Source organism: Taudactylus pleione, unplaced genomic scaffold, assembly GCF_031769625.1.
Source record: "Taudactylus pleione unplaced genomic scaffold, aTauple2 ptg000332l, whole genome shotgun sequence".
Lineage (NCBI taxonomy): Eukaryota > Metazoa > Chordata > Amphibia > Anura > Myobatrachidae > Taudactylus > Taudactylus pleione.
In genome coordinates, this window is record NW_028284733.1 from 5,335,058 (window position 1) to 5,623,415 (window position 288,358).

Sequence of the window (288,358 nt, forward strand, 5' to 3'; positions counted from 1 at the left end):
TCAACGTGCCACCCAGTCACTTACCTTTGCTCACCAACACTAATCACTGGTGGGGAATCCAAAGGATCAGTGAGGCTGGTCCTGGAGTAGTGACATTGGTGCACTCTTGTTGCTTTTCTTTACTTTAAATTATTTCCAGAGATGTGGGGAAGAATTTTAAATCCCTCTAAATCCCCATCCCTGACACCTAGAGTAATGGAGCTAACCTTGTTTGAAAGATGGGAGTTTAATCTTTTAAACTTTATACCCACATAGAGATTATTGCCTGGTGATCAACATTATCACTAGAGATGTGCGTGGACCACCGTGTTTTCATTTTGGTTCTAGCTCAACATCGTGTTTTGGTTCGGATTCAGTTTTGGTTCTATTTTGGATTTCTTTAAAATCGATAAAAATCAATAAAAAATAGATAAAGACGGCTATTATCATGTAATATAGGGCCTCATTCAGACCCGGTCGCAAGCGCTGAGCACTCGCAACTGGGTCGATGTTTGCCAACTGGGCATGCGCACGTCGGAGCTGGCTCCGACGTGCGCATGCGCGAGACCCGGCTGGCGACGGCCGCTCTGTCGCTCCGGGTCTCGCACCAAAGGGGGCGAGCTGTCGATGTTGATTGACAGCTCGCCCCGTTTGGAAGGCGGGCCGGGGGGATGGCCGGCCAAACAGAGGTGTTCCCGACGGAACGCTTGCCATTTGGGGGCGGCCCCACTGACATCAGCAATGATGTCAGTTGGGAGCTTCCTGCTCGATCAGAGCAGGAAGCTCCCTGGGGCTTGCGAGTGCCGAGACCCAACCTTAGGGTTGCAAGCCCCGATGGTCGCGATGGTCCTGACCATTGCGACCATCACCCTGGTTGGTCGCTAAGCTGTGGGTGGTAACCCACAGCTTAGCTAGCGACCAGGAGGCCGCACTTCAAGATGCAAGCAGCCGCCCTCAATCAGAGCGACAGCTTGCATCTAGCGACCGGGTCTGAATGAGACCCTTAGAACTGATTACATGTAATACAAAACTGAGATTTGTTTTTTAAATCCGATCACTGAATTTTGAGAAGACCCAAGCCGGGTCTTTCGAGCTGGGACTCGATTCGACTCGGAACACTTAAGTTTGGGTGTGTTCTTATTACAGGAAAACTGAACCGCACATCTTTAGTTATCACCAGGCAAAACCCTCAGCACTACAGAAAAATTATGGAAGCCAGGGATAGGAGAATGTTTCTCCATAACATGGCATCCATGAATTCAGGAGCACCTATTTAAGAAAGAGTAATGTTTCCTCCATCAAATGATATTTTGTATTTTCAAACAATATTACGCTGTGCTATGAAAAAATTTATGTTTTCCATATATGGGGGGAAGGGGGGTAGGGGAACCCCCATTATGATACTGGCAACTGTGATCTCCAGGCAATATTACCTCGCACTATGGAAAACAGACATTTTCTGTATATGTTTGGGGGGGGAACTAAGTGCCCTATCATGTCCATGATTACACTTGTAAAATGTAAGGTTGCTCATATGTATTTCCATTCCCTATTCCTTTACTTATTTCCTTTAATTTTCCCCACCCCTCTGTCAACCCATTATATCCTGCCAGCAGCATCCTGCCCTCCCGAGCCACCTGTGTGATTTTGCCCACTCTCTCTCCCTGCCGGCAATGGTCTGGCACTATATCCACTCACCTCCTCCTCAACTTCAGCTATCTGCTACTGCCACCCTGCAGTTACCATGGTGGTGTCCTAAGAGGCCCCCCCGGCAGCTTTCATAGCTGTTCCTCACAAGACCTCCAGCCGGAGGTCCCTCTCCCGTGCCTGTAGCTGCCTCTTATCTTCCGGAAATAGCTGGTTGTACACTGTGGCACCGATTCCTGGTGAGCTCTGGGTGGGACTGCAAAAACAGCAGACTGGCAGCAATTATGCCGCCATGGCTGCCAATTTGGCCACAAACCCTGAAGCCATTTTTGGGTCCCCATGTTTCAATGACTCCAGCCACCTCGCCTCACATTAGTCAACCTGTGGTTGTAGATAAGGTCACATGCAGTTTTTTCACATTGTTCCTGCCCATACTTATTCCACCCTTTCACAGGCTTTAGCTCTGCCTGTTTTTTCAGGCAGGTTTTTATAACCCTGCACTGTTCAGCCCTTCACATCTCAGACCTCTCTACTCTGCTGCCTTGTTATCACCACCAGTGGTTGAGCCTATTCACTAGGCAAAGCACCGGCTCAAGCCGTCTCCCTGGATCCCTTTACTGACCCTTCTCTAGACTTTGGGTATATATTTGAGATTTGCCAAGTGAGGAGGTAGCCTACCTCTTTGTGGTGGTTAACATTCTAACCACAGTTCCTCCTCCTTCTTCCCCTCTCCTTTCTTCGGCTTCCCCCAGAGTATCAATTTAGTCAGGGACCAATCAGCACCCTGGCCTTAGTAGGATGGGTGCCCCCTCCCCATTTTATTCCTTTTTTCCATTCTGCCCATTTTTGTCTCAGAACTCACATGTTTCTGGGTATGGAGTTATGTCACCTAACCTAATTATTTCCTTATTGGCCCCCAAGTCTTGGAAGTTGAATCCCTCAACTTGGCATCCAGAAGTACTTACCAGGTCATAGGCTGCTTGGTCTTTTAATGCTCCTATATCCCATCCCTATCCCAAGGTCTTATGTCTACTTTATTGGCCCCTGGGGGTCCATCCCAATTATCTACTGTTATGCCAATTGTTACTCCTGCTGTTTTTTCTTCTGTTGCAGTGATCGAGACAGACTTGTCTAACTCAGTGATGGTTCCAGTGCCTACTTCTGGCAAGCTTAAGGACAGCATGGCCATGGAAACAGTGGATAACATGGCAGGACCTTCAGGTGTGGCATCAATGATGAATATATATATATTGCTCTAGCTCCTTTTCTAGCAACAGCAGCACTTTGTCTGGCTCATTTAGTAGGTCATGCAAGATTATTAAGCTATCGGAGAGCCATTTCAAAAGACCATGTAAGGGCACGCTGGGAAGAGGAGTTTCACCGCAGGGTAGGCAGGCAATTGCAAGTGCTGACCTAGTGCAATGCGCCAAATTGGCAATTACTAGGGATTGGAAGAGGAGTGTCAAAAAGAGGATAGCCAAAGGCCGCAATGTCAACATGTTTAAAATCACAGAAAAATGCAGGAAGAGTTGGGCAAGGGCAAAAGCATTAGGGTGCATTGTGAGGAGGCTTACAGATGCTATGGCAGCTGGTTAAATTACATATTGTATTCACAGCATGTTATTATTTAAAGCTTAGACCTACCCAAAACTTAAATGTGTTGAAATATATGCACTTTATCCATGCATGCATGTTAAATTGAAGGGGACAATTTGGTGTTCTTACAAAACTTTTTATAGTAAGAAGCAAATAGGCCATACTGTTATTTCTTTAAGGTTAACAGAAGTAGAGGTTTGGTTAAATCTGACTCAACATTGAAGGTTTGAGGGAGACATGGCTTCAAGTATGCTGGTTTTGGTACAAGCTTTGTTTAGGGTTTTTGGCATGCCCATTGCTCATAAGATAGAGGGACATGTTCTCTATCTGTTTTACCATTGAACTAAACACAGTAATGGGATGTTGTCAGTTACTGATGGCCAAAATCCAATGATTGAGCTTCAAGAAGTGCAATATATTTTAGGCTTAATGCATTTTTTGTGTAGGGTGATACCGTAAGGGATAGTTTTTTGTAGGAAGCTGGAAAGAGCCACGGTTACACTTGCTGCACCGCATCACAAGCTTAGGCCATCTAGGGAAATCAAAGATGATCTAACTATGTGGTTTTTATTCATGAGAGATTTTAATAGGTTAGGACAGAGGTTCCCAAACTCGATCCTCAAGGCACCCCTACAGTTCAGGTTTTAGAGATAACCAGTTGAGTAAAGGTGACTTAATTAGTGCCTAGTCACTTTGATTTAACAACCTGTGCTCAACCACGGATATCTCTAAAACCTGAACTGTTGGGAAGCCTTGAGGACTGCGTTTGGGAACCTCTAGTTTAGGATTTAGTCAGGTCTATCAACGGCCAGCCATTGCTTGTAGCTGTTTACAGATGCCTTGTGCTCTGTGGGTTTCAGTGCAGATTTACATGTGGAATGGTGTAACTAGCCCTTCAGGGCTGGCACTCTGTTAAACTATTGCAAATAGTGGTTGTGGGACTTGTGGGTGAACTTTAGGTGCTCGGCTTTGTAATCAGAATGTTGTGTTCTAGTATGATAACCTTGGAGTGGTTCAGGATATCACCAAGCAAAAACTCTTCGTTATTGGCTTCCGGTAGTTTGTGTCACTTTGTCCTTAAACATTTAGAGGTTTTATTTGGGTTAAACATGTCCCAGTAGTAGACAATTGCATCGCTGATGGGCTTTCTCGATTTCAAGGTTTAAATTTATAACGCTGATGCCTCAGTTGAGGCTTCAGGGGTTAAAGTGCCCCTCTTCTGTCTGGCAGATCATTGAACTGGTTTAGAGGGACTGGCTGACATAACTCTGGTGCTATCCATGAGACAGGCTTATTCGGCAGCCAGGAGGGACTGGGAGTAATGCTTTGTGGTTAAAGATGACTTAATTACATTTTTTAAGCACTCAAATCAACTTACATTGTATAAATAATAGCTATTATTTTCATTATTTACAGTACCTGCTGATAACTTTGAGCCACATGGACTGACCGGCCCAGCATGCACTTCTATTTCTGACTCTTGTTACCCTGATTACATCATACAGTGTGCTGGAAACGAAAATATGTGCTTTTACGAAGCTTCCAAAATTTATGGTCATTGTAAAAACCATTACCTCAGTGTCACATAAATGGTTATTACCATTTATATAGTGCCAACATTAACTTGTTGTTAATCAGCTGTTTTAAACAAAGGGAGGAAGCCAGAGTACCTGGAGGAAGCCCATGTAAACTTGGGGAGTACATAAAAACTCCTCACAGAGAGAGTCTTGGTCCAATCAAACTTAAGACCCTCTGTGTGAGTGGGGGTGTACCTTATAAAGTGGAATACACCACTTTTAAACCTGCATGAACAACCACACTCACACAGAGGGTGACCATATCTGGTGAAGGTTACATAAATCTAATAATATTGCACTAGGAGGCGCTCTCTCTCCACTTTTTTGTTTTATAGGAACTGTACACTGTCTAAACAACAGTATATGGGAAAAGGAGCTGCCACCCTTAATATTTGGGGAGTGCGTTAGTTGATGAACATTAACAGTGATTTGATCGAAGGACCTAGCGCCATATACTACATTTTCCTATATATATATATATATATATATATATATATATATATATATATATATCACATCACAGGACCAGCACTCAAACGATGGTTGAAACTTTGCCAGGTGCCCCCACAGTTAAAGGTAAATATATTTCATAAGGTGCGGCACTCATGGACGAGGATTGAGATTGTAGACTGTGATCATGTCCGGCTCTGGCAGTGGGAGCAGCAGCCGATGAGAGTCTGTCTGACTCTCATTGGCTGCTGCTTACAACAAACACACAGCTGCCGGAGCCAGCGGCTGTGTGTTTGTGCTGTGTAGCGCTGACCGAACTCCGTCCGGTCAGCGCTACACACGCGATGCAGCTGTGTCACAGTGACACAGACTGCCCGTGGCCCGCGGCCTGCATGACGCTGCGGCCCGGGGGGCACATGGCACCCTGCCCCCCGGCCCAGCCCGCCACTGCTCATGGGTACTTTCACGCAAGAATTTAAATGACAATCAGTTCAGTCCATCTGGAGTTTTAGCAAGAATGTTCTTAATAAAAGTCTGGACTGTAACGTTGTGTTTGTCATTTGAAGTCTTACATGACAGTACTGTACCTGTGAGTGTCGCTGTTTCTCCAATACTGTATTGATATTCATATACCCAGTAAGGGAACAAGAGCAGGATTTTGTAATTTTTGGTGGGGAGACGGTATTACTGTACTTGCATATATATATAGGAAACCCCTCCCCCCATTTGCAAAACCTGCTTTGGCCCTGCAATCACACTGCCTGCCCGCCCACATTCCCATCCGTCACACCGCTCCCCTGAAAGAGAGGAACTGCGTTGCATGTGGAGCAGCAACAATAAAAAGGTAGGTGTGGGGACTGCCTGGAGCTGGACAGAAACACGGGGCCCCACAATTTCTCATGGCAGCCCTGTAAGTGTATGACTATACTGTATGTGTATGACTGTATGTATGTATGTATGTGTGTGACAGTACATATGAATGTGTGTGACTGTATGTATGTATGCACTAGGGGTGTGCACCGGCCACTTTTCGTGTTTTGTGTTTTGGTTTTGGATCTGGATATTTCTTCGTGTTTTGGATCTGGATTGGTTTTGCCAAAACCACCCTTCCGTGTTTTGGGTTCTGGGTTTTGTGTTTTGGATCTGGATTTTTTCTTAAAAAATAAAAAAAAACGCTAAAATCACATAAAATGTGCCTTTTTTTGTTCCTACACTATTAATAACCCCAATAACATTAATTTCCACTCATTTCCACTCTATTCTGAACACCTCACACCTCACAATATTGTTTTTAGGCCAAAAGGTTGCACCGAGGTAGCTGGATGACTATGCTAAGCGACACAAGTGGGCGGCACAAACACGTGGCCCATCTAGGAGTGGCACTGCAGTGGCAGACAGGAAGCCAATCAGCGTTATGGTGCCAATTTGCATGTAGCATGAACCCGGGAGATCTGTGCTACATGCATCTGTGTGATTGGCACAGAGCAATGACAGGTCCGTGAGACCCGTCTGTGCTGCTGTGGTAAAAAAAAAAAAAAAAACCTGTGTAAAAAAAGAAAAAAATGGCGTGCACCCCCCAAAAAAGAGCAACCAGCCCCGGGCATTAGTAACCCAGTGCTGGGTGTGCTTAAATACAGGGGACAAACGACGTAGGGGTCCCCTGTATTCTGCGCAACCAGCTCTGGGCTCTGATCCGGTCCTGGTTCTGGAAATACAGGGGAAAAAAATTAGTAGGGTTTCCCTGTATGTTCCAGAACCAGCACTGGACTTTTTCTAGCGGGGGGCTGATGCCACAGCCAGGGGAGCCCTTTCACCGGGCCCCCCAGCCGCAGCATCAGCCCTGACCGCTAGTCAGCCCAGGCCGGGGATCCCTGGAGAGCTGGGGACCCCCCCAATAAAGGGGTCACCCTCTCCAGGGCACCCCAGGCCCAGGCTGATAGCCCGGGGCTATCCCCACCTCCCCTGGTGGCGGTGGGTGGCGGGTTGATTGTGTGGTGTGGTGTAAATAAAGAATATCAAACATTGTCTTTACAAGTAGAACTGCAAGTCCCAGCTAGCCTGCCCCGCATGCTGGTACTTGGAGAAACACAAGTACCAGCATGCAGGGCATTAAGGGCCCACTAGCACCAGTAGTTCACCTGTAAAAAAAATGTTTAAAAAAACACAGGACACACACACCGTGACAGTATAAGTTTATTAAACATACATACACACACACACACACATGTACACATACTCACCTATGTAACCTGTAGCATCGGTCCACTTTTCCGGTCAAGTATCCATAGGGGACCTGTGAAAAAAAACATACTCACCATCTCCTATGCGAGGTTCTGTCCTCTTCGTTCCAAAGTAGGCATCCCCGGACTTGGCAAAAAAAAAAAACGAAAACGCGATCCACGAACTTAGTACCGTTCTATAGAACGGTACTTCCCGAATGAGAGCTTAGCGGCGGGGTATCACCATGGAAACCCCGCTGCTAAGCGTTCATTGGCTGAGAGAGGTCATCTCCCGTTTCTCAGCCCATGAACGGCTCCCTCCATTGTAGTCAATGGTGGGAACCGTAGAATACGGGGGATCCCTACGTCGTTTGTCCCCTGTATTTAAGCACACCCAGCACTGGGTCACTAATGCCCGGGGCTGGTTGCTCTTTTTTTGGGGGGGGGCACGCCATTTTTTTCTTTTTTTACACAGGTTTTTTTTTTTTTTTTACCACAGCAGCACAGACGGGTCTCACGGACCCGTCAGTGCTCTGTTTCAATGACACAGATGCAAGTAGCACGGATCTCCTGGTCCGTGCGTGCATCTGTGTCATTGAAATACACAGCAGCACAGATGGGTCTCACTGACCTATCTGTGCTCTGTGTCACTGTCAATCACACAGATGCGTGTAGCACGGATCTCACAAGTCCGTGCTACATGCAAATGAGCACCATAATGCTGATTGGCTGAGAGCCGTGGCAGACGGCTCTGTCAGCCAATCAGCACTTTGCCCATTAAAGGCAAAGGCATTTTTTTTAAAATGGCCACTCGAGGCAAAACCTCGAGATCCGACAGCAGATCTCGAGGTTTTGCCTCGGGAGAGGGATCCGGGGCAGACAGGGAGATCCGAGCTTGGGCTCGGATCGCCCCAGATCCCCGAAGTTTGGGTGGGTTCGGTTCTCAGGGAACCGAACCCGCTCATCCCTAGTATGCATGCTAGGCATGGGCTGCCCTGGAGCACAGGAGCAGGAGAAGCGATGTGCACGCGCCCATCTTGACTCAAAATGGAGGTGTGATGTGTTGCCATGTCACCTTTTCAAGAAGACGTGCACATAAGAACATGACTCTTGTGTCCCAAATGGTACTATTTAGGGTCTCCTACAGTGGCAAATGCAGGATTTTTAAGGGGGTTTCCAAATCTCTCTCCATATACACACACACACATATATACTCTACATACATGTATATATATTTCTAGTTATGTGTATCTGTATTGTGATTCTTATGCAGTTCCCCTAATGCAGTGCCCCCAGTAGTTTTGTCCCATATACAGGTCCCCCTAAAGTAATGCCCCTTATGCATGGCCATATATGAAGGGCCCCTAAGTAGTATTGCCCCATATGCAGTGCCCCCTGTAGTTTTGACCCCATGCAGGTCCCCTTAAAGTAGTGCCCCTTATGAAGTACCCCTAAGTAGTTTTGCCCCATATGCAGTGCCAGTTATGCAGTGCACCTTATGCAGGGCCCCCTAAAGTAGTGCCCGTTATGCATGGCCCCCTAAAAGTAGTTCCCATTATGCATTTACCCCTAAAAGTAGTGTCCATTATGCATTTCCCCCTCAAGTAGTGCCCATTATGTATTTCCCCCTAAAAGTAGTGCCCTTTATGTATTTCCCCCTAAAAGTATTGCCCGTTATGCATTTCCCCCCAAAGTAGTGCCCTTTATGCATTTCCCCCTAAAGTAGTGCCCATTATGCATGGCCCCCTAAAAGTAGTGCCCATTATGCATGGCCCCCTAAAAGTAGTGTACATTATGCATTTCCCCCTAAAGTAGTGCCCATTATGCATGGTCCCCTAAAAGTAGTGCCCATTATGTATTTCCCCCTAAAGTAGTGTCCATTATGCATGGCCCCCTAAAATTAGTGCCCATTATGCATGGCCCCCTAAAAGTAGTGTCCATTATGCATTTCCCCCTAAAGTAGTGCCCATTATGCATGGCCCCCTAAAAGTAGTGTCCATTATGCATTTCCCCCTAAAGTAGTGCCCCTTATGCATTTCCCCCTAAAGTAGTGTCCATTATGCCTGGCCCCCTAAAGTAGTGTCCATTATGCAGTGACCCCCCACGCCCAGTACTTACTCACCACCACGCTGGCTCCCACTCTGGCTGGCTTACGCTTTGCCGCTGCTTTGGCTGGATCTGTCTGCTCCTCTCATCGCGCGGGTGACGCTGGCCTCTGAAGCAATCGGAGGCTTCTTTAGCCTCCGGTCGCTTCAGAGGCCAGTGTTCACAGTGCAGGGAGCCGCAGAGGTCAGAGACGGAGCGCTGTCTCTTTCTCTGAAAAAAAAAAATTGGGATCGTCGGGGGGGGGGTTTCTGAGTACTCATAAACACTCCCTGCATGCGCGGCTGCACTAGTCTTAAGTGTCCCTGGCTCCCCAAAGCCTTAATCCAGTTCTGTCTACATGGTCTTACTATCTCAGCTGCCACTTTTTGCAAGTCCAGGATGATTTCCCCACTTTTTCATTCAATTCTCCCAGGCCAATTTTGTTGTAGAAAATGTGTGCAATATCGCAGTGACTCTCGCGCAGTGACTCCCATGCATTGTGTCCTGTGCAGTGAGACCCGCACAGTGCATCCCGTGCAGTGTTCCCCCTGAGATGTGTCCTGCGGAGTGAGTCCCACGCATAGGCATTTATAATTGAATCTTGCGTTTCTGAGGTGTGCACATTCAAGTGGTTTATGCAAGTTTCATGATGTGAGTTTAATTTTGCAAACTCGCATCTAACTTAATTGACCCTAATAGTTACCTTGTGTCATCCACTTATTCCTCTTTCAAAATGATGAATGAAAAGAAAAACAGCACATGGGAAATATTATTTAAATAACATATTAATTTGTGATATCCACAATAGATTGACAAATCTCTTTGCTAAAATGACAGATTCTGAGGTGACTACTAACCCAGGTATAGTAATCTTAATGTACTGTGTCCTGGGATAAATTTCAAACACAACAACAAATAAGTTATCTAATGCTGACCTTCACTTAATAAGACCTAGATTAAATATGTAACCAGACCCTACACCAAAAATAACTTGTTGAATATTTTTTTTTAAATAATGTAGATGTTGCGTACTGTAGATCGGATTACTGTTACTAGTAAATTTTATTAGTTGCAAAATTGTGCAATTGCCATGAAAATAGATATTTTGCAAAGTCCTATCCTATTACATTTCCACCCCAGTCTCTGCTTCCTGGAGTTTATAGAAGTAACTCATAACCACTGCATAACTTGCAAAATGTATTTTTGGAGTGGTTTATCTAATAATAATAATAATAATAATAATAATAATAATAATAATAATAATAATTCACTGATATTACTAATGTTTATTCTTTGCAGCGCCTGACAGAAGAAGTTTAGCAATTTGGGGATGTGCCACAGAAAGCATTTGTTCCTTATCTACAAATGGGAGCATAGTGACAATTGGTAGCCTGAAAATATCGAATTCAGTTTCATGTACCCCTGCAACTGACAGAAGAAGAATAGAGCTATAGATTTAAAACAGTGGTTCTCAACTCCAGTCCTGAAGTGCCACCAACAGGCCATGTTTTGTGGTTGTCTTTAATCATGCACAGATGAATGTATCTCATATTTGACTACCCTCCCGAAAATCAGGTGCCGCTTCCGACCTCCCGGGAAGGCAGGCAATTCTCCCGGCTGCCGCCCACCCCTCCTATCCCCCCCACAATAACCCCTGTAACCCCCGAAGCTGGGGGGCCGGTGACGCGATTCGCGTCATTTTGGCCCCGCCCCCTGCTTCACAATGCCTATTTTATCGTCATTGTGTAGCGGGGGCGGGGCCAAACTGACACGATCGTGTGACCCCACCACAAGTGCTGTCACCTACCTGGCCACTCCCCCTTGTCCCGGCCACGCCCCCCCCCCCCGTCCTGCCGATCTGGCTGCTCCCTCCCGGAAGGAGCAGCCAGAAAGTCGGCAGGTATGGTTTATCTATGTTGCATTGTTGAATCACTGTGTCAGAGGAAGATTGCATTTTCTTTGTATGCTATATTTCTATTGTAATCGCTTTGCATTGAATAAAAAATGTTTTTCCGATCTTAATAAAAACTTCTCAAACACACACAAAAAAATCTGTTGATTTGAACAGAAGAAATCAGTGGACATATGTACAAACTATAGTACAGTACGATGTAATGCCCAACCTGTCTTTATCTCTCCACCCATTATAGTAACCGCTTTGGGGAAATCCCACATTCCTTCCAAGCTTCTCCATATCTACAGTGTGCCTTCTGCATGGTCCAAAGCTGGACTTTGCCTCTGAATTAACTCCCAAATAACAGGGTCTTATCTCAGGGGTTGATTCAGCTGAGAATGCAGTTACACAAACGCAGATTCACGATTATCGTACAGGACCTGCTCGGTGCATGCGACGAGTGGGCCCTGCGAGATTGCATGCAGGCACTACTATGCCTCTGCCTGACTGACAGGCAAAGGTGTTTGCTGGGTGGGGCAACCTGCATTCCCGGAAGTCATCCCCGTTTTCCGGGAGTGGCGAGGCCAGGGTCTGCGTACATGCACACAAACTTCCTGGCCTCGCATGCTTCTAGGACCTGGGCAGGCTGCATTAGGCTCAAAGGAGCAACCTTTGTGACTATCGGTCATGATGGTTGCGATGGAGATCCCAGACTGTGACCTCAGTCGCTGTGCTGGGATCGCAGATGCACCAAGGAGATGTCAGACACCTCCTGCTGCATTTGCATTTTAGCAGAAAGGAATTGCAAAGCCACTTGTGTGCAGCTTTGCTATTCAGTCCTCTGCTGAATCAGCCCTGGAGGATTACCATTAAATATCAGATGGTGTTTCCAACACTACCTGAAGATCATACACTTCTTCCATTGAGGCACACATTTTGTATCGTTATTTCTACAGTTGAGTGATATTGACTAACAAACCATTCCTCTAAAGGCCTTACATCCACATTCTGTAACTCCATCCTCAATACCATTTATGATGGGAAGGACTCCTTCCAAGTGCAAAGGGTAATCGGTTTCACTGAACCACTGGTTTCAGAGGACTGAGCTGACATTTTTGAGGCACTGTCTAAATTCCCTATTAGCCCCCCATGTCCATTAAGGAAAATGCCTTTGATCTACTGTATTAATGGTTCTATGTCCCCACCAAGCTCCATTTGGTGCATTTGGACTCTTGTTGGTGGAATTGCACTGATACTGGTTCCTTTCTTCATGCCTGGTGGTGCTTCCCTAAACTCCAATCATTCTGTAGAAAGGTAATCTCCCTGGCACAGAACATAAATTTTTAAGTGAGCATGCTTATGCCTTTCTGAGCGAGCGCCTGCCATGCCGTCACTTAGGTGAATTTGCATATGCAGGGTGCGAGTGATCACATTTAGCGAGCGGCTCTGAATCAGGTCCATTATATGTACATATAGTAGGAACACAAATGCCTGTCAGATGGCGAATTGTTTTCCAGATCGGCTTGCTAACTTACAAAGCCCTACATGACCATGGCCCTGGGTACCTAAAGCAGCTTCTGATTCTGTACCATCCCTCTCGATTACTGCGATCCGTTGACGAAGGACTATTAACAGTACCAAGAATCTCACGGAATTCGTCTGGGGGTCGAGCTTTCAGTTTTGTGGCTCCAACCTTTTGGAGCTCACTTCCCCGCACAGATCGAGAGGCCTCCACTCTAGAATCCTTCAAAAATAGACTCAAGACTCACCTCTTCACCCAAGCATTTCACTAATGCATGTGAAGCTTATTTTGTATTTTGTACTGTAAATGTAAAGCACTTTGAGTCCTTTAGGAGAAAAGCACTATATATACAAAATTATTATTATTATTATTATTATTATTATTATTATTATTATTATTATTATTATTATTATTATTATTATGTAAAATGGGCACTGCTGTGTGTGAATAAGGGGCACTACTATGTGGTTTAATGTGAATCAGTGGTGAATCTAGATTGTGCTACTGTGTGGTGTAATTTGATTTGGGAATACTATTGTGTGACTAAGCCCCTCTCTTTTGAGACCATGCCCCTTTTTATTTTACAAAAGGGCTGAGGGGGGTTTTGAGTTCCACTCCTTCTCTAGGACCACTTTAAGCACTGCTGATCACCCACCACTATGTCTTCAATCTGAAAATGAGAACAGTATGTTTAGAAGACAGAATCCATTGTGAACATCTTCATAACTCCTCCGCATATTCCCTCACAGTGTGGGCCCCTTGGACCTTGTGGTTTAATCATCATCTTCTTATCCAGTGTGGTGGATATATTCATAGAAACACCTGAAGTTGTAGTTTGTCTTGTTCTTTTCTTGTTCAGCAATTACCCACATGGACATTCCCCACCTCTTCAAACTTCCCTCTTGTTCTCCTCCTTCCCCGTCCTCTATCTCTTTACTAAAACCTGCACCAGTAGTTCATATTTAAATGTATCTCCTTGATCTGATGTTACATTATAATTATCCATGTCACCTGATATTCCTCATTTCTGTTTATAAATTGTAATCTATTGTTTCAATAATTTCAGCGCATTCAATAAATAAATATTTAAAAAAAAGTTTTTGATCATTGCGTCTTTGTAAAACACTGAAATGGCAATAATTGGGCTATCATCAGCCCTATATGAGAACAGGCTTGCCCTGGACAAAGTTGAAGGAAGTAGGAGAGTACAGTATTAATTTGATATTTGGATTGGTGAGTTTTCTGAGATTTCCGAGCGCACTGTCTTTTTCAATTTGTGTATAGCCTTGTTTATAATTTGCTTATTTAAAATGTATAGATGCTTGCAGCAGCAGCTCCTGCCCTCTTACCTGAGGGGGGATGCCATTGCTGCTGGCTTGGGTCCCGGGGCCTGCTCAATGAATCTGACAGGCATTGGGACTGGTGTATGCGCATGAACGGCGGTGGTGCAGCACATGTCTACGCTTAACATCAGCTTCTCAGGGCTGCATTGGTTGGGGCAGAGTAGCGGCTTCCACTGGAAGCGGCTCTGTACGGATCGCAGCCAGGACTGGGACTCCTCCCCCTGGCTGCCTGTCTTCAGCTTGACTGGCAGGTGGTGCTTCCATTGGGAAGCCACCTCCAGTCACAGTGAAGCACTGGCTCACTTAAGTAGCAGATTTTACTGGGGGGGGCCCTAGGTAAGATCCACCACTGGATGCTTGTCTTTTTTTTTATAATCTTCAGTGTCTTATTTGTGCATGAGTGGTGCATTGTAATGTTGTAGCATATTTAATTTTTCTGTGGTTCTTGTGTCTTGAGTTTTGTGTAATTGTGGAGAATGGGAGGAAAGGAGATAAGAAGCAGAGGATCAATGAGGAACAAAATGTTTGGGGGACCCAACAGAAATAGGATGAGACTTGCGAGGCCATTATTACATAAATTGCATACTGGAAACCACATGTGGCATAGTGGTGGATGGAACTTGTATGGCTATTATGGGTTCCAGACTAAGGGCCTCATTTAACAAAAGAGTGATGTCTTAGTTATCACTCTTTACTAATCTTAAATGGTGCTCCAACCAATCAGCTCCTGTCATTTTTCAAACACTCGAATGCCCTGCAAAAGTTTTAGCATGGTCAAATAGCAAACCTTCAAGTGGCAACACTGTATACCATATTGTAACATATTGGAGGATACACATTTTATGCAACAATATGTCTTGCAAATTCATTCCTATATGTGTTACATACAAGCAACTGTGAACTAAGGGCCTGACTCAGGCCCTGATTCAGAGCCGGACGCCCTGACAGAGCGGTCGCTCTGAATCAGGGCCGTCCCTTCTCCTTTTTGGAGCGGCCTCCAGGCCGCTCGCATAGCTGTGGGTGACCACCCACAGCTATAGCGAGTGAACAAAATGATGGACCATCGGGCTTGCGGCGAGACCCTGCGGTAGGGTCTCGTTGACCGCAAGCCCTGGAGGGCTTTTGGCTCTATCAGAGCCAAAAGCACTCCCACTGACATCACTTGTGATGTCAGTGGGGCCGGCCCCAGACGGTAGGCGTTCCCATGGGAACGCCTCTGTCTGGGCAGCCATGCCCCCGGCACGCCCACCAAAGGGGGCATGCTGTCAATCACCATCGACAGCACGCCCCCTTTGGTGCGAGACCCATAACGATGGCTTGGCCATCGTTATTCGGGTCTCGCGCATGCGCACGACGGAGCCGCCTCCGTCGTGCGCATGAGCACTTGGGCAACACCGACCCGCTTGCGAGCACTCAGCGCTCGCGTGCAGGTCTGAATCAGGCCCTCAGCACGGATCGCTAATGTGATCGCAGTAGCAATCGCTCACGCAGTTCTGCTGTAAAAATATGCTAATGATTGCAATCGCAATGCCATCGCAGGCCAATATAAAGATGCCCACTTCCCCTGTCTCACATCCGTAATACCTTGCAATTCAGCAAAAACATTGGTAACATCAAGTAACATCGGTGCCTCATGCACAATTACACCAGGTCAGACCTTACTCAGAAATTGTTATCCTTCCGGTACGCATTGAGATATCAAGCTGTGTATGCAATCGCAGTGGCTAATTTATGCAGGCCCCTGTAACTGCATTCAAACGCACTGACACACCTGCGATTTGCCAACCACTTACCGTCACCACCCCCAAAAGGTCACTTCCTGTAAATTACTCTGTGATGGGTCTGATTGATGTCTGCGATCGCAATGTATTCGCATGTGCAGTACACAATAATCGTCTGCCTGCGTTCGCTTTAGAAGTTGCGATCCTTGCTGAATCAGGCCCTAATTCAGCTGTCTTGCCATTCATGTATGAATGCAGATCATCTCTTTCAGGGGACTAGACCAATACTGCAGCTTTCTAGTCAGCTTGCTAAAGATACAGTTCCCACAGTAGTGCCCCCTTATACAGTGCTCCCACTAGTGTCCCTTATGCAGTCCCCCAGTAGTGCCCCTTATACAGTTCCCCCAGTAGTGCCCCTTATACAGTGCCCCCAGTAGTGCCCCTTATGCAGTCCCCCCAGTAGTGCCTTATACAGTGCCCCCAGTAGTGCCCCTTATACAGTGCCCCCAGTAGTGCCCCTTATACAGTCCCCCCTGTAGTGCCCCTTATGCATTCCCCCAGTAGTGCCCCTTATGCAGTACCCCCAGTAGTGCCCCTTATACAGTGCCCCCAGAAGAATAATGTTTATGTGAAAACAACTGGAGGTCAAATACAGTACTGACACAATTATAGGGGAACATACAAACTTTGCATGTAATCGAAAATCGAAAATCTGAAAAAATAAATACAGTGTGAGGTTTGGGTTAAGTGTTTTATACACACTGTTATTATAGATGTTACAGGTACAAAATAATCCTATCTGTTGGATAGCTACAGTAATTCTAATTATCGCCCTTAAGTGTCAAATTAAATAATACCATATGGCATATGTAGCAAATAAGGCATGAATTTATTAAAGGGTGTCAGGAAGTCACAATGCTTCCACTGTAATTAGGTAAAATAATTTTACAGTGATTAATTAGAAGTCCAAGCAATATAAGTCAAATTTATATTGCAAAGTATGTTTACGTTCAATGTCCTCCATTTAAAAGGGTTAATATAAAACTTTCTTGCGCGCGACCGAAATAGGGGGCATGGTCTAATTAACATAGGCCATGCCTCCTTACATGACTTTATCTGAGGGGCGTGCTCACATGGCATGCCTCCAAATAACGTCAGGCTGGGGGGAGCCTCATGGCACTGAATGGATGCCGCCAGGGCCGCCTTCAGGGGGGGACAGTCGGAACTACTGTCCCGGGCCCAGTCACTCAGACAGAAAAAGGGGGCCTGGCCTGCTCCTACCACCCACCCGCCCGCCGCCGTTGGTACTGCAAAGCAAGTGAAAGGGGCTTCTACTGTAAGGCCCCCCCCTCGACCTACACCTACCTGCCCGAGCCGCTGCTACTGCCTCACGGACGGTCGATGTGTAACGAGCCCGCCGTAAAGAAGGTCCCGGCCCTGCTGACTGTGCCTGTTTATTGTCCCGATGTGCAATAAAGTTTATCTGGCCCGCGTAACGTCATGACATCACCGGGCGCTACAGAAGGAGAGAGAGGAGCCGCGGCAGTGGCAGTCACCTGAGGAGCAGCAGCCTGGAACAGAAGGATGGGTAAGATCTTCTTATGCTTGCTGAGGCACAAAGGGACTGGAATAACACACTGTGCAGAGAGTGAGTCAGAAGGGGGCCTGGAAACACCAGTGTGCAGGGCTGCAGAGACAGAACACAGGGCCGAAACTAGGATTTTTGTCACCAGGGGCAAGACAGTAATTTGTTGCCCCCCTGATAATTCCCCCTGCAGCAGTGCCCCAATAGTAATGCCCCCTGAGATAATGCCCCTGTAGTAGTGCCCATATGATAGTGCCCCCATAGTAATGCCCCCATAGCAATGCCCCTGTAGTAGTGCCCATATAGTAATAACCCTGTAGTAGTGCCCATATTGTAATGGCCCCATAGTAATGCCCATATGTTAATACCCCTATAGTAATGCCCCTATAGTGCCCACCATACAGTAATGCCCCTGTAGTGCCCATGCTCCCATATAAATGCCCTTGTGGTAATGCCTTTGTAGTGCTCATGCTTTCATAGTAATGCCCCTGTATTGCCCATGCTCTCATAGTAATTCCTCTGTAGTGCCCATGCCCCCATAGTAATATCCCTGTAGTGCTCATACAGTAATGCCCCTGTAGTGCTCATGCCCCCACAATAATGCCCCTGTAGTGCCCATGCCCCCACAGTAATGCCGCTGTAGTGCCCATGCCCCAATAGTAATGCCCCTGTAGTGCTCATGCCCCATTAGTAAAGCCCCTTATTGCCCATGCCCCCATACTAATGCCCCTGTGGTGATGCCCAAGCAATCATAATAATGCCCCTGTAGTGCAGCTTATTAAAAAAAAAAACAACCTTGAACCCTGCTCCTGCATCCAGCGTCGCGTCCTGTCCGCCGGCTGCTCCTCGGAACTATGGGGGAGACGTCATTACGTCTCTCCCATAGTGCCTGTGGGGACAGCCGGAAGCTGGAGTTCAGGAGAGAACTCCAGCCTCCGGCTCCGGCTCCACCGGGTCGCTGCAGTGAAGGAGCCGGGCGCCCGCTGGTAATAAATATTACCAGCGGACGTCCGGCTTGGAGCCTCTCTGCAGCGCCGAGCTGGAGGTCACTGGCACTGGGTGAGGGTGCACCCAGTACACGTGCACCTCCAGCCCCCCCCTAGTTGCGGCCATGCAGAACATAAATGTATCACATAGACCTAGTAGATATATATATATATATATATATATATATATATATATATTCTTCTACATCTACCAACAGCCTGTCCTACAAATATTCCCCATGTGCAGCAGTCCCTCTGTTATCCCTTCCAGCACCCCTTTTCAGTTTTCATTTTGGTGCACAGGGCTGTCTCTGCTTTCCTACATCCTGGCAGAAGTTTTGTTCAAATTTTGCCAGAGCTAATAGCAGCTTGCTACTGAACATATATGGGCCCCAATGTTATAGTCTGCTATTTGCAGACACAGGAGAAACCAACCTGGTTTTCCCTTAAAACTAATTGTCACTTTAAATCTAGAAATTACTGTATAACGACAGCACTGGTTCCTGTGTGTGTGTGTGTATATATATATATATATATATATATATATATGTGTGTGTGTGTGTGTATATATAGTGTATATATATATATATATATATATATACAGTCAGGTGCATAAAAATTGGGACACTGGCCCTCATTCAGACCCACTCGCAAGCGGGCGCACGTACGTTAGGCGTACGTACAAAAATATTTAAATTCAATGGCTCGCTCGTATTTTCGTTCGCATCTAAAATTCCTCCCTAAACTCTGACGACCCCTCCTCTAACTAACGAGCGTACGAAATAGCGAGCGTACATCCCCGAAATGGCTTGAAAGGAACGCACGCACAAGTATAAACAGGAAGTGGCCTTGTCAGATGTCGATTACCTGCTCCTTTATTCTGCCTACCTCCATCAATCGTATCATGCCAATCAATGTATCAATTAGCTTAATTGTTTGTTTTTTTCAACACAATGCAAGAAACTTTACTCTTGTCCGTGTTTGTGTTTTCCCGCAGAATACGTACGGCTTAAACATTCGCTTTTATTGCTCAAAAAACATGTTACCCACAATTAAACAATTGTTCTATTGCTTTGGATCCCCGCATATTTCCCGGGGTTCATTTCTTTATTTAAATTTGCTTACGCATGTCACTGCATCAAGCCTATCATAACTCTCAAGAGATTTCTGGCCCTGTCGAACACATGACTCATACACTAACCAATAGAATTGCTCCTGTTAATTTCCCAAATACATTAGCCAATCAGTAATTTTTTGGCCACTTTATCAAAAATGATTTTTAGGAAAAACACCATTGCCATCATGAGAGCCTCCGCATTCACCAAGCGCGAGCTGCTGGTGCTAACGGAGGTGATAGATAGACGTATCACCAGCCAGCCTCCACCCATCACCAACCGGCAGAAGCGTTCCGCATATGCGGAGGCACGGGCCCGCCTGCGCTCCTTTGGCTCTCGCCGCAACACCGGCCAGCTGGAGCGCAGGTGGTCGGACCTGCAACGGCGAACGCCCCGCTTGCTGGCATGCTTTCGCATGCAGATTTCAGAAAGTAAGTTTTATGTATTTTGTTTTTCATGTTTGTCTTTGTGGCCCAAACTGCGTGTGCATGTTTTCATGTCTGTCCTATTTATTCATTCTCATATTTGCCTGGCCATGTTTTCCCTCTATTTCATAATTATTCATTCTCCTCATATTTGCATGGCCATGTTTTCCCTCTATTTCATAATTATTCATTCTGCTCATATTTGCATGTTTTTTGTTGGTGGGGGTTGATTTTAAATTGTTTTTTGGCCAGGATTTGTGCTGAAACCTACCACAATTTGTTTGACATCTTTTAGGGGGACAGCCAAGACTACGCCGTCACCGTCCGGCCAGACGGCGGTCACGCCCACTCTCTCCAACCCCCAGCCAACACTCCACCCCCAATAATTCCCCTATTCCCCACTCCTCCCCAGCCTTCCAAGACCCTCTCCCGGAAATGTCGGGCCTCCTTCCCCTCTGTCCCACTTCCCCCTCTCCTCCAACCACCCCTCTTCCAATTACCCCCTCCCCGGAGTCCGTAATAACCCCGCCCCGATCTTTGGGGAATGGAGGGTCCTCCGAGGAGGACGATGGTGGGACTTCCGGAGCTGCCGTTTTGTCAACCGGTATGTTTTTCTTTAGCCTTTTTTTTAAGCACAAACTGTTTGTATGTAATCATGTGTCGTTCCTTTATTCTGGGTTTTTGGGTCGACTTTTGGTGATTTAGCAGATTGCCTTTACCTGTTCCTGCTGATTTCAACATACACATATCACACCTGGGGGAATTTGTACATAGGCCTTGTATTTTTTGCAGCCCCCATTTTTTTTTTTTTTTTGGAGTGATTTCGTTGTTTTTTAAAATTTTTAATGTGGTTTCCCTATTGTTGTATTAATCCACACACTTTTCTCACCCACAGAGGAACAGAGGCGTCGTCAAGAAGTACAAGACTGTGTGGCCCAGATGCGCCAACATATAATTGGGGTGCTCGTGGCCCTTGACCGTCTGTCTGGCATCCTTCGCCAATAGTTTTATTTGTGGTTTTTCTTTTTCAAAATAAATTGTATTTTTCAAACATACGTTCCGGCTAATTCGTTTTTTCAAACCCAAAGATTGTTTACCCTGACATAAGTAGACTGTTCCTGCAAGGATTTCCATTTTTTTAAAGTAAGATTGTGTTTTGTATTTGTATGTAAAACAGCCACAAGAAACACATAACAGTCACAATGTCATTTCCCTTTTTGGGTGTAGTGTCAATTAGATATTTCTACATTTTACAGGTTCCTAGTTGGTGTGCAAGCTGCTTAGGCCAATCTTACAAAGCCAAATGATTGTACAGGCTTCCTTTTGGTGTGGGTTTTGAACCTGAAAACATATTTCATTTTAGCTCAACTGGCGACAGTACTGGATTACCCCTTAGTCAAATGTACCGTGTGTGAACCTGGTTACACTTGCTGGTAACGTCCAAAAAAAGGAAGAACATTTCACTCTACAAACATTTATTCACAACATAACTAATAAATCAAAGTGGTCACTCTCAAAAAAAACACACAGTGATAATCTCAAATACAACACATACCAAACAAAAACAAACCAAAAACAACAAATCAAGAACTGGTTGACGAAGGACCATGCCAACATGATTCCACAAACATGGCGTTGTGATATGGGTTCCATAATATATTCCCAAAATGTCCAGATCCAGGTTTGGTAAGGGTAGCAGGAAGTAGTGAGCGTTGGAGTGCCAAAGATTATGTGAACAAACAGAAGATGGTGAAAAAAACAACAAAAAATGAGAGGTTCGCAAACAAACCAAAACACATTAGGTATAAACACTGTTGTTTTGTAAAAACTTACCTAAAAAATCTGGCCACCACATCATCGCGTATGGCCCCCCCACATACTGACCTCCGACCAACCTCGGGGGGGCCATCCTCAGGTAAGGCATCCTCTGGCTGCATTGGGACACCACTCCTTATGGCAATGTTGTGAAATATCCCACACAGGACCACAATTTTCGATACCATATCCGGCAAATACATGAGCTCGCCACCAGAGCGGTGGAGGCATCTGAATCAGCCTTTTAAAAGGCCGATACAGCACTCCACCACTTGCCTGGTGGCTGTAAGTGCGGAATTATACGCACTTTGTGGCCCTGGTGTGGGAGCCAAATAAGGAGTGAGCAGCCAGGACATGCAAGGGTATCCACTGTCTCCTGTGAACAAAAATAGACCACATCAGGAACACTGTGTATCAAGCTTAACATTGTTATGTACTAAAGGTCTCCACTTACCCAGAAGCCACGCATCACCAGCTTGTAGGTTGGTTAATTTCTGCCATATCCCTGATTGTCGGATGACGAAGGAGTCATGAGCACTTCCGGGTAATTTAGCATTCAGGGACAGGATCTGGAGGGAGGCATCACATACCACCATTACATTCAGGGAGTGATAGTGTTTCCTGTTTCTAAATATTGCCTCCAGCCGTGCTGGAGGCTGAAGTGGTATGTGAGTACCATCCACAACCCCTATAATGTGTGGGAAGCCAGCTATTTGGTAAAAATTGGCCTTGGCCACACTAAGGGCACCCATATCCAAAGGCATTTTAATAAAATGATGGAGGTGCTTGAAAAGTGCCTCCATCACTGCCCTCAGGATCCGGGAAAAGGAGGATTGGGAGATGCCCGCCACTATTCCCACCGTTGTTTGAAACGATCCTGAGGCACAGAAATGTAACACCGCCATAAATTGCGTCAGTGGTGGTATTGCTGTTGGACTGTCAATTTGCCACTCAAGATCACTTTCTATTAATGAGAGAGTGTCGATGATGATTTTGGGAGGTAGATGGTAGCGTCTTAAAACCACATCATCGGGCATTCCAAAAAGGGTGACACGTGTTCGAAATATCTGGGGCCTTGCATGCCTACGATGCCTACGCCTGGGACGAGTTTGAGGTTGGTCGTCTTCAGGGAGCAGGGCCAGAACAATGCGCCCCAGATCTACCTGAAATTCAAAGTTAACAATGTAAGGCTTTTGTGCCACCCCAAAAGTAACAAAAAACAACTTAGCTTTCTGATACCATCCATAGCTGCTTACATGCCGGGGTATTGTCATGATACGTATAAACTGTAAAAAAGCCAAAAATGAGACATCAAAAATTTAGAGGGTGAATTTTTGTTGTTCAAATTGTTGCAAGCCAACACATAAAATAGGCGAAACACACATTTGGCCATCGAGGAAAACGACATTGCACACCGTACGTCAAATAGGGTTCAAATGGCCCCCAAAAATGGAAAAGGGAAAAGCAAAACTGGTTTACATGATGAATAAGCCGCCAAAAATGCGTTAATTAGTTTGCAAATGCAAGTCACTACACCAACAGTCAAAAATGCGTTAATTAGTTCGCAAATGCAAGTCACTACACCAACAGTCAAAAATGCGTTAATTAGTTCGCAAATGCAAGTCACTACACCAACAGTCAAAAATGCGTTAATTAGTTCGCAAATGCAAGTCACTACACCAACAGTCAAAAATGCGTTAAATAGATCGCAAATGCAAGTCACTACACCAACAGTCAAAAATGCGTTAATTAGTTCGCAAATGCAAGTCACTACACCAACAGTCAAAAATGCGGTAATTAATTCGCAAATGCTAGAAAAAAAATGGACTCACCCAACTCGAATATATAAGATTTCCAAAAAAAAGGTCTTTGGGTCCGAAAGCCAAAACAAACTAAAAAAGATGAAATTAGTGTTAAAAAAAAATAGCTAACCAAAAAACAGAAGTAGACACCAATTGGCCACAAATTAGACTGCACAAAACTTACCAAATCAGGAAAGGATGTGGAAAAAAGCAAAAAAATGCGAACGGAAAACCAAAACAACTGTAGCAAAACCAAACAAAAAACCAACTCTGCCAAATCCTCCAACCGCAAACAACAAAATCCAAACAACTTAACCGCCAACAATCCAACAACCCAACCTCGACTCCACACACACCAAGCCATAAATAGTGTTTATTTTCCCGCACAAATTAAGGATGAATCATAGGGACGCACAATCAATGATGCGGCCGCAAACAAAGGACGCATGTATAAATACGTCACGAAATCACATTGAATTTCTGGTTGATTTCATTCTGGAAGCAGAGACATGGCTTCAGACCAGGGAAACAATGGCCAAAAATCCGGCGGTAAGGCCTTCATGCATTTTGTCTCAATGATTATTTTAAACCAAATATATTGGTCAAGTTGTGAAGTGGCTAAATCTGCATATTTACCCAAATAGGTGAGGAGGATGAGATGGAAGAGACTGCTGGCCCCAGTCAACCCGCCAAAGCTGCCAAAAAAAAAAGGCAGCCACATTTCACAAGCAAGGAGATGGAGGTTTTGATCCAGAAGTGCATTGACATCCTGCCCCAGGCAGCCAGGAATATGAGCCAAAGCCAGAAGTGGAGAATGTGGGAGGAGGTCGCCGTTGCTGTCAATAGGGTGGGTGATTATGTCCGTCTAGCCCGGGATGTCAAACGGCGGTAAGTAAACACTTTCCCATCCTATAAACAAACCCCATTGTAAAAAAAAGGATAATGGGTCCAATTTCATTCCACAGATGGGCAGACTTCAAATATCGTCTCAAGCAAAAACTTGCCGACAGGGCTAGGCATGCAAGGGGGACAGGTGGGGGTCCCACCCCTGTGTCATTGGAGTTGACAGACTTAGAAGAGCTGGCACAGGGGTGTGTGCAGGCTGTGGAGGTGTTTGGCGTGTCCAACATGGATACGGACATGCCAGACTTTGCGGCTTCTCATGTTGGCCAAGGTAAGTCTTGTGATGTCACCAACTCTGAAATGCTATTGTGCCAATATGTAGATTCTAATGTGAGTCTTTTCGCAATTTTCCTAACAGAGACAGAGGCGGATGAGTCTGCTCCAGAGGGGAGCCTTGGCCGCAGAATTTCTGCTGGCTCTGCAGGGGAGGAACCAGTACATCCGGCTGAGGACCCTGCAGAAGCCAGTCCAGGGCGTGCCCCCTCGCAGGCAGTGGGCCTCCTCACAGAACTCAATTTTAAATCGGATTGCCATACGGAGATTCTGCAGAGGATTGACGCCAGTCTGATACGGGTGGCTGAGGCCCTGGAGCAAAATGCTGCGGCCAACGTGACCATTGGTCAGGCCCTGGCGGAAAATACCAGGGCCAACATCCGCATCGCCGATGCCCTGGAGCAGCTCGTTCGCCAGCACATGGTGGAGCCGGCCTCCCTTCCTGCCGGAACATCCGGATCCTCCACCTCTGGCACAACATCAGCCAATCCTCCAAATGTGCCTAGCCCTGTGCCTAGTCCAGAGGCCACAACATCTGCCTCGGGACAGGCCAGCCCGATGGCATCCCGGACCCGGTCTGGCGCCCACCCTCACCCAGCCAAACGGCCGAGAAAACGGTGACAGCAATGGCGACTTTTCCCACACTCCTTCTGTGCTTGGCTCATATTCCTTTCTGGTCAAAACTTCCCTCTCCTTTCTTGTGAAATGTTTTTAAATTTTGTATTTACGCTTATGTTAGCAGTTATGGTTTTTTATTTTTTATTAACAAATATCTTTGCCACAAAAAAAGGCAACAAAATATTAGGCAAATTTGTTTGTGTTTAAACAATAAATTTAAAACAAAAAACTGAGATTGTATTGTGACATTATTGTACAAATGGGTTACATTTAATCCTGGCCCTAAAGGCAAAAACTGACCCTCTTAAAAAAAAAAAAAGGCCTCTTTAAGGAACGTTTAAAAAATCACATAGCGATGCAAATTCCACAGTAAACCAAAAAAAATGGGAGCTAATTAAAACATGATGACATTATTGTTACAATAGGCCATAACCAACAAATTGTGGCCAAAATAAAAAACCAAAAATGTACGCTAATTGATTCTGTAATCATGACATTAGCAGCTCTGATTTCCACCTGCGTACGCTTTTGTGCTATCCCAATAAACTGCTTTCCAAACACATACCAAGCCGGGTTTCAATCCAACACTAATTACTTTACTGACCAGCCGCGATTAATCGCAACACCATCGTTGAGTCCCGGGACGGAGGAGAAGGCCATCGCCAATGTGGTCGAGTAATCCAGACCCTAAGCTGTGCGAGCATTTTGAAGGGAAAGCGGATGTTCCAGTGACGTATGAGACGGTCCAAACACATTTGACGTTCGCATCTGCTAATGTATGTACGCCCCAAAAACGCCTCGCCACGCCTGCGTTTTTTCATCTCCACCCCGTCAACACCCAAAAACGCCCTGTTCTGGCAATCACATTTGACATGTCACTTCCTGTACGCTATTTTAGGAACGAGAGAAAAAAAGCTCGCAATCTGCCGTACGCACATGCGCAGTGTAACACCGACGCATGCGCGGTTAGTCAACATCGGAACGCAACGAGCGTACTGTTGTTAACGTGCGGCTCTGAATGAGGGCCCTTGTCAGAATTTTCATATTTTGGCCACTATTCACCACCACAATGGCTTTGAAATGAAACAAACAAGATGTGCTTTAACTGCAGAATTTCAGATTTAATTTGAGGGTAATTACATCAAAATCAGGTGAACGGTGTAGGAATTACAACGGTTTCTATATGTGCCTCCCACTTTTTAAGGGGCCAAAAGTAATGGGACAAACTAAACAATCCTAAATCTAACTTTCACTTTTTAATACTTTGTTGCAAATCCTTTGCAGGCAATTACAGCCTGAAGTCTGGAACGCATAGACATCACCAGACGCTGGGTTTCATCCCTGGTGATGCTCTGCCAGGCCTCTACTGCAAATGTCTTCAGTTCCTGCTTGTTCTTGGGGCATTTTCCCTTCAGTTTTGTCTTCATCAGGTGAAATGCATGCTCAATCGGATTCAGGTCAGGGGATTGACTTGGCCATTGCATAACATTCCACTTTTTAGCCTTAAAAAACTCTTTGGTTGCTTTTGCAGTATGCTTCGGGTCATTGTCCATCTGCACTGTGAAGCGCCTTCCAATGAGTTCTGAAGCATTTGACTGAATATGAGCATATAATATTGCCCGAAACAATTTAGAATTCATTCTGCTGCTTTTGTCTGCAGTCACATCATCAATAAATACAAGGGAACCAGTTCCATTGGCAGCCATACATGCCCACGCCATGACACTACCACCACCATGCTTCACTGATGAGGTGGTATGTTTTGGATCATGAGCAGTTCCTTTCCTTCTCCATACTCTTCTCTTCCCAACACTCTGGTACAAGTTGATCTTTGTCTCATCTGTCCATATGATGTTGTTCCAGAACTGTAATGGCTTTTTTAGATGTTGTTTGGCAAACTCTAATCTGGTCTTCCTGTTTTTGTGGCTCACCAATGGTTTACATCTTGTGGTAAACCCTCTATATTCACTGTTGTGAAGTCTTCACTTGATTGTTCACTTTGACACATATACACCTACCTCCTGGAGAGCATTCTTGATTTGGCCAACTGTTGTGAAGGGGTTTTTCTTCACCAGGGAAATAATTCTTCTGTCATCCACCACAGTTGTTTTCCGTGGTCTTCCGGGTCTTTTGGTGTTGCTGAGCTCTCCGGTGCGTTCTTTCTTTTTAAGAATGTTCCAAACAGTTGATTTGGCCACACCTAATGTTTTTGCTATCTCTCTGATGGGTTTGTTTTGATTTTTCAGCCTAGTGATGGCTTGCTTCACTGATAGTGACAGCTATTTGGATCTCATATTGAGAGTCGATAGCAACTGATTCCAAATGCATATGTCACACCTAGAATCAACTCCAGACCTTTTACCTGCTTAATTGATAATGAAATAACGAGGGAATAGCCCACACCTGTCCATGAAATAGCTTTTGAGTTGATAGTCCCATTACTTTTGGCCCCTTAAAAAGTGGGAGGCACATATAGAAACCGTTGTAATTCCTACACCGTTCACCTGATTTGGATGTAATTACCCTCAAATTAAATCTGAAAGTCTGCAGTTAAAGCACATCTTGTTTGCTTCATTTCAAAGTCATTGTGGTGGTGAATAGAGGCCAAAATATGAAAATTCTGTCAATGTCCCAATATTTATGCACCTGACTGTATATATATATATAATATAAATATAATCTGGAGGCATATCATTGGCACCAGGGCCGTAACTAGAGTGGTGCGACCTGTGCCATGGCGCAGAACAAGGGGCGCTGTTTGGGCCTGTCAATTTTCTGTTTATTATCATTCTCACTTGTAGCTTCCTCTTATTTTATCCCCAGCATCTCCTGGCCTCTCCTATCTCTTCCCTGGCCCTTCCCCATGATACCATGGCCCTTTTCCAGGTGCATTATGCCCCTATTTGAAATAGAGGGGAGGGCGCCAATGCTCTTTCTGGCACAGGGCACCAAATAGTCTAGTTACGGCTCTGATTGGCACATATGCTGCATGTTCCTCTTGGAGTGCGTACAACTCTGCATATCGATATAGCCATAAGGAGAGGTGTGAGGCTGCATTGTGTGAGAAGAGGGGCCCTGCCTATTTTTTAGTCCCGGGCCCCACAATTTCTGATGGCTGCCCTGGATGCCGCGCACATGCACTCAGCATCCATTCAGACTCCGGGGTCCCATCACTGCCGCACAGCTGTGGCGGTTTGTGTCCCCAACCCCCCGATTTGACCACCCACGGGCCACTTCGGGATGCTGGGGAAGGGTGCGGCCTCTATGGGTGGGGCCCCTGTTCAACTGCTCTGGGTCAAACACCCCTAGAGCCAGCCCTGCTCGTTACACACTCGCAATGCGATCCTGTTGAATCACCGAATGCAGCGAAATTGCCGGATTCCATGATAACAACAGATCACATGGTCAACGGCCATCTACCACCACTGCCAGCAGCTCCAACCCCTGGATGGTGGGGAGACTTACTGTAGGACAGTGGAGGTGGTGTTGGGAGTGTGCGCCGAGTTACAAGCCGTGACCAAAAGTATTGGTTTTCGCAAAGTTTGCTGCTTCAGTGTTTTTAGACCTTTTTGTCAGATGTTACTATGGTATACTGACGTAAAATTACAAGCATTTCATAATTGTCAAAGGCTTTTATTGACAATTACATTAAGTTTATGCATAGATTCAATATTTGCAGTGTGGAGCCTTCTTTTTCAAGACCTCTGCAATTCGCCCTGACATGCTGTCAATCAACTATTGGGCCACATACTGACTGATGGCCACCCATTCTTGCCTAATCAATGCTTGGAGTTTGTCAGAATTTGTGGGTTTTTGTTTCTCCACCTGCCTCTTGAAGATTGACCACAAGTTCTCAATGGGATTAAGGTCTGGGGAGTTTCCTGGCCATGGACTCAAACTGTCGATGTTTTGTTCCCCAAGCCACTTAGTTATCATTTTTGTCTTATGTCAAGGTGCTCCATCATGCTGGAAAAGGCATTGTTCATCAACAAACTGTTCTTGGATGGTTGGGAGAAATTGCTCTTGGAGGATGTTTTGGAACCATTCTTTATTCATAGCTGTGTTCTTAGGCAACATTGTGAGTGATCCCACTCCCTTGGCTGAGAAGCAACCCCACACATTAATGGTCTCAGGATGCTTTACTGTTGGCATTTTAAGTCCTTTGGGGTTACTGTTATGTGCATATTTGAAATGATCTGACAAGCTGTGGGTCTCTAATCATCTACGTATATTTCTTACGTGTTCGGCTGTTCTGATCTTAAGTTATATCCCCATCCTACCCTCGTATTGTAGCCCACATGGACACTTGGCTAAATAGATTAACCCTAAGCTCTCACATGTTATGCAGTCTTGAACATTGTATTGTTTGTGTGTCTGATTTGACCTGAAATATGTTATTTTCTTGGTTATCACTGTGCATTTTTGACATGCTAAGCATAGTCCACAGTGAAAGAAACCCTTTGGAGGTATCTTGTTTGACAATGTTTTCTGCATGTATTTTTTGTGGGGAATATGTTTTTGTTCAGTTTCCTGTTGAGATCCATTGCTCTTTTTGAAAATTAATTGTGGTCTATTTGGAAGAATGTCTACAAGTTTCTCGTAACAGGATGTGCCAATGTTTCTGCAGTATTTTGTTGAAAATGTCTGAATCACTTTGTTTCTGTGGTTTTGGTTTTCTTTCCATTAATGTATCACTATCTAGTTCCAGGGCTTGCTTATACTCTTCATTTACTCATTTTGGGGTGTATTTTATGGCCATAAATTGTTCTTGCATTTCATTGCCTTCTTGATTATAGTCCTTGTCAAATGTGCAATTCCTCCTTATCCTTCTAAACTGGTCTGTAGAGATGCTGCCTAACCAGTTTTGATGGTCGCCACTAGTTGACAAGATGTAACTGTTTACATCGACAGATTTTTGATAAGTTCTGGTGTGTATGTTGTGGTTGTGAATAAATATGGTGAGATCTAGAAAAAAAAAGGAATTATATACTTTGGGGTACCTCAATTCAATCTGATATCAAACTTAACAGGATACATATATCTAACTACATAATGGGAAACCCCGCACCCATGTACCATTGATCCTGAATAATTCATATACTCTTTTGGGTCCAAAAGTTGAACATATAAAATACACTACTAATAGCTATTATTTAGTTCTATATTTTCATTCAGGCCATTTGGCACTAGGATCCCCAATATACATATCTAGTATGCCTCCCGTTTGCATAGAAGATATAACTTATCACCACCCCTTACTATGAGTGGTATGTGTTCAGTTCCCTGGACAGATAAAACTTTTAGATCACTTCCATGATGGGATACAAGTCTAGATAAACTATATAGACAACTGCTTTTAACCACATTTCTCCTGTGTTTCAGGAACCTAATATTAAGGATCCTGATTGTACATCAAATGTATTGTTTTCCACACTCACAGGAAATTAAATAAATAACATAAGTGGACTGGCAATATATACATTTATTAATATAATAACAAGTTCCAAAAAGAGAAGTGGAAAACTGAGTGCTCCTGTGTTTAATAAAGGTACACATAATACAGGATGACCTTCCATTTATAACAGCCTCGTGGTCTTGATATAAGCCACGTGGAAGTCTCAGTGTTTTGATTAGTGATTGAATTAGTAAAGAAACTTGGTGATAGATGTGATTTTAGATTCCTAGATTTACATAAAATAACCTTCAGTTGATCAATCAAATGAGGAGCTAGAAAACTATCCATCTGTAAAAGATGGAAATTTTTCCTTAGTATCATTTTTCCTCAATTTGAACACCCATTAAACCTAGAAACAAAAGACAGGGTAAAGGGTTGTTCTAATACAGAAGTACCCTCTGCCTGTTGGTCTTATCCCAACAGAGATGGCCGCTCAAGGGCCTCTTCAAAGGCCTTTACCTCCTCAAAGGCCTTAGTTAATATTTCCCCCGGATACCCTTGTTCCCAAAATGCCATCATCAATTCCTCTGCCTGTTCCATAAACTCTTTCTGGTGTGAGCAATTGCATTTAAGATATAAACATACAACACCAGGCGCTATTTTACCATAAGAAAAAAATATATAAACATACAACACCAGGTGCTATTTTCTCTTGATATTCTCACATATCCGGATTACAACATTGTCTCCTGTCCCAAGCCATGGCTCTGCAGTGAGAACGGGAACCTGCTGTGTGAGGTGAGAGCACACACAGACATCGATCCCCCTGCAACCATACGGAGAAAGGGATTTTACACCTTTGCAATAGCAAGATAACAGCAGCATTTCGGACCAGCAGTGCCCCTACAGACGTCAGGGAGAGGAGAGCTGGGTAATATACCAAGACTGTACCACTAAATCTTTACCCTCTTTGAAATAGCTACCTTGAATCACCTGTTGGTTGGCTGCAGAGAGTGTTGATTGGCAAACTTCAGGTATTACTGGAGTGGACATTTAACAACTGAAACTTGCTTTGGAAATCTCATTCCCCCCCCTAATAAGGAGCATAATTATTGACGGGACGCGAGTGCAATATTGCTCTTTTCGGACATAACTACAACCTTAAAGGAGATCAATATACTTATTTATACAGGTGGACATTTGATTGTTCACACACGTTATTATTGATCCATTATGATGAATATGTGAGAATGGCCATTTAAATGCTGATTTCTAAATGTTTTTTATATGTTAATACTGTGTATTTTTAATAAAATATTTTATTGTATTATATTTATCCTTATGTCTATGTGAGCGCACCCTGAGGTGAATAATTTCAGATACCACCTCTTATTAAATTGCATTTAAAATGCAGATACTGGCCCTTTGGTATGTTATCTTTCCACTTTTGATAATTACAACTAAAGCAGTGATTCCCAACCTCAGTCCTCAAGGCACACTAACAGTCCTGGTTTTAGTGATATCCATGGTTGTGCACAGATGGTTAAATCAAAATAACTAAGGTACTAATTAAGTCACCTGTGCTCAACTATGGCTATCCTTAAAACCTGGACTATTGGTGTACCTTGAGGACTGTGGTTGGGAACCCCTGAACTAGAGTAATTTAAGTAATTGTTACAGTCCACTTCTTTTTTGGAAGTTTTAGTGCATAATCGGTTATCCCTTACTGAGAGGGCAATAACAAGAAAGGTGATGTTCAAAGCGTGACAGGTGTGAGTGAAACTTAATCCAAAAGAATTATAATTAAGAAAAGTGACAACAGCAAGAGCAGAATCACAGTCCCCATTCCAAATAAAAAAACAAGTCGTCAATATACCTACCATAAAGCACCAAGTTTGCCCTAAATGGGCCCCCCCAGATATAATTATCTTCAAAGAGGCCATATAAAGATTGGCAAAACTGGAGGCAAACTTCATGCCCATGGCAGTACCATGTGACTGAAGATAAAACTGTGACTCAAACAAAAAATAATTATGTGTTAATGTAAAGTGTATAGATTTAAGTACAAACACATCACCCCTTCTCTAGCCCCACATCAGAGCTCAGGAATTGGTGGGTGGCCTCAATTCCTCCTGCATGTGGGATATTGGTATATAGTGACTCAACATCACAAGTCATCAATATATAGCCTTCCCACCACTCCACACCACCATGTAGTTGGAGAAAGTGAGTGGTGTCTCTAATGTGGGACTGGAGCAAGGCAACACAAGTCTGCAAAAAGGTATCAACAAAAACTGATAAATTGGTGGTTAGGGAACTCACTCCCAAAATAATAGGATGCCCAGGAAGTGATTGGAGGGACTTGTGTATTTTAGGGAAGTGATAATATGTGGGGAAAACCAGAAAGGGAATAATCACAAATCCAAACTCATCCTTTGTGATTACCCCCTTGGCAAGGGCACCCTCCAACAAACCTGTCAATTCATTTGTATATTTACATGTTGGATCGTTAACCAATGTTACATAAAATTTTGTATCATTCAATTGCCATAAAGATTCCATATGGTAATCAGCAACATTTTGGATCACCGTCCCTCCTCCTATATCTGCAGCCATGATTATATTTGACTTATCCATCTTAAGTGCTTTTAGTAATTTTAAAATTATAAAACAAAAAAATAATGAACTGATTTGTGATGGTTGGGATTCTGATCCAGGGACTCCCTGCATAGTGTTTGTGCAGCTCTGAGTCTTAAACCAGAATGGGATGGTTGGGATTCGATACAGGGGTTTCCCTGCAAAGTGTGTGTGTAGCTCTGAGGGTTGTGCCAGAATTAAGACATTTGCTTTCTCTACAAAATAAATAATGAGATTGAAATTGTGAGTGTAATAAAAATAATTCATTGGTGTAGTAGTGGGATTCAATCATAGGTTAGCCAACACAGTGTACCAGGTGCTCTATGTGTTGTGCCACATAGCCAACACATGAAAGAGGCGGATTTTATCTGTATATAATATAGTTCTAAATATGGCAGCCTGACAAGTTTTTATCAAGCGCTCTTGGAGGACGCCAGATTTTAGTTTTAGTTATGTGAATGTTCTTAATGATATATATTATTATTATTGTCAATTAAATGTATTTTTATTGAGAATTGTGATGTTTAAGAAGTATTATCATGAAATATATGCATGATTATATGCTACCAAAGACACAGATGCTGTAATTATGAGCTAATGAATGAATGGACCTAATTGGCTAGCTCCAGTATTTAAAGCAGCTACTGGGTGACCATATCCATCTACCCTCTGAGAAAACCGTCACCTGATAGAGATGGAGAAACGTGTTAGTGTGTCTTTTCCTCTTTACCTTTTTTGTGATTTATGGACTTGCACAATTACTGCTGTATATTCCAAGTTGCATAACGGCGGAACACTGAACCCCATTACATTGGATAATAGACAAACTGTCTGCGAAATATCACGCCAAACTGCGGTGTATATGGAGTTACTGCTTGCTAACTGTGAGACACCTGCTAATCGCAAGATACATTGTAGCTTGGATTAAGTCTCCCTCTCTGGCTATTGCATATATATGTCTGAATTGTTAGAGTTGCCAACTGACCTCTACCTTAAGACAAACAATGGCTATTGCAGAGAATAATTGGGTGGAACAAAAACCCTGTGTCTTAATAATAACTATCACTGCAGTGACACTTTAAACTGAGGAACCAGACCGGTGGACTTACCATTTGCTTGGAAGGTCACTGGGAATTTTCCTGGCTCCATATGTCTTCTTGAAACTATTTCTCCACAGGTGTTTGATTAATTATCTTGGAATATTGTGCATTGATGTTTATTACTGCTACTAATATTTTTATGAGTATTGTAAAGTTTAATTTTAATGTTTAGTGTAATAAATTACAGCTGATTTATTTATGTGTCTGTTGGTTATAACCCAGTGTTTTACACCAATGTTCAGACTTGCTTTTTTGGGGAGCAGCGTAGTATTGACTGAGGATACTTCTGTATAACTTTATAACTATATAGGTGCGCCCTAATTGAGGATCATAAGGGTGATTCTTGTTGTTTTCCATAAATTTGGCTGATGTAGTGTTTGGATCATTGTTTTGGATTAAACTGTGGCCAGATAGACGGCGGCTCTCACATATACCACCAAAGTCTCAGTTAATATATTGTCTTATTCATAATCCCTAAAGGTATAAGAAATTATGGTCATTAGTTAAGAAGAAATACATGCAATAGTGTACTGTACATCATAGTGTGTGTAAGCATGCTGCATGTTATGTTATAAAACATAAACAATACTGTAATTACTGCACTCAGCCTAACTTAGGTGCCATTGTTGTTAAAGAAAAATATATGAAATAATGGTGATATATAATCAAAATTGATCTTTACTTCACATTAATCTAACATGTTTTATAAATTCCTTATAAAATTACACTAGTCATCAATTCCTAGTGATACAGGAGCTCATTCAGAGTCGGTCGTGAGCGCTGAGCAGTCACGACAGACTCGATGTTGCCCTACAGCGCATGCGCATGACGGAGCTGGCTCCGTCGTGTGCATGCCCGAGACCCGGCTGATCCGTCGTTAGGGGTCTCGTCGTAGACGGGGTGAGCTGTCGATGTTGAGTGACAGCTCGCCCTGTTTTCTGGGCGGGCCAGGGGCGTGCCTGGCCAAACGGAGGCGTTCCAATAGGAACGCTTGCCGTTTGGGGGCGGCGCCACTGACATCATCAGTGATGTCAGTGGGGAGCTTCCTGCTCGATCAGAGCAGGAAGCTCCCTGGGGCTTAAGGTTGATGAGACCCTACCTTAGGGTCTCGTCGTAAGCCCCGATGGTCGCGATGGTCTTGACCATCACGACCATCACCCTTGTCGGTCGTTAGAGCTGTGGGTGTTAACCCACAGCCTAACGACCGTCATGGAAGCGGCCGTTCAGGATGCAAGCGGCCGCCCTGTTTCAGAACGACCGCTGCATCCTACGACCGCCTCTGAATGAGGCCCACAGTCTCAAGCATTAATGGCTAAACACAAGTAAGCCCAGAAGCAACATATGAAATTAAGTCCAAGCTCTCTTAATTAGTATTTGTGCAGAGGTGATGCTGTAATTTAACCCTAATTTGCGGTAACAGTGTTATTTGAGTTCCATTAACTCAATGCTAGTTATAAAATTCCAATGAGCAGCGGCGTCCCGCTGTTGAAATGGTTAATGATGTATTTGATGCCCAGGGTGTAGATCTTCCCGGGGATGGAGTATGGCAGTGACAGCTGACTTGTAGGGATGGTTGCTGCTATTTCCTATTTGGCTAAAGGACCTCTGTGATGTATCCACCACGTGACCGCTGCAGGAGGCTGGACCGCTCCTGCGTTATCATCTACTAGGGATGAGAGTGGGAATTAATATTTGTGGCGAGCGCAGTGAGCCACCATGCCCAAAGCGTGGCAAGTGCAGCGAGCCCGCGAGGGGACACTTTTGGTCCCCCGTTAGCATCCCCGCCCCTCCCCCTTTCTGTACGGATCACGTGGGTGTGACGTCACAGGTCCATCAGCCTTGTATAGTCTAGACCTAACCTTATAGCGATATCTCAGAGACTGCACGCCTAGCCTCTGTGTGCAGATGCCGGCAGAGCGCCCATGTGAAAGGCGCTACACCCGCAGTGTTCACTGGAGTAGACCGCTGCCTTCTGGGGAGGGGTTGTTACAGTGTAAGTTCCTGAGTTGAACTGATTACTGTGCAACCCCTCCTGCTAGAGAGTTACCTGACTCTTCATTGTCAGGACGCTGCTCCTTCCCCTCGCTGGCTAGTCTTTGTGTTTCGTCATCTTCTCTTGTATGCTCCGGTCTGTACTCATGTTCCTTCTGATGAGTTCCGCTCATTCATGCTGGTTAGGTAGTTTTGTCAGAAAGTGCTGTTTCTTAATGACAATCTCCAATGCGTAGCGGCTGTAAGCCTTCTTCAGGGATAATGTACAACCAGTCTGACTTCCGACTTTTATTCCTTGATACTGGTTGCGTCATGAGATGAGAGGGATGATCTAGTTTCCATGGTGAAATGACGCCTAAATAAAAGGAAGTTTATTCCGTTAAAGAATATAGAGAGACCATAGAGAGAACAGAGAGACTAGCCATTTGCCATTTAAAAACTTGTATTACAACTTAGGCCCTCATTCAGAGCCGCTCGTAAGCGGCAGTACGCTCGTTCCGAATGATATTTGCACATCTGCGCATGCGTACGGTTTTTAGTACGCATGCGCGAACCGGTCAGTGCGGCCAAAAATCATTTGTTCGCTATATAGCGAGTGCCTGCTTATTTGAGTGACAGAATGAGGCGTATGTGGGTGGTAACAGGGGAAGGTGCTTGAAAAGGGGGAGTGGAGATCAGAACGCAGGCGTGCTTAAAGGTCAAAGCGGGCGTTTTATGGGTGTGCATAATTAATACAGCAGCGTCATTGACCACGTTACTGGGTTATTTTATAGTCAGAACTGCTCGCAATATTGTGGTTGAAAAAACCAACCACAAGAATAGCGAGCAGTTCATACGCTGTTCGATGTACTCGATTAATATAATAAATAGCGGACATGACGTATGATGCGAGCGGCCAGGGGGCATTTTTATCAAATAAACGAGCGTATGTTTTGCTCGCTCATTCAGACATGGAGGCGGCAACAGACCGCAAAGAGCGAACGGTTCATTTGAATAGCCACCCCCTTTTTATGAACGAGCGAGTGCTAATTGCGAGCGACTCTGAATGAGGGCCTTAGTTTGCAATATTGCATCTTGGCACCAAAGTGCATCATACCACATGTATAAGACGCACCACTAATCCTGCACTTTGTGTTAAAAAGTGATAGGTGAGTGAGGACACATCTGTATAACACCGACTATTAAAGTAATTGTTAACTGAGGACAATATAATCTTTTTTCAACGTATGGGATTTCTACTTTTTTTTCTTAGTTTCCGCACCTCAAATCTATGGTCTTGATTATTTTCAAGTGCGCGCTTAAGGCCCCCATACACGGTGAGATTCAAAGTTGGTAAGATCAGTTGTACGATTTCCCTTGAAATTCTTCCCTTGAAGTTCTTCATACTATGTGGTCAAATGGTGTACAATTGATCATTAAGATCATAGTATAAGATGCATATCACATCATACACGATCAGTTGAGATCTCACTGCAAAACCATCTGCTCTGCGATCCTACTAGACGACGGCGGGGACGCGCATCGGGGTCGCAGGAGACTCAAAATACAACTATTTGCAAACGATTGGTCTGTCCAACCTGTAAAAACTGCCCAAATCGTGTGATCAATCGTCCCGTGTATGGTCAGCATTATTCCACACTGTCCTTACTCCATTATACCTATTTTAATTAATCAATCACTAGATTCTTTTTCTTTTTCATTGATACAGAAGCAGTTCTGGTATAACTACAATACAGAAGTTCAAAGAACTTCAAAGTGTTCTTGGCTCCGCCTTCCCCAATGTCTATTTAATGACAGGATGCTGCTATATAACCTGCAGTAGACTGATATATTTCTAGTGTCAAAACTTGTAATATATAATACATCACTTGCAGTACATGATGGGATCATTCCTTGGATTTCTGTGTGTCCTCTCAGCTCTCATGGCACTTGGTAAGTGTATGTTACAATCTGTGATTTGTGTTACAATTACATGTACTATCACCCAGTTTACTGAAGATATTGGGTCTGTATTGTACAAATACCTAAGAGACTTTTAAAGTGATAGTTTATCAAAGTTGTTCTGGGTGTGTGATAAATCCTCTATATTATCTGCTGATCCACAATTTATAAATCCACAACCTGTATTTCTCCTTCTGTACTGATTGCACTCCCTAAAATAAATGTGTATATGTGAGAAAGTGTAGTCAGCGTTTGAAATCAGACATAAAGATTGAATATTGTACTTTGATGGAATTCATTAAGTATTATGAAATTGTGCAAAAAACGAAAGAAAAGTGGTAAACTAAAAGGAAAATATGTATTTATAGGGGTAAATTCTATTACTCACAATTTACTCATAAGTGCGACTATATGCCACACTTATTTGCAGATTTTTGTTCGGACTGAGGGCCTGATTCAGAGCCGGACGCTCTTTAAGAGCGCTCGCTCTGAATCAGGGCGTTTTTTTTTTTTTGGGGTTGCGGCCTCCTGGCCGCTCGCTAAGCTGTGGGTGACCACCCACAGCTTTAGCGGGTGGCCAGGTGATGGTCGCGACCATATCGACCATCGGGCTTGCGACGAGACCCTTGTGGTAGGGTCTCGTCGCAAGCCCCAGTGAGCTTCCGGCTCTAATAGAGCCGGAAGCTCACTACTGAGGCCACCCCCAAACGGCAGGCGTTCCTTTGGGAATGCCTCCGTTTGGCCAGCCACCCCCCCTGCCCACCGCGAAAGCGGGGCGAGCTGTCAATCATAATCGACAGCCACCCCTTTGGTGCGAGACCCGTAGCGACGGAGCGCCCATCGCGGGCCGAGTCTCGCTCATGCGCACGCCAGAGCCGGCTCCGGCGTGCGCATGCACAGTGGGGGACCATCGATCCGCTTGTGAACACTGTGTGCTCTTGAGCGGTTCTGAATCAAGCCCTGTGTACAAATATACACACATCTGGGGTAAGATAGGGTTATGAGGTGGGTGGGTTCCAATGTCAGCATTTACACACCATTGCAACAGCAACTTGCCCCCCTCTTCCCCCTTGTGTGCGGGGGCGAGTTGATTGGGTTGACCCCATAGTATTTCTATACTAAATTTTATGTGCCCAGATATTGGATACACTATTTTATTGATTACCAGCAAAAGAAGAAATAAAGTTGTTGTATAATGTAGCACAAAAAGATTAAAACACGACTTTATTATATTGCAGTAAAAAAAAATTAAACGTTACCAGCAAAATATAATTAAGAACAAAGTAAAGACAACAGAATTCTGTAGAGATTGTGATTTAAAGAAAGAAATATGATTAAAAACAAATGTCTCGCTGTGTATTATTCAATACTTATTTCCTATATTGTATTATAATAAGTGTGTTATTAATGAGCAACGTTTGCTTGTGAGCCTAATGTGTGTGTTTATGACGGATTGACAATCGCCGTTTCCACCGATCTTTACAGATCAACTGATATAATGTATGAAGGAGAACCAATAAATCGATGTTTATCACCAATAGAAGCTGATAGTAAGGGCAAAGTTAAATTTAACTTGTGTTTAACAATCAGTTACCCATTAATTCATGACCTGTCAGTATATGTAACTATAGTGACCTGTATTAAGTTGAAACATATAACAGCACATACAGTAATAGAGCTTGAAATGTATCCATTTAAATAAACTGGCACAAATTGGTAAAAACCAAACAAACTATCATACATATTGTTTGTGGATGGGGTTTTAAATCCATGTAGAGATGTCTTAATCAAATTTACTGCACATCCATTAGTTAAGATAAACAGCCCCAACAAAGCAATACAATTAACAATTAATTGGCTATTTGGCTATTAATTACGGAGATAGATGCTGATCATCTTAACCCAACAGATTTATAGTTAATGCAGTAATTTTTTCGTAGAATCATATCCTACACGGATAGTGCTAAATACACTTAATTGGCCCATCCATTAGCAGGTAAAATGAACGATTGAACGATATATCGTTCAATCGTTCATTATATCTGCTAATGGATAGGCTCTGAACGATGACAGATGCGCACTCCCGCGGCCGATAAATCGCATCTATCATCTCTCCAACATGTTGGTCAATTATCACATATAGCTGTACGATATTAGCAATATCTGGCAGTTTATATGCGGTGAACGACGAAAGATAGTAGCAGCAGCAGCTACAGAGAATAAAATCCACTCCCTGAATGATGTCATGCGATATCGTTCATCGTTCGTCGTTTGCCAAATATCTGTCATGTACATAACAGATATCGTTCAGCACAGCCACCGGAATTTTCAAGGGATATCTTTGTCTTTCATCGCTCAGAAATACATCTGCTAATGGATCGGCCCCTTTACAGTGGCTAGAAATATATTCTAATAACGTTATTATTTGTAGCAATAGTTCTGCAGACAAGTCACAGTGCTAAAGGTCCTAAATAGTTAATGGATTAAAATGGGTTAAATTATCTAGAGTCTGTTCATAAGACAGTCATATATCATTTGGTCAGGAGCTGCTGAACTAACGAGGTCACCACTCACCTCTAGTTTATATATGTTTGGTTGACACACAAAAGTGCTAATTAATACCCTTTTACACAAGAGCAAAAACCTAGGTTATTGCTGGGTCTACCCAGGTCGCAGCTCAGTGTAAAGGGGTCCCTGAAAAATAACCCGGGTCAAGTGACCCAGCAATCCAACTCAGGTAGCTACCAGCGTCAGACCCAGGATGGACCTGAGTAATGGTGCAGTGTAAACAGTGCAACCCGGGTTATCAGACCTGAGTCATGCCTAAAATGAGCTGATTGGTGGTTGTGGAGCAGTTACCTCCCACTTTTTATGACCTCACAAGTTTAACAGGGCAGACCCAGGTTCAGTGTGAGTGGGGCTGACCTGAGAATAACCCAGATTGATGGTGCTTTGTAAACGGTGTCTGACCTGGGTCGGACCTGGGTTGGAACCATGTCTGAAAACCCAGGTTAGACCCTCATTTTTGTTGGAAAAGAGGTATAAGTTAGCGCTCACCTGCCCCATATGTGAATGTGGTGGTGCCTAAAAATGAGGATGTCATATTAACACCAAATTAAAAATTTAATAACAATTCAGTCATAGTTTGGCCTATAAAGTAAGCAAATGGTTATTGGTAGGTCTGCGCTACAAAAAGGTCTATAGCTGCTAAAGTGTACGAGGTACCCTAACCTCGTGAAAGAGGTACTAAAATCCAAAAAGTTACTTCAGCGCTCGGAGATCAAATGACTAGAAATTATATATATATATGTGTATTACTAGTAATATAGTGTTTGATATGTCAAGCTCAGAGTCAGAGTGTTAGTAACTAAAATTGAAAGTCCCGGTGTGAACTACCTGCTTGTGCTGTTGGATGGGCGTTCTTAGCGAAAAAAATCAATACTCAATGTGACCTGCTTAACCTGGTGGCAAAAACTTTTGGCAGTACGTTCTTGCAATAATGTAGTGCAATAGTCTAATAATGATGCGGTTGTTGTTGATGTATTATGTCCAAACTAGACCAATCGAAAATCACATAAAAACAGAACCGGAGCATCAGGTACTGGAATACACTATGATGCAGTGCATAGGTAAGTGGTATTAACTTACCCGATCTCTGTCGTCTGCCTGCTGGTTCACCAGGTACCTTGCTCCACAGGGTGAATGATGTGCGGGTGGTAGGATGTGGAAGAAGATCCAACTAATGTAGCAGCATAGCCATATAATTTGGGGCTAAAATAGCAGATTTTTTTCCTGTTCACTAGCTACCTGATGCTCCAGTTCTGTTTTTATGTGATTTTCGAGGTGGAGAGGAATTGTGGAATCATCAGCATACCAGTAAAGAGGGCTTAAGATTGGTCCAGTTTGGACATAATACATCAACAACAACCGCATCAATATTAGACTATTGCATTGCGTTATTGCAAGAACGTACTGCCAAAAGTTTTTGCCACCAGGTTAAGCAGGTCACATTGAGTATTGATTTTTTTCGCTAAGAACGCCCATCCAACAGCACAAGCAGGTGGTTCACACCAGGACTTTCAATTTTAGTTACTAACACTCTGACTCTGAGCTTGACATATCAAACACTATATTAATAGTAGTACACATATATATATATATATATATATATATAATTTCTAGCCATTTGATCTCCGAGCGCTGAAGTAACTTTTTGGATTCTATAAAGTAAGCAATTAAGGGGGAATTCAATTAGACCCAATCATTTTTCAGGCCAATAAAACAGGATTTTAATGCCTGACTTGACTTTGGGCAATTCAATTAGATACTGTTTTATTCGCCAGAAAAAATATCTGAATACACATAGACTCCGTGATAAGTTCATGGATCCTATGTATTAACACGAGCACCTGCCCAAAAACAGATATTTATTGGGGATTTTTTTTGAGCCTGCTGAGCTCCTGAAAAGAAATGTCCAATAAGCAGCTGTCAGCAGCCCAGCACAGGCTGCTGTGTGTTGGCCTTGCAGTGGAGCCAGGGAGATTGCAGCCGTTGAACAGCAGCAACAGTCTCCTCTCCTCTGCCTGTGCAGGGGTGGTGGGGAGCGATGACACTGATCGCTCCCTCCCTGGATTTGCCCCTGGCTGAGGGGCACACAGCGACCCCCTCCTCAGCACGCAACAAATAGTTTTTTCTTTTTATGCTACTGGAGGAGTAACCACGCCTCCCATGATTAGGCCACGGCCACGATAAGTGCCCGCTGTGACCATTTGCCTGAATATCAGAATTGCGTGTGACTTGTAATCAGGCTCAAAATTACCTAATGCATCAATACAGACTGGCTGCCTGTTATATAGCAGATCCCATCATGAAGCATAATGAGAGGCAGATAGCAAGTTACACTTTCTCACATTCAGCGTCATGTTACATATCAGAGTAGGGAGCGTATTATGGCCTCATTCAGAGATGGACAGTATAGCACAGCCACATAGAATCAGCTGTGCAATACCATCCAACTAAATGCAAATGCAGCAGGAGGTGCCTCGGATCCCCATCACTACCCTCGGTGATGATGGTTGCAGCTTTGGACAGGCTGTGTAAACTAAAGCTTACGCAGCCTGGCAGATAGAGCAGGACAGCCAGGTCCAAAAAGTCTGCATCCAGTGGCAAACGCAGGATTTCTAGAGGGAGGTTTCCAAATGCTTGATTTAAGAGCGAGTGTGACCAGTCCTTGAAGAGGGCAGAATTAGTACTTAACCAGCTTTAATATGCGTCATACAATGTGTATTGTGTGTCATAATTCCAGCATATACATGATCACAGTATGCCATTAAATGTGGCAGTAGGCCATGCTGCCTGAGCTGAATGTTGTAGTGTGCACCATTCCAGAGCATTGGAGCAAGTCCGAGAGTCTGGAGGAGCAGCAGAAGAACCTAGCACTGCCCTGGACATATATGTACATATTGGGCTCTATAGCAGTGCATCCCTAACAGTGCATGTTTTCCAGATCTCCTAGTTGGTGCACAGGCTATTTATTACTGGCTGATACATGTTAAAAGGTGGTGCTAATTATTTCATTTGTGATACTGAGAAGAACATGTAGCACTAGTAACATTCTATTATATTACTATTTCTACTGTGCTCATGGTATGTGCTGGGGAGGGGGGTTTCCAGGCAGACGGAAACCCCCCCCGCGTTTGCCTATGGCATCTGATCCCTCCAAACCACCCCCGCCATGTGCATGTCCTTCTGTGCATGTGCCAAAGGACGTCAGAGGGAGATCTGGATCGTAGACGCCGGAAGTCCTGCTTATCGCGAAGGACAGCTCTTACCGGCATTTAGCTTAGAGCTCTTATTTTAGCATTTGGAAAGTTTCTGTAATAAACTTTTGGGTATTTGTTTTTTATTTATACTTTTTTTTTCTATAACTGTTTCTACCTTTGTCGCCAGACTGTGTGACTTTTATTGGAGTGTCCACCTCACAATAATATATGATCACATTGACACCGTTATCACATGATCTGTTAGAAGAAAAGAGCTCTTGTCATCCAGTTTTCTGGTTCCGCACGTCTGTCTGTTACATTGTTATTTTGTATTTGCAGGTTTTTCTCTCACATGCAAACGGTGTGTGAGCTCCAATTCTCTCTCCTGTTCCGGAACATCCAGGATGTGCCCTCCGGATAATGCCTGCGGAAGTACCCGTACAACAACGACAGCAAGTATGTTATTCAGTCTGTGATATAAAAAAAATAGCAATTCCCAATCACTGTTTATAAAAATAAGTGAATCTGCTGAATGTGACAAGTGCTTAGACTTTTTAAGAATATAGAGGTGGTTGCGTGCCAGTGCTCACCTACAGCATATGTGGCTTCATATGTTTTATGCCCACAGGCAGGACCTAGTGGTTATGTATCTAGACCAGGCATGTCAAACTCAAAATACCAATTGGGCCGAATGTTCAAGGTCTACGAGTGTGTGGGCAGCAACAAAATAAAAGTATTATATGCAATTTTGAAAGGTTTATTATAAATAAAAACCAATGCAGTGCCCCCTGTAGTAGTGCCCATTAGCCAATGCCCCTTGAATTTGTGCCCATTATGCAATGCCCCTTGTGCAGTGCCCTAGTAGAGCCCATTATGCAGTGCCCAAGTAATGCTGCTTATGTTGTGCCCCCAGTAATGTCCCTAGTAGTGCCCCCAGTAATGCCCTTAGTAGTGCCCCCAGTTGTGCCCCTTTATGCAGATTCCCCAGTAATGCCCTTAGTAGTGCCCCAGTAATGCCCCTTATGCAGAGCTCCCAGTAATGCTCCTTTATGCAGAGCCCCCAGTACCACCACACACCCATTACCATTGACCACCCCCTGTCACCACCCACAATCGGCACGTTTTGTCACTCATGCTTGCGGAGCGTCTGTGTACTGGCTGTGATCACTTCCCAATCGCAGTAACTGGTTCGCGCTAGCGCACTGTGTCTTATATGCATGCGCAGATTGCAAACATCGGCTGGCTACGTGCGAACGCAGCCTTGTGAACGGGTCTGAATCGGGCCCTTGTTGCCTTCCTTATATCCTGGTTGGAAAGTAAGTAGGATCTTGTAGGGTGCATCCATTTGTATGGCACTTTGTGGCTACATCTCCCTTTTATAAACTATACAGTATGTGTGATAACCTTCTTGGTATTAGTGCTGCATGTATCTCTTATCACTCGTGTGATGCACTTTAACAGTCAGCTGCTAGGGATGTTTGTGATCATCAGTAAATCTCACCCTCCGTATCGTCTCCCTCTGTGTCTACCCACAGCCTACAGCTCTAAGAGTTACTTGTTCTTCTTTTCAAGCCTACTCCTTGCATCAGTGACCACCCTGACCAAGATCTGGAACTTTTAGAAAGAACTTCCCCTTGTTTTCTTTTTTCTTTTGAGACATACTGGAGCACTGTGTCTCCACTTATATAGTACAATCCATTAAACAAAACTACATTTTAAATATACATTAGTGTGTACTGGGAATTCATTTAGAACTTCACTGACATATCCATCTAGATCAGGCATGTCAAACATGTGGCCCGAATAAACATTTTCTGCGGCCCCAGAGTGTGGGCTCACATATATATAATAAGCGTCCCACACCCCTGCCACGATCGGAGCACAGCTCCGATCGAGCAGTACAGGCTGGCAAAAGTGGTCTCTGAATCAATCAGAAGCCTCTGATCGCTTCAGTGGCAAGCGTTCCCAGTGATGCAGCGCGCGGGACATGACATCACCCACGTCACCCGCGACAAGCGGAGCCTGCGCCTGCCGCTCTGGATCTAATTAGATCCAGTCAGCAGCAGCATCTACGCGGGACGGCGCGGACTGAAGCGGTGCCCAGCTGCCGTCGTGAAGAATGGTAAGTACTGCACAGACAGGTGAGTGGGGCCTGTTCTATTCTTGGAGGGGGCACAGCATAACGGGCATTACTGGAGGCACAACATAAGGGGCATTACTGGGGGCTCTGCATAACGGAACATTACTGGGGGCACTTCTAAAGACATTACTGGGGGCTCTGCATAAGGGGCATTACTGGGGGCACTACCAAGGGTATTACTGGGGGCTCTGCATATGGGGTATTACTGGGGGCACTGCTAAGGGCATTACTGGGGGATCTGCATAAAGGGGCATTACTGGGGGCACTACTAAGGGCATAACTGGGGGCTCTGCATAAAGGGGCATTACTGGGGGCTCTGCATAAGGAGCATTACTGGGGGCACTGCTAAGGGCATTACTGGGGGCTCTGCTTAAAGGGGCATTACTGGGGGCTCTGCTTAAAAGGGCATTACTGGGGGCTCTACTAAGGGCAATACTGGGGGCTCTGCATAAGGGGTATTACTGGGAGCACAACATAAGGGGTATTACTGGGGGCACTGCATAAAGTGCACTTCTAGGGGCATTACTGGGGAACTGCATAAGGGGCACTACTAAGTACATTACTGCCCCCAGTAATGCCCCTTATGCAGAGCCCCCAGTAATGTCCTTAGTAGTGCCCCCAGTAATGTTCCTTTATGCAGAGCCCCCAGTAATGCCCCTTATGTTGTGCCTCCAGTAATGCCCATTATGCTGTGCCCCCTCCCAGTATAGAACAGGCCCCACTCACCTGTCTGTGCAGTACTTATCATTCTTCATGACGGCAGCTGGGCACCACTTCAGTCCACGCCGTCCCGCGTAGACGCTGCCACTGACTGGATCTAATTAGATCCAGAGTGGCAGGTGCAGGTTCTGCTTGTCGCGTGCAACGCGGGTGATGTCATGTCCTGCGCGCTGCATCACTGGGAACGCTTGCCACTGAAGCGATCAGAGGCTTCTGATTGATTCAGAGACCACATTTGCCAGCTTGTCCTGCCCTATCGGATGGCAGGGGTGTGGGATTCTTTTTATATATATGTGAGCCCACACTCTGGGGCCGCAGAAAATGTTTCTTTGGGCCACATGTTTGACATGCCTGATCTAGATGGATATGTCAGTGGAGTTATAAATTAATGCCCAGTACACACTAATGTATATTTAAAATGTTGTTTTGATTAATGGATTGTACTATATAAGTGGAGACACAGTGCTCCACTATGTCTCAAAAGAAAAAAGAAAACAAGGGGAAGTTCTTTCTAAAAGTCCCAGATCTTGGTCAGGGTGGTCACTGATGCAAAGAGTAGACTTGAAAAGAAGAACAAGTAACTCTTAGAGCTGTAGGCTGTGGGTAGACACAGAGGGAGACGATATGGAGGGTGAGATTTACAGATGATCACAAACATCCCTAGCAGCTGACTGTTAGAGTGCCAGTGGCGGAACTCCCAGAGACAATGGAGTCATTTGCCGCCGGGCTCCAGCCCTTAAGGGGGTACCTGGCTCCATTGTCTCCCGGGCCGTTCCGGGCACTGCTATGGAGATGGAGCGCTGCTGATCAGCGCTCCACCTCCAGCGGCGTCAATACGGAGGGGTGCGGTCGCGCATCCTATTTGCCGGGTGTCCGCTGAGTGTGTTACCAGCGGGAACCCGTCTCCTTCATTTCCTCCAGCGGTAGCACTCCTGAGCTCCGCTTCCAGCTCCCGCAACACACTATGGGAGTGACGTCATGCGTCACTCCCATAGTTCCGATGAGCGGGTGTCGGGGACTGAAGGCAGCAGCACTGGAGCGGGGTTTCAGGTAAGTATTGTTTTTTTTTTTTGTATATGTGTGCGCTCACGGGGGGCTCACTACAGGAGGCATTACTGCGGGTTCATTACTTGGGACTCACTACAGGGGGCATTACTGGGGGCTCACTGCAGGGGGCAAATTCTGGGGGCTTACTACAGGGGGCATATTACTGGGGACTCACTACAGGGGGCATTACTGGGGGCTCACTGCAGGGGGCTTTACTGGGGGCTCATTACTGGGGACTCACTACAGGGGGCATTACTGAGGGCTCACTGCAGGGGGCAAATACTGGGGGCTTACTACAGGGGGCATTACTGGGGGCTCATTACAGGGGGCTCACTGCAGGGGGCAAATACTGGGGGCTTGCTACAGGGGGTATTACTGGGAGCACTACGGGGGCTTACTACATGGGGCATTACAGGGGGCATTACAGGTGCTTAATACTGGGGGCTTACTACTGGGGGCACTATAGGGACCATTACTGGGGGGCACTACATAGGCGACACTGCAAAAAGGGACCTCTACAGAGGGCACTGCACAGGGGGACCACTCCAGGGGGAACTGCCGGGCTGAAAGGCACCTGGGACTGGCATAGGTGATGGGGGGGTGGTACATTTTAATTTGGGGGGGGCACCAACATTTATCTTGCCTCCGGGCACCTGGGATGAAGTTACGCCACTGTAAAGTGCATCACACGAGTGATAAGAGATACATGCAGCACTAATACCAAGAAGCTTGTCACACATACTGTATAGTTTATAAAAGGGAGATGTAGGCACAAAGTGCCATATGACTAGAGGCACCCTAAAGGATCCTAATTACTTTCCCACCAGGATATAAGGAAGGCACCTAGGGCCCGATTCAGACCCATTCGCATGGCTGCGTTCGCACGTAGCCAGCCGATGTTTGCAATCTGCGCATGCATATAAGACGCAGTGTGCGTGCGCGAACCAGTCACGGCGATTGGGAAGTGATCGCAGCCAGTACACAGATGCTCCACAAGCATGAGTGACAAAACGTGCCGATTGTGGGTGGTGACAGGGGGCAGTCAATGGTAATGGGGGTGTGGTGGTGCGAACGCAGGCATGTCTGAGCATCAAACCGCCATTTCAGGGGCATGCATAATTAAGACGCATCATCAGCATACATGTCACATGGCTGAAATAAACAAAGTAGCACTCGCAGTGCTTGCGGTAGGGTTTGGTCAGCCACGGTGGGGCGTATGGTTCCGATGTCAGACGATCTTACCAATTGTTTAATACACTTTCTGGAGATGACGTGTGTTACTAAGGGAAAGTGGGCGTCTTGTCTCAGGCTGATGGGCGTCTAATTTCACATCACGATCACACGGCAAAACATAATGGAAATGATAATGTTTTGCTAGCAATAATGGGATTTGCATACTTTGAATGTGGACGGCTGCGTGTGAACGCAGCTTTGCGAACGGGTCTGAATTGGGCCCTTAGTATCTGAAATAACAAGAAGTGCACCATTTCGTCCAGTAAGAGACACACAGACACAAAGGGACTTTTTCTTAAGGAGCCTACTCTTTACATCAGTGACCACCCTGACCAAGATCTGGGACTTTTATAAAGAACATCCCCTTTTTTCCTTTTTACTTTTGAGACGTACTGGAGCACTGTGGGCCTGATTCAGACCCGGTCGCAAGTGCTGTGCGCTTGCAACCGGGTGGATGGTGGGCCAGTGCACATGCGCACGATGGAGCCGGCTCCGTTGTGCACATGCGCGAGACCCGGATAGCGATGGGCAAGCCGTCGCTCCGGGTCTCGCGCCAAAGGGGGCGTGCTGTCGATGTTGAGTGACAGCACGCCCCCTTTGGTGGGCGGGCCAGGGGAGTGGCTGCCCAAACAGAGGCGTTCCCATGTGAACGCCTCCGTTTGGGGGCGGTCCCACTGACTTGACCATCGCGACCATCTTCCTGGCCACTCGCTATAGCTGTGGGTGGTCACCCACAGCTATGCGAGCGGCCAGGAGGCCGCTCTACAAAACCAGAAGGCCGGCCCTGATTCAGAGCGAGCGCTCTGTCAGAGCATCCGGCTCTGAATCAGGGCCTGTGTCTCCACATTTATAGTACAACCCAGTAAACTACATTTTAAATATGTGCATTCATTTAGAACTCCACTGACATATCCGTCTAGATACATAACCACTAGGTCCTGCCTGTGGGCATAAAACACATAGGAAGCAACATAGAGATGAGCACTGGCACGCAACCCCATCTATATACTCTTATTTTTTGCGAGTCTAGACAACTGGTGTGCCCAGCTGCTCCAACATGATGCTGTGATGGTAGATTCTTTGATTCTCCACTTTTTAAGAAGCAAACAAACAGTTCACATCTAGAAAACATATTGGGAACTAATCTTACAGTACATATTGCCTGATTCAGAGGTGGGAATAGAGTAAGAAATAGCAAGTAACTGTGTACTAGACAAACCATGTTACACTGCAAGGAGTTCAAATACAATATATATATATATATATATATATATATATATATATATATTGTGACACAGTCAGATTAGGAGGTCCCTCTCCTGGGTAGGAGACTCCTTCCTTACACACACAGCAGCCAGGAAACAGTACGCCAGACTGGATTCGAGTACAAGCTGGTCGGCGCCAGTCTTTATTGTGCAAAACAGAAACAACAAAAGAAACCATAAACATAAATCCTAGCCCTGGCCGGGCTCTAACTTTACAGGTGGTTCCCTCACTACCAGAACCTGGCAAGGCCTAATGCCCTCACCAGCAACAAAGGTACAGCACAACACTCACAGATAGGTTTTTCCAAGTGTCTCTGAGCAAACTCCTTGCCTGCTCTCCCAGGTGAGACAATCAGCCCTCAACACACTAGGCTTATATTGGCCACTCTCAGGTGGGAACCCAATCAAGCCTGTTACCAGGCTGCGAGAACCAAAACCTGGAGTGGTCGTGGCTGGAGCCCTCCCTCTCCTCTCACCCACAACCCCCAGGTCCCAAACCGGCTATTCAAAAAGCCGAGACTCAAGCCTGCTACACTGCAGACTTTCTCCTGGGGATTTAAAACACATAAGACAGGAATCTGGGATAAATGTCCCTGTCACAGACCACTTTACCAGTGATCCTATCACAATATATATATATATATATATATATATATATAGATAGATAGATAGATAGATAGATAGATAGATAGATAGATAGATAGATAGATAGATAGATAGATAGATATCGGTAAAGTGGTGGCACTCTCAGGACTTTCAATGGAAAGAAAAAACCGAGCCTAAGCCGATGGGCCAAATGTAATAGGGTGAGAGTTTAGAAAAAGTGAGAGTTTAGCAGTAAACTCTCACATTGATTGAGTTTTCTTTTCAAAATGGGAAAACATCAGAATGAGATTTTAAAGCGTGAGAGTTTTCTAAGTCTAAAAAAACATGCAAGTTCGCTCTGTTACTTTGTTTTTTGACTCTATTACATTTACAAAGTTTAAAAAGTGTCAGAAACTCTCACTTTTCTAAACTCTCATCCTATTACATTTGGCCCTTTGAGTTGTTACATAAGTTTCATGACAGAGGTTATATCTTAAAAGAACTCTATAAATCCAAGCAGAAAGCGATGAGTTTGACACAAGAACAATGTCTACGGCGTTCCTCCAAACAACAAAAGTCTAATAATATGATTTTTGTAAATACTTTTAATACAGTTAGCAATTACATCAATTATTCAACTAAGAAACACTGGCCTCATATCACCAGCGATCCTAGTTTAAAATGTCTAAATGATGCGAGAGTATTACATGGTTATCGCAGAGGTCCTAACCTCAAAGATCGCTTTGTGAAAAATGATGTCACAAATTTTTCTACTCCAGTAATAAAGAACTTTCTCTAAAAAAAAACAGTGAGCTACAGATGCTTAGGTTGCGTTACCTGTCGTTACATGGATACTGGACACTATATTTCTCATCCCTACACAGGCCGCAAAATACTTATAAAATATGTATTAATGTGTACCAGCACTTTTGTAATTTATGTTAAAAAGTGCCCTTGTGGCTTAACTTATGTCGGTAAGACAGTCTGTCAGTTCCGAGACAGAGTAGCACAGCATCGGTCGGCTATTAGGCTGGCACTAAGTGGACGGGACTCGGACCAACCAGTAGCACATCATTTTAAAGAAAATCACCACTCCTTGGCTACTTTGTCCTATAAAATTGTGGACCACGTTCCATTATCTCCCACAGGAGGTGATAGAGAGAGGTTACTCCTCCAGCTAGAAGCTAGATGGATCCACATGATGAACAGTGTGGCCCCTTTTGGGCTCAATGAGAATTTACATCTCTCTTGCTTTCTTTGATTTGGAAATATTTTTGTGTGCATGTTATCTTGCTTAATGAGTCTATGCTTATATAGTCTGTTTATAAAGTCTGGTATTCAGCTTCTAGGGCTCCCCCCGTTTATCATAATTACTGGTAGTATATGTTATATGTACTATACATTATATATCTTTGAAAGTATAGTCTGTGAGTTAATAATGTTCCCATTATAATTTTCATTTTTAGACTTTCTTAGATTGTTTTTCTTATGGTAGATTGAGGATGTGCTCTGTATGTTTTATCTCTCGATAAACACTGATAATTATCCTCTGTTGACATTATGTATTTAGTATGACAATTTTTTCTAGCCAGCACATTTGCTTGTGACAGCTCCAGTCAGTCTAATGCTAAATGCATGTACTTTTTATGCCTAATTCTGCGGTGTAGGTCGAGTTAATGCGGCTGTTTAAAGTGATGTTACTATGCTTAACTTTGTCTCAAGGTGTTGGGTTTAGTCACTATGGTAACCAGCGGCCACCCGGTGACTGTGTACACTGAACGCTCCGTCTGTGTGATGCCGTGTGATGACGTTATTGTTCCCGGCGTTCAGGGGCTGGCTGGCAACTTTTAGCCTGGGGGGCAAATGCATGCAGGCGGCCCTGGCAGAGGAGTAGCGTGTAGCCAGGGTGTCCGAAGAATATGCGTGCTACGGTGCCCCCCCCCTCAAGTGTTCCAGGGAGGAGGCGGGTCCATATGGGATTATTGTAAGGTAAAATAAAGATTAGGCAGCCCCCTGTCGTAGTGCCCATATGCAGTGCCCCCGTGTGCCACAGGAGAGAACACCCTTATGCAGGCCTCCAGTAGTGCCCCCAGTAGTAGTCCCCCCCCTTTGTAGTGCCCCCAGTAGTAGTAGTCCCCCCCTTTGCAGTGCCCACAGTAGTAGTAGTCCCCCCCCCTTTGTAGTGCCCCCATTAGTAGTAGTCCCCCCCTTGTAGTGCCCCCAGTAGTAGTAGTCCCCCCCTTGTAGTTTCCCCAGTAGTAGTCCCCACCCTTGTAGTGTCCACAGTAGTAGTAGTACCCAGTAGTAGTAGTCCCCCACCCCCCTTGTAGTGCCCCCAGTAGTAGTAGTAGTCCCCTTATAGTGCCCCCAGTAGTAGTAGTCCCCAGTAGTAGTAGTCCCCTCCCCCTTGTAGTGCCCCCAGAAGTAGTAGTCACTCACGTGAGATTGCAATCTCATCCAAACTTGATTCTGAGTAAATTTACCCCTAGATGTCAGTTTGGACACTACCCTCCCAAATCTACATCTCTCTGAACATTTTACATCTGCCCCACCTGCAGTGCAGTATGGTCTTACCAAGATGCTCAGTTACTGGCTCTATCTTACTCTATTCCCAACTTTGAATCAGGCCCATAGTGCAGAGTCAGTGTTTTACCCACTAGTTGTTCCAGAGCAGTCAAAATACAAGAAAATAACCTTCCATGTAAGGTTACCACCCATCTGGGAAGGCTTTTATTCCTGAATGGATGGTGTCCGGAAATCCCATAAGGGAGGCTTACTCCATCAGTGTTGAGATCCCTCTCAGCTCAGCTGCACTTGCCTTTAGCCTGCCCTTTGGTCAGCCACCTTTGGAGACAGGCCACTCTATAGTGCATAAAAAGAAGATTCGTTGTTGCACACAGCAGTGACAACACCCCAACAAATGTCCTTCTTTATTGTATCCTTTATTGTAAGTAAGTGACTTCCTTTAGTGATGTTACTGAGCAGGAACTTTACCACATGTAAAGAGGAAGTAACATCCGTGTTCCAGTCTGACAAGAAGGGATTAGATGAGAAACAGAATTGCCCACATTGACATGAAAACACCTGCAGAGTCTGTGAAACCACAGAACAACGGGTGGTATTTAATGCTCTTAAACATGTGTCACGCATGTCTAAAAAACAAAACAAAACAAAAAACATGTTCAAGAAATAACAGGCCTAGCAAGCCTGTATGTTTGAATCACAGGTATAATACAATCTCGTTGTAAGATAGTAGCTACACAAGAGCATGGCCTTATGGTATCAAGCATTAACATTAATACATTGTGACCCATCCTGTATGGTTATTGCATTTCACCTATGGATGTGCATCAAGATAAACATTAACAATTAAATTGGAAAAGATACAACACAATTTTAACTTTTTTATAAAACATTAAAATTCAGTAATTTCCGTTAATGTACAGTGTTTTAATGGTTTGTAATACAAAAATAATTTTAATATTCCTGATAAGCAAAATGCACCTCAACATATAAATCTTCCGCCTTTTTTTGTCTTTTATTTTGAGTAGGACAAAGGTCTGGGCAATGCACAGTGCATAGACTCACAGATCTTACAAGTTAAAAGCAATTTAATGTTGTGATTATATTGAGAAAGAGTTGCTTAATGAGCAAAGGGAGCCTAATAACAAAAGAGAAGAATACAAATGACTTTGAAACTCAAATTTTAACACTCGGGTGAATTTACTAAGCATTGAGTTTGTGCTTTTGTGTGATTTCCTGTCTTATTTGAAAATTGGAGATTAGCTAAAGGCAAATTAACAGGAAAACTTGACTTTAGATGCATAGAAACCCTGGATTTACATGTACTAAGTGGAAGGTTCTAAAAGTCGATGGCAAAACCAACTCCAAGAATAAACCTTCCTCTGGCTGGCACTGATCACTATGATCTCTGCAAGCTATGTTTTATAAATAAACTTTAAAGTTGTACAGTAATTAAACAAATAGCATGGGGTCCCCCCAATTCAATAACCAGTTTTGAGCCTCTGAGCCTAGGCTGGAATTGGTTGGACAAGTCCCATCATGCCCGGGCACCCTTGCTTGGAGCTGTAGTCGATCTGTAACAATATTATGTAACAATTGAATTAAACTATTACCTCCACACCCAAAGCACAGGGGGTGTTGAGAAGAGACCAGTGTTTTCAATCCAGGGCTAGATGTCCTTGTGGAAAGGAGATCCCATTAAATTGGGTGTCCCAACCTCCCAAGGGATCCCTGACTAGTTTGGTGCTGTTTCCTGTTATGGCAGGAGGACTCCACATTGTGTGTCCCCCTGCTATATTGTCAGCTGTCATGGCTGATTCAGCCTAGTGCTGGTTATTGGAAATTTGAGTGGACCCCACACCATTTCCCCCTATTGTCCAATAACAGACTAGGCTTAGAGGCCCGGACCTATTATTGATTTGGGGGGACTCCACACTTTTTTTTACACTAGAAGTAAAGATATGTGTCTTTTCCAGTATGCATTTGGCATCCTATCTGACTGGGTGCCAATGCTCCTATTAGCGTCCCCAAAATCCCGGCGCTGGTCAGAAGACTGGCGCCAGCATCCAGACCGCTGGGATACTGAAAGTAAGTATTGGGTGGTTGGGGAGGGGGTTGGTTTAGGGTTAGGCCCTAGAGGGAGGGTTAGGCACCAAAAAGGGATGGTTAGGGTTAGGATAGGGAGAGGGGGAGGGTTAGCACACCGACCAACAAGTGTCAGTATGCTAGCCCTTCCTGGATGCCGGCATTGGGATTCTAACAGCTGGGATCCCGAGTGCCGGCATCTCATACCGATTCCATCTATACTAATATGAATGGTAGTTCTAACAAAAAAAATTCTGCGCTCTAACAACCACAGTGTAATATAAATTATGAAACACCCATTGTAGAGTCTGATGAAATACAGCTAAGGATATTTATATTCCAGCTTCATGGAAGGAATAAAACTGTTATGTAATGAATTGTGTGGTCATTTACCAAATCTGCCAAGACCTCAGAAGTGGAACTTTGAGTAACCCCAATAACAATATAAGCCTGAGAGATTCTGGGCCTGATTCAGAGCCGGATGCTCTAACCAGAGCGCTCGCTCTGAATCAGGGCCCTCCTACCTGAAAATGGAGCGGCCTCCTGGCCACTCGCATAGCTGTGGGTGACCACCCACAGCTTATGCGAGCGGCCAAAAAGATGGTCGCGATGGTCAAGACCATCGCAACCATCGGGCTTGCGATGAGACCCTGCAGTAGGGTCTCACTACTGCAAGCCCAGGAGTGCTTTTGGCTCTACAAGAGCCAAAAGCACTCCCACTGACATCACTAGTGATGTCAGTGGGGCCGGACCCAGACGGTAGGCGTTCCCATGGGATCGCTTCCATCAGGGCAGCAACGCCTCCGACAGCATGCCCCCTTTGGTGTGAGACCCATAGCTTGGCTGTCGCTATGCGGGTCTCGCGCATGTGCACGACGGAGCTCCCTCCGTCGTGCGCATGCGCATTAGGGCACCATCGACCTGCTTGCCAGCACTCAGCGCTCGCGAGCGGGTCTGAATTTGGCCCTCTGCTCCTCAGTTTTCGTAAATGTATTTGTGTAGCCGCTTCTGTTGAAACATAAATTACTGTTTCCACCAAATTCAGGGCCAGAATAATAATGGTGCAGATGGGACTACAGCTCCAGGCCTCCACATAAACATAGCCTCAGCATTATGACAGCATGATGATGAGCAGCAGCGGCCAGCTGGCCACACGGTAGGCCATAAATCATAAGTATTATGATGTATTGAGTTCATTTTAAGAATGTCTTATAAGGAGGAATTGGCAAGTGGGAAACTAGGATGTAGGGCTCAGTCACACACAAAGCGATCCATCTCTTTTAGTGCAAAGCACCAGGATCACTAGCCCATTTGTCCACACGATTTTAATCTATTTGGTTAATATAGAGTTGAACACATTTGGCCTGAGTCAGAGATGCACGCTAATCCCATTGCTGTTGCGTCTTTGTACATAGCCGCCATGCAAAAATATGCAAATATTGCAGACGCCGGGATTTGTACTGAGACGCCCACAGGCTGCATCGCAAATCAAAGTGACTGCATACAATGACACGACATCGGTCACAGATATTCCTATGATCGGCTTCTAAATAATCATATGGCTACTAAAAAGGGCTGCAAGTACTGAGGTGCCTAAGCCGTCTTGTAAAATACGGAATCGCAGTTGCGGGCTGTGACACACCGCGAAAACGGTCACAGCATGCCTGCGTTTTATGCGACCACTGCCCGGTTCCTTTCCTAAATGCTCCCTGACTGTCAATCACACTGCGAGTGACTGCGGTAATGTACCTTGATGCATGTGCTGTTCAACCAATAATTGGTCAACTTCAAAAATATCAGCATAGCACAAATCGCTGAACCAGGCCCATAGTGTGCCAAAAATACAGGCATTCAATGTGCACCCCCAAAATAAGCATTTTTTGCAGGATTTCATTCATTTTAAGATGTGTCTAGTGTTTTTTTTTTTTTTAAGACAATGTGCTACATCTTTTAAAGGTTATTAATGAAACAAACCTTACACAGATCATAGTTATCTGTGCAGTGCATTAAATCCACTGGAAAGATGTTATCGGATGGGTTATCAGACAGAAAATATATGAGGGACATCGCGTGGACTTCTACTGACACTCAAATCCGATGCTTAACAAATTCTGGATTTTTAGACAGCAATCCAATGGCAGTGTCCATTGATTTGCAATAGATGACATAACTGATTCTCAGTAAATATACTCTTAGTACTGTAAGTCTGATGGCAATTCGATGGCCGTGTCCATTGAATTGCAATAGATGACATCACTGATTCTTAGTAAATACACCCCTTAGTAAATGTACCCCTCTGCCTAAAAAGAGAACCACATGGATGAAAGATAGTAAGAAATGAATTGATAGTCTTTACCATGTGGAAGAGATGAACTAATGGAAGGATTATAATTCTGGGACTCAGTGACGGGACATTTGGAGAGCACATAAAAAACATGGAATATGAATGTCTGTCAACCTTGGCTATGGGTTAGTGTTCATTATATAAATACACAGTAGTATTTGCAAAATAACTAATTATACAATAGGTAACAATAAAAAAGAACACACTAGTTTCATTGTAAGTTTGATTAGAGCACTACAGAGAGAGAGAGAGGAACAGCAACTTAAGTGATTTGTAGATGTTCCAGCTATATGTAAGTGCTGGGGCCCTGCTAAGTAAACCCGGTGATGTGGATCCTAGTGGGTGAACCCCACCAAAGGGATATTATTGGGAAGTCAGGACGTTGGTAATTGTGAAGATGGGAAACCCCTTTAAGAACATTTATTGACCATAATGAAGGGACGTCTTCCCTGTAACACGGTTTAAAATATTTTTTTGTTTGTTTTTTTATAATTATCTTTGTACAGATGGCATCACAGTCACTGACAGATATGAAATGTCTTGTGTACCTAAAGCTCGGTGTAATATACCTGGAAGCATCAGTTTCCCCAATAGCAACACTAAGATGGGCACATCCTGCTGTTACACTGATGACTGTACTCCTCCAACACCTACATGTAAGTGTTACATTACATTCCTTTGGTCTAGCCCAGAATTATAGGATGTATTTTTAACATGTATATATATATTTTTTTAACAAAGTATCATAACCTTATACTGTATAAACTAAAAAAATGTAATCCGCGCTGTCTCTATATTAGAATCAAGAGAACCAATTTAAATGACTATAAAAATGGATGGAATGTGTGTTAGTTCACAATAAAAAAGTTTTATTTACCACTATGAAAAATACATGTAATTGTAAACACTATAGCACAAATAAATATAACAATATACACGGACAAAAGACAAAATACAATGTTACATCAAACTGTTACACTGGTAGATGTAGAAATACAATTGTTGCTATTCACTGTGATATTGTTATATTTATTTGTGCTATAGTGTTTACAATTATATGTATTTTTCATAGTGATAAATAAAACTTATTTATTGTGAACTAACAGACATTCCATCTGTTTTTTTATACTCATTTAAATTGGTTCTCTTGATTCTAATATAGAGACAGCGCGGATTAAATTTTTTTCGTTTTCCCTATATTACAAACATACACAGGTTGTTCATCTGATGCAGCTCTATATTATATTTTGATGTGAAGCTTTTTTAATGGATAGAGGCGCCAGAATTTAGTTTTTTTTACCTTATACTGTATAGTAGAGTAGTAAAGTCATTTGCGGAAGTGGCCAGTGATGGATGTATAACTGTTAGTGGAGGTAAAGTACCTGGATATGTGTTCTGCAGATTCAAAGACGCAGGCAATGCCGATATGGCACATGCGCTTAACTCGCTAAAAAGTCACGCAGCGCAAGCATCCCACACTGTGTACAGCGCAGAGGCAAAGTTGCGATTGAAACGCACGGTATCTATAGTGCCTTGGAAATGTGCTGGGTGTTCCCGGATGGTGGCCGTGAAGTGGATATTCAGAAGCACAAAGATGGTCCATCTTAGGGGCATGTTATGGGAGTGTCGCTGTAGTGGTCGTGTACGTAAAATCCTTCATATTGGGGGTCCTACTCTGATGGAGATTCTGGACCTAGCATGGGACTGGTTCTAGTTTTGATGATACGACCAATGGTAGTATCTAAACATGCACCAAGTGGTTTTCCAGCATGGCTGTACACCAAGGAAGGGTTTGTGTGGTATTAGCTAAATTTCAAGATGAAAAGTTGTACTATATAGAGTCATGTGCCCCCTACCATAAAACAAAAAGGATAATAGAAGTGACAAAGAGGTCCCATTACCTGTTGCCTTGTGTTGCCTTATATGTTGTGGAACTCTTCTGTGCTTTCTAATATGCATATATAATTATTTACAGCAATTAGCCCAAGGAGATACTTAAGGAGTGTGGGCTAATTATGTAGGTAATGTTAGATGCCAAGAAGTGAGATTACTTTATAAAATGTCAGTATATTAAATTAAATAGACATAGGAGTACGACATACATATTGCATCTTTTATCTCCATGTTTTACAGTACCCGGCGATAACTACCAGCCAAATGGACTGACCTGTCCCTATTGCGTTTCGGCTACATCTGACTGGTGCTACACTGAGGACACCATGCAATGTACAGGCAGTGAAGATATGTGTGTTTTCCAACTTACCAATATGAATGGTAATTATAAGAACATTTTTCCTGCAGTGGCATCACTATGGAGGTGCGGGGGGTGTATGCCACATTCCGGGTGTCACCCTTGGAGGGGGTTACACCAAAATGCCAGCTCCTCCTTAGTGACAGGAGCTGGGTGCTGCAGTGTGACACAGTGGCGGATCTAGACTTTACTTTTAGGGGAAGGGTGGTTTAAGAATAATACTAACTCCCCCTACAATAATATGCTCCACAAGCAGGCTCCTCCAGTCCCACATGTCCAGCGGAAACTTCAGTAAATATACCCCCTGGTGGCAAATCTACTGTGAGTAGGCTGGAGTCCCATCGCTGTCCTCAGCTGTCACGCAGGCCCTTCCCCATGATGACTAAGGATATATATATATATTTCCCACAAATTTATACTCCTTTGAATAAACAGCAGCCACCAGCAAAATCATTTAGTCCTAATGGGGAGGGGGGGGGGGGAGAGGGAGAGGGAGAGAGAGAGTGTGTGAGAGTGATAACAAACTTACCAGACTCTGTTGCCTCATGGGTGTATGCAGGGAGCTGATCATGCTTGCAACTTGTGTGGTGTTGCCTGCCATATGCCCGGCAGTTCTATCTTCAGGGCTGCATGTTCTAACTTCCTGCTACTCGCCAGCCAGGTGGACCGAGGAAGGTAGGGACGAAGACTCTAGGAGGCAGGACACCAGAAACAGCACTGAAGTCAGGTGGAACAAAAAGCCCGCACCTATTGGATAAGAGACACTGCCGGCTGTGATTGGTTGGTGAATGCTGCCGGCGGTGATTAGCTGCTGTGTGTGCACAGCAGCAGGCAGTCAGCGCCGGCTGCATCTCCCCAACCAATCACCGGTGGGGATTGGCTGTTCTGCGGTGAGCACACAGCACGTCCTGGGACTTTTAAACACCAAGTCCCACTCCCACTTACTGCTCTATCTGCCAGAGTCTCTGGTGCTGCGGCGTGGCAACCTGGGCATCTGCACTGTAGGTGACTGCACCTGTGAATTTGGGCTTTGTATATGGTGGGCGATCACCCTGATCGCCCCCCCCCCCCCGGATCCGCCACTGGTGTGACATTCTCCTGCAGCACTCGGCTCCTGTCCCAAAGGAGGAGCAGACAGTGCAGCAGATACTAGTCTCTGGGGGACAGCCTAGCATCTCCAGAGAGGCTGGGCACACCCCCGGAGTGATGCAATAGGGATTTTTGGGTACGCTTGCGGCTCTGCAGCACAAGGGGGTTTTGGATTGTGCAACGGGTGTCACCAGACCTGGTGATGCCTCTGTTTTTCTGCACTCTACCAACAACAACATTCTACAAATGATGAAACCCTGATTGTAGAGTCTTATGAAATACATCTAAGGTTACTTACAGTGGCGGCTCCAGAGGTGGGGCTGCAGCACAGTCCAAAATTCAATAGGGGAGCCACAGCAACTGCCACTCCAACTGCCATTCCTAATGCTGCCAAACATCACCAGCCGGGAAACACTGGCAGTTGGTGTAGCTCCCCGATTTGAATCTTGGACTGTGCTGCAGCCTCACCTCTGGAGCCTCCACTGGTTACTTATAATCCAGCTTCATGGAAGGAATAAAATTGTCATTATGTGGTCATTTACCAAATCAGAAGTGGAACTTTGAATGGCAACAAAAACAGTATTAGCCTGAGAGACTCTGCTTCTCACTTTCCTCCTTATGTAGGCACCTCTGTTGCTGTATAAGTTTCTATCCCCACCAAATTCAAACCCACTGTAACCCTTCCCCTTCTGCTAATAATGAGTCACTAATTTCACATACTAAATGATGTATTAACGAACCTGATTTGGAGATGTACGGAATAGCTAACACTTTAGAAAGAGTTTGTGGGCATATCAGGGTGGAGATTAGGAGGTGACCTAAAGTGATCGCAAAAATGGGTCGTTTTATGGGCGTGTTTGGAGAGTGTCATGGGCGTGTCTGGGAGCGCTGCTGGGATCCTAATCGACAGTCCAATGCCTCAGAGGCCATGTTTAGTGGGATAAGAGGTGAGTAGCTAGAGTAGACCCGAGGCTACCACAAATGTTTATGGTGCTTCTGATGTTACGCTGATGTTGGAGTGTTTACAATCTCCGACATTAAGGTTAGGCTGATGGGAAGATTAGGGTTAGACTGCGGATAGGAAGGTTAGGGTTAGGATGATGGGAAGGTTAGGGTTAGGCTTCGTGGAATGTTAGGGTTAGGCTGTGGGTGAGAAGGTTAGGCTGCAGGGGAGGCCAGGGTTAGGCTACGGGTGGGAAGGTGAGGCTATGCATGAGTTTAGGGTTATGTTTCAGGGAGAGTTTCTGATTAGGCTGCGAGAGGAGTTTAGGGTTAGGCTGCAGGTGGGAAGGTTAGGGTTAGGCTGCGGGGGGACACTAGGGTTAGGCTGCAGGTGGGAAGGTTAGGGTTAGGCTGAGGGGGGACATTAGGGTTAGGCTGCAGGTGGGAAGGTTAGGGATAGGCTGCGGGGGGACATTAGGGATAGGCTGCAGGTGGGAAGGTTAGGGTTAGGCACTTGAGGGAGGATTACGGATCAGCGTTAGGGGAGAAATACTCTCTGGATAGCTGGAGGATTAGAGCTCTGTCACAGGACTCCCAAGATCCAGAAGACACCACTGCGGCTGCCAGTAGAGGGTATGTCTCCACTGGGCCACCAAGACGAAATGTCGACATTATATGTCAACAATTCATCACTGTCTACATTATGAATGTTGACATTATGACTGTCAACATATCATACCCAATCCCCTGGAAGAGACCCATGCATACACAGAAAGAACATACAAACTCTATATTTTTAATTTATGACTTCAGGATTGTGAGGCAACAATGCTAACCACTACAGCAACCGTGGCCCCCAGATATAGCTTCACCTTGGTAGAAGTAAATGTTTCAGTTACAGAACTCATATCATAAATAATATATTTTCAATTAATACAATCTGGTAGGTTTGTCTGTTTCTGCACAGTGTTATTACTAAATAAAGTTGCATTTACAACATACTGTAAATATTATCAAATATAAACAAAATTACAAAATAAAAGTTCGAATTAAGGTAATTAAAAATAAACATCTGATGTTTAAAAAAAATCAAACGCCAATCTGCTTTTGCTGCTGCTGACTGATTGATTTATATCAAATAAATAATGTGAATTAATCACAACAGTCACTCTAATATCAGAAATAGTGTCAGTGTAATCAGCTAAACAGTAGCAGAGGGTGATCGTTCTCCTCATCAGTCTGTAATTTGCACCAGGAACTGAGCACCTGCACATGATACAGATCCAGGCAGACGCATATCTGTCATTGTTGTGATCAGCATAAGACAGTTGCTTGAACCCACCCTGACTGAACTCGCCAAAAGCTTCACTGCCCCATCTTCCATCCTGCCTCTGTACGCACGAGGAAGCATTAGCGCAAAATGTGTAAGAATGTCAAGTGCAGGATAAAAACGCACAGTTTGCATCCCAAAAATATTTTTACGCCCATTACTACATCAGTCACTAAATCGGAATTTGTTACTGTTTTCAGAAATTAACCAACATTGGTATTATTGCCCCTTCATCCCACATGACATAATCTTTATATAGTACCAATGTATGTAGCCTGTGGGCATACAGCCATAACATGTGTACCTCGTGTTCGGTATAGTTAATTGACATTCATAATGTCGACATTGACCCTATCTGCAATCATCGTGTCGACACTGATGAAATGTTGTTTTTAATAGAATGTCGACAAAACAGTCTCGGTGGTGCAGGTCTCGTGGTGTCTTCTGGGCCTGGCGGTTAGGTGATGATGAATTCTGGTTGTCACCCAGTAGTGAGTAATACCCCTAACCTACCCCTAGTGCCTAACCAAAACCCTTTGCTCCCACAACCTAATGCTAACCCTCAGCATTTGCAGCCTAACTCTATTGTTGGCATTCTGCAGATGTCGACATCATAACTGTCAACTTTGTGTTGTCTACATTGTGATTGTCTACATTGTGACAGCATCCTGTTTTTTAACCAGAGAGAGATTTATTTGGTGTCTCGGGCTGACTGGAAACGTCACCTGGCTGACCTGAAAGACGAAGGTCACCTCTTAGGAAATCTCACTTTGTAGAAGCTGTTACTGTACTGTATACTACTTTTTGTTTTTTACATTAAATAAGATTTAAAAAATCTTTGCTGATACTTATGTTGTTTGTTCTTCACAGGTCCTACAAAGCAATCTGTGTCTCCTTGGGGTTGTGCCACTAAAAGTTTCTGTTCAGTCGGCACCCAGACCGCAATTTATGATAATGTGGACATGAAAGCGCCGTACTCATGCAGCAGCGGGAGTTTTGGTCTGCGCAGTCGTCCAATTGTTTCCTTTATTCTTGCAGTTGCAGTAGCTGTAATTTTGAAATAGATGAGTGCAATCATTTCCCACCCAGCTTCATGTTCTGTCTCTACAAGTGTCAGAGAGTTTAAAAAATAGTTTGCAAAAAATAGTTGTCATCTTTTTTGAAGCTTTTTGAATGTAAATGGGATTGATCAATTTGAATTAAAGTACATTTAGTCAAATAAAAGAATGATTGAATTACAGTTATATCCTAATTATCCAGACATCATTATTAATCTTGGAACTGACATTAATTTAGGACTCACCCATGAAAAATTTATAAAAAAATAAACAAGTTATGCATCTAAACTAAGGAATATGTGTTTATGTAAGCTCTTGAGAATCGTAGTTGGCACCAAGGAACCAAAAACAAACATATTATAAAATAATAATTTCAGAAATAATCCTGATTAGGTTTCTAACAGTCTATGCTCCTGATTCAGTACAGATCACAATTGCGATCGGAGCTGCTATCATACACGCAAGCCAGCTTCCATAATATGGTAATGCCTGCCACACCTGTCAGTCCTAACCCTTCCCCTCTCCCTACCCCTAACCGTATTTCTCCCTTTCCGGTGCCTACACCAAAACTCCCCCCTAGTGCCTAAATCTAACCTCCCCCTCCCTGCACCCTAAATCAAACCCTCCTCACCTAACTCTGCTACTTACCTGCAGGATGCCTGGATTCTCACAGGTGTTGGAATTCCAGTGCCGGTATTCTAAGTGCCGGCAAACCCTTTGCCAGGATTATGACTGCATCCCTTATTAACTTCCATAAATGATACACATTATCCCCCTGTCCCCAAACCTCAATTCCCTATACCACTCACCAGTTGTTGAACTGTTAACTTGTCTGTATGTACATGAAGTGCAGGGACCACCAGGGAGGAGATAGGAGCCATGCACTGCTGCAATAGGCTGCACAACACTACAAGGGAAGGAGGAATAATGTGCATCATCTCAATAGGGGCCAGCCATGGTCTACCTGTCCACCTGCCTATCTATAAATCCCACCTCAGCTACTCCATTCTCACACCCATGCACCCAGCAAAATAAAACAAAATAAGCAGCCTTGTGGTTCTGCTCTTACTAGTGCCCAGCTCATGTAGAAGCCATTTTCTAGTTCTATTTAGCACCCCCCTCCCAGCTACGCCACTGAGGACAGCCCCAACATTCTGCACATGATCAGAGTTTTGAAACTACCAACCCCTAAACTTAAGTCCATTTTGTTGGCAAAATTGTTTGTCTTGTTCCTGTCATCCTATCGTAAGAACCTCTGTTATTGGGTTCTCAGTACCCAGATCAGGACCAGTACAGTTGAGTATGATCTGCATAGCAGTGGTATACCAGGCCATAATGTCTGATTTTTCCTCCCAATGATATCATGATTGCTGCAAAAAGTTTTGGACATAGGATAGAAACCTGTCAAATACTTCATGGAAGGGGCTTTGGCAATGATAAGTATACTGAAGGCACACTCTGTGACACTCCAGTGAGAAAAAGATCTGTCTCAGATAAAAACTGAGTCATCCTTTCCTCATAAATTCTTCAGACACTCTATAAGAATCTCACAGCCCCGGTTATCAAATGTTGCAAAAAGATTCAGAATGATTAAGATTGATCCTCCTGAATCTTTTTGCAACATTTGATACCAAATATATACACTGTATAAAAACAAGCTTTGGGGCCTTCTAATATGGAAAGTACAGATGCAAATTCCAATGAAAACGAAGAAAAGGTAGCAATCAATTATACCATCAATGTTTAGAGTCCTTTTTTTGGGTGGGGAGTCAATATCAATTTGGAGATAAATCATTTTGCAAGGTCAAGTGCACTTATAGACTGCAGCGGGTTTCCTCCAGGATTTATCCTTAATTTGCTCCATCCATTTCCCATCTATTTTCCCAGTTCCTGTCATGGAAAAGCATCATTTAACATGATGTGCAGGTTTTTGTAACTTTTGGGCTTGGAATCTGATAGCTGGGAACTAATGTCGGGTAGGTAGGTAAGATTGCATGTTCAGGGAACCCAAGTGTTGGACAAACAGTAGCATATACCACAGTGAACCAATAGACAAGGAGTATATAGGAAACATGAACAGTAGTAGAATCAGATAGTTGTACATGGTAAAGCTAAATACCGAGGCAGAAGATCAGACAATGAGTATCCAGAAGACATGGTCAATAGACAATATTAAGGGTCGAGAGAGAGCTGTCATAAAATAAGCCAGGTGTACAAGGAATACTAGGAATTATCAAGCATTGAAGTGCTGGATGGGTTTCCCGATGTATGCTGAAGTCTGCTGATGTCATCCTGGTTAGGTGTTAAAGCCTACAGCAACACTTATGTACCACGTGTATGTCATGTTTGACTTTGAGGAATCCCCTGAAGAAGGGATGGAAGCGGGAGGGAGGAAGAGGGAGGTATTGGAGGAGTGGGGCATGTATATAAAATCTCCTAATCCATGAATACCGGATGTTGAGAAGACCTGACCAATGGTGGAGGAATCTAATCTGCTGAGAGGTGTTCACCAGTGACCCCTCCAAGTGGGATATGGGTTTAAGCTGCACCCAGCAGGCAGGTTGTGGTCCTTTGGTCAGGTATACGATACCCACAGGAATAGAGAAAATACAACAATGGCCCAAGAATACTTCAGACAGAAGTACAGCTGCACTAGGAATTGGTATTTGAAGTTATACACAAGTGATGGGTTTTTGACGCACTGGTGCTTGTAACTATACACATATGCTATGTCTTTAATGCACTGCTGTACTTGTAACTGCACACAGGTGAGGTGTTTGGACACACTGCTGCACTAGTAGATAGCGCTTGTAAGGTACTCAGGCAAGGTGTTCTGATGCACTGTTGCACAAGGAGATGACACGTAGAGATTCAAGGGAATCATGATATGGGAACCTGGAATGAGGTGACGGCAGGTATACACAAGCAATGGCAGTAAAACCAAGACATCTTCACCAGCTGTGGAAATATTTGATTCTATTGAAAAAAACAACGTTGCTCACACAACTTCCTGCTGTCCGGAGACTGGCTTTATACCATGCAGTAGCAGATCATTGGTGGACAGCATCAGCTGACGACCACCATGCTACCATTTGGTAAAGGGTTGTCAGGTGTTGAAGACTGTCATGGCTGCATCCATGACAGCAACCGCAGTAACCAAGGCATGGCATAGCTCATGGATGTCCACATGGCAAATATAATGCTCAGCGCGTCACTCGCCACCGCACCTGACGTCTGACCACCCGAGGGATCAGGAGAAGCTAGTTCTGGGGTGAGTAACATCCAATCCTAGGCCACAACCTGACACCATGAGACTAAAGAGCCACTTCATGGTCAAAGCATTTGGTTGCACTGGCGAGCAATGGCAGTAAAACCAAGACATCTTCACCAGCTGTGGAAATATTTGAATCTATTGAAAAAATACTATAACTTATCTCAAAATATTTTCAAAATGGAGCTACCATATTCTAAAAATAAACTTTTTTTTTTTTAAATGAACATGCATAATTTAAACTTCATCATATGCCAAGAAATTGGCTGCAGACATAATACAATTAATTATAACAGTCTGTGTTTATGGACTTGCACCTACAAAGGATGTTGAAAAAAGCTAGTGGGTCAATCCAATTGGATGCAAATTTTACCCTTAATTTGCGTACATCTAAAACTCGCAGACTTCGTAGGACATTTCACACTCTTTGCTGACAGTTACCTACCCTCCAAATTTGCGTCATCCAAATATTGCCGATTTCCAGACGAATCTATGCATTTGTTTTTGGCTAATGTGAATGGTGGGAAATGTATCAATATGGAGCCAACAAAATGTTGCAACTTATATCCCATAATAAAAGACTGTAGACAAATACCACAGTTTGCCATTTCCTCTGCATGCTGTTCCTGTCTGAAGTTTTTGGCACCCTCTGTTGTTGCTGTTATCATGGCTACAGAAGAACAAGACAAATCACCCTCCACAGTATCTGTTGATGAAGAAGAGTATAGACCTCCTCACCCTAGTCCTCTTAAAAAGAAGAAGATGTTTTTAGCACATGGTGGAAATATTGGGTATTTTGGAGGGGCATTTCTTCGAGGGTGTGTCAGTGCAGTATAGCTTTATTAGTGTTGTGTTTTTTATGTAAAAGTAGTTTTAATTAATTGCAAAAGCTATGACAGTACTTTAATATGTGTTTTGTGTATGGCTGGCACAGCTTAGGGCAGTGTTAGGTGGCAGCTATATGCCACCTCCTAACATTGCCCATGGTAGGCCATTGCCACATGCCTAGCCATGGTTGTGTCCCTCTCTCTCTTCCTTTTCCATGTTTTTACTTTTATTATGTTCGATTTAAAAAAAAAAAAGTTTACACACATGAGTATTGTTATTTTATTTTATTTCTTTTAAATCTTTCAAAATCTATAATCTCCTGAGGAGACACTTTGAGTAGCTCCCAGGCACCTGAAGGACTAGAAGAAACTGATGGCAAAGAGGATCCTAGTACAGTTCAAAATCTTTGCTTTTTGGAAAAAGGAAAATCTAATTTTAGTAACTAGATTGATTGAAAATGATGATGTATTATTAGGTGCAAGGGCCCAAAATACTACCACTCGCAGGAAAAATGCCAAATGGCAAAGAATTGCTGATCAATGCAGCACTATTGAAGCACAAATAAGATCTATAGACACCTTTAAAAAAACGGTACAATGACTGCAAACGAATAACCAAAATAAAATTGTAGCTTTAGCAAAACATCATCGTGGGACTTGAGGTGGGCCCGAACTGAAAATCTCTATTAATGCATGGGAAACGCAGTTACAAGATCATTTGTCTAATATTCTATTGGAGGGAGTCTTGGAAATATAGATATAATGGAAAGTCGTACACATGCAGGTATTTTAATAATCCATCTGCTAATTTAATATTATTTTTAAATTATGTAACATTAAGAATGTGAAAACCTCATTTTTGTTCAAACTGCACGAACAGAACTTAGGGGTTAAAAAAACATATAAAGATGCAAATCTAAATCAAAGGGTTAAATTGTCAGAAACGATAAATGGCAATAATGTTATATAACTTTAAATCTAAATAATAGAGTCATTAATGTTTCTAATTTATCAACAGTAGTTAACACGGCAATTGAGTAATTTGAAAATCTGTCATTTTTTTTTTCACATCATATTTCTATAATGAATTTAGTTATTTTATTAGATAATGGGCCTGATTCAGAGCCACTCGTAAGCAGCAGCTCGTTCGCTCCGAGCGATGTTTGCCCAACTGCGCATGCATACGGATCGTTATACGCATGCGCGAACCAGTGTGGCCGAAATTCATGTGCTCGCCAAATAGCGAATGCCTGCTAATTTGAGTGACAGAATGAGGCGTATGTGGGTGGTAACAGGAGAAGGTGCTTGAAAACGGGGAGTGGAGATCTGATCGCAGGCGTTATTAAAGGTCAAAACGGGCGTTTTATGGGTGTGCATATTTAAAACAGCAGCGTCATTGACCACGTCACTGGGTGTTTTTTAAGCCAGAACTGCTCGCAAAATTGTGGTAGCAAAAACCAACCACAAGAATAGCGAGCAGTTCATACGCTGTTCGATGTACTCAATTAATCTAATAAATAGCGGACATGACGTAGGATGCGAGCGGCCAGGGGGCGTAGTTTCCCAAAAAACTACTGCAAGTTTTGTACGCTCGTTCAGACCTAGAGGCGTGAACAGACCGCAAACAGCGAACGGTTCATTTGAATAGCCACCCCTATTTTCAGGACGAGCGAGTGCTAATTGCGTCCGGCTCTGAATCAGGTCCAATATTTTTAGCAGAAACCTCAACGGCTCAGCCATCAGTTTCCAGGCTACAGATACTCGAGTCAGAAAAAGCTAGTGGTTCAGAAGTGACTGGACATAGATCAGGTGAAAGACATCCAAGCAAAATTTCCAAACAAGAACAAAAAAAAAAGAAAAGTCTTTAATGTAAATTGTATTATTTTACTAAAAAAAATACTCATATATTCAGGATAAATGTGTGTAGGCCAAGTTAAAAAATATAATTGACATTGCTAACCCATTTTTATCACTAAATATGCTATGGTTAGTTATCATCATGTTATTGAATACCATTTCAAAGATGCCAGTCAAACTTTCTGTTAGTGAGTAACACTTCAAAAGACATATTTGTTCCATATTCTATTTTTGTTCTAATATTTGGAGTCAATAGGTATTATTTGTGTCTTCAATAAAGATTAAGGTGTTTATTTTAATTACATTTTAGTACCAGGTGCATGTTTAAATGATTTATTTTTTCCCATAAAAACAGATGTCAAAAGTGCATTCACTAATGTAAGCACATCAGTTACAGAGAGACATCATGATTCCCCAAATCTTCAGGAATATGAAAGAATCCAAACAAAAAGTAAATTCATATTATTTGTCTAATCAAATTCACTATTTATTTTAAATGAAAATGGCAATCTGATTTCAGGTCATGAAAAACAACCCATTGTCCGTGGATCGTCAGAAACCAATCCAGTTGTTTGGGATGTCACTGAACTAAATCAAAGTTCGACTTCAGCTTCCCTGGAAAATCGCAATTTGTTGGACGTGGGCAAAAACAAATATATTTTTTGTTTAATATTTTTATATTATTTGTCACTGAACCCTGCATATACAATTAAAGACTTAAACATTATATTTAGCATTATTAACTTTAGAAAGAGATATGACCCCTGAGGTTATGATAGAAAGCATGAACCTATATTCTGAGCGCTCGCAAGCAGGTCGATATTGGGCCAGTGCGCATGCGCACGACAGACACGGTTCCGTCATGTGCAAGTGCGAGACCAGGATAGCAAAGGGCAAGCCGTCGCTATGGGTCTCACTACAAAGGGGGCATGCTGTCGATGGTGAGTGACAGCACGCCCCCTTTGGTGGGCGTGCCGGGGGCGTGGCTGGCCAGACGGAGGCGTTCCCATGGGAACGCCTACCGTCTGGGGCCGGCCCCACTGACATCACAAGTGATGTCAGTGGGAGTGCTTTTGGCTCTGATAGAGCCAAAAGCACTCCAGGGCTTGCGACAGACGAGACCCTACCACAAGGGTCTCATCGCAAGCCCGATGGTCGCGATGGTCTTGTCCATCGCGACCATCTTTTTGGCCGCTCGCTATAGCTGTGGGTGGTCACCCACAGCTATGCGAGCGGCCAGGAGGCCGCTCTAAAAAAGAGAAGGAGGGCACTGATTCAGAGCGAGCGCTCTGAAAGAGCGTCCGGTTCTAAATCAGGCACAGTGTTTTGAAATCTCTTATAATGCAATCATGTTGTAAGTGATAGGACATACACCACTGTTTAAGGAGGAAATTATCTAACACACATTTTTCCCTGTATCTAAACTTAAGAAAGCTAATTAAGTTACTTAGTTAAAATCATCAAATTGTGATCTTCCGTTTCAGCAATATATATTGGATTTCATGGCTGTAATGTTTGTCACTTGGAAGTTATACATTTCTGACTTCATCAAGGTTTGTGACAAAGCCAAGAGTACACATAGATTTGCAGGCTTTTGTGAAATTTAATTTAGTCCTTCCTTAATACATACAGGTATGTGTGTTAAAGAATTATTGTAAAAAACCATCAGAATACATAAGAAAATGAGGAATAAGTGGAATTAATTTAGCAAACTTGTGAATGCTGCTTTTATATTTTAAAAGTTTTGTACAAATATGACAAACTCATGTTACAGTATTTTAATAATTTTTATCATGGACAGAGTCAATTTATATTAATAGCTAATACTTTAATATTTAAAGAATCAAGAATCTGAAGGCGAGGTTGGATCCATCACCATGTCACATTTCCCAATATATACACCAGGAGGTAATTTTTATTTTTAATATGTTTTTTTATTTTATTTTAAAGGCTTAAAAAATAAATTAAATGATATTGTAGTGCTAACAATGTATTCTTTTTTTTAGCTTCAGTACAGGATTTTGTTTTATTAGCACAAACCTTTTAAAACTAAACACTACGCTTACCTCTATAGATCTAGGGCAAAACTCCATAACAAGTGGAATAGACCCTCAAACACATGATCCGATATCCAAATTTGAAGTCATCGCTCATTTTTCTTGTGGGATGGAGGGAACACAGGAGCAACATAAAAGAAAAGTTGAGGGACATTTAAAATCAATTTCTTTTGCTATATTAGATGTCAAAAAGGAAATGAATTCAGATAGATCTTAAATCAAACAAGAAATGATTGAGGACTGTCTTTTGCTATGTGATGATGTGTTTGAGAAAAGTATGGAACTGATGGAAAAGCATCATCAAGTATCTATGGCGTCATGGGAAGCAATCATTAACTCATGTCACACACCATGGACTGAATGTACGTACAGCAGGAAATTCAATCTGCCTCTCTTCTCTGTGTTGCTACAGGCATTAAGGTTCTAGTAGAAGATACGGTTTCTAGTCAAAATCTTTAAATATCAAATGTATTCCCAGATCTTACAGGTATCCTATTTGGCAATCCACTTCAAGCTGCCTACTCCACTCCTTATCAAGGCCATGAATACAAGTTATCTACAAACACATGTTCCAATGGCTAGTGTGGGTGACTCAAGAGAAATTAAAACACCTCCATCAACCCAAGCTAAACAAAAAAACAGAGTGGATTTGGGGACTGGGTTAACCCTCACAGTTTGACAAGAAACACAAATAATATCCTGCACAGGACAAAAATGTAATTAAATTAATAGACCAGCAATTTGGTACATTCTAATAATTAGTTACCAAATTTTGTATATAGCTGGAGGTGCTCCCTGGAATCGAATATCAAGTACTCCGAAAAAAATCTTCCATTGGCCTCGGCCAATGTGCGGCAAGTGATTCCTTTGTGGGGCGCTCTTTTATAATAAATGAATTGATATAATTGCTATCAGGAAATATACATAATTACAATATAACTTATAGTCGGTTACCTCTTTAAAGAGATTGGGGATTATTTTGACTCTGAGTGTGAAAATATGACAGAGTCACCCATCAATAAACACCCATAAATACAATATAATTGATATCAGGAAATTAACATGATTAAAACATAACTTTTAAATGGATCCTTCTTTAAAATAAATTGGGAATTATTATGACTCTGATTATGAGAATATGATAGAGTCACCCATCAATAAGCACACATACATACCCTATCCATCACTAAGCACACATACATATCATATCCATCAATAAGCACACATACATATCCTATCCATCAATAATCACACATATATATCATACCCATCACTAAGCACACATAAATATCATATCCATCACTAAGCACACATAAATATCATATCCATCACTAAGCACACATAAATATCCTATCCATCAATAAGCACACATACATATCCTATCCATCAATAAGCACACATACATATCATATCAATCAATAAGCACACATACATATCATATCCATCAATAATCACACATATATATCATACCCATCACTAAGCACACATAAATATCATATCCATCACTAAGCACACATACATATCATATCCATCAATAAGCACACATACATATCATATCCATCAATAAGCACACATACATATCATATCCATCAATAATCACACATATATATCATACCCATCACTAAGCACACATAAATATCATATCCATCACTAAGCACACATACATATCCTATCCATCACTAAGCACACATACATATCCTATCCATCAATAAGCACACATACATATCCTATCCATCAATAATCACACATACATATCCTATCCATCACTAAGCACACATAAATATCATATCCATCAATAAGCACACATACATATCATATCCATCACTAAGCACACATACATATCCTATCCATCACTAAGCACACATACATATCCTATCCATCACTAAGCACACATACATATCCTATCCATCACTAAGCACACATACATATCATATCCATCACTAAGCACACATACATATCCTATCCATCACTAAGCACACATACATATGATATCCATCACTAAGCACACATACATATCATATCCATCAATAATCACACATACATATCATACCTATCACTAAGCACACATACATATCATATCCATCACTAAGCACACATACATATCATATCCATCACTAAGCACACATAAATATCATATCCATCAATAAGCACACATAAATATCATATCCATCAATAATCACACATACATATCATATCCATCACTAAGCACACATAAATATCATATCCATCAATAAGCACACATAAATATCATATCCATCACTAAGCACACATACATATCCTATCCATCAATAAGCACACATACATATCCTATCCATCACTAAGCACACATACATATCATATCCATCACTAAGCACACATAAATATCATATCCATCAATAATCACACATACATATCCTACCCATCAATAATCACACATACATATCCTATCCATCACTAAGCACACATACATATCCTATCCATCACTAAGCACACATACATATCCTATCCATCAATAAGCACACATACATATCCTATCCACCAATAAGCACACATACATATCCTATCCATCACTAAGCACACATACATATCCTATCCATCACTAAGCACACATACATATCATATCCATCAATAAGCACACATACATATCATATCCATCACTAAGCACACATACATATCCTATCCATCACTAAGCACACATACATATCATATCCATCACTAAGCACACATACATATCCTATCCATCACTAAGCACACATACATATGATATCCATCACTAAGCACACATACATATCATATCCATCAATAATCACACATACATATCATACCTATCACTAAGCACACATACATATCATATCCATCACTAAGCACACATACATATCATATCCATCACTAAGCACACATAAATATCATATCCATCAATAAGCACACATAAATATCATATCCATCAATAATCACACATACATATCATATCCATCACTAAGCACACATAAATATCGTATCCATCAATAAGCACACATAAATATCCTATCCATCACTAAGCACACATACATATCCTATCCATCAATAAGCACACATACATATCCTATCCATCACTAAGCACACATACATATCATATCCATCACTAAGCACACATAAATATCATATCCATCAATAATCACACATACATATCCTACCCATCAATAATCACACATACATATCCTATCCATCACTAAGCACACATACATATCCTATCCATCACTAAGCACACATACATATCCTATCCATCAATAAGCACACATACATATCCTATCCACCAATAAGCACACATACATATCCTATCCATCACTAAGCACACATACATATCCTATCCATCACTAAGCACACATACATATCATATCCATCAATAAGCACACATACATATCATATCCATCACTAAGCACACATACATATCCTATCCATCACTAAGCACACATACATATCATATCCGTCCCTAAGCACACATACATATCATATCCATCACTAAGCACACATACATATCATATCCATCACTAAGCACACATACATATCATATCCATCAATAATCACACATACATATCATACCTATCACTAAGCACACATACATATCCTATCCATCACTAAGCACACATATATATCATATCCATCAATAAGCACACATACATATCATATCCATCACTAAGCACACATAAATATCATATCCATCAATAAGCACACATAAATATCATATCCATCACTAAGCACACATAAATATCATATCCATCAATAAGCACACATAAATATCATATCCATCAATAATCACACATACATATCATATCCATCACTAAGCACACATAAATATCATATCCATCAATAAGCACACATAAATATCCTATCCATCAATAATCACACATACATATCCTATCCATCACTAAGCACACATACATATCCTATCCATCAATAAGCACACATACATATCCTATCCATCAATAAGCACACATACATATCATATCCATCACTAAGCACACATAAATATCATACCCATCAATAATCACACATACATATCATACCCATCAATAATCACACATACATATCCTATTGATCACTAAGCACACATACATATCCTATCCATCAATAAGCACACATACATATCTAATCCATCACTAAGCACACATACATATCCTATCCATCACTAAGCACACATACATATCCTATCCATCAATAAGCACACATACATATCCTATCCATCAATAAGCACACATACATATCATATCCATCAATAAGCACACATACATATCCTATCCATCAATAAGCACACATACATATCCTATCCATCACTAAGCACACATACATATCATATCCTTCACTAAGCACACATACATATCATATCCATCACTAAGCACACATACATATCATATCCATCACTAAGCACACATACATATCATATCCATCAATAAGCACACATAAATATCATATCCATCACTAAGCACACATACATATCATATCCATCACTAAGCACACATACATATCATATCCATCACTAAGCACACATACATATCATATCCATCACTAAGCACACATACATATCATATCCATCAATAAGCACACATACATATCATATCCATCACTAAGCACACATACATATCATATCCATCACTAAGCACACATACATATCATATCCATCAATAATCACACATATATATCCTACCCATCACTAAGCACACATACATATCCTATCCATCACTAAGCACACATACATATCCTATCCATCAATAAGCACACATACATATCCTATCCATCAATAAGCACACATAAATATCCTATCCATCACTAAGCACACATACATATCCTATCCATCAATAAGCACACATAAATATCCTATCCATCAATAAGCACACATACATATCCTATCCATCAATAAACACACATACATATCCTATCCATCAATAAGCACACATATATATCCTATCCATCAATAAGCACACATACATATAATATCCATCAATAAGCACACATACATATCCTATCCATCAATAAGCACACATAAATATCCTATCCATCAATAAGCACACATTCATATCATATCCATCAATAAGCACACATACATATCATATCCATCACTAAGCACACATAAATATCATATCCATCAATAAGCACACATACATATCATATCCATCAATAAGCACACATAAATATCATATCCATCAATAAGCACACATACATATCCTATCCATCAATAAGCACACATACATATCCTATCCATCAATAAGCACACATAAATATCCAATCCATCAATAAGCACACATACATATCATATCCATCAATAAGCACACATACATATCCTATCCATCACTAAGCACACATAAATATCCTATCCATCAATAAGCACACATACATATCCTATCCATCAATAAGCACACATACATATCCTATCCATCAATAAGCACACATACATATCCTATCCATCAATAAGCACACATACATATCCTATCCATCAATAAGCACACATACATATCCTATCCATCAATAAGCACACATACATATCCTATCCATCAATAAGCACACATACATATCCTATCCATCAATAAGCACACATACACATCCTATCCATCAATAAGCACACATACACATCCTATCCATCACTAAGCACACATACACATCCTATCCATCACTAAGCACACATACACATCCTATCCATCACTAAGCACACATACATATCCTATCCATCACTAAGCACACATACATATCCTATCCATCAATAAGCACACATACATATCCTATCCATTAATAAGCACACATACATATCATATCCATCACTAAGCACACATACATATCCTATCCATCACTAAGCACACATACATATCCTATCCATCACTAAGCACACATAAATATCCTATCCATCACTAAGCACACATACATATCATATCCAATAATAATCACACATACATATCCTATCCATCACTAAGCACACATAAATATCATATCCAATAATAAGCACACATACATATCCTATCCATCTCTAAGCACACATACATATCCTATCCATCACTAAGTACACATACATATCCTATCCATCACTAAGTACACATACATATCCTATCCATCAGTAAGCACACATACATATCCTATCCATCACTAAGTACACATACATATCCTATCCATCACTAAGTACACATACATATCCTATCCATCACTAAGCACACATACATATCCTATCCATCAGTAAGTACACATAAATATCCTATCCATCAATAAGCACACATACATATCATATCCATCAATAAGCACACATACATATCATATCCATCACTAAGCACACATACATATCCTATCCATCAATAAGCACACATACATATCCTATCCATCAATAAGCACAAATACATATCCTATCCATCAATAAGCACACATACATATCCTATCCATCAATAATCACACATACATATCCTGTCCATCAATAAGCACCCATACATATCCTATCCATCACTAAGCACACATACATATCCTATCCATCAATAAGCACACATACATATCCTATCCATCAATAAGCACACATACATATCATATCCATCAATAAGCACACATACATATCATACCTATCACTAAGCACACATAAATATCCTATCCATCAATAAGCACACATACATATCCTATCCATCAATAAGCACACATACATATCCTATCCATCAATAAGCACACATACATATCCTATCCATCAATAAGCACACATACATATTATATCCATCAATAAGCACACATACATATCATATCCATCAATAAGCACACATGTATATCATATCCATCAATAAGCACACATACATATCATATCCATCAATAAGCACACATACATATCATATCCATCAATAAGCACACATACATAACATATCCATCAATAAGCACACATACATATCCTATCCATCACTAAGCACACATACATATCCTATCCATCACTAAGCACACATACATGTCCTATCCATCACTAAGCACACATACACGTCCTATCCATCAATAAGCACATATACATGTCCTATCCATCAATAAGCACACATACATGTCCTATCCATCACTAAGCACACATACATATCATATCCATCACTAAGCACACATACATATCCAATCCATCACTAAGCACACATACATATCCTATCCATCAATAAGCACACATACATATCCTATCCATCAATAAGCACACATACATATCCTATCCATCAATAAGCACACATACATATCCTATCCATCAATAAGCACACATAAATATCCTATCCATCAATAAGCAGACATAAATATCCTATCCATCAATAAGCACACATACATATCCTATCCATCAATAATCTCACATATATATCCTATCCATCAATAAGCACACATACATATCATATCCATCAATAAGCACACATACATATATCCATCACTAAGCACACATACATATCCTATCCATCAATAAGCACACATACATATCCTATCCATCACTAAGCACACATAAATATCCTATCCATCAATAAGCACACATAAATATCCTATCCATCAATAAGCACACATACATATCCTATCCATCAATAAGCACACATACATATCCTATCCATCACTAAGCACACATACATATCCTATCCATCAATAAGCACACATACATATCCTATCCATCAATAAGCAGACATAAATATCATATCCATCAATAAGCACACATAAATATCATATCCATCAATAAGCACACATAAATATCATATCCATCACTAAGCACACATACAGATCATATCCATCAATAAGCACACATACATATCATATCCATCAATAAGCACACATACACGTCCTATCCATCAATAAGCACACATACATATCCTATCCATCACTAAGCACACATACATATCATATCCATCACTAAGCACACATACATATCCAATCCATCACTAAGCACACATACATATCATATCCATCAATAAACACACATACATATCATATCCATCAATAAGCACACATACATATCCTATCCATCACTAAGCACACATACATATCCTATCCATCAATAAGCACACATAAATATCCTATCCATCAATAAGCAGACATAAATATCATATCCATCAATAAGCACACATACATATCCTATCCATCAATAATCACACATATATATCCTATCCATCAATAAGCACACATACATATCATATCCATCAATAAGCACACATACATATATCCATCACTAAGCACACATACATATCATATCCATCAATAAGCACACATACATATCATATCCATTTCTAAGCACACATAAATATCCTATCCATCAATAAGCACACATAAATATCCTATCCATCAATAAGCACACATACATATCCTATCCATCAATAAGCACACATACATATCCTATCCATCACTAAGCACACATACATATCCTATCCATCAATAAGCACACATACATATCCTATCCATCACTAAGCACACATACATATCCTATCCATCAATAAGCACACATACATATCCTATCCATCAATAAGCAGACATAAATATCATATCCATCAATAAGCACACATAAATATCATATCCATCAATAAGCACACATAAATATCATATCCATCACTAAGCACACATACAGATCATATCCATCAATAAGCACACATACAGATCATATCCATCACTAAGCACACACACATATCATACCCATCACTAAGCACACATACATATCATATCCATCAATAAGCACACATACATATCATATCCATCACTAAGCACACATACATATCATATCCATCAATAAGCACACATAAATATCATATCCATCAATAAGCACACATGCATATCATATCCATCAATAAGCACACATGCATATCATATCCATCACTAAGCACACATGCATATCATATCCATCACTAAGCACACATGCATATCATATCCATCAATAAGCACACATACATTTCATATCCATCACTAAGCACACATATATATCATATCCATCAATAAGCACACATAAATATCATATCCATCAATAAGCACACATACATATCAAATCCATCAATAAGCACACATACATATCATATCCATCAATAAGCACACATACATATCATATCCATCAATAAGCACACATACATATCATATCCATCACTAAGCACACATACATATCATATCCATCAATAAGCACACATACATATCATATCCAACAATAAGCACACATACATATCATATCCATCAATAAGCACACATACCATATCCATCAATAAGCACACATACATATCATATCCATCAATAAGCACACATACATATTCTATCCATCACTAAGCACACATACATATCCTATCCATCACTATGTACACATACATATCCTATCCATCAATAAGCACACACATACATATCCTATCCATCAATAAGCACACATACATATCCTATCCATCAATAAGCACACATACATATCCTATCCATCACTAAGCACACATATATATCCTATCCATCACTAAGCACACATACATATCCTATCCATCAATAAGCACACATACATATCCTATCCATCACTAAGCACACATACATATCCTATCCATCACTAAGCACACATATATATCATATCCATCAATAAGCACACATAAATATCATATCCATCAATAAGCACACATACATATCATATCCATCAATAAGCACACATACATATCATATCCATCAATAAGCACACATACATATCATATCCATCACTAAGCACACATACATATCATATCCATCAATAAGCACACATACATATCCTATCCATCAATAAGCACACATACATATCCTATCCATCACTATGTACACATACATATCCTATCCATCAATAAGCACACACATACATATCCTATCCATCAATAAGCACACATACATATCCTATCCATCAATAAGCACACATACATATCCTATCCATCACTAAGCACACATACATATCATATCCATCACTAAGCACACATACATATCATATCCATCAATAAGCACACATACATATCATATCCATCAATAAGCACACATACATATCATATCCATCACTAAGCACACATACATATCATATCCATCAATAAGCACACATACATATCATATCCATCAATAAGCACACATACATATCATATCCATCAATAAGCACACATACATATGATATCCATCAATAAGCACACAAACATATCCTATCCATCACTAAGCACACATACATATCCTATCCATCACTAAGCACACATACATATCCTATCCGTCCCTAAGCACACATACATATCCTATCCATCACTAAGCACACATACATATCATATCCATCAATAAGCACACATACATTTCATATCCATCACTAAGCACACATATATATCATATCCATCAATAAGCACACATAAATATCATATCCATCAATAAGCACACATACATATCAAATCCATCAATAAGCACACATACATATCATATCCATCAATAAGCACACATACATATCATATCCATCAATAAGCACACATACATATCATATCCATCACTAAGCACACATACATATCATATCCATCAATAAGCACACATACATATCATATCCAACAATAAGCACACATAAATATCCTATCCATCAATAAGCACACATACATATCCTATCCATCAATAAGCACACATACATATCCTATCCATCAATAAGCACACATACATATCCAATCCATCAATAAGCACACATACATATCCTATCCATCACTAAGCACACATAAATATCCTATCCATCAATAAGCACACATACATATCCTATCCATCAATAAGCACACATACATATCCTATCCATCAATAAGCACACATACATATCCTATCCATCAATAAGCACACATACATAATATCCTATCCATCAATAAGCACACATACATATCCTATCCATCAATAAGCACACATACATATCCAATCCATCAATAAGCACACATACATATCCAATCCATCAATAAGCACACATACATATCATATCCATCAATAAGCACACATACATATCATATCCATCAATAAGCACACATACATATCCTATACATCAATAAGCACACATAAATATCCTATCCATCAATAAGCACACATACATATCCTATCCATCAATAAGCACACATACATATCCTATCCATCAATAAGCACACATACATATCCTATCCATCAATAAGCACACATACATATCCTATCCATCAATAAGCACACATACATATCCTATCCATCAATAAGCACACATACATATCCTATCCATCAATAAGCACACATACATATCCTATCCATCAATAAGCACACATACCTATCCTATCCATCAATAAGCACACATACATTTCATATCCATCACTAAGCACACATATATATCATATCCATCAATAAGCACACATAAATATCATATCCATCAATAAGCACACATACATATCAAATCCATCAATAAGCACACATACATATCATATCCATCAATAAGCACACATACATATCATATCCATCAATAAGCACACATACATATCATATCCATCACTAAGCACACATACATATCATATCCATCAATAAGCACACATACATATCATATCCATCACTAAGCACACATACATATCATATCCATCAATAAGCACACATACATATCATATCCAACAATAAGCACACATAAATATCCTATCCATCAATAAGCACACATACATATCCTATCCATCAATAAGCACACATACATATCCTATCCATCAATAAGCACACATACATATCCAATCCATCAATAAGCACACATACATATCCTATCCATCACTAAGCACACATAAATATCCTATCCATCAATAAGCACACATACATATCCTATCCATCAATAAGCACACATACATATCCTATCCATCAATAAGCACACATACATATCCTATCCATCAATAAGCACACATACATAATATCCTATCCATCAATAAGCACACATACATATCCTATCCATCAATAAGCACACATACATATCCAATCCATCAATAAGCACACATACATATCCAATCCATCAATAAGCACACATACATATCATATCCATCAATAAGCACACATACATATCATATCCATCAATAAGCACACATACATATCCTATACATCAATAAGCACACATAAATATCCTATCCATCAATAAGCACACATACATATCCTATCCATCAATAAGCACACATACATATCCTATCCATCAATAAGCACACATACATATCCTATCCATCAATAAGCACACATACATATCCTATCCATCAATAAGCACACATACATATCCTATCCATCAATAAGCACACATACATATCCTATCCATCAATAAGCACACATACATATCCTATCCATCAATAAGCACACATACCTATCCTATCCATCAATAAGCACACATACATTTCATATCCATCACTAAGCACACATATATATCATATCCATCAATAAGCACACATAAATATCATATCCATCAATAAGCACACATACATATCAAATCCATCAATAAGCACACATACATATCATATCCATCAATAAGCACACATACATATCATATCCATCAATAAGCACACATACATATCATATCCATCACTAAGCACACATACATATCATATCCATCAATAAGCACACATACATATCATATCCAACAATAAGCACACATAAATATCCTATCCATCAATAAGCACACATACATATCCTATCCATCAATAAGCACACATACATATCCAATCCATCAATAAGCACACATACATATCCTATCCATCACTAAGCACACATAAATATCCTATCCATCAATAAGCACACATACATATCCTATCCATCAATAAGCACACATACATATCCTATCCATCAATAAGCACACATACATATCCTATCCATCAATAAGCACACATACATAATATCCTATCCATCAATAAGCACACATACATATCCTATCCATCAATAAGCACACATACATATCCAATCCATCAATAAGCACACATACATATCCAATCCATCAATAAGCACACATACATATCATATCCATCAATAAGCACACATACATATCATATCCATCAATAAGCACACATACATATCCTATACATCAATAAGCACACATAAATATCCTATCCATCAATAAGCACACATACATATCCTATCCATCAATAAGCACACATACATATCCTATCCATCAATAAGCACACATACATATCCTATCCATCAATAAGCACACATACATATCCTATCCATCAATAAGCACACATACATATCCTATCCATCAATAAGCACACATACCTATCCTATCCATCAATAAGCACACATACCTATCCTATCCATCAATAAGCACACATACCTATCCTATCCATCAATAAGCACACATACATATCCTATCCATCACTAAGCACACATACATATCCTATCCATCAATAATTACACATACATATCCTATCCATCAATAAGCACACATACATATCCTATCCATCACTAAGCACACATACATATCCTATCCATCACTAAGCACACATACATATCCTATCCATCACTAAGCACACATACATATCCTATCCATCACTAAGCACACATACATATCCTATCCATCAATAAGCACACATACATATCCTATCCATCAATAAGCACACATACATATCCTATCCATCAATAAGCACACATAGATATCCTATCCATCAATAAGCACACATACATATCCTATCCATCAATAAGCACACATACATATCCTATCCATCAATAAGCACACATACATATCCTATCCATCAATAAGCACACATACATATCATATCCATCAATAAGCACACATACATATGATATCCATCAATAAGCACACATACATATCATATCCATCAATAAGCACACATAAATATCATATCCATCAATAAGCACACATACATATCATATCCATCAATAAGCACACATAAATATCATATCCATCAATAAGCACACATACATATCATATCCATCAATAAGCACACATACATATCATATCCATCAATAAGCACACATACATATGATATCCATCAATAAGCACACATACATATCATATCCATCAATAAGCACACATAAATATCATATCCATCAATAAGCACACATACATATCATATCCATCAATAAGCACACATACATATCATATCCATCACTAATCACACATACATATCATATCCATCACAAGGCACACATACATATCATATCCATCAATAAGCACACATACATATCATATCCATCACTAAGCACACATACATATCATATCCATCAATAAGCACACATAAATATCATATCCATCACTAAGCACACATACATATCCTATCCATCACTAAGCACACATACATATCATATCCATCAATAAGCACACATACATATCATATCCATCACTAAGCACACATACATATCATATCCTTCAATAAGCACACATAAATATCATATTAGACATTCTGTAATTGTGTATGAAATTATTACTTTGGGGTGATCATATTTAATAATTAACAATATATCCCCTAATGGGTAAAATAGGCAGGTTTAGCAGTTAGTACATTCACTCCCTTTCTTCATTAATTCATTTATGTAGTAGCACTATATGCAACCAACATACACATAAATTAGAATTTAAACACTATAATACTTCTAAAAATGTTAATTTGATACATGTTGCAGATATAGTATATACATACAGGACAGATATAATCTCGATATACTTTTGTTATATGAGAGATAGTTTGTTTTATCTCTGTCTTTCTCTTACCATATACATGACTAGATGTGTTATTTATTTATTTTCTATTTGTTTCTAATACATGATACTGAATTGCTGGCATTTATGGTTGAGAGGAAGACAGAGATAAAACAAACTAAATTTCAAAGACTTAAGAATTTCAAAACTATTCTTAGCACATATTAATGTAATGGGTACTCAAATCCATATGTCTGAAAAACAGTCATAATCAATAATGTATCTTTTGTTATTCTCTAACAAATTGGGCATATCAATAGCTAATGTCACCCTACTTCTCATGCGTCAATTACTTACATCGTCACCTCTCATATCCCCTATTCCTCATTAACGGTCCATGATTCACTCCCTCTTCCATCTAATATCATTGTATTGTCTACTAGTCTCCAGTACTCTTGTCTCTAAATAGAGTTAGAGTAAAGCTGGCCACACACTAGACCAACTTACATCCAACCAGCCAACTTGTTGATTGGTTGGAATGAAAATCTGGTAACGTATGGGAGTAAATGATGATCAGCAATTTGCTCCTAAATGCCAGAAAACAGATGAAAATGGTCATTAGACAAGTTTGTTAAATGTTTGATCTAAACAATTTGTTCAAACAACAGTTTTTGTTCATTTTCCGGTGTTTGGGAGCAAATTGCTGTTTGTCATTTGCTTTCATTCCTTACCAGATTTTCATTCCAACCAATAAACAAGTTGGCTGGTTGGATGTAAGTTGGTCTAGTGTGTGGCCAGCTTTAGTGTGGAAATCTTATGGACAGTAGTATACAGGCGTTTAATCAGCTGGAAGCAGAGGATCAATAGAGCTATTACATGATCCTCTTGTTTTACGTATTTGCCAGTTGGAGATGTAAAGTGCTGGTCGTGGTATTCGGACGATCACAGGGGTGTAGCTCTGCCAGCTATATACCAATATTCTGGTTAGGCTCATTCACCAAGGAGAAAATGAAATGCTGCAGGTAAGCCTCAAATACTAGGGACAGCACAGAGGGAACATAATTGTTCCATGTTGTTAATTTAGCCTGTGTCACAGATCACAGGCATGCCAGCCTGATCGTGCTGTTAATAAATCCTTGGTACCTGTCAAAGCTGCTTAGCTTGTCCCTGCAACCAATGGACACGGCACCCGCAGACTATTCTATCTAACAGGTGGGAAAAGAAAAGCCCCTGTACGGCTGCTAATCTCAGACAGACTCCTCCACTTGTTTAACCTAATATTGTTTAGCGTCCAAATGGATTTAGCATTGTAAATAGATGTAGTTTATATTCAGTGTAGGAAAAAATGGGGCGCTGTGCCTTACTACTATTTAACGCCACACTTCAAGCACTGGAAAATTATTAGTTAAAAAAATATATACAGTACATATTTGAATTGGAGACTGAAAATTAGTTATTACTACGTAAAAAAAATATTTGGCTACAGTTTGAGAAGAAAGCAGTTAATTTAAGCATGATATGAATGAGGGCTAGGAATAGGCATAGATAGGGTTTTCTTATTTTGGTGTTTTAATTACAAGGATGTGCGGAAGAGGCCGGAACCAGAAACAATACTGTATCTACCAAAACCCTGTTGAAAGGCTTTTATTAAATTGAAAATGATTAGATAGTTCCCACTACCAAATATTTATATACTGATGGATTAAACAGTTATGCATTGCTATAAAAAAAAAAATGTATAAAGTAAATGTAAAAGTATAGCTTTCATTATAACGCTGGTCCCATCTGTGCCTCTTAGTACATCAGTACATGTTGGAAATTACTCAGCCACTTCAGTAATATCACTCAGGTGCATGTAAGGGAGGGGTTATTCTATACAAGACACAACAAAAAGTAATCCCCCGGCACTCAGAATGAAATCAGCAATAAGATTTGAAACACTACCTGGTGGTAGATCATTCAGAAATCTCAGTTGCATATATTTGCTAAAATATGGCTAAGCCTCCGGGCCACGTCACGGCGTCTCTGATAACGGAGGTCCCTAGTACTTGGTCAGAGTCTGGGGTTCAGAACCCCAAAAAGGCCAGCGAAGGCCAGCCACCCCAGTGAAGCACAGCAGTGAGAGACTAAAGTGTTAGGTTTTGCTTTATTCTTATTAACACATACTATGTGTTACAAGGTGAAAGTTGTAATTAAAATGCTAAGACAAAAAATAAATAAATAAATAAATAAAAAAAAATAATAAAAAAAAATATATTATATATATATATATATATATATATATATTACACATACATACAATAAGAAAAAAATATATAATTTGAAGGTGTTAAAGTGCTAAATAAAATGTTTGTGGCCCTGTCACCACCCACAAACGGCACTTTTTGTCACTCAAAGAAACAGGCAGTCTGTGTGCTTCGAGCGATCATTTCTCGATCGCTATGACTGGCTTGCGCACGTGCACTGTGATGCACACGCATATAGGAAAAATCGGACGCCTACGAGTGAATGCAGCCTAGTGAACAGGTCTGAATCAGGCCCTGTGTGTGATAAGGTGATATCACTTTTACGAATCTGTAGTTCATTGCATTATACACTAGAGGGTGCAATTGTAACAATATTTCTGGGATTTATATGCAGTTCATTGTTACTTTAACTAATAACACTGTATTAGGGATTTAGTGAATCCATCCTGACTAATACCAACTATAATTATATGTACAAACAGAAGGCAGGGTGCACAGCAGTTTTTAAGCACATATTTTCTTCTCTTTAATTTCTTTTTTTGTTTTAATATTTTTTGCTGATTGTACTATAAGTACATTTTAAAAAAATAAAAAAAAAGTCAAGTTTTACTTTTGGATAATTATTAAAACTAGTCAGCAGCCTGTCAAAATGACGGGACATTGTGGTGCTGGTGAAAAGTCCCATTTGAGCACTCGAGTGGGTCACTTTTCAGTAATTTCTTCTCGCCAACTTCGGTCGAGCTGCAGTGGTGGCTGTGCACATCTGAACGGAGCAACAAATTGAATTTCTCCACCAGGCACCATCTAGTGGCTGCTGGAATGCAGCACATTTGAAGTCCCCCCTTAGAGTTGAGGAGCAGCATTAGATACAGTATATATATATTAGAGATGAGCGGGTCTGGTTCTCCGAGAACCAAGACTACTCAAACTTGCAGAACCGAGGTGAGATCAGAGTCCGGCTCGGGTTTTCCCACCTGACTTGGATCTCAAACATCATCATCCGGCTGTCAGATTCTCGCTGGTTTTGGATTGTATAAAAGTCCCTCCCCACGGTGTTTGGTGCCATTTGCTTGCTAAGTCCTGGCTGTCAGGGCTGTGCTTCATCCAAGAGGGGCTGTTGTGTCCATCCAGGGGCTGTTGTGTCCATCCAGGGGTTGCTGTGTACATCCAGGGCAGGAGATTATGTGTCTATCCAGGGTCTGCTGTGTCCATCCAGGGCAGGAGATTATGTGTCTATCCAGGGTCTGCTGTGTCCATCCAGGAGCAGTGACTGCTGGGTTTATCCAGGGTCTTCTGTGTCCATCCAGGGGTTTTTGTGTCCATTTAGGGCAGGGGTTGCTGTGTCCATCCAGGGGCTTCTGTGTCCATCCAGGGGCTGCTGTGTCCATCCAGGGGCAGGGGTTGCAGGAGTGCATTCATAAAAAATATTGTCACACTATAAGTGGAAAATGCAGTGTATTTGTAAAAAATATTGTCACACTGTACATGGAAAACACAGTGTGCTCGTAAAAAAATTGTCACACTGTAAGTGGTAGCGCAGTGTGTTATTCTTTTCTTATTCATAAAAAAATCTTGTGACACTGTAAGTGGAAACATCACAATTTTACAATTTAACAAAGTTAGCAATAAAAAAATGCAACTTTTCACTTCTTTCCCCAATCAAGAATAAATGATTAGTCTACACACCGACTACAAGACCACAACAAAGTGCTAAATAACGTGCATAATATATTAATCATAATGACATCACAAACGCCTCAGCTGAGATTCACATAAACATATTTTCAAAAGGTGAAAATAGAAGATATGGTTTAAAAAATGGAATAAAGCAGCTAAAACTGTGTTCTCTGATTACATTGTCCCTACTCCCTATCCATGGCCCCTCTACCTGAAGTTCAGCGAGTCCGAGAGATAACACTATGCAACCGTATTCCAGAGTGCAGCTGCTCCTCCTGTAGCCCAGGTCAGAAGATGTGTAGGGGGTGTGGTGATGATATGGACTAAACGGGAGCTCACATCCACTAAAGTGGACAATGAATGCCCAATCTAACAGGGAGCGCAGCTGTAATTTATACACAACACAGGATGGGTTGACGATATAGGCTTGGGTGCTGGTATATTCTGGGGTGATGATACATCATCTTCTTCACACAATATTAATTTGTCCCCGCTAGAATCCACCATTACAGGTGCCTCTGTACTTTTTGTATGTAACTGATGGTAAAGGTCTTGCTCTTAGAATTTGTTTTTCATTTTCATGGACATCATCTTTTCCACATTTTGGGGAAGTAGTCTCATAGGCTAATCACTGATAAGGTTCCCGGCTGTGCTGAAAATTCTTTTTGAGTACACACTGGAGGGTGCAAACAGACTGTCTTTCATGCCTATTTGGATGCTATCATTAACATTTTCTAAATAGTCCTCAACCAGTCTTTGAATGGTGACCATATCATATGGAGTCACGGTAGAGGTGTCATTAAATTGTAGGCAATTCTGACCTGACCAGATGCCAAAACTTGGTTGTGTTGACTCAACTGCATCACCAGTGGGTGTTTTGAAAGTTTAGTTTTACTCAGCAGATTCACTTGCTGGAGAAACTGAAGGAGAAGCCATCACTACATCACATGCCACTTGAGCTGACAATTTGCTTATCAACAGCTCTTTATACCTCTTTAGATCTGTATCCATTGGGAAGAAGAAACAACATCTTTATCCCTTCTTGGATGAAAATCCATTCTAAACAGCAGGCATGGTGTTCAAGGTTTCTCAAAAAAGACACAATGTAAGACTTAAACCTTAAATCTGAAATCTTGCAATTGCTCTGTTTCACTTGTCCATCTATGCTGGTTAAGTGGACATTGGGTGCAATGGCAGTTTGAAGGCCACTAACTAACTATGTTTTTTATTGTCCTTGTACAGGTTGGGAAAAAAATTCAAGTGGAATCTTTACAAAGGATTATTTAACAGTCAATTGTCTTGGAAATCAGTAGCCCTCTTACTGGTCCCGTTCTGGGATGAAAATCCACTCCTAACAGCAGAAGCAGGTGCAGGATTCTCAAGAAAGACACAACATAAGACCTTAAATCTGAAATCTTGCATTTGCTCTGTTCCACTTCTCCATCTGTGCTGGTTAAGAGGACAGTGGGTACAACACCAGTTTGGATGCCATTAACTATGTTTTTTTTAATGTCCCTGTACAGGTTGGGAAATGTTTTTCAAGTGGAATCTTTGCAAAGGATTATTTAACAGTCAATTGTTTTGGAAAGTAGTACTAAAAGTCTTCCTGGTCCCCTTCAGGGATGAAAATCCACTCCCAGCAGCAGCAGCACTAGGCATGGCACTCAAGGATTCTTCTGGAGCAATGACTGATGTGAATGAGTAAAATATTTTATGTAAATGCCTCCCCTCCTCTTCTCCCTCATAAATTTATTTTGGAATAAAAAAATAAAATTTACTACCAATCAACCCTTCCTGTCCCTGCATTCAACTACATAGATTCCCTCAGGAATCTTGAATAATAAAAACATTTGTTTCCTGGTGTGCCATGTAGGAAGTTGAACTGCCACGTATTTGTGCCGCCCATTGCTGCTGCTTAGCTAAGTAAGACAGATAGCTTGATGCAAATTTTGGGCCTAAACTGGATGAAAATAATATTGTGAGTTGTAAGGTGGTCAAAATTGACTGGAAACGAGTGGAGGGTTGATTGGTAGCAAATTTAATTTAGTTTTTTATTCCGAAGAAAATTTTTGATAGAGAAGGAAAGGGGGGGAGGCATTTACAAAAAAAATGTGATACATTCACATCAGTCCTTGCCATAGAAGAATCCTCGAGCATGGCTGCTGCTGCTGTGAGTTGATTTTCTCATCCCAGAAGGGGACCAGTAAGACTTCTAGTAGTGCTTTCCACATGTAAAAGCATTTCCCAACCTGTACAGGGACATTAAAAAAAAACATAGTGGCCTCAAGAATAAAATCTATGATTTAAGGCAGGGGTAGTCAACCCTGGTCCTCGAGAGCTACCAACAGTGCATGTTTTCCAGGTGTCCTCACAGAATCACAAGTGTAATAAATTAACTCCACCTGTGGATCTTTCTAAATGTGTTGGTGTGTAATGAATACACCTGTGCACCAGGTAAGTCATCTGGAAAACGTGAGCTCTCGATGACTTAGGTTGGCTACCCCTGATTTAAGGCCATATGTTGTGTTTTTCTTGAGAATCCTGTGCCTGCCTCTGTCGCTAGTAGTTTATTTTCATCCCAGAAGGGGACCAGGAAGAGTGCTTTCCAAAAACAAATAAACAATTGACTTAAATAATCCTTTGCAAACCTTCTTTAAAGGCATTTCCCAACCTGTACAGGGACATAAAAAAAAACAGTTAGTTAGTGACCACAAAGTACCACTTAACCAGCACAGATATGTAGAAAAGCTTAAGATCTATTATTTAAGGCAGGGATAGCCAACTCTGGTCCTTGAGAGCAACCAACAGTGCATGTTTTCCAGGTATCCTCACAGAATCACAACTGTAATAAATAATTAACTGAACCTGTGGATCTTTTCAAATTTGTTGGTGAGTAATGAATACACCTGGGCACCTGCTAGGTGGTTTGGAAAATGTGAACTGTTAATAGCTTTCGAGGACCGAGGTTGGCTACCCCTGATTTAAGGCCTTACATTGTGTCTTTCTTGAGAAACCTGGGACTGCTTCTGCGACTAGGAGTGGTTTTTCATCCCAGAAGGGGACCAATAAGAGTGCTTTCAAAAACAATTGACTTAAATAATCCTTTGCACACCTTCTGTAAAGGCATTTCCCAACCTGTGCAGGGACATTAAAAAAACAGAGTAATGCTGCATACACATGGGATGATTTTACTGAATGATATGAACAATAATGATATAGTTGAATGATATATTGTTCATATCGTTCATTTTTAGGCAGTGAACGATCAACCAATGACCAACAATGCATGTTCCACATAGACGATAAAAATATCTTTCATCGTCCATGCATGCAGGCCAACTTGGATGATATCATCAATTTTTCCTGTTCAGAGATGTGGCAAGATGACTCACTGAAAGATATATTTGAAAAATATATTTCAAGTCGTTGGTAGTACAGATTGTACAGTGTGTATGCACCTTTAGTTAGTGGCTTTCAAACTGCCATTGTTCCCACTGTCCACTTAACCAGATTAGATATGTGAACAAGTGAAACAGAGCATTAAATGCAACATTTCAGATTTAAGGTTTAAGTCTTATGTTGTGTCTTTCTTGGGAATTCTTGAGCGCCATGCCTGCTTGCTGGGAGTGGATTTTCTTCCCAGAAGGGATGAAGACATTCTTTTTTCTTCCCAACAGACACAGATCTGAAGAGAAAGAGATACATGTAAATAATTACTGGCAGGAAAAAGAGGGAATTTGGGGATATATTTAAGCTTCTAAAAATGAAAAGTTTTCATGCTGTCACTTGCTATGGGCAACATGAACATTAACTGTCTTTGCTTTACCTGAGCTGCCCACTTTCCAGTGTGTACTCACTCAGAAAGAGTTTTCAGCACAGCCGGGAACTTTGTCAGTGATCGACCTGAGACTACTTCCCCAAAAAGTGAAAAAGATGATGTCCATCAAAATGAACTAAAATTCTACGAGAAAGACCTTTACCATCAATTAAGTACAAAAATTACAGAGGCACCTGTAATGGTGGATTCCAGCAGGGACAACTTAATATTATGTGAAGAAGATAATGTATACTGTACATAACCCCAGATTATACCATCACCCAAGACTATATCGTCATCCCAACCTGTGTTGTGTATAAATTACAGCTGCGCTCCCAGTTAGATTGGGCATTCATTGTCCACTTTAGTGGATGTGAGCTCCATTTTAGACTAGAGATGAGCGGTTCGGATTCTGTGGAATCCGAACCGCTCCGAACATTGGGGATCCGAGTCCACCCGAACCCTGTTCGGGTGTTCACCGCCTGACTCGGATCCCCGTTCGGGGCCGAACGGCGGCTGCCTGATGTCGGATTCTCACTAGAGAATCCGACATCAGGTCTCCTCGCGTGTAGGGCAGAGCGCAGTGATAGCGCTCTGCCCTACACAGACACAGACACACAGCCGCCAGCGGCAGCTGTGTGTTTGTTACAGCAGCCAATGAGAGTCACACAGACTCTCATTGGCTGCTGCACGGAGGGAGCCGGCTGGAGCTCACACATGAGCTCCGTCTTCCGGCTCCCTCCTCAGCGTGTGACAGAGCGGACGGCGCGGGAGCGGGGATACAGGTAAGTTTTATTTTTTTTATTTTTTTACTTGTCAAAGGTCCGGGGGCGCTACTGGGGGGGGGGTCTGCACTACTGGGGGGGTCTGCTACTGGGGGGGGGCTATACTACTGGGGGGGCCATACTACAGAGGGGCCTGCTACTGGGGGGGCTATACTACTGGGGGGGGTCTGCACTACTGGGGGGGTCTGCTACTGGGGGAGGCAATACTACTGGGGGGGCCATACTACAGAGGGGCCTGCTACTGGGGGGGGCTATACTACTGGGGGGGGGTCTGCTACTGGGGGGGCCATACTACTGGGGGGGATCTGCACTATTGGGGGGCCATACTACAGAGGGGCCTGCTACTGGGGGGGGCTATACTACTGGGGGGGTCTGCACTACTGGGGGGGGTCTGCTACTGGGCAGGGCTATACTACTGGGGGGGCCATACTACAGAGGGGCCTGCTACTGGGGGGGGCTATACTACTGGGGGGGGGTCTGCTACTGGGGGGGCCATACTACTGAGGGGCCTGCTACTGGGGGGGGGGCATACTACTGGGGGGGCCTACTACAGGGGGGGCCATACTACAGGGGGGGGGGCATACTACAGGGGGGGCTACTACTGGAGCAGCCTACTACTGGGGGGGCCTGCTACTGGGGCAGCCTACTACTGGGGGAGCCATACTACTGGGGGGGCATACTACTGGGTGGCATGCTAATGGGGGGCATACTACTGGGGGGGCCTGCTAATGGGGGACATACTACTGGTGGGGCCTGCTAATGGGGGGCATACTACTGGGGAGCATTCAACTGGGGGCACTGCATAGTGGACCATACTACTAAGGGGACTGCATAGGGGGCACCACTGCTGGGGGACATTGTGTAAGGGACACCGCTACTGTGGGCATTGTGTAAAAGGGTCACTACTGTGGGCATTGTGTAAAAGGGGCACTACTGTGTGTCGTAACATAAATAAGAGACACTACTTTATGGTGTAATGTAAATCAGGCCCTATGTGCGGTGTAATGCTAATAAGATTGTGCACTGTGACTCCTAGGGCCGTAGCCCACTTTGTAAACAAGTACTGTGACTCTGCTGGCCGTACCCCACTGGGTGGGTGCACTACTTTTCATTTCTGCCACTGCTGTGTGGCAATGTGTCATAGATGTGCTTTATACTGTGGTGTCTGTGTCGTTGTGCCGCTGCTTTGTCGCTTAGTAACCAGTCAGCTCACTGCAACCTTTGGCCAATAATGTTGAAAACAATATTATAAGCTGTGATATGGTCTAAATTGACTGGAAATTAATGTTATTGAGGTTAATAATACTCTAGGAAGAAAAAAAAGACCAATTTATGTGATTTTAGCTTTTTTTGTCAATTTTTGTAAAAAAATCCAAATCCAAATCCAAATCAAAATCCAAAGCCAGTCACCGCAGTTTGGCAAATCCAAATCCAAATCCAAAGCCGGACGACGAATTAGAACCAAATCCAAATCCAAATCCGGCAAAAATGGTCCGGCGCACATCCCTAATCCTAACCCTTACCTCCTGCATCCTAACCCTTCCATCCTGCATCCTAACCCTAACCCTCCCCTCCTGCATCCTAACCCCTACCCTTCTGCATCCTAACCCTAACCCTTCCCTCCTGCATCCTAACCCTAACCCTCCCCTCCTGCATCCTAACCCTAACCCTCCCGTCCTGCATCCTAAACCTATCTCTCCCTCCTGAATCCTAAACCTTACCCTTCCCGCCTGTATCCTAACCCTAACCCTTCCCTCCTGCATTGTAAGCCTAACCCTCCCATCCTGCATTCTAACCCTAACTCTCCCCTCCAGCATCCTAACCCTAACCCTCCCCTCCTGCATCCTAACCCTAACCCTCCCATCCTGCATCCTTACCCTTCCATCCTGCATCCTAACCCTAACCCTCCCCTACTGCATCCTAGACCTATCACTCCCATCCTGCATCCTAACCCTCAATTCCTGCAATGTAGCACCATCACTCCCCTTCTGCATCCTAACCCTCATTTCCTGCAACGTATCCCTAACTCTCCCCTCCTGCATCCTAACCCAAACCCTCCACTCCTGCATCCTAACCCAACCCACCCCTTCCTGCAACCTAGCCCTACCCCTCCCCTCCTGCATCCTAACCCCTTTTCTACCCTCCTGCATCCTAACCCTCCTCTCCTGCATCCTAAACCTAACCCTCCCCTCCTACATCCTAACACTTCCTTCCCTCCTGCATCCTAACCCTTACCTCCTGCATCCTAACCCTTCCCTCCAGCATCCTAACCCTAACCCTCCCCTCCTGCTTCCTAACCCCTACCCTCCTGCATCCTAACCCTAACCCTTCCCTCCTGCATCCTATCCCTAACCCTCCCCTCCTGCATCCTAACCCTAACCCTCCCCTCCTGCATGCTATCCCTAACCCTCCACTCCTGCATCCTAAACCTATCTCTCCATCCTGAATCCTAAACCTTAACCTTCCCGCTTGCATCCTAACCCTAACCCTTCCCTCCTGCATCCTAAGCCTAACGCTCCCCTCCGGCATCCTAACCCTAACCTTCCCCTCCTGCATCCTTTAACCTAACCCTCCCCTCCTGCATCCTAAACCTATCTCTCCCCTCCTGCATCCTTTTACCTAACCCTTCCCGCCTGCATCCTAGCCCAAACCCTTCCCTCCTGCATCCTAACCCTACCCCTACCCTCCTGCATCCTAACCCTAACCATTCCCTCCTGTATCCTAACTCTAACCCTTCCCTCCAGAATCCTAACCTTACCCTCCGATCCTGCATCCTAACTCTCCTTTCCAGCAACCTAACCCTAACCCTCCCCTCCTGCTTCCTTCGCCTAACCCTCCCCTCCTGCATCCAAACCCTAACCCATCTCTCCGTTCTCCTAACCCTAACCCTCCCCTCCTGCATCCTAACCGTCCCCTCCTGCATCCTTACGCTAACCCTCACCTCCTGCATCCTAACCCTAACCCTTCCCTCCTGCATCCTAACCCTTCCCCTCCCCTCCTGCATCCTAACACCTACCCTCCCTTCCTGCATCCTAACCCTCATTTCCTGCAATGTAGCCCTAACTCTCCCCTCCTGCATCCTAACCCTAATCCACCCCTCCTTCATCCTAACCCTAACCCTCCCCTACTGCATCCTAACCCAAACCTCCCATCCTGCATCCTAACCCTCCCTTCCTGCAACCTAGCCCTAACCCTCCCCTCCTGCATCCTAACCCTAACTCTCCGCTTCTGCATCCTAACCCTAACCCTCCCCTCCTGCATCCTAAACCTATCTCTCCCCTCCAGAATCCTTTAACCTAACCCTTCCCTCCTGCATCCTAAACCTATCTCTCCCTTCCAGCTTCCTTTAACCTAACATTTCCCTCCTGCATCCTAACCCCTACACTCCCCTCCTGCATCCTAACCCCTACCCTACTGCATCCTAACCCTAACCCTTCCCTCCTGCATCCTAACCCTAACCCTCCCCTCCTGCATCCTAACCCTAACCCTCCCCTCCTGCATCCTAACCCTAACTCTCCCTTCCTGCATCCAAACCCTCACTTCCTGCATCATAGCCCTAACTCTCCCCTCCTGCATCCTAACCATGCCCTCCCCTCCTGCATCCTAACACTAACCCTCCCCTCCGGCATCCTAACCCTAACTCTCCCCTCCAGCATCCTAACCCTAACCCTCACCTCCTGCAGCCTAACCCTAACCCTCCCCTCCTGCATCCTAACCCTAACCCTCCCATCCTGCATCCTAACAGTTCCCTCCTGCACACTAACCTTAACCCTCCCCTACTGCATCCTAGACCTATCACTCCCATCCTGCATCCTAACCCTCACTCCTGCAATGTAGCACCATCACTCCCCTCCTGCATCCTAACCCTCATTTCCTGCAATGTATCCCTAACTCTCCCCTCCTGCATCCTTACCCTAACCCTCCCCTCCTGCATCCTAACCCTAACCCTCCCCTCCTGCATCCTAACCCAACCCTCCCCTTCCTGCAACCTAGCCTACCCCTCCCCTCCTGCATCCTAACCCCTTTTCTACCCTCCTGCATCCTAACCCTCCCCTCATGCATCCTAACCCTAACCCTCCCCACCTACATCCTAACTCTCCCTTCCCTCCTGCATCCTAACCCTTACCTTCTGCATCCTAACCCTTCCCTCCTGCATCCTAACCCTAACCATCCCCTCCTGCATTCTAACCCCTACCCTCCTGCATCCTAAACCTAACCCTTCCCTCCTGCATCCTAACCATAACCCTACCCTCCAGCATCCTAACCATAACCCTTCACTCCTGCATCCTAACCCCTACACTCCCCTCCTGCATCCTAACCCCTACCCTCCTGCATCCTAACCCTAACCCTTCCCTCCTGCATCCTAACCCTAACCCTCCCCTCCTGCATCCTAACCCTAACCCTCCCCTCCTGCATCCTAACCCTAACCCTTCCCTCCTGCATCCTAAACCTAACCCTCCCCTCCTGCAACCTAGCCCTATCACTCCCCTCCTGCATCCAAACCCTCACTTCCTGCAACATAGCCCTAACTCTCCCCTCCTTCATCCTAACCATGCCCTACCCTCCTGCATCCTAACCCTAACCCTCCCCTCCTGCATCCTAACCCTAACTCTCCCCTCCAGCATCCTAACCCTAACTCTCCCCTCCTGCATCCTAACCCTAACCCTCCTCTCCTGCATCCAAACCCTAACCCTCCCATTCTGCACCCTAACCCTTCCTTCCTGCATCCTAACCTTAACCCTCCCCTACTGCATCCTAGACCTATCACTCCCATCCTGCATCCTAACCCCCACTTTCTGCAATGTAGCACCATCCCTCCCCTCCTGCATCCTAACCCTCATTTCCTGCAATGTATCCCTAACTCTTCCCTCCAGCATCCTAACCCTAACCCTCCCCTCCTGCATCCTAACCATAAACCTCCCCTCCTGCATCCTAACCCAACCCTCCCCTTCCTACAACCTAGCTCTACCCCTCCCCTCCTGCATCCTAACCCCTTTTCTTACCTTCTGCATCCTAACCCTTCCCTCCTGCATCCTAACCCTAACCATCCCCTCCTGCATTCTAACCCCTACCCTCCTGCATCCTAAACCTAACCCTTCCCTCCTGCATCCTAACCATAACCCTACCCTCCAGCATCCTAACCATAACCCTTCACTCCTGCATCCTAACCCCTACACTCCCCTCCTGCATCCTAACCCCTACCCTCCTGCATCCTAACCCTAACCCTTCCCTCCTGCATCCTAACCCTAACCCTCCCCTCCTGCATCCTAACCCTAACCCTTCCCTCCTGCATCCTAAACCTAACCCTCCCCTCCTGCATCCTAGCCCTATCACTCCCCTCCTGCATCCAAACCCTCACTTCCTGCAACATAGCCCTAACTCTCCCCTCCTGCATCCTAACCATGCCCTACCCTCCTGCATCCTAACCCTAACCCTCCCCTCCTGCATCCTAACCCTAACTCTCCCCTCCAGCATCCTAACCCTAACCCTCCCCTCCTGCATCCTAACCCTAACCCTCCCATTCTGCACCCTAACCCTTCCTTCCTGCATCCTAACCTTAACCCTCCCCTACTGCATCCTAGACCTATCACTCCCATCCTGCATCCTAACCCTCACTTCCTGCAATGTAGCACCATCCCTCCCCTCCTGCATCCTAACCCTCATTTCCTGCAATGTATCCCTAACTCTCCCCTCCAGCATCCTAACCCTAACCCTCCCCTCCTGCATCCTAACCATGAACCTCCCCTCCTGCATCCTAACCCAACCCTCCCCTTCCTACAACCTAGCTCTACCCCTCCCCTCCTGCATCCTAACCCCTTTTCTACCCTCCTGCATCCTAACCCTCCCCTCCTGCATCCTAATCCTAACCCTCCCCTCCTGCATCCTAACCCTAACCCTCCCCTCCTGCATCCTAAACCTATCTCTCCCTCCTGAATCCTAAACCTTACCCTTCCCGCCTGCATCCTAACCCTAACCCTTCCCTCCTGCATCGTAAGCCTAACCCTCCCATCCAGCATCCTAACCCTAACTCTCCCCTCCAGCATCCTAACCCTAACCCTCCCCTCCTGCATCCTAACCCTAACCCTCCCATCCTGCATCCTTACCCTTCCATCCTGCATCCTAACCCTAACCCTCCCCTACTGCATCCTAGACCTATCACTCCCATCCTGCATCCTAACCCTCAATTCCTGCAATGTAGCACCATCACTCCCCTTCTGCATCCTAACCCTCATTTCCTGCAACGTATCCCTAACTCTCCCCTACTGCATCCTAACCCAAACCTTCCACTCCTGCATCCTAACCCAACCCACCTCTTCCTGCAACCTAGCCCTACCCCTCCCCTCCTGCATCCTAACCCCTTTTCTACCCTCCTGCATCCTAACCCTCCTCTCCTGCATCGTAACCCTAACCCTCCCCTCCTACATCCTAACACTCCCTTCCCTCCTGCATCCTAGCACTAACTCTCACCTCCTGCACAGTGGCGGAACTCCTGGAGACAATGGAGTAATTTGCCGCCGGGTGCCAACCCTGAAGGGGGCACCTGGCTCCATTGTCATCCGGCCACTGCTGAGGCTGCATGGAGAAGGAGCACCGCTGATCGGCGCTCCACCTCCAGTGGCGTAACTACGGAGGATGCACCCTCCATTTGCCGGGCGCCCGCTGAGTGTGTTACCAGGGGTCGCCCACTCCTTCTCCCCCCGGTGCCAGCAGTAGCCAGAGCTCACTACTGAACTCCAGGTCCCGCAGTGCACTATGGGAGTGATGTCATGACATAACTATGGAGGATGCAGGGGGTGCGGTCACACTTGCTTTGTGCCCGCTGAGTGTGTTACCAGTGGGCACCCGCTCATTCTTCCCCGGTGCCAGCGGCAGCCCGACCTCACTACTGAGCTCCGGGTCCCGCAGTGCACTATGTGAGTGATGTCATGATGTCACTCCCATAGTCCCTGAGGAGCGGGCGCCGGGGATGGACAGCAGCAGCACTGGAGCGGGGTTGAAGGTAAGTTTTTTTTTTTGTATATGTGAGTGTGTGCGCTTGCGGGTGGGCACTACTGGTGGCATTACAGGGGGCACAATACTGCGGGCACTACAGGGGGCTTAATACTGTGGGAATTACAGGGGTTTACTACTGGGGGCTTACTACTGGGGGCACTACAGGAGGATTAATACTGGGGGCATTACAGGGGACTTACTACTGGGGACACTACAGGGGGCTTACTACAGGGGGCAATACAGGGGGCACTACTGGGCACATTAAATGGGGCTTACTACAGGGGGCTTACTACTGGGGGCTTACTACTGGGGCTTAATACTGGGGGCTTAATACTAGGGGCACTACAGGGGGCTTATTACAGGGGGCTTACTAATGTGGGCACTACAGGGGCCTTACTATTGGTGGCATCATATGGGGGCACTACTGAGGGTACTGCATAGGAGGACCACTACTGGGTCTGCATATGGGGGGCGGCGGAAGCTGGAGGGGGAAATGTTTTAATTTGTGGGGGTGCACCAAAATTTATTTTGCCTCCAGGCACCTGGGATGAAGTTACACCACTGCTACTGCATCCTAACCCTATCCCTCCCCTCCTGCATCCTAGTCCTAACCCTCCCCTCCTGCATCCTAACCCTAACCCTCCCCTCCTGCATCCTAACCCCTACCCTCCTGCATCTTAACCCTAACCCTCCCCTCCTGCATCCTAACCCTAACCCTCCCCTCCTGCATCCTAAACCTAACCCTCCCCTCCTGCATCCTAACCCTAACCCTCCCATCCTGCATCCTAATCCTAACCCTAACCCTCCTGCATCCTAAACCTATCTCTCCCCTCCTGCATCCTTTAACCTTACCCTTCCCGCCTGCATCCTAACCCTAACACTTCCCTCTTGCATCCTAAGCCTAACCCTCCTCTCCTGCATCCTAACCCTAACCCTCCCCTCCTGCATCCTAATCCTAACCCTAACCCTCCTGCATCCTAAACCTATCTCTCCCCTCCTGCATCCTTTAACCTAACCCTTCCCTCCTGCATCGTAAACCTATCTCTCCCCTCCTGTATCCTTTAACCTAACCCTTCCCGCCTGCATCCTAGCCCAAACCCTTCCCTCCTACATCCTAACCCTACCCCTACCCTCCCGCATCCTAACCCTAACCCTTCACTCCTGCATCCTAACCCTAACCCTTCCCTCCTGAATCCTAACCCTACCCTCCGATCCTGCATCCTAACTCTCCTTTCCAGGAACCTAGCCCTAACCCTCCCCTCCTGCATCCTAACACTAACCCTCCCCTCCTGCATCCAAACCTTAACCCTTCCCTCCTGCAACCTAACCCTAACCCTCCCCTCTTGCATCCTAACCGTCCCCTCCTGCATCCTTCCCCTAACCCTCACCTCCTGCATCCTAACCCTATCCCTTCCCTCCTGCATCCTAACCACTCCACTCCTGCATCCTAACCACTACCCTCCCCTCCTGCATCCTAACCCTCCCTTCCTGCAACCTAGCCCTAACCATCCCCTCCTGCATCCTAACCCATTTTCACCCCTCCTGCATCCTAACCCTCCTCTCCTGCATCCTAACCCTATCCCTCCACTCCTGCATCCTAACTCTCCCTTCCCACCTGCTTCCTAAGCCTTCCCTCCTGCATCCTAAGCCTTCCCTCCGGCATCCTAACCCTAACCCTCCCCTCCTGCATCATAACCCCTACCCTCCTGCAACCTAACCCTAACCCTTCCCTCCTGCATCCTAACCCTAACCCTCCCCTCCTGCATCCTAACCCTAACCCTCCCCTCCTGCATCCTAACCCTAACCCTCCCCTCCTGCATCCTAAACCTATCTCTCCCCTCCTGAATCCTTTAACCTAACCCTCCCCTCCTGCATCCTAGCCCTATCACTCCCCTCCTGCATCCAAACCCTCACTTCCTGCAACATAGCCCTAACTCTCCCCTTCTGCATCCTAACCATGCCCTACCCTCCTGCATCCTAACCCTAACCCTCCCCTCCTGCATCCTAACCCTAACTCTCCCCTCCAGCATCCTAACCCTAAACCTCCCCTCCTGCATCCTAACCCTAACCCTCCCCTCCTGCATCCTAACCCTAACCCTCCCATTCTGCATCCTAACCCTTCCTTCCTGCATCCTAACCTTAACCCTCCCCTACTGCATCCTAGACCTATCACTCCCATCCTGCATCCTAACCCTCACTTCCTGCAATGTAGCACCATCACTCCCCTCCTGCATCCTAACCCTCATTTCCTGCAATGTATCCCTAACTCTCCCCTCCAGCATCCTAACCCTAACCCTCCCCTCCTGCATCCTAACCCTAAACCTCCCCTCCTGCATCCTAACCCAACCCTCCCCTTCCTACAACCTAGCTCTACCCCTCCCCTCCTGCATCCTAACCAATTTTCTTCCCTTCTGCATCCTAACCCTAACCCTCCCCTCCTGCATCCTAACACTCCCTTCCCTCCTGCATCCTAACCCTTACCTCCTGCATCCTAACCCTTCCATCCTGCATCCTAACCCTAACCCTCCCCTCCTGCATCCTAACCCCTACCCTCCTGCATCCTAACCCTAACCCTTCCCTCCTGCATCCTAACCCTAACCCTCCCCTCCTGCATCCTAACCCTAACCCTCCCCTCCTGCATCCTAAACCTATCTCTCCCTCCTGAATCCTAAACCTTACCCTTCCATCCTGCATCCTAACCCTAACCCTCCCCTACTGCATCCTAGACCTATCACTCCCATCCTGCATCCTAACCCTCAATTCCTGCAATGTAGCACCATCACTCCCCTTCTGCATCCTAACCCTCATTTCCTGCAACGTATCCCTAACTCTCCCCTCCTGCATCCTAACCCAAACCCTCCACTCCTGCATCCTAACCCAACCAACCCCTTCCTGCAACCTAGCCCTACCCCTCCCCTCCTGCATCCTAACCCCTTTTCTACCCTCCTGCATCCTAACGCTCCTCTCCTGCATCCTAACCCTAACCCTCCCCTCCTACATCCTAACACTTCCTTCCCTCCTGCATCCTAACCCTTACCTCCTGCATCCTAACCCTTCCCTCCTGCATCCTAACCCTAACCCTCCCCTCCTGCATCCTAACCCCTACCCTCCTGCATCCTAACCCTAACCCTTCCCTCCTGCATCCTATCCCTAACCCTCCCCTCCTGCATCCTAACCCTAACCCTCCCCTCCTGCATGCTAACCCTAACCCTCCACTCCTGCATCCTAACCCTAACCCTCCCCTCCTGCATCCTAAACCTATCTCTCCCCTCCTGAATCCTTTAACCTAACCCTCCCCTCCTGCATCCTAGCCCTATCACTCCCCTCCTGCATCCAAACCCTCACCCTCCCCTCCTGCATCCTAACCCTAACTCTCCCCTCCAGCATCCTAACCCTAACCCTCCCCTCCTGCATCCTAACCCTAACCCTCCCCTCCTGTATCCTAACCCTAACCCTCCCATTCTGCATCCTAACCCTTCCTTCCTGCATCCTAACCTTAACCCTCCCCTACTGCATCCTAGACCTATCACTCCCATCCTGCATCCTAACCCTCACTTCCTGCAATGTAGCACCATCACTCCCCTCCTGCATCCTAACCCTCATTTCCTGCAATGTATCCCTAACTCTCCCCTCCAGCATCCTAACCCTAAACCTCCCCTCCTGCATCCTAACCCTAAACCTCCCCTCCTGCATCCTAACCCAACCCTCCCCTTCCTACAACCTAGCTCTACCCCTCCCCTCCTGCATCCTAACCCCTTTTCTTCCCTCCTGCATCCTAACCCTAACCCTGCCCTCCTGCATCCTAACACTCCCTTCCCTCCTGCATCCTAACCCTTACCTCCTGCATCCTAACCCTTCCATCCTGCATCCTAACCCTAACCCTCCCCTCCTGCATCCTAACCCCTACCCTCCTGCATCCTAACCCTAACCCTTCCCTCCTGCATCCTAACCCTAACCCTCCCCTCCTGCATCCTAACCCTAACCCTCCCCTCCTGCATCCTAAACCTATCTCTCCCTCCTGAATCCTAAACCTTACCCTTCCCGCCTGCATCCTAACCCTAACCCTTCCCTCCTGCATTGTAAGCCTAACCCTCCCATCCTGCATCCTAACCCTAACTCTCCCCTCCAGCATCCTAACCCTAACCCTCCCCTCCTGCATCCTAACCCTAACCCTCCCATCCTGCATCCTTACCCTTCCATCCTGCATCCTAACCATAACCCTTCACTCCTGCATCCTAACCCCTACACTCCCCTCCTGCATCCTAACCCCTACCCTCCTGCATCCTAACCCTAACCCTTCCCTCCTGCATCCTAACCCTAACCCTCCCCTCCTGCATCCTAACCCTAACCCTCCCCTCCTGCATCCTAACCCTAACCCTTCCCTCCTGCATCCTAAACCTAACCCTCCCCTCCTGCATCCTAGCCCTATCACTCCCCTCCTGCATCCAAACCCTCACTTCCTGCAACATAGCCCTAACTCTCCCCTCCTGCATCCTAACCATGCCCTACCCTCCAGCATCCTAACCCTAACCCTCCCCTCCTGCATCCTAACCCTAACTCTCCCCTCCAGCATCCTAACCCTAACCCTCCCCTCCTGCATCCTAACCCTAACCCTCCCCTCCTGCATCCAAACCCTAACCCTCCCATTCTGCACCCTAACCCTTCCTTCCTGCATCCTAACCTTAACCCTCCCCTACTGCATCCTAGACCTATCACTCCCATCCTGCATCCTAACCCCCACTTCCTGCAATGTAGCACCATCCCTCCCCTCCTGCATCCTAACCCTCATTTCCTGCAATGTATCCCTAACTCTTCCCTCCAGCATCCTAACCCTAACCCTCCTTTCCTGCATCCTAACCATAAACCTCCCCTCCTGCATCCTAACCCAACCCTCCCCTTCCTACAACCTAGCTCTACCCCTCCCCTCCTGCATCCTAACACCTTTTCTACCCTCCTGCATCCTAACCCTCCCCTCCTGCATCCTAATCCTAACCCTCCCCTCCTGCATCCTAACCCTAACCCTCCCCTCCTGCATCCTAAACCTATCTCTCCCTCCTGAATCCTAAACATTACCCTTCCCGCCTGCATCCTAACCCTAACCCTTCCCTCCTGCATCGTAAGCCTAACCCTCCCATCCAGCATCCTAACCCTAACTCTCCCCTCCAGCATCCTAACCCTAACCCTCCCCTCCTGCATCCTAACCCTAACCCTCCCATCCTGCATCCTTACCCTTCCATCCTGCATCCTAACCCTAACCCTCCCCTCCTGCATCCTAAACCTATCTCTCCCCTCCTGCATCCTTTTACCTAACCCTTCCCGCCTGCATTCTAGCCCAAACCCTTCCCTCCTGCATCCTAACCCTACCCCTACCCTCCTGCACCCTAACCTTAACCATTCCCTCCTGTATCCTAACCCTAACCCTTCCCTCCTGAATCCTAACCCTACCCTCCGATCCTGCATCCTAACTCTCCTTTCCAGCAACCTAACCCTAACCCTCCCCTCCTGCTTCCTTCCCCTAACCCTCCCCTCCTGCATCCAAACCCTAACCCATCTCTCCGTTCTCCTAACCCTAACCCTCCCCTCCTGCATCCTAACCGTCCCCTCCTGCATCCTTAAGCTAACCCTCACCTCCTGCATCCTAACCCTAACCCTTCCCTCCTGCATCCTAACCCTTCCCCTCCCCTCCTGCATCCTAACACCTACCCTCCCTTCCTGCATCCTAACCCTCATTTCCTGCAATGTAGCCCTAACTCTCCCTTCCTGCATCCTAACCCTAATCCACCCCTCCTTCATCCTAACCCTAACCCTCCCCTACTGCATCCTAACCCTCCCTTCCTGCAACCTAGCCCTAACCCTCCCCTCCTGCATCCTAACCCTAACCCTCCGCTCCTGCATCCTAACCCTAACCCTCCCCTCCTGCATCCTAAACCTATATCTCCCCTCCAGAATCCTTTAACCTAACCCTTCCCTCCTGCATCCTAAACCTATCTCTCCCTTCCAGCTTCCTTTAACCTAACATTTCCCTCCTGCATCCTAACCCCTACACTCCCCTCCTGCATCCTAACCCCTACCCTACTGCATCCTAACCCTAACCCTTCCCTCCTGCATCCTAACCCTAACCCTCCCCTCCTGCAACCTAACCCTAACCCTCCCCTCCTGCATCCTAACCCTAACCCTTCCCTCCTGCATCCTAACCCTAACCCTCCCCTCCTGCATCCTAACCCTAACCCTCCCGTCCTGCATCCTAAACCTATCTCTCCCTCCTGAATCCTAAACCTTACCCTTCCCGCCTGTATTCTAACCCTAACCCTTCCCTCCTGCATTGTAAGCCTAACCCTCCCATCCTGCATTCTAACCCTAACTCTCCCCTCCAGCATCCTAACCCTAACCCTCCCCTCCTGCATCCTAACCCTAACCCTCCCATCCTGCATCCTTACCCTTCCATCCTGCATCCTAACCCTAACCCTCCCCTACTGCATCCTAGACCTATCACTCCCATCCTGCATCCTAACCCTCAATTCCTGCAATGTAGCACCATCACTCCCCTTCTGCATCCGAACCCTCATTTCCTGCAACGTATCCCTAACTCTCCCCTCCTGCATCCTAACCCAAACCCTCCACTCCTGCATCCTAACCCAACCCACCCCTTCCTGCAACCTAGCCCTACCCCTCCCCTCCTGCATCCTAACCCAGTTTCTACCCTCCTGCATCCTAACCCTCCTCTCCTGCATCCTAACACTTCCTTCCCTCCTGCATCCTAACCCTTACCTCCTGCATCCTAACCCTTCCCTTCAACATCCTAACCCTAACCCTCCCCTCCTGCTTCCTAACCCCTACCCTCCTGCATCCTAACCCTAACCCTTCCCTCCTGCATCCTATCCCTAACCCTCCCCTCCTGCATCCTAACCCTAACCCTCCCCTCCTGCATGCTATCCCTAACCCTCCACTCCTGCATCCTAAACCTATCTCTCCATCCTAAATCCTAAACCTTAACCTTCCCGCTTGCATCCTAACCCTAACCCTCCCCTCCTGCATCCAAACCCTAACCCATCTCTCCGTTCTCCTAACCCTAACCCTCCCCTCCTGCATCCTAACCGTCCCCTCCTGCATCCTTAAGCTAACCCTCACCTCCTGCATCCTAACCCTAACCCTTCCCTCCTGCATCCTAACCCTTCCCCTCCCCTCCTGCATCCTAACACCTACCCTCCCTTCCTGCATCCTAACCCTCATTTCCTGCAATGTAGCCCTAACTCTCCCCTCCTGCATCCTAACCCTAATCCACCCCTCCTTCATCCTAACCCTAACCCTCCCCTACTGCATCCTAACCCAAACCTCCCATCCTGCATCCTAACCCTCCCTTCCTGCAACCTAGCCCTAACCCTCCCCTCCTGCATCCTAACCCTAACCCTCCGCTCCTGCATCCTAACCCTAACCCTCCCCTCCTGCATCCTAAACCTATATCTCCCCTCCAGAATCCTTTAACCTAACCCTTCCCTCCTGCATCCTAAACCTATCTCTCCCTTCCAGCTTCCTTTAACCTAACATTTCCCTCCTGCATCCTAACCCCTACACTCCCCTCCTGCATCCTAACCCCTACCCTACTGCATCCTAACCCTAACCCTTCCCTCCTGCATCCTAACCCTAACCCTCCCCTCCTGTAACCTAACCCTAACCCTCCCCTCCTGCATCCTAACCCTAACCCTTCCCTCCTGCATCCTAACCCTAACCCTCCCCTCCTGCATCCTAACCCTAACCCTCCCATCCTGCATCCTAAACCTATCTCTCCCTCCTGAATCCTAAACCTTACCCTTCCCGCCTGTATCCTAACCCTAACCCTTCCCTCCTGCATTGTAAGCCTAACCCTCCCATCCTGCATTCTAACCCTAACTCTCCCCTCCAGCATCCTAACCCTAACCCTCCCCTCCTGCATCCTAACCCTAACCCTCCCATCCTGCATCCTTACCCTTCCATCCTGCATCCTAACCCAAACCCTCCCCTACTGCATCCTAGACCTATCACTCCCATCCTGCATCCTAACCCTCAATTCCTGCAATGTAGCACCATCACTCCCCTTCTGCAACGTAACCCTCATTTCCTGCAACGTATCCCTAATTCTCCCCTCCTGCATCCTAACCCAAACCCTCCACTCCTGCATCCTAACCCAACCCACCCCTTCCTGCAACCTAGCCCTACCCCTCCCCTCCTGCATCCTAACCCCTTTTCTACCCTCCTGCATCCTAACCCTCCTCTCCTGCATCCTAACACTTCCTTCCCTCCTGCATCCTAACCCTTACCTCCTGCATCCTAACCCTTCCCTCCAGCATCCTAACCCTAACCCTCCCCTCCTGCTTCCTAACCCCTACCCTCCTGCATCCTAACCCTAACCCTTCCCTCCTGCATCCTATCCCTAACCCTCCCCTCCTGCATCCTAACCCTAACCCTCCCCTCCTGCATGCTATCCCTAACCCTCCACTCCTGCATCCTAAACCTATCTCTCCATCCTGAATCCTAAACCTTAACCTTCCCGCTTGCATCCTAACCCTAACCCTTCCCTCCTGCATCCTAAGCCTAACGCTCCCCTCCGGCATCCTAACCCTAACCTTCCCCTCCTGCATCCTTTAACCTAACCCTTCCCTCCAGCATCCTAAACCTATCTCTCCCCTCCTGTATCCTTTAACCTAACATTTCCCTTCTGCATCCTAGCCCAAACCCTTCCCTCCTGCATCCTACCCCTACCCCTACCCTCCTGCAACCTAACCCTAACCCTTCCCTCCTGCATCCTAACCCTAACCCTCCCCTCCTGCATCCTAAACCTATCTCTCCCCTCCTGCATCCTTTTACCTAACCCTTCCCGCCTGCATCCTAGCCCAAACCCTTCCCTCCTGCATCCTAACCCTACCCCTACCCTCCTGCATCCTAACCCTAACCATTCCCTCCTGTATCCTAACCCTAACCCTTCCCTCCAGAATCCTAACCTTACCCTCCGATCCTGCATCCTAACTCTCCTTTCCAGCAACCTAACCCTAACCCTCCCCTCCTGCTTCCTTCCCCTAACCCTCCCCTCCTGCATCCAAACCCTAACCCATCTCTCCGTTCTCCTAACCCTAACCCTCCCCTCCTGCATCCTAACCGTCCCCTCCTGCATCCTTACGCTAACCCTCACCTCCTGCATCCTAACCCTAACCCTTCCCTCCTGCATCCTAACCCTTCCCCTCCCCTCCTGCATCCTAACACCTACCCTCCCTTCCTGCATCCTAACCCTCATTTCCTGCAATGTAGCCCTAACTCTCCCCTCCTGCATCCTAACCCTAATCCACCCCTCCTTCATCCTAACCCTAACCCTCCCCTACTGCATCCTAACCCAAACCTCCCATCCTGCATCCTAACCCTCCCTTCCTGCAACCTAGCCCTAACCCTCCCCTCCTGCATCCTAACCCTAACCCTCCGCTTCTGCATCCTAACCCTAACCCTCCCCTCCTGCATCCTAAACCTATCTCTCCCCTCCAGAATCCTTTAACCTAATCCTTCCCTCCTGCATCCTAAACCTATCTCTCCCTTCCAGCTTCCTTTAACCTAACATTTCCCTCCTGCATCCTAACCCCTACACTCCCCTCCTGCATCCTAACCCCTACCCTACTGCATCCTAACCCTAACCCTTCCCTCCTGCATCCTAGCACTAACTCTCACCTCCTGCACAGTGGCGGAACTCCTGGAGACAATGGAGTAATTTGCCGCCGGGTGCCAACCCTGAAGGGGGCACCTGGCTCCATTGTCATCCGGCCACTGCTGAGGCTGCATGGAGAAGGAGCACCGCTGATCGGCGCTCCACCTCCAGTGGCGTAACTACGGAGGATGCACCCTCCATTTGCCGGGCGCCCGCTGAGTGTGTTACCAGGGGTCGCCCACTCCTTCTCCCCCCGGTGCCAGCAGTAGCCAGAGCTCACTACTGAACTCCAGGTCCCGCAGTGCACTATGGGAGTGATGTCATGACATAACTATGGAGGATGCAGGGGGTGCGGTCACACTTGCTTTGTGCCCGCTGAGTGTGTTACCAGTGGGCACCCGCTCATTCTTCCCCGGTGCCAGCGGCAGCCCGACCTCACTACTGAGCTCCGGGTCCCGCAGTGCACTATGTGAGTGATGTCATGATGTCACTCCCATAGTCCCTGAGGAGCGGGCGCCGGGGATGGACAGCAGCAGCACTGGAGCGGGGTTGAAGGTAAGTTTTTTTTTTTGTATATGTGAGTGTGTGCGCTTGCGGGTGGGCACTACTGGTGGCATTACAGGGGGCACAATACTGCGGGCACTACAGGGGGCTTAATACTGTGGGAATTACAGGGGTTTACTACTGGGGGCTTACTACTGGGGGCACTACAGGAGGATTAATACTGGGGGCATTACAGGGGACTTACTACTGGGGACACTACAGGGGGCTTACTACAGGGGGCAATACAGGGGGCACTACTGGGCACATTAAATGGGGCTTACTACAGGGGGCTTACTACTGGGGGCTTACTACTGGGGCTTAATACTGGGGGCTTAATACTAGGGGCACTACAGGGGGCTTATTACAGGGGGCTTACTAATGTGGGCACTACAGGGGCCTTACTATTGGTGGCATCATATGGGGGCACTACTGAGGGTACTGCATAGGAGGACCACTACTGGGTCTGCATATGGGGGGCGGCGGAAGCTGGAGGGGGAAATTTTTTAATTTGTGGGGGTGCACCAAAATTTATTTTGCCTCCAGGCACCTGGGATGAAGTTACACCACTGCTACTGCATCCTAACCCTATCCCTCCCCTCCTGCATCCTAGTCCTAACCCTCCCCTCCTGCATCCTAACCCTAACCCTCCCCTCCTGCATCCTAACCCCTACCCTCCTGCATCTTAACCCTAACCCTCCCCTCCTGCATCCTAACCCTAACCCTCCCCTCCTGCATCCTAAACCTAACCCTCCCCTCCTGCATCCTAACCCTAACCCTCCCATCCTGCATCCTAATCCTAACCCTAACCCTCCTGCATCCTAAACCTATCTCTCCCCTCCTGCATCCTTTAACCTTACCCTTCCCGCCTGCATCCTAACCCTAACACTTCCCTCTTGCATCCTAAGCCTAACCCTCCTCTCCTGCATCCTAACCCTAACCCTCCCCTCCTGCATCCTAATCCTAACCCTAACCCTCCTGCATCCTAAACCTATCTCTCCCCTCCTGCATCCTTTAACCTAACCCTTCCCTCCTGCATCGTAAACCTATCTCTCCCCTCCTGTATCCTTTAACCTAACCCTTCCCGCCTGCATCCTAGCCCAAACCCTTCCCTCCTACATCCTAACCCTACCCCTACCCTCCCGCATCCTAACCCTAACCCTTCACTCCTGCATCCTAACCCTAACCCTTCCCTCCTGAATCCTAACCCTACCCTCCGATCCTGCATCCTAACTCTCCTTTCCAGGAACCTAGCCCTAACCCTCCCCTCCTGCATCCTAACACTAACCCTCCCCTCCTGCATCCAAACCTTAACCCTTCCCTCCTGCAACCTAACCCTAACCCTCCCCTCTTGCATCCTAACCGTCCCCTCCTGCATCCTTCCCCTAACCCTCACCTCCTGCATCCTAACCCTATCCCTTCCCTCCTGCATCCTAACCACTCCACTCCTGCATCCTAACCACTACCCTCCCCTCCTGCATCCTAACCCTCCCTTCCTGCAACCTAGCCCTAACCATCCCCTCCTGCATCCTAACCCATTTTCACCCCTCCTGCATCCTAACCCTCCTCTCCTGCATCCTAACCCTATCCCTCCACTCCTGCATCCTAACTCTCCCTTCCCACCTGCTTCCTAAGCCTTCCCTCCTGCATCCTAAGCCTTCCCTCCGGCATCCTAACCCTAACCCTCCCCTCCTGCATCATAACCCCTACCCTCCTGCAACCTAACCCTAACCCTTCCCTCCTGCATCCTAACCCTAACCCTCCCCTCCTGCATCCTAACCCTAACCCTCCCCTCCTGCATCCTAACCCTAACCCTCCCCTCCTGCATCCTAAACCTATCTCTCCCCTCCTGAATCCTTTAACCTAACCCTCCCCTCCTGCATCCTAGCCCTATCACTCCCCTCCTGCATCCAAACCCTCACTTCCTGCAACATAGCCCTAACTCTCCCCTTCTGCATCCTAACCATGCCCTACCCTCCTGCATCCTAACCCTAACCCTCCCCTCCTGCATCCTAACCCTAACTCTCCCCTCCAGCATCCTAACCCTAAACCTCCCCTCCTGCATCCTAACCCTAACCCTCCCCTCCTGCATCCTAACCCTAACCCTCCCATTCTGCATCCTAACCCTTCCTTCCTGCATCCTAACCTTAACCCTCCCCTACTGCATCCTAGACCTATCACTCCCATCCTGCATCCTAACCCTCACTTCCTGCAATGTAGCACCATCACTCCCCTCCTGCATCCTAACCCTCATTTCCTGCAATGTATCCCTAACTCTCCCCTCCAGCATCCTAACCCTAACCCTCCCCTCCTGCATCCTAACCCTAAACCTCCCCTCCTGCATCCTAACCCAACCCTCCCCTTCCTACAACCTAGCTCTACCCCTCCCCTCCTGCATCCTAACCAATTTTCTTCCCTTCTGCATCCTAACCCTAACCCTCCCCTCCTGCATCCTAACACTCCCTTCCCTCCTGCATCCTAACCCTTACCTCCTGCATCCTAACCCTTCCATCCTGCATCCTAACCCTAACCCTCCCCTCCTGCATCCTAACCCCTACCCTCCTGCATCCTAACCCTAACCCTTCCCTCCTGCATCCTAACCCTAACCCTCCCCTCCTGCATCCTAACCCTAACCCTCCCCTCCTGCATCCTAAACCTATCTCTCCCTCCTGAATCCTAAACCTTACCCTTCCATCCTGCATCCTAACCCTAACCCTCCCCTACTGCATCCTAGACCTATCACTCCCATCCTGCATCCTAACCCTCAATTCCTGCAATGTAGCACCATCACTCCCCTTCTGCATCCTAACCCTCATTTCCTGCAACGTATCCCTAACTCTCCCCTCCTGCATCCTAACCCAAACCCTCCACTCCTGCATCCTAACCCAACCAACCCCTTCCTGCAACCTAGCCCTACCCCTCCCCTCCTGCATCCTAACCCCTTTTCTACCCTCCTGCATCCTAACGCTCCTCTCCTGCATCCTAACCCTAACCCTCCCCTCCTACATCCTAACACTTCCTTCCCTCCTGCATCCTAACCCTTACCTCCTGCATCCTAACCCTTCCCACCTGCATCCTAACCCTAACCCTCCCCTCCTGCATCCTAACCCCTACCCTCCTGCATCCTAACCCTAACCCTTCCCTCCTGCATCCTATCCCTAACCCTCCCCTCCTGCATCCTAACCCTAACCCTCCCCTCCTGCATGCTAACCCTAACCCTCCACTCCTGCATCCTAACCCTAACCCTCCCCTCCTGCATCCTAAACCTATCTCTCCCCTCCTGAATCCTTTAACCTAACCCTCCCCTCCTGCATCCTAGCCCTATCACTCCCCTCCTGCATCCAAACCCTCACCCTCCCCTCCTGCATCCTAACCCTAACTCTCCCCTCCAGCATCCTAACCCTAACCCTCCCCTCCTGCATCCTAACCCTAACCCTCCCCTCCTGTATCCTAACCCTAACCCTCCCATTCTGCATCCTAACCCTTCCTTCCTGCATCCTAACCTTAACCCTCCCCTACTGCATCCTAGACCTATCACTCCCATCCTGCATCCTAACCCTCACTTCCTGCAATGTAGCACCATCACTCCCCTCCTGCATCCTAACCCTCATTTCCTGCAATGTATCCCTAACTCTCCCCTCCAGCATCCTAACCCTAAACCTCCCCTCCTGCATCCTAACCCTAAACCTCCCCTCCTGCATCCTAACCCAACCCTCCCCTTCCTACAACCTAGCTCTACCCCTCCCCTCCTGCATCCTAACCCCTTTTCTTCCCTCCTGCATCCTAACCCTAACCCTGCCCTCCTGCATCCTAACACTCCCTTCCCTCCTGCATCCTAACCCTTACCTCCTGCATCCTAACCCTTCCATCCTGCATCCTAACCCTAACCCTCCCCTCCTGCATCCTAACCCCTACCCTCCTGCATCCTAACCCTAACCCTTCCCTCCTGCATCCTAACCCTAACCCTCCCCTCCTGCATCCTAACCCTAACCCTCCCCTCCTGCATCCTAAACCTATCTCTCCCTCCTGAATCCTAAACCTTACCCTTCCCGCCTGCATCCTAACCCTAACCCTTCCCTCCTGCATTGTAAGCCTAACCCTCCCATCCTGCATCCTAACCCTAACTCTCCCCTCCAGCATCCTAACCCTAACCCTCCCCTCCTGCATCCTAACCCTAACCCTCCCATCCTGCATCCTTACCCTTCCATCCTGCATCCTAACCATAACCCTTCACTCCTGCATCCTAACCCCTACACTCCCCTCCTGCATCCTAACCCCTACCCTCCTGCATCCTAACCCTAACCCTTCCCTCCTGCATCCTAACCCTAACCCTCCCCTCCTGCATCCTAACCCTAACCCTCCCCTCCTGCATCCTAACCCTAACCCTTCCCTCCTGCATCCTAAACCTAACCCTCCCCTCCTGCATCCTAGCCCTATCACTCCCCTCCTGCATCCAAACCCTCACTTCCTGCAACATAGCCCTAACTCTCCCCTCCTGCATCCTAACCATGCCCTACCCTCCAGCATCCTAACCCTAACCCTCCCCTCCTGCATCCTAACCCTAACTCTCCCCTCCAGCATCCTAACCCTAACCCTCCCCTCCTGCATCCTAACCCTAACCCTCCCCTCCTGCATCCAAACCCTAACCCTCCCATTCTGCACCCTAACCCTTCCTTCCTGCATCCTAACCTTAACCCTCCCCTACTGCATCCTAGACCTATCACTCCCATCCTGCATCCTAACCCCCACTTCCTGCAATGTAGCACCATCCCTCCCCTCCTGCATCCTAACCCTCATTTCCTGCAATGTATCCCTAACTCTTCCCTCCAGCATCCTAACCCTAACCCTCCTTTCCTGCATCCTAACCATAAACCTCCCCTCCTGCATCCTAACCCAACCCTCCCCTTCCTACAACCTAGCTCTACCCCTCCCCTCCTGCATCCTAACACCTTTTCTACCCTCCTGCATCCTAACCCTCCCCTCCTGCATCCTAATCCTAACCCTCCCCTCCTGCATCCTAACCCTAACCCTCCCCTCCTGCATCCTAAACCTATCTCTCCCTCCTGAATCCTAAACCTTACCCTTCCCGCCTGCATCCTAACCCTAACCCTTCCCTCCTGCATCGTAAGCCTAACCCTCCCATCCAGCATCCTAACCCTAACTCTCCCCTCCAGCATCCTAACCCTAACCCTCCCCTCCTGCATCCTAACCCTAACCCTCCCATCCTGCATCCTTACCCTTCCATCCTGCATCCTAACCCTAACCCTCCCCTCCTGCATCCTAAACCTATCTCTCCCCTCCTGCATCCTTTTACCTAACCCTTCCCGCCTGCATTCTAGCCCAAACCCTTCCCTCCTGCATCCTAACCCTACCCCTACCCTCCTGCACCCTAACCTTAACCATTCCCTCCTGTATCCTAACCCTAACCCTTCCCTCCTGAATCCTAACCCTACCCTTCGATCCTGCATCCTAACTCTCCTTTCCAGCAACCTAACCCTAACCCTCCCCTCCTGCTTCCTTCCCCTAACCCTCCCCTCCTGCATCCAAACCCTAACCCATCTCTCCGTTCTCCTAACCCTAACCCTCCCCTCCTGCATCCTAACCGTCCCCTCCTGCATCCTTAAGCTAACCCTCACCTCCTGCATCCTAACCCTAACCCTTCCCTCCTGCATCCTAACCCTTCCCCTCCCCTCCTGCATCCTAACACCTACCCTCCCTTCCTGCATCCTAACCCTCATTTCCTGCAATGTAGCCCTAACTCTCCCTTCCTGCATCCTAACCCTAATCCACCCCTCCTTCATCCTAACCCTAACCCTCCCCTACTGCATCCTAACCCAAACCTCCCATCCTGCATCCTAACCCTCCCTTCCTGCAACCTAGCCCTAACCCTCCCCTCCTGCATCCTAACCCTAACCCTCCGCTCCTGCATCCTAACCCTAACCCTCCCCTCCTGCATCCTAAACCTATATCTCCCCTCCAGAATCCTTTAACCTAACCCTTCCCTCCTGCATCCTAAACCTATCTCTCCCTTCCAGCTTCCTTTAACCTAACATTTCCCTCCTGCATCCTAACCCCTACACTCCCCTCCTGCATCCTAACCCCTACCCTACTGCATCCTAACCCTAACCCTTCCCTCCTGCATCCTAACCCTAACCCTCCCCTCCTGCAACCTAACCCTAACCCTCCCCTCCTGCATCCTAACCCTAACCCTTCCCTCCTGCATCCTAACCCTAACCCTCCCCTCCTGCATCCTAACCCTAACCCTCCCGTCCTGCATCCTAAACCTATCTCTCCCTCCTGAATCCTAAACCTTACCCTTCCCGCCTGTATTCTAACCCTAACCCTTCCCTCCTGCATTGTAAGCCTAACCCTCCCATCCTGCATTCTAACCCTAACTCTCCCCTCCAGCATCCTAACCCTAACCCTCCCCTCCTGCATCCTAACCCTAACCCTCCCATCCTGCATCCTTACCCTTCCATCCTGCATCCTAACCCTAACCCTCCCCTACTGCATCCTAGACCTATCACTCCCATCCTGCATCCTAACCCTCAATTCCTGCAATGTAGCACCATCACTCCCCTTCTGCATCCGAACCCTCATTTCCTGCAACGTATCCCTAACTCTCCCCTCCTGCATCCTAACCCAAACCCTCCACTCCTGCATCCTAACCCAACCCACCCCTTCCTGCAACCTAGCCCTACCCCTCCCCTCCTGCATCCTAACCCAGTTTCTACCCTCCTGCATCCTAACCCTCCTCTCCTGCATCCTAACACTTCCTTCCCTCCTGCATCCTAACCCTTACCTCCTGCATCCTAACCCTTCCCTCCAGCATCCTAACCCTAACCCTCCCCTCCTGCTTCCTAACCCCTACCCTCCTGCATCCTAACCCTAACCCTTCCCTCCTGCATCCTATCCCTAACCCTCCCCTCCTGCATCCTAACCCTAACCCTCCCCTCCTGCATGCTATCCCTAACCCTCCACTCCTGCATCCTAAACCTATCTCTCCATCCTAAATCCTAAACCTTAACCTTCCCGCTTGCATCCTAACCCTAACCCTCCCCTCCTGCATCCAAACCCTAACCCATCTCTCCGTTCTCCTAACCCTAACCCTCCCCTCCTGCATCCTAACCGTCCCCTCCTGCATCCTTAAGCTAACCCTCACCTCCTGCATCCTAACCCTAACCCTTCCCTCCTGCATCCTAACCCTTCCCCTCCCCTCCTGCATCCTAACACCTACCCTCCCTTCCTGCATCCTAACCCTCATTTCCTGCAATGTAGCCCTAACTCTCCCCTCCTGCATCCTAACCCTAATCCACCCCTCCTTCATCCTAACCCTAACCCTCCCCTACTGCATCCTAACCCAAACCTCCCATCCTGCATCCTAACCCTCCCTTCCTGCAACCTAGCCCTAACCCTCCCCTCCTGCATCCTAACCCTAACCCTCCGCTCCTGCATCCTAACCCTAACCCTCCCCTCCTGCATCCTAAACCTATATCTCCCCTCCAGAATCCTTTAACCTAACCCTTCCCTCCTGCATCCTAAACCTATCTCTCCCTTCCAGCTTCCTTTAACCTAACATTTCCCTCCTGCATCCTAACCCCTACACTCCCCTCCTGCATCCTAACCCCTACCCTACTGCATCCTAACCCTAACCCTTCCCTCCTGCATCCTAACCCTAACCCTCCCCTCCTGTAACCTAACCCTAACCCTCCCCTCCTGCATCCTAACCCTAACCCTTCCCTCCTGCATCCTAACCCTAACCCTCCCCTCCTGCATCCTAACCATAACCCTCCCATCCTGCATCCTAAACCTATCTCTCCCTCCTGAATCCTAAACCTTACCCTTCCCGCCTGTATCCTAACCCTAACCCTTCCCTCCTGCATTGTAAGCCTAACCCTCCCATCCTGCATTCTAACCCTAACTCTCCCCTCCAGCATCCTAACCCTAACCCTCCCCTCCTGCATCCTAACCCTAACCCTCCCATCCTGCATCCTTACCCTTCCATCCTGCATCCTAACCCAAACCCTCCCCTACTGCATCCTAGACCTATCACTCCCATCCTGCATCCTAACCCTCAATTCCTGCAATGTAGCACCATCACTCCCCTTCTGCAACGTAACCCTCATTTCCTGCAACGTATCCCTAATTCTCCCCTCCTGCATCCTAACCCAAACCCTCCACTCCTGCATCCTAACCCAACCCACCCCTTCCTGCAACCTAGCCCTACCCCTCCCCTCCTGCATCCTAACCCCTTTTCTACCCTCCTGCATCCTAACCCTCCTCTCCTGCATCCTAACACTTCCTTCCCTCCTGCATCCTAACCCTTACCTCCTGCATCCTAACCCTTCCCTCCAGCATCCTAACCCTAACCCTCCCCTCCTGCTTCCTAACCCCTACCCTCCTGCATCCTAACCCTAACCCTTCCCTCCTGCATCCTATCCCTAACCCTCCCCTCCTGCATCCTAACCCTAACCCTCCCCTCCTGCATGCTATCCCTAACCCTCCACTCCTGCATCCTAAACCTATCTCTCCATCCTGAATCCTAAACCTTAACCTTCCCGCTTACATCCTAACCCTAACCCTTCCCTCCTGCATCCTAAGCCTAACGCTCCCCTCCGGCATCCTAACCCTAACCTTCCCCTCCTGCATCCTTTAACCTAACCCTTCCCTCCAGCATCCTAAACCTATCTCTCCCCTCCTGTATCCTTTAACCTAACATTTCCCTTCTGCATCCTAGCCCAAACCCTTCCCTCCTGCATCCTACCCCTACCCCTACCCTCCTGCAACCTAACCCTAACCCTTCCCTCCTGCATCCTAACCCTAACCCTCCCCTCCTGCATCCTAAACCTATCTCTCCCCTCCTGCATCCTTTTACCTAACCCTTCCCGCCTGCATCCTAGCCCAAACCCTTCCCTCCTGCATCCTAACCCTACCCCTACCCTCCTGCATCCTAACCCTAACCATTCCCTCCTGTATCCTAACCCTAACCCTTCCCTCCAGAATCCTAACCTTACCCTCCGATCCTGCATCCTAACTCTCCTTTCCAGCAACCTAACCCTAACCCTCCCCTCCTGCTTCCTTCCCCTAACCCTCCCCTCCTGCATCCAAACCCTAACCCATCTCTCCGTTCTCCTAACCCTAACCCTCCCCTCCTGCATCCTAACCGTCCCCTCCTGCATCCTTACGCTAACCCTCACCTCCTGCATCCTAACCCTAACCCTTCCCTCCTGCATCCTAACCCTTCCCCTCCCCTCCTGCATCCTAACACCTACCCTCCCTTCCTGCATCCTAACCCTCATTTCCTGCAATGTAGCCCTAACTCTCCCCTCCTGCATCCTAACCCTAATCCACCCCTCCTTCATCCTAACCCTAACCCTCCCCTACTGCATCCTAACCCAAACCTCCCATCCTGCATCCTAACCCTCCCTTCCTGCAACCTAGCCCTAACCCTCCCCTCCTGCATCCTAACCCTAACCCTCCGCTTCTGCATCCTAACACTAACCCTCCCCTCCTGCATCCTAAACCTATCTCTCCCCTCCAGAATCCTTTAACCTAATCCTTCCCTCCTGCATCCTAAACCTATCTCTCCCTTCCAGCTTCCTTTAACCTAACATTTCCCTCCTGCATCCTAACCCCTACACTCCCCTCCTGCATCCTAACCCCTACCCTACTGCATCCTAACCCTAACCCTTCCCTCCTGCATCCTAACCCTAACCCTCCCCTCCTGCATCCTAACCCTAACCCTCCCCTCCTGCATCCTAACCCTAACTCTCCCTTCCTGCATCCAAACCCTCACTTCCTGCATCATAGCCCTAACTCTCCCCTCCTGCATCCTAACCATGCCCTCCCCTCCTGCATCCTAACACTAACCCTCCCCTCCTGCATCCTAACCCTAACTCTCCCCTCCAGCATCCTAACCCTAACCCTCCCCTCCTGCATCCTAACCCTAACCCTCCCATCCTGCATCCTAACAGTTCCCTCCTGCACACTAACCTTAACCCTCCCCTACTGCATCCTAGACCTATCACTCCCATCCTGCATCCTAACCCTCACTCCTGCAATGTAGCACCATCACTCCCCTCCTGCATCCTAACCCTCATTTCCTGCAATGTATCCCTAACTCTCCCCTCCTGCATCCTTACCCTAACCCTCCCCTCCTGCATCCTAACCCTAACCCTCCCCTCCTGCATCCTAACCCAACCCTCCCCTTCCTGCAACCTAGCCTACCCCTCCCCTCCTGCATCCTAACCCCTTTTCTACCCTCCTGCATCCTAACCCTCCCCTCATGCATCCTAACCCTAACCCTCCCCTCCTACATCCTAACTCTCCCTTCCCTCCTGCATCCTAACCCTTACCTTCTGCATCCTAACCCTTCCCTCCTGCATCCTAACCCTAACCATCCCCTCCTGCATTCTAACCCCTACCCTCCTGCATCCTAAACCTAACCCTTCCCTCCTGCATCCTAACCATAACCCTACCCTCCAGCATCCTAACCATAACCCTTCACTCCTGCATCCTAACCCCTACACTCCCCTCCTGCATCCTAACCCCTACCCTCCTGCATCCTAACCCTAACCCTTCCCTCCTGCATCCTAACCCTAACCCTCCCCTCCTGCATCCTAACCCTAACCCTCCCCTCCTGCATCCTAACCCTAACCCTTCCCTCCTGCATCCTAATCCTAACCCTCCCCTCCTGCATCCTAGCCCTATCACTCCCCTCCTGCATCCAAACCCTCACTTCCTGCAACATAGCCCTAACTCTCCCCTCCTGCATCCTAACCATGCCCTACCCTCCTGCATCCTAACCCTAACCCTCCCCTCCTGCATCCTAACCCTAACTCTCCCCTCCAGCATCCTAACCCTAACCCTCCCCTCCTGCATCCTAACCCTAACCCTCCTCTCCTGCATCCAAACCCTAACCCTCCCATTCTGCACCCTAACCCTTCCTTCCTGCATCCTAACCTTAACCCTCCCCTACTGCATCCTAGACCTATCACTCCCATCCAGCATCCTAACCCCCACTTTCTGCAATGTAGCACCATCCCTCCCCTCCTGCATCCTAACCCTCATTTCCTGCAATGTATCCCTAACTCTTCCCTCCAGCATCCTAACCCTAACCCTCCCCTCCTGCATCCTAACCATAAACCTCCCCTCCTGCATCCTAACCCAACCCTCCCCTTCCTACAACCTAGCTCTACCCCTCCCCTCCTGCATCCTAACCCCTTTTCTACCCACCTGCATCCTAACCCTCCCCTCCTGCATCCTAATCCTAACCCTCCCCTCCTGCATCCTAACCCTAACCCTCCCCTCCTGCATCCTAAACCTATCTCTCCCTCCTGAATCCTAAACCTTACACTTCCCGCCTGCATCCTAACCCTAACCCTTCCCTCCTGCATCGTAAGCCTAACCCTCCCATCCAGCATCCTAACCCTAACTCTCCCCTCCAGCATCCTAACCCTAACCCTCCCCTCCTGCATCCTAACCCTAACCCTCCCATCCTGCATCCTTACCCTTCCATCCTGCATCCTAACCCTAACCCTCCCCTCCTGCATCCTAAACCTATCTCTCCCCTCCTGCATCCTTTTACCTAACCCTTCCCGCCTGCATCCTAGCCCAAACCCTTCCCTCCTGCATCCTAACCCTACCCCTACCCTCCTGCATCCTAACCCTAACCATTCCCTCCTGTATCCTAACCCTAACCCTTCCATCCTGAATCCTAACCCTACCCTCCGATCCTGCATCCTAACTCTCCTTTCCAGCAACCTAACCCTAACCCTCCCCTCCTGCTTCCTTCCCCTAACCCTCCCCTCCTGCATCCAAACCCTAACCCATCTCTCCGTTCTCCTAACCCTAACCCTCCCCTCCTGCATCCTAACCGTCCCCTCCTGCATCCTTAAGCTAACCCTCACCTCCTGCATCCTAACCCTAACCCTTCCCTCCTGCATCCTAACCCTTCCCCTCCCCTCCTGCTTCCTAACACCTACCCTCCCTTCCTAAATCCTAACCCTCATTTCCTGCAATGTAGCCCTAACTCTCCCCTCCTGCATCCTAACCCTAATCCACCCCTCCTTCATCCTAACCCTAACCCTCCCCTACTGCATCCTAACCCAAACCTCCCATCCTGCATCCTAACCCTCCCTTCCTGCAACCTAGCCCTAACCCTCCCCTCCTGCATCCTAACCCTAACCCTCCGCTCCTGCATCCTAACCCTAACCCTCCCCTCCTGCATCCTAAACCTATATCTCCCCTCCAGAATCCTTTAACCTAACCCTTCCCTCCTGCATCCTAAACCTATCTCTCCCTTCCAGCTTCCTTTAACCTAACATTTCCCTCCTGCATCCTAACCCCTACACTCCCCTCCTGCATCCTAACCCCTACCCTACTGCATCCTAACCCTAACCCTTCCCTCCTGCATCCTAACCCTAACCCTCCCCTCCTGCAACCTAACCCTAACCCTCCCCTCCTGCATCCTAACCCTAACTCTCCCTTCCTGCATCCAAACCCTCACTTCCTGCAACATAGCCCTAACTCTCCCCTCTTGCATCCTAACCATTCCCTCCCCTCCTGCATCCTAACACTAACCCTCCCCTCCTGCATCCTAACCCTAACTCTCCCCTCCACCATCCTAACCCTAACCCTCCCCTCCTGCATCCTAACCCTAACCCTCCCCTCCTGCATCCTAACCCTAACCCTCCCATCCTGCATCCTAACAGTTCCCTCCTGCACACTAACCTTAACCCTCCCCTACTGCATCCTAGACCTATCACTCCCATCCTGCATCCTAACCCTCACTCCTGCAATGTAGCACCATCACTCCCCTCCTGCATCCTAACCCTCATTTCCTGCAATGTATCCCTAACTCTCCCCTCCTGCATCCTTACCCTAACCCTCCCCTCCTGCATCCTAACCCTAACCCTCCCCTCCTGCATCCTAACCCAACCCTCCCCTTCCTGCAACCTAGCCTACCCCTCCCCTCCTGCATCCTAACCCCTATTCTACCCTCCTGCATCCTAACCCTCCCCTCCTGCATCCTAAACCTAACCCTTCCCTCCTGCATCCTAACCATAACCCTACCCTCCAGCATCCTAACCATAACCCTTCACTCCTGCATCCTAACCCCTACACTCCCCTCCTGCATCCTAACCCCTACCCTCCTGCATCCTAACCCTAACCCTTCCCTCCTGCATCCTAACCCTAACCCTCCCCTCCTGCATCCTAACCCTAACCCTTCCCTCCTGCATCCTAAACCTAACCCTCCCCTCCTGCATCCTAGCCCTATCACTCCCCTCCTGCATCCAAACCCTCACTTCCTGCAACATAGCCCTAACTCTCCCCTCCTGCATCCTAACCATGCCCTACCCTCCTGCATCCTAACCCTAACCCTCCCCTCCTGCATCCTAACCCTAACTCTCCCCTCCAGCATCCTAACCCTAACCCTCCCCTCCTGCATCCTAACCCTAACCCTCCCATTCTGCACCCTAACCCTTCCTTCCTGCATCCTAACCTTAACCCTCCCCTACTGCATCCTAGACCTATCACTCCCATCCTGCATCCTAACCCTCACTTCCTGCAATGTAGCACCATCCCTCCCCTCCTGCATCCTAACCCTCATTTCCTGCAATGTATCCCTAACTCTCCCCTCCAGCATCCTAACCCTAACCCTCCCCTCCTGCATCCTAACCATGAACCTCCCCTCCTGCATCCTAACCCAACCCTCCCCTTCCTACAACCTAGCTCTACCCCTCCCCTCCTGCATCCTAACCCCTTTTCTACCCTCCTGCATCCTAACCCTCCCCTCCTGCATCCTAATCCTAACCCTCCCCTCCTGCATCCTAACCCTAACCCTCCCCTCCTGCATCCTAAACCTATCTCTCCCTCCTGAATCCTAAACCTTACCCTTCCCGCCTGCATCCTAACCCTAACCCTTCCCTCCTGCATCGTAAGCCTAACCCTCCCATCCAGCATCCTAACCCTTACTCTCCCCTCCAGCATCCTAACCCTAACCCTCCCCTCCTGCATCCTAACCCTAACCCTCCCATCCTGCATCCTTACCCTTCCATCCTGCATCCTAACCCTAACCCTCCCCTACTGCATCCTAGACCTATCACTCCCATCCTGCATCCTAACCCTCAATTCCTGCAATGTAGCACCATCACTCCCCTTCTGCATCCTAACCCTCATTTCCTGCAACGTATCCCTAACTCTCCCCTCCTGCATCCTAACCCAAACCTTCCACTCCTGCATCCTAACCCAACCCACCTCTTCCTGCAACCTAGCCCTACCCCTCCCCTCCTGCATCCTAACCCCTTTTCTACCCTCCTGCATCCTAACCCTCCTCTCCTGCATCGTAACCCTAACCCTCCCCTCCTACATCCTAACACTCCCTTCCCTCCTGCATCCTAGCACTAACTCTCACCTCCTGCACAGTGGCGGAACTCCTGGAGACAATGGAGTAATTTGCCGCCGGGTGCCAACCCTGAAGGGGGCACCTGGCTCCATTGTCATCCGGCCACTGCTGAGGCTGCATGGAGAAGGAGCACCGCTGATCGGCGCTCCACCTCCAGTGGCGTAACTACGGAGGATGCACCCTCCATTTGCCGGGCGCCCGCTGAGTGTGTTAGCAGGGGTCGCCCACTCCTTCTCCCCCCGGTGCCAGCAGTAGCCAGAGCTCACTACTGAACTCCAGGTCCCGCAGTGCACTATGGGAGTGATGTCATGACATAACTATGGAGGATGCAGGGGGTGCGGTCACACTTGCTTTGTGCCCGCTGAGTGTGTTACCAGTGGGCACCCGCTCATTCTTCCCCGGTGCCAGCGGCAGCCCGACCTCACTACTGAGCTCCGGGTCCCGCAGTGCACTATGTGAGTGATGTCATGATGTCACTCCCATAGTCCCTGAGGAGCGGGCGCCGGGGATGGACAGCAGCAGCACTGGAGCGGGGTTGAAGGTAAGTTTTTTTTTTTGTATATGTGAGTGTGTGCGCTTGTGGGTGGGCACTACTGGTGGCATTACAGGGGGCACAATACTGCGGGCACTACAGGGGGCTTAATACTGTGGGAATTACAGGGGTTTACTACTGGGGGCTTACTACTGGGGGCACTACAGGAGGATTAATACTGGGGGCATTACAGGGGACTTACTACTGGGGACACTACAGGGGGCTTACTACAGGGGGCAATACAGGGGGCACTACTGGGCACATTAAATGGGGCTTACTACAGGGGGCTTACTACTGGGGGCTTACTACTGGGGCTTAATACTGGGGGCTTAATACTAGGGGCACTACAGGGGGCTTATTACAGGGGGCTTACTAATGTGGGCACTACAGGGGCCTTACTATTGGTGGCATCATATGGGGGCACTACTGAGGGTACTGCATAGGAGGACCACTACTGGGTCTGCATATGGGGGGCGGCGGAAGCTGGAGGGGGAAATTTTTTAATTTGTGGGGGTGCACCAAAATTTATTTTGCCTCCAGGCACCTGGGATGAAGTTACACCACTGCTACTGCATCCTAACCCTATCCCTCCCCTCCTGCATCCTAGTCCTAACCCTCCCCTCCTGCATCCTAACCCTAACCTTCCCCTCCTGCATCCTAACCCCTACCCTCCTGCATCCTAACCCTATCCCTCCCCTCCTGCATCCTAACCCTAACCCTCCCCTCCTGCATCCTAAACCTAACCCTCCCCTCCTGCATCCTAACCCTAACCCTCCCATCCTGCATCCTAATCCTAACCCTAACCCTCCTGCATCCTAAACCTATCTCTCCCCTCCTGCATCCTTTAACCTAACCCTTCCCTCCTGCATCGTAAACCTATCTCTCCCCTCCTGTATCCTAAACCTTACCCTTCCCGCCTGCATCCTAACCCTTACACTTCCCTCTTGCATCCTAAGCCTAACCCTCCTCTCCTGCATCCTAACCCTAACCCTCCCCTCCTGCATCCTAATCCTAACCCTAACCCTCCTGCATCCTAAACCTATCTCTCCCCTCCTGCATCCTTTAACCTAACCCTTCCCTCCTGCATCGTAAACCTATCTCTCCCCTCCTGTATCCTTTAACCTAACCCTTCCCGCCTGCATCCTAGCCCAAACCCTTCCCTCCTACATCCTAACCCTACCCCTACCCTCCCGCATCCTAACCCTAACCCTTCACTCCTGCATCCTAACCCTAACCCTTCCCTCCTGAATCCTAACCCTACCCTCCGATCCTGCATCCTAACTCTCCTTTCCAGGAACCTAGCCCTAACCCTCCCCTCCTGCATCCTAACACTAACCCTCCCCTCCTGCATCCAAACCTTAACCCTTCCCTCCTGCATCCTAACCCTAACCCTCCCCTCTTGCATCCTAACCGTCCCCTCCTGCATCCTTCCCCTAACCCTCACCTCCTGCATCCTAACCCTATCCCTTCCCTCCTGCATCCTAACCACTCCTCTCCTGCATCCTAACCACTACCCTCCCCTCCTGCATCCTAACCCTCCCTTCCTGCAACCTAGCCCTAACCATCCCCTCCTGCATCCTAACCCATTTTCACCCCTCCTGCATCCTAACCCTCCTCTCCTGCATCCTAACCCTATCCCTCCACTCCTGCATCCTAACTCTCCCTTCCCACCTGCATCCTAAGCCTTCCCTCCTGCATCCTAAGCCTTCCCTCCGGCATCCTAACCCTAACCCTCCCCTCCTGCATCATAACCCCTACCCTCCTGCAACCTAACCCTAACCCTTCCCTCCTGCATCCTATCACTAACCCTCCCCTCCTGCATCCTAACCCTAACCCTCCCCTCCTGCATCCTAACCCTAACCCTCCCCTCCTGCATCCTAAACCTATCTCTCCCCTCCTGAATCCTTTAACCTAACCCTCCCCTCCTGCATCCTAGCCCTATCACTCCCCTCCTGCATCCAAACCCTCACTTCCTGCAACATAGCCCTAACTCTCCCCTTCTGCATCCTAACCATGCCCTACCCTCCTGCATCCTAACCCTAACCCTCCCCTCCTGCATCCTAACCCTAACTCTCCCCTCCAGCATCCTAACCCTAAACCTCCCCTCCTGCATCCTAACCCTAACCCTCCCCTCCTGCATCCTAACCCTAACCCTCCCATTCTGCATCCTAACCCTTCCTTCCTGCATCCTAACCTTAACCCTCCCCTACTGCATCCTAGACCTATCACTCCCATCCTGCATCCTAACCCTCACTTCCTGCAATGTAGCACCATCACTCCCCTCCTGCATCCTAACCCTCATTTCCTGCAATGTATCCCTAACTCTCCCCTCCAGCATCCTAACCCTAACCCTCCCCTCCTGCATCCTAACCCTAAACCTCCCCTCCTGCATCCTAACCCAACCCTCCCCTTCCTACAACCTAGCTCTACCCCTCCCCTCCTGCATCCTAACCCCTTTTCTTCCCTTCTGCATCCTAACCCTAACCCTCCCCTCCTGCATCCTAACACTCCCTTCCCTCCTGCATCCTAACCCTTACCTCCTGCATCCTAACCCTTCCATCCTGCATCCTAACCCTAACCCTCCCCTCCTGCATCCTAACCCCTACCCTCCTGCATCCTAACCCTAACCCTTCCCTCCTGCATCCTAACCCTAACCCTCCTCTCCTGCATCCTAACCCTAACCCTCCCCTCCTGCATCCTAAACCTATCTCTCCCTCCTGAATCCTAAACCTTACCCTTCCCGCCTGCATCCTAACCCTGACCCTTCCCTCCTGCATTGTAAGCCTAACCCTCCCATCCTGCATCCTAACCCTAACTCTCCCCTCCAGCATCCTAACCCTAACCCTCCCCTCCTGCATCCTAACCATAACCCTCCCATCCTGCATCCTTACCCTTCCATCCTGCATCCTAACCCTAACCCTCCCCTACTGCATCCTAGACCTATCACTCCCATCCTGCATCCTAACCCTCAATTCCTGCAATGTAGCACCATCACTCCCCTTCTGCATCCTAACCCTCATTTCCTGCAACGTATCCCTAACTCTCCCCTCCTGCATCCTAACCCAAACCATCCACTCCTGCATCCTAACCCAACCCACCCCTTCCTGCAACCTAGCCCTACCCCTCCCCTCCTGCATCCTAACCCCTTTTCTACCCTCCTGCATCCTAACGCTCCTCTCCTGCATCCTAACCCTAACCCTCCCCTCCTACATCCTAACACTTCCTTCCCTCCTGCATCCTAACCCTTACCTCCTGCATCCTAACCCTTCCCTCCTGCATCCTAACCCTAACCCTCCCCTCCTGCATCCTAACCCCTACCCTCCTGCATCCTAACCCTAACCCTTCCCTCCTGCATCCTATCCCTAACCCTCCCCTCCTGCATCCTAACCCTAACCCTCCCCTCCTGCATGCTAACCCTAACCCTCCACTCCTGCATCCTAAACCTATCTCTCCATCCTGAATCCTAAACCTTAACCTTCCCGCTTGAATCCTAACCCTACCCTCTGATCCTGCATCCTAACTCTCCTTTCCAGGAACCTAGCCCTAACACTACCCTCCTGCATCCTAACACTAACCCTCCCCTCCTGCATCCAAACCTTAACCCTTCCCTCCTGCATCCTAACCCTAACCCTCCCCTCTTGCATCCTAACCGTCCCCTCCTGCATCCTTCCCCTAACCCTCACCTCCTGCATCCTAACCCTAACCCTTCCCTCCTGCATCCTAACCACTCCTCTCCTGCATCCTAACCACTACCCTCCCCTCCTGCATCCTAACCCTCCCTTCCTGCAACCTAGCCCTAACCATCCCCTCCTGCATCCTAACCCATTTTCACCCCTCCTGCATCCTAACCCTCCTCTCCTGCATCCTAACCCTATCCCTCCACTCCTGCATCCTAACTCTCCCTTCCCACCTGCTTCCTAAGCATTCCCTCCTGCATCCTAAGCCTTCCCTCCGGCATCCTAACCCTAACCCTCCCCTCCTGCATCATAACCCCTACCCTCCTGCAACCTAACCCTAACCCTTCCCTCCTGCATCCTAACCCTAACCCTCCCCTCCTGCATCCTAACCCTAACCCTCCCCTCCTGCATCCTAACCCTAACCCTCCCCTCCTGCATCCTAAACCTATCTCTCCCCTCCTGAATCCTTTAACCTAACCCTCCCCTCCTGCATCCTAGCCCTATCACTCCCCTCCTGCATCCAAACACTCACCCTCCCCTCCTGCATCCTAACCCTAACTCTCCCCTCCAGCATCCTAACCCTAACCCTCCCCTCCTGCATCCTAACCCTAACCCTCCCCTCCTGTATCCTAACCCTAACCCTCCCATTCTGCATCCTAACCCTTCCTTCCTGCATCCTAACCTTAACCCTCCCCTACTGCATCCTAGACCTATCACTCCCATCCTGCATCCTAACCCTCACTTCCTGCAATGTAGCACCATCACTCCCCTCCTGCATCCTAACCCTCATTTCCTGCAATGTATCCCTAACTCTCCCCTCCAGCATCCTAACCCTAACCCTCCCCTCCTGCATCCTAACCCTAAACCTCCCCTCCTGCATCCTAACCCAACCCTCCCCTTCCTACAACCTAGCTCTACCCCTCCCCTCCTGCATCCTAACCCCTTTTCTTCCCTCCTGCATCCTAACCCTAACCCTGCCCTCCTGCATCCTAACACTCCCTTCCCTCCTGCATCCTAACCCTTACCTCCTGCATCCTAACCCTTCCATCCTGCATCCTAACCCTAACCCTCCCCTCCTGCATCCTAACCCCTACCCTCCTGCATCCTAACCCTAACCCTTCCCTCCTGCATCCTAACCCTAACCCTCCCCTCCTGCATCCTAAACCTATCTCTCCCTCCTGAATCCTAAACCTTACCCTTCCAGCCTGCATCCTAACCCTAACCCTTCCCTCCTGCATTGTAAGCCTAACCCTCCCATCCTGCATCCTAACCCTAACTCTCCCCTCCAGCATCCTAACCCTAACCCTCCCCTCCTGCATCCTAACCCTAACCCTCCCATCCTGCATCCTTACCCTTCCATCCTGCATCCTAACCCTAACCCTCCCCTACTGCATCCTAGACCTATCACTCCCATCCTGCATCCTAACCCTCAATTCCTGCAATGTAGCACCATCACTCCCCTTCTGCATCCTAACCCTCATTTCCTGCAACGTATCCCTAACTCTCCCCTCCTGCATCCTAACCCAAACCCTCCACTCCTGCATCCTAACCCAACCCACCCCTTCCTGCAACCTAGCCCTACCCCTCCCCTCCTGCATCCTAACCCCTTTTCTACCCTCCTGCATCCTAACCCTCCTCTCCTGCATCCTAACCCTAACCCTCCCCTCCTACATCCTAACACTTCCTTCCCTCCTGCATCCTAACCCTTACCTCCTGCATCCTAACCCTTCCCTCCAGCATCCTAACCCTAACCCTCCCCTCCTGCATCCTAACCCCTACCCTCCTGCATCCTAACCCTAACCCTTCCCTCCTGCATCCTATCCCTAACCCTCCCCTCCTGCATCCTAACCCTAACCCTCCCCTCCTGCATGCTAACCCTAACCCTCCACTCCTGCATCCTAAACCTATCTCTCCATCCTGAATCCTAAACCTTAACCTTCCCGCTTGCATCCTAACCCTAACCCTTCCCGCCTGCATCCTAAGCCTAACGCTCCCCTCCGGCATCCTAACCCTAACCTTCCCCTCCTGCATCCTTTAACCTAACCCTTCCCTCCTGCATCCTAACCCTAACCCTTCCCTCCTGAATCCTAACCCTACCCTCCCCTCCTGCATCCAAAACCTAACCCATCTCTCCGTTCTCCTAACCCTAACCCTCCCCTCCTGCATCCTAACCGTCCCCTCCTGCATTCTTACGCTAACCCTCACCTCCTGCATCCTAACCCTAACCCTTCCCTCCTGCATCCTAACCCTTCCCCTCCCCTCCTGCATCCTAACACCTACCCTCCCTTCCTGCATCCTAACCCTCATTTCCTGTAATGTAGCCCTAACTCTCCCCTCCTGCATCCTAACCCTAATCCACTCCTCCTTCATCCTAACCCTAATCCTCCCCTCCTGCATCCTAAACCTATCTCTCCCCTCCTGAATCCTTTAACCTAACCCTTCCCTCCTGCATCCTAACCCTTCCCCTCCCCTACTGCATCCTAACCCAAACCTCCCATCCTGCATCCTAACCCTCCCTTCCTGCAACCTAGCCCTAACCCTCCCCTCCTGCATCCTAACCCTAACCCTCCGCTCCTGCATCCTAACCCTAACCCTCCCCTCCTGCATCCTAAACCTATCTCTCCCCTCCTGAATCCTTTAACCTAACCCTTCCCTCCTGCATCCTAAACCATTTCTCTCCCTTCCAGCTTCCTTTAACCTAACATTTCCCTCCTGCATCCTAACCCCTACACTCCCCTCCTGCATCCTAACCCCTACCCTACTGCATCCTAACCCTAACCCTTCCCTCCTGCATCCTAACCCTAACCCTCCCCTCCTGCATCCTAACCCTAACCCTCCCCTCCTGCATCCTAACCCTAACTCTCCCTTCCTGCATCCAAACCCTCACTTCCTGCAACATAGCCCTAACTCTCCCCTCCTGCATCCTAACCCTAACCCTCCCCTCCTGCATCCTAACACTAACCCTCCCCTCCTGCATCCTAACCCTAACTCTCCCCTCCAGCATCCTAACCCTAACCCTCCCCTCCTGCATCCTAACCCTAACCCTTTCCTCCTGCATCCTAACCCTAACCCTCCCATCCTGCATCCTAACAGTTCCCTCCTGCACACTAACCTTAACCCTCCCCTACTGCATCCTAGACCTATCACTCCCATCCTGCATCCTAACCCTCACTCCTGCAATGTAGCACCATCACTCCCCTCCTGCATCCTAACCCTCATTTCCTGCAATGTATCCCTAACTCTCCCCTCCTGCATCCTTACCCTAACCCTCCCCTCCTGCATCCTAACCCTAACCCTCCCCTCCTGCATCCTAACCCAACCCTCCCCTTCCTGCAACCTAGCCTACCCCTCCCCTCCTGCATCCTAACCCCTTTTCTACCCTCCTGCATCCTAACCCTCCCCTCATGCATCCTAACCCTAACCCTCCCCTCCTACATCCTAACTCTCCCTTCCCTCCTGCATCCTAACCCTTACCTTCTGCATCCTAACCCTTCCCTCCTGCATCCTAACCCTAACCATCCCCTCCTGCATTCTAACCCCTACCCTCCTGCATCCTAAACCTAACCCTTCCCTCCTGCATCCTAACCATAACCCTACCCTCCAGCATCCTAACCATAACCCTTCACTCCTGCATCCTAACCCCTACACTCCCCTCCTGCATCCTAACCCCTACCCTCCTGCATCCTAACCCTAACCCTTCCCTCCTGCATCCTAACCCTAACCCTCCCCTCCTGCATCCTAACCCTAACCATCCCCTCCTGCATCCTAACCCTAACCCTTCCCTCCTGCATCCTAAACCTAACACTCCCCTCCTGCATCCTAGCCCTATCTCTCCCCTCCTGAATCCTTTAACCTAACCCTTCCCTCCTGCATCCTAAACCTATCTCTCCCTTCCAGCTTCCTTTAACCTAACATTTCCCTCCTGCATCCTAACCCCTACACTCCCCTCCTGCATCCTAACCCCTACCCTACTGCATCCTAACCCTAACCCTTCCCTCCTGCATCCTAACCCTAACCCTCCCCTCCTGCATCCTAACCCTAACCCTCCCCTCCTGCATCCTAACCCTAACTCTCCCTTCCTGCATCCAAACCCTCACTTCCTGCAACATAGCCCTAACTCTCCCCTCCTGCATCCTAACCCTAACCCTCCCCTCCTGCATCCTAACACTAACCCTCCCCTCCTGCATCCTAACCCTAACTCTCCCCTCCAGCATCCTAACCCTAACCCTCCCCTCCTGCATCCTAACCCTAACCCTCCCCTCCTGCATCCTAACCCTAACCCTCCCATCCTGCATCCTAACAGTTCCCTCCTGCACACTAACCTTAACCCTCCCCTACTGCATCCTAGACCTATCACTCCCATCCTGCATCCTAACCCTCACTCCTGCAATGTAGCACCATCACTCCCCTCCTGCATCCTAACCCTCATTTCCTGCAATGTATCCCTAACTCTCCCCTCCTGCATCCTTACCCTAACCCTCCCCTCCTGCATCCTAACCCTAACCCTCCCCTCCTGCATCCTAACCCAACCCTCCCCTTCCTGCAACCTAGCCTACCCCTCCCCTCCTGCATCCTAACCCCTTTTCTACCCTCCTGCATTCTAACCCTCCCCTCATGCATCCTAACCCTAACCCTCCCCTCCTACATCCTAACTCTCTCTTCCCTCCTGCATCCTAACCCTTACCTTCTGCATCCTAACCCTTCCCTCCTGCATCCTAACCCTAACCATCCCCTCCTGCATTCTAACCCCTACCCTCCTGCATCCTAAACCTAACCCTTCCCTCCTGCATCCTAACCATAACCCTACCCTCCAGCATCCTAACCATAACCCTTCACTCCTGCATCCTAACCCCTACACTCCCCTCCTGCATCCTAACCCCTACCCTCCTGCATCCTAACCCTAACCCTTCCCTCCTGCATCCTAACCCTAACCCTCCCCTCCTGCATCCTAACCCTAACCATCCCCTCCTGCATCCTAACCCTAACCCTTCCCTCCTGCATCCTAAACCTAACACTCCCCTCCTGCATCCTAGCCCTATCACTCCCCTCCTGCATCCAAACACTCACTTCCTGCAACATAGCCCTAACTCTCCCCTCCTGCATCCTAACCATGCCCTACCCTCCTGCATCCTAACCCTCCCCTCCTGCATCCTAACCCTAACTCTCCCCTCCAGCATCCTAACCCTAACCCTCCCTTCCTGCATCCTAACCCTAACCCTCCCATTCTGCATCCTAACCCTTCCTTCCTGCATCCTAACCTTAACCCTCCCCTACTGCATCCTAGACCTATCACTCCCATCCTGCATCCTAACCCTCACTTCCTGCAATGTAGCACCATCCCTCCCCTCCTGCATCCTAACCCTCATTTCCTGCAATGTATCCCTAACTCTCACCTCCAGCATCCTAACCCTAACCCTCCCCTCCTGCATCCTAACCATAAACCTCCCCTCCTGCATCCTAACCCAACCCTCCCCTTCCTACAACCTAGCTATACCCCTCCCCTCCTGCATCCTAACCCCTTTTCTACCCTCCTGCATCCTAACCCTCCCCTCCTGCATCCTAATCCTAACCCTCCCCTCCTGCATCCTAACCCTAACCCTCCCCTCCTGCATCCTAAACCTATCTCTCCCTCCTGAATCCTAAACCTTACCCTTCCCGCCTGCATCCTAACCCTAACCCTTCCCTCCTGCATCGTAAGGCTAACCCTCCCATCCTGCATCCTAACCCTAACTCTCCCCTCCAGCATCCTAACCCTAACCCTCCCCTCCTGCATCCTAACCCTAACCCTCCCATCCTGCATCCTTACCCTTCCATCCTGCATCCTAACCCTAACCCTCCCCTACTGCATCCTAGACCTATCACTCCCATCCTGCATCCTAACCCTCAATTCCTGCAATGTAGCACCATCACTCCCCTTCTGCATCCTAACCCTCATTTCCTGCAACGTATCCCTAACTCTCCCCTCCTGCATCCTAACCCAAACCTTCCACTCCTGCATCCTAACCCAACCCACCTCTTCCTGCAACCTAGCCCTACCCCTCCCCTCCTGCATCCTAACCCCTTTTCTACCCTCCTGCATCCTAACCCTCTTCTCTCTTGCATCGTAACCCTAACCCTCCCCTCCTACATCCTAACACTCCCTTCCCTCCTGCATCCTAACCCTTACCTCCTGCATCCAAACCCTTCCCTCCAGCATCCTAACCCTAACCCTCCCCTCCTGCATCCAAACCCCTACCCTCCTGCATCCTAACCCTAACCCTTCCCTCCTGCATCCTATCCCTAACCCTCCCCTCCTGCATCCTAACCCTATCCCTCCCCTCCTGCATGCTAACCCTAACCCTCCACTCCTGCATCCTAAACCTATCTCTCCATCCTGAATCCTAAACCTTAACCTTCCCGCTTGCATCCTAACCCTAACCCTTCCCTCCTGCATCCTAAGCCTAACGCTCCCCTCCGGCATCCTAACCCTAACCTTCCCCTCCTGCATCCTAATCCTAACCCTCCCCTCCTGCATCCTAAACCTATCTCTCCCGTCCTGCATCCTTTAACCTAACCCTTCCCTCCAGCATCCTAAACCTATCTCTCCCTTCCTGTATCGTTTAACCTAACATTTCCCTTCTGCATCCTAGCCCAAACCCTTCCCTCCTGCATCCTACCCCTACCCCTACCCTCCTGCAACCTAACCCTAACCCTTCCCTCCTGCATCCTAACCCTAACCCTCCCCTCCTGCATCCTAAACCTATCTCTCCCCTCCTGCATCCTTTTACCTAACCCTACCCGCCTGCATCCTAGCCCAAACCCTTCCCTCCTGCATCCTAACCCTACCCCTACCCTCCTGCATCCTAACCCTAACCATTCCCTCCTGTATCCTAACCCTAACCCTTCCCTCCTGAATCCTAACCCTACCCTCTGATCCTGCATCCTAACTCTCCTTTCCAGCAACCAAGCCCTAACCCTCCCCTCCTGCATCCTTCCCCTAACCCTCCCCTCCTGCATCCAAACCCTAACCCATCTCTCCTTTCTCCTAACCCTAACCCTCCCCTCCTGCATCCTAACCGTCCCCTCCAGCATCCTTACGCTAACCCTCACCTCCTGCATCCTAACCCTAACCCTTCCCTCCTGCATCATAACCCTTCCCCTCCCCTCCTGCATCCTAACACCTACCCTCCCTTCCTGCATCCTAACCCTCATTTCCTGCAATGTAGCCCTTACTCTCCCCTCCTGCATCCTAACCCTAATCCACCCCTCCTTCATCCTAACCCTAACCCTCCCCTACTGCATCCTAACCCAAACCTCCCTTCCTGCAACCTAGCCCTAACCCTCCCCTCCTGCATCCTAACCCTAACCCTCCCCTCCTGCATCCTAACCCTAACCCTCCCCTCCTGCATCCTAAACCTATCTCTCCCCTCCTGAATCCTTTAACCTAACCCTTCCCTCCTGCATCCTAAACCTATCTCTCCCCTCCAGCTTCCTTTAACCTAACATTTCCCTCCTGCATCCTAACCCCTACACTCCCCTCCTGCATCCTAACCCCTACCCTCCTGCATCCTAACCTTAACCCTTCCCTTCTGCATCCTAACCCTAACCCTCCCCTCCTGCATCCTAACCCTAACCCTCCCCTCCTGAATCCTAACCCTAACCCTCCCCTCCTGCATCCTAACCCTAACTCTCCCTTCCTGCATTTTAAACCTATCTCGCCACTCCTGAATCCTTTAACCTAACCCTTCCCTCCTGCATCCTAAACCTAACCCTCCCCTCCTGCATCCTAGCCCTATCACTCTCCTCCTGCATCCAAACCCTCACTTTCTGCAACATAGCCCTAACTCTCCCCTTCTGCATCCTAACCATGCCCTCCCCTCCTGCATCCTAACACTAACCCTCCCCTCCTGCATCCTAACCCTAACTCTCCCCTCCAGCATCCTAACCCTAACCCTCCCCTCCTGCATCCTAACCCTAACCCTCCCCTCCTGCATCCTAACAGTTCACTCCTGCACCCTAACCTTAACCCTCCCCTACTGCATCCTAGACCTATCACTCCCATCCTGCATCCTAACCCTCACTCCTGCAATGTAGCACCATCACTCCCCTCCTGCATCCTAACCCTCATTTCCTGCAACGTATCCCTAACTCTCCCCTCCTGCATCCTTACCCTAACCCTCCCCTCCTGCATCCTAACCCTAACCCTCCCCTCCTGCATCCTAACCCAATCCTCCCCTTCCTGCAACCTAGCCTACCCCTCCCCTCCTGCATCCTAACCCCTTTTCTACCCTCCTGCATCCTAACCCTCCCCTCATGCATCCTAACCCTAACCCTCCCCTCCTACATCCTAACTCTCCCTTCCCTCCTGCATCCTAACCCTTACCTTCTGCATCCTAACCCTTCCCTCCTGCATCCTAAACCTAACCCTTCCCTCCTGCATCCTAACCATAACCCTACCCTCCAGCATCCTAACCATAACCCTTCACTCCTGCATCCTAACCCCTACACTCCCCTCCTGCATCCTAACCCCTACCCTCCTGCATCCTAACCCTAACCCTTCCCTCCTGCATCCTAACCCTAACCCTCCCCTCCTGCATCCTAACCCTAACCCTCCCCTCCTGCATCCTAACCCTAACCCTTCCCTCCTGCATCCTAAACCTAACCCTCCCCTCCTGCATCCTAGCCCTATCACTCCCCTCCTGCATCCAAACCCTCACTTCCTGCAACATAGCCCTAACTCTCCCCTCCTGCATCCTAACCATGCCCTCCCCTCCTGCATCCTAACACTAACCCTCCCCTCCTGCATCCTAACCCTAACTCTCCAATCCAGCATCCTAACCCTAACCCTCCCCTCCTGCATCCTAACCCTAACCCTCCCCTCCTGCATCCAAACCCTAACCCTTCCCTCCTGCACCCTAACCTTAACCCTCCCCTGCTGCATCCTAGACCTATCACTCCCATCCTGCATCCTAACCCTCACTTCCTGCAATGTAGCACCATCACTCCCCTCCTTTAACCTAACATTTCCCTCCTGCATCCTAGCCCAAACCCTCCCCTCCTGCATCCTAACCCTAACTCTCTCCTCCAGCATCATAACCCTTTCCCTCCGCTCCTGCATCCTAACCCTAACCCTCCCCTCCTGCATCCTAACCCTAACCCTCCCATTCTGCATCCTAACCCTTCCTTCCTGCATCCTAACCTTAACCCTCCCCTACTGCATCCTAGACCTATCACTCCCATCCTGCATCCTAACCCTCACTTCCTGCAATGTAGCAACGTCACTCCCCTCCTGCATCCTAACCCTCATTTCCTGCAATGTATCCCTAACTCTCCCCTCCAGCATCCTAACCCTAACCCTCCCCTCCTGCATCCTAACCCTAAACCTCCCCTCCTGCATCCTAACCCAACCCTCCCCTTCCTACAACCTAGCCCTACCCCTCCCCTCCTGCATCCTAACCCCTTTTCTACCCTCCTGCATCCTAACCCTCCCCTCCTGCATCCTAACCCTAACCCTCCCCTCCTGCATCCTAACACTCCCTTCCCTCCTGCATCCTAACCCTTACCTCCTGCATCCTAACCCTTCCCTCCTGCATTCTAACCCTAACCCTCCCCTCCTGCATCCTAACCCCTACCCTCCTACATCCTAACCCTAACCCTTCCCTCCTGCATCCTAACCCTAACCCTCCCCTCCTGCATCCTAACCCTAACCCTCCCCTCCTGCATCCTAAACCTATCTCTCCCTCCTGAATCCTAACACTCCCTTCCCTCCTGCATCCTAACCCTTACCTCCTGCATCCTAACCCTTCCCTCCTGCATTCTAACCCTAACCCTCCCCTCCTGCATCCTAACCCCTACCCTCCTGCATCCTAACCCTAACCCTTCCCTCCTGCATCCTAACCCTAACCCTCCCCTCCTGCATCCTAACCCTAACCCTTCCCTCCTGCATCGTAAGCCTAACCCTCCCATCCTGCATCCTAACCCTAACTCTCCCCTCCAGCATCCTAACCCTAACCCTCCCCTCCTGCATCTTAACCCTAACCCTCCCATCCTGCATCCTTACCCTTCCATCCTGCATCCTAACCCTAACCCTCCCCTACTGCATCCTAGACCTATCACTCCCATCCTGCATCCTAACCCTCACTTCCTGCAATGTAGCACCATCACTCCCCTTCTGCATCCTTACCCTCATTTCCTGCAACGTATCCCTAACTCTCCCCTCCTGCATCCTAACCCTAACCCTCCACTCCTGCATCCTAACCCAACCCACCCCTTCCTGCAACCTAGCCCTACCCCTCCCCTCCTGCATCCTAACCCTCCTCTCCTGCATCCTAACCCTAACCCTCCCCTCCTACATCCTAACACTCCCTTCCCTCCTGCATCCTAACCCTTACCTCCTGCATCCAAACCCTTCCCTCCAGCATCCTAACCCTAACCCTCCCCTCCTGCATCCTAACCCCTACCCTCCTGCATCCTAACCCTAACCCTTCCCTCCTGCATCCTAACCCTAACCCTCCCCTCCTGCATCCTAACCCTAACCCTCCCCTCCTGCATGCTAACCCTAACCCTCCTCTACTGCATCCTAAACCTATCTTTCCCTCCTGAATCCTAAACCTTAACCTTCCTGCTTGCATCCTAACCCTAACCATTCCCTCCTGCATCCTAAGCCTAACGCTCCCCTCCGGCATCCTAACCCTAACCTTCCCCTCCTGCATCCTAATCCTAACCCTCCCCTCCTGCATCCAAAAACTATCTCTCCCCCGTGCATCCTTTAACCTAACCCTTCCCTCCTGCATCGTAAGCCTAACCCTCCCATCCTGCATCCTAACCCTAACTCTCCCCTCCAGCATCCTAACCCTAACCCTCCCCTCCTGCATCCTAACCCTAACCCTCCCATCCTGCATCCTTACCCTTCCATCCTGCATCCTAACCCTAACCCTCCCCTACTGCATCCTAGACCTATCACTCCCATCCTGCATCCTAACCCTCAATTCCTGCAATGTAGCACCATCACTCCCCTTCTGCATCCTAACCCTCATTTCCTGCAACGTATCCCTAACTCTCCCCTCCTGCATCCTAACCCAAACCTTCCACTCCTGCATCCTAACCCAACCCACCTCTTCCTGCAACCTAGCCCTACCCCTCCCCTCCTGCATCCTAACCCCTTTTCTACCCTCCTGCATCCTAACCCTCTTCTCTCTTGCATCGTAACCCTAACCCTCCCCTCCTACATCCTAACACTCCCTTCCCTCCTGCATCCTAACCCTTACCTCCTGCATCCAAACCCTTCCCTCCAGCATCCTAACCCTAACCCTCCCCTCCTGCATCCTAACCCCTACCCTCCTGCATCCTAACCCTAACCCTTCCCTCCTGCATCCTATCCCTAACCCTCCCCTCCTGCATCCTAACCCTATCCCTCCCCTCCTGCATGCTAACCCTAACCCTCCACTCCTGCATCCTAAACCTATCTCTCCATCCTGAATCCTAAACCTTAACCTTCCCGCTTGCATCCTAACCCTAACCCTTCCCTCTTGCATCCTAAGCCTAACGCTCCCCTCTGGCATCCTAACCCTAACCTTCCCCTCCTGCATCCTAATCCTAACCCTCCCCTCCTGCATCCTAAACCTATCTCTCCCCTCCTGCATCCTTTAACCTAACCCTTCCCTCCAGCATCCTAAACCTATCTCTCCCTTCCTGTATCCTTTAACCTAACATTTCCCTTCTGCATCCTAGCCCAAACCCTTCCCTCCTGCATCCTACCCCTACCCCTACCCTCCTGCAACCTAACCCTAACCCTTCCCTCCTGCATCCTAACCCTAACCCTCCCCTCCTGCATCCTAAACCTATCTCTCATCTCCTGCATCCTTTTACCTAACCCTACCAGCCTGCATCCTAGCCCAAACCCTTCCCTCCTGCATCCTAACCCTACCCCTACCCTCCTGCATCCTAACCCTAACCATTCCCTCCTGTATCCTAACCCTAACCCTTCCCTCCTGAATCCTAACCCTACCCTCCGATCCTGCATCCTAACTCTCCTTTCCAGCAACCAAGCCCTAACCCTCCCCTCCTGCATCCTTCCCCTAACCCTCCCCTCCTGCATCCAAACCCTAACCCATCTCTCCTTTCTCCTAACCCTAACCCTCCCCTCCTGCATCCTAACCGTCCCCTCCAGCATCCTTACGCTAACCCTCACCTCCTGCATCCTAACCCTAACCCTTCCCTCCTGCATCCTAACCCTTCCTCTCCCTTCCTGCATCCTAACCCTCATTTCCTGCAATGTAGCCCTTACTCTCCCCTCCTGCATCCTAACCCTAATCCACCCCTCCTTCATCCTAACCCTAACCCTCCCCTACTGCATCCTAACCCAAACCTCCCATCCTGCATCCTAACCCTCCCTTCCTGCAACCTAGCCCTAACCCTCCCCTCCTGCATCCTAACCCTAACCCTCCCCTCCTGCATCCTAACCCTAACCCTCCCCTCCTGCATCCTAAACCTATCTCTCCCCTCCTGAATCCTTTAACCTAACCCTTCCCTCCTGCATCCTAAACCTATCTCTCCCCTCCAGCTTCCTTTAACCTAACATTTCCCTCCTGCATCCTAACCCCTACACTCCCCTCCTGCATCCTAACCCCTACCCTCCTGCATCCTAACTTTAACCCTTCCCTTCTGCATCCTAACCCTAACCCTCCCCTCCTGCATCCTAACCCTAACCCTCCCCTCCTGCATCCTAACCCTAACTCTCCCTTCCTGCATTTTAAACCTATCTCGCCACTCCTGAATCCTTTAACCTAACCCTTCCCTCCTGCATCCTAAAACTAACCCTCCCCTCCTGCATCCTAGCCCTATCACTCCCCTCCTGCATCCAAACCCTCACGTTCTGCAACATAGCCCTAACTCTCCCCTCCTGCATCCTAACCATGCCCTCCCCTCCTGCATCCTAACACTAACCCTCCCCTCCTGCATCCTAACCCTAACTCTCCCCTCCAGCATCCTAACCCTAACCCTCCCCTCCTGCATCCTAACCCTAACCCTCCCCTCCTGCATCCTAACAGTTCACTCCTGCACCCTAACCTTAACCCTCCCCTACTGCATCCTAGACCTATCACTCCCATCCTGCATCCTAACCCTCACTCCTGCAATGTAGCACCATCACTCCCCTCCTGCATCCTAACCCTCATTTCCTGCAACGTATCCCTAACTCTCCCCTCCTGCATCCTTACCCTAACCCTCCCCTCCTGCATCCTAACCCTAACCCTCCCCTCCTGCATCCTAACCCAACCCTCCACTTCCTGCAACCTAGCCTACCCCTCCCCTCCTGCATCCTAACCCCTTTTCTACCCTCCTGCATCCTAACCCTCCATTCATGCATCCTAACCCTAACCCTCCCCTCCTACATCCTAACTCTCCCTTCCCTCCTGCATCCTAACCCTTACCTTCTGCATCCTAACCCTTCCCTCCTGCATCCTAAACCTAACCCTTCCCTCCTGCATCCTAACCATAACCCTACCCTCCAGCATCCTAACCATAACCCTTCACTCCTGCATCCTATCCCCTACACTCCCCTCCTGCATCCTAACCCCTACCCTCCTGCATCCTAACCCTAACCCTTCCCTCCTGCATCCTAACCCTAACCCTCCCCTCCTGCATCCTAACCCTAACCCTCCCCTCCTGCATCCTAACCCTAACCCTTCCCTCCTGCATCCTAAACCTAACCCTCCCCTCCTGCATCCTAGCCCTATCACTCCCCTCCTGCATCCAAACCCTCACTTCCTGCAACATAGCCCTAACTCTCCCCTCCTGCATCCTAACCATGCCCTCCCCTCCTGCATCCTAATACTAACCCTCCCCTCCTGCATCCTAACCATAACTCTCCAATCCAGCATCCTAACCCTAACCCTCCCCTCCTGCATCCTAACCCTAACCCTCCCCTCCTGCATCCAAACCCTAACCCTTCCCTCCTGCACCCTAACCTTAACCCTCCCCTGCTGCATCCTAGACCTATCACTCCCATCCTGCATCCTAACCCTCACTTCCTGCAATGTAGCACCATCACTCCCCTCCTTTAACCTAACATTTCCCTCCTGCATCCTAGCCCAAACCCTCCCCTCCTGCATCCTAACCCTAACTCTCTCCTCCAGCATCACAACCCTTTCCCTCCGCTCCTGCATCCTAACCCTAACCCTCCCCTCCTGCATCCTAACCCTAACCCTCCCATTCTGCATCCTAACCCTTCCTTCCTGCATCCTAACCTTAACCCTCCCCTACTGCATCCTAGACCTATCTCTCCCATCCTGCATCCTAACCCTCACTTCCTGCAATGTAGCAACATCACTCCCCTCCTGCATCCTAACCCTCATTTCCTGCAATGTATCCCTAACTCTCCACTCCAGCATCCTAACCCTAACCCTCCCCTCCTGCATCCTAACCCTAAACCTCCCCTCCTGCATCCTAACCCAACCCTCCCCTTCCTACAACCTAGCCCTACCCCTCCCCTCCTGCATCCTATCCCCTTTTCTACCCTCCTGCATCCTAACCCTCCCCTCCTGCATCCTAACCCTAACCCTCCCCTCCTGCATCCTAACACTCCCTTCCCTCCTGCATCCTAACCCTTACCTCCTGCATCCTAACCCTTCCGTCCTGCATTCTAACCCTAACCCTCCCCTCCTGCATCCTAACCCCTACCCTCCTGCATCATAACCCTAACCCTTCCCTCCTGCATCCTAACCCTAACCCTCCCCTCCTGCATCCTAACCCTAACCCTCCCCTCCTGCATCCTAAACCTATCTCTCCCTCCTGAATCCTAAACCTTACCCTTCCCGCCTGCATCCTAACCCTAACCCTTCCCTCCTGCATCGTAAGCCTAACCCTCCCATCCTGCATCCTAACCCTAACTCTCCCCTCCAGCATCCTAACCCTAACCCTCCCCTCCTGCATCTTAACCCTAACCCTCCCATCCTGCATCCTTACCCTTCCATCCTGCATCCTAACCCTAACCCTCCCCTACTGCATCCTAGACCTATCACTCCCATCCTGCATCCTAACCCTCACTTCCTTCAATGTAGCACCATCACTCCCCTTCTGCATCCTTACCCTCATTTCCTGCAACGTATCCCTAACTCTCCCCTCCTGCATCCTAACCCTAACCCTCCACTCCTGCATCCTAACCCAACCCACCCCTTCCTGCAACCCAGCCCTACCCCTCCCCTCCTGCATCCTAACCCTCCTCTCCTGCATCCTAACCCTAACCCTCCCCTCCTACATCCTAACACTCCCTTCCCTCCTGCATCCTAACCCTTACCTCCTGCATCCAAACCCTTCCCTCCAGCATCCTAACCCTAACCCTCCCCTCCTGCATCCTAACCCCTACCCTCCTGCATCCTAACCCTAACCCTTCCCTCCTGCATCCTAACCCTAACCCTCCCCTCCTGCATCCTAACCCTAACCCTCCCCTCCTGCATGCTAACCCTAACCCTCCTCTACTGCCTCCTAAACCTATCTTTCCCTCCTGAATCCTAAACCTTAACCTTCCTGCTTGCATCCTAACCCTAACCCTTCCCTCCTGCATCCTAAGCCTAACGCTCCCCTCCAGCATCCTAACCCTAACCTTCCCCTCCTGCATCCTAATCCTAACCCTCCCCTCCTGCATCCAAAACCTATCTCTCCCCCCTGCATCCTTTAACCTAACCCTTCCCTCCTACATCCTAAACCTATCTCTCCCCTCCTGTATCCTTTAACCTAACATTTCCCTTCTGCATCCTAGCCCAAACCCTTCCCTCCTGCATCCTACCCCTACCCCTACCCTCCTGCATCCTAACCCTAACTCTTCCCTCCTGCATCCTAACCCTAACCCTCCCCTCCTGCATCCTAAACCTATCTCTCCCCTCCTGCATCCTTTTACCTAACCCTTCTCGCCTACATCCTAACCCTACCCCTACCCTCCTGCATCCTAACCCTAAGCATTCCCTCCTGTATCCTAACCCTAACCCTTCCCTCCTGAATCCTAACCCTACCCTCCGATCCTGCATCCTAACTCTCCTTTCCAGCAACCTAGCCCTAACCCTCCCCTCCTGCATCCTTCCCCTAACCGTCCCCTCCTGCATCCAAACCCTAACCCTTCTCTCCTTTCTCCTAACCCTAACCCTCCCCTCCTGCATCCTAACTGTCCCCTCCTGCATCCTTACGCTAACCCTCACCTCCTGCATCCTAACCCTAACCCTTCCCTCCTGCATCCAAACCCTAACCCTTCCCTCCTGCATCCTAACCCCTCCCCTCCCCTCCTGCATCCTAACACCTACCCTCCCCTCCTGCATCCTAACCCTAACCCTCCCCTCCTGCATCCTAACCCTAACCCTCCCCTGATGCATCCTAAACCTATCTCTCCCCTCCTGAATCCTTTAACCTAACCCTTCCCTCCTGCATCCTAAACCTATCTCTCCCCTCCAGCTTCCTTTAACCTAACATTTCCCTCCTGCATCCAAACCCCTACACTCCCCTCCTGCATCCTAAGCCCTACCCTCCTGCATCCTAACCCTAACCCTTCCCTCCAGCATCCTAAACCTAACCCTCCCCTCCTGCATCCTAGCCCTATCACTCCCCTCCTGCATCCAAACCCTCACTTCCTGCAACATAGCCCTAACTCTCCCCTCCTGCATCCTAACCATGCCCTCCCCTCCTGCATCCTAACACTAACCCTCCCCTCCTGCATCCTAACCCTAACTCTCCCCTCCAGCATCCTAACCCTAACCCTCCCCTCCTGCATCCTAACCCCAACCCTCCCATCCTGCATCCTAACCCTTCCCTCCTGCACCCTAACCTTAACCCTCCACTACTGCATCCTAGACCTATCACTCCCATCCTGCATCCTAACCCTCACTTCCTGCAATGTAGCACCATCACTCCCCTCCTGCATCCTAACCCTCATTTCCTGCAACATATCCCTAACTCTCCCCTCCTGCATCCTAACCCTAACCCTCCCCTCCTGCATCCTAACCGTAACCCTCCCCTCCTGCATCCAAACCCAACCCTCCCCTTCCTGCAACCAAGCCTACCCCTCCCCTCCTGCTACCTAACCCCTTTTCTACCCTCCTGCCTCCTAACCCTCCCCTCATGCATCCTAACCCTCCCCTCCTACATCTCAACTCTCCCTTCCCTCCTGCATCCTAACCCTTACCTCCTGCATCCTAACCCTTCCCTCCTGCTTCCTAACCCTAACCATCCCCTCCTGCGTTCTAACCCCTACCCTCCTGCATCCTAACCCTAACCCTTCCCTCCTGCATCCTAACCATAACCCTAACCCTCCAGCATCCTAACCATAACCCTTCACTCCTGCATCCTAACCCCTACACTCCCCTCCAGCATCCTAACCCCTACCCTCCTGCATCCTAACCCTAACCCTTCCCTCCTGCATCCTAACCCTAACCCTCCCCTCCTGCATCCTAACCCTAACCCTCCCCTCCTGCATCCTAACCCTAACACTCCCTTCCTGCATCCTAAACCTATCTTTCCCCTCCTGAGTCCTTTAACCTAACCCTTCCCTCCTGCATCCTAAACCTAACCCTCCCCTTCTGCATCCTAGCCCTATCACTCCCCTCCTGCATCCAAACCCTCACTTCCTGCAACATAGCCCTAACTCTCCCCTCCTGCATCCTAACCATGCCCTCCCCTCCTGCATCCTAACACTAACCCTCCCATCATGCATCCTAACCCTAACTCTCCAATCCAGCATCCTAACCCTAACCCTCCCCTCCTGCATCCTAACCCTAACCCTCCCCTCCTGCATCCTAACCCTAACCCTTCCCTCCTGCACCCTAACCTTAACCCTCCCCTGCTGCATCCTAGACCTATCACTCCCATCCTGCATCCTAACCCTCACTTCCTGCAATGTAGCACCATCACTCCCCTCCTTTAACCTAACATTTCCCTCCTGCATCCTAGCCCAAACCCTACCCTCCTGCATCCTTCCTCTACCCCTACCCTCCTGCATCCTAACCTTAACCCTTCCCTCCTGCATCCTAACCCTAAACCTCCCCTCCTGCCTCCTAAACCTATCTCTCCCTTCCTGCATCCTTTAACCTAACCCTTCCCGCCTGCATCCTAGCCCAAACCCTTCCCTCCTGCATCCTAACCCTACCCCTACCCTCCTGCATCCTAATCCTAACCCTAACCCTCCTGCATCCTAAACCTATCTCTCCCCTCCTGCATCCTTTAACCTAACCCTTCCCTCCTGCATCGTAAACCTATCTCTCCCCTCCTGTTTCCTTTAAGCTAACATTTCCCTCCTGCATCCTAGCCCAAACCTTCCCTCCTGCATACTACCCCTACCCCAACCCTCCTGCATCCTAACCCTAACCCTTCCCTCCTGCATCCTAACCCTAACCCTTCCCTCCAGAATCCTAACCCTACCCTCCGATACTGCATCCTAACTCTCCTTTCCAGGAACCTAGCCCTAACCCTCCCATCCTGCATCCTAACCCTAATCCTCCCCTCCTGCATCCAAACCCTAACCCATCCCTCCTGCATCCTAACCCTAACCCTCTCCTCTTGCATCCTTACCGTCCCCTCCTGCATCCTTACCCTAACCCTCACCTCCTGCATCCTAACCCTAACCCTTCCCTCCTGCAGCCTAACCACTCCTCTCATGCATCCTAACCCCTACCGTCCCCTCCTGCATCCTAACCCTCCCTTCCTGCAACCTAGCCCTAACCATCCCCTCCTGCATCCTAACCCATTTTCACCCCTCCTGCATCCTAACCCTCCTCTCCTGCATCCTAACCCTATCCCACCACTCCTGCATCCTAACTCTCCCTTCCCTCCTGCATCCTAAGCCTTCCCTCCTTCATCCTAATCCTTCCCTCCTGCATCCTAACCCTAACCCTCCCCTCCTGCATCATAACCCCTACCCTCCTGCATCCTAACCCTAACCCTCCCCTCCTGCATCCAAACCCTAACCCTCCCCTCCTGCATCCTAACCCTAACCCTCCCCTCCTGCATCCTAAACCTATCTCTCCCCTCCTGAATCCTTTAACCTAACCCTTCCCTCCTGCATCCTAACCCTAACCCTCCCCTCCTGCATCCTAGCCCTATCACTCCTCTCCTGCATCCAAACCCTCACTTCCTGCAACATAGCCCTAATTCTCCCCTCCTGCATCCTAACCATGCCCTCCCCTCCTGCATCCTAACCCTAACCCTCCCCTCCTGCATCCTAACCCTAACTCTCCCCTCCAGCATCCTAACCCTAAACCTCCCCTCCTGCATCCTAACCCTAACCCTCCCCTCCTGCATCCTAACCCTAACCCTCCCATTCTGCATCCTAACCCTTCCTTCCTGCATCCTAACCTTAACCCTCCCCTACTGCATCCTAGACCTATCACTCCCATCCTGCATCCTAACCCTCACTTCCTGCAATGTAGCACCATCACTCCCCTCCTGCATCCTAACCCTCATTTCCTGCAATGTATCCCTAACTCTCCCCTCCAGCATCCTAACCCTAACCCTCCCCTCCTGCATCCTAACCCTAAACCTCCCCTCCTGCATCCTAACCCAACCCTCCCCTTCCTACAACCTAGCTCTACCCCTCCCCTCCTGCATCCTAACCCCTTTTCTTCCCTTCTGCATCCTAACCCTAACCCTCCCCTCCTGCATCCTAACACTCCCTTCCCTCCTGCATCCTAACCCTTACCTCCTGCATCCTAACCCTTCCATCCTGCATCCTAACCCTAACCCTCCCCTCCTGCATCCTAACCCCTACCCTCCTGCATCCTAACCCTAACCCTTCCCTCCTGCATCCTAACCCTAACCCTCCTCTCCTGCATCCTAACCCTAACCCTCCCCTCCTGCATCCTAAACCTATCTCTCCCTCCTGAATCCTAAACCTTACCCTTCCCGCCTGCATCCTAACCCTGACCCTTCCCTCCTGCATTGTAAGCCTAACCCTCCCATCCTGCATCCTAACCCTAACTCTCCCCTCCAGCATCCTAACCCTAACCCTCCCCTCCTGCATCCTAACCATAACCCTCCCATCCTGCATCCTTACCCTTCCATCCTGCATCCTAACCCTAACCCTCCCCTACTGCATCCTAGACCTATCACTCCCATCCTGCATCCTAACCCTCAATTCCTGCAATGTAGCACCATCACTCCCCTTCTGCATCCTAACCCTCATTTCCTGCAACGTATCCCTAACTCTCCCCTCCTGCATCCTAACCCAAACCCTCCACTCCTGCATCCTAACCCAACCCACCCCTTCCTGCAACCTAGCCCTACCCCTCCCCTCCTGCATCCTAACCCCTTTTCTACCCTCCTGCATCCTAACGCTCCTCTCCTGCATCCTAACCCTAACCCTCCCCTCCTACATCCTAACACTTCCTTCCCTCCTGCATCCTAACCCTTACCTCCTGCATCCTAACCCTTCCCTACTGCATCCTAACCCTAACCCTCCCCTCCTGCATCCTAACCCCTACCCTCCTGCATCCTAACCCTAACCCTTCCCTCCTGCATCCTATCCCTAACCCTCCCCTCCTGCATCCTAACCCTAACCCTCCCCTCCTGCATGCTAACCCTAACCCTCCACTCCTGCATCCTAAACCTATCTCTCCATCCTGAATCCTAAACCTTAACCTTCCCGCTTGAATCCTAACCCTACCCTCCGATCCTGCATCCTAACTCTCCTTTCCAGGAACCTAGCCCTAACACTACCCTCCTGCATCCTAACACTAACCCTCCCCTCCTGCATCCAAACCTTAACCCTTCCCTCCTGCATCCTAACCCTAACCCTCCCCTCTTGCATCCTAACCGTCCCCTCCTGCATCCTTCCCCTAACCCTCACCTCCTGCATCCTAACCCTAACCCTTCCCTCCTGCATCCTAACCACTCCTCTCCTGCATCCTAACCACTACCCTCCCCTCCTGCATCCTAACCCTCCCTTCCTGCAACCTAGCCCTAACCATCCCCTCCTGCATCCTAACCCATTTTCACCCCTCCTGCATCCTAACCCTCCTCTCCTGCATCCTAACCCTATCCCTCCACTCCTGCATCCTAACTCTCCCTTCCCACCTGCTTCCTAAGCATTCCCTCCTGCATCCTAAGCCTTCCCTCCGGCATCCTAACCCTAACCCTCCCCTCCTGCATCATAACCCCTACCCTCCTGCAACCTAACCCTAACCCTTCCCTCCTGCATCCTAACCCTAACCCTCCCCTCCTGCATCCTAACCCTAACCCTCCCCTCCTGCATCCTAACCCTAACCCTCCCCTCCTGCATCCTAAACCTATCTCTCCCCTCCTGAATCCTTTAACCTAACCCTCCCCTCCTGCATCCTAGCCCTATCACTCCCCTCCTGCATCCAAACACTCACCCTCCCCTCCTGCATCCTAACCCTAACTCTCCCCTCCAGCATCCTAACCCTAACCCTCCCCTCCTGCATCCTAACCCTAACCCTCCCCTCCTGTATCCTAACCCTAACCATCCCATTCTGCATCCTAACCCTTCCTTCCTGCATCCTAACCTTAACCCTCCCCTACTGCATCCTAGACCTATCACTCCCATCCTGCATCCTAACCCTCACTTCCTGCAATGTAGCACCATCACTCCCCTCCTGCATCCTAACCCTCATTTCCTGCAATGTATCCCTAACTCTCCCCTCCAGCATCCTAACCCTAACCCTCCCCTCCTGCATCCTAACCCTAAACCTCCCCTCCTGCATCCTAACCCAACCCTCCCCTTCCTACAACCTAGCTCTACCCCTCCCCTCCTGCATCCTAACCCCTTTTCTTCCCTCCTGCATCCTAACCCTAACCCTGCCCTCCTGCATCCTAACACTCCCTTCCCTCCTGCATCCTAACCCTTACCTCCTGCATCCTAACCCTTCCATCCTGCATCCTAACCCTAACCCTCCCCTCCTGCATCCTAACCCCTACCCTCCTGCATCCTAACCCTAACCCTTCCCTCCTGCATCCTAACCCTAACCCTCCCCTCCTGCATCCTAACCCTAACCCTCCCCTCCTGCATCCTAAACCTATCTCTCCCTCCTGAATCCTAAACCTTACCCTTCCAGCCTGCATCCTAACCCTAACCCTTCCCTCCTGCATTGTAAGCCTAACCCTCCCATCCTGCATCCTAACCCTAACTCTCCCCTCCAGCATCCTAACCCTAACCCTCCCCTCCTGCATCCTAACCCTAACCCTCCCATCCTGCATCCTTACCCTTCCATCCTGCATCCTAACCCTAACCCTCCCCTACTGCATCCTAGACCTATCACTCCCATCCTGCATCCTAACCCTCAATTCCTGCAATGTAGCACCATCACTCCCCTTCTGCATCCTAACCCTCATTTCCTGCAACGTATCCCTAACTCTCCCCTCCTGCATCCTAACCCAAACCCTCCACTCCTGCATCCTAACCCAACCCACCCCTTCCTGCAACCTAGCCCTACCCCTTCCCTCCTGCATCCTAACCCCTTTTCTACCCTCCTCCATCCTAACCCTCCTCTCCTGCATCCTAACCCTAACCCTCCCCTCCTACATCCTAACACTTCCTTCCCTCCTGCATCCTAACCCTTACCTCCTGCATCCTAACCCTTCCCTCCAGCATCCTAACCCTAACCCTCCCCTCCTGCATCCTAACCCCTACCCTCCTGCATCCTAACCCTAACCCTTCCCTCCTGCATCCTATCCCTAACCCTCCCCTCCTGCATCCTAACCCTAACCCTCCCCTCCTGCATGCTAACCCTAACCCTCCACTCCTGCATCCTAAACCTATCTCTCCATCCTGAATCCTAAACCTTAACCTTCCCGCTTGCATCCTAACCCTAACCCTTCCCTCCTGCATCCTAAGCCTAACGCTCCCCTCCGGCATCCTAACCCTAACCTTCCCCTCCTGCATCCTTTAACCTAACCCTTCCCTCCTGCATCCTAACCCTAACCCTTCCCTCCTGAATCCTAACCCTACCCTCCGATCCTGCATCCTAACTCTCCTTTCCAGCAACCTAACCCTAACCCTCCCCTCCTGCTTCCTTCCCCTAACCCTCCCCTCCTGCATCCAAAACCTAACCCATCTCTCCGTTCTCCTAACCCTAACCCTCCCCTCCTGCATCCTAACCGTCCCCTCCTGTATTCTTACGCTAACCCTCACCTCCTGCATCCTAACCCTAACCCTTCCCTCCTGCATCCTAACCCTTCCCCTCCCCTCCTGCATCCTAACACCTACCCTCCCTTCCTGCATCCTAACCCTCATTTCCTGTAATGTAGCCCTAACTCTCCCCTCCTGCATCCTAACCCTAATCCACTCCTCCTTCATCCTAACCCTAACCCTCCCCTCCTGCATCCTAAACCTATCTCTCCCCTCCTGAATCCTTTAACCTAACCCTTCCCTCCTGCATCCTAACCCTTCCCCTCCCCTACTGCATCCTAACCCAAACCTCCCATCCTGCATCCTAACCCTCCCTTCCTGCAACCTAGCCCTAACCCTCCCCTCCTGCATCCTAACCCTAACCCTCCGCTCCTGCATCCTAACCCTAACCCTCCCCTCCTGCATCCTAAACCTATCTCTCCCCTCCTGAATCCTTTAACCTAACCCTTCCCTCCTGCATCCTAAACCTATCTCTCCCTTCCAGCTTCCTTTAACCTAACATTTCCCTCCTGCATCCTAACCCCTTCACTCCCCTCCTGCATCCTAACCCCTACCCTACTGCATCCTAACCCTAACCCTTCCCTCCTGCATCCTAACCCTAACCCTCCCCTCCTTCATCCTAACCCTAACCCTCCCCTCCTGCATCCTAACCCTAACTCTCCCTTCCTGCATCCAAACCCTCACTTCCTGCAACATAGCCCTAACTCTCCCCTCCTGCATCCTAACCCTAACCCTCCCCTCCTGCATCCTAACACTAACCCTCCCCTCCTGCATCCTAACCCTAACTCTCCCCTCCAGCATCCTAACCCTAACCCTCCCCTCCTGCATCCTAACCCTAACCCTCCCCTCCTGCATCCTAACCCTAACCCTCCCATCCTGCATCCTAACAGTTCCCTCCTGCACACTAACCTTAACCCTCCCCTACTGCATCCTAGACCTATCACTCCCATCCTGCATCCTAACCCTCACTCCTGCAATGTAGCACCATCACTCCCCTCCTGCATCCTAACCCTCATTTCCTGCAATGTATCCCTAACTCTCCCCTCCTGCATCCTTACCCTAACCCTCCCCTCCTGCATCATAACCCTAACCCTCCCCTCCTGCATCCTAACCCAACCCTCCCCTTCCTGCAACCTAGCCTACCCCTCCCCTCCTGCATCCTAACCCCTTTTCTACCCTCCTGCATCCTAACCCTCCCCTCATGCATCCTAACCCTAACCCTCCCCTCCTACATCCTAACTCTCCCTTCCCTCCTGCATCCTAACCCTTACCTTCTGCATCCTAACCCTTCCCTCCTGCATCCTAACCCTAACCATCCCCTCCTGCATTCTAACCCCTACCCTCCTGCATCCTAAACCTAACCCTTCCCTCCTGCATCCTAACCATAACCCTACCCTCCAGCATCCTAACCATAACCCTTCACTCCTGCATCCTAACCCCTACACTCCCCTCCTGCATCCTAACCCCTACCCTCCTGCATCCTAACCCTAACCCTTCCCTCCTGCATCCTAACCCTAACCCTCCCCTCCTGCATCCTAACCCTAACCATCCCCTCCTGCATCCTAACCCTAACCCTTCCCTCCTGCATCCTAAACCTAACACTCCCCTCCTGCATCCTAGCCCTATCACTCCCCTCCTGCATCCAAACACTCACTTCCTGCAACATAGCCCTAACTCTCCCCTCCTGCATCCTAACCATGCCCTACCCTCCTGCATCCTAACCCTAACCCTCCCCTCCTGCATCCTAACCCTAACTCTCCCCTCCAGCATCCTAACCCTAACCCTCCCTTCCTGCATCCTAACCCTAACCCTCCCATTCTGCATCCTAACCCTTCCTTCCTGCATCCTAACCTTAACCCTCCCCTACTGCATCCTAGACCTATCACTCCCATCCTGCATCCTAACCCTCACTTCCTGCAATGTAGCACCATCCCTCCCCTCCTGCATCCTAACCCTCATTTCCTGCAATGTATCCCTAACTCTCACCTCCAGCATCCTAACCCTAACCCTCCCCTCCTGCATCCTAACCATAAACCTCCCCTCCTGCATCCTAACCCAACCCTCCCCTTCCTACAACCTAGCTCTACCCCTCCCCTCCTGCATCCTAACCCCTTTTCTACCCTCCTGCATCCTAACCCTCCCCTCCTGCATCCTAATCCTAACCCTCCCCTCCTGCATCCTAACCCTAACCCTCCCCTCCTGCATCCTAAACCTATCTCTCCCTCCTGAATCCTAAACCTTACCCTTCCTGCCTGCATCCTAACCCTAACCCTTCCCTCCTGCATCGTAAGGCTAACCCTCCCATCCTGCATCCTAACCCTAACTCTCCCCTCCAGCATCCTAACCCTAACCCTCCCCTCCTGCATCCTAACCCTAACCCTCCCATCCTGCATCCTTACCCTTCCATCCTGCATCCTAACCCTAACCCTCCCCTACTGCATCCTAGACCTATCACTCCCATCCTGCATCCTAACCCTCAATTCCTGCAATGTAGCACCATCACTCCCCTTCTGCATCCTAACCCTCATTTCCTGCAACGTATCCCTAACTCTCCCCTCCTGCATCCTAACCCAAACCTTCCACTCCTGCATCCTAACCCAACCCACCTCTTCCTGCAACCTAGCCCTACCCCTCCCCTCCTGCATCCTAACCCCTTTTCTACCCTCCTGCATCCTAACCCTCTTCTCTCTTGCATCGTAACCCTAACCCTCCCCTCCTACATCCTAACACTCCCTTCCCTCCTGCATCCTAACCCTTACCTCCTGCATCCAAACCCTTCCCTCCAGCATCCTAACCCTAACCCTCCCCTCCTGCATCCAAACCCCTACCCTCCTGCATCCTAACCCTAACCCTTCCCTCCTGCATCCTATCCCTAACACTCCCCTCCTGCATCCTAACCCTATCCCTCCCCTCCTGCATGCTAACCCTAACCCTCCACTCCTGCATCCTAAACCTATCTCTCCATCCTGAATCCTAAACCTTAACCTTCCCGCTTGCATCCTAACCCTAACCCTTCCCTCCTGCATCCTAAGCCTAACGCTCCCCTCCGGCATCCTAACCCTAACCTTCCCCTCCTGCATCCTAATCCTAACCCTCCCCTCCTGCATCCTAAACCTATCTCTCCCGTCCTGCATCCTTTAACCTAACCCTTCCCTCCAGCATCCTAAACCTATCTCTCCCTTCCTGTATCGTTTAACCTAACATTTCCCTTCTGCATCCTAGCCCAAACCCTTCCCTCCTGCATCCTACCCCTACCCCTACCCTCCTGCAACCTAACCCTAACCCTTCCCTCCTGCATCCTAACCCTAACCCTCCCCTCCTGCATCCTAAACCTATCTCTCCCCTCCTGCATCCTTTTACCTAACCCTACCCGCCTGCATCCTAGCCCAAACCCTTCCCTCCTGCATCTTAACCCTACCCCTACCCTCCTGCATCCTAACCCTAACCATTCCCTCCTGTATCCTAACCCTAACCCTTCCCTCCTGAATCCTAACCCTACCCTCTGATCCTGCATCCTAACTCTCCTTTCCAGCAACCAAGCCCTAACCCTCCCCTCCTGCATCCTTCCCCTAACCCTCCCCTCCTGCATCCAAACCCTAACCCATCTCTCCTTTCTCCTAACCCTAACCCTCCCCTCCTGCATCCTAACCGTCCCCTCCAGCATCCTTACGCTAACCCTCACCTCCTGCATCCTAACCCTAACCCTTCCCTCCTGCATCATAACCCTTCCCCTCCCCTCCTGCATCCTAACACCTACCCTCCCTTCCTGCATCCTAACCCTCATTTCCTGCAATGTAGCCCTTACTCTCCCCTCCTGCATCCTAACCCTAATCCACCCCTCCTTCATCCTAACCCTAACCCTCCCCTACTGCATCCTAACCCAAACCTCCCTTCCTGCAACCTAGCCCTAACCCTCCCCTCCTGCATCCTAACCCTAACCCTCCCCTCCTGCATCCTAACCCTAACCCTCCCCTCCTGCATCCTAAACCTATCTCTCCCCTCCTGAATCCTTTAACCTAACCCTTCCCTCCTGCATCCTAAACCTATCTCTCCCCTCCAGCTTCCTTTAACCTAACATTTCCCTCCTGCATCCTAACCCCTACACTCCCCTCCTGCATCCTAACCCCTACCCTCCTGCATCCTAACCTTAACCCTTCCCTTCTGCATCCTAACCCTAACCCTCCCCTCCTGCATCCTAACCCTAACCCTCCCCTCCTGAATCCTAACCCTAACCCTCCCCTCCTGCATCCTAACCCTAACTCTCCCTTCCTGCATTTTAAACCTATCTCGCCACTCCTGAATCCTTTAACCTAACCCTTCCCTCCTGCATCCTAAACCTAACCCTCCCCTCCTGCATCCTAGCCCTATCACTCTCCTCCTGCATCCAAACCCTCACTTTCTGCAACATAGCCCTAACTCTCCCCTTCTGCATCCTAACCATGCCCTCCCCTCCTGCATCCTAACACTAACCCTCCCCTCCTGCATCCTAACCCTAACTCTCCCCTCCAGCATCCTAACCCTAACCCTCCCCTCCTGCATCCTAACCCTAACCCTCCCCTCCTGCATCCTAACAGTTCACTCCTGCACCCTAACCTTAACCCTCCCCTACTGCATCCTAGACCTATCACTCCCATCCTGCATCCTAACCCTCACTCCTGCAATGTAGCACCATCACTCCCCTCCTGCATCCTAACCCTCATTTCCTGCAACGTATCCCTAACTCTCCCCTCCTGCATCCTTACCCTAACCCTCCCCTCCTGCATCCTAACCCTAACCCTCCCCTCCTGCATCCTAACCCAATCCTCCCCTTCCTGCAACCTAGCCTACCCCTCCCCTCCTGCATCCTAACCCCTTTTCTACCCTCCTGCATCCTAACCCTCCCCTCATGCATCCTAACCCTAACCCTCCCCTCCTACATCCTAACTCTCCCTTCCCTCCTGCATCCTAACCCTTACCTTCTGCATCCTAACCCTTCCCTCCTGCATCCTAAACCTAACCCTTCCCTCCTGCATCCTAACCATAACCCTACCCTCCAGCATCCTAACCATAACCCTTCACTCCTGCATCCTAACCCCTACACTCCCCTCCTGCATCCTAACCCCTACCCTCCTGCATCCTAACCCTAACCCTTCCCTCCTGCATCCTAACCCTAACCCTCCCCTCCTGCATCCTAACCCTAACCCTCCCCTCCTGCATCCTAACCCTAACCCTTCCCTCCTGCATCCTAAACCTAACCCTCCCCTCCTGCATCCTAGCCCTATCACTCCCCTCCTGCATCCAAACCCTCACTTCCTGCAACATAGCCCTAACTCTCCCCTCCTGCATCCTAACCATGCCCTCCCCTCCTGCATCCTAACACTAACCCTCCCCTCCTGCATCCTAACCCTAACTCTCCAATCCAGCATCCTAACCCTAACCCTCCCCTCCTGCATCCTAACCCTAACCCTCCCCTCCTGCATCCAAACCCTAACCCTTCCCTCCTGCACCCTAACCTTAACCCTCCCCTGCTGCATCCTAGACCTATCACTCCCATCCTGCATCCTAACCCTCACTTCCTGCAATGTAGCACCATCACTCCCCTCCTTTAACCTAACATTTCCCTCCTGCATCCTAGCCCAAACCCTCCCCTCCTGCATCCTAACCCTAACTCTCTCCTCCAGCATCATAACCCTTTCCCTCCGCTCCTGCATCCTAACCCTAACCCTCCCCTCCTGCATCCTAACCCTAACCCTCCCATTCTGCATCCTAACCCTTCCTTCCTGCATCCTAACCTTAACCCTCCCCTACTGCATCCTAGACCTATCACTCCCATCCTGCATCCTAACCCTCACTTCCTGCAATGTAGCAACGTCACTCCCCTCCTGCATCCTAACCCTCATTTCCTGCAATGTATCCCTAACTCTCCCCTCCAGCATCCTAACCCTAACCCTCCCCTCCTGCATCCTAACCCTAAACCTCCCCTCCTGCATCCTAACCCAACCCTCCCCTTCCTACAACCTAGCCCTACCCCTCCCCTCCTGCATCCTAACCCCTTTTCTACCCTCCTGCATCCTAACCCTCCCCTCCTGCATCCTAACCCTAACCCTCCCCTCCTGCATCCTAACACTCCCTTCCCTCCTGCATCCTAACCCTTCCCTCCTGCATTCTAACCCTAACCCTCCCCTCCTGCATCCTAACCCCTACCCTCCTACATCCTAACCCTAACCCTTCCCTCCTGCATCCTAACCCTAACCCTCCCCTCCTGCATCCTAACCTTAACCCTCCCCTACTGCATCCTAGACCTATCACTCCCATCCTGCATCCTAACCCTCACTTCCTGCAATGTAGCAACGTCACTCCCCTCCTGCATCCTAACCCTCATTTCCTGCAATGTATCCCTAACTCTCCCCTCCAGCATCCTAACCCTAACCCTCCCCTCCTGCATCCTAACCCTAAACCTCCCCTCCTGCATCCTAACCCAACCCTCCCCTTCCTACAACCTAGCCCTACCCCTCCCCTCCTGCATCCTAACCCCTTTTCTACCCTCCTGCATCCTAACCCTCCCCTCCTGCATCCTAACCCTAACCCTCCCCTCCTGCATCCTAACACTCCCTTCCCTCCTGCATCCTAACCCTTCCCTCCTGCATTCTAACCCTAACCCTCCCCTCCTGCATCCTAACCCCTACCCTCCTACATCCTAACCCTAACCCTTCCCTCCTGCATCCTAACCCTAACCCTCCCCTCCTGCATCCTAACCCTAACCCTCCCCTCCTGCATCGTAAGCCTAACCCTCCCATCCTGCATCCTAACCCTAACTCTCCCCTCCAGCATCCTAACCCTAACCCTCCCCTCCTGCATCTTAACCCTAACCCTCCCATCCTGCATCCTTACCCTTCCATCCTGCATCCTAACCCTAACCCTCCCCTACTGCATCCTAGACCTATCACTCCCATCCTGCATCCTAACCCTCACTTCCTGCAATGTAGCACCATCACTCCCCTTCTGCATCCTTACCCTCATTTCCTGCAACGTATCCCTAACTCTCCCCTCCTGCATCCTAACCCTAACCCTCCACTCCTGCATCCTAACCCAACCCACCCCTTCCTGCAACCTAGCCCTACCCCTCCCCTCCTGCATCCTAACCCTCCTCTCCTGCATCCTAACCCTAACCCTCCCCTCCTACATCCTAACACTCCCTTCCCTCCTGCATCCTAAGCCTTCCCTCCAGCATCCTAACCCTAACCCTCCCCTCCTGCATCCTAACCCCTACCCTCCTGCATCCTAACCCTAACCCTTCCCTCCTGCATCCTAACCCTAACCCTCCCCTCCTGCATCCTAACCCTAACCCTCCCCTCCTGCATGCTAACCCTAACCCTCCTCTACTGCATCCTAAACCTATCTTTCCCTCCTGAATCCTAAACCTTAACCTTCCTGCTTGCATCCTAACCCTAACCCTTCCCTCCTGCATCCTAAGCCTAACGCTCCCCTCCGGCATCCTAACCCTAACCTTCCCCTCCTGCATCCTAATCCTAACCCTCCCCTCCTGCATCCAAAAACTATCTCTCCCCCGTGCATCCTTTAACCTAACCCTTCCCTCCTGCATCGTAAGCCTAACCCTCCCATCCTGCATCCTAACCCTAACTCTCCCCTCCAGCATCCTAACCCTAACCCTCCCCTCCTGCATGCTAACCCTAACCCTCCTCTACTGCATCCTAAACCTATCTTTCCCTCCTGAATCCTAAACCTTAACCTTCCTGCTTGCATCCTAACCCTAACCCTTCCCTCCTGCATCCTAAGCCTAACGCTCCCCTCCGGCATCCTAACCCTAACCTTCCCCTCCTGCATCCTAATCCTAACCCTCCCCTCCTGCATCCAAAAACTATCTCTCCCCCGTGCATCCTTTAACCTAACCCTTCCCTCCTGCATCGTAAGCCTAACCCTCCCATCCTGCATCCTAACCCTAACTCTCCCCTCCAGCATCCTAACCCTAACCCTCCCCTCCTGCATCCTAACCCTAACCCTCCCATCCTGCATCCTTACCCTTCCATCCTGCATCCTAACCCTAACCCTCCCCTACTGCATCCTAGACCTATCACTCCCATCCTGCATCCTAACCCTCAATTCCTGCAATGTAGCACCATCACTCCCCTTCTGCATCCTAACCCTCATTTCCTGCAACGTATCCCTAACTCTCCCCTCCTGCATCCTAACCCAAACCTTCCACTCCTGCATCCTAACCCAACCCACCTCTTCCTGCAACCTAGCCCTACCCCTCCCCTCCTGCATCCTAACCCCTTTTCTACCCTCCTGCATCCTAACCCTCTTCTCTCTTGCATCGTAACCCTAACCCTCCCCTCCTACATCCTAACACTCCCTTCCCTCCTGCATCCTAACCCTTACCTCCTGCATCCAAACCCTTCCCTCCAGCATCCTAACCCTAACCCTCCCCTCCTGCATCCTAACCCCTACCCTCCTGCATCCTAACCCTAACCCTTCCCTCCTGCATCCTATCCCTAACCCTCCCCTCCTGCATCCTAACCCTATCCCTCCCCTCCTGCATGCTAACCCTAACCCTCCACTCCTGCATCCTAAACCTATCTCTCCATCCTGAATCCTAAACCTTAACCTTCCCGCTTGCATCCTAACCCTAACCCTTCCCTCTTGCATCCTAAGCCTAACGCTCCCCTCTGGCATCCTAACCCTAACCTTCCCCTCCTGCATCCTAATCCTAACCCTCCCCTCCTGCATCCTAAACCTATCTCTCCCCTCCTGCATCCTTTAACCTAACCCTTCCCTCCAGCATCCTAAACCTATCTCTCCCTTCCTGTATCCTTTAACCTAACATTTCCCTTCTGCATCCTAGCCCAAACCCTTCCCTCCTGCATCCTTCCCCTACCCCTACCCTCCTGCAACCTAACCCTAACCCTTCCCTCCTGCATCCTAACCCTAACCCTCCCCTCCTGCATCCTAAACCTATCTCTCATCTCCTGCATCCTTTTACCTAACCCTACCAGCCTGCATCCTATCCCAAACCCTTCCCTCCTGCATCCTAACCCTACCCCTACCCTCCTGCATCCTAACCCTAACCATTCCCTCCTGTATCCTAACCCTAACCCTTCCCTCCTGAATCCTAACCCTACCCTCCGATCCTGCATCCTAACTCTCCTTTCCAGCAACCAAGCCCTAACCCTCCCCTCCTGCATCCTTCCCCTAACCCTCCCCTCCTGCATCCAAACCCTAACCCATCTCTCCTTTCTCCTAACCCTAACCCTCCCCTCCTGCATCCTAACCGTCCCCTCCAGCATCCTTACGCTAACCCTCACCCCCTGCATCCTAACCCTAACCCTTCCCTCCTGCATCCTAACCCTTCCTCTCCCTTCCTGCATCCTAACCCTCATTTCCTGCAATGTAGCCCTTACTCTCCCCTCCTGCATCCTAACCCTAATCCACCCCTCCTTCATCCTAACCCTAACCCTCCCCTACTGCATCCTAACCCAAACCTCCCATCCTGCATCCTAACCCTCCCTTCCTGCAACCTAGCCCTAACCCTCCCCTCCTGCATCCTAACCCTAACCCTCCCCTCCTGCATCCTAACCCTAACCCTCCCCTCCTGCATCCTAAACCTATCTCTCCCCTCCTGAATCCTTTAACCTAACCCTTCCCTCCTGCATCCTAAACCTATCTCTCCCCTCCAGCTTCCTTTAACCTAACATTTCCCTCCTGCATCCTAACCCCTACACTCCCCTCCTGCATCCTAACCCCTACCCTCCTGCATCCTAACTTTAACCCTTCCCTTCTGCATCCTAACCCTAACCCTCCCCTCCTGCATCCTAACCCTAACCCTCCCCTCCTGCATCCTAACCCTAACTCTCCCTTCCTGCATTTTAAACCTATCTCGCCACTCCTGAATCCTTTAACCTAACCCTTCCCTCCTGCATCCTAAACCTAACCCTCCCCTCCTGCATCCTAGCCCTATCACTCCCCTCCTGCATCCAAACCCTCACGTTCTGCAACATAGCCCTAACTCTCCCCTCCTGCATCCTAACCATGCCCTCCCCTCCTGCATCCTAACACTAACCCTCCCCTCCTGCATCCTAACCCTAACTCTCCCCTCCAGCATCCTAACCCTAACCCTCCCCTCCTGCATCCTAACCCTAACCCTCCCCTCCTGCATCTTAACAGTTCACTACTGCACCCTAACCTTAACCCTCCCCTACTGCATCCTAGACCTATCACTCCCATCCTGCATCCTAACCCTCACTCCTGCAATGTAGCACCATCACTCCCCTCCTGCATCCTAACCCTCATTTCCTGCAACGTATCCCTAACTCTCCCCTCCTGCATCCTTACCCTAACCCTCCCCTCCTGCATCCTAACCCTAACCCTCCCCTCCTGCATCCTAACCCAACCCTCCACTTCCTGCAACCTAGCCTACCCCTCCCCTCCTGCATCCTAACCCCTTTTCTACCCTCCTGCATCCTAACCCTCCATTCATGCATCCAAACCCTAACCCTCCCCTCCTACATCCTAACTCTCCCTTCCCTCCTGCATCCTAACCCTTACCTTCTGCATCCTAACCCTTCCCTCCTGCATCCTAAACCTAACCCTTCCCTCCTGCATCCTAACCATAACCCTACCCTCCAGCATCCTAACCATAACCCTTCACTCCTGCATCCTATCCCCTACACTCCCCTCCTGCATCCTAACCCCTACCCTCCTGCATCCTAACCCTAACCCTTCCCTCCTGCATCCTAACCCTAACCCTCCCCTCCTGCATCCTAACCCTAACCCTCCCCTCCTGCATCCTAACCCTAACCCTTCCCTCCTGCATCCTAAACCTAACCCTCCCCTCCTGCATCCTAGCCCTATCACTCCCCTCCTGCATCCAAACCCTCACTTCCTGCAACATAGCCCTAACTCTCCCCTCCTGCATCCTAACCATGCCCTCCCCTCCTGCATCCTAACACTAACCCTCCCCTCCTGCATCCTAACCCTAACTCTCCAATCCAGCATCCTAACCCTAACCCTCCCCTCCTGCATCCTAACCCTAACCCTCCCCTCCTGCATCCAAACCCTAACCCTTCCCTCCTGCACCCTAACCTTAACCCTCCCCTGCTGCATCCTAGACCTATCACTCCCATCCTGCATCCTAACCCTCACTTCCTGCAATGTAGCACCATCACTCCCCTCCTTTAACCTAACATTTCCCTCCTGCATCCTAGCCCAAACCCTCCCCTCCTGCATCCTAACCCTAACTCTCTCCTCCAGCATCACAACCCTTTCCCTCCGCTCCTGCATCCTAACCCTAACCCTCCCCTCCTGCATCCTAACCCTAACCCTCCCATTCTGCATCCTAACCCTTCCTTCCTGCATCCTAACCTTAACCCTCCCCTACTGCATCCTAGACCTATCTCTCCCATCCTGCATCCTAACCCTCACTTCCTGCAATGTAGCAACATCACTCCCCTCCTGCATCCTAACCCTCATTTCCTGCAATGTATCCCTAACTCTCCACTCCAGCATCCTAACCCTAACCCTCCCCTCCTGCATCCTAACCCTAAACCTCCCCTCCTGCATCCTAACCCAACCCTCCCCTTCCTACAACCTAGCTCTACCCCTCCCCTCCTGCATCCTATCCCCTTTTCTACCCTCCTGCATCCTAACCCTCCCCTCCTGCATCCTAACCCTAACCCTCCCCTCCTGCATCCTAACACTCCCTTCCCTCCTGCATCCTAACCCTTACCTCCTGCATCCTAACCCTTCCCTCCTGCATTCTAACCCTAACCCTCCCCTCCTGCATCCTAACCCCTACCCTCCTGCATCATAACCCTAACCCTTCCCTCCTGCATCCTAACCCTAACCCTCCCCTCCTGCATCCTAACCCTAACCCTCCCCTCCTGCATCCTAAACCTATCTCTCCCTCCTGAATCCTAAACCTTACCCTTCCCGCCTGCATCCTAACCCTAACCCTTCCCTCCTGCATCGTAAGCCTAACCCTCCCATCCTGCATCCTAACCCTAACTCTCCCCTCCAGCATCCTAACCCTAACCCTCCCCTCTTGCATCTTAACCCTAACCCTCCCATCCTGCATCCTTACCCTTCCATCCTGCATCCTAACCCTAACCCTCCCCTACTGCATCCTAGACCTATCACTCCCATCCTGCATCCTAACCCTCACTTCCTGCAATGTAGCACCATCACTCCCCTTCTGCATCCTTACCCTCATTTCCTGCAACGTATCCCTAACTCTCCCCTCCTGCATCCTAACCCTAACCCTCCACTCCTGCATCCTAACCCAACCCACCCCTTCCTGCAACCCAGCCCTACCCCTCCCCTCCTGCATCCTAACCCTCCTCTCCTGCATCCTAACCCTAACCCTCCCCTCCTACATCCTAACACTCCCTTCCCTCCTGCATCCTAACCCTTAACTCCTGCATCCAAACCCTTCCCTCCAGCATCCTAACCCTAACCCTCCCCTCCTGCATCCTAACCCCTACCCTCCTGCATCCTAACCCTAACCCTTCCCTCCTGCATCCTAACCCTAACCCTCCCCTCCTGCATCCTAACCCTAACCCTCCCCTCCTGCATGCTAACCCTAACCCTCCTCTACTGCCTCCTAAAACTATCTTTCCCTCCTGAATCCTAAACCTTAACCTTCCTGCTTGCATCCTAACCCTAACCCTTCCCTCCTGCATCCTAAGCCTAACGCTCCCCTCCAGCATCCTAACCCTAACCTTCCCCTCCTGCATCCTAATCCTAACCCTCCCCTCCTGCATCCAAAACCTATCTCTCCCCCCTGCATCCTTTAACCTAACCCTTCCCTCCTACATCCTAAACCTATCTCTCCCCTCCTGTATCCTTTAACCTAACATTTCCCTTCTGCATCCTAGCCCAAACCCTTCCCTCCTGCATCCTACCCCTACCCCTACCCTCCTGCATCCTAACCCTAACCCTTCCCTCCTGCATCCTAACCCTAACCCTCCCCTCCTGCATCCTAAACCTATCTCTCCCCTCCTGCATCCTTTTACCTAACCCTTCTCGCCTACATCCTAACCCTACCCCTACCCTCCTGCATCCTAACCCTAAGCATTCCCTCCTGTATCCTAACCCTAACCCTTCCCTCCTGAATCCTAACCCTACCCTCCGATCCTGCATCCTAACTCTCCTTTCCAGCAACCTAGCCCTAACCCTCCCCTCCTGCATCCTTCCCCTAACCCTCCCCTCCTGCATCCAAACCCTAACCCTTCTCTCCTTTCTCCTAACCCTAACCCTCCCCTCCTGCATCCTAACTGTCCCCTCCTGCATCCTTACGCTAACCCTCACCTCCTGCATCCTAACCCTAACCCTTCCCTCCTGCATCCAAACCCTAACCCTACCCTCCTGCATCCTAAACCCTCCCCTCCCCTCCTGCATCCTAACACCTACCCTCCCCTCCTGCATCCTAACCCTAACCCTCCCCTCCTGCATCCTAACCCTAACCCTCCCCTCCTGCATCCTAAACCTATCTCTCCCCTCCTGAATCCTTTAACCTAACCCTTCCCTCCTGCATCCTAAACCTATCTCTCCCCTCCAGCTTCCTTTAACCTAACATTTCCCTCCTGCATCCAAACCCCTACACTCCCCTCCTGCATCCTAAGCCCTACCCTCCTGCATCCTAACCCTAACCCTTCCCTCCAGCATCCTAAACCTAACCCTCCCCTCCTGCATCCTAGCCCTATCACTCCCCTCCTGCATCCAAACCCTCACTTCCTGCAACATAGCCCTAACTCTCCCCTCCTGCATCCTAACCATGCCCTCCCCTCCTGCATCCTAACACTAACCCTCCCCTCCTGCATCCTAACCCTAACTCTCCCCTCCAGCATCCTAACCCTAACCCTCCCCTCCTGCATCCTAACCCCAACCCTCCCATCCTGCATCCTAACCCTTCCCTCCTGCACCCTAACCTTAACCCTCCACTACTGCATCCTAGACCTATCACTCCCATCCTGCATCCTAACCCTCACTTCCTGCAATGTAGCACCATCACTCCCCTCCTGCATCCTAACCCTCATTTCCTGCAACATATCCCTAACTCTCCCCTCCTGCATCCTAACCCTAACCCTCCCCTCCTGCATCCTAACCGTAACCCTCCCCTCCTGCATCCAAACCCAACCCTCCCCTTCCTGCAACCAAGCCTACCCCTCCCCTCCTGCTACCTAACCCCTTTTCTACCCTCCTGCCTCCTAACCCTCCCCTCATGCATCCTAACCCTCCCCTCCTACATCTCAACTCTCCCTTCCCTCCTGCATCCTAACCCTTACCTCCTGCATCCTAACCCTTCCCTCCTGCTTCCTAACCCTAACCATCCCCTCCTGCATTCTAACCCCTACCCTCCTGCATCCTAACCCTAACCCTTCCCTCCTGCATCCTAACCATAACCCTAACCCTCCAGCATCCTAACCATAACCCTTCACTCCTGCATCCTAACCCCTACACTCCCCTCCAGCATCCTAACCCCTACCCTCCTGCATCCTAACCCTAACCCTTCCCTCCTGCATCCTAACCCTAACCCTCCCCTCCTGCATCCTAACCCTAACCCTCCCCTCCTGCATCCTAACCCTAACCCTCCCTTCCTGCATCCTAAACCTATCTTTCCCCTCCTGAGTCCTTTAACCTAACCCTTCCCTCCTGCATCCTAAACCTAACCCTCCCCTTCTGCATCCTAGCCCTATCACTCCCCTCCTGCATCCAAACCCTCACTTCCTGCAACATAGCCCTAACTCTCCCCTCCTGCATCCTAACCATGCCCTCCCCTCCTGCATCCTAACACTAACCCTCCCATCATGCATCCTAACCCTAACTCTCCAATCCAGCATCCTAACCCTAACCCTCCCCTCCTGCATCCTAACCCTAACCCTCCCCTCCTGCATCCTAACCCTAACCCTTCCCTCCTGCACCCTAACCTTAACCCTCCCCTGCTGCATCCTAGACCTATCACTCCCATCCTGCATCCTAACCCTCACTTCCTGCAATGTAGCACCATCACTCCCCTCCTTTAACCTAACATTTCCCTCCTGCATCCTAGCCCAAACCCTACCCTCCTGCATCCTTCCTCTACCCCTACCCTCCTGCATCCTAACCTTAACCCTTCCCTCCTGCATCCTAACCCTAAACCTCCCCTCCTGCCTCCTAAACCTATCTCTCCCTTCCTGCATCCTTTAACCTAACCCTTCCCGCCTGCATCCTAGCCCAAACCCTTCCCTCCTGCATCCTAACCCTACCCCTACCCTCCTGCATCCTAATCCTAACCCTAACCCTCCTGCATCCTAAACCTATCTCTCCCCTCCTGCATCCTTTAACCTAACCCTTCCCTCCTGCATCGTAAACCTATCTCTCCCCTCCTGTATCCTTTAAGCTAACATTTCCCTCCTGCATCCTAGCCCAAACCTTCCCTCCTGCATACTACCCCTACCCCAACCCTCCTGCATCCTAACCCTAACCCTTCCCTCCTGCATCCTAACCCTAACCCTTCCCTCCAGAATCCTAACCCTACCCTCCGATACTGCATCCTAACTCTCCTTTCCAGGAACCTAGCCCTAACCCTCCCATCCTGCATCCTAACCCTAATCCTCCCCTCCTGCATCCAAACCCTAACCCATCCCTCCTGCATCCTAACCCTAACCCTCTCCTCTTGCATCCTTACCGTCCCCTCCTGCATCCTTACCCTAACCCTCACCTCCTGCATCCTAACCCTAACCCTTCCCTCCTGCAGCCTAACCACTCCTCTCCTGCATCCTAACCCCTATCATCCCCTCCTGCATCCTAACCCTCCCTTCCTGCAACCTAGCCCTAACCATCCCCTCCTGCATCCTAACCCATTTTCACCCCTCCTGCATCCTAACCCTCCTCTCCTGCATCCTAACCCTATCCCACCACTCCTGCATCCTAACTCTCCCTTCCCTCCTGCATCCTAAGCCTTCCCTCCTTCATCCTAATCCTTCCCTCCTGCATCCTAACCCTAACCCTCCCCTCCTGCATCATAACCCCTACCCTCCTGCATCCTAACCCTAACCCTCCCCTCCTGCATCCAAACCCTAACCCTCCCCTCCTGCATCCTAACCCTAACCCTCCCCTCCTGCATCCTAAACCTATCTCTCCCCTCCTGAATCCTTTAACCTAACCCTTCCCTCCTGCATCCTAACCCTAACCCTCCCCTCCTGCATCCTAGCCCTATCACTCCTCTCCTGCATCCAAACCCTCACTTCCTGCAACATAGCCCTAATTCTCCCCTCCTGCATCCTAACCATGCCCTCCCCTCCTGCATCCTAACCCTAACCCTCCCCTCCTGCATCCTAACCCTAACTCTTCCCTCCAGCATCCTAACCCTAACCCTCCCCTCCTGCATCCTAACCCTAACCCTCCCCTCCTGCATCCTAACCGTAACCCTCCCATTCTGCATCCTAACCCTTCCTTCCTGCATCCTAACCTTAACCCTCCCCTACTGCATCCTAGTCCTATCACTCCTATCCTGCATCCTTACCCTCACATACTGAAATGTAGCACCATCACTCCCCTCCTGCATCCTAACCCTCATTTCCTGCAATGTATCCCTAACTCTCCCCTCCAGAATCCTAACCCTAACCCTCCCCTCCTGCATCCTAACCCTAAACCTCCCCTCCTGCATCCTAACCCAACCCTCCCCTTCCAGCAACCTAGCCCTACCCCTCCCCTCCTGCATCCTAACCCATTTTCTACCCTCCTGCATCCTAACCCTCCCCTCCTGCATCCTAACCCTAACCCTCCCCTCCTGCATCCTAACCCTAACTCTCCCCTCCAGCATCCTAACCCTAACCCTCCCCTCCTGCATCCTAACCCTAACCCTCCCTTCCTGCATCCTAAACCTATCTCTCCCCTCCTGAATCCTTTAACCTAACCCTTCCCTCCTGCATCCTAAACCTATATCTCCCCTCCAGGTTCCTTTAAGTAACATTTCTCTCCTGCATCCTAACCCCTACACTACTCTCCTGCATCCTAACCCCTACCCTCCTGCATCCTAACCCTAACCCTTCCCTCCTGCATCCTAACCCTAACCCTCCCCTCCTGCATCCTAACCCTAACCCTCCCCTCCTGCATCCTAACCCTAACCCTCCCTTCCTGCATCCTAAACCTATCTCTCCCCTCCTGAATCCTTTAACCTAACCCTTCCCTCCTGCATCCTAAACCCAACCCTCCCCTCCTGCATCCTAGCCCTATCACTCCCCTCCTGCATCCAAACCCTCACTTCCTGCAACATAGCCCTAACTCTCCCCTCCTGCATCCTAACCATGCCCTCCCCTCCTGCATCCTAACACTAACCCTCCCCTCCTGCATCCTAACCCTAACTCTCCAATCAAGCATCCTAACCCTAAACCTCCCCTCTTGCATCCTAACCCTAACCCTCCCCTCCTGCATCCTAACCCTAACCCTCCCATCCTGCATCCTAACCCTTCCCTCCTGCACCCTAACCTCAACCCTCCCCTACTGCATCCAAACCCTAACCCTTCTCTCCTTTCTCCTAACCCTAACCCTCCCCTCCTGCATCCTAACTGTCCCCTCCTGCATCCTTACGCTAACCCTCACCTCCTGCATCCTAACCCTAACCCTTCCCTCCTGCATCCAAACCCTAACCCTTCCCTCCTGCATCCTAACCCCTCCCCTCCCCTCCTGCATCCTAACACCTACCCTCCCCTCCTGCATCCTAACCCTAACCCTCCCCTCCTGCATCCTAACCCTAACCCTCCCCTCCTGCATCCTAAACCTATCTCTCCCCTCCTGAATCCTTTAACCTAACCCTTCCCTCCTGCATCCTAAACCTATCTCTCCCCTCCAGCTTCCTTTAACCTAACATTTCCCTCCTGCATCCAAACCCCTACACTCCCCTCCTGCATCCTAAGCCCTACCCTCCTGCATCCTAACCCTAACCCTTCCCTCCAGCATCCTAAACCTAACCCTCCCCTCCTGCATCCTAGCCCTATCACTCCCCTCCTGCATCCAAACCCTCACTTCCTGCAACATAGCCCTAACTCTCCCCTCCTGCATCCTAACCATGCCCTCCCCTCCTGCATCCTAACACTAACCCTCCCCTCCTGCATCCTAACCCTAACTCTCCCCTCCAGCATCCTAACCCTAACCCTCCCCTCCTGCATCCTAACCCCAACCCTCCCATCCTGCATCCTAACCCTTCCCTCCTGCACCCTAACCTTAACCCTCCACTACTGCATCCTAGACCTATCACTCCCATCCTGCATCCTAACCCTCACTTCCTGCAATGTAGCACCATCACTCCCCTCCTGCATCCTAACCCTCATTTCCTGCAACATATCCCTAACTCTCCCCTCCTGCATCCTAACCCTAACCCTCCCCTCCTGCATCCTAACCGTAACCCTCCCCTCCTGCATCCAAACCCAACCCTCCCCTTCCTGCAACCAAGCCTACCCCTCCCCTCCTGCATCCTAACCCCTTTTCTACCCTCCTGCCTCCTAACCCTCCCCTCATGCATCCTAACCCTCCCCTCCTACATCTCAACTCTCCCTTCCCTCCTGCATCCTAACCCTTACCTCCTGCATCCTAACCCTTCCCTCCTGCTTCCTAACCCTAACCATCCCCTCCTGCATTCTAACCCCTACCCTCCTGCATCCTAACCCTAACCCTTCCCTCCTGCATCCTAACCATAACCCTAACCCTCCAGCATCCTAACCATAACCCTTCACTCCTGCATCCTAACCCCTACACTCCCCTCCAGCATCCTAACCCCTACCCTCCTGCATCCTAACCCTAACCCTTCCCTCCTGCATCCTAACCCTAACCCTCCCCTCCTGCATCCTAACCCTAACCCTCCCTTCCTGCATCCTAAACCTATCTTTCCCCTCCTGAGTCCTTTAACCTAACCCTTCCCTCCTGCATCCTAAACCTAACCCTCCCCTTCTGCATCCTAGCCCTATCACTCCCCTCCTGCATCCAAACCCTCACTTCCTGCAACATAGCCCTAACTCTCCCCTCCTGCATCCTAACCATGCCCTCCCCTCCTGCATCCTAACACTAACCCTCCCATCATGCATCCTAACCCTAACTCTCCAATCCAGCATCCTAACCCTAACCCTCCCCTCCTGCATCCTAACCCTAACCCTCCCCTCCTGCATCCTAACCCTAACCCTTCCCTCCTGCACCCTAACCTTAACCCTCCCCTGCTGCATCCTAGACCTATCACTCCCATCCTGCATCCTAACCCTCACTTCCTGCAATGTAGCACCATCACTCCCCTCCTTTAACCTAACATTTCCCTCCTGCATCCTAGCCCAAACCCTACCCTCCTGCATCCTTCCTCTACCCCTACCCTCCTGCATCCTAACCTTAACCCTTCCCTCCTGCATCCTAACCCTAAACCTCCCCTCCTGCCTCCTAAACCTATCTCTCCCTTCCTGCATCCTTTAACCTAACCCTTCCCGCCTGCATCCTAGCCCAAACCCTTCCCTCCTGCATCCTAACCCTACCCCTACCCTCCTGCATCCTAATCCTAACCCTAACCCTCCTGCATCCTAAACCTATCTCTCCCCTCCTGCATCCTTTAACCTAACCCTTCCCTACTGCATCGTAAACCTATCTCTCCCCTCCTGTATCCTTTAAGCTAACATTTCCCTCCTGCATCCTAGCCCAAACCTTCCCTCCTGCATACTACCCCTACCCCAACCCTCCTGCATCCTAACCCTAACCCTTCCCTCCTGCATCCTAACCCTAACCCTTCCCTCCAGAATCCTAACCCTACCCTCCGATACTGCATCCTAACTCTCCTTTCCAGGAACCTAGCCCTAACCCTCCCATCCTGCATCCTAACCCTAATCCTCCCCTCCTGCATCCAAACCCTAACCCATCCCTCCTGCATCCTAACCCTAACCCTCTCCTCTTGCATCCTTACCGTCCCCTCCTGCATCTTTACCCTAACCCTCACCTCCTGCATCCTAACCCTAACCCTTCCCTCCTGCAGCCTAACCACTCCTCTCCTGCATCCTAACCCCTACCGTCCCCTCCTGCATCCTAACCCTCCCTTCCTGCAACCTAGCCCTAACCATCCCCTCCTGCATCCTAACCCATTTTCACCCCTCCTGCATCCTAACCCTCCTCTCCTGCATCCTAACCCTATCCCACCACTCCTGCATCCTAACTCTCCCTTCCCTCCTGCATCCTAAGCCTTCCCTCCTTCATCCTAATCCTTCCCTCCTGCATCCTAACCCTAACCCTCCCCTCCTGCATCATAACCCCTACCCTCCTGCATCCTAACCCTAACCCTCCCCTCCTGCATCCAAACCCTAACCCTCCCCTCCTGCATCCTAACCCTAACCCTCCCCTCCTGCATCCTAAACCTATCTCTCCCCTCCTGAATCCTTTAACCTAACCCTTCCCTCCTGCATCCTAACCCTAACCCTCCCCTCCTGCATCCTAGCCCTATCACTCCTCTCCTGCATCCAAACCCTCACTTCCTGCAACATAGCCCTAATTCTCCCCTCCTGCATCCTAACCATGCCCTCCCCTCCTGCATCCTAACCCTAACCCTCCCCTCCTGCATCCTAACCCTAACTCTTCCCTCCAGCATCCTAACCCTAACCCTCCCCTCCTGCATCCTAACCCTAACCCTCCCCTCCTGCATCCTAACCGTAACCCTCCCATTCTGCATCCTAACCCTTCCTTCCTGCATCCTAACCTTAACCCTCCCCTACTGCATCCTAGTCCTATCACTCCTATCCTGCATCCTTACCCTCACATACTGCAATGTAGCACCATCACTCCCCTCCTGCATCCTAACCCTCATTTCCTGCAATGTATCCCTAACTCTCCCCTCCAGAATCCTAACCCTAACCCTCCCCTCCTGCATCCTAACCCTAAACCTCCCCTCCTGCATCCTAACCCAACCCTCCCCTTCCAGCAACCTAGCCCTACCCCTCCCCTCCTGCATCCTAACCCATTTTCTACCCTCCTGCATCCTAACCCTCCCCTCCTGCATCCTAACCCTAACCCTCCCCTCCTGCATCCTAACCCTAACTCTCCCCTCCAGCATCCTAACCCTAACCCTCCCCTCCTGCATACTAACCCTAACCCTCCCTTCCTGCATCCTAAACCTATCTCTCCCCTCCTGAATCCTTTAACCTAACCCTTCCCTCCTGCATCCTAAACCTATATCTCCCCTCCAGGTTCCTTTAAGTAACATTTCTCTCCTGCATCCTAACCCCTACACTACTCTCCTGCATCCTAACCCCTACCCTCCTGCATCCTAACCCTATCCCTTCCCTCCTGCATCCTAACCCTAACCCTCCCCTCCTGCATCCTAACCCTAACCCTCCCCTCCTGCATCCTAACCCTAACCCTCCCTTCCTGCATCCTAAACCTATCTCTCCCCTCCTGAATCCTTTAACCTAACCCTTCCCTCCTGCATCCTAAACCTAACCCTCCCCTCCTGCATCCTAGCCCTATCACTCCCCTCCTGCATCCAAACCCTCACTTCCTGCAACATAGCCCTAACTCTCCCCTCCTGCATCCTAACCATGCCCTCCCCTCCTGCATCCTAACACTAACCCTCCCCTCCTGCATCCTAACCCTAACTCTCCAATCAAGCATCCTAACCCTAAACCTCCCCTCTTGCATCCTAACCCTAACCCTCCCCTCCTGCATCCTAACCCTAACCCTCCCATCCTGCATCCTAACCCTTCCCTCCTGCACCCTAACCTCAACCCTCCCCTACTGCATCCTAGACCTATCACTCCCATCCTGCATCCTAACCCTCACTTCCTGCAATGTAGCACCTTCACTCCCCTCTTTTAACCTAACATTTCCCTCCTGCATCCTAGCCCAAACCCTTCCTTCCTGCATCCTACACCTACCCCTACCCTCCTGCATCCTAACCGTAACCCTTCCCTCCTGCATCCTAACCCTAAACCTCCCCTCCTGCATCCTAAACCTATCTCTCCCCTCCTGCATCCTAGCCCAAACCCTTCCCTCCTGCATCCTACCCCTACCCCTACCCTCCTGCATCCTAACCGTAACCCTTCCCTCCTGCATCCTAACCCTAAACCTCCCCTCCTGCATCCTAAACCTATCTCTCCCCTCCTGCATCAATTAACCTTTCATTTCCCTCCTGAATCCTAGCCCAAACCCTTCCCTCCTGCATCCTAACCCTACCCCTGTCCTCCTGCATCCTAACCCTAACCCTTCCCTCCTGCATCCTAACCCTAACCCTTCCCTCCTGAATCCTAACCCTACCCTCCGATCCAGCATCCTAACTCTCCATTCCAGCAACCTAGCCCTAACCCTCCCCTCCTGCATCCTAACCCTCCCCTCCTGCATCCTAACAATAACGCTCCCCTCCTGCATCCTAAACCTATCTCTCCCCTCCTGAATCCTTTAACCTAACCCTCCCCTCCTGCATCCTAAACCTATCTCTCCCCTCCTGCATCAATTAACCTTTCATTTCCCTCCTGAATCCTAGCCCAAACCCTTCTCTCCTGCATCCTAACCCTACCCCTACCCTCCTGCATCCTAACCCAAACCCTTCCTTCCTGCATCCTAAACCTATCTCTCCACATCTGCATCCTTTAACCTAACCCTTCTCTCCTACATCCTAGCCCAAACCCTTCCCTCCTGCACACTAACCCTACCCCTACCCTCCTGCATCCTAAACCTATATCTCCCCTACTGCATCCTTTAACCTAACCATTCCCTCCTGCATCCTAGCCCAAACCCTTCCCTCCAGCATCCTAACCCTATCCCTCCCCTCCTGCATCCTAACCCTAACCCTTCCCTCCTTCATCCTAACCCTACCCTCCGCTCCTGCATCCTAACCCTTCTTTCCAGCAACCTAGCCCTAACCCTCCCCTCCTGCATCCTAACCCTAACCCTCCCCTCCTGCATCCAAACACTAATCCTTCCCTCCTGCATCCAAACCTTAACCCTCCCCTCCTGCATCCTAACCGTCCCCTCCTGCATCCTTACCGTAACCCTCACCTCCTGCATCCTAACCCAAAACACTTCCTTTCGTCATCCTAACCCAAACCCTCCCCTCCTGCATCCTTTCCCTAACAATTCCCTCCTGCATCCTAAGCCTAACACTCCCCTTCTGCATCCTTACCCTAACCAATCCCTCCTGCATACTAACCCTACCCTTACCCTCCTGCATCATAACCCTAACCCTCCCCTCCTGCATCCTAACCCTAACCCTTCCCTTCTGCACCCTAACCCTAACCCTCCCCTCCTGGATCCTAACCCTAAACCTTCACTCCTGCATCGTAAACCTCCCCTCCTGCATCCTAACCCTACCCTCCCCTCCTGCATCCTAACCCTCCTTTCCTGGAACCTAGCCCTAAACCTTCCCTCCTGCATCCTAACCCTAACTCACCCCTCCTGCATCCTAACCCTACCCTACCCTCCTGCATCCTAACCCTACTTTCCTGGAACCTAGCCCTAACCTTTCCCTCCTGCATCCTAACCCTAACCCTTCCCTCCTGCATCCTATCCCTAACCCTCCCCTCCTGCATGCTAACCGTCCCCTCCTGCATCCTAACCCTAACCCTCACCTCCTGCATCCTAACCCCGACCCTCCCCTCAAGCATCCTAACCCAAACCCTTCCATCCTACATCCTAACCCTCCCCTCCTGCATCCTAACCCTTCCCCTCCCCTCCTGCATCCTAACCCCTACCCTCCCCTCCTGCGTCCTAACCCTCCCCTCCTGCATCCTAACCATAACCCTTCCCTCCTGCATCCTAACCCTAACCCTCCCCTCCTGCATCCTAACCATAACCCTTCCCTCCTGCATCCTATCCCTAACCCTCCCCTCCTGCATCCTAACAATAGCGCTCCCCTCCTGCATCCTAAACCTATCTCTCCCCTCCTGAATCCTTTAACCTAACCCTCCCCTCCTGCATCCTAAACCTATCTCTCCCCTCCTGCATCAATTAACCTTTCATTTCCCTCCTGAATCCTAGCCCAAACCCTTCCCTCCTGCATCCTAACCCTACCCCTACCCTCCTGCATCCTAACCCAAACCCTTCCTTCCTGCATCCTAAACCTATCTCTCCACATCTGCATCCTTTAACCTAACCCTTCTCTCCTACATCCTAGCCCAAACCCTTCCCTCCTGCACACTAACCCTACCCCTACCCTCCTGCATCCTAAACCTATATCTCCCCTACTGCATCCTTTAACCTAACCATTCCCTCCTGCATCCTAGCCCAAACCCTTCCCTCCAGCATCCTAACCCTATCCCTCCCCTCCTGCATCCTAACCCTAACCCTTCCCTCCTTCATCCTAACCCTACCCTCCGCTCCTGCATCCTAACCCTTCTTTCCAGCAACCTAGCCCTAACCCTCCCCTCCTGCATCCTAACCCTAACCCTCCCCTCCTGCATCCAAACACTAATCCTTCCCTCCTGCATCCAAACCTTAACCCTCCCCTCCTGCATCCTAACCGTCCCTTCCTGCATCCTTACCGTAACCCTCACCTCCTGCATCCTAACCCAAAACACTTCCTTTCGTCATCCTAACCCAAACCCTCCCCTCCTGCATCCTTTCCCTAACAATTCCCTCCTGCATCCTAAGCCTAACACTCCCCTCCTGCATCCTTACCCTAACCAATCCCTCCTGCATACTAACCCTACCCTTACCCTCCTGCATCATAACCCTAACCCTCCCCTCCTGCATCCTAACCCTAACCCTTCCCTTCTGCACCCTAACCCTAACCCTCCCCTCCTGGTTCCTAACCCTAAACCTTCACTCCTGCATCGTAAACCTCCCCTCCTGCATCCTAACCCTACCCTCCCCTCCTGCATCCTAACCCTCCTTTCCTGGAACCTAGCCCTAACCCTTCCCTCCTGCATCCTAACCCTAACTCACCCCTCCTGCATCCTAACCCTACCCTACCCTCCTGCATCCTAACCCTACTTTCCTGGAACCTAGCCCTAACCTTTCCCTAATGCATCCTAACCCTAACCCTTCCCTCCTGCATCCTATCCCTAACCCTCCCCTCCTGCATGCTAACCATCCCCTCCTGCATCCTAACCCTAACCCTCACCTCCTGCATCCTAACCCCGACCCTCCCCTCATGCATCCTAACCCAAACCCTTCCATCCTACATCCTAACCCTCCCCTCCTGCATCCTAACCCTTCCCCTCCCCTCCTGCATCCTAACCCCTACCCTCCCCTCCTGCATCCTAACCCTCCCCTCCTGCATCCTAACCATAACCCTTCCCTCCTGCATCCTAACCCTAACCCTCCCCTCCTGCATCCTAACCATAACCCTTCCCTCCTGCATCATATCCCTAACCCTCCCCTCCTGCATCCTAACAATAACGCTCCCCTCCTGCATCCTAAACCTATCTCTCCCCTCCTGAATCCTTTAACCTAACCCTCCCCTCCTGCATCCTAAACCTATCTCTCCCCTCCTGCATCAATTAACCTTTCATTTCCCTCCTGAATCCTAGCCCAAACCCTTCCCTCCTGCATCCTAACCCTACCCCTACCCTCCTGCATCCTAACCCAAACCCTTCCTTCCTGCATCCTAAACCTTTCTCTCCACATCTGCATCCTTTAACCTAACCCTTCTCTCCTACATCCTAGCCCAAACCCTTCCCTCCTGCACACTAACCCTACCCCTACCCTCCTGCATCCTAAACCTATATCTCCCCTACTGCATCCTTTAACCTAACCATTCCCTCCTGCATCCTAGCCCAAACCCTTCCCTCCAGCATCCTAACCCTATCCCTCCCCTCCTGCATCCTAACCCTAACCCTTCCCTCCTTCATCCTAACCCTACCCTCCGCTCCTGCATCCTAACCCTTCTTTCCAGCAACCTAGCCCTAACCCTCCCCTCCTGCATCCTAACCCTAACCCTCCCCTCCTGCATCCAAACACTAATCCTTCCCTCCTGCATCCAAACCTTAACCCTCCCCTCCTGCATCCTAACCGTCCCCTCCTGCATCCTTACCGTAACCCTCACCTCCTGCATCCTAACCCAAAACACTTCCTTTCGTCATCCTAACCCAAACCCTCCCCTCCTGCATCCTTTCCCTAACAATTCCCTCCTGCATCCTAAGCCTAACACTCCCCTCCTGCATCCTTACCCTAACCAATCCCTCCTGCATACTAACCCTACCCTTACCCTCCTGCATCATAACCCTAACCCTCCCCTCCTGCATCCTAACCCTAACCCTTCCCTTCTGCACCCTAACCCTAACCCTCCCCTCCTGGATCCTAACCCTAAACCTTCACTCCTGCATCGTAAACCTCCCCTCCTGCATCCTAACCCTACCCTCCCCTCCTGCATCCTAACCCTCCTTTCCTGGAACCTAGCCCTAACCCTTCCCTCCTGCATCCTAACCCTAACTCACCCCTCCTGCATCCTAACCCTACCCTACCCTCCTGCATCCTAACCCTACTTTCCTGGAACCTAGCCCTAACCTTTCCCTCCTGCATCCTAACCCTAACCCTTCCCTCCTGCATCCTATCCCTAACCCTCCCCTCCTGCATGCTAACTGTCCCCTCCTGCATCCTAACCCTAACCCTCACCTCCTGCATCCTAACCCCGACCCTCCCCTCATGCATCCTAACCCAAACCCTTCCATCCTACATCCTTCCCCTCCCCTCCTGCATCCTAACCCTTCCCCTCCCCTCCTGCATCCTAACCCCTACCCTCCCCTCCTGCATCCTAACCCTCCCCTCCTGCATCCTAACCATAACCCTTCCCTCCTGCATCCTAACCCTAACCCTTCCCTCCTGCATCCTAACCATAACCCTTCCCTCCTGCATCCTATCCCTAACTCTCCCCTCATGTATCCTAACCGTTCCCTCCTGCATCCTAACCCTAACCCTCCCCTCCTGCATCCTAACCATAACCCTTCCCTCCTACAACCTAACCCTAACCCTCCCCTCCTGCATCCTAACCCTAACCCTGCCCTCCTGCATCCTAACCCTAACCCTCCCCTTCTGCATCCTAAACCTATCTCTCCCTTCCTGAATCCTTTAATCTAACCCTTCCCTCCTGCATCCTAAACCTATCTCTCCGCTCCTGCATCCTTTAAACTAACATTTCCCTCCTGCATCCTAACCCCTACCCTCCCCTCCTGCATCCTAACCCTCCCCTCCTGCATCCTAACCCTAACAATTCCCTCCTGCATCCTAAGGCTAACCCTCCAATCCTGCATCCTAACCCTAACCCTTCCCTCCAGCATCCTAACCCTAACCCTCCCCTCCTGCATCCTAACCCTAACCCTCCCCTCCTGCATCCTAACCCTAACCCTTCCCTTCTGCACCATAACCCTAACCCTCCCCTCCTGCATCCTAAACATCCCCTCCTGCATCCTAACCGTAACCCTCACCTCCTGCATCCTAACCCTTACCCACCCCTCATGCATCCTAACCCAAACCCTTCCTTCCTACATCCTAACCCTAACCCTCCCCTCCTGCATCCTAACCCTAACCCTTCCCTTCTGCACCCTAAACCTAACCCTCCCCTCCTGCATCCTAACCCTAACCCTTCACTCCTGCATCCTAACCCTCCCCTCTTGCATCCTAACCCTACCCTCCCCTACTGCATCCTAATCCTACTTTCCTGGAACCTAGCCCTAACCCTTCCCTCCTGCATCCTAACCCTAACCCACCCCTCCTGCATCCTAACCCTATCCTCCCCTCCTGCATCCTAACCCTCCTTTCTGGAACCTAGCCCTAACCTTTCCCTCCTGCATCCTAACCCTAATCCTTCCCTCCTGCATCCTAACACTACCCCCCCCCTCCTGCATCCTAACCCTAACCCTCACCTCCTGCATCCTAACCCCTACCCTCCTCTCATGCATCCTAACCCAAACCCTTCCTTCCTACATCCTATCCCTAACCATCCCCACCTGCATCCTAACCCTTCCCCTCCCCTCCTGCATCCTAACACCTACCCTCCCCTCCAGCATCCTAACCCTCCCCTCCTGCATGCATCCTAACCATAACCCTTCCCTCCTGCATCCTAACCCTAACCCTCCCCTCCTGCATCCTAACACTCCCCTCCTGCATCCTAACCATAACCCTTCCCTCCTGCATCCTAACCCTCACCTTCTGCATCCTAACCCTAACCCTTCCCTCCTACATCCTAACCCCTCCCATCCCCTCCTGCATCCTAACCCCTACCCTCCCCTCCTGCATCCTAACCCTCCCATCCTGCATCCTAACCTTATCCCTTCCCTCCTTCATCCTAACCCCTCCCCTCCCCTCCTGCATCCTAACCCTAACCCTCCCCTCATGCATCCTAACCCTAACCCTTCCCTCCTGCATCTTAACCATCCCCTACTGCATCCTAACCCTCCCCTCCTGCATCCTACCCCTAACCTCCCCTCCTGCATCCTAACACTCACCTCCTGCATTGTAACCCTAACCCTTCCCTCCTGCATCCTAACCCCTACCCTCCCCTCCTGCATCCTATCCCTCCTTTCCTGCAACCTAGCCCTAACCCTCCCCTCCTGCATCCTAACCCTAACCATCGCATCCTGCATCCTAACACTTCCCTCCTGCATCCTAACCTTAACCCTCCCCTACTGCATCCTAGACTTATCACTCCCATCCTGCATCCTAACCCTCACTTCCTGCAATGTAGCACCATCACTTCCCTCCTGCATCCTAACCCTCATTTCCTGTAACATATCCCTAACTCTCCCCTCCTGCATCCTAACCCTCCCCCCCTGCATCCTAACCCTAACCCTCCCCTCCTGCATCCTAACCAACCCTCCCCTTCCTGCAACCTAGCCCTACCCCTCACCTCCTGCATCCTAACCCCTTTTCTACCCTCCTGCATCCTAACCCTCCCCTCATGCATCCTAACCCTAACCCTCCCCTCCTGCATCCTAACCATAACCCTTCCCTCCTGCATCCTAACCCTAACCCTCCCCTCCTGCATCCTAACCATAACCCTTCCCTCCTGCATCCTATCCCTAACTCTCCCCTCATGTATCCTAACCGTTCCCTCCTGCATCCTAACCCTAACCCTCCCCTCCTGCATCCTAACCATAACCCTTCCCTCCTACATCCTAACCCTAACCCTCCCCTCCTGCATCCTAACCCTAACCCTGCCCTCCTGCATCCTAACCCTAACCCTCCCCTTCTGCATCCTAAACCTATCTCTCCCTTCCTGAATCCTTTAATCTAACCCTTCCCTCCTGCATCCTAAACCTATCTCTCCGCTCCTGCATCCTTTAAACTAACATTTCCCTCCTGCATCCTAACCCCTACCCTCCCCTCCTGCATCCTAACCCTCCCCTCCTGCATCCTAACCCTTACAATTCCCTCCTGCATCCTAAGGCTAACCCTCCAATCCTGCATCCTAACCCTAACCCTTCCCTCCAGCATCCTAACCCTAACCCTCCCCTCCTGCATCCTAACCCTAACCCTCCCCTCCTGCATCCTAACCCTAACCCTTCCCTTCTGCACCATAACCCTAACCCTCCCCTCCTGCATCCTAAACATCCCCTCCTGCATCCTAACCATAACCCTCACCTCCTGCATCCTAACCCTTACCCACCCCCACATGCATCCTAACCCAAACCCTTCCTTCCTACATCCTAACCCTAACCCTCCCCTCCTGCATCCTAACCCTAACCCTTCCCTTCTGCACCCTAAACCTAACCCTCCCCTCCTGCATCCTAACCCTAACCCTTCACTCCTGCATCCTAACCCTCCCCTCTTGCATCCTAACCCTACCCTCCCCTACTGCATCCTAACCCTCCTTTCTGGAACCTAGCCCTAACCTTTCCCTCCTGCATCCTAACCCTAATCCTTCCCTCCTGCATCCTAACACTACCCCCCCTCCTGCATCCTAACCGTCCCCTCCTGCATCCTAACCCTAACCCTCACCTCCTGCATCCTAACCCCTACCCTCCTCTCATGCATCCTAACCCAAACCCTTCCTTCCTACATCCTATCCCTAACCATCCCCACCTGCATCCTAACCCTTCCCCTCCCCTCCTGCATCCTAACCCCTACCCTCCCCTCCAGCATCATAACCCTCCCCTCCTGCATGCATCCTAACCATAACCCTTCCCTCCTGCATCCTAACCCTAACCCTCCCCTCCTGCATCCTAACACTCCCCTCCTGCATCCTAACCATAACCCTTCCCTCCTGCATCCTAACCCTCACCTTCTGCATCCTAACCCTAACCCTTCCCTCCTACATCCTAACCCCTCCCATCCCCTCCTGCATCCTAACCCCTACCCTCCCCTCCTGCATCCTAACCCTCCCATCCTGCATACTAACCTTATCCCTTCCCTCCTTCATCCTAACCCCTCCCTTCCCCTCCTGCATCCTAACCCTAACCCTCCCCTCATGCATCCTAACCCTAACCCTTCCCTCCTGCATCTTAACCATCCCCTACTGCATCCTAACCCTCCCCTCCTGCATCCTACCCGTAACCTCCCCTCCTGCATCCTAACACTCACCTCCTGCATTGTAACCCTAACCCTTCCCTCCTGCATCCTAACCCCTACCCTCCCCTCCTGCATCCTATCCCTCCTTTCCTGCAACCTAGCCCTAACCCTCCCCTCCTGCATCCTAACCCTAACCCTCGAATCCTGCATCCTAACCCTTCCCTCCTGCATCCTAACCTTAACCCTCCCCTACTGCATCCTAGACTTATCACTCCCATCCTGCATCCTAACCCTCACTTCCTGCAATGTAGCACCATCACTTCCCTCCTGCATCCTAACCCTCATTTCCTGCAACGTATCCCTAACTCTCCCCTCCTGCATCCTAACCCTCCCCCCCTGCATCCTAACCCTAACCCTCCCCTCCTGCATCCTAACCAACCCTCCCCTTCCTGCAACCTAGCCCTACCCCTCACCTCCTGCATCCTAACCCCTTTTCTACCCTCCTGCATCCTAACCCTCCCCTCATGCATCCTAACCCTAACCCTCCCCTCCTGCATCCTAACTCTCCCTTCCCTCCTGCATCCTAGCCCTTACTTCCTGCATCCTAACCCTTCCCTCCTGCATCCTAACCCTAACCCTCCCCTCCTGCATTCTAACCCCTACCCACCAGCATCCTAACCCTAACCCTTCCCTCCTGCATCCTAACCATAACCCTCCCCTCCTGCATCCTAACCCTCCCCTCTTGCATCCTAAACCTATCTCTCCCCCTGAATCCTAAACCTTACCCTTCCCGCCTGCATCCTAACCCTAACCCTTCACTCCTGCATCCTAAGCCTAACCTTCCCATCCTGCATCCTAACCCTTACCCTTCCCTCCTGCATCCTAATCCTAACCCTCCCCTCCTGCATCCTAAACCTATCTCTCGCCTCCTGCATCCTTTAACCTAACCCTTCCTTCCTGCATCGTAAACCTATCTCTTCCCTCCTGTATCCTTTAACCTAACATTTCCCTCCTGCATCCTAGCCCAAACCCTTCCCTCCTGCACCCTACCCCTACCCCTACCCTACTGCATCCTAACCCTAACCCTTCCCTCCTGCATCCTAACCCTAACACTCCCCTCCTGCATCCTAAACCTATCTCTCCCCTCCTGCATCCTTTAACCTAACCCTTCCCACATGCATCCTAGCCCAAACCCTTCCCTCCTGCATCCTAACCCTACCCATGCCCTCCTGCATCCTAACCCTAACCCTTCCCTCCTGCATCCTAACCCTAACCCTTCCCTCCTGAATCCTAACCCTACCCTCCGATACTGCATCCTAACCCTCCTTTCCTGCAACCTAGCCCTAACCCTCCCCTACTGCATCCTAACCCTAACCCTCCCATCCTGCATCCTAACCCTTCCCTCCTGCATCCTAACCTTAACCCTCCCCTACTGCATCCTAGACCTATCACTCCCATCCTGCATCCTAACCCTCTCTTCCTGCAATGTAGCACCATCACTTCCCTCCTGCATCCTAACCCCTTTTCTACCCTCCTGCATCCTAACCCTTCCCTCATGCATCCTAACCCTAACCCTCCCCTCCTGCATCCTAACTCTCCCTTCCCTCCTGCATCCTAATCCTTACCTCCTGCATCCTAACCCTAACCCTCCCCTCCTGCATTCTAACCCCTACCCTCCTGCATCCTAACGCTAACCCTTCCCTCCTGCATCCTAACCTTTACCCTCCCCTCCTGCATCCTAATCCTAACACTACCCTCCTGCATCCTAACCCTAACCCTCCCATCCTGCATCTTAAACCTATCTCTCCCCTCCTGAATCCTTTAAACTAACCCTTCCCTCCTGCATCCTAAACCTACCTATCTCCTCCTGCATCCTTTAACCTAACATTTTCCACCTGCATCCTAGCCCAAACCCTTCCCTCCTGAATCCTAACCCTACCCCTACCCTCCTGCTTCCTAACCCAAACCCTTCCATCCTGCATCCTAAACCTATCTCTCCACATCTGCATCCTTTAACCTAACCCTTCCCTCCTGCATCGTAGCCCAAACCCTTCCCTCCTGCATAATAACCCTACCCCTACCCTCATGCATCCAAAACCTATATCTCCCCTTCTGCATCCTTTAACCTAACCATTCCCTCCTGCATCCTAGCCCAAACCCTTCCCTCCTGCATCCTAACCCTACCCCTACCCTCCTGCATTATAACCCTAACCCTCCCCTCCTGCATCCGAATCCTAACCCTCCCCTCCTGCATCCTAACCCTAACCCTTCCCTCCTTCATCCTAAAGCTATCCTCTGCTCCTGCATCCTAACCCTCCTTTCCAGCAACCTAGCCCTAACCCTCCCCTCCTGCATCCTAACCCTAACCCTCCCCTCCTGCATCCAAACCCTAACCCTTCCCTCCTGCATCCAAACCCTAACCCTCCCCTTCTGCATCCTAACCGTCCCCTCCTGCATCCTTACCGTAACCCTCACCTCCTGCATCCTAACCAAAAACACTTCCTTTCTTCATCCTAACCCTAACACTCCCCTCCTGCATCCTTACCCTAACAATTCCCTCCTGCATCCTAAGCCTAACCCTCCCCTCCTGCATCCTAACCCTAACCCTTCCCTCCTGCATGCTAACCCTACCCTTACCCTCCTGCATCCTAACCCTAACCCACCCCTCCTGCATCCTAACCCTCCCCTCCTGCATCCTAACCCTAACCCTACCCTTCTGCACCCTAAACCTATCCCTCCCCTCCTGCATCCTAACCCTAACCCTTCACTCCTGCATCCTAACCCTCCCCTCTTTTATCTTAACCCTAACCCTCCCCTCCTGCATCCTAACCGTCCCCTCCTGCATCCTAACCCAAACCCTCACCTCCTGCATTCTAACCCCTACGCTCCCCTCATGCATCCTAACCCAAACCCTTCCTTCCTACATCCTAACCCTAACCCTCCCCTCCTGCATCCTAACCCTTCCCCTCCCCTCCTGCATCCTAACCACTACGCTCCCCTCCTGCATCCTAACCCTCCCCTCCTGCATCCTAACCATAACCCTTCCCTCCTGCATCCTAACCCTAACCCTCCCCTCCTGCATCCTAACACTCCCCTCCTGCATCCTAACCATAACCCTTCCCTCCTGCATCCTAACCCTAACCCTCACCTCCTGCATCCTAACCCTAACCCTTCCCTCCTACATCCTAACCCCTCCCATCCTCTCCTGCATCCTAACCCCTACCATCCCCTCCCCTCCTGCATCCTAACCCTCCCCTCCTGCATCCTAACCTTAACCCTTCCCTCCTGCATCCTAACCCCTACCCTCCCCTCCTGCATCCTAACCCTAACACTCCCCTCATGCATCCTAACCCTAACCCTTCCCTCCTGCATCTTAACCATCCCCTACTGCATCCTAACCCTCCCCTCCTGCATCCTAACCCTACCCTCCCCTCCTGCATCCTAACCCTAACCCTCCCCTCCTGCATCCTAAACCTATCTCTCCCTCCTGAATCCTAAACCTTAACCTTCCCGCCTGCATCCTAACCCTAACCCTTCACTCCTGCATCCTAAGCCTAACCTTCCCATCCTGCATCCTAACCCTAACCCTTCCCTCCTGCATCCTAATCCTAACCCTCCCCTCCTGCATCCTAACCCTAACCTTCCCCTCCTGCTTCCTTAACCTATCTCTCCCCTCCTGAATCCTTTAACCTAACCCTTCCCTCCTGCATCCTAAACTGATCTATCCCCTCCTGCATACTAATCCTAACCCTCCCCTCCTGCATCCTAACCCTAACCCTCCCATCCTGCATCCTTAACCTATCTCTCCCCTCCTGAATCCTTTAACCTAACCCTTCCCTCCTGCATCCTAAACCGATCTATCCCCTCCTGCATCCTAGCCCAAACCCTTCCCTCCTGAATCCTAACCCTACCCCTACCCTCCTGCTTCCTAACCCAAACCCTTCCTTCCTGCATCCTAAACCTATCTCTCCACATTTGCATCCTTTAACCTAACCCTTCCCTCCTGCATCCTAGCCCAAACCCTTCCCTCCTGCATAATAACCCTACCCCTACCCTCATGCATCCTAAACCTATATCTCCACTTCTGAATCCTTTAACCTAACCATTCCCTCCTGCATCCTAGCCCAAACCCTTCCCTCCTGCATCCTAACCCTACCCCTACCCTCCTGCATTATATCCCTAACCCTCCCCTCCTGCATCCTAATCATAACACTCCCCTCCTGCATCCTAACCCTAACCCTCCCCTCCTTCATCCTAACCCTATCCTCTGCTCCTGCATCCTAACTCTACTTTCCAGCAACCTAGCCCTAACCCTCCCCTCCTGCATCCAAACCCTAACCCTTCCCTCCTGCATCCTAGCCCAAACCCTTCCCTCCTGCATAATAACCCTACCCCTACCCTCATGCATCCTAAACCTATATCTCCACTTCTGAATCCTTTAACCTAACCATTCCCTCCTGCATCCTAGCCCAAACCCTTCCCTCCTGCATCCTATCCCTACCCCTACCCTCCTGCATTATATCCCTAACCCTCCCCTCCTGCATCCTAATCCTTACACTCCCCTCCTGCATCCTAACCCTAACCCTTCCCTCCTTCATCCTAACCCTATCCTCTGCTCCTGCATCCTAACTCTCCTTTCCAGCAACCTAGCCCTAACCCTCCCCTCCTGCATCCAAACCCTAACCCTTCCCTCCTGCATCCAAACCCTAACCCTCCCCTCCTGCATCCTAACCGTCCCCTCTTGCATCCTTACCGTAACCCTCACCTCCTGCATCCTAACCCAAAACACTTCCTTTCTTCATCCTAACCCTAACCCTCCCCTCCTGCATCCTAACCCTAACAATTCCCTCCTGCAATCTAAGCCTAACCCACCCCTCCTGCATCCTAACCCAAACCCTTCCCTCCTGCATACTAACCCTACCCTTACCCTCCTGCATCATAACCCTAACCCTTCCCTCCTGCATCCTAACCCTAACCCACCCCTCCTGCATCCTAACCCTACCCTCCCCTCCTGCATCCTAAACCTATCTCTCCCTCTTGAATCCTAAACCTTACCCTTCCCGACTGCATCCTAACCCTAACCCTTCACTCCTGCATCCTAAGCCTAACCTTCCCATCCTGCATCCTAACCCTAACCCTCCCCTCCTGCATCCTAATCCTAACCCTCCCCTCCTGCATCCTAAACCTATTTCTCCCCTCCTGCATCCTTTATCCTAACCCTTCCCTCCTGCATCGTAAACCTATCTCTTCCCTCCTGTATCTTTTAACCTAACATTTCCCTCCTGCATCCTAGCCCAAACCCTTCCCTCCTGCATCCTACCTCTACCACAACCCTCCTGCATCCTAACCCTAACCCTTCCCTCCTGCATCCTAACCCTAACCCACCCCTCCTGCATCAAAAACCTATCTCTCCCCTCCTGCATCCTTTAACCTAACCCTTCCCTCCTGCATCCTAGCCCAAACCCTTCCCTCCTGCATCCTAACCCTACCCCTGCCCTCCTGCATCCTAACCCTAACCCTTCACTCCTGAATCCTAACCCTACCCTCCGATCCTGCACCCTAACCCTAACCATTCCCTCCTGCATCCTAACACTAACCCTCCCCTCCTGCATCCAAAGCCTAACCCTTCCCTCCTGCATCCTAACCCTAACCCTCCCCTCCTGCATCCTAACCGTCCCCTCCTGCATCCTTACCCTAACCCTCACCTCCTGCATTCTAACCTTAACCATTCCCTCCTGCATCCTAACCCCTCCCCTCCCCTCCTGCATCCTAACCCCTACCCTCCCCTCCTGCATCCTAACCCTCATTTCCTGCAATGTAGCCCTAACCCTCCTCTCCTGCATCCTAACCCTAACCCTCCCCTCCTGCATCCTAACCCAACCCTCCCCTCCTGCATCCTAATCCTCCCTTCCTGCAACCTAGCCCTAACACTCACCTCCTTCATCCTAACCCATTTTCTCCCCTCCTGCATCCTAACCCTCCTCTCCTGCATCCTAACACTTACCCTCCCCTCCTGCATCGTAACCCTAACAATTCCCTCCTGCAATCTAAGCCTAACCCACCCCTCCTGCATCCTAACCCTAACCCTTCCCTCCTACATTCTAACCCTACCCTTACCCTCCTGCATCATAACCCTAACCCTTCCCTCCTGCATCCTAACCATAACAAACCCCCCTGCATCCTAACCCTAACCCACCCCTCCTGCATCCTAACCCTAACCCTTCCCTTCTGCACCCTAAACCTAAACCTCCCATCCTGCATCCTAACCCTAACCCTTCACTCCTGCATCCTAACCCTCCCCTCTTGCATCCTAACCCTACCCTCCCCTCCTGCATCCTAACCCTACTTTCCTGGAACCTAGCCCTAACCCTTCCCTCCTGCATCCTAACCCTAACCCACCCCTCCTGCATCCTAACCCTACCCTCCCCTCCTGCAACCTAACCCTCCTTTCCAGGAACCTAGCCCTAACCTTTCCCTCCTGCATCCTAACCCTTCCCTCCTGAATCCTAACCCTAACCCTCCCCTCCTGCATCCTAACCGTCGCCTCCTGCATCCTAACCCTAACCCTCACCTCCTGCATCCTAACCCCTACCCTCCCCTCCTGCATCCTAACCCTCCCCTCCTGCATCCTAACCATAACCCTTCCCTCCTGCATCCTAACCCTAACACTCCCCTCCTGCATCCTAACACTCCCCTCCTGCATCCTAACCATAACCCTTCCCTCCTGCATCCTAACCGTAACCCTCACCTCCTGCATCCTAACCCTAACCCTTCCCTCCTACATCCTAACCCCTCCCATCCCATCCTGCATCCTAACCCCTCACCTCCCCTCCTGCATCCTAACCCTCCCCTCCTGCATCCTAACCTTAACCCTTCCCTCCTGCATCCTAACCCCTACACTTCCTCCTGCATCCTAACCCTAACCCTCCCCTCATGCATCCTAACCCTAAACCTTCCCTCCTGCATCTTAACCATCCCCTACTGCGTCCTAACCGTCCCCTCCTGCATCCTAACGGTACCCTCCCCTCCTGCATCCTAACCCTCCTTTCCTGCAACCTAGACATAACCCTTCCCTCCTGCATCCTAACTCTAACCCTCCCCTCCTGCATCCTAACACTCCCCTCCTGCATTGTAACCCTAGCCCTTCCCTCCTGCATCCTAACCCCTACCCTTCCCTCCTGCATCCTAACCCTCCTTTCCTGCAACCTAGCCCTAACCCTCCCCTCCTGCATCCTAACCCTAACCCTCCATTCCTGCATCCTAACCCTTACCTCCTGCATCCTAACCTTAACCCTCCCCTACTGCATCCTAGACCTATCACTCCCATCCTGCATCCTAACCCTCACTTCCTGCAATGTAGCACCATCACTCCCCTCTGGCATCCTAACCCTCATTTCCTGCAAAGTATCCCTAACTCTCCCCTCCTGCATCCTAACCCTAACCCTCCCCTCCTGCATCCTAACCATTCCTCCCCTTCCTGCAACCAAGCCCTACCCCTCCCCTCCTGCATCCTAACCCCTTTTCTACCCTCCTGCATCCTAACCCTCCCCTCATGCATCCTAACCCTAAACCTCCCCTCCTGCATCCTAACTCTCCCTTCCCTACTGCATCCTAACCCTTACCGTCCTCCATCCTAACCCTTCCCTCCTGCATCCTAACCCTAACCCTCCCCTCCTGCATTCTAACCCCTACCCTCCTGCATCCTAACCCTTCCCTCCTGCATCCTAACCATAACCCTCCCCTCCTGCATCCTATCCCTAACCCTCCCCTCCTGCTTCCTAACCCTAACCCTCCCCTCCTGCATCCTAAACCAATCTCTCCCTCCTGAATCCTAAACCTTACCCTTCCCGACTGCATCCTAACCCTAACCCTTCACTCCTGCATCCTAAGCCTAACCTTCCCATCCTGCATCCTAACCCTAACCCTCCCCTCCTGCATCCTAATCCTAACCCTCCCCTCCTGCATCCTAAACCTATCTCTCCCCTCCTGCATCCTTTATCCTAACCCTTCCCTCCTGCATCGTAAACCTATCTCTTCCCTCCTGTATCCTTTAACCTAACATTTCCCTCCTGCATCCTAGCCCAAACCCTTCCCTCCTGCATCCTACCCCTACCCCTGCCCTCCTGCATCCTAACCCTAACCCTTCACTCCTGAATCCTAACCCTACCCTCCGATCCAGCATCCTAACTCTCCTTTCCAACAACCTAGCCCTAACCCTCCCCTCCTGCATCCTAACACTAACCCTCCCCTCCTGCATCCAAACCCTAACCCTTCCCTCCTGCATCTTAACCCTAACCCTCCCCTCAAGCATCCTAAACCTAACCCTTCCCTCCTGCATCTTAACCATCCGATACTGCATCCTAACCCACCCCTCCTGCATCCTAACCCTACCCTCCCCTCCTGCATCCTAACCCTCCTTTCCTGCAACCTAGCCATAACCCTCCCCTCCTGCATCCTAACCCTAACACTCCCCTCCTGCATCCTAACACTCCCCTCCTGCATTGTAACCCTAACCCTTCCCTCCTGCATCCTAACCCCTACCCTCCCCTCCTGCATCCTAACCCTCCTTTCCTGCAACCTAGCCCTAACCCTCCCCTCCTGCATCCTAACCCTAACCCTCCCATCCTGCATCCTAACCCTTCCCTCCTGCATCCTAACCTTTTCCCTCCCCTACTGCATCCTAGACCTATCACTCCCATCCTGCATCCTAACCCTCACTTCCTGCAATGTAGCACCATCACTCCCCTCTGGCATCCTAACCCTCATTTCCTGCAACGTATCCCTAACTCTCCCCTCCTGCATCCTAACCCTAACCCTCCCCTCCTGCATCCTAACCAACCCTCCCTTTCCAGCAACCTAGCCCTACCCCTTCCCTCCTGCATCCTAATCCCTTTTCTACCCTCCTGCATCCTAACCCTCCCCTCATGCATCCTAACCCTAAACCTCCCCTCCTGCATCCTAACTCTCCCTTCCCTCCTGCATCCTAACCCTTACCGTCCTGCATCCTAACCCTTCCCTCCTGCATCCTAACCCTAACCCTCCCCTCCTGCATTCTAACCCCTACCCTCCTGCATCCTACCCTAACCCTTCCCTCCTGCATCCTAACCATAACCCTCCCCTCCTGCATCCTAACCCTAACCTTCCCCTCCTGCTTCCTAACCCTAACCCTCCCCTCCTGCATCCTAAACCTATCTCTCCCTCCTGAATCCTAAACCTTACCCTTCCCGACTGCATCCTAACCCTAACCCTTCACTCCTGCATCCTAAGCCTAACCTTCCCATCCTGCATCCTAACCCTAACCCTCCCCTCCTGCATCCTAATCCTAACCCTCCCCTCCTGCATCCTAAACCTATTTCTCCCCTCCTGCATCCTTTATCCTAACCCTTCCCTCCTGCATCGTAAACCTATCTCTTCCCTCCTGTATCTTTTAACCTAACATTTCCCTCCTGCATCCTAGCCCAAACCCTTCCCTCCTGCATCCTACCTCTACCACAACCCTCCTGCATCCTAACCCTAACCCTTCCCTCCTGCATCCTAACCCTAACCCACCCCTCCTGCATCAAAAACCTATCTCTCCCCTCCTGCATCCTTTAACCTAACCCTTCCCTCCTGCATCCTAGCCCAAACCCTTCCCTCCTGCATCCTAACCCTACCCCTGCCCTCCTGCATCCTAACCCTAACCCTTCACTCCTGAATCCTAACCCTACCCTCCGATCCTGCACCCAAACCCTAACCATTCCCTCCTGCATCCTAACACTAACCCTCCCCTCCTGCATCCAAAGCCTAACCCTTCCCTCCTGCATCCTAACCCTAACCCTCCCCTCCTGCATCCTAACCGTCCCCTCCTGCATCCTTACCCTAACCCTCACCTCCTGCATTCTAACCTTAACCATTCCCTCCTGCATCCTAACCCCTCCCCTCCCCTCCTGCATCCTAACCCCTACCCTCCCCTCCTGCATCCTAACCCTCATTTCCGGCAATGTAGCCCTAACCCTCCTCTCCTGCATCCTAACCCTAACCCTCCCCTCCTGCATCCTAACCCAACCCTCCCCTCCTGCATCCTAATCCTCCCTTCCTGCAACCTAGCCCTAACACTCACCTCCTTCATCCTAACCCATTTTCTCCCCTCCTGCATCCTAACCCTCCTCTCCTGCATCCTAACACTTACCCTCCCCTCCTGCATCGTAACCCTAACAATTCCCTCCTGCAATCTAAGCCTAACCCACCCCTCCTGCATCCTAACCCTAACCCTTCCCTCCTACATTCTAACCCTACCCTTACCCTCCTGCATCATAACCCTAACCCTTCCCTCCTGCATCCTAACCATAACAAACCCCCCTGCATCCTAACACTAACCCACCCCTCCTGCATCCTAACCCTAACCCTTCCCTTCTGCACCCTAAACCTAAACCTCCCGTCCTGCATCCTAACCCTAACCCTTCACTCCTGCATCCTAACCCTCCCCTCTTGCATCCTAACCCTACCCTCCCCTCCTGCATCCTAACCCTACTTTCCTGGAACCTAGCCCTAACCCTTCCCTCCTGTATCCTAACCCTAACCCACCCCTCCTGCATCCTAACCCTACCCTCCCCTCCTGCAACCTAACCCTCCTTTCCAGGAACCTAGCCCTAACCTTTCCCTCCTGCATCCTAACCCTTCCCTCCTGAATCCTAACCCTAACCCTCCCCTCCTGCATCCTAACCGTCGCCTCCTGCATCCTAACCCTAACCCTCACCTCCTGCATCCTAACCCCTACCCTCCCCTCCTGCATCCTAACCCTCCCCTCCTGCATCCTAACCATAACCCTTCCCTCCTGCATCCTAACCCTAACACTCCCCTCCTGCATCCTAACACTCCCCTCCTGCATCCTAACCATAACCCTTCCCTCCTGCATCCTAACCGTAACCCTCACCTCCTGCATCCTAACCCTAACCCTTCCCTCCTACATCCTAACCCCTCCCATCCCATCCTGCATCCTAACCCCTCACCTCCCCTCCTGCATCCTAACCCTCCCCTCCTGCATCCTAACCTTAACCCTTCCCTCCTGCATCCTAACCCCTACCCTTCCTCCTGCATCCTAACCCTAACCCTCCCCTCATGCATCCTAACCCTAAACCTTCCCTCCTGCATCTTAACCATCCCCTACTGCGTCCTAACCGTCCCCTCCTGCATCCTAACGGTACCCTCCCCTCCTGCATCCTAACCCTCCTTTCCTGCAACCTAGCCATAACCCTTCCCTCCTGCATCCTAACTCTAACCCTCCCCTCCTGCATCCTAACACTCCCCTCCTGCATTGTAACCCTAACCCTTCCCTCCTGCATCCTAACCCCTACCCTTCCCTCCTGCATCCTAACCCTCCTTTCCTGCAACCTAGCCCTAACCCTCCCCTCCTGCATCCTAACCCTAACCCTCCATTCCTGCATCCTAACCCTTACCTCCTGCATCCTAACCTTAACCCTCCCCTACTGCATCCTAGACCTATCACTCCCATCCTGCATCCTAACCCTCACTTCCTGCAATGTAGCACCATCACTCCCCTCTGGCATCCTAACCCTCATTTCCTGCAAAGTATCCCTAACTCTCCCCTCCTGCATCCTAACCCTAACCCTCCCCTCCTGCATCCTAACCATTCCTCCCCTTCCTGCAACCAAGCCCTACCCCTCCCCTCCTGCATCCTAACCCCTTTTCTACCCTCCTGCATCCTAACCCTCCCCTCATGCATCCTAACCCTAAACCTCCCCTCCTGCATCCTAACTCTCCCTTCCCTACTGCATCCTAACCCTTACCGTCCTCCATCCTAACCCTTCCCTCCTGCATCCTAACCCTAACCCTCCCCTCCTGCATTCTAACCCCTACCCTCCTGCATCCTAACCCTAACCCTTCCCTCCTGCATCCTAACCATAACCCTCCCCTCCTGCATCCTAACCCTAACCCTCCCCTCCTGCTTCCTAACCCTAACCCTCCCCTCCTGCATCCTAAACCTATCTCTCCCTCCTGAATCCTAAACCTTACCCTTCCCGACTGCATCCTAACCATAACCCTTCACTCCTGCATCCTAAGCCTAACCTTCCCATCCTGCATCCTAACCCTAACCCTCCCCTCCTGCATCCTAATCCTAACCCTCCCCTCCTGCATCCTAAACCTATCTCTCCCCTCCTGCATCCTTTATCCTAACCCTTCCCTCCTGCATCGTAAACCTATCTCTTCCCTCCTGTATCCTTTAACCTAACATTTCCCTCCTGCATCCTAGCCCAAACCCTTCCCTCCTGCATCCTACCCCTACCCCTGCCCTCCTGCATCCTAACCCTAACCCTTCACTCCTGAATCCTAACCCTACCCTCCGATCCAGCATCCTAACTCTCCTTTCCAACAACCTAGCCCTAACCCTCCCCTCCTGCATCCTAACACTAACCCTCCCCTCCTGCATCCAAACCCTAACCCTTCCCTCCTGCATCCTAACCGTCCCCTCCTGCATCCTTACCCTAACCCTCACCTCCTGCATCCTAACCCTAACCATTCCCTCCTGCATCCTAACCCCTCCCCTCCCCTCAAGCATCCTAACCCCTACCCTCCCCTCCTGCATCCTAACCCTCATTTCCTGCAATGTAGCCCTAACCCTCCCATCCTGCATCCTAACCCTAACCCTCCCCTCCTGCATCCTAACCCAACCCTCCCCTCCTGCATCCTAATCCTCCCTTCCTGCAACCTAGCCCTAACACTCCCCTCCTTCATCCTAACCCATTTTCTCCCCTCCTGCATCCTAACCCTTCTGTCCTGCATCCTAACCCTAACCCTCCCCTCCTGCATCCTAACCCCTACCCTCCTGCATCCTAACCCTAACCAACCCCTCCTGCATCCTAACCGACACCCTCCCCTCCTGCATCCTAACCCTAACGCTCCCCTCCAACATCCTAAACCTATCTTTCCCCTCATTAATCCTTTAATCTAACCCTTCCCTCCTGCATCCTAACCCTAACGCTCCCCTCCTGCATCCTAACCCTAACCCTTCCCTCCTGCATCCTAACCCTAATCCTTCCCTCCTGCATTCTAACCCAAACCCTCTCTTCAGCATCCTTACCGTCCCCTTCTGCATCCTAACCCTAACCCTCTCCTCTTGCATCCTTACCCTAACCTTCCCTCCTGCATCCTAACCCCTCCCCTCCTGCATCCAAACCTCTACCCTCCCCTCCTGCATCCTCACCCTAACCCTCCTCTCCTTCGTCCTAACCCTAACCCTTCCCTCCTGCATCCTATCCCCTACCCTCCCCTCCTGCATCCTAACCCTAACCCTCCCCTCCTGCATCCTAACCCTAACCCTTCCCTCCTGCATCCTAACCCTCCCATCCTGCATCCTCACCCTAAACCTCCCCTCCTGCATCCAAACCCCTAACCTCCCCTCATTCATCCTAACCCTCCCTTCCTGCATCCTAACTCTCTCCTCCTACATCCTAACCCTAACCCTTCCCTCCTGCTTCCTAACTCTAAATCTCCCCTCTTGCATCCTAACCCTTACCCTCCCCTCCTGCATCCTAACCCTCCCCTCCTGCATCCTAACCCTAACCCTCCCCTCCTGCATCCTAAACCTAACCCTTCCCTCCTGCATCCTAACCCCTACCCTCCCCTCCTGCATCCTAACACTAACCCTCCCCACCTCCATCCTCACCCTACCCTCCGGTCCTGCATCCTAACTCTCCTTTCCAGCAACCTAGCCCTAACCCTCCCCTCCTGCATCCTAACACTAACCCTCCCCTCCTGCATCCAAACCCTAACCCTTCCCTCCTGCATCCTAACCCTAACCCTCCGCTCCTGCATCCTAACCGTCCACTCCTGCATCCTTACCCTAACCCTCACCTCCTGCATCCTAACCCTAACCCTTCCCTCCTGCATCCTAACCCCTCCCCTCCTACATCCTAACCCCTACCCTCCCCTCCTGCATCCTAACCCTCATTTCCTGCAATGTAGCCATAACTCTCCCCTCCTGCATCCAAACCCTAACCCTCCCCTCCTGCATCCTAACCCTAACCCTCCCCTCCTGCATCCTAACCCAACCCTCCCCTCCTGCATCCTAACCCTCCCTTCCTGCATCCAAGCCCTAACACTCCCCTCCGGCATCCTAACCCATTTTCTCCCCTCCTGCATCCTAACCCTCCTCTCCTGCATCCTAACCCTAACCCTCACCTCCTGCATCCTAACCCTCCCTTCCCTCCTGCATCCTCAGCCTTCCCTCCTGCATCCTAACCCTTCTGTCCTGCATCCTAACCCTAACCCTCCCCTCCTGCATCCTAACCCCTACCCTGCTGCATCCTAACCCTAACCTTTCCCTCCTGCATCCTAACCCTAACCCTCCCCTCCTGCATCCTAACCCTCCCTTTCTGCAACCTAGCCCTAACCCTCCACTTCTGCTTCCTTAACCTAACCCTCCCTTTCTACATCCTAGCCCTAAACCCTTCCCTCCTGCATCCTAGCCCTAACCCTCCTCTCCTGCATCCTATAGTAGCAATGGAGTCATTTGCCTCCGGGCACCAGCCCTGAATTGGGCACCTGGCTCCATTGTCATCCGGCCACTGCTGAGGCTGCATGGAGAAGGAGGGCCGCTGATCAGCGCTCCACCTCCAGTTGCATAACTACAGAGGATGCAAGGGGTGCGCTCGCACCCCCTGCACCCTCCATTTGCCGGGCGCCCGCTGAGTGTGTTACCAGCGGGTGCCCGCTCCTTCTCCCCCAGCACCAGTGGCAGCCAGAGCACACTACTGAGCTCCGGGTCCCTCAGTGCACTATGGGAGTGACATCATGACTTCACTCCCATAGTTCCGAGGAGCGGACGCCGGTAACAGATGGCAGCAGCCTTGGAGCGGGGTTGAAGGTAAGTTTTTTTTGTATATGTGTGTGCACGCATGCTGGGAGGGGGCACTACTGGGGGCTTTACAGGCTGCACAATATTGGGGGCACTACAGGGGGCTTACTACTGGGAGGCTTAATTCTGGGGGCATTACTGGGGACTTACTACTGGGGACCAGTGGCAAAAAGTCAAAGGAGTAATTTGGAGTCAATGTAGTCAACCTGGAGTCAATGGAGTAATTTGCCGCTGGGCGCCAGCCCTGAAGGGGGCACCTGGCTCCATTGTCATCTGGCCACTGCTGAGGCTGCATGGAGAAGGAGCGCTGCTGATCAGCGTTCCACCTCCAGTGGTGTAACTACAGAGGATGCAAGGGGTGCGCTCGCACTCCCTGCAACCTCCATATGCCGGGCGCCCGCTGAGAGTGTTACCAGTGAGCGCCCGCTCCCTCTTGCCTGGCGCCAGTGGCAGCCAGAACTCACTACTAAGCTCCGGGTACCACAGTGCACTATGGGAGTGACATCATGACGTCACTCCCAGAGTTCTGAGGAGTGGGCGCCGGGGATGGATTGCAGCAGCACTGGAGCGGGGTTGAAGGTAAGATTTGTTTGGTTTATGTGTGTGTGCACGCATGAGGGGGCACTACTGGGGGCATTACATGGGGCACAATACTGGGGGCTCTACAGGGGGCTTAATACTGGGGGAATTACAGGGGCTTCTACTGGGGGCATTACAGGGGGCTTACTACTGGGGGCATTACAGGGGGCTTACTACTGGGGGCACTGCAGGAGGCTTAAAACTGGGGGCATTACAGGGGACTTACTACTGGGGACACTACAGGGGGCTTACTACTGGGGGCATTACAAGGGGCTTACTACAGGGAGCACTACAGGGCACATTACAGGGGGCTTACTACAGGGGGCTTAATACTGGGGGCTTAATACTAGGGGCACTAGAGGGGGCTTATTACAGGGGGCTTACTACTGGGGGCACTACAGGGGCCTTACTACTGGTGGCATGATATGGAGGCACTACAGGGGGCACTACAGGGGCCTTACTACTGGGGGCATCATATGGGGGTACTACAGCAGCATTACTATTGGGGGCATCATATGTGGGCACTACAGGGGGTACTACAGGGGCCTTACTGCTGGGGGCTTCATATGGGGTCACTACGGCGGCATTACTACTGGGGGCATCATGTGGGGGCACTACAGGGGCCTTACTATTGGGGGCACTACAGGGGCCTTACAATTAGGGGCATCATATGGAGGCACTACAGAGGCATTGCTACTGGGGGCATCATATGGGGGCACTACAGGGGCCTTAATATTGGGAGCACTACAGGGGCCTTACTATTGGAGGTACTGCATAGGGGAAACACAACTGGAGGCACTACACAGGGGGACCATTACTGGGGGGTACTACATAGGCGGGCACTGCATAGTGGGACTTCTACTGAGGGCACTGCATAGGGGGACCACTACTGGGGGGTACTACATAGGCTGGCGCTGCATAGGGGGACTTCTACTGAGGGCACTGCACAGGGAGACCACTACTGGGGGGATTGTATAAAAGGGACTGCATTTTGGAACGGTGGAAGCTGGGGGGGGGAATTTTAATTTGGGGGGGAAGCACCAAATTTTATCTTGCCTCCGGGCACCTGGGATGAAGTTACGCCACTGCTAGTGCATACTAGCCCTAACCCTCCCCACCTGCATCCTAGCCAAAACCCTCCCCTCCTGCATACTAACCCCTACCCTCCCCTCCTGCATCCTAATCCTAACACTCCCCTACCCCTGTCTAACCCTAACCCTCCTCCTAGTGCCTAACCTTAATCCTCCTCCAAACCATAATACTTACCTCCACAATCTGTTGGCATCCTGACTGTCGAGATGCTGAATAAAGCTTTGTGGAAGGAATAAAATTTACCAAAAAAGTTACCAAATCTGCCAAGATCTCAGAAGTGGAACTTTGAGTAACCCAATGACACAATAGACTGAGAAACTCTACTCCTCAGTTTCCTTAAATGTGTTTGTGTAGCTGATACTGTCGCTGCATAAATTACTGTCTCCACAAAATTCAGAGCCAGATTAATTATGGGGAAGATGGGACTACAGCTCTGGGCTTCCACATTAACATAGTCCCATCATCATGACAACTTGATGATGAGCAGCGCCCAGCTGGCCAAATGTATGGCCATAAATCTTATTTTTTTTTTTTTTGCCAAGACCCTTGACTTGTACCTGGACTGAGGGACCGAGTACATCCAAGGACTACTATAGGTAGTTATGAAATGTCAGTGTGAATATGTGTAATAAAGTGTACAACATTCAGAGTGTGAGTCCTGTGGTATATTGTAATATTTTCTTTATAAGGGAACTATAGGTGACCTTAATGTTCCGGCATGCTGGCACTTGTGGTTCTCTGGCATACCAGGGCAGGCTGTAGATCCACTATAAAGAACAATATTAAATATATATTTTACACCATTACCCCCACACCCACTGCCTCCAAGGACGCTGGGAAGAGACCTGGCAGCTCCTCCTGAAGGGGAACCCCATTTTATTTTTGGGATCCTCACTTTCCAAGGCTTTCCAGCTGTTGCAAAACTACACATCCCAGCATGCCATGAAACAGTTGTGCTATTTGGCCTTGCTAAATCTGTTGCAAGGCATGCTGGGATGTGTAGTTCAACAACAGCTGGATGGACACTTATTGCCCACCCCTGAAGCACTGTTTTCTGAGCATCTATAAATTAGCCACTGCGTCCTTTCTGGCAGCAGGAGAGCCCCCTGCATGTCTGCGGCACCTTAGACTTACTCAGCAGGTTGGTGGCAGCCTGTTCATGCGTTCAATGTTTCTAATGTTACTAGTTTTGTGCATGCGTGGCAGACGCGAGATGCTTTCAGTAGGCGTCTCTAAGCCCAGGAAGGGGAATGAGTCATTAGCATATTTTCACAATTGCGATCTGTGAGAAATCAGAAATTGTTAGTGTAGTCAGAGATTGACCAACATTTGTATTGCCCTTTCATCCCACATGATATAATTTTTATGTAGTACTAATGTATGTAGCCTTCGGTCATATACAGAAGCTGTAACCCTGACTCTGTTAATATATGAATGGGTTACTGCATATGTATCTAAGGACTCCCTCTAACTAGGTAGTTTAACGGTGCCTGGACCCAAGCCTTACAGTCATCCCTTCTACTGGTGTGGACTTAGGAACACCCCATAGTATAGGCAAGTTACATCTTGGCTTACTGGCCCTCTTGTAAGTAAGCAAGTACCCACATACACATTAATAGGATACCAGAATTGTACAAATTAAATAATAGCACTTGAAAAGGATAAAATAGTTTATTTTCCTGGAACTCTTCATCCTCGCTGAAATAAAACAATACCAGCCAATATACTTAAATAACATTAACACATATGTACTGTATGTAATTCAAAACACATAACATAGACTAAATTCACCAAAAATAAGAAGTCCTAGCAATGGTCTAACTCTCTCTGTGGGATTTAAGGACTGATTCAAACTTGTATGCAAATCCCAATGCTTAGCATGTCAACATTTACCATGTCAGAATTCATCATGTTGGCACTGATGAAATGTCGACATGATTAGACAACACAGTCTCATTGGTGAAGCGGTCACTTACCTGCTAGCGGGTCTCCGACTGCATTGGCGGGGTCTTTTGGGTTTGGCGGTCAGGTGATGATGACTTACAGCTGTCATACAGTGGTGAGTAACTTCCCTAATCCTAGCTGTAACCAAACCTCCCTGTAGTGCTTAACCCTAACTCTCTTCTCCCATAGCTTATCACTAAACCTCTCCTCCCACAGCCTAACCATAACCCTTTCCTCCCACAGCCTAACCCTCACACTCTCCTACCACAGCCTAACCGTCTACTCCTACAGCCTAACACTAACCCCCTCTTCCCACAGCCTAACCCTATGCTCCCACAGCCTAACCCTAACACTTTCCTCCCACAGCCTAACCCTAACCCTCTCCTCCCACAGCCTAACCTTAACCCTGTGCTCCCACAGCCTAAACCTAACCATCTTCTCCCACAGCCTAAAACTAACCCTCTCCTCCCACAGCATAACCCTCACCCTATGCTCCCAGAGCCCAACCCTAATTCTCTCCTCTAACAGTCCAACCCTAACCCTCTCCACCCACAGCCTAACCCTAGCCCTCTCCTTCCAAAGCCTAACCCTATCCCTCTCCTTCCACAGCCTAACCCTCACCCTCTCCTCCCACTGCCTAACCCTAACTCTCACCTCCTAACCCTAACCATCTTCTCCCACAGCCTAATGCTAACCCTCTCTTCCCATAGCCTAACCCTAACCCTCTCCTCCCACAGCCTAACCCTCTCCTACAACAGCCTAAACCTAACCATCTCCTCCCACAGCCTAACCCTCACCTCCTTACCCTAACCCTCATCTCCCACAGCCTAATGCTAACCCTCTCTTCCCATAGCCTAACCCTAACCCTCTCCTCCCACAGCCTAACCCTCTTTAACAACAGCCTAAACCTAACCATCTCCTCCCACAGCCTAACCCTCACCTCCTTACCCTAACCCTCATCTCCCACAGCCTAACGCTAACCCTCTCCTCAAGCAGCCTAACCCTAACCTTCTCCTCCCACAGCCTAATGCTAACCCTCTCCTACAACGGCCTATCCCTAACCATCTCCTCCCACAGCCTAACACTATCCCTCTCCTCCCACATCTTAACCCTAACCCTATGCTCCTACAGCCTAACCCTAACCCTCTTCTCCCACAGCCAAACGCTATCCCTCTCCTCAAACAGCCTAACCCTAACCTTCTCCTCCCACAGCCGAATGCTAACCCTCTCCTACAACAGCCTAAACCTAACCATCTCCTCCCACAGCCTTACACTAACCCTCTCCTCCCACAGCTAAAGCCTAACCCTATGCTCCCACAGCCTATCTCTAACCCTCACCTCCTAACCCTAACCCTCTTCTCCCACAGCCTAACGCTAACCCTCTCCTCCTATTGCCTAATGTTAACCCTCTCCTCCAACAGCATACCTCTAAACCTCTCCTCTCACAGCCTAACGCTAACCCTCTCCTCCAACAGCCAAACACTAACCCTCTCCTCCCACAGCCTAACCCTCACCCTCTCCTCCCACAGCCTAACCCTAACCCTCTCCTTCCACAGTCCAAACCTGACCCTCTCCTCCCACAGCCTAACCCTCTCTTTCCACAGCCTAACACTAACCCTCTCCTCCCACAGGCTAACCCTAACCCTCTCCCCCCACAGGATAACCCAAACCCTCACCTCCCACAGCCTAACCCTAACCCTATCCTCACACAGCCTAACCCTAACCCTCTCCTCCAACAGCCTAACCCTAACCCTCTCCTCCCACAGCCTAACCCTAACCCTCTCCTCCCACAGCCTAACCCTAACCCTCTCCTCCAACAGCCTAACCCTAACCCTCTCCTCCCACAGCCTAACCCTAAGACTCTTCTCCAACAGCCTAACCCTAACCCTATGCTCCCACAGCCTAACCCTAACCCTCTCCTCCCACAGCCTAACCCTAACCCTCTCCTCCCACAGCCTAACCCTAACCCTCTCCTCCAACAGCCTAACCCTAACCCTCTCCTCCCACAGCCTAACCCTAAGACTCTTCTCCAACAGCCTAACCCTAACCCTATGCTCCCACAGCCTAACCCTAACCCTCTCCTCCCACAGTTTAACCCTAAGACTCTTCTCCAACAGCCTTACCCTCCCCTTCCACAGCCTAACACTAACCCTCTACTCCCACAGTCTAACCCTAACCCTCTCCTCCCACATCCTAACGCTAACCATCTGTTCCCACATCCTAACCCTAACCCTCTCCTCCCACAGCCTAACCCTAAGACTCTTCTCCAACAGCCTTACCCTCCCCTTCCACAGCCTAACACTAACCCTCTACTCCCACAGTCTAACCCTAACCCTCTCCTCCCACATCCTAACGCTAACCATCTGTTCCCACATCCTAACCCTAACCCTCTCTTCCCACAGCCTAACACTATCTTGCAGACTAACCCTATCGTCTGCATTCTGTAGAATGTCGACTTTTCTTATGTTGACTTTTTAAACATGTCAATATCCTGCAGATGTTGACATCATAACTGTCAACATTGTGTTGTCTACATTGTGATAGGATCCTATGTACATCACTCCCCCTGTAAGTACACAATAATTTAGGTTAATCTGAAGCCAGAGAGAGGTTTATTCTGGTGTCTCATGTTGACTTAAAACATCACCTCGCTGACCTGAAAGGTGAATCTCACTTTGTATAAGCTGTTACTCTATACTACTGTTTTTTTTTTACTTTCAATAAGATTAAAAAATTCTTCACTGATACTTATGTTATTTGTTCTTCACAGTTCCAGTAAAACAATCTGTGGCTCTTCGTGGTTGTGCCACTAAAAGTATCTGTTCACTCGGCACATTGTCCGTGAATTCTGATAACCTGGACATGAAAGTATCATTCTCGTGCAGCAGCGGAAGTTTTGGTCTGCGCAGTAATCCAATTGTGTCCTTTATTCTTGCAATTATAGTAGCTGTATATTTGAAATAGATGAGTGCAGTCATTTCCCACCCAGCTTCATGTTCTGTCTCTAAAAGGGTAAAACAGTTAAAGAAATAAAGGGCCCCATTTATTAACGAAGGTAAACACCAGCTGCATGTTTTGTTTAGTATCACTGTGTTACAAATGAAAAAGCCACTGGAATTTACCAATACACTCCTCCGGCGAGGTCCAGCGAAATCCAGTGAAGTCCTCCTCGTCTACGAGGTCCTCTCCTGGGCTGCTGGAGGCCTAACACGGCCAGCGACGGGATCTTGTGTAATGCACATGCGCGATGGTCCGTCTGCACATGTGCATGACATGGGGAGCCAGCAGTGCCTGGAAGGCTTCACTGAAAAGGCAGCACCGGGTCCCCAGTGCCATCAATGGGGACCGTATCGCTCTCACCATCTAAAGATAGCGAGCATGATGCTGTGACAAACAATGGTAATTTTAGATTACCGCTGTTTATTAAATCCAGAAAGATTGACATAACCCCTTTAGTGAGCACTAAAGGGGTTAAACTTCTTTAATAAATGGGGCCGAAAGTTTCAAAATATTTTGTCTTTTTTGTAGTTTTTTTCAATGTTAATAGGATTAATAATTTTGAATTAAAATATGTTTAGTCGAATAAGAGAGTGATAGAATTACAATCATATTATAAATATCCATATCTGTCATCAATTTGGAACTAAAGTTGCCCACACACATAGCGATGTGCTCACGATCCGGCATTGTGTATGATTTTCCCTTGAACTCTCCCCCGGCAACCCGACACATGATTTGGCATAAGAAGCATCCAATCTGACTTAAGATCTACCATGCATCTTAACTTTTTTTTTTTTTCCAGTGCATTGTGGGCCTGATTCAGAGCCGGACGCTATTTGCGCTCGCTCGTTCAGAAAAAGGGGGTGGCTATTCAAATTAACCGTTCGCTCTTTGCGGTCTGTTGATGCCTCTATGTCTGAATGAGCGAACAAAACTTGCAGTCGTAATTTTGGAAAAAACGCCCCCTGGCCGCTCGCATCATACGTCATGTCCGCTATTGATTAGATTAAACGAGTACATCGAACGGCGTCTGAACTGCTCGCTATTCTTGTGGTTGGCTTTTCCTACCGCAATCTTGCGAGCAGTTCTGACTATAAAATAACCAAGTGACGTGGTCGATGACGCTGCTGTATTAATTATGCACACCCTTAAAACGCCCATTTTGACCTTTAGGCACGCCTGCGTTCTGATCTCCACTCCCCGTTTTCAAGCACCTTCCCCTGTTACCACCCACACACGTCTCCTCCTGTCACTCAAATTAGCAGGCATTCGCTATTTAGCGAACACACGATTTCCGGCCGCACTGACTGGTTCGCGCATGCGCATTACAATCCGTACGCATGTGCAGATGTGCGAACATCGCTCGGAACGAACGAGCGGCCGCTTATGAGCGGCTCTGAATGAAGCCCTGTGTCCCAGATTGGCAAATCTGCCCTACAGCATGGCAGATCTGAAGATGCGATGTGCGACCTGTGGGGATGTGCATCGCATCGTGATCGTGAGTGGGGACTCACAATTTACTCACAATTTGGGCATATTTTACATGATTTGTCGTCACAATTCGTCGGAATCGGCCAAATCGTGTAAAATATCGCTATGTGTGTGGGCAGCATTACAAGAAAATGTATTACAAAACAAACTTTTATGTTTAAAGTTATGCACTTGAACTAAGGAAAATATGTTTATGTAATATGTTTATGTAAGATCTTGGGAATAGTAGTTGTCACTAATGAACCAAAAACAGATTATATGTAAATATTTTCAGAAATAATCCTGATAATTGTTATAAAGGTTTCTAACAGTTTATGGGCCTGATTCAGATCCGGATACTATTAGCGGACGCTCGTTCTAAAAAAGGGGCCGGATATTTAAATTGAGCGCTCGCTCTTTGCGGTGTTTTGACGCCTCTATGTCTGAGCGAGCATTCGAAAAATGCGCTCGCTATTTTGTAAAGACGCCCCTTTGCCGTTCGCATCATACATCATCTCCGCTATTTATTTGATTAATCGGGAACATCGAAAGGCATCTGAACTGCTCGCAGTGCTTGTAGTAGGATTTTCTTCCTGCTATCACTGCGAGCAGTTCAGGCTAAAAGACAACCAAGTGACATGGTCGATGACGCTCCTTTACTAATTATGCACTCCCATTAAATGCCCTTTTGACCGTTAGGCACGCCTGCGTTCGGATCTCCTCTCCCCCGTTTTCAAGCACCTTCCCCTGTTACCACCCACAAACGGTACATTCTGTCAATCAAATTAGCAGCCCCTCGCTGTTTTACGAGCGCACGATTTCTGGCCGCAATGACTGGTTTGCACATGCGCATTACGACCCATACGCGTGCGCAGTTGTGCGAACATCGCTCAGAGCGAACGAGCGGCCGCTTACGAGCGGCTCTGAATCAGGCCCTACGTGCCTTATAGACATTACAATTGCAATTGAGATTCCGCACACAGACGGCCGATTGGTGCATACTGCGCATGCACACTCATTGCAGTGCACGTGCGTGAAGGCATCACTGCGATCGCAGAGACCACGCAAACCTATTGCAGAATGATTGACAGGAAGTGAGCGTTTGGGGGTGTGGTCAGAGAAATGCAGGCGTGTCAGTGCGTTTGAACGCCATTACAGGGGCGTGCATAAATTAGCGACAGCAATTGCAAACGCAGCTTAAGTTCTCACTGAGTACTGGAAAGTTAGCAATTTCTGAGTAAGGTCTGACCTTGTGTAATTGTGCATGAGGCTCCGATGTTACTTCATGTTAGCAATGTTTTTGCAGACTTGCAAAGTATTACGGATGTGAGTAAGGGGAAGTGGTAGCCTTTATGTTGGGCTGTGACGGCATTGCGATTGCAAACATTAGCGCATTTTTGCAGCGGGTCTGCGTGCGTAATCGCAGCTGTGATCGCAAATGCGATCCGTAATGAATCAGGCCCTATGTTACTACCTGAATCCGTTGGGGTACACAATTAATGTGTTTGGCATATCTTGATGAAAACTCACACACATATTTACAGTCTTTCATATCAATTCTACCCAGGTGGAGGTCATTGCAGTCATCCTAATTTTCTGATCTACACCTAAGTATTTTATTTTAATTCCTTTGTTCTTTTCTAGATTAATGGGCATTGATTTTTTTTCCAACCTATCAAAGTAGTAATATATAAATCATATCCTTATATTATGTTTGTAGAGTAGTGAAGCCACTTAATATTCTCTACATCTGGATTTGCAGCTTACATTTCAATGTACTTTGACACTTTTTTTTCCACATTAAAGTTAATTTCTTTCTTCATGTTTGTTGATGGTGGTCCTTCCTGTTGCATATGAGTAAGTTTGTGTTTATGTTTGTCTAAGGATTGTGTGCAATGTTGTGTCTATTGATATTAAATTATGAGTTATGGATCTACACACAAAAAAAACTTTAAAACACTATAACTATTCAGAGATCTAAAAAAGGCGGTCTTGCAAGCTACAGAACACCAATGCCCCAGTAAAATACTGTAATATTTGCTGCCTGTCAAATACACATTCTTGGTAAAGCCCATGAGGGTATTGTTCTTGGGCCCTCCCATCCATCCTTATGTTGGGTATAGAAAGGACATGCACAGATTAACAAAAAAGCACTTCAGCTAAATGGACTGCCACTTTTGTGGCTGAAGTGCTTGCTTTGTTTGGGCACCCACAAAACAAGCTACCAATGGGCTTAAGGTGGATAACAGCATAGTTAATCATCACTACACTGGGAAGATGTCACTATCATCCTCACCCTCAACAGTGTTGTTAATGAATTATTACATAATATTAGCTCATCCCCACTGGAATCCACCATTACAGAAGTCTCTGTTCTTTGCTGTAATTAGTGACAAGATAGAATTTGATAGTTCATTTTTATGAACATCAGTTTTTCCACATTTTTAGGAAGTAGCCTCCTACACTGATTGCTCACAAGGTTCCCAACTGTGCTAAACTCTCTTTCTGAGTACACACTGTTGGGTGGGTGGCTTAAGTACACCAAAGTTAGTTTGTACAAAGGGCTCCAAATTGCCTTTCTTTCCTCCCAGTATTCAAAAGGACTTTGTGACATACTAATATGTACATTATCATTAAAATTATCCTCCATCATTCTATTGATACATAGTGTATCACATTGAGTCATGATAGGTGTTTCAATGTTGTCAATTTTATGATTTTTGGCCGTAAATTTCCCTTTATTAATAGAGATGATTTTTTTCTTTAACATTGTGAAATATTGTTCAGATTTTAGGTGCCCTTTCTTAAACTCTATTTGCCCTGGACCACCTTTAGTAGATGTTGAAATACTATCATGACTTATGGCAGTAGCTGCAGTACTAGTACTAGGTTGCAGCGCTGTTCATCTATCAACCGATCCATATCAACTCACGCCGCTCCTAGCAATGAAGCACCCTAATGCATTTTATATATATATATATATATATATATATATACATACACACATATATACATATATATATATATATATACACACCAGTACGGGTGGCACTCCCATGTGATATGGCAAACGTAAGGGTGCCTTCCGGAGAAGCTCCACTCCAGTAGGCTTCAATATACAAACAGACCAGCGGCACTCGTCCAAAAAAACACACAAACGGCAGGTCAAATGCGTATCAACGTTTCGATGTTAATACATCGTCATCAGGATAACAAGAAGACAAACAAATACACCTTCTTATACCCACACCATTCCCACGTGTACGGCTGCTGCTTCCGGGTCCGACCCAGCGGCGTCCACCAATGACGTCACCCGCGCGACCCGTTGCTGCAGCAACCAAATGCAGAAGTGAAATAAACAAATAAACAAATAAGTGGCATTTGACTAAACTATCTATAATATCACATTACAAAAACGTACATACATACATTTAAGATCAATATCAAGCATTAAATCAGGGCATGTATATTATCACACTAATGTTCAATAAATACATATATGAACACGTAATAAGAGCTAATGCTGGTAAAAAAATACAAAGACATAAGGAATAAGTCCAAATACCTGATCAAACACTTTCCAATCGCTTATAGAAGATTAATGATATTAATAATATTAATTGCTCACCCAATATTTTAGCCATTGATCCTATGTAGAGCTAATGTCATAATGCATATTAATGCTGCATAAATACAGTACAGTTAATACTCAATCACTTCACACATACAGAATGTATTTGAATCAACTATTTCTATTCCAACGATAGCAATGTACATTGCCACTACAAGAAGCAATGTAGACCCAAGTTCTCATTCAGTCCCCTGGGAGATAGGGTGCCCAAACAAAATATCCAATAGGACTCTCGTTGTAATAACTTACGTGAACAGTCACCTCCCCTACTTGGCGGTGGGACATGATCAATTAGAATATATCGGAGCGTGGAAATATTGTGGCCCGCCTGTAAAAAATGCCTTGCCACAGGCTGGTCACTCGTCCCTTTATTAATAGCAGCACGTATGGCAGATCGATGTAATGCCATACGATCCCTCAAAGTCCTATCTGTCTTCCCCACATAACCAAGGCCACAGGGGCATGTAATGAGATAAATCACAAATTTTGTGGTACAGCTTAATCTAAATCTTATATTATACCGTTTACCACTAAGGGGATTCACAAAGGAATCACCTGTTAACATGTACCTGCAGGTTAAACAATTAAGACATTTGAAGCACCCGTTCTTCTGCCTCAAAAAGTGTCCACCCCTATTTTTATCTATGTCTCTGGCAGTGTCAGTCTTCACAACCCAATCATAAATATTTTTACCACGGGTGTAACATGACATAATGGTTGTATCCACAAGATTTAATTCAGTGTCATTCTGTATGATGGGCCAGTATTTCTTTGTTATTGCACCAATAGTTGGACTACAGGTATTATAGTGATTTACCCAGGGCATACGTTTATGTTGTACTGAGATTGACTTGGGACCCAATAAATTATCACGGGACACCATCAGAACTTTATACTTAGCCTGTAACATGGAATTTCTATCATAACCACGTTGCAAAAACCTGTTGATCATCTCATCTATTTTTACCCCTGCTACCACAATATCATTACAAATGCGTATGGCACGTAGAAATTGTGAGTATGGCAAGCCATACTTGAGAGATTTGGGATGAAAGCTATCAGCATGAAGCAAGGAGTTTCTATCCGTCAGTTTATTGTAAAGAACTGTACTGATGGTCCCATTAAAATTATGAATTTCAACATCAAGAAAGGTCACACAATCCCATTTGATGTCATATGTAAATTTAATAGGACTAGTAGTCCTATTATGGCACTCCATGAACTCACTAAATGCCTGTTGTGTACCCGTCCAGATGATGAATATGTCATCTATATATCTAGCATACATATAAATGCAGCCAGATATAGATGGAGATGAAAAGAAAATTTTCCATTCTTCCAAAAACATATACGCATTGGCGTACGATGGGGCCACATTTGACCCCATCGCACATCCCATGCGTTGCAAATACAATTTACCCTCAAAAGTAAAGAAGTTATGCGTAAGAATCATATTCAATAGATGGGTAATCAAATCAACATTGGGACCAATATACAAAGGATTCCCTTCAATCAATTGACGCACTGCCTCAATACCTACATTATACCGAATGATGTAGGTATTGAGGCAGTGCGTCAATTGATTGATGGGAATCCTTTGTATATTGGTCCCAATGTTGATTTGATTACCCATCTATTGAATATGATTCTTACGCATAACTTCTTTACTTTTGAGGGTAAATTGTATTTGCAACGCATGGGATGTGCGATGGGGTCAAATGTGGCCCCATCGTACGCCAATGCGTATATGTTTTTGGAAGAACGGAAAATTTTCTTTTCATCTCCATCTATATCTGGCTGCATTTATATGTATGCTAGATATATAGATGACATATTCATCATCTGGACGGGTACACAACAGGCATTTAGTGAGTTCATGGAGTGCCATAATAGGACTACTAGTCCTATTAAATTTACATATGACATCAAATGGGATTGTGTGACCTTTCTTGATGTTGAAATTCGTAATTTTAATGGGACCATCAGTACAGCTCTTTACAATAAACCGACGGATAGAAACTCCTTGCTTCATGCTGATAGCTTTCATCCCAAATCTCTCAAGTATGGCTTGCCATACTCACAATTTCTACGTGCCATACGCATTTGTAATGATATTGTGGTAGCAGGGGTAAAAATAGATGAGATGATCAACAGGTTTTTGCAACGTGGTTATGATAGAAATTCCATGTTACAGGCTAAGTATAAAGCTCTGATGGTGTCCCGTGATAATTTATTGGGTCCCAAGTCAATCTCAGTACAACATAAACGTATGCCCTGGGTAAATCACTATAATACCTGTAGTCCAACTATTGGTGCAATAACAAAGAAATACTGGCCCATCATACAGAATGACACTGAATTAAATCTTGTGGATACAACCATTATGTCATGTTACACCCGTGGTAAAAATATTTATGATTGGGTTGTGAAGACTGACACTGCCAGAGACAGATAAAAATAGGGGTGGACACTTTTTGAGGCAGAAGAACGGGTGCTTCAAATGTCTTAATTGTTTAACCTGCAGGTACATGTTAACAGGTGATTCCTTTGTGAATCCCCTTAGTGGTAAACAGTATAATATAAGATTTAGATTAAGCTGTACCACAAAATTTGTGATTTATCTCATTACATGCCCCTGTGGCCTTGGTTATGTGGGGAAGACAGATAGGACTTTGAGGGATCGTATGGCATTACATCGATCTGCCATACGTGCTGCTATTAATAAAGGGACGAGTGACCAGCCTGTGGCAAGGCATTTTTTACAGGCGGGCCACAATATTTCCACGCTCCGATATATTCTAATTGATCATGTCCCACCGCCAAGTAGGGGAGGTGACCGTTCACGTAAGTTATTACAACGAGAGTCCTATTGGATATTTTGTTTGGGCACCCTATCTCCCAGGGGACTGAATGAGAACTTGGGTCTACATTGCTTCTTGTAGTGGCAATGTACATTGCTATCGTTGGAATAGAAATAGTTGATTCCAATACATTCTGTATGTGTGAAGTGATTGAGTATTAACTGTACTGTATTTATGCAGCATTAATGTGCATTATGACATTAGCTCTACATAGGATCAATGGCTAAAATATTGGGTGAGCAATTAATATTATTAATATCATTAATCTTCTATAAGCGATTGGAAAGTGTTTGATCAGGTATTTGGACTTATTCCTTATGTCTTTGTATTTTTTACCAGCATTAGCTCTTATTACGTGTTCATATATGTATTTATTGAACATTAGTGTGATAATATACATGCCCTGATTTAATGCATGATATTGATCTTAAATGTATGTATGTACGTTTTTGTAATGTGATATTATAGATAGTTTAGTCAAATGCCACTTATTTGTTTATTTGTTTATTTCACTTCTGCATTTGGTTGCTGCAGCAACGGGTCGCGCGGGTGACGTCATTGGTGGACGCCGCTGGGTCGGACCCGGAAGCAGCAGCCGTACACGTGGGAATGGTGTGGGTATAAGAAGGTGTATTTGTTTGTCTTCTTGTTATCCTGATGACGATGTATTAACATCGAAACGTTGATACGCATTTGACCTGCCGTTTGTGTGTTTTTTTGGACGAGTGCCGCCGGTCTGTTTGTATATATATATATATATATATATATATATATCTACATGGAGCAGTAGGTCCGGCTCTCCTTATGTAAAAGAATCAGCGTCGGGTGCCCACAGAAAGAGATGCACAGAATATGGAGAAGGAATGCAGCAATCCTGGTGACTTGGTAATAAACAGACTCTCAGGCAGCATGCAAAAAAGCAACGTTTCAGTGCCGTTTATTGTGGCACTTTCATCAAGCTTAAAGAGTAACAGAAAAATATCTTACCTTAAATACCTCATCTACATCACCGTGAAGTGTCTGACACCGGAAGCAGGACAGTGCGCACATCAACAGATGCGTCATCAGTGTGCTCCCCATAACCATGACTACATATGCTATATATACAGGAATAAAGTATTTCCAAATACTCCACATATCAAATCGCCGTTTACAAAAAGAGAGACATATTGTTCAAAAAGGGAAAAGGAGGGAAAAAATTTAATATGATGGACAACATCTAAAGATAGGGACAAAATACTAAGCAAGCGCACGTTATAGGAAACTATTGAGTGCTAACTGATCATTGAGCCCCTTGGGAACACGGGTACCAAAATGGAAGATCCAACGAGTCTCCAGTTGGAGAAACCTTGCCGCTCTATTTCCACCCAAAATAAATAGTGGGAACCGATTGATAATCCTATAATTTAATGTAGTGAGAGGGTGATGGGCCTGGCAAAAGTGACGGGCAACAGGCTGTTCACTTTTGCCAGTAAGAATCGCTGCTCTTATAGATGATCTGTGGACTGCCATACGTTCCATGAACATACGTTCTGTTTTCCCAATGTACGACAGACCACAGGGACAGAGCAGCTGATAGATAACACATTAAGAATTACAAGTCAGCCGCTGACATATACATAACGTGCGCCCTGAGTGGGGATGTTGGCAGGTAGTGCACATGCATCTAATACACCCTTTCTTAGTACTTGGAAATTTTTTATTGCTGGGCGCACGTGTCATATCAGATTTAACCAATCTAGCATGAAGATTCTTACCCCTGGAATGAAAAGACATCAGACCCATATCTCCTAATCCCAATTCTGGATCGGATTGTATAATGGACCATACATTTTTGGATATGTTGTTAATACCAGAATTAACAGGGTTAAATTGACTTACCCATGGGATCTTAGATGGTTGTACTTTCTTACGGTTATATTGCAGCAAAGTGCTGCAGTCTAATTTTAATAATTTTTGTTTGGCTTGTTCCAGTAAATCAGCATGGTACCCTCTTTGTTTGAATTTAACTATCATTTTATCCATTTGGCTCTCTGCTACATTGGATCAAAAGTGATCCTTTTGATCCTCAATAGTTGGGAATAGGGTAAAACCGCGTTTTAGCGGTTTTGGATGGAAGCTGTTATATTGTCATAGGTTATTCCTATCAGTAGGTTTAGAATAAAAAATGTAGGTTTAGAAATAAAAATTTATTAATCTATCGCTGATGGTATATATTAACTTGATTGGATGGGACTTTTTAATATGACCATCAATTATCTTTATGAGACTATCACTTCGAACATGAATATGTTAGAATAGGTGAGGGCTACACTGGAGCCCATAACACATCCTCTGCTCTGGAGAAAGAACTGTCCATCATAGTAAAAAATTTTTTAGTCAAAACCATACGAAGAAATTCCAAAATAAACTCCAAATTAGGTCCTCCATAATCTGGGTGTCCAGCAAGGAATTTGCTGACAGCAGCCAAGCCCTTATCATGCGGGATCACTGTATAGAGACTCTGTACATCAATACCGCATAACACAACATCATAGTCAAATAAAGACAATTCATTTAACTTAATCAATAAACTTGTAGTTTCGAGTAAAAATCTAGGATGTGACTGGATGCAAGGTTGTAAAATAGAATCCAGAAAATGAGCTACCAGTTGAAACAAGGAATTTTTTGCCGATATAATCAGACGCCCTGGCAGTTTAACCAGGGATTTGTGTATCTTGGGAATCGTGTACAATAAGGGTACAGCGGGGCATGATGGAATTAAAGCATCTCTGATTTTACTAGATATTAATCCCCTCTGTACTGCAACATCCAAAACATCAAAAGTTATTTTTTCTACAAAGTAGTTGGATCCCGAGGTAGTTGACTATAGGTATCAAGGTCTGACAACTGATGGTCGATTTTATCTTTATAGTCCTGAAAGTTTAGAAAAACCAGGGTGCCGCACTTATCCACAGGTCTAAAGATCAAGTCCTTGTTAGATGCTAGGGACTGTAAGGCTGTTCTCTCCTGTATAGATAAATTATTCCCTGCTGTGGATTGGTGTGCAATATATGTATCTGTATGATTTTCAAGTAGTCTCATAAAGGTACGGATTGAAGCGTTATGCGATTGTGGTTCAAAGATGGATTTAGGTAGGAGTTTAGAGATATGTGCGGGCACCTCTTGATGAGCAGGTATAATTGAAGGATTCTTTGCAAAATGTTCTCTGAGTTTTAATTGACGATGCAAATGATATTTCTCAATTTCCCACTGTAGAGGATCCTGCCTATAAGTGTGTATGAAAGATAATCCTTTGGATAACACTTATTGCTCACTATTGCTCAACTCATAGTCTGATAAATTGACTATTGGGGTCTCCAACAGTCGGGTGGTCGACCCCCTCGATTTCTGCCTCTGCCAATGCCGACCCCGTCTGGTTTACGGGCGCCTCCTCCTGCACCGCGAGTTCGGGTAGTCATCCCTAAACGGCAGTTATCACTAAAATTAATATAAGTAGTATCAGATTCGCTGGCCGTAGATGTATATTCATTTGAAGAATCAAGATATCTCTCTGTACTGTATTTTCTACGGAAGAATGTTTTTTTAACTCCATAACTCCCTGGTCTATCAGTCCAGTGATAAACATTGTGGCTGTCGTAATCAAGGTCCACCTTTGTTCTCTTGTCAGATTTAAATTAAATCAATTCCCGCTAATATATTTGAAGTTGACCATTTAATTTCTCGTACCAAGTATGAGTAGTGTCAGCCTCCATAATGGGTTTGTGCACAATTTCAAAAGCTTCAATTTTAGACTTAAGCCTATTCATTTAGGTTGTAGATTGCTCTATAATTAACAACATGAGATCCATAGAACATTTATTTAGGATTCCCACCCATTTTTTACAAAAAGTTGGGTCATTCCGACCAATAGTGGGCGAGTTCCTTACTCGAAGCCCACGGGGAATCTTCTTAGCGCGATGGTAATCACTGAGTGATATACAATGATAGTAGTAATCAATTTCTTTGCGCTTTAGTTTCAATAATGCCCTATCGTCAACAGATGTTGATTCCACTTGTTCAGTAAGGACCTCTTTATAGAGAATATAATCAGCCTCAGCCTCGGATTAACCAGGTAGATCTCCCAAGGCATACATCATAAATGAATAGCCACTAGCATCTTGTGGGTTCATTTCATCGGTCATATTGATACAAATAGGTTCTGCTGAACCTACATACTGTTATTACATAGGTTGTCACAATATAGTGCCTAATGACATGATTGTTTGACATCTCGATCAGCATACGATGTTGAGTCCCAAAGGACAGTGCGTAGCTGTATAATAATTATCAGGTGCCTGCACAAAGAGATGCACAGAATATGGAGAAGGAATGCAGCACTCCTGGCAACTTGGTAATAAACAGACTCTCAGGCAGCATGCAAAAAGACAACGTTTCAGTGTTGTTTATTGTGGCACTTTCATCAGGCTTAAAGAGTAACAGAAAAATATCTTACCTTAAATATCTCACCTACATCACCGTGAAGTGTCTGACGCCAGAAGGGGATTAATACCTAGTAAAATCAGAGATCCTTTAATTCCATTATGCCCCGTTGTACCCTTATTGTACATGATTCCCAAGATACACAAATCCCTGGTTAAACCAGCAAAAAATTCCTTGTTTCAACTGGTAGCTCTTTTTCTGTATTCTATTTTACAACGTTGCATACAGTCACATCCTAGATTTTTACTCGACACTATGAGTACATTGATTAAGTTAAATGAATTGTTTTTATTTGACTATGATGTTGTGTTATGCGGTATTGATGTACAGAGTCTCTATACGGTGATCCCGCATGATTTGGGCTGGGCTGCTGTTGGCAAATACCTTACGGGACACCCAGGTTATGGAGGACCTGATTTGGAGTTTATTTTTGAATTCCTTCATATGGTTTTGACTAAAAAACTTTTTTTACTATGATGGACAGTTCTCTCTCCAGAGCACAGGATGTGCTATGGGCTCCAGTGTAGCCCCCGCCTATTCTAACATATTCATGTTTAAAGTTGAACATGATATTTTCTTCACGGATGCACATATTGCTGAGAACATCATTCTCTACTATCGTTATATTGACGATATTCTCTTGTTCTGGAAGGGTTCTAAAGATAGTCTCATAAAGATAATTGATGGTCATAATAAAATGTCCCATCCAATCAAGTTAACATATACCATCAGCGATAGATTAATACATTTTTTGGATGTGGAGATTTCTCTATCCGAGGGCAAAATAATTACAGCACTATATTCTAAACCTGCTGATAAGAATAACCTATTACAATATAACAGCTTCCTTTCAAAACCGCTAAAATGGGGCTTACCCTATTCCCAACTATTGAGGATCAAAAGGATCACTTCTGATCCAATTGTAGCAGAGAGCCAAATGGATAAAATGATAGTTAAATTCAAACAAAGAGGGTACCATGCTGATTTACTTGAACAAGCCAAATAGAAAGTACTAAAATCAGATCTCAGCACTTTGCTGCAATATAACTGTAAGAAAGTACAACCATCTAAGATCCCATGGGTATGTCAATTTAACCCTGTTAGCTCTTGTATCAACTACATATCCAAAAATGTATGGTCCATTATACAATCCGATCTAGAATTGGGATTAGGAGATATGGGTCTGATGTCTTGTTATACCAGGGGTAAGAGTCTTCGTGATATATTCGTTAAATCTGATATTATACGTGCGCCCAGCAATAAAAATTGTCTAACTACTAAGAAAGGGTGTATTAGGTGCACGTGTACTACCTGCTAATATATGATCCCTGGCGATACTTTCCAACATCCCCACTCAGGGCGCACGTTATATATGCGTCAGCGTCAACTTCTAATTCTAAATTTGTTATCTATCAGCTGCTCTGTCCCTGTGGTCTGTCATACATTGGGAAAACAGAACATATGTTCAAGGAACGTATGGTAGTCCACAGATCATCTATCAGAGCAGCGATTCTTTCTGGCAAAAGTGAACAGCCTGTTGCCCGTCACTTTTGCTAAGCCCATCACAATCTTACTACATTAAAGTATAGGATGATTGATCAGGTCCAGCTATCTATTTGGGGTGGAAATAGAGTGGCAAGGCTTCTCCAATTGGAAACTCGTTTAATCTTCCTTTTGGGTACCCGTGTTCCCAAGAGGTCAATGAGCAGTTAGGACTCAATATTTGCTATAATGTGCGCTTGCTTAGTATTTTGTCCCTATCTTTAGATGTTGTCCATCACAATCATTTTTTCCCTCCTTTTTCCTTTTTGAACAATATGTCTCTCTTTTTGTAAATGGTGATTTGATATGTGGAGTATTTGGAAAACCTTTATTCCTGTATATATAGCATATGTAGTCTATTTTATTGCCTTTATGCATTATTGTCTTATGTAGGTCTGTTTATGTAGTATTGTCTTATGTAGGTTTAGCGTGTCCTATAGTCATGGTGATGGGGAGCACACTGATGACGCATCCGTTGATGATGTCATCATTTGTGCGCTGACCAGGGCGCTTCTGGCGTCAGACACTTCACAGTGATGTAGGTGAGGTATTTAAGGTAAGATATTTTTGTGTTACTCTTTAAGCCTGACGAAAGTGACACACTAAATGGCACTGAAACGTTGCCTTTTTGCATGCTGCCTGAGAGTCTGTTTATTACCAAGTCACCAAGAGTGCTGGATTCCTTCTCCATATATATATATATATATATATATATATATATATATATTATATATATATTAATTCTATAGGGTTTTACTGGACACAATACACAGTGCCTCACAGTGCTCCTAGATTATGTTATTTTTTAATACAGTGCCTCACAGTGCTTCTAGTAAAGGCACCCTAATGACGTAAAGTTTTAACACAGTGCCTGAACACACAACAGTTTTATTTTAATATTTTTTAACAGGGTGCCTCAATGCTCACAGTGCCTCAATACAAAACATGGGGCCAAATGTAATAGGTAGTCTGTTTTAGTAACAGTACAAACTCGCACTTTTTAAAAGTGCGAGCTTGTACTGAAACTCGCAAATTCAATAGGGTGTCAGTTTTCAAGCACTGGTGATTGTGACATGCGAGTTCCCGCAAGATTTCTCTCCAAAAAAATTGCGATTTTCTGACCAACCAAATAGCGAGTTTCAAAAGCTTACTAAATCAGTTTAAAACAAAGACAACCATTGGCACAACTATAACTGCTGATCAATATAGACCTACAGTATATAAACACCTGTTCCTCCATTTTGACCTTTGATAGGTTTGGGAAGGAGTTTGTGAGTGTTAGTGGTGTTTATTTTTGCTGCATAAAACTGCTTACACTAAAATGTCTTACAGAAACAGAAGGGGTGAGGAGAGTCAGGAGGAGGAGGAGGAGGATGTTGTTTGCCTAGTCAGACAGGCAACTACTGATGAGGAGGAGGCGAGCAGTGATGCTACACAGGAGGAGGGTAGTGAGGAGGAAGAGGGTGAGGAGGAGGATGTGGAGGTGGAAGTAGCTCCATGCCCTGGGAAAACACGAACAGGGCGAAATGTTTGGTTTACACATGCCGAGAATTGGGTCCTAGTGCATGCAATTGTCCTGGTCTATAGTCGCCTCCTTGGCGAGGATGCACATAAGACCCCATTGTCGAGGAAATAAGCCATGTGGCAAACGGTTTTGGAGGCTGTTACTGCTGTAGATTCCTGCCCCCGTAATGTTAAAAATATGAAAAAAAGATACAATGATGTTAAGCGGGGTTTAAAGGCCAAAATGGCAGATGAGATGCGAGAAGCACGAAAACTGGTGGAGGACGTCATGTCCGGATATTGTTTTCAAGCTTTGAGGAGGAGTTGAGGCTGGTTTTGCCTCCTGAATTCCTGCCTGGCGATCATATAGAGGACATGGATCGACCTCCTGCTCCAAGGCGTCCTGGTGAGTCCTGTTTTAGTTAAATTTTTTGCTGTTAGGTCCGTATTAAATTTGTGGCATTAAGTCCGGATTGGCGTTAGTTTCCCGCCTATGATATAATTTTCCCCTGGTTTAATTTTATCCCATATTCCATTTTAAAGATCTTACGCCTAGGCGGAAAGTTAACGCAATGTAATAGGCGGAAAAGTAGCGCCTATGAATAGCAGTCTTTAAAAAGTGCAGAATTGGGGTTTTGGGGTTCAACATTACAGGTCCCCCGTGCATCCTTCAGATAGCCCCCCAAAGGTAAACTGTGTTAAAAATTTAAGTTTATAAATTTGTGGAACACCAAAAATACATAATTTTTTTGTGTGTGTAATTTCTAAAAATTGGGGGACAAATTTAAAAACTTGCAAACTTGACACTGGGAGGTCCCCAAGTATGCCCCAGGTGTTTATTTCATTGCAGGTGCTTGCGTCAGGTGGGTTTTTTTTAATTTTGGAAAATCACTTTTGCAAATTTAAAATATGTTGTCCCACATTTTCAAGTGACCCAAATCTGATGGGCCTAGGTATTTGTAAAAAAACAAAAAACAAAAACCTCTTCTGCCTCACTTTTATCAAAGCTGCATTTATGCACTTGCCGTGGCAGGATATAATAATGGGGGTACCCATAGTGATCCCCCATGTCTACACATCTTTAGGGGGGGCCCTAGAATATTTCCTGAAAATTCCCGTTTTGGTTGAACCTGTAAAAAAAAGTTTCAAAATGTTTAAAAAAAAATGACATAAGGTCCCCCCCCAAAAAGCCAAACCAGCCCCAGGCTTGCCAGCCAGTGTTGGTTTAAAAAAATACGGGGAACAAAATGTGTAGGGTTCCACCATATTTTAGAAACCAACACCAGGCTGCAGGGAGTAGTGCTGGTTTTAAATACAGGGGGAAAAAAACGACGTGGGGTACCCCTTATATTTAAGACCAGCACCAAACCCAACCAACCGGGGTGTAATGCCACAGCCCGGAGACCCAATCACCGGGGCTCCAGATCCAAAGCTTTACACCCCAAGTCGGTCAGCACAAGCCGGTGACCACTTGGGAGTCAGGGACACCCCAAAAAAGAGTCCAACCTCTCCCAAGCACCACAGGCTTACGCTGAAGCCTGGGGCTCATCCCCATACCCCTGGAGCGGTGGGTATGGGGGTAATAGGGTGGCCAAATAATGTAACACTATTGTACTTTACAGTGGAATTACAAGTGCCAGTATGCCTGCCATTTTGCACTTGTGGAACTACAAGTGCCAGCAGACATGCGGCACCTGTAATTTCAATGTAAAATAAATAGTTAAAAAAAGACAAAACACACACACCGTGGCCAGGATAAGTTTATTACACACACCTACCCATTCACACATACTTACCTTTACCAGAAGATTTTGTCCTCTTCTCAAGTAGAACTCCAGAAAACATGGTCCTGCAAGGAAGATTTCATACTCACCTACATCCAGCGCTGGTCTCCGCAGTAATCCATGGGTGTTTAAAAACAAAAAAACATCCTTACTCGATCCACGGAACACAGCTATCTGTATGTGTGTTGCCACACATACAGATAGCCAGGGCCGGACTGGCCATCGGACACTTCTGGCTGAGCACAGGCTCACCCGGCAGTACAACCTCCCGGGCGGCGCCTTGCTCAGTAAACAGATTGCACGAATGCGCGACCGCGTCATGACGCAGTGACGTCATCACGCTGCGTCATGACGTGGCCGCGCGTTCCTGAAATCATCTTGTTGAGCACTATGAGGTATGGGAGGTTGTACTGCCGCCACCAGGGCCATGCACACAGCTGCACTGAAGAGTCCGGACGCCGGCTGAGACCAGCTTCTGCGTCCTGCTGCTGGCTGCTGGCTGCACTTGTCAGTCTGTCTGGGCTGTCCTCTCTCTGCACGGTGGTTGGGGCCAGGCTGTCCACTCCCATCTGCCATGCCCGCCCTCCGAATTGGGCACTGACTGGGCAGGATAATGAGGCAAGTGCACAGCAGGGAGATGTGCTGCGCAGCGCATGTGTTTGTTGCAGCTTCACTAGGTAACTACACCTCCATGGGGGAAGCAGAGGGAAGGGGGGGGTGAGCAGCATGTGTAAATAAAGTCAGTCATGCGGGGTGCAGTGTTGGGGCCTGGGGGGTGCACGCACAGCATGTGCTATGTCATTTGGGGGGGTGTGCAGCATGTAGTATCTCTGTCTCCCTCTCCCCCTTCCATCTCCCCCTCCCATCTCCGTCTCTCTCTCCCCCTCCTGTTTCCCTCTCCACCTCTCTCCCCTTCCTGTCTGTCTCCCCCTCTCTCGTCTCTGTCTCCCCCTCTGTCTCCCCCTCTCCCGTCTCTGTCTCACCCTCTCCCACCTCCCCCATCTCCCCCTCTTCCGTCTCCCGTCTCACTCTCCCCCTCCCGTCTCTCTCTCTCCCCCTCTCCTGTCTGTCTCCCTCTCCCCCCGTCCTCTCTCTCCCCCTTTCCTCCCCTCTCTCTCCCCCTCTCCCATCTCTGTCTCCCCCTCTTCCCCTCTCCCGTCTGTCTCCCTCTGCATCTCTCCCGACTCCCCCTCTCCCATCCCCCTCTCCCCCTCAATCTCTCCCGTCTCCCCCTCTCCTATGTCTCCCCCTATTCCTCTTCTCTCTCCCAGCTCCCCCTTTCTTCTATGTCTCTCCTGTCTCCCCCTATTCCTCCTCGCTCTCTCGTCTTTCCCTATTCCTTCCTACTCTCACCCAGCTCCATTCTCCTATGTCTTTCCCGGCCTCCCCAATTCCTTATCTCTTTCCCAGCTCACCCTATTTCTCCTATGTCTCTCTAGCTTCCCCAGTTCCTCCTCCCTTTCTCTCGGCTCAACCTGTTCCTTCACTCTCTCGCGGCTCTCCTTATTTCTTCTCTCTCTTCCTACTCCCCATATTTCTCCTATGTCTCTCCTGGCTCCCCATATTCTCTCTCTCTACCCCAGTTCCTCCTATTCCTCCTCTCTCTCCTGGCTCTCCCTAATTCTCCTATGTTGGGTCCCATCTTTCCTTCTCTCTCCCCAGCTGCCCAAATTCCTCCTCTCTTTTTCTCCTGGCTCCCCCCTTTCCTCCTCTCTTTTTCATGTCTCTCTATTCCTTTAAGTATGTTGCTATATCAAACCTGAAGATCCATGTAGTATTAATATTGTATACAATATATTGTTTATTATATTTCTGTTTTATATTATGTGCAAATATTCATATATGTGTATGTGAATAAGGGACACTATGTGTAATATAACGTGAAAAAGGGACACTACTGTGTGACATAACGTTACTATGGGGCACTACCGTGTGACATAATGTGAAAAGGGACACTACTGTGTGACGTAACGTGAAATATTAGGTGGCTACGCCCCTTCCCAGCAAAACTACGCCTGAATTTTTTTGCGCGTGCCTTCGGCATGGGCTCTCCTTGCTTCCCCTGTAGTTGGTGGCACAAACGCTCTTTTGTTAAAATGTGTAGTTGTGGCTCTGCTTTGGTGTGCACAGAGGGGTCCTCTGCATTCAGCACCCCTGCCCTAAAAAAGTCCTACAGTGAACACTATCTAATCTTCTACAACTGCTAAACTATCGCTTGGGAAAATGCTTTCCCCTTTCTTGTGTATGACCTACACCAGTGAAATGCCAGCTTTACCTATAGATATCTGTCCAATCTGTCTGGTGGGAAAGAAAATATGGTCCATTTTCCAGCATCTGGGAGCAAATTTCTATTGTTATTTGCTCCCACACATTTTCTGTCCCACACGAATTGGACAGATATTTATATAGGTGTGTATACAGTTTAACAGAACCAACACAATACCAAATGTTTGACTCCCATGCAGGATGTGCTCTGTTGTATGTATTTTAATAGATAATGATGTGTATTTGTCTGTTCTAATATTAATTACATTTGTAAGAGCATAGACTAAGAAGTGGGAGGGGTCAGGAATAGTTAGGGGAGGAGTCTATGCCAGGAGACAGATGCTGACGCTAGGTGGGCCTGTGTGCTCTTTAAATGCCAGGGCCTATTTTTAGTCCCAGTCCGGCCCTGCAGATAGCTCCCGAATGCCAGCTATCAGCACTTCACGGGGCATTGCAGTCCAGAGAGCCTATCAGCGGCAGCGCTGACTGTACAGCACCTGCTGATTGGCTCCAGCAACTGGCAGTTCCCACATGGGCGACTCACACCACGTGGGAACTGTCAGTAGCCAGAGGCAATCAGCGGACGCCCTACAGTCAGCGCGCCCGCTGATTGGCTCTCTGGACTGCAATGCCCCGTGAAGTGCCGATAGACACTTTCAAAGACAATTTTTGGGGTGCCTTTACTTTTTCGTTGACATTTTTGGACACAGATTACCTTTGGGGGACTGTCTGAAGGCTGGTCGGGGGTACCCGAAATGTTGCACCCCAAAACCACAATTCTGCATTTTTTAACGCCTGCCATTCCTAGGCGATACTTTACCGCCTATTACATTGCATTGACTTAACGCCTAGGCGTAAAGTCTTTCAAATTGAATACGGCGGAAAACTAAAACGGGGTAATTACATCATCGTCGGAAAAATACCGCGAATCCGGACTTAACGCCTCAAATTGAATACGACCAAAAGTAGGTTGAAAAGGTTGGCTGGATAATTTCAAACAATCTCTGTTACTTTAACTAGCTGAAAATTTGAGGGGGAAAAAACTAAATAAACGGCCACGCTCTCAAATGACCGATGAAGAGGCGGGTGAGTTTTCTTGTTAACCTACTAGAAGCATCTGTTTTAAACTCAAACATCCAGCCAAGCATAAAACAGCCACTGCTACTTTCTCACCTATGTATATCAATGCATACTGGCTAAAAGCAAACAAACATTGACCTAGAACAGCAGTCATCTTGACATAACAACATCTGTGACATGTTTTAGCCTTGGACCCTATTTAAACATGCACACCTGTGTATGTTTGTAATGTGTCTCACTAATTAAGGGCCATGTAATGACTACAAACAACACTGACACACCTGTGTTTCCATGAAGCCTACTCCGCAAGGTCACTCAATTCTGCTAACATGTCACTCACCCTGTGTTATTGTCATTTTTGTGTGAGTTAAACCAGTGCAATTTTCACACACACACAATCCATCTTAGATATGTGTTCCATTTTTTTTTTTTAAATAAAAAAATATGCCGTGTCTTTAATTTTTGAAATTTAAAAAAAAACATAGTTGTAGTCAGAATGTTTTGGGGAACATAAATTTTGAAGATGTAAAATACTTACAAACCTGTTTTTTTATTATTTTTTTCCCTTTTCCAAAACATTTTTTAGGTCCTTCTACAAGACAATATAGACCACCAATTGGAGTCAGAGCAGTACCAGTTGTCCCAGCAAGACCTTTGGGCCTGGTGAATTATTCAGATGTGGAGGAGGCTGAGGAGCCCACCATTATTCTCACTCCCATTGAGACCACACCCCCCAGCCCTGTAGCACAATCACCACAAACCACACAGGAAACAACTGATATGACAAGCCCAAAAGTAGATGAAATGAGCCTTTCCCTACACTTCTTCCGTGAAGCCCAAATGGATTTCATGGGGACACAAACCCTACAATTAAATGTCATTTCACACCAACTTCGAAAATTAAATCGAACTGCTGCAGTGGCCCAGGGAACACGCACCCGTATGGCGAGTGACAATAATGTCAGAATGTTTGATACTCACCCAAGCCATACGTGATCAAACCATGGCATTACGAGAGTTGGCACAGGCCTTCCTTTCCCAACAAAGGGACTTGCCAATTCCAAGGCAGGATGTTGAGGCTACAACAATTTCCAACCTGAGTTCCCAAGCCACCAGCCCCCAAACTGCATCACCACTCTCTCCACCTCCACGTAGCACACGTGTACATGGAAGTGCCTCCAAAGGGGCAGGGAGGGGCAAGTGTGTTTAGCTTCAGTTTTTCATTTTGTTTATTTTTGAAAGATTGAGCATTTCATGGTTTTGGTTTTGGGATTGTATGTTTTTATGTGGTTGGTGCCATTTAAACATTGAATTAAATTTTGATGTTACATTTTGTAACGTTCTACATTTCATAAACAAAGTGCACATAACTGTTTTTTTTTGTGTTAAACAATATTTGGTATGGCTGTCAAAAAGCCATGTTAAGATTTTGGACATTTCCAATATGTTCTTAATATAAAAAATTATGGTGTAATCTCAAGTGTGTATTTTTTATCTACAGAATCACTAAACACAAAGGTTGAGGGATAGTCAAGTTGATAGTTAGCAAGTTGAATTTCCATTTCATTTGGTGTAGGCCTCTACAGAAGGGACTATAAATTTTATATACAGTAGTGTCCTTCCAAAAAATAGGGATAGGACACATTTGAAGACGCACAAACATTGCATACCTTTACATTTGCCCAGGAATACTTGTATATCTCACAATGGTACACAACAACTTAAAACACTTTTATTTGGACTCAAAGAAAACAAACACTTGCACCTTAAATAAAAACAGGTTTACATTTTATTTAAAAGATATTTCCAAGATCCTTTATAAAAATCTTGTTTTTAGTTTAGTCTGTCAAAAGTATAATGTTAACATATTTTCAACAAAACAATGTAAAGTCAATAAGCTTCCGTAAGCAGGATCCATGAAAATCAAACACGTCCATGCATCAAACTGGAACTTGATCTGTGAGAAAAACAACTTCCATTGAGGGTTTTTATCAATACAATATGAAATTGACAAATTTAATGTTTATACTTTTTTTTTCCAAAAAATGGAAGGGGTGGGCTCACATTAAGAGCCAACAAACAATAAAAAACAAGTGCTGAACCATGTTTATGTGTAACACATGCATGCCTGATTATTAAAAAAACATTATTAAGGACAGTTCATCTAAGTGCTTGGACAACAACATTACATTTCAAAAATGTCAAACAAAGTACAAAAAGGAAGAGTAACAAGAACGGTCGAACCTACAGATTTTGCTTTGCTAAACCACATCAGTGTAGACACCTATGCCTGCTGAAGTAACAAAGACACAGTTTATTTTTGGATGATAAATTGGAACAAATTAGGTAAACACATACAAATGTGGCTCCAATTGGTGTGACAGTAGTAATGGTAAACATATTTAAGCTCATACAAAAATTAGTGTTACCCACAATTATACAAATTGTAAATTTTCGCTATATGCATGTTCACAGAAAAAAACAAGGGAATGTATTTTGTGCTTGGATTTTTAATTATTATTTAGTAATAACTATACACAACATGCCCTTTTAAACAAAACTAATTTGAAGCTAAAAACTTACTTGAGAAATAACGACAAATTATCCTCTGACGAACCTCATTCCCAGCCTCTGAGTTAACCACGTCCTGTGATGTTAAAGGATCCGGCACATCCACCTCGGCTGCAATATCTTCTAGGTCAGCATGCCCTTGTCTGAGGACAATACTATGTAACATGCAGCAGGTGATAACTATGTCACCTACTTTAGCTGCATCATAAAGCAGTATCCCAGCAGAACGGTCCAAACAGCGGAAACGACTCTTTAAGACCCCAAACGTCCGCTCAATCACACTGCGGGTGACCTTGTGTGTATTGTTGAACCTGTTCTGTGGAGTGCCTCGTGGTCTACCCAGAGGTGTCATGAGCCAACTTTGACACCCATATCCTAAATCGCCTGGTCATGGATAAGAAAGTATATTTAGTAACACAATCAAATATGTCCTTATTCCAAATAACAAAAAAAAAGACTATCAAGTACAGTTCCGTATTCAAATTTAAGTGAAATGTGGAAATGGGAGAAAAAGGTTTCGCCCATGACGTCATTTTGCAAGACAGAAAAGCATCGCCCTATTGTATTGAAAGACTTTCCCCCTAGGCGGAAAGTCAAGGCAGTGTAATAGGCGGAAAAGTATCGCTGCTCCGCATAACTTGAATACGTCAAAACTGGGTGGGTTCTTTGTTTATTTATTTAAAAGTCGGTTGTGGTGATATTTTTGGGACGATGTCGGCATTTTTTCATATTTAAATTAGCCCCGTATTCTACATCAAAAACATTTCGCAGTTTCAAAAAGTTGGTGTTAAAAAACGGGGATAACTTATCACCATGTTTTACATGTCCAAAAAAATTTTTAAATTGTGGTTTAGGGGTGCAGGCTTAAAAAACAAAGTCAGAACCCCTGGGAATTACATTTTGAAAAAAAAAGTGACCAAATTTTTAAACAAAAAATAGGGACACCCCAAAAATAAAACCAAAATAATGTTGTGGTTTTACAACCCAAAACCCCCCCCCAAAAAAACTGCTCTTCTGCATCACTTCATCAATGTCGGGAAAAAACACCTTCCGCGGCTAGTTAAAACCCTGACTTTCATTTTAGGGCTAAAACGGGGGTACCCATAGTGATCCACCATGTCTGTACAGCTTTAGGGGGTCATACAAATTTATCAAGATATATCCCTTTTTTTATTGCAGATAATAATTTGCAAGGTACCGTTTTTGTAAGTAAAAAATTGAATACTGGGATAATGCGGACACGCACCCAATACTTTATCCAAGGTAAAGCTCCGATGTGGAGGGAAAAGTCCAGCACGGACTTTTGCCTAAAGGGACAGATATCATTTGGCAAAATTAAACCAAAGATAAATAAAAAAAGGAAATCAAAATACCTAAGAGCCAGCCCTCTGGCATGTGTGCTCCATCAAACTTCTCCCACAGGCCAGACTGGCGCAGGATATAGGCATCATGGCAAGACCCTGGGTAACCTGTAACCACACTGAGAATACGAAGATGGGCATCGCAGACCACCTGCAATTTGAGGGAGTGATAGTTATGCCTATTTACATAAACATAACTCCTCGAGTGCGGTGCTCGGATCCCAATGTGGATACAATCTATGGCTCCAAGCACATTAGGGAATGCTGAGAGCCTATAGACAGTTACCTTTAGGTCCTGCCAGTCGGACTCACAACTTGGGAATGAGATATATGTTCGCCACAAATTCCTCATGGCACTTAACACTTGAGATAAATGCCTTGAGAAAGTGGCCTGTGAAATCCCCAACACCCTAGAGCTCACAGACTGAAAAGAGCCTGTGGCACAAAAAATGCAGGGAACACATTAATTTATGCAGCCGAGGCACTGCATAGTTACTGCCTGCCAAAGGCTCCAAATCAGCTCTCACCTGCTCATATAAGTTCAGGAGGTTGGTACGGCTCAGCCTAAAAAGCTGAAACACCTCTTGATCTGAGAGGGAGTCCAGGTCCATCCTTGTACTGTAGGTACGTATGCCATGCAGCCTAATAGGGACCTGGATCTGGTCACGCTCCAGCGCCCTCCTCCTGCATAGCTCCTCCACAGTAATAATGCCAGACACATACAGCTCATATGAATTCATCAAAAACGCCATTGCTACACCCACACAGGTGAAATTGATGTAGGTGTTGTTTATATAGGCTGAAAATTAATGGTAATGGGATTTCCTATGGAAATATGCCTCAGATGTGAAATTTCACTTATTGAGAGATTGAACAGATCTATCTGAATGTGGTCTAAAATGTGGAGAGTTTGTGTAAACTTTTTTTTGCGAGTACCAAAATCGCTACCTATTACATTTGAAGAGTTGCATGTTTCTAATGGGAAAACATCTGGATGCGATTTTGAGAATGGCGAGTTTTAGTAACGCTAAAAAATGCGAGTTTTAGTGAACAGACACCCTATTACATTGGAGAGTTGTGAAAAATTGCGAGTTTAGCACCAAACTCGCAATTTACCAAAACAGACTACCTATTACATTTGGCCCATAGTGTTATTAACACAGTGCCTAGCCCTGAATACACAACACAGTGCCTTACATTGCTGCAGCCAATAGCCTACAGTGCCTCTATGGTATATTTGATTATACAGTGCTCCTTTACACAGTGCTCCTAATGGCATTTGTAGGCTTTAACAAAGTGCTCCAGTCCACTCCTAATGGCAATTTTTAGTGCCTCACATCACAGTGTTGCAGTCCAGTCCCACACCCTCTCCCTCCTGTCTCCTGTGTGAAATGGCACCCTATTATGAGGGAGGGACTTTAATATACAAACAAAAACACGCAACATCTAAAGATAAGAAGATGATATTTTGTCGCGTTTTGAGATCCGAGTTTGTCGGGAAGATCCAAGCTGGGGCTTGGTTTGACTCAAAACCCCTAAATTCGAGGTTGTTTCGTTTCCACAGAAACCAAACTGCACATCTCTATTTATAATGCCGGTCTATGAGGATGGTAGAATTAGACAATTTATCAAGGCTCTCAAGATGGTTTTAGCTTTAAACAATGATTGGGTAGATCCCCTTCATGTAAATTATGCACATGTGCATAACACTTGAACCTTTCACGGGCAACTTAAGGCAGCTGGTAGCAGGGTGAAAATTCTCACAGAGGAGCAAGGTATTTTCTAGAGATCCCAGTGCAGCCCCACACTGTAGATTACACTGGTACAGATACGTCCTCATACAAATGCAGCTTCATTTGCTCCAAACAGCCTTTCTCGGCGAAACAGGTCCCGGGCGACTCGGCCATTCTCAGTTTCTGTCATGCTCAAATTGTCTCTTATTCACACAAATAAAATGGATGTGGATAATTAGATCAACAGTAAAAAGATAGACAATGGACCTCATTCAGAGTCGGTCGTTGCAGCTGCTCGGTTGTACGCTTCCGATGTTTCCAAACCACGCATGCGTATGGTTAGTTGTGCGCTTGTGCGTACGAGCTCTTACGATCCAAAATGCTGTCGAGCATATGGCTTACAAGCAGGACGTGGCTTCTGGGAGTTAATTGACATGAAAGGCCATTTGTTGGTGTTGACGGGGTTGGTGGTCTAAAAATGCAGGCGTTCCTCACCATTTTCAGGCCGTTTTAGGGGCGTACACAAATTACCTGCTACGACCGACATAGAAGGCCGGAAGTAGTAAAACGTCACTCTGCGAGCAGGTTCCAGGCCTGACTGATCGTACAGCTTAAGGTTGGGTATGTGCTCTCTCAAGCCCCAGAGTACAATCGATACTATAAAAAGGTGACTGATGATATGTTTGATGTTTCTATTTTGTGCCACACAATGCAATCGGCTATTAATCGATTGTTGTAGCTATTAACACTGCTAATTGGCTTGTAATTGATTCAGTTGCATTTGCATTAGCGACAAATAAGAATAAATTCATGTCATGGCGATGGCTTTTATTAGTTTTTGTCAGCATGCCAAAATAAATAAAAATTATAAAAACAAATAAATAAAAAAAACATTTTAGAACACTAATTACATAATTGACAACAAGCTATTAATAAGCTGATCGATAGCGTATGCAAAAATGACATGTGGATAGCGTATGCAAACATGAAATGTGGGCATCAAGCGGCCGCAACCATCAGAAGAAATTTAACATACAGGGACAGACAACGACTGACAACGATCGACTCGATCATTAGCTGCTATCACTCGTTAGCTAGAGGAGGTGCTTTGTTCATGTATGGGCGTCACTTTGGATACGACCGACCGGCCGTGCGATTGCTTTTTTTAAGAGATTCTCGATTGTTAGGCGTACGACCGAGCTGCCGCAACGACCGCCTCTGAATGAGGTCCAATGTTTCAATAGACACCAAATAGTAGACCCTACCCTCCAACATGACCCCTTCCAATTGGTACAAAATGCTCTGCTCCTGGACTTCCCACCTAATTATTGCAGACACCTGTGTTGAGCTATGATAGTATTGCAATTAAAGAAATATATTTGTCTTGTACTTTTCTAGTTTTGCTGATGAAGCTGCAAGCCTGACAACTTCCACACGGATGAGTCTCCTCCACTTTGGGCTTCCTCCTTGGGCACTGTGAGGACATCTCCCCGATTCCTTGCTCTCCTCAAGCTCATCGAGACTTTTGTCTCTAGGTGGGTTCTCAAATCAGTGTCCAAAAGGAGAATTGGCCAATGTTTCTATATGATACCTTGGAGTTATTTCCATTCCCTACAATAGTCTCCAACAAATCTGATAGCCTTCTCATTTTCCTTGGTCTTTAATTTGGGAAAAAAGGGTGTCTAACCTGACCTTCCTAATTTTCTACTAGTAAGGTAACCACACAATGGGAGCAAACTGATGGTTTGGATTTGTGCAATTGAAGCCTAACATGAATTTGAGACCATTTTTTAATATTTCGCCAATTAATAGGGGAAAAGGGAATTTACATCTCCTACCTTATAATTATGATTTATTTCTATTTGGAATTACACTTTGGATTATTTTATAGGATATAGCATACTACTGCACCTTGTTACATGCTATTTGTGCAACTTTCGGCCTCGTGACTGCCGAGATTTAGGAGGTACTGTATAACTATTTCATATCTTCCCATTACTGTTTATGTAATGGGAAGTCCTAGAGTCCCGGAGTCGACTATTGTATTGGACATAGTGTGTGCTAACTGTTTTTAAACTCATGCCTTACAGCTTGCCAAGTGCGATATAAAAGTATATTAACCATTATTTATTAAAAGTTATGTTTTAAATTTAAAGAATTCATTTCCAAGAGTGCTCACCCAACAGAGTTCTTTCTCTCTTCTATATCTTTCTTAGGTACTAAAAGTCAACAGGTACAAAAGGCCAACATGGATGTAGGTGGATAGGTAGAAAACATTTACAGAGTCAAAAGGTCAATATTTGAATGGGTGACATATTAATGTTTTCTAACCATGCTAAATCTAGCCCTTTCTATCATTTCTAGTGCCTAACCTCAGGGGCACCAAGATGGGGGGAGCGGATACTCTTTACCTGAGGGCCCAGGTAAGGAGGGGGTCTTGCCTCACCTTACTGGTTTGGCCATGCCCTCTCCTGGCTTCGGGGCCTGGCAGAGCTGTCAGCAGACCTGCCTAACTCTAACTATTGGGACAAGGGCCTAATCCTAACCATCCCATCTAGTACCTATCCCTAACCCTCTGGTAAGTGCCTAACCCTAACCATCAATAGCAGAGGCATTTTTATAATGGGTGCAGGTTGTGTAGTGCACACGGACCCCTGGGACCAGGTGGGGCCCGCACTGCACATCCTGCACCCACAAAATACTACAATCGATATCTGGCGCTGGAACCTATTATAGATATGTGACTGAAGTGATGCAGTGGAGTAAGCAAACTCTGTGTGCGTTTGCAAAAGTGCGGCCATTTTCCCACCATTTGCACATGCGCAGTATAGGGAAAATGGCCGTCGCATGCGCTATTGACTTAGGGCACACTCTAGTGCCCAGATTCTATAAGTGCGGTGCTGGCCGCGCACCGTTTAGTGTGCTGCCAACCGCCAGAGAGAGATGAGGGGGCCCGACACGTAGACTGCACATGGGCCCCCTCATCTCTAGAAACGACCCTGCTTCCTAGTGCCAAATCCTGCGGTAAGTGTCTAACCCAAACAGTTGGATTAAGTGCCTAACCCTAACCGTCCAACCTAGAGCCTAACCCACCCTTGCCCTGATAAAAAATGCATCGACTATTTTTGTGGCAACCATTCCCATGTCAACCTATTGACTATCAACCATTTGGTGTCGACTTTTATTGTCGATCATTCATCCTTTAGCCCAATAAAACAGCTGGATGTGACAAAACTACTGTATCGGGATACACTCATCAACTTGATGATGTGACATTTGTACATCTGTGTGATACTGAGTCTGATTCTATTTGAAGTGCTATGATGCAGCGGCTGTGGCTTTTCCTCATGCCAAGTTCTGTTATGCTACATCTGCCTCTTTGTACTGTAATTCCTGTGTGGTTAAATGGTTAAAGTTGCAGCCCTTCGTATATGCAGCAATACATAAAGTTAGCTACAGCTAGTCTGCAGGCACCAATGCCAAATAGATCTATATACATACATGAGAGAAAACAAGGCCGCCCCCCCTAGTGCAATACTGTATGTCTTAACATAGATAATGGGACAAAGTTTTATATGACATCCTCAGGGTGTAATAAGGCCTGTGTCTTCATGTAGAAATAGTATTACATGTGGCTCCATTACTTTGCAGCATTGGAAACAAGATGTATTTTTAAATCTGCAGCTTTTCGTTTCAACATGATCAGTTTCAGAGTGCTGTGTGCAATGCTTTATCAGCAAAGTGATGTCCTGCGCCACGGGAATAGACTACCACCTTTAACTAAGCATGTGCACTGACCCCCGTGTTCTGGTTTTGGTGTTGAGTCTGTATCTCCTTTGTGTTTTGGATCTGGATTTGGTTTTGGCAAAACCGCCCTTGCTTGTTTTAGTTTTGATTTAGGATCTGTATTTTTTCTAAAAAATCATAAAAACAGCTAAAATCACATAATTTGGGCCTGTTTTTCTTCCTACAGTATTAATAATCTCAATAACATTAATTTCCACTCACTTTGTTTTGACCACCTCACAGCTCACAATATTGTTTTCATCTGGTTTAGGTCCATCATTTGCACTGCACTTGCTGGCTGACTAAGCTAAGTGGCAGCAGTGGGCAGCAAAAACACATGGCAGTTCAACATCCAACATGGCACATAAGGAAACATATATTTTCATTAATCAAGAGTCCTGAGGGAGATGGAGTATGTGTGTAGTTGAAGGCAGTAAAAGGAAGGGTTGATTCATTGTAAATTTAATTTATGTTTTGGATTCCAAAGCAAATTTATGAGGAAGGGAGGTGGGGAGTCTTTTTCAAAGAATATTTGACTCACATCAGTCCTTGTCCCAGTTGAGCTCTTGTGGTGGTCCAGCATTTGTTTTTTAAATGAAAGGGGCATGCAGGAGATGCTGTGTGTGGCAGCACACAAAACAGAAACTCTGAACAGGAAGGGGGCAGAGGGATTTTTTAAGTCTGGTACTAAACATCTCTTATCATTGTGCTTCTGGGTTTAAGGATGGGAAAGCTATGACGGGAGGCAGTGGTGGGCTGTGGGGCAGGGTGGTATGTGCCCCCCGGGCCAGCCTATCACCGAGCATTGCGGGATGCCTCCTCAGATATCAAGGTAACCTCTTTAGGGTAAAGAGGTTACCAGGAAATGGTGGGTAGGCCCATAATCTTGGCCAAGGCTATGCTAAAAACCTCAATTGATTGCAAAATTTTATTGCATTTATATATTATCAATAATTTGGAGTTGTGCACCTGAGACTTGTCTGTTTTTGTGCCTGCAGTTAGTCTCATCAGGTAGCACCTCCCATTATATATATATATTCAGGGTGTGAATATATATCTTTCCCATATTCTCCATTTAATGTGCCTTATTGCACACCTGAGGGTAAGGAGATGCCCTCAGTCTGGATTAGCACCCCTACCTTATTGGTTTAAAAGCATGGAGTCTGGTAAAGTATATGCACACTGGTATTAGGCACAATTCTTGGTAAGTCCTACAAGTTATATACTGTAGTGCAACTTTGGTTCATTTTTGGGACCTGGGTCCCCCTGGATTGCTTTGGTTGATCTGTTTCAGGGCACCGCATTATAACACATTTTTCTTTTATAACACATTTTAACCCTTCACTGTTTGTTTATTATACTTGTACTTCACTTTTTTATTTTCATTCTTTATATGCAGCTGTGGCTGCTCTTTACTATCACTTACACTGCACTTTTCTTACTATGGCAGTGCCGTGGGGCGGCTTAGCAGGGCCAGTTTGGGGGTGTCCTGTGCTCTGGATTTGAATCTTTGAATCCTAGTATGTTAGGGACCTACCCTAAAGAGGTTACCTGGATATGGTGGGTAGACCCATAACCTTGGCCAAATTTATGCTTAAAACCTCTATTGATTGCAAAATTTTATTGCATATATATATTATCAATAATTTGGAGTTGTGCACCTGAGATTTGTCTGTTTTTGTGTCCACCTGCAGTTTCCCTTGACATTATTTCTCAACCTGCAATTCATTTGAGCCTGCCATTCACTTCAGCCTGCCATTCACTTCAGTCTGCCATTCACTTCAGTCTGCCATTCACTTCAGTCTGCCATTCACTTCAGTCTGCCATTCACTTCAGTCTGCCATTCACTTCAGTCTGCCATTCACTTCAGTCTGCAACTCATTTCAGCCTGCAACTCATTTCAGCCTGCAATTCTTTTCAGCCTCACAAACCCTGGAATACTGGACTACCTTCTGTTATCAGTCACTACCTGGACTTTTTCCCATTGCTTCCCTACAGTTTCCCAAGTGCACTTTAGTTCTATACCCGGATATTTTGTTTTTACACATTCATGTCTATTAAGCCACTCATTAAAAACTCCACGTTTATTTTTAAATCTGCTTCAGTGTCTGCTCCTTTTACCACCCCTGGCCCACAACGATATCAGAACATCACACTCTGTAACTGTTTTTCTAGGTTTATTTCTAAAAATACAAGTTCTTATATAAAATGAGTGGCTGTCACTTCCTGTATCTCTGTCCTAACACGTCCATCTGTGCACTGACAAGCCATACTTGCCGACTATCTGGCTGACCCTTCCGGGAGGGAGGGGCCAGATCGGCATGACTGGGGGGGGCGTGGGCAGCAAACAGGGGTGGGACCGGCCAGACAATGAGTGTTTGCAGGCGGGGCAGGGGGAGGAGCCACACAATCACGTAATTTTGGCCCAGCCCCCGCTACACACTGCAGATATTACAGGCAGTGTGAAACAGGGGGCGGGGCCAATATGAGGCGATTCTGTGTGAATTGCGACACCGCACCCCCCCGCTGCGGGGGTTTTACATGTAATTGTTGGGGGATAGGAGGGGTCGCAGACAGCCAGGAGGCTTGCCTGCCTTCCCGGGAGGTCGGGAGCGGCACCCAATTTTCAGGAGGCTCCCGACCAAATCGGGAGGGTAGGCAAGTATGTCACAAGCACAGCCTAATACCCCTCTCTTTGTACTCGCAGGGACTTCCTAATACTACGCCCTGCACCATCAGATGCATCCTAGTTCCCCTTCCACACACACACCATCAGACACATCCTGTTATCCCTCTACCAACTCTCACAGGTACTCCCTCTCTTTGCAATCAAAGATATATCCTAATCCCCCCCTGCATAGCCCTATCCTAATACCCTTTCTCTGCATTCACAGCCCTGTCCTGATACGCCCTCTCTCTGCACTCATAGACATATCCTAATACCCCCCTCTGTGCAATCAAAGACCTGCCCTAATATCCTCTCCCAATCTCTATTTAAGGATGAGCCATTGCTTATAGGCCAGTGCTCTGGACTTGCCCCCAGGCTAAAAGTTGCCAGCCAGCCCCTGAGGGAAGGAGAGAGAATATCTCCAGATACCATCACATGCATTTCATTTGGTGTTTGAGTTGCATCTGACCAAACATGACTGTTATAATCAAGGAAAACCAAGCCCACCAGGTTGGTATCTACACATCAAGGAGTTGAAAAATGGCATAAGTGTATTTTGCAAGTATACCTATTTGTGATTCTAGCTGAAATAAATACAGACTGAAACTATAAAAAAAAAAGTAAGTGTCAAAGCAGCGGCACAAAACCATGGCAGTTTAAAAAAATATAGGACATCTATTAAACATTTGCACACAGCAGTGGCAGACAGGATGGCAATTTCATAAACTATAAAATTTAAAATGTCAGGCAGCAATGTCCCAAAAAGCACATAATGCAATGAAAAGAGGTGCAAGATGAAATTGTCCTTGGGCCATCTCACCCACCCTTATGTTGTATATAGTAAACAGGACATGCACAGTTTAACAAACCAATCACTTCAGCAACAGGGACTGCCATTTGTGGCTGAAGCAGATGGTTTGTTTGGGCCCCAAAAATCAAGTTATCAACAGGCAGCTGACATTGCTGGCAATGTGCACAAACTGGCTTTTGTAGAGGAATCATTTCTATATTTTATATTTATACCATGGGTTGTCGATTATTGAAGATGGAGTCTCCAATAATATTATTTCTTTACTATATTTATAAAGATATTATAAATATAGATAAAGTTAAATTAACATACGTTATATATATATTTGCAAATACATGCATACGTATGAATTAATGATATTATGATTCCAGTGAGTTCAGACGTGAAGTTCAAGCTCTGATTTCTGATATTTATTTACAGGCAATTCAACTTATACAGAATGAGATATACACAGTAGTGACATATATACTAGTATATTTATGCTTCCTAAGACATAAAACTTAACAAACAATTAACAAACTTAGACAATTAATAACAACATAGATTATATACTTGCAAGTATTATTAGTTACCGTACTTCCTCCTGCACAAACTTTATGTTCTTCTGGACTCTGTGTTACATTGTGCTGATCTCTCTCCTCTGTCCTCTCCCTGTCCTCCTTCAACTAACTTAGCTGTACTTCCAGTGCTGTCTTTTATCCCAAAATCTGTCAATTCAATTTTGCCATGTCCCATTCTGCCCAATGTGGCAGATAATTATGGGTTTCCCTAAAACCAGATTCTGAAGTGTTGTAAAAGGTGTCAGCTGGACCAAATTGGCTATTTCTGCTCAAACAACCATGGTGTCATAAAATGAGGAATTTCTGTTCATTAATATTCCTTTGGGTTTGATGTGTAAATATCTCTGTTAAAATATCTGTCAATATAGCAGCTACATTGCCTCTATTGTCATTGCACCTGGCTTGGACAATGGATGAACAGGTTTTATGATTGCCCCAGGTCTGTTAGAGGGCCCATACACTTTGATTCTAATCTTAATTGTATGCATACCAGTCTGTAAGCAGTAAAAACCTGTTTCTTATACAATTACTAAACCTTACAATTAAAGCATATATCTAAATACCTGTTACTAAACATTTAACTTATACAGTATATTCAAACCTATGTAATGTATTTCTCACTATAAAATAAATATATATATATATATATATATATATATTCACTATGGTGTAAACCCCATTCAATCATTAATGGTATTTTAATTCAGGCAATTTCCTTTTTAATCCTAATATTCCAAAATTATGAATAATTACCGAAATATCTAAATGTCAACACTTTACAGCGGCAAGTTGTTGTCGCCATCATCATCCGATTCCCCACCCTCATCGGTGTGTACATCATCTTCACACAATATTAATTTGACTCCGCTGGAATTTACCATTATAGCCTCAGGTGCCCCTTAAATTTTTAGATGTAATTGGCAGTAAAGGTCTTCCTTGTGAAATTTGTTGTTAGAAAAACTCAGGGTAGTCATTGCAAAATGGCTTAGTAGTTAATTAGCCAATCGCTGACAAGGTTTCTGGCTGTGCTGAAAATTCTTTCTGAGTACACACTGGAGGGTGGGCAGCACAGGTAAAGCAAAACCAGTTTGTGCCTTTTTTTCCTGCCAGTACTGGATGCTTATTTTGACGCTATCAATAAAATAGTCCTCAACCATTCTTTTAATGATGACCGTATCTGATGGAGTCACGGTAGAGGTCTCATTAATCATAGGCAATTCTTTTAGACCTGTCAAACTTGGTTGTGTTGACTCATCTGCATCCCCAGTGGGTCTTTTTTGGGGGAAAGTTTAGTTTTCTCCTGGCAGCTGCACTTGATGGAGGATCTAAAGGAGGAGCCATCGCTGCATCACATGCCTCTTGAGCTGACTATTTGCTTACCAACAGCTCATTGCATCTCTTCAGATCTGTGTCTGCTGGGAAGAAAGACACACTGTATGACTTAAACCTAGGACCGAGCACGGTCGCCAAAATGTATTGCTGCGATTGAAAGATCCTGACAACCCTTGGATCCTGGCGAAGCAAATAAAGGACTTGATCTACAAGTCCGACATACTTAGTAGAATCGCTTCACTTCAGCTCCACCTTCAGTTTCTCAAGCTGCTTTTCCAACAGTCTAATGAAGGGTTTCAGCACTCTGCACAACACGGAGAGTGTTTCCACTAAGCTAGAGAAAGGTACAGTCCCCCTCCTCTTCCTATGTCATAGTTCATTGTGTAGCTTTGGATGGCTTTTGCTGTTCCTCAAGCATATTAAGGGTGGAGTTACACCTTGTAACTACCTCTTGCTTCAGGCAATGGCAAATGGCGAAAATGTCCATTATTTTTGCATGCCACAGAGAGCATCTCCTGCACAGCCCTGTCATTTTCTACAAAATTTTGCACCACCAACTTAATAGTGCGAGCAAAACATGGGACGTGTTGGAATTCACCCAGCTGTAATGCTATCACACAATTGGTGGCATTGTCAGAAATCACAAATCCTGAGGCCCTTGCACAAATTGTCTTTGCTTTACCTGTGCTGCCCACCCTCCAGTGTGTACTCAGAAAGAATTTTCAGCACAGCCAGAAACCTTGTCAGCGATTGGCTAATTAACTAATAAAGCCATTTTGCAATGACTACCCTGAGTTTTTCTAAGAGGTTGTCAGCAGTATGCCTCTTTGTGAAACCAGTGATACACAGAGTAGCCTGCCTCTGAATAAGCTGCTTTTTCTTAGATGCCGCTGCTGCTGTTGGTACCACTGAAGGCAATACACCCACCCAGTGGGCTGTTATAGTCATGTAATCTTGCATTTACCTTGTACCACTGGTCCACATATCTGTGTTTAAGTGGACAGTGGGTACAACAGCATTTTGGACGACACTAATTACATTTTTTTATCGTCTCTGTACAGGCTGGAAATAGTATTTTTAGTGAAGTAGAACCTAAATGGGATTCTGTAGCAGGGACACAGTACCTTACTTAACTTTCTAAAGCCCACTGCACTAATGGCGGATATTGGGCGCACATCTAATATAGTACCAGCATAGATGTTATGGTGTCAGTGATCTGCTGTGAAACTGGGTGACTGCTATCATACTTGCTCCCACTTGTATAGGATGGTTTAACAGTCAATTGTTTTTTAGAACTACTAGTAGTAGTCTTCCTGGTCCCCTTCTGGGATGAAGATTCACTCCCAGCAGCAGCAGGACTGAGTTAGGCTTATCAAATTGGATGCAGGACTACGTCTGATAATGATTGAGGACATTGTTGATGAAGGTGTTGGTGGTGAAGATGCCAGGTGCTTGGATCTAGCAGAGAGAAAGGAGCTCACTGATGCTGGACTGCTTGTTGTTACTTTTTTAGTGAAAGTTCCTGAATTTTGCAAACACTTTTGATGGATGCGCTGTAGATGATGTAAAAGGGAGGAGGTTCCTAGATGGTTAGGGTCTCTACCTCTACTTACTCTGGCATGACAAAAGGTACAGATAGCTTGACAAATGTTGTCTGGATTTGGGTACAAATGATTCCACACATAAGAAGTGGATTATTTTGTTTTATGCCCAGGCATGACAATCGGCTTTTCCTTATCATGGACAACAACTGTTTCCACTGGGGCCTGACTTACACAAGCAACATCCTCATCATAAGCATCCTCATCATCAACATCCTTATTAGCATTAGCTACACAAATATCCTCCTTATCCTGGTGCACTTCCACAGAAGCATCCTCAATTTCTATATCAGCATGTTGACTTGTGCTGCTCATCCCCACATTTGCAGAGGGATGCTCAAGTGGTGGAAGGAGGCTCCCCTTGAATGCAGTATTGGAAAGGTCAGGCTCACACATGACACCTGCCAACACACTTAGACTCTCCTCAGGGATTTGTGACATTTCTGAGCACACAGTTGGTTCCTGTGCATTATCTATTTTAATTGCTTTGAAACATCTACAGTTAGAAGGGCTTACATCATCATAATAGGCAGAACCACCAGTCATAAATAAAGGTCAAGACCTTAGCCTTTCCTTGGCACTTCATGTGGTGAATGGCATATTGCCAATGATATGTCTTTCTGCAGCTAACTTTCCTTTTGATGTTTTTTTCTTTATCACTTTAAAAGTTTGGTTCTTTGATTTTAGATGCCTGACTTATCCCTTGTATGCCCTTGGGCATTGGCTTTAGTAGATGATGTAGACGGACTAGTATCATCATGACTGGTGGCACTGGCAGCAGCTCCAGCACTAGTATGTGGTTCCTGCTCACCTCTCAACTGATCGTTCTCCACATCAACAAACATGAATGAAGTGGGGTACAGCACACACGTCAATTTGTACCAATTTTAAATATTACACTGCGGTAACAATGACCTACAGTGTCACAATATTTTTTATGAATAAAAAAAGAATAACACACTGCACTACCACTTACAGTGTCACAGGATTTTTTATGAATAAGAAAATAATAACACACTGTGCTACCACTTACAGTTTCACAATTTTTTTATGAGTAAAACACTGTGCTACTACTTACAGTGTTACAAGTTTTCTTATGAATAAAAATAACACACTGCACTATGACTAGTGTCACAATACATGGATGATAAACTGTGGTTTGGCTGGCAGTGTCAACGAACAATAATAGCGTACTTTATTTAACTTTAATTTTTTTTACACTGGGGAAGAGCATCCTTGGATGAGGCAGCAGCCCCTTGATGAACAACACAACACACCTTTATGGACAACAAAGCACCCCTGCAGAGTGTGGACAGACCGCCTGCAGGGTCACAAATATGTGTATGATAAATTGCGGTCTGGCCAGCAGTGTCTCACGAACAATAATAGCGTAGCACACAAAAAAATGAAAAAAAAAATCTTTTTTTTATATATTTTTTTTTTGTGGAATGATACTGTAATTATTAATTTTAACTTTTATTTTATTTAAACTGGGGAAGAGCACCCCTGGATGACACAGCACACCTTTATGAACTGCAGTCCTAGCCCCTTGACTGACAGGACAACAGTGACACAGTAGCACCCCCACTTTGGCCCATATTCAATTTGAGGCAAAAAGTCTAAGGTCGGACTTTTCACCATCATTGCCATTTTTTCTGGGATAAAGTATCGGGCGTGTGCCCACTTTATCCCAGTATTCAATTAGGATCCGGCGAAAACGGAACCCGGCGGAAAGGTAAGTATCCAAAACTCCAGGGAGTTTTCGGGAAATCATCCTGGCCCCCCCCTGAAGATGGTCTGACATAGGGGATCACTCTGGATACCCACGTTTTGCCCTGCGGAAGGTAAGTCGGGTTTTTAAATAGCCACGGCAGGTACATAAATGCACCTGTGAGGAAGGGGTGAAGAATAGCATTTACCTATTTTTGGAGGGGAAATTAACTATGCCCATCAAATTTGGGGTACAAGAAAATGGGTGTAAGCATATTTTTAATTCCCTAAAATAATTAAAAAAAAATTCTTAAAAAATGCCCCTGCCGCTACCAGCCGCATTCTAGAAAACACCTGCCACATACTTGGGAACCCCGGCTGAATTAATTTCGCTACTTTAAAACTGTGTTCCGCAATATATTTTTTTTCAATCCCAAAATTAAAGTACATTTTTTGGGGTGTCCTCAGGGCTTTTTAAAAATTTTTTTAGCCACATTAGTTTTAAGGGACACTCCCAGGGGTGCAAGCTATTTTTTTAAGCCTGCTCCCCTGAACCCCAATTCTGCACTTTTTTTTGCCATGTATTACATGGTGAAAACTTATCCCCGTTTTTTAACAAAGACTTTACGCACCTGCGAAATGTCTTTGAAATTGAATACGGGGATAATCGAAACAGGCGAAAATTACGTTGGTGATAAATTATCGCCGATAATGGGTTTTCGCAGCCTAATTGAATACGGGCCTTTATGTACTGCAGCCCCAGCCCGACAACTCTGCACCCTTGAACAACTACAACACTGCACCCATGAACAACAGAGAAGAACGGAGCACGTCTGCTCTGTACACGCTTCACAGCCAGAGTGAAAGTGGCGCCGATCACTGGGACCTTTATAGAATCCAAAACCAGCTAGAATCCGACAGCGATAGGCTGACATTTTGCCTCGTTTTCGAATCCCACCTGCCCCTGTCCTAGTAGGTTCCTATTTTTGTTGCTCCTAACCCTTAGTGCTGCAGAGAGGATGGTACATTTAAATGAGTTTCATCCATACTAAAGTGATGTACAGTATCTCATTAACCTGCTGCCTTCTATGCTTATTTCTTTAGGCAAACACTGACTACCTTTCTCACACCCATTCATTTCACATAGTGGTAAAAGTATAGCTGATGAAATGTGGGGAGGAACCTCTGTAACCACACTCTCACCTATATAAAGAAATGTACTGATGTGTTCCATTCCAACGGGTTTTTCCCAGGGTTCTACACTTTATGTAATGCAGAACTGACAAATCAATGCGGCTCACCACTTTACAATGTAGGGCAGGGAGGAAGGGAGGAAGTAGGAAGAGGTCATAAATAGAGTACAACCTGTGTAAGTAGGGCATTCATGCACTGACTCTCCCCTCACCCTGTTCTCATCTGATGCTATATAGAGAGCATCAAAAAACCTATCTAGGTAGCAGCACTAAGTAAAGTCACTGTTCTAATCTTTTATTGATGTTTTAATATATGAATAAGCATGTCCTGTATGGGTAACAAGAGATATATGATTTGTGTCTATCTTGAGAGTCTTACTTGTTACAGCAGTCTCATTTAGAAGGCTCAGATAATGGTCTTATCTACTGTATCACATATCTGTCACATTCACACAAATATTGTCTACACATCAAACCGGCATCATCCTTGTATTATCTGTTATAAAAAAAAATGTTCTGGATGTACTGTAGAGATACAAAAATACCAGATGAAAGGTCAAGTATGTCTTAATATTTATATTCTCTATATCATTTGAACAGCTGGACCATTGCCTATTGTATTGATGAGCACAAAGCACTGCAGTTATACTGACAGTACAGCAGTGCAGGTCACTGCACTACAGTAGAGGGCAGAGGAGCATGTTCTGAACCTTGATCAGGTGAACTTACCACATGCTCTTCTAATGGTGACTTCCACACTCTCTGCGTGGGCCCCTGCCTGTCTATTTTCATTTACTCTGCACAGTTTATACTTGTTTCTCTCTGCAGATTGCAGATCCTGTCTGTTTCTCACTCTGTGAAGTTTTTGTCCAAATCCAGCTAGTGGAAGGCTCAGAATAGGCTCCCCGGGTCAAAGTTTTGCCAAGCATACACCAACGGCTTTTAGAATAAAAGTGGAAGGTGGAAACCCCATTGATTTTGGAACCAGGGACTTAGACCTTTGGTTCACAGTGCAGGTCAGCGGCTTAGCAGAAAAAGGATTTTCAGGGCAAGGAGTTCTAGCACACAAAAGCAGATTTGGATATTTCACCCCTTGGGCTTGTCCCAAAGAAGGTGCTGGTAAGTTCAGGCTCATTCAGCACCTACTGTATCTTATCCTGAAGGGGTGTCAGTCAACGACGCTCTGGATAAAGACTAGTGTCCAGTGCAATATCTAGATGATTTCCTGGTGTCCACCAGGATCATATCAATGCCACTTTCTGTTGTGCGAGCTCCAGAGAATGCTGGGTAAATTCAGTGTTCCCATTGTGCATGATAAGACTGAGGGTTCCAAGACTGTAATATCCTACTTGGGTATTGAAATCGACACAGAGAAGCTTGAGTGAAGGCTCAACATGGAGAAGGTAGTTAAGCTAGATAAGCTATTGTAACAGATAAACAAAGTCACGCTAGGGCAAACGCAGTTTCTGTTGGGAAGGCTAAACTTTGCTTACCGGGTGATTCCAATGGGCAGGATTTTTAAAAGTCACCATGGGTATTAAAAAGGCACCATTTTATACACAATTCCAAGGACTTGAGGGAAAACCGGCGGGTGTGAGATGAATTCATCTTACATTTCAATGGCGTGCAAATTTTGCAAATTTAGACAGGGATGCCCAACTATTCACCACAGGTATTCTCTGATGCAGCAGAGGCCATGGTTTTGGGACTTATTTGCAAGGGGAGTGGTGTGCCCAGCAGTGGCCCACTGGATGGGTGGTAACAAGGCTGACCGGGAATTTAGCAGCATTATAAATGTTTCCAATAGTGGTGGCCATGGATATCTGGAGACACAGCTTGTCTGACAGACATATCCACTTCTGGTTAAGATAACATGAGGGTGGTGCAGACTAAAACATTCAATGCGCTTCATCCCCACCAGCTTTCAGGCTACTGAGGTGGTTAATGGCAGTGTGCAAAGCATGTACTCGGGGACAAGAATGTGATGGTGGATGCATTGTCCAGGCAGAACTGGGAAGTTTTTAGGGCTGCAGCACCACAGCCATGAGAAACAGGCCTAACATTCCCCTTCCATTTTTGGCAGATAGTCGAGCCAATCTAAGTGGCCTGGTTGAATGGTCCCTGGCATCAAAGATGTTGAAAGCATACAAGGCCACATGGGAAAAGTGGCAACAATTTCAATCCATTGGAATTCTGGAGGGCAGGGACCCACTACAGCAACTGTTGGCCTTCTTAGGCAAGCTTAGAAGGGAGCAGCCATCCAGGGCAGGGTTAATACTATGCTATCTGGCATCTCTTTTTTCACTAAGCAGGAGGGAAGGAGGGATGAGTCCAAGGCTTCAGTAGTGTGCACAATTATGAGGGGATGGGCCATGGCAGAGATAAAGCAACTAGCCATTACTGTAGGTAGAAGCAGGGCATTCAGGGTGAGTGAGTTGGAAGTGGAGTCCAAGCAATCCCAGGGCACAGGTTTCAGACCTACAAATTTGGTAATAACTGAGGACATTGGGCCTGATTCAGTACAGATCTCAACTGCGATCGAGGCTCCGTAATCGCACGCAGATCCACTGAGAAAATAAGGTAAACATAGCAATCACAATACAACATAAGGACTCCCACTTCCCTTTCTTCACATCCGTAATACATAGCAAAACATGAAACCATTGGAAACATCCAGTACCATTGGAGCCTCACGCACACTTACACAAGGTCAGAACTTAATTAGAAATTGCTAACCTCATCACACACTGTGGTAGCTCAAGCTGCGTATGCCAATTGCAGTAATTTATCCATGCCCCTGTAACGGCATTCAAATGCACTGTCACGCCTGTGTTTCTCGGACCTCCCCCCCTGTTACCACCCCCAAATGGCACTTCCTGTCAATCACTCTATGATGGGTCTGCGCAGTGACTGTGATCGCAGTACCAATCACCATGTGAGACCTTCACGCACACGCACTGCAATGCATACTCATGCGCAGAACTGCACAAAAGACTGCGTGCGTAATCGCATCTGCGTTCCATACTGAATCAGGCCAATAGTGTTGTGCAAAATGCACAAGTCCAAGATGGACCTAGTTGGCAAGGGCAGATGGGTGCAGTTAAGCAGGCATCCAGATATCTCTGTCTGCCTGATGACGACGATCAGGGCATTCTTAGACGTGAAGCCAAGGAGCGGGGATATTTTTTTTATCCAAAAAGACTCATCTTCATTAACCAAGTTTGAGTTCATGACAATCTTTAAAAAATGCATAGGGGCCCTGGGCTGGCAAGTGAAAAAATGTGGCAACCACTCTTTTAGGATAGGCACAACAACTTCAGAGGCTAGCAAGGGATGCTCATTGGAGGATATAAAAAGTTTTGGGCAGGTGGAGGCCTAGTAGCTAAAAGACATACATTAGGCCCATCAGTGAAGGCTCAGCAGCTAACTAATAATCTACTCCCCCACCACCCATCAGGCCATATGGAGGTAGCTGGGGCTAGGAGATGAAGCCAGGAAAGTGTTTTGGTTTGTGCAGAGGGCATGAACTAAGGAGGGCTTTATTACTTGCTGAAAAAGTGTCAGGCAGACTGGATGTAATAATGCTGCATCTATGTGGCAACGACCTGGAAAAAATGAAGTCCCTCGTCCTAATCAGGGCTATACAAGAAGGTGTGGCATGGGTGAAAAGACGCTGACACAATGCTATAAATATCTGGTCCAGCATCATCCCCAGACTGACATGGTACAGAGCCTGGAAAGAGCAATAAGAAAGCCCGTAAATAAATGAATGCAGCCTTTATAAAGTTGGTCACTGCCTTGGGGAGAAGTGTCAAACTGCACAAGTACATTGGCAGGAAAGGTTATATACAGGATGGATGCGGTATATTTGTCAGATGTCTGTATTGACAACGTGGTGCAGGAGGAGCTTAAGGGAGGGGGAACATGGTAGTTTGCAAGGTGTGGAAAATGCAGTGAGCAAGGCAAGGTAATTAAGGGAGCCAGCAGAGGTTTGCAGATTCACCCCCGGTGAATGGCTGCATGCATGGCTCCAGATTTGGATGTTTGGGCCCATGGACTGTGCGCCAGGTGAAGGTGCTATGCGCCAGAAGTCTGGTTCCCTAAGGAGCGTTGTTGTGGTGCCTACTGGGTAGGCAGGGCACACCACAGGAAATGGAAACTTGTAATAACATACTTTAGGCTTGCCCCCTGCTTCTGTCAGTGCCCTGCAACATTATAATGCAGTGAAATAAATAAAGTTGTGGCCAAAAACTTTGCCTGAGTCTGCTTTTTTATAAGCAGATAGTAGTATGCAGGTACAGTAGGTCAGTCTCTGCCCATTATCACTCCTCTAGTTTCTCTTTTCGTCTTCTCTGCAGGGGTCTTGTCTGTCTCTCCACCCCTTATCTGCTCAACTCTTGACTTTCACTCACCATTCTGTACACCATTTTCACCTCTCTGTTCAGCTTTTACCTGTCTTCTTATTACAAATCCTTTGCCTTCCTCTGTGTTATCCCTGTCCTCTGTCCTTTCTGGACTCTTTTTTCTCCTCAGCATAGACTGGCTGGACCAGGGCCGGATTAAGGCTTGTGGAGGCAACAGGGCAACTTAATTGTGGGGGCCTCCTTCAAGCCACACAGAGCCGAGCCTAAGCCCCCCCCTTCCTACCCCCGAAGGCCCCACACAAAGCCAACCCCTGCCCATGCTACATGAAGACAGGGACTAACACTCACACATACACATAAACAATATACACACACTAACACATATATACACATTAACACATACATACACAGTATGCACACTAACACATATGCACAATATCACATGCATACACACACACACTAAAACAGTACACATACATACTTACACTAGATGAAGCAGCAGCTGCTGCTGGTCTGGTACAAGTTGCAAAAGGCACCTCCTCAATTAATTAGGCTCCACACCCCGTGATGTATTAATGTGATTTGTGGGGGTATGGCGTTGGGGCTTGCCATATTGGCCCCGCCCCCAATGCGGCCAGTGGAGGGGAGCCATCGGTGAGGGTGGGGAGGTTATACCCTAGTATAAAGCTGGCCTCTCTCCCCTTTTACAGCTGATGCAGCAGGACTGACTGAGCTGCTGCATACAGTCTGTCAAACAGCTGTGGCTCCAGAGCCTCTCGCTGGACATCTGTTCACGGGCAGGGTCATATCGATCCTGTGTGGGGGCCTCTCTGTGTGTGGGGGCCCCGGGAAGACCACCCCTGTTGCCCCCCCCCCCATAGTCCAGCTCTGGGCTGGACCTAATTGTTGTTTCTTCATTATCTCCCCCCCTTCTTCTATCCCCATAAGTACAAATCTTTTTTCCTATCTGTGTAGCTACTGCCTGTATTGCTGCACAGCCTCTGTCTCTTCCCCTTTGTATACCTAGTTCTCCCATTAATGCATGTTCTTTCTGTCTTTCTCTATTCTCTACACAGGTTCAACCTGTCTTGCTATGAGGCCTTGGGATTTTGTCTCTGCTTGGGAACACACCAAAAAGATATAGAAACAATACCCAGAGAGATGGTAACCTTGGAATACCCTGAGATGTTTAACACAGTAGGTACAAATGCCAAAGGTACAGATGAGTACACAGTGTGGGATTGTCGTAGCATGCCATAAGGTACACATATTAGTTGGCACTGTTTGTACAGTGCATAGCATACAATAAGGTACACAGAGGTGTTGGTTCTGGTTGAGCAGTGCATAGTGTGCACCACGGTACATGGATGTGTTGGCACTGTTTGTACACTGTGTAGCAAGCAATAAGGTACACAGAAGTATTGGCAATTATTGTAAAGCTTGAAGCGTGCAATAAGGTACATGGAGGTGTTGGTACTGGTTGAGTAGTGTGTAGCGTGCAACAAGGTACACAAATGTGTTGGCACTGTTTACACAGGTGAGATTCTCGTACTGTGGAGACAAAGGTGCACATACAAAATTAGAGGCAGACACACAAAAAGAGGAAAACAAAGGGACATACACACACAAAGATGTAGTTATACACACACAGGGGGTGACAGAGGCACACATGGAGTAAAAAGATGCATACTGTAGACAAAATTGGAGATAGTGGGAATGCAAACACAAAGGGGAGACATGGTTGGGGGCTTTAGATATGGATAGATGTAATATGCACATAAATAATTTGTGCTATATATAGAATCAGAGTGATTACAAGATGCGTCTGTATGGTAGTATGCAGAATATGGCCAAAACAGAGCTATCCCATTGGAAAAAGTTCTGCAGAGAGAGGGAAGATACATGCAGAAGCTGTACAGGATAGAAAGAGACAGAGATACTGACATAAGCTGTGTAGAAAAAGGAGAAAGACAGAGAGAGGAGGCGATAGACTGAAGTTGGGAAAAGAGAGGTTAGAGCCTTGTAGATGCTATGCAGAGAGCACAAGTGTCAGTACCAGCAGTCAAGGATATCACTGACCTGTTTCCAACACTCAGCAGGTCTCTGATTGCTGACTTTCCCAATATGAATTCTTAACAGTACCCAGCTGGGCTCAGCCTCAGGCTAGAGATTACATAACATCTCTCTCTGGTGTTATCACTAACCTCCAGCACCGATGACTTATACAAGGAATCACACATCAGCCAGCCACTATAAGAACCTGTTCAGTGCACTCCTCCAGTGCCGTTGTAACAATTATGCTCTTGTTATGGAGGTGTTGACAGATCAGGATGGGTTACCAGGAGTAGAAGGGATGTAGTGGTCAACAAGCTGATAGGTTGAGAGTTCCCCTTGCAGACTGATAATAAGATAGTCCTGCTACAGCCTTGAGGGAAGGAAAACTTGACAAGTGGTGGCTGTAACTGCCTGGAGGGCTAGTAAGGTGTTGCAACCTTGAGGGCTGGTAAGCCTTGGCAAGAAGCAGCCTCTGGGCTGTGCATCAAGATGCGGCCTTAGCCGTGTAGCAGCCTTGAGGGCTGGTGAGCCTTGGCAAGAATCAGCCACTTTGCTGTGTAACAGGATGCAGCCAATGTCGCTGTGTTGACACAAGCGATGGTACACTGAGTTGCATACTTTGGACGCTGAGGTGCAGCTTATGTCACCAGGTTAACACAAGCAATGGTACACTTGGTTGCATACTTTGAACGCTGAGGTGCGGCCTATGTCGCCGGGTTGACACAAGTGATGGTTCGATGGGTTTGTGTACTTTGGACGCTGAGGTGCAGCCTATGTCACGAGGTTGACACAAGCGATGGTACACTGGGTTGCGTAATTTGGACGCTGAGGTGCAGCTTATTTTGCTGGGTTGACACTAGCGATATGGTACACTGTGTGGCGTACTTTGGATGCTGAGGTGCGGCCTATGTCACCGGGTTGACACAAGCGATGGTACACTGGGTTGCATACTTTGCACGCTGAGCTGCAGCCTATGTCGCCGGGTTGACGCAAGCAATGGTTCACTGGGTTTGCGTACTTTGGATGCTGAGGTGTGGCTTATGTCACTGGGTTGACACAAGCAATGGTACACTGGGTTGCGTACTTTGGTCGCTGAGGTGTGGCCTATGTTGCCGGGCTGACAGAAGTGATGGTTTGCTGGGTTTGCGTACTTTGGATGCTGAGGTGATGCCTATGTCGACGGGGTGACACAAGCGGCTGGGAGCAGGAATTCACACCATGCTGCCTAGATTACACAAGCGCCAGGTGGCAGATGTTATGCGGACTGTGCCGCCTGGATGGTACAAATGGCAGGCAGGAAATAGGCAGACAAGATAACTGATACTCGACTGGAAGAACAACAGGAAACTAAACACTATTGGAACATGAGAAAATCTATAACTGACGAGGCTACAAATGTACAGATGATACAAATAAGTGAGGGAGTCAATCAGCAACATCTGAGACCATACGTCACTCCCTGCAGCATCCAGAGCGCCTAGCAACCAATGGAGTGGAATCCAGTGCATTGCCAGTAAGTGGAAGCCCCAAGCCGGAAGGAGACAAGCCATGGCTTGTGACAGCTCTACATAGGTATGTAGTATGTTGCTTTCACGGTGGGAACCAACTATACAGGGCCGCAACCTCGGCCCTCACTGAGTAAAGTCCATATCCTCTTCAAGTAATTCCTGGTGAAGTTGATTGGGGCCTTAGACTCTGTGCCAGAGTATTTGGTTGTGTCAATTCCACCTGTTTGCATTTATCATATGTGTGGGTGTGTGTATTCTTTTGCACTTGCTGTATGCTGTGAGCCCCAGGGTTATTGCAATATACACTGTGTGTCTCAATGCATGCTAGGTGCTGTTCCCACAGTGCCAACACATCTCTGGCTCTCATTGCATGCTACACTCTTACAACACAGTGCCAACACATCCCTTACTCTCATTGCATGCTATGCGCTGGCGACACACTGCCAACACATCCCTTACTCTCATTGCTCAATACATGCTGTTCCCACAGTGCCAGCACATACAAGTATCTCATATACACACTGTCTAAACAGTGCCAACACTTCCATGTACCTTATTGCCCCACTAACACTGCATACTTACCTACTCCATGGGTTGGTCCTCTTCTCCAGGAAGACATCCAGGGGGCTTGGCAAAAAAACAAACTGATTTCTCAAACCCACAGACATGGAAGCACTGTGTGCACATACTGTACTTTACTAATAATGTAGATGTCTTACAAGTTCTGTGACCTGTAAAATAAAAATTGCAAAACTTGTCAATACATAATGGAGGGTTTATGAATGAAATAAGACAGGAAAAGGTGCAACTACAGAACAGATGTCAGATTCCTTATTAAGATATCAAACTACAGAAAGAAAATAAGAATAAAAAAATCCTCAATTCAGACGAACATTTTCCTAATGAGCCAGACATCCTACTGTAGCCAGGGCAGTGTGGTCATTGCCCATGGAGCAATGACCTGCGGGCAGCATGGCCTCTGCTCCAGCCCATATTAGCACTTCCAAGCTACTGTTCTGTTGCCGGTGCACCCGCTGACATGTAAGAAATCCAGGGAAGTGCGCGGCTGCCATGGCTACTGTCCTGTCCTCCTGCTCCTGCCCATAAATGTTTCAGGGGGTAAGCACTAGACGTGAAGACATCATAATGTTATGACATCCGTCATATCTTCCTTTACCCTGGAGAGAGGCTGATCAGAGAGCACAGCAAAGATTGAGAGCTAGAAAGGATCCCGACCCCATAGAGTACAGCAGTGAGTTTGGAGACAGTACATTGGTTACATTAGGTTATAGGATAGCTAGCACTTACCTACATCTATCCAGATTTCATAAATATAGAAGAATTGGAGAGAGCACTCATCATGGGTCTGATTCAGAGAAGAACGCTATTACAGCTGTGACAATGGACTGTTATTACAGCTGTGACCATGGGCTCTATTTATTAACATTATTTTTACAAAAATAAAGTGAAAAACGGGGGTCCGCGATCGCGGGGGGCAGGGCTTAGCGTCGGTGGGGGGTAGCAGTGACTGTGAGTCGGCGCATGCGCGGGCTCTAAGTCGCGGTATTTTTTCCGAAATTACCGCGACTAGAGTGAGGATGGGATCCGCAGGGACAGAGCTTTATCGCAGGCTCTGTCCCTGCAAGGGATTTATAGTAAATCCCTGTGATATTGCCTGAATTCGCAATGCGAATTCACTCGGTAATATCACACTACAATCCGCATTCAATATGTGGATTGTTGTAAATAGAGCCCCTTATCTTTTGCCAAAGCTCGACTGCGTCTTTGTGCTAATGCCACAGCCAATGGTCTTCATACTGAGATGCCCACCTGCTGGTGTGCTGACCTGCCACTGTGTGTACTAAGACGCACCATCAGACCTTGGCCCTCACTGAGTAAATTCCAAATCCTCTTCCAGTGCTTCCTGGTGAAGTCAGATGGGGGGGTCTTAGGTTCTCTGACAGAGTATTTGGGTGTGTGTATTCTTTTGCACTTGCTGTCTGCTTTGAGCCCCAGGGTTATTGCAATATACACTGTGTGTCTCAATGCATGCTAGGCACTGTTCCCACATTGGCAACACATCCCTGCCACTCATTGCATGCTACACTCTGGCAACACACTGCCAACACATCCCTTACTCTCATTGCACAATACATGATGTTCCCACAGTGCCAGCACATACGAGTATCTCAGAAACACACTGTCCAAACAGTACCAACACTTCCATGTACCTTATTGAATGCCCCACTAACACTGCATACTTACCTACTTTATGGGTTGGTCCCCTTCTCCAGGTAGATATCCAGGGGGCTTGGCAAAAAAACAAACTGAGCTCTCGAATCCACAGACATGGAAGCACTGTATGTACATATTGTACTTTACAGTGCTTCCTCCTCGAGAATGACAGGACCCATGAGATTTACTGCACCTTAGTGCTGATTGGCTGAGAGAGGTCTGACTGTTATCCAATCAGCAGCCGCATATATGATCAACTAATGTAGAAATTCATACATGTGTAAGTGGAAACCTGCCCACACCATAACCATCATCATTAATATCTGTCTTTGCAGCAGCCCCATACTAGGTGGAAGTGATATGTCAGAAACCGGCTTCCCTTGCCCATTAGCACCACTCAGAATCACATAGAACATTTGATATACGCCCACTACACTTCCATGAAACTCTCATGACAGCCCCCACAAGTCAGGGTGGTAACATGAAACCGCATAGTCACCCTTCGAAACACCATACTTCACAGGACGCAGATCCTGCCAAATCACATCCAAATAGGACATATATACACAATGGTGCAACTGTGATTGCCCTGAATGCACAAAATCACTGTTTGCATCCATAAGCAGAGATCCGTGTGATTCAGAAACAAAGATATATGGTGCAGTATATTATAAATTACTTTTCCCATGTGTCAGAAAACAGGGAGTTAGCCTTCTGTCACCAGGGTAGGGAGATCCTATAGTCCCCATTATATATACACTCACAGGAAAAGTGCTTTGGTAAGACCTTTCAAGTAATTAGAGTTTCATAAAACTTGACAACTTTGCACAAATCTGCGCACCCAAGATTTCTCCAATCCAATTAAAAATGCATATTCGTGGTACTCGCAGCGGAGAATTGCTTAATGACTGCCAAATGCGATGTGAGAGAAGTACATGAAAAATTGGGGAGATCCTCCTGGACCCGCCCCACAACTGATAATTTCATTAGCAAAACCATATAGAAGGCTGTTAGTTGGCATAAGGAAAGTACTAAAGGTTTTTAAATGGTTTCAAATGGCTGATTTAAGCTTTTTAAAAAAAAAAATATGCAAAAAAAATGATAAAAGGCAAACTTTTTTAGTTTCATCTCAAACGAATTAAACAAAAAATAAATTTTGGGGCACTCTGTGGACACATTTGTAAAAAAAATTATATAAAAAAAAATATTTTTCAAATAAAAAATTACTGTCATTAAATTACTAATAATGTAGATGTCTTATAGGTTCTGTGACTAAAATAAAAATTGCAAAACTTGTATGTTACATAATAGAGGGTGTGTCAATTAAATCAGGCAGGAGAAGATGCAACCACAGAACAGAACAGCTTGAACAGATGTCAGATTCCTTATTAAGAAATCAAACTAAAGAAATAAATAATAATAAAAAAACCCTACAAGTTCATACAAACATTGCCCTAATGAGCCAGACATCCTACTGTAGCCAGGGTGGTGTGGCTGTTGCCCGGGCTAAATGACCTGGGGGCAGTATGGTCTCTGCTCCAGCCCATATTAGCACTTCCAAGCTATTGTTGTGTTGCCGGTGCACCTGCTGAAATGTAAGAAATGCAGGGAGGTACCTGGCTGCCATGTCAACTATCCTGTCCTCCTGCTCCTGCCACAAAGCTTACAGGGGGTAAGCACTAGGCGTGAAGATATCATGATGTCATGATATCTGTCATCTCTTCCTTTACCCAGGAAAGAGGCCTAGAGAGCACAGCAAAGAGGAAGAGCTGAAAAGGAGCCCGGCCCCATAGAGTACAGCGGCGAGTTAGAAGAAACTACTTTGGTTACATTAGGCTGTAGGATAGCCAGCACTTACTTACATCTATCCAGCTTGAGGGTGCTCTCAAAATAATGGCTTATCATATATATAGAAGAATTGGGCCTGGTTCAGAGAAGGACATTATTATAGCCATGACTGCATGTTTTGCCAAAGCTCAACTGTGTCTTTATGCTAATGCCACAGCTGATGGTCTTCATACTGAAATGCCCACCTGCTGGGGTGCTAATCTGCCACTGTGCATATTAAGATGCACCATTGGACTCACCATAAGAGATTGCACCAGTCCTATAGTAGAAGAGTGTAGTGAGAGTGGTTCCAGATACTACTCCCTCAACTCATCTTCTCCCATATGACAGCCAGGCTCACCCTTTGTTGGAGATGATCATAACTGACCAGTAGGGGCTTCATTAGCTGTGAATGGAAAGTGTGTTCTTATTACCCTTTCCTGGTGCTTGTTTTCATCTTCCTGTACCCTTCCTTAGTTAGGGGGAGGGGTTTGTTATATGATAATTATCAGATGGGGGACTGTTATGGAAGGAAAGGGGGCTTCCATTCAAAAATGGATAAATGAGTTTAAATAGTCACAACTATTTTTCTAGAAAAATAGGTTCAGGAACCGGGAATGGAGCTATAGAAAAACAATTTTATATATAATATATATTGGCCGTCAAGATTAGATTTCTCCCTAAACTTCTCTTTTTTTTGTTGTGTTCCCTGATTTCTCTCCCCCTTGAGGCTCAACAAATTTCAATAAATCTTTAAAACATTTATTTGGAACAAGAAAAGAGCCATACTAGCAAAAAAAAAACTCATGATGTCCAAAAGTTTGGGCAGTCTGGCTTATCCTAATTTAGATTTAAATCAATTGGCTTGTCTGCTTATCCAAATAAGTGACTGGTTTCCGACATCATACCCTAAACCTTGGGGTCTCCCTGAAACATGATATGCTACAGAAATTCCATTTGTGGCTCCCATCTGGTTCTGGGCCCCTTATTTGCCCTTTTTCCAGGGAGACTACTGCCATTTTGAAAACTTGGTATGCTATGTCGTCCCTCTTACAACTCTTATTGCTTTCTTGTAACCTCTCTTTAATTGATTTGCCTTTTCTAAGTCCAGCACACTGGAGAATACACTCTATTTTATGCAAGCTACTGAAACCTTTTGAAGTAGGAACTAATGAAGTGCATTTAGACACTGCCAGCTTGAGTCAGGTGATTACCTTAATAAATCTACTCGAAAAGCAACTAGAGAAACTGAAGGAGGAGATGAAACAAAGTGACTCCTCTAAGTATGTCGGACTTGTATATTAAGGTCTTTATTTGCTTCGCCAGGACCAATGGGTTATCACAATCTTGCAATTGGATCACTACATTTGGGCAACCATGCTTGATACTAGATTTAAATCATATGTAATGTCTTTCTTTTCAACTGACACAGATCTTAAGAGATTCAAAGAGCTTCTTGCAAGCAAGTTGTTAGTTCAAATGGCACATGACCTGACAACGTCTCTTGCTTTAGTTTCTCCTGCAAATGCTGCTGCCAGGAAAAAAATGACTTTTTCCAAGTGACCCACTGGGGGTGAGAATGATGAGTCAACTCAGCACACCAAAATTAAACACCATTTTGACATTTGGCCAAATTTATTGACACATCTAACGTGATTCAATCTGATACACTAAGCACCAATAGAATGGTGTAGGATTATTTTAATGACAATGCACCAAGTAGCATGTCAAACAGTCCTTTTTATTACTAGGAGGAAAAAAAGGCAATTCAGAACCCCTTGTACAAACTAGCTTTGGGATACTTAAGCTGCCCAAACTCCAGTGTGTACTCGGAAAGAGTATTTAGCACAGTCGGGGACCCTTTCAGTAATCGGTGTAGGAGGCTACTTCCTCAAAATGTAAAATAACTGATGTTCATAAAAATGAACTACTAATTCTATGAGGAAGAGGAGGAGCATGTAGCAGAGTTTTTCGCAGAGCAAGATGTAAGCAGATTACCAGCTGGTGACTGTCTCAGGTATGTGGTAGCAGTTAAATGCTGGAACAGCAATTAATGCAGGTAAAAGGTTGCAGATCTCTGGAGCATATGTCTTACACTATGTCACTCAGTAAACAAAATGGTTGAGCACATGCGCAGTAATAGTACTGGTAAGGGAATTAAGCATCATCAATGGAGGAGCCATATTGGAGGCTGTGCTGTAGCGCTCTCGACGTCTAACAACCCCATACCTGGATGACCTCCTTCCGCCAGACAATCATATCTATTTTGTTCCACTGACTTGGCTACTACACTGGCACCTGGAACCACCCTACACTGGCACCTGGAACCAATTCTACACTTCCTTGGCAGTGTCGGCTAATTCTCACTGGTCACTCACCATAGAACAGTCTGCACAGTGGTTAGCAGAGGATGTTAGCTTGGAGACACTGGACTCAATCCAGAACAGCTGGAGAGTGGAAAAGCATTTTGCACTTTTCTCGTGGTCACAGGTTACAGCAGATGAGATGTCTTAAAGGCAAGATGTTTATTGCTCAATGTCTTGAAAAAGACACTTCCCCTTACAGATGGTGCTTGTGGGTATCACAGAATACAGAAGTACAATCTTTGATGTTCAGAAGGATACACACTCAGAGTGTGCAGGCCCTATTTTTTCTTATTCTAACACACAATACCACAGGGAGTGAGACCGCCCTGTGTTCCTGAACCATATAAACTATTTCACAAAACATAAATAAATATCTTACATTTCAAAGGAACTAATATTCTTAGAAAGTTTCCACCATACAGGAAATACTCTCTGGAGTGCATTGGCTATAAACAATGGCTTGGTAATTTCACAATAGATCAGGATACTTACCATATCACTAACTGTGTGAGAATGTCCCATGAACAATTTGTTTCCAAATGTCAATGGCTTGTAAATCAAAATAGTTTTGAAATATCTTCCTAGAGCTGCATATTCCATACATTTAAACATGCATTCCTAAAATTCTAGAACTGTGCACAGCACATTAAATATAACATGGTTAAATACATCTATAATAAATATACATTTACAGCAAATGCACACTAATATAATAAGTCATATTAAATGGTGCTGCAACACAAGGTATTAACCCTCTCAGTGCCACAACCGCCATCTTGACCATGTGGTTCGGGTCTCCGACCACAGCCCATCACACTACAAGCCTCTTCATGTTACATAAACTCACAATTTCAGGTTTCATGAAGCAACCTGTAAGAAAGGTGAGGTTAGACATACTGTATTAAAGAACATCAACACATTAAACAACTTTGTTTTGGACTTCTCGGCTAGAACTTCAGCAAAGTTCATCTCACTGATAACATAGCTCTCAGCGACAGGCTCTTGACTTACAACTTTTGGATTGCTGTCACTGTCGCAAATTTTGATGTCTTTTGTATCCTTGACTCCTACATTTTGCAAATTCTTTTTTTCAGGTTTAGACTTCTGCTCAAACCAAACAATCTTTGACTTTGGCTTTTAAATTGTCTAAGGTAGACAGAATGCAATGTCTCTGAATTCCACATCATATCTTCTAGGGTGATTGCCGATTTTTGATCTAGCAGATGATCTTTGTTGTGGTTGATCTTCCACGCTAGTTGTCTCTAGTTCAGATATATTTCTAGGTACTGGCAAGTCCAGTGACACAGACTTGACCTGCAAGACAAAGTCTTTTTTTTTTCTGTATAGAAAAGAAAATATGCAGCGCTGATAATAGATGCAGTTTAATATAAATATAAAAACAATACAATCATAGAAAAAAAAACATATCAAAATGTATTTTTGTGTGGTAATATTGTGGATCCACTGCGATAGTAGATGGAGGTCCAAATAACAACCTCAAAAGCATGCATAATATCCTATAGGCACTATTGCTGCAGCAATATACTGGATGGGCACTGATGTAATGTCTCGCAAGGTAACTTGGGATATAGTTGTAAATCCAACAATGGGAAAGATTTTACCAGCTTATGTCCAGATGAAACGAGGGTCCCAAAATTAGCGATGGTATCACACCGGCGAACATCCAACGCACGGAAAGACCTCTGAAAGATTGATGCTGGAACCAGGGATGGCATCCCAAGTTGAGAAAACTCCAATGCAGTTCCTGAATAGTGTCCAAATGATGAGTGCCTGATAGGAAGAACCACCAACACGTTTCACTACCACCTGGTAGCTTTTTCAAGGTGTGTTTTTTGCAGCTGCTGGGAAGACTCCTCACCACAGCGCCCTATTTACTATCTTTATAGTTCTATTCTTTTTTTTTTCTGTAACTTGTACTGTCCCTTAACCTGACAAGTTTTCTTGTATTTGGATTGCACAATATTTAGCCTTTATTTTCATGACAATAGCAAAGCATTACTCACTTTACTGATTTTGTATCCAGTTTGCATCTTTTTTCTTTTGCTACAGTATATGGACATAACCAGCACTTCCAAATGTTCTCAAATATTTCATACTTTGGTTTTCTCTTCAATAGGTGTTCTTCCTTTTAGTACAACTGTTGGAAAACATTTTTTCAGGTAAACTGCTATGGACGTGGCTTCCACCCACAACTGTTTCTCTAGTCTTGTATCCTTCAGCATACATCTTACTTTCTTCACTAGTGTACAGATTGTTCATTTACTAACACTGTTTTGCTCAGGAGTATAGGCAATGGTCAATTGATGCTCTATTCCATATTTCCTCACGTACTATTTCACCTCTCTATTAAGATACTCTCCACCATTCTCAGATCTCAGAACCTTGATTCTGCGGCCTGTTTGGTTTTCTACAAGTCTTTTGTAATCTGCAATTGAATTTGCTACTTCAGATTTCTCTTTTATGTACACATATGTCATTCTTGTGAAGTCATCTTTAAATGTCATGAACCATCTGTATCCATTAACAGACTTTACTTCTATTGGTCAACACAAGTCTTAATGTATTAACTCAAGTGGTTTTTTAGCTCTACTCATTGTTTTCAGAAACAGTTGATGACTATTTTACAAATAAGTAGCTTTCAAACATGGGAATTTATGTATTAGTCACTGACATTTCTGTGACCATACTGTTCTGTAGCTTTTGAACACTGTCATATCCAAGGTGACCAAATCTTCCATGCCAGAGTACCAATGATTGTGACTCACTAATCATCATTGTGTAGCAGTGCTGTGTATCAAGGACATACAGTTGTTTGTGTCAGTATACGCTCATAATGCAGAGAGTTTAGTGACTGATACATTCTAAACCGACAAGGATAAATAGATAGATAATATCCCGATGAAACCTAAATACCGACCACAATGATACCGAAAGAAATGGAAACCCGACATAAACATTGTAGGCATTGACCAAACACTGACAAAACAAATGACCAAATTTATATTCCCATTCGACAAATGAAATACCGAAAATAATTTAATACCGACATTTAGTATATAGACACCATTTAACCGAAGTTACTCCAAACCGACAGTACTGTTTATCTGAACATTTAAAACATAGAATAAAGTAATATACCTAATTACATAAACCCGACTAATACATTTTACACAATTAAGAAATACCTACATTGAAAATACTGATATATCCACAACCCCGACAATGAAAATACCGATAGTTTAAATAAAGACATATCACAAACTCGAACTTCAATTCCCAAAAACCGAATAATGTAATCCCGAAAATGATATTACCGATAGTTTAAATAAAGACATATCACAAACCCGAACCTCAATTCCCATAAACCGAATAATGTAACCCCGAAAATGAAAATACCGATAGTTTAAATAAAGACATATCACAAACTCGAACTTTTATTCCCATATAACGAATAATGTAATCCCAAAGTTGAAAATACCAATAGTTTAAATAAAGACATATCACAAACCCGAACATCAATTCCCATAAACCAAATTAATTATGTATAAATGTCTATTATTTATATATATATATATATATATATATATTATATATATATTATATATATAAATATAAATGTAGCTCATCGCGTATATGTAGCTCATAGCGTCTGTAAAGGAGGATTAGGGACCCCGGTTGTATTAAGTGTTATGCACCCCCCTGTATAGTGGTATGGTAAGGGATGGGTTACGATTAGGCACCACAAACTTTGGTTATCGTTAGTGCCTGGTTGTGTTATAATTAGGTTATACCCAGGATAGGTTATGGTGAGTCACTACCTTGAAGGGATGTAGTTAGCATACTGCAGATGGTAATCCTGCCTTCCCATGCATCCACATTATGGATTTTATCCACCATGTTTAAGGCGCCTGCTAATAATATTCAGTGCATAGCCGCCTTATACTAGCCATTTGTAAATAATACTGATCTAGTGCCCAGCCCTCTCATATTACCCGCCTGCCAACCATTCCATATACAGTGCACAGCTGGCTATAGTAGGCGCGTACAAATCATACTTTTGTACATCCGCTTTAGATTAGACGTTAATTCAGTATCTTTTATTGCCTGGCGTAATACCTTAATGTTTAATTTCAACGCCGTTTGCACAATGGAAGAGATGGCAATCGCTGTCTTAATTTTATTATTCCTAACCATCTCCCCCACTGAGCCACCGTTTTGCCTAACTGTAACCTTCAGGTCAGTAATCAATGTAAATACAAACACATCACAAACCTGTTTGCTTGTTATCTACACTTTCATCCATAAAACCATTGTTGTTTATATTTCTTATGTGCTGATATTTTAGGCTATTGATTCTATGCTGTTCCTATGTTCTATTCTTTCTTTAAATACTGTAAGCTATCGTTCCCTTGTCTGCTTTGTCGTGTGTTTTCCTACATGTAAAGCCTGAATTAGTATAATATGTTGTCTGGCCACGGCTGTCTGCGCCCGGGTTACATTTGATAGGTAAACCTGTTGTTGTTCTCTCGGGGGAGGTGTAATGAGAGGTGTCTGGCTTTCGACGCCTGTCATTAGACCCCTGGCTAGATATGATAGTCATGAAGCGATTACGTCCGTCCAGTGGCGGAACTCCCGGAGACAATGGAGTAATTTTCTGCCTGGCACCAGCCCTGAAGGGGGCACCTTGCTCCATTGTCCCCCCGATCTGCATGGAGAAGGAGCGCCGCTGATCTGCGCTCCACCTCCACTGTTGTAACTACGGAGGGTTTAGGGGGTGCTGTCGCACCCCCTGCACCCTCAATTTGCCGTGCGCCCCGCTGAGTGTGTTACCAGCGGTCGCACGACTCCTATTCTCCCCCCAGTCGGAGGACGGAGCTCACTCCAGCTTCTGGGCCCCACAGTGCATAATGGGAGTTACTCCCATAGTGCCGAGGATCGGTCGCCGGTGACGGACGTCAGCAGCCACTGGAGCGTGGATTCAGGTTTTTTTTTTCTTGTTATGTTTGTTGTTGGCGCGCTGGGGGGTCTCACTACAGGGGCCTTACAACAGGTGGCATCATATGGGGGCATTAAAGGGGCCTTACTACTGGGTTCATCATCTGGGGGAACTACAGCAGCATTACTATTGGGGGCATTACAAGGGCTTGACTGTTGTGGTAACTTCATAGGGGGCGCACTACTGGAGGTACTGCATAGGTAGACCACTACTGGGGTTATTGTAATAAAAGGAACTTCATAGGGTGTGCGTCAGCAGCTGTGGCTTGTATAGGTGCTGGGGTGGTGGTACATTTTATTTTGGGGGTTGGACACAAACATTTATATTGCCTCCGGGCACCTTGGATGAAGTTACGCCACTGCATCCATTGTTTTCACTTTAACTACCCGTAAAACCTGTTAAGTTGAGTCTTCAGTCTATCTGGCTAGGGATGGGAATTTTGTAATGTATCATCTTAAACATCGTACAGATGTTTTCAATATTTGTTTAACCCTGTAATGTTTTATAAATAATGTTTCATTTCCATAGATGAATTTCTCCACCAATGTATTTCCTTCTTTTTTTTTTTTGCTGTCATTGTTCTTTGATGCCAGCTGGCTCTCTGATTGGTTTATATTCAATCACAATTTAAAATGAGTAATAAACTCACTGTATGGGCTACTACAGCCACAAGCATATAAAACATTATTGTTCAGTGTTCCACTCTAAAAATGATAGAATGAAATACTGAATTAGATTCTTATTGTTAATTTCTAATCCAATGTGTGTGTCCCTTTATTTGTTATTTAAAGTGACTCGTCCATAATGTGTACCTGTAAAATTATAAATATTAAAAACTATTTTTTTTGTTTTTAAGGATATCTAAAGCTAATTTAACTAAACAGAATGCAAGCTTCTCAAATGAAGAAGATTCAGCAGACGAAGTCTCAAGCCAAAGGGCTCCTAAATTTTAAAAAAAAGAAACAGAGACCCTAATAGATCAAGTGTTTCTTTACACATCTATTAAATTTGGTTCTGATGCAAGAAACAAACATCCAAAATTCAAACATTTAATTTGGCATAAAATATCTGAAAATGTGTCTTCTGCTGGCACAACCCCATGAACAGTGGAGTCCAGTAAAAAAAAATTCTGCAACTGCAAGTGCCTCACATATAATAAAATTCAGGATGGAATATAACTCAATGAAGATTGGGAGAAGAAAATCAAGGAACGCTATAATATGGTCCATGAAGATAGTGAAATGAGTAGTGAAGAAGGTATGTTTATTTTGTAATTCTTTTAACCGAATACTAAACCCTTTTTTTTATCTTGTGATTATGTTGAATGTTTTTGATAATTTTTTTAATGATCTGCATATAAAATTGGTTATAATTATTAAATTCTAAAAAAATAAAGAAATTTTATTTCTGGATTTAGTTTTTTGAAATGAACGTTCTAACAATATAAAATATTTTTTTTAGTACCTAAATTGATAACTAATTTAAAATTTATATACCTAGAGAGATCTGGATATATTGATATATTCAGATCTATATCTAGATAGATGGATTAAAGGTATCCACTTAAAATAACAGCAGAAGGTATACTGCCTTCTGGTATAACGACACTATTATGGTGGCCCGGTACTAATTATAGATTGTTTCAGATACATAGACAGTTGGAGATAGACATATAGTGATATAAATATACATAGATATACATATCCATTTGAGACATATACATATGATCTCTCTCTCTCTCTCTCTCTCTCTCTATATATATATATATATATATATATATATAGATAGATAGATAGATAGATAGATAGATAGATATAGATATAGATATGAGACGTATAGATATTTTTAGAGAGATGAATTTATTTAATTTTCTATGTTAAAAAAACTAATCTTGGTAAATAATATTGTTCTAGTAAAAATACCTAAGGAACAAAAGATCCAAAAAAAATTAAGAATTCACAGAAGAGTAAAGGTTTTTGTCATAAAAACTATTACTTTTAAATATATCTAAATATATTAATAAAACAAAATAATTGTTAAATTCAATTTACATAAAAGCTAATTTCTTTACATCCAGAAAAAACTCAAGAAAAAAAGGTTGACCAACAACATGAAGACTGTGAGTCCCAACGGAGTTTGTACAAAGGTAGTAATTTTCCTAAATTTCCTGTTTATTTTCTTTGATCCAAATTGGCAGGGTCCCGTTTTCGATCATGTTACTTTGAATAAGGTGAATAAAGACACCACACGTCCGATACTTTATCCCCAGAAAAGCTCCAACTCCAACATTGAGTTTTCGATTCCTAATTGAATATAGGGCAAATAGTGTATAAAAAATGATAAATTAGCTCAAATTAAATAATAATTAATTTTTGTAATGTCAATTATATATTTTTTAGATGTCCAACATACAGAAGTTGAATCCTCCATGAAACTTATTGAACAACAAAAGTCAACAACAATACAGCAAGATCACCAAGTGGAGGACACAAGTAAGCATTTTGAAATGTTACAGAAGATTTTTAACATGTCAATGTTGTATAAGATTCGGTGCCAGATGTACAAAACTGAAAATTCAAAAAAATGGAGAGTGATAATGAACTTTGTAATCAGATGATAATTTTAATTTTTTAAACAGATTAAAAAATTTAAAATTTCAATGGGATTGATATCTGGTTTATGAAAATCACAAAAATTTTCAATTGATAATTTAGTCCATCTCATCCTACTTTGGACCACATGAAATTAGATGTAATAAATATTTTTTACGTTAAAAAGTCTTGTGAATGAAGTGATTTTGTAATGTGACCAAATGTCATTATTGAATCACTGAGTTTAAAAATATGGAAAAATGCAATACAATGTACAGGGCAAAAAACTTTGGACTCTGAAATATGAATATTTTTTTTTTGTGGTGCACAGTTAACCGTTTATGAAAGTCCCAAAAGAGAAATGGTTAAATATTTAATACAATTTACAGTTAAGCACCATGAAGGGAGGGTTATGGTTTGGGTAGGGAGAGGGTTTCATTATGAATACTTGCATTCCGATCTGGAGTTCATCAATCTTTGTGAACCTGCTCCTGGCATTTTGAGTTTGCGAAATTGCAGCTGCACTTTTCCCATACTGAATACAAAGAAAAGATGTTTTAGAAATGCATATTTCGGAATGCCCTGCAATCAAATTTTTATTTTCTGAGCCCTTATATAAATCTTTAAAGGCATCCTGTTATTTAGAGTTCAACAGGTGCTTTAGTGCAAATTATTTTTAGTTTTAAACTTAATGTTTATGTTGATGTAAAATTGTTTTGTTTATTATTTTTAATATTTAAGTATGACGAAAGATAGAAAAATTAATTTCTTAATATATCTAACTATTATTTTTTATATTTTTTATGTAAAAATTGGTAAACATATTTAACTTGTATGTATTCTTCATGTTTGTCACTAGTGACAGTAGTTATTTCCAACCCTGTAATTACTTCCTTCTAGGGATATCATTGTTGTAATATCTTTTGTGGTTATAGCATCCCTTGGTATCATAAATGTTTGCCAGTACATATATCTGTTTTAAATGTTAAAGTAACATCAAATTTAAAACTTTTTGAAAACGAATTTATTGTTTTAAATATTTTAATTCTTAGGAAAAAAAGACACACATCCGCAGCTTAGTATGGATACACAAAGTTCAATTTCTCAATCTATGGGATTGAATGAACTCGACTCTATACATGAAGGTATTGGGTTTTTTTTCGTTTTTTTTAATTATAATTTATATTTTCAAAAACTGGTGTAAAATTCATGCCCTCCAGCTGCAGTGGAACTGAACATGCCAGCATGCAGTGCTAGAGTTTTGCTAATAGGGCTTGCTTAAATTGTGGCAGGGCATGCAGGGATATGTAGTTCCACAAAAGCTTAAGGTCACCAATTTGAGAGCATCGATTTCAAACAATATATATATTTTTTTTATGGATACAGAAGAAGAAATTGTTGCAGAAGCATCTTCAACACGTCATTGGAATAATGGAATGTTTTGATCGTTTAGATCAACATAGAAAAGAAGATAAAGAATTTATAGAAGAACGGCTTAGACAATATTTTGAATTAATGGGACACAGACAAAGAGAAGAGAGAGAATATATGGAGCAAAATAGAATGCAACATATAGAATGGGAGGATAAAATGTTTCACTGCCTTGCTTCAAATTTGGAAAAACTGATGGAAAAACAGAATCAACATTCACAATCATTGATATCTGTAGGTCAATATTTTGATCAAATGTCAGCCAACATGAATATTTTTCAAAAACAAACTGAAGTTCTTTTCAAAAGATTTGAGCAAATGCTAGTATGACAATATGAAGGAAACACAAATCACAGATTAATGTCCAACCAACTTCTAATTTTGAGTGATGAATTCAGAAAATACCTTGGAAATAATCCCTTGAAAAAAACTTATCATACAACTTGTTATGATGAAAATATGAACCGTCTGATGATGCATGAATCTGCACAAATGGAACTTGAGAGGATGTCTGACCAAGAACGGAACCAGCAAGAGGACCAGGAATGGAAACAGCAAGAGGACCAGGAACGGAACCAGCCATAACAAATGTGTTTGAATAGTAAAAGGTAAAAAAAAAATTATTGACATTTTATTAGATAATATTTTTGTTTTTGATATATGTATGTCAATTGTCTAATATATATATATATATATATATATATAAGCAGAAATGTCCATATCAATAGATGACCAGCACACCAGAATGAATGCAACAAAAGGCAAAAGTCTTTTTATATCACCACAGCATATTTCAATACAGTGTCAGTTCACAATAAGGTGCAACAGTGCAAAAAAAGAGGCTTAAGAGTGATACTCATCAGATCAGTGACCCATCGCTGTGGCATGGTGTGTAGCCCGGCCCAACAGCTGATTCGGTACCCTCAGGTACCTTCCTCCTGGGGCATAACCACACATTTACCAGCCTATGTTCTTATACCCTCAGTGAAGCACACCTGAATTCTATAATGGTGATGTCCAATAACACTCACCTGTGTAACTTGCATCCATTGGAACCTCCGCATGTCGGAGCGACGCGTCCAATGGGGAACCGGAAGTGACGCTTGCGCTCCAGCGGAGCTTGCGTTCCATAGCCCGGAAGTCATTTTCCAGTTTTGCTGTCAATGCATTAATATTAAGATACATTACCAAATTGTTCACATACTATCAAGTACTAAGTTATAATCAGAGTTATGTGACAGCATCATATAGTACAGGTTATGTCTCACAGAGGGCAAGAAACATACACAAATTACAAATATTAAAAAGACACAAACATACATAGAAATGGAAAAATGTTATTAAGTGAAAAACTATTATAAGAAACAACTAAGATTTAATTCTTCATTAAGCCCCAAAGGTGACATGGACCGTAAATCATAAATCCAGCGACATTCATTTTGAAGCAGTTTTTTACCATGATATCCGCCTCTAACAGAAGGAGGTATCTGATCGATTGGCATCACTTTACGTTTTTCACTTAATAACATTTTTCCATTTCTATGTATGTTTGTGTCTTTTTAATATTTTTAATTTGTGTATGTTTCTTGCCCTCTGTGAGAAAATATATATGAAAATAGTTATATTTCATGGGCTAATCACACTGTTTACATGTTTAAATAATGTATAAATTGTAATTAAATTTAAAAAATTTAATCCTAAAATTTAAAAAATATATATATTTTTTTTAAATAATATTATTTTGAAAATAATTTATAAAATTTTTGATAATTGGAAGTAATTAACTTTAATACATTTAAAATAACAAACATAACTATGGTATGCAATTATAAGTGATGTGACCATGGGATAACTTACAACAGTCACAATACTGACTGCATAATACCGGATAGGAATGTATGGCAGGCGTAAAGATAGAAACACATGTCAATATCCCAATTTTGGAAACAGCAGCCAATTAGTCATGATATTTGTGGATCAGGTAAGTATAATTTTTTACCAGTGATGCATTGGGGTATAGGTTTACAGCATCCGCGGGGGACTTAAGGTTATGCACACTGCCGGGAGGTTAGGATAGGTGAAGGGGGGGTTAGTCACAGCTTGGGGAAGTTAGACATTATCATGCATCTGGTTGGGTTAGGTGTATCACGCAGGAAGGGGGGGTTAGGATTTGAGACATGAAGGGGGGGTGGTTGAATTACGGTTAGACACAAAACATGGGATTTTTGTGTGAGGGACGATTAAGGCAGGTTTAGGGATGGTAAATGGTGATGGTTAGTGTACATATCTGTGCACTCTGGATGAGCTCAGTTTGGTGTTCAGATGTCTGTATATTACCCAGCTGATACTCCCTCAAATATATTATAACAATTCCATAATAAATCATATTAACATTATAAATGAGACATAACTTAATATACATTCAAATAGAACAATATAATATTGAAATTTTGCATTAATAATAGGTCTGTAAATACTATAGTCTAGCATTGGTCTTATGGTGCATTAACAAAAACCCTCTATCGCAATCGTGTACACATCGTGAGAAAGTTATTTTGATCTGTGAGGTGTGAGCTAAGGTTAGTTTGAGAGCTCAACTCGGGGACTTAGGGTTAGGTTCACAAACAGTGTTAAGGGTTAGGGGTGGCGACAGGTATAAACTTTTGCCATAAATCGGTGGGAATTAGGGTTAGCCAGTAGAACATAATTTTGCCTATACTGCAAAGAGTTACATTATTCAACAAACCAATATGGAATTGAAATGTGTAATGTAACTATTGGTACAGTATATGTTCCTGGGGGTAATCGCACACATTAACATCATTAAAAGAATCAAGGATTTTGATTGTGTCCCAAAACAAAAAGCATCATGACTCTAATTTCTTTAACTGTTATAATGCTGAGCATAATCTATTTACAAATTGATATTGTCATTTTATGTGCATGTTAAAAGAAAATAGAAGTATTATAAAATTAATTTGTGAATATAATGTAAAATCCACAACTATGCAATCATCTTATTTACGTTTATGTAAGGAATACATTTTCACATATAGGAAATAGGAAAGTATTTTTATCTCAAAATGAAGTGTAAGAAAATTAACAATTTGTCCTAAATGCTTAACATATGAGAACAATTTTTGACTTTGTGCTTCCTTTACTGTATCTCTTCATGAAATTCTTTAATCCAATTTTTTTTTTCAGATTTTGAATGTTAGTTACAGTTTGGAAGAAAACAATTGAAGTAAATCGTGAAGAAATTTTCCCAAAAAAATAAAGCCAAAGTTAAAAAAAATGTTACATAGTAAAAGTATTGGCACACTTGCATGCCGAAGAATTTAATAAAAAAAAACAAAAAAACATGTTTTACTTTAAATAAAAAAATTTAATTGTTATTGTTGGTTAATTATTGACATTATTTTACAAAATTTACTTTGCTTACACACTATGCATAAATATATTTTATGTCCTGCACGTGTGTGTGTGTGTGTGTCTAGCTGTGTGTCTGTATCGGTGTATTTTTAAGTCAGCAATGATTAATATTGACCATGGAACCTCCTTGGTCCATAAAGGTAAAGGGTTGTATTGCCGGGTCGAGTGACCCGGCTATCCAACACAGGTAAGTAGCAGGCTTTTACACGGAAGTAACTGTTGAAAGCATGTGGTGTGAATGGCGCAGTATGGGTCCCGATGACCTACAGTGCACTGCATGCTGGGCGATTGGTCCAGCTTCAGTGACATTTGGAGATGACATAATCTCCTTGTGTCCACTTCAACGCCCAATAAACCAGGGCTCCTTGGGAGGGGGGACCCTTTGGGGGGGTCAACAACTCACCCTAGTTCAATCTTGCGCTAACTGACTTGGTGTGGTAATGCTTTGGACCTCGAGCCCTGGCGATTGTGTTCTCGGGCAGTGCCATTACACCACGGTCATTTGTGTCCGGTACTGATCTTAAATATAGTGGTAACCCCATTTTTTATTTTTTCATACGATGGGGCTATTCAATCTGTGTGAGAAAATTACAGGTTTGAGTTTTGGATACACATCAGAGCTTTTCCAGACCAAATTATACAAAATAATACATACTCACCATTGTTTTCCATGTAGAGGATAGCACCTCAATTTTCAAGAGTTTCATAATTATGGATTCTTTAAAATTAACCATACTGAAATTAATATAACAAAAATATGTTTGTGAATATATTTATTACAAACAACAATTTAAATCTAAATAATCTAAAAAATATTTAAAAAAAGTGGGGTCAGAATGCTCTCTTAAGGCCCTTGTTTGTATGTAACCAAAAGAAGGGAGCTCTCATCATTTACCCACTCTAATACATACATTAGCATGTATTAGCGAATGCTCTCGCTCCCTTTTATTGTCCCCTATTTGTTTTGGGAAAAAATACAGATGTTAAATTAATGAACATTAATTAGGAAAGTAAAAATAGAAGAACAATATCACCGTTTAAAAGAATCCAATGAAGAATCCAAACCGCAAACATGGAGGATAGCACTTCAATGAAATGTAGATAGCTTCATATTTTTTTTTAGGATGCTTTGAAAAATCTAAATCTAATTGGGCTTAATTATGAAAGGAAACATTGGGGAATGTTGGCATATTTCACATAATCAAAAACATACATTGAATTTTACAACAACTAATTGGAATTAAAAAATATTGTAAACATTTTATAAAAACAATAAAAATGTGTATATCATCCCTGCAAATCTATGTGGTTTAAAAGAAAATTAGCAAAGGGACTAGTGTAAACATAACAACCTACCCTAAAGCTGACCACACATATAAAAATTTTCTGTCCAACCATACAACGTATTTTTTTTTTAAAATTATAATCCCGTAATGTAGGATAGCAAATGCAAAATCAGCTATTTCCTCAAAAATGCAGGAAATGTTACAAAAACTGTTTGAATAAATTGTTTAGATCAAACATTTAACAAACTTGTCTGATGACCATTTTAATATTTTTTCTGCCATTTAGGATGAAATTGCAGATAATTTACTCCCATACGTTATTAGATTTTCATTGAAAACAATCTTGTAGTTGGATGGTTGCTGAGAAAATCTTTATGTGTATATGCAGATTTACACTGTGATTTCCATATTTTTTATGTAAAACCCCGATTCAGCAAGGGGATAATGGAGAAGATAACGTAATTATCTTCTCCATCACATTCCATCTCGCAGGGTTCCGCACTGTAGTGATCAGGCCATTGATCTCTACAGTGCATTAACACTTTTTGCTATTCAGCAAAGCAAAAAGTGTTAATTAACATGATAAATATTTACTTTATATAATGCTATTTTAGAATGCCATTTAATTCATAAAATAATTTTATTTTCGAAAATGCAGGGACAGAGGAAAATTTTTAAAAAAGTCCCTGCAGCAACTTTTAAGCCCGCCCACTCTCCGTATCTGATTCCCGGTGATCGGCAGCAGGTAAGACCAATTATAGGCTTTTAAACCCCATGAAATTTATTGATATGTGTATACAGGCTTTATATTATCCTGTATACATGTATATTTAATTGTGCAATTAGATTTAACATTTATATATATATATATATATATATATATATATGTGTAATATAAAAAAGAACATAAATATACATGTATATAGGCTAGTATAAAGCCTGTATACACATATCATTCAATTACGTGGGGCTGGAGCTGTACTTACCCCTCCTCTGGCACTGGGAAGCCAGGACAGAGAGTCTTCCCGAGCGCATTACTGCACATGCGCAGGAAAACAACAGAAGGGATTGTTTTCAGAACCCAGAAAACAATCCCTTCTGTGACTTAGCAGGGACAGCATGTTATCACAACCACTGTCCCTGCAGAAAATAATGCTGAATAGATTACATCATTTTTCATAATTGTTAAATTATTGTGACGATGTTGACCGATAATATTCTGAACAACATCGTGACCGTAGCTGAATATACCCCTTAGGCAGGGGTCTTCAAACATTGGCTCTCCACCTGCTGTGGAACTAAACATCCCAGCATGCCATGCCACTGTTTTCTTACAACGGCATGCTAAAACTGTGGCAGGGCATCCTGGGATCTGTAGTTGCACAACAGCTGGAGAGCCAAGGTTGAAGACCCATGCGAGTGTGTAACAACGCTAACGCTGAGCCTACTTCAGTGATTGTTAACAATAAACTAGCAAATATTAACTTGGCTAATGGTTATGCACTAAAGGGTAGCATTTATGTAATCTACCTTATTAAACATGCCCCAAGTTTTTTTTTTACATTGAAGCCCTAAAAAAATATAACACTTTGGGAACTTAAATTAACAATAAGTGACGTCAGTGTTTAAAAATTAGAAAACCATTAAACTAAACCACAACATAAATGAGGTGTGCTTAACCATATTATTAACGTGTGTGAGCATAGTTTTGAGAGCTGTACTACTTCCTTCGATGTATCTGGAATCAGCAGTAGCTTACATTACAAGACAAAGCAAGCAGACAGACAACCATGGTCGGAGAACAAATCTGACACAGACAACGATGTAGTTACACATCATAGGACTGCATAGACCGTTCTGGAGATTAGTACGAGTGCTGGCTTTATTTATAGGGGTCTGCAAAGGTTAGTCACCGTGAGTCAGCTTTATTCATGTGCACAAACAACTTGTTTGTGCCCCCCGATTCTGGCTAGATATATAGATAAGATAAACATATGACATTATGACGCATATTCTTGTTGTGTTCCTCGCCTGCCATCTGCATCAACATCTTCTATCTTGTTATCTTCAGACTATCCAAGGGTCTTCACCCTTGATTGTACTTTATCTTCTCTACTCCAGACTGTATGGTGAATAACATGTTTTTCTGAAACTTCAAACTTATGTAACTTTTAAAATCACTCTTAAAGCGACATACACATAGATAGAGCATTTAATAATCTAATTAAGCATTCCACGCTAACATTCCCTTCTTTTTATCAAATGATCTATCTTTTAATAGAAATGTCCATGTTTCTTTAGCAACTCCTTCTGGAGCCTCTTGATGTTCTTGTTGTTCCTCATCTGTCTTTGGCCTTTATAACTTTTGTTTCCTGCCTATCAGTTACCTACGATAACCAGCATATGACCTTATAGTGCCTATGTTATCCACATGTTATCCTAAGGACCACATATAGATAGAGCAAATATCATTCAGCACGTATCATTGGTGTTTATCATAGGAACTATTCTTACTGTTGCTTGAAAGTCAATCATGCCAGGAGGAAAGATCAAGGAATCAGGTATCTGGACATCGGAGATTAGAGTATAGGCCCACCTTATATGTAACTCCCTGGTGTTAACGAGACCTCTCCTGGGGCACGGAGTCTAGCCCACCTGATGGTATTCACCAGTGACCCCTCCTAGTGGGATATGGGCTTTGCTGCACCAAGTGAACAGGTCGCGGCCCCCAAGATTGGTACCTGGAGCAAACACTGAGTATAATGCAGGTGGACTATACCTTCGGGTGTTGAATTCTTGATTTTCACTTATTTTACTCAAGCAAGAGCGCTTCTGCTAATCTTCTATAGTTGAGTAGTAAGTTGCTTGATCACTCTATCTCCATTGTTCACTTCTTACGGTGCGATGCTGTGAACCCAAGTGTCTCTTCCTTCCAGCTTTACTGTGGTAGGTGTAATCAGTAACACCTGAAATGGGCCTTCATATCGAGGTTCAAATGCCCTTCTCACATATCTTTTGAAATTGATCCAGTCCCCTGGACTCAATGAATGAGTACTGTCATCAGAGTCTGGATCTGGAAGGGAAGAGAATACTTGACAATGGAGGTTAGTTAAAGCTTTATACATTGCTTGTACATAGGCAGTTAAATCTTCATAGTTATGCTGTAACTGCTGAGGGAAATAACACCCTGTCTTAGGTACTGTATCAAAGCTTATGTGTCTTTATTTGGGGTTAATAGAAAACAAAACTATTGGTAGTCATTGCAATCAGGGCCTACCTGTTCCTGTTACTTTTTATACTAATGCGTAAAGCCCTCTCTTAAATAACTGTAGGTAATCTTTCTGCAGCTTCTGAAAATGTTAGTGTGGCCTTGGGATATGTTTCTGTAAGGTCTTTACTTTTCTGTTCTGGATTACATATTTCATACATCCTGCATGCTGCTGCATTGAATTCTGGTGCCATCCAAATGCTGCCACACAATTTGGCTTTCTTTGAACAGTTCATCTTTTCATGCGTTACCTGTAACATGATTAGATACCAAGCCCTTGGTAGACACCTTTGTTGTCTTTTTTGCCCATATACCTTGTTCATTCTTTATGGCTCCTATATTTTATCCACGATTCCTTCTTTCCCTTGGAAACCCTGTTCCTGGAAGTGCTGTAAGGTGTCCTCATGGACTGGAGCTTCTTGTACTTGAACTTGGTACACAGTTACTGGGTTTTGTAATACTTCTTTCTTTGCTGCTGTATCTGCAATAGCTTTACCTTTTACTTCTGGTGTCTGTTTCTTTGTAGGGGCCTGTATCTTTACAATTGCTTCTTTCTTATGTTAGTTCAAGGGCAATGAATAGCTGATTAATCAAAGTTGCATGCTTGATATAATTTCTGGTTTCTTCAGGTAGGAACAACTTTGTGGATCACATACCTAGAATTTCTGTAGAAGTTTGGCTGTTTGTCCTTCTGCCAAGATTCAAGCTTCCTTGAGTGCACACAATTCTTCTTCTTGTGCTGAGCACTATGGAGGTAGTGCTGTATAAGTTTAAGATGTCTGTGTTTGAAGTGTCTGTATATCCTGTGTGTATGCCCCATTAAAATAGTATCTGGAGCCATCTACATTCAGGATTCTGTAAAGGAGTGTCCATTACATGATGAAGAGCCCTGACTTTAACTTACATAAGAGCTAAACAATCATGATGAGGGAAAAAAGTATGTGTACTTCCTTTACTAACAACTTCTGACAACTTCTTCCTCCTTATTACATGATCTGTCTTCATCTGTAATCTCAGTACCTTCTTCCGTATCCCATGATTCAACTTCATCTGCACTTTTTCCTGTTTGAGGGATCATTTCACAGGCTTATTTCCCCTCTTATGAGTCATTGATAGGAAGGTGAGTCACTGGATTGAGAACTTGTGCATCTTAAGATGGTTACATGAGATGTGCTTAACGAAGCTACATCATACCTGGTTAATCTTGCAGTGTACAGGTGCTTGGTTCGTTCTTGACCAATTACTGCATAAGGTCTTGAGTTCAGTTTCTTCAGTATTACTGGAAATACTCCTGAATTTTCAACTTTACTTAATTTGCATGATGCATTTTTTTCATTCTGTACTTGAGTCAATGGATACTGTCTTATTGATACTGGGAGAGTATTTGGCTTCAGGGTAAGTTTGGACAAGCTGTACTGCTAGAAGTCCCACATCTTCTTTCCTTTGGACAATAGCTTATCAGGTAGCTTGGACATCCATTCTCATAATACTGTAGCTTGTGGGGTTCTCTGCTGAGAATAATATACAGCTGTGGTCAACTGTTCATCCTGTTCTTTTGTGAGGCCTGAAGTTAGTACCACTCCGTCCGGAGTGTACTTAATACATGCTTTTAACTTTGATATTACTTCTGCTCCCAGTAGGTTGACTTGGACATTTAACTGAGTTCAGGAACTTAATGGGTACCTGTGGTTACTTCAGATTCTATCTTCATCAACACAGGCTTACTTTTCTTGTAAATTCACTTCACTTTCTTCAAGTCCAGTCACTGTTGAACTTTATTGGATAATAGATTGTTTGGTACCTCCTCTTCACCATAGGCTAGTTCACTTTGCTCCGCTCTTCATTAAACATTCACACTGCTGACCAGTGGGTGAAGTCATTGCTTCATTTCTCTTTGCTTCATTCTTATTTTGATGAAATTGGGCTTTGTTTTGCTTCTTCTGCCATTTGTGATATTCGTCACAGTTTCTTTTCATGTGACCTCTTTGTTTGCAGAAGAAACACAGTCCCAGCTTCATCATCCTTTCAGTATCTAAAGGGCCCTTCCTCGTGGTATTTTCTGCAGGATCTTTCCTTCCTGCCTTCTCTTGTACCACATGCACTGTTATCTTCTGTGCTGTAGTCTTTTCTCTCTGTCTGTTATTCTTCTCTCGCTCTCTGTCTTCTATTCTTTCCACTACTTGAAGTACAGAGGGAACTTCCATTGTTTCTGCTTCTGGTTCTATTGGATATGATTGTCCATATAGTTTCAATAATCGAGTCTTACACTTCTTTTCACGTTGTGGATCTATCATGAGGAAATCTTCAGGTATTTGTGTAGACTGGTCACGGTATTGCTTTAAGTTTTGCTCAATGTTAGGTGCTGTTGGAGCGAGATTCCCTTTTTGCTTTGTTGTTTCTATTGTGGTTTCTATGTTGTTCATCGCCTCTATCAGTTGGTTATTCTTGTTACGGAGGTCTGGCGCAAACAAAGCCACTATATCATACCGGACAATGCCCAGGGTCTACGTTGCTCTTGAGTTCCTTCCAAGTGTCCTGCTTCATCACCAACACATTGGTCTTGGGTAGGACATATTGGAGGCACTTCATCTGATGGTGGTTCTGGTGTGCCTGTGCTTATTGCTGTCATATCAGCTAGAGCTTCCTCTGACCCTGCCATTAGCTCTAGTTGCAATCTCTTTTTTCTGATATTGTCAGATGTAGCTATTATCTCTATATCTCAGATTATCAATTCTAAAGGTCCTAAAAATACAATGAGCTTCTAAGCTATAACTCATAAATGACTTTGCGATCATCTGAAACATCCTTTAGCAGCACACAGCTAAACAAACCTTACCTATCATCTGTACAATATATCCTAAATAAAAAAATTTCTCCTAAAACATTTCTAATATTTTTAAACCTTGAACATTAACTTTATAAACGTTTACTTTCTCTTTGGTCGACCATTCTTTAATAAAACATTAATCCTGTATGTACTTTACATTTTCTATACTTAAAACATTTTTCTTATTCTGCATTTTTGTCACAAACCTGCATTATCTGTGCTATATATAAAAGAATGCAAAAAATGACATACCTTCCTTATTTGTGGTCATGCATTCATGTATTAAATATGATGTGCACAGCCACAAAAACTTTTAATAATTTCTTATCTTATATCGACAGCTTGGCTGTTGACATGACGTAGTCACTCCCCCCCTCTCTTTCTGCTAGTGGCTTCTTATGATCAATTTCTTTAGCAGCATATGAAGGAGACAGACTACCACTTGCTCGCAGGATTATTCAACATTATGCAATTGCATTTAAACTAAAAGGTACCTTCTTATACATATAGAGTACTGCCAGATAAATATACCTTTAACCTTTGTTAATTACTGTTTACGTTGTTTAAAACAACTGTTACTTTTAATTGTGTGTAATGCTTGTTCTAAGTATCCTTTCTCGTGGTTCTCAATTTTCTGTCCCTTACTGACTCTGCGCATAGTCATATTGAGGGGTATCTTCGGTATTGGCATGTATTACTGTACCTCTATGTATCTTGCTGGTGCTGTAAATGCATTGTGGAGAAAGGGGTATATGGAGCATACATATCTGATGCTATTAACAACTAGCACCCCTGATCAAAATCTGCCACATTCTAATCGGGGCCAGTCTACTCATAACTGACATCCCTTGTCATGGGCTCGAAGTCCCTTTGGAGTCCACTCTCTACAGTGACTTCCCCCTGCCCGTGTCACCCCCCTTTGGGGTTTGCCACAGACACACACAGGGTGCTTCTGTGACCCATGAGGTGCCTCTGGTCCGGATTATGCAACAAACCACTGGTGTAGGGATCGAATCAGGTCAGCAACACAAGAGGCACCTCTCGTCCGGATACTTAGCCTGGAGCCAAGGCAGCCCCACAGGTGCCGCCAACCCTTCCGTCCTGACCACCGATCCTGGACAAATCAACAGAGGAAACCCATCGGGCGCTGCCACCCTTTTAGTTGCAGCCGTGGGATATTGGCCAGCAACGCATGAGGCGTCTCTTGTCCGGATACTTAGCCCGGAACCAAGGCAGCCCACCTGGTGCGACCACTCCCCACTTGCTTTTCATAATCTAAGGTCGCTTCGGGGACAAAACCTGCTTTGTGGAATATGGCCTGTGTTCCCTTTAAAACTTTTGCGCCCTCCTTGTCTGTCATAATCTCTAGGGGTCTGTATGATGCATCAGATACCCCACTAATTTGTGCCCCCATTTTTGAGTAACGGTCACAAGAGGGCCAGGTGGTCAAAGTTGTGCTCCCACGTCTGGGTATAATCACAGGGCTGGTATATTATGCAATTATTTATGACAAGGGAAAAAACAGATGCGCTCTGGTTAGCCTAAGTTAATAATTTGACAAAGGGTTGCTTCTATGTGAGCAGCTATTCTGCCTCTAAGGTCAGTGTATGGACACACTATATGATCATTGAAAGCTCCTTTTCCCCCCCTTTGCGTTGGAGGTGGTACTGTCTTCTCTTTACAATAAGCATTGTGGGTTTTCCTAGTGCGTCTGTTCTGGCTAACTTTACCCAGCAATATGTACAGTTGGTGCAATAAAATTTAAACTAAAGATTTCATCAATACTGCAATTCCTACATAACTTCTAACAATCATTAATGTCAATTGTTTCTTTTGATCTATTAATACTTAAACTATATTCTCTAGAAGTTCTCATTTTATTCACATAAACATCAAAACATTTCATGTACACTTTCTACGAGTTACCTCTAACCATCCCGCTCACCATTTCCCCATAAAAAATATATTCCCAATCATAACCTAAAAATGTTTACTACAACATGCACACATTTCTTTATGTCCCTTGTAACAATCCTAGTTATTTTACTGTATTTCTGTTATGCCATTTAATTAGACTCAAAAAAAGATCTTTAATGCATTACATTTTAATTTACTTCTGTAATACCGCAAGATGGTGCTATTATAATGCTCAAACATATGTCTAGTTAAAGATTTCAAATTGCAATATGTGCAATATGGATAACACACCTTGCATTTTGCATATGAGAGGTTATACTGGAAAAATGCCACAAATTGGCACTTTTAATCTTTAGTTACTTACAAAAACCCCGCCTGCAAAGCACAGATAAGGATACTGGATGAGGAAACGTGAAAGTGAGCAAGAAAAGAGACAGTTTAAGCGTACACACACACATAAAACAGTAGATTCCAAACACATCGAGTAAACCCATTCGAAAAGTGTTTTTATCCTTACCACTGAACGCTCCCAGCTGCCAGAGGGATAGCAGAAATGAGTACACAGTTGCATCAAACGGCAAAGCTTTTCATGTACTCACCGGTTTTGCTTTCAACATATTCCTTTTTTGCACTTGGGGGGAGCACCCCTGATGGACAGAGCACCCCCTGGACAACACTACAGCACCCCTTTAGGACTGGGACACTGCACAGGACTTTGGAGTGGACACAGCCCCTATGGACAACTGACTGCACAACACAGTCCAGCCAGCCCCTATGGACTTTGGAGGAGTGGACACAGTCCCTATGGACAACAGCAGCACAGCGCAGCACAGCACAACACTACACTACACTACACTACACAGCCAAGCTAGCCATAACTCCCACCCTCCCTCTTCACTGTCCACAGCCAAGTGAGAAAATGGCGCCGACGCAGGTACCTGATATAGGATCCAAAACCCGCGAGACCCGGAAGGCGGGATGATGACGTTTTGCCTCGATTTCAGATCCGTGTCAGGCGGGAAAAGTCGAGCCTGACTCAGATTGGCCTCGGATCGGGGGGGCTTGGGGGGGTTCGGATTTCAGAAATCCGAACCCGCTCACCCCTAATGCTAACTTAAGGATTTCTAAATTTAAAATACCCTAAGCCCACTAAAGAAATATATTGATTTTTGTGTTTTAAATAAATCAATGTGCTTTCATCCTCTACATTGTTAAACATATGCATGCTTTTGTTAAATTTTTTTATTTAACACAACAGTTTAAAATCGACTGAAAAAGAATAATATCACATTTTGGTTTAGTCAAAAGATGATTCGTAAGGTTGTCCTCTCTCCTCTATATCATCCTCTGTTATTTGCATCAACGGTTTCAAAGTGGATAACACCGGTTTCAGGATTCTAAAAGCAGTAGTGTGTTTACCATAAAAATTCATATGAAATTAAATAGATGTAATCATTTGTCATATAAATTTTTGTAACACGGTTATTAACTATTTAATCTAATAATTTATATACCTTATTTTGAAAATTTGACAGACCATGCTGGTGCTTGTAATTTCACATGAATAGCAGAGCCACAGGTTAACCAGTCCTGGGGCACAACCCTCAATTGCAGGACATATATATGCTGCAAGTACAGGTGAAACAATGCACATTCTTGTTTGACTACCAACATAAGCATGACATTTAATTTACTGGAGCTGAAATGGGTGTTATGGATATATATTTATAAAAGTAGAGTCGCTAATAAGAGGAGACGAGAGAAAACATTATTGCTCAAACAATGAGTTCATTAAAGTTTGGAGAGACATAGATTGAATTTCTGATACACACTCTATAACGAATAAATATAATCAACCGAAGGAGCTTAACATCTATATGTGCCAAAATAAGCATGATATTTAGTCCTGTCGGGGTTCAGGGGTCGTGATTAACATAGTTGTCTGGATTTAGACGCCTATGTTATATCCCTTGGCGTTATGTAACTCTCGTTATTAAGAACTGCGCCATATGTCCATTGGTCTCGTATTTACATAACGTTAATCTTACATTTATCTACTGTAGACTAGATACAAACAGATGAGAACAGGATTTGTAGCGATCAAACTATTAAATAATAAACTAACACATATTCTATATATTTAAAGTTCACTAAATAAATGGTTTTATAAAAACATACATTAAAACTGATTTTGCATAATTACCTCAGTTGACTTGTAAAGTCCTCCTTGAACGATCCTTCATTCCAATTTGAATAAAATCGTAACTCCACCAAAAAGCTTTGGTTTGAACATAGTAAAAAAAAAAATTTTTTTCCAATATAATTGAAAAACATATTGAAAAACATCAGAACCAAAAATTATGGTACCAAACTCAAAGGTATTGCTCAAGAAAATTAAAACATATCAATTGAAGAAGTATATGGTTTGTTTTCTGTTTGTTTGAGAAGTCAGGGGAAAAATAATTATTTCAAATGATGATCAATGCCTTGCAAAAAAGTGAGTGTCCACAGATTCTCTATTGCGGATGCATGCCATCAAAGCCCTTTCTTTGTTTTCTCTTGATTGTCTTGGCGGTGTTCTGGCAATATTTCCAATCACTTTTTCAAATTGGATTTGGTTATTTCATTGCTCTGTGATAATGTGTATTTTTAAATAGTATGTTCCCAATTTTCTTTGGCCAATTATGGTATTCCATCTTCGATGCCATGCCTCCAACTTATTTTGTTTTCTTGGAATCCCCAGTTCATTATTTTCAGCAACTGACCAAATTGACGGAGGGAACAAATGGCAAATTCTACCAACTCTTCTACCAGGGTGAGGTTTACCCAAAACATAATTTTCTTAGAAATATTGAAGAACTGGGGCAGCATTAGGAGGCATGTTATTTTTTACAACATTGAAAGCGGCAGGTAACTCTGTTTCGGGTAAAAATGAAAGGGCTTGTAATTGTATCAATTTTTTGGAAAAATCATGGTCAAGTCCATATTGTTCAACTAGACCGGCACTCTGAATATTTTTCCATATGTTTTGTGACAAGTGGAATAAGCAGCATTTATGAACACTGCTAGAAAATTCAGATTTGCATGCATTTATTGCCGCCAGCTCAAAATCTGTCAAAAAATACTGAGGAGCTAGTTGGATGTCATTTTCATCTGCATAAAAAATTAGATCCAAAAAGAATTTACGATAAATTTCCTGACTTTAACTTGATAATAGTTCAAAAACAAGGGGCAGAAATCGCTGGGTAGATGGATCAGTCCCAACCATAGCATGTATGGTATATAATTGACAGAACAGGGTGGAACAAGTTTTAAATGTACCATCCATTATAAAGTATGATGCTTCTTGTAGTCTGCAAATATTTTCCAGTGTCGTAAACAGTAAAATAAGGTTTTCTCCAAAAGAATTGTCATTCACAAGGAATAGCTCTCCGTTAATTTCCCTTAAATTTTCAAGGACATTTAAATCTGCAAATGTATGGGGTTCTGCAGGTAACTCCGCTCTTCAAGCTCTTTTTACAACTTGTCTCAGTGCATTCAGATTTGGCATTGATATCGCACTTATTGTTGGCATCTCCGAGGTGACTGCATTAATTATTTGTATGGGTGGTTCAGCTGTCCGTTTGGCATGCTCTTTTATAGCTGCTCTGGCAAAAGCAATATCAGTCAGCTCGGCAGGTGGAGGATGGTTATGTTCTCCGTGGTAACGCAGAACTGGTGTGTCAAATTCAAGAGTGCTGGCGCAGGAGGTACAATATACACTTTTTTTTTCCACACAATTCCAGTAACAAACATCTCCTTGCAGTTTGTTTTTTGCAAATAAAAATGCTTGTATGTTCAACAGCTTACCTCCTTTCTGTGAAGGCACCAGTTTGCAAGCTGGCAGTTGATCTTGTTGTTGGGCCATTTTCAATCCAAAATAGATGATCAGAGAAAATAAAAATTGTCGAATATATATATTGAAATCCAAAAAATTAATCCCAAAAAAATTGAAGAAAAAATTTTGGCTATTCAGCACTATGAAGGTGTTCTCCAATAAGCTTTTCAAAGAAGGTGTAAAGTCTCCAGTTTTCATGGATAAATTATACAAAAAGATGTTCAATTGAATCTTTACACCAAAAAACTGACCAATAGGATTGGAAGTACAGATTTATCTCAAGTTACAGACAGCACTGTAATCCAGTTGCTGCTTGAAATTGATTGCGAATGTAATTAAAGCTATCTATAGTCAGGTTCATATTGACGGCCCGAAAATTAAGCCAAAAAAAAAGGCTGGGAGTGATTTCTAATTAAAGATAGGTGAGTATTTGATAGCATAAAAAATACATTCTATTAAAAAGTATGTGAATGTACTTCCAAATAGCCACACAGGTTGATAACTGTGTTAATGCGTCTAAAAATATAGGACGTCTATGTGGTCGTGGACTATAAGACACCTGTCGGGTAGCCCAGCACAATATACATGTGATGGCATTGCATCTATAAAAAAAAATAAAATAAATTGTTCCGGTATATCCAAATACAGGATGATTGAGCAGGGGATAGTATGTGTGCATGGAGGTACATTTGGATATTGTATTTCTTGGTGGTGCAGGTGATAAGGAGAAAGGGGTGAAGTTAGGAGATTTCCATGTCATCCAAAACAAGACGCAGAACTATTAGAAATATTCTGCACACTTTCAAACATAACCATAAAAAGCAGAGCAGGATTTTCAAAAGGCCATCCTTCGAAATGTGGCTTATTATTTTGGGTTTGCGTGAATACAGTGGTGTTGGTGGAGACAGGTTCAGAATAACATGGAGTGCTTTCAAAGACTTAATATATTTACTGTCAAAACTGATGATGCTGGGATGGTTGTTATTTTGGTCAAAATTGAATATTGTTATAAAATGTGGCTTACACATGTAAGCAAAAGTCATATTATTTATTATCAAATAACCCTACAGGGACATCTGCCTTGTAAGAATAATGAAAACAACATATAATTATCTTGTGCTTTGGGAATACAATAGATGATTACTTTAAAGTAAAAACACAAGTCTAATCTCCATGACAATGTGACATTGATGGATTGTAACCTACTCAACAGACCTAGGTAGAGATAAAACTTGCATTACAACAATGGTTTGCTAATGTAATTAAAGCTATCTATAGTCAGGTTCATATTGACGTCTCGGCCCAAAAATGAAGCCAAAAAAAGTGCAGGGAGTGATTTCTAATTAAAGATATGTGGGTATTTGATAGCATAAAAAATACATTCTATTAAAAAGTATGTGAATGCCCTTCCAAATAGCCACACAGGTTGATAACTGTGTTAATACGTCTAAAAAAATAGGACGTCTATGTGGTCGTGGACTATACGTCGCCTGTCGGGTAGCCCAGCACAATATACATGTGATGGCATTGCATTTATAAAAAAAAAAAAAAAATTGATCCGGTATATCCAAATACAGGATGATTGAGCAGGGGATAGTATGTGTGCATGGAGGTGCATTTGGAT

At 46.4% G+C, this 288,358-nt stretch overlaps 2 protein-coding genes and 1 pseudogene across 2 annotated transcripts; all 3 read left to right on the forward strand.

The window, feature by feature from the left end:
- Positions 1 to 11,007, forward strand: part of LOC148509115 (phospholipase A2 inhibitor NAI-like) — a 19,804-nt pseudogene extending 8,797 nt beyond the window's left edge.
- A 27,552-nt stretch (positions 11,008 to 38,559) lies between these two features.
- Positions 38,560 to 65,000, forward strand: LOC148509116 (phospholipase A2 inhibitor NAI-like). The gene is made up of 5 exons (XM_088443662.1): positions 38,560 to 38,611; positions 44,722 to 44,838; positions 58,831 to 58,980; positions 60,458 to 60,598; positions 64,807 to 65,000. Exons 1-5 carry the CDS (start codon positions 38,560 to 38,562, stop codon positions 64,998 to 65,000), a joined length of 654 nt encoding a protein of 217 aa, XP_088299788.1.
- Positions 65,001 to 68,931: 3,931 nt separating this feature from the next.
- Positions 68,932 to 222,411, forward strand: LOC148509117 (uncharacterized). The gene is made up of 18 exons (XM_088443632.1): positions 68,932 to 69,056; positions 100,561 to 100,700; positions 107,298 to 107,469; positions 109,106 to 109,264; positions 109,360 to 109,547; positions 110,622 to 110,797; positions 110,884 to 110,966; positions 112,025 to 112,158; positions 112,410 to 112,497; positions 114,940 to 115,060; positions 117,530 to 117,709; positions 119,345 to 119,505; positions 120,870 to 121,017; positions 121,071 to 121,221; positions 206,560 to 206,657; positions 218,086 to 218,204; positions 221,198 to 221,308; positions 222,108 to 222,411. The coding sequence occupies exons 1-18, from the start codon at positions 68,932 to 68,934 to the stop codon at positions 222,409 to 222,411; spliced, it is 2,658 nt and encodes an 885-aa protein (XP_088299758.1).
- Positions 222,412 to 288,358: the final 65,947 nt, after the last annotated feature.

Coding starts and splice junctions, on each gene's coding strand:
- LOC148509116 (XM_088443662.1), top strand. CDS start 38,560: ATGGGATCATTCCTTGGATTTCTGTGTGTCCTCTCAGCTCTCATGGCA. Junction 58,981..60,457: donor TACTCCTCCAACACCTACAT/GTAAGTGTTACA, acceptor CATGTTTTACAG/TACCCGGCGATAACTACCAG. Junction 60,599..64,806: donor CCAACTTACCAATATGAATG/GTAATTATAAGA, acceptor TGTTCTTCACAG/GTCCTACAAAGCAATCTGTG.
- LOC148509117 (XM_088443632.1), top strand. CDS start 68,932: ATGGCTACAGAAGAACAAGACAAATCACCCTCCACAGTATCTGTTGAT. Junction 69,057..100,560: donor GCACATGGTGGAAATATTGG/GTATTTTGGAGG, acceptor CCTGCAACATAG/CCCTAACTCTCCCCTCCTTC. Junction 109,548..110,621: donor ATCCTGCATCCTAACCCTCA/ATTCCTGCAATG, acceptor CTGCATCCTAAC/CCCTACCCTACTGCATCCTA.